General features: G+C 33.2%; 36 protein-coding genes, 1 long non-coding RNA gene and 1 pseudogene across 42 annotated transcripts; 23 read left to right on the top strand and 15 right to left on the bottom strand.

The window, feature by feature from the left end:
• Positions 1-3,336: 3,336 nt before the first annotated feature.
• LOC7476764 (probable rRNA-processing protein EBP2 homolog) lies at positions 3,337-5,210 on the bottom strand. The gene is made up of 2 exons (XM_002321811.4): positions 5,077-5,210; positions 3,337-4,461 (listed from the first exon to the last, which is right to left on the bottom strand). The coding sequence occupies exon 2, from the start codon at positions 4,450-4,452 to the stop codon at positions 3,550-3,552; it is 903 nt and encodes a 300-aa protein (XP_002321847.2). The 5' UTR covers positions 4,453-4,461; positions 5,077-5,210; the 3' UTR covers positions 3,337-3,549.
• Positions 5,211-6,340: 1,130 nt separating this feature from the next.
• On the top strand, positions 6,341-10,196 carry LOC7481831 (enolase). The gene is made up of 17 exons (XM_002322384.4): positions 6,341-6,592; positions 7,063-7,126; positions 7,242-7,306; positions 7,405-7,452; positions 7,542-7,628; positions 7,750-7,830; positions 7,921-8,022; positions 8,105-8,185; positions 8,276-8,350; positions 8,484-8,546; positions 8,622-8,702; positions 8,818-9,012; positions 9,141-9,191; positions 9,287-9,375; positions 9,460-9,511; positions 9,700-9,756; positions 9,880-10,196. The coding sequence occupies exons 1-17, from the start codon at positions 6,527-6,529 to the stop codon at positions 9,958-9,960; spliced, it is 1,338 nt and encodes a 445-aa protein (XP_002322420.1). The 5' UTR covers positions 6,341-6,526; the 3' UTR covers positions 9,961-10,196.
• Positions 10,197-11,304: 1,108 nt separating this feature from the next.
• Positions 11,305-16,169, bottom strand: LOC7476763 (peptidyl-prolyl cis-trans isomerase FKBP53). Its single transcript, XM_024585972.2, has 11 exons — positions 16,022-16,169; positions 15,696-15,769; positions 15,239-15,471; positions 14,937-15,076; positions 13,931-14,297; positions 13,598-13,762; positions 12,939-13,215; positions 12,217-12,304; positions 12,094-12,135; positions 11,961-12,009; positions 11,305-11,694 (listed from the first exon to the last, which is right to left on the bottom strand). The coding sequence occupies exons 1-11, from the start codon at positions 16,032-16,034 to the stop codon at positions 11,613-11,615; spliced, it is 1,530 nt and encodes a 509-aa protein (XP_024441740.2). The 5' UTR covers positions 16,035-16,169; the 3' UTR covers positions 11,305-11,612.
• A 6,001-nt stretch (positions 16,170-22,170) lies between these two features.
• On the top strand, positions 22,171-24,972 carry LOC7476762 (uncharacterized). Its single transcript, XM_002322383.4, has one exon. It carries the CDS (start codon positions 22,514-22,516, stop codon positions 24,767-24,769), a length of 2,256 nt encoding a protein of 751 aa, XP_002322419.1. The 5' UTR covers positions 22,171-22,513; the 3' UTR covers positions 24,770-24,972.
• Positions 24,973-26,689: 1,717 nt separating this feature from the next.
• Positions 26,690-28,717, top strand: LOC112324262 (uncharacterized). Its single transcript, XR_002978007.2, has 3 exons — positions 26,690-26,900; positions 27,042-27,261; positions 27,886-28,717. It is a non-coding gene; the product is annotated as an uncharacterized LOC112324262 (long non-coding RNA).
• Positions 28,718-35,573: 6,856 nt separating this feature from the next.
• Positions 35,574-37,456, top strand: LOC7476761 (uncharacterized). Its single transcript, XM_024586021.2, has 4 exons — positions 35,574-36,119; positions 36,603-36,818; positions 36,900-37,266; positions 37,347-37,456. The coding sequence occupies exons 1-3, from the start codon at positions 35,715-35,717 to the stop codon at positions 37,158-37,160; spliced, it is 882 nt and encodes a 293-aa protein (XP_024441789.2). The 5' UTR covers positions 35,574-35,714; the 3' UTR covers positions 37,161-37,266; positions 37,347-37,456.
• A 3,487-nt stretch (positions 37,457-40,943) lies between these two features.
• On the top strand, positions 40,944-43,680 carry LOC7476760 (hypersensitive-induced response protein 4). Its single transcript, XM_002322381.4, has 5 exons — positions 40,944-41,246; positions 41,925-42,045; positions 42,173-42,264; positions 42,478-42,574; positions 43,126-43,680. The coding sequence occupies exons 1-5, from the start codon at positions 41,052-41,054 to the stop codon at positions 43,494-43,496; spliced, it is 876 nt and encodes a 291-aa protein (XP_002322417.1). The 5' UTR covers positions 40,944-41,051; the 3' UTR covers positions 43,497-43,680.
• A 5,271-nt stretch (positions 43,681-48,951) lies between these two features.
• Positions 48,952-50,760, top strand: LOC7481830 (uncharacterized). The gene is made up of 2 exons (XM_002322380.3): positions 48,952-49,226; positions 49,313-50,760. The coding sequence occupies exons 1-2, from the start codon at positions 49,170-49,172 to the stop codon at positions 49,910-49,912; spliced, it is 657 nt and encodes a 218-aa protein (XP_002322416.1). The 5' UTR covers positions 48,952-49,169; the 3' UTR covers positions 49,913-50,760.
• LOC127904359 (uncharacterized) lies at positions 49,919-50,970 on the bottom strand. The gene is made up of 2 exons (XM_052447461.1): positions 50,745-50,970; positions 49,919-50,637 (listed from the first exon to the last, which is right to left on the bottom strand). Exons 1-2 carry the CDS (start codon positions 50,956-50,958, stop codon positions 49,919-49,921), a joined length of 933 nt encoding a protein of 310 aa, XP_052303421.1. The 5' UTR covers positions 50,959-50,970.
• A 1,857-nt stretch (positions 50,971-52,827) lies between these two features.
• LOC127904367 (aconitate hydratase 1-like) lies at positions 52,828-55,173 on the bottom strand. The gene is made up of 2 exons (XM_052447594.1): positions 54,569-55,173; positions 52,828-54,479 (listed from the first exon to the last, which is right to left on the bottom strand). The coding sequence occupies exons 1-2, from the start codon at positions 54,580-54,582 to the stop codon at positions 53,882-53,884; spliced, it is 612 nt and encodes a 203-aa protein (XP_052303554.1). The 5' UTR covers positions 54,583-55,173; the 3' UTR covers positions 52,828-53,881.
• Positions 55,174-55,440: 267 nt separating this feature from the next.
• On the bottom strand, positions 55,441-59,336 carry LOC18105920 (somatic embryogenesis receptor kinase 1). Its single transcript, XM_006374594.3, has 4 exons — positions 58,630-59,336; positions 57,684-57,944; positions 56,718-57,584; positions 55,441-56,260 (listed from the first exon to the last, which is right to left on the bottom strand). Exons 1-4 carry the CDS (start codon positions 59,051-59,053, stop codon positions 55,779-55,781), a joined length of 2,034 nt encoding a protein of 677 aa, XP_006374656.2. The 5' UTR covers positions 59,054-59,336; the 3' UTR covers positions 55,441-55,778.
• A 7,372-nt stretch (positions 59,337-66,708) lies between these two features.
• LOC7476757 (40S ribosomal protein S13) lies at positions 66,709-68,766 on the top strand. Its single transcript, XM_002322378.3, has 5 exons — positions 66,709-66,873; positions 66,964-67,036; positions 67,437-67,575; positions 67,980-68,166; positions 68,494-68,766. The coding sequence occupies exons 1-5, from the start codon at positions 66,851-66,853 to the stop codon at positions 68,525-68,527; spliced, it is 456 nt and encodes a 151-aa protein (XP_002322414.1). The 5' UTR covers positions 66,709-66,850; the 3' UTR covers positions 68,528-68,766.
• An 875-nt stretch (positions 68,767-69,641) lies between these two features.
• On the top strand, positions 69,642-72,142 carry LOC7481827 (chloride conductance regulatory protein ICln). The gene is made up of 7 exons (XM_002322377.4): positions 69,642-69,873; positions 69,995-70,118; positions 70,776-70,890; positions 71,031-71,090; positions 71,221-71,277; positions 71,373-71,467; positions 71,848-72,142. Exons 1-7 carry the CDS (start codon positions 69,707-69,709, stop codon positions 71,923-71,925), a joined length of 696 nt encoding a protein of 231 aa, XP_002322413.3. The 5' UTR covers positions 69,642-69,706; the 3' UTR covers positions 71,926-72,142.
• A 946-nt stretch (positions 72,143-73,088) lies between these two features.
• Positions 73,089-75,223, bottom strand: LOC7476756 (40S ribosomal protein S20-1). The gene is made up of 4 exons (XM_002321807.4): positions 75,083-75,223; positions 74,486-74,615; positions 74,261-74,374; positions 73,089-73,464 (listed from the first exon to the last, which is right to left on the bottom strand). The coding sequence occupies exons 2-4, from the start codon at positions 74,601-74,603 to the stop codon at positions 73,325-73,327; spliced, it is 372 nt and encodes a 123-aa protein (XP_002321843.1). The 5' UTR covers positions 74,604-74,615; positions 75,083-75,223; the 3' UTR covers positions 73,089-73,324.
• Positions 75,224-91,721: 16,498 nt separating this feature from the next.
• On the top strand, positions 91,722-93,111 carry LOC7481826 (protein EXORDIUM-like 3). The gene has a single exon (XM_002322376.4). It carries the CDS (start codon positions 91,892-91,894, stop codon positions 92,918-92,920), a length of 1,029 nt encoding a protein of 342 aa, XP_002322412.3. The 5' UTR covers positions 91,722-91,891; the 3' UTR covers positions 92,921-93,111.
• A 6,363-nt stretch (positions 93,112-99,474) lies between these two features.
• On the bottom strand, positions 99,475-101,392 carry LOC7476755 (protein LPA2). Its single transcript, XM_002321806.4, has 2 exons — positions 100,859-101,392; positions 99,475-99,812 (listed from the first exon to the last, which is right to left on the bottom strand). Exons 1-2 carry the CDS (start codon positions 101,286-101,288, stop codon positions 99,667-99,669), a joined length of 576 nt encoding a protein of 191 aa, XP_002321842.2. The 5' UTR covers positions 101,289-101,392; the 3' UTR covers positions 99,475-99,666.
• A 1,107-nt stretch (positions 101,393-102,499) lies between these two features.
• LOC7481825 (uncharacterized) lies at positions 102,500-107,493 on the top strand. Its single transcript, XM_002322375.4, has 14 exons — positions 102,500-102,915; positions 103,388-103,521; positions 103,676-103,825; positions 103,923-104,034; positions 104,142-104,445; positions 104,741-104,954; positions 105,126-105,215; positions 105,372-105,627; positions 105,760-105,872; positions 106,456-106,554; positions 106,637-106,684; positions 106,774-106,884; positions 107,014-107,104; positions 107,197-107,493. The coding sequence occupies exons 1-14, from the start codon at positions 102,666-102,668 to the stop codon at positions 107,295-107,297; spliced, it is 2,073 nt and encodes a 690-aa protein (XP_002322411.4). The 5' UTR covers positions 102,500-102,665; the 3' UTR covers positions 107,298-107,493.
• A 1,529-nt stretch (positions 107,494-109,022) lies between these two features.
• On the bottom strand, positions 109,023-110,152 carry LOC7481824 (fasciclin-like arabinogalactan protein 12). Its single transcript, XM_002321805.4, has one exon. The coding sequence runs from the start codon at positions 110,021-110,023 to the stop codon at positions 109,301-109,303; it is 723 nt and encodes a 240-aa protein (XP_002321841.1). The 5' UTR covers positions 110,024-110,152; the 3' UTR covers positions 109,023-109,300.
• Positions 110,153-110,727: 575 nt separating this feature from the next.
• Positions 110,728-119,884, bottom strand: LOC7481823 (mitochondrial intermediate peptidase, mitochondrial). Of its 3 annotated transcripts, none has more exons than XR_008057483.1 (18): positions 119,589-119,884; positions 119,032-119,113; positions 118,889-118,941; positions 118,738-118,792; positions 118,474-118,612; positions 118,230-118,284; positions 117,885-118,107; positions 117,495-117,590; positions 116,961-117,080; positions 116,727-116,852; positions 116,358-116,513; positions 115,221-115,337; positions 114,507-114,632; positions 114,353-114,420; positions 113,556-113,691; positions 113,295-113,460; positions 112,583-113,005; positions 110,728-111,587 (listed from the first exon to the last, which is right to left on the bottom strand). XR_008057483.1 is itself a non-coding variant. In XM_002321804.4 (17 exons), exons 1-17 carry the CDS (start codon positions 119,795-119,797, stop codon positions 112,752-112,754), a joined length of 2,181 nt encoding a protein of 726 aa, XP_002321840.3. In that variant the 5' UTR covers positions 119,798-119,884; the 3' UTR covers positions 112,319-112,751. The 3 variants fall into 3 exon arrangements, 1 of the variants encoding a protein (XP_002321840.3); XR_002978185.2 differs by lacking the exon at positions 110,728-111,587 and adding an exon at positions 111,875-112,121; XM_002321804.4 differs by lacking the exon at positions 110,728-111,587 and having other exon boundaries at positions 112,319-113,005.
• A 3,113-nt stretch (positions 119,885-122,997) lies between these two features.
• On the top strand, positions 122,998-133,965 carry LOC7481822 (probable serine/threonine protein kinase IRE). Its single transcript, XM_024586274.2, has 17 exons — positions 122,998-123,478; positions 123,889-123,956; positions 124,066-124,245; positions 124,363-125,697; positions 126,675-126,847; positions 127,388-127,637; positions 128,761-128,853; positions 128,939-129,079; positions 129,184-129,276; positions 130,239-130,440; positions 130,554-130,639; positions 131,100-131,188; positions 131,453-131,504; positions 131,585-131,641; positions 131,749-131,907; positions 132,763-132,843; positions 133,219-133,965. Exons 1-17 carry the CDS (start codon positions 122,998-123,000, stop codon positions 133,306-133,308), a joined length of 3,630 nt encoding a protein of 1,209 aa, XP_024442042.1. The 3' UTR covers positions 133,309-133,965.
• Positions 133,966-139,700: 5,735 nt separating this feature from the next.
• LOC7476753 (MYB-like transcription factor ODO1) lies at positions 139,701-142,456 on the bottom strand. The gene is made up of 2 exons (XM_002321802.4): positions 142,125-142,456; positions 139,701-140,849 (listed from the first exon to the last, which is right to left on the bottom strand). Exons 1-2 carry the CDS (start codon positions 142,385-142,387, stop codon positions 140,288-140,290), a joined length of 825 nt encoding a protein of 274 aa, XP_002321838.4. The 5' UTR covers positions 142,388-142,456; the 3' UTR covers positions 139,701-140,287.
• Positions 142,457-149,608: 7,152 nt separating this feature from the next.
• LOC7476752 (UMP-CMP kinase) lies at positions 149,609-152,598 on the top strand. Of its 3 annotated transcripts, XR_002978008.2 has the most exons (10): positions 149,613-149,864; positions 149,985-150,041; positions 150,289-150,346; positions 150,530-150,647; positions 150,745-150,901; positions 151,232-151,312; positions 151,388-151,495; positions 151,694-151,757; positions 152,125-152,221; positions 152,292-152,598. XR_002978008.2 is itself a non-coding variant. In XM_006374597.3 (9 exons), the coding sequence occupies exons 1-9, from the start codon at positions 149,799-149,801 to the stop codon at positions 152,133-152,135; spliced, it is 720 nt and encodes a 239-aa protein (XP_006374659.1). In that variant the 5' UTR covers positions 149,611-149,798; the 3' UTR covers positions 152,136-152,598. The 3 variants fall into 3 exon arrangements, 2 of the variants coding, with proteins under 2 accessions (XP_024441783.1, XP_006374659.1); XM_006374597.3 differs by having other exon boundaries at positions 149,611-149,864; positions 152,125-152,598; XM_024586015.2 differs by having other exon boundaries at positions 149,609-149,864; positions 151,694-152,598.
• Positions 152,599-154,129: 1,531 nt separating this feature from the next.
• Positions 154,130-154,929, top strand: LOC112324288 (protein RMD5 homolog; annotated as a pseudogene).
• A 978-nt stretch (positions 154,930-155,907) lies between these two features.
• LOC7476751 (pectinesterase inhibitor 4) lies at positions 155,908-157,643 on the top strand. Its single transcript, XM_024586017.2, has 2 exons — positions 155,908-156,059; positions 156,639-157,643. The coding sequence occupies exon 2, from the start codon at positions 156,674-156,676 to the stop codon at positions 157,274-157,276; it is 603 nt and encodes a 200-aa protein (XP_024441785.2). The 5' UTR covers positions 155,908-156,059; positions 156,639-156,673; the 3' UTR covers positions 157,277-157,643.
• Positions 157,644-161,878: 4,235 nt separating this feature from the next.
• LOC7476750 (pentatricopeptide repeat-containing protein At4g25270, chloroplastic) lies at positions 161,879-164,055 on the top strand. Its single transcript, XM_002322371.4, has one exon. It carries the CDS (start codon positions 162,047-162,049, stop codon positions 163,634-163,636), a length of 1,590 nt encoding a protein of 529 aa, XP_002322407.3. The 5' UTR covers positions 161,879-162,046; the 3' UTR covers positions 163,637-164,055.
• Positions 164,056-167,672: 3,617 nt separating this feature from the next.
• On the top strand, positions 167,673-168,547 carry LOC7481821 (21 kDa protein). The gene has a single exon (XM_002322370.4). The coding sequence runs from the start codon at positions 167,743-167,745 to the stop codon at positions 168,340-168,342; it is 600 nt and encodes a 199-aa protein (XP_002322406.1). The 5' UTR covers positions 167,673-167,742; the 3' UTR covers positions 168,343-168,547.
• A 3,481-nt stretch (positions 168,548-172,028) lies between these two features.
• Positions 172,029-174,604, bottom strand: LOC7481820 (protein RMD5 homolog). The gene is made up of 2 exons (XM_002321801.4): positions 174,439-174,604; positions 172,029-173,466 (listed from the first exon to the last, which is right to left on the bottom strand). Exon 2 carries the CDS (start codon positions 173,414-173,416, stop codon positions 172,259-172,261), a length of 1,158 nt encoding a protein of 385 aa, XP_002321837.1. The 5' UTR covers positions 173,417-173,466; positions 174,439-174,604; the 3' UTR covers positions 172,029-172,258.
• A 1,529-nt stretch (positions 174,605-176,133) lies between these two features.
• LOC7481819 (pectinesterase inhibitor 4) lies at positions 176,134-176,910 on the bottom strand. Its single transcript, XM_002321800.4, has one exon. It carries the CDS (start codon positions 176,858-176,860, stop codon positions 176,234-176,236), a length of 627 nt encoding a protein of 208 aa, XP_002321836.1. The 5' UTR covers positions 176,861-176,910; the 3' UTR covers positions 176,134-176,233.
• A 4,332-nt stretch (positions 176,911-181,242) lies between these two features.
• LOC7476749 (21 kDa protein) lies at positions 181,243-182,051 on the bottom strand. Its single transcript, XM_002321799.4, has one exon. The coding sequence runs from the start codon at positions 181,988-181,990 to the stop codon at positions 181,379-181,381; it is 612 nt and encodes a 203-aa protein (XP_002321835.2). The 5' UTR covers positions 181,991-182,051; the 3' UTR covers positions 181,243-181,378.
• Positions 182,052-189,107: 7,056 nt separating this feature from the next.
• LOC7476748 (21 kDa protein) lies at positions 189,108-190,120 on the top strand. Its single transcript, XM_002322369.4, has one exon. It carries the CDS (start codon positions 189,183-189,185, stop codon positions 189,774-189,776), a length of 594 nt encoding a protein of 197 aa, XP_002322405.2. The 5' UTR covers positions 189,108-189,182; the 3' UTR covers positions 189,777-190,120.
• Positions 190,121-196,372: 6,252 nt separating this feature from the next.
• Positions 196,373-197,224, top strand: LOC7476747 (21 kDa protein). Its single transcript, XM_002322368.4, has one exon. The coding sequence runs from the start codon at positions 196,426-196,428 to the stop codon at positions 197,011-197,013; it is 588 nt and encodes a 195-aa protein (XP_002322404.3). The 5' UTR covers positions 196,373-196,425; the 3' UTR covers positions 197,014-197,224.
• Positions 197,225-202,845: 5,621 nt separating this feature from the next.
• LOC7481818 (21 kDa protein) lies at positions 202,846-203,629 on the top strand. The gene has a single exon (XM_002322367.4). The coding sequence runs from the start codon at positions 202,900-202,902 to the stop codon at positions 203,509-203,511; it is 612 nt and encodes a 203-aa protein (XP_002322403.1). The 5' UTR covers positions 202,846-202,899; the 3' UTR covers positions 203,512-203,629.
• Positions 203,630-204,398: 769 nt separating this feature from the next.
• LOC7481817 (endoglucanase 8) lies at positions 204,399-207,366 on the bottom strand. Its single transcript, XM_002321798.4, has 7 exons — positions 206,993-207,366; positions 206,115-206,522; positions 205,876-205,968; positions 205,580-205,735; positions 205,394-205,514; positions 205,137-205,300; positions 204,399-205,039 (listed from the first exon to the last, which is right to left on the bottom strand). Exons 1-7 carry the CDS (start codon positions 207,248-207,250, stop codon positions 204,716-204,718), a joined length of 1,524 nt encoding a protein of 507 aa, XP_002321834.3. The 5' UTR covers positions 207,251-207,366; the 3' UTR covers positions 204,399-204,715.
• A 4,129-nt stretch (positions 207,367-211,495) lies between these two features.
• LOC7476746 (endoglucanase 4) lies at positions 211,496-215,039 on the bottom strand. Its single transcript, XM_002321797.4, has 7 exons — positions 214,493-215,039; positions 213,066-213,473; positions 212,885-212,977; positions 212,574-212,771; positions 212,378-212,489; positions 212,107-212,270; positions 211,496-212,006 (listed from the first exon to the last, which is right to left on the bottom strand). Exons 1-7 carry the CDS (start codon positions 214,691-214,693, stop codon positions 211,674-211,676), a joined length of 1,509 nt encoding a protein of 502 aa, XP_002321833.2. The 5' UTR covers positions 214,694-215,039; the 3' UTR covers positions 211,496-211,673.
• A 3,260-nt stretch (positions 215,040-218,299) lies between these two features.
• On the top strand, positions 218,300-221,145 carry LOC7476745 (probable pectinesterase/pectinesterase inhibitor 33). Its single transcript, XM_002322366.4, has 2 exons — positions 218,300-219,371; positions 220,341-221,145. The coding sequence occupies exons 1-2, from the start codon at positions 218,492-218,494 to the stop codon at positions 221,033-221,035; spliced, it is 1,575 nt and encodes a 524-aa protein (XP_002322402.3). The 5' UTR covers positions 218,300-218,491; the 3' UTR covers positions 221,036-221,145.
• Positions 221,146-223,387: 2,242 nt separating this feature from the next.
• Positions 223,388-225,741, top strand: LOC7476744 (probable pectinesterase/pectinesterase inhibitor 17). The gene is made up of 2 exons (XM_002322365.3): positions 223,388-224,336; positions 224,894-225,741. The coding sequence occupies exons 1-2, from the start codon at positions 223,475-223,477 to the stop codon at positions 225,583-225,585; spliced, it is 1,554 nt and encodes a 517-aa protein (XP_002322401.1). The 5' UTR covers positions 223,388-223,474; the 3' UTR covers positions 225,586-225,741.
• Positions 225,742-226,468: 727 nt separating this feature from the next.
• LOC7476743 (E3 ubiquitin-protein ligase RZF1) lies at positions 226,469-228,556 on the top strand. Of its 2 annotated transcripts, XR_002978144.2 has the most exons (3): positions 226,469-227,426; positions 227,886-228,058; positions 228,267-228,556. XR_002978144.2 is itself a non-coding variant. In XM_002322364.4 (2 exons), exons 1-2 carry the CDS (start codon positions 226,523-226,525, stop codon positions 227,918-227,920), a joined length of 939 nt encoding a protein of 312 aa, XP_002322400.3. In that variant the 5' UTR covers positions 226,469-226,522; the 3' UTR covers positions 227,921-228,556. The 2 variants fall into 2 exon arrangements, 1 of the variants encoding a protein (XP_002322400.3); XM_002322364.4 differs by having other exon boundaries at positions 227,886-228,556.
• A 796-nt stretch (positions 228,557-229,352) lies between these two features.
• Positions 229,353-231,375, top strand: LOC7476742 (pectinesterase). Its single transcript, XM_002322363.3, has 2 exons — positions 229,353-230,388; positions 230,497-231,375. Exons 1-2 carry the CDS (start codon positions 229,518-229,520, stop codon positions 231,174-231,176), a joined length of 1,551 nt encoding a protein of 516 aa, XP_002322399.2. The 5' UTR covers positions 229,353-229,517; the 3' UTR covers positions 231,177-231,375.
• Positions 231,376-240,392: the final 9,017 nt, after the last annotated feature.

Raw genomic sequence — 240,392 nt, 5'->3', positions numbered from 1 at the left:
TTCTGCTTATCGAAGACTATTCTGCATGGAAACGTGGTAGACAACATAATTATGAATATGAGAGCACAGGTAAAAAGAACAAAAAAGATCAGTTCTAGTTGTTGTTGTTGTAAATTTTGAATCTTTGAAGGTTTAGTTTTAGTTACTGTTAATTGTTATGTTTTTTTTAGAATGTTTTAATGTTATACTGTTACATTTAGGAATCATGATATTTTGTTAAATCATTTGAGTTGGTTATAACTGATGGTGTGCCTTTTGATGTTTATAATGTTTTTATCCATGGTTGGTTGTGTTTGTGTTAATGGTAAAAAATACATATACATTCGAGTTAGGCCGGTATCTATTAATTTTAAATTAAATATATATATTCAGGTTATATTAATATCTATCGATTTTGAATTAAATTATCATCCCTATCCATACCATAGTGTAATTGTCTCGGTCCAAACCACAAGAGGTATCATGTGTTTCAACCTCCTGATCTCATGGACATCTCAGAGGTATAAAGCTTTGATCATGCGTCTATAAACCAGTTTAGATCATGCATTTATCAACCTATGATCATTGTAGTCATAATGTCAAGGGAACCGGACATGTTCCATTGGAGTATTTTCAAGATAAGCACGAAATTTTAGTATTGTAAAGGGAACCGGACACAATCTTGATTGAGACTTCTTCAAAAGAAAATATCGATAAAGACCACAGATCCAAATAAAAACAAGATTTAAAAAAAAAAGGGGGTTAGGTCATAAATCCTTGTCAAAGAAAACTATATTGACTTTGCCTTCTACATTTAGTGGTGTGGTGTGGTGTGGTGTGGTGTAACTTTATTTGGAATTGTATAATCTAAAGTATTATTATCGCTTGAAGCTCTTGGTAGGTTCTCTAGCCATGCACTTGCCTCTTTGTCTATGGATAGTTGAGTAGGCGAATGATCTCTTCCACAGGAAAAAAAAAAAAAACGAACCCAAATGAAAGTAGCATCTCGTGCTACTTTTCTTTGTACCCTTTGTCAACACTTTATTTATCCATGTGAGAGGATAATCCAAGCTAAATCAGGCTTTCAATTATTAAAAATGATTCAAAGTCTTCATGCTTAAACAAAGATACCCGTTCTACTGTGCCCTTTGGGCTCCAATTGTGCCCTTTCCATGGCTTAATCCACCTTTTCAATGCCTGTTTAGCATGCTCAAGAGAATCGCAGTCAAGCTTTCTGCTGTTTATTTGATAATTCTAAAGGGTTGAATTAACCAGCGATCCGTGGGTTGGCGGGACGACTCATTAGCCAAGGCCTTAAACTGCTCGGACCGACTCTGACAACTACGAAAATCACTGGAGTTTGCTGATTGTTTTCATAAGTGGTTCACACGTAAATGCTAAAGAAGAAATCTAAAACTTTATGTACTAAACTACTGTCCAAAACATAGGAAGGTAGTAAAGAAAGTGCAATGGAACAGTAGTTTTTTTCTGAACAGTGAGTTTTTGTAATATTGCTTTCAAACAGTACAATCAAGATCTTCTCAGTGAGTTGTGTCATCGTTATTCGATTATGTACAGCACTGGAAAGATGATGACCATAACAACCTCTAGCAGTGTCACGTTTCTAAGTTATGGGCCAACCATTAAGAAACTCCTATCAAGCTATTTCTAGGCTAAACATGATGCCTTGATGATTCTGTCCTCCATCCATGATTGATTTTGTTGATAAATTCTTCAGATCTTCTCCTCAGCTCATCATCTTCATCTCCATATCCATCTTCTCCATCGTCTTCGTCACCGTCGCCGGTGGGTTCTTCCTGGGTGATTGACACATTCCTGTCATCTATTGATATCTCGTTTCCATCAAGTGAAGAAGGCTTAGCCAGGATATCTTCTTTCACCTTTGTGTGTGTGTTGATGACCATTGACCTCGGAATTTCCCTTTCTTGATCAAAGTTGAAGACAGGTTTTGAGCCCATGAGGATCATGACAATGATCAAATTGCAAAAGCAGAAGATCACAAAAGAATTGGAAGCAGCCTGAGTGATCAATTCTAGTGTAGACTCAAACATGGTTCTGAAAACTAGGGAGAAATCAAAGGATATGGAGTCGACAAAAACCTGGAGGGAGAAAGTGTTGCCGGGAGGAAAAGAGCCACGCCCTTTTAAAGCCCTGTATTGATAGGTTAAAAAGAGTTCAGAGGAAGCTTTTTGTAGCAAAAGTTAGGGCTACAAATATAATGGGAAATGAAATATTATATGCTTTTATTTATTCAGTAATGTATCAGTGTATTCTGGGAAGCTTCTTGCCAACGAGTATGTGGGCCTTCTCTTTACCAAACAAGAACAGCACATGGATGATGGAACCATTGATCAGCTTCTCATCCACTCTAATGTCACCCTATTGACATCACCAGACTCTTAAATTGTGTTTTTCCTTTTATTTTTCATTTTTGAGTCTGTCAGTTTCTCTTTTCAAATTATTTTTCATTAAAAAAACATTAAATTTATGTTTTTTTATGTCTCTCTCATGATGTTCTAATGTTAAAAGTCTAAAAAAAATCAAAAAAATAATTATTTTGATGGATGATGATAATTCACAATGGTGCCCATGCACATTTAGGTGGAGGATTTAATTCTATTAATTAGTGGCCATTGACAATGAGCAGTACTGACATGATATGATGCTACTAATAAATAGAGTGAAAAGAAACTTTACCAGTCACTCTTCAGCTTATTGGATGAGGCAAAATCAAACAGCTGTGAATTTTAGGTGGAAAAATGTTTGCTCATTTGTTTGAAAAATCTGCCTACAAATGGGGCTCAAGGAGGAAAAGTTAATACATGTAGCAACTGCACCCACAGTCTAGACTCATCTAACTGTTAACACTTCTCACCGACAACAACAGTAGCAACACAAGAACTGAGAAAAATGCTAGCAGCTAATAATTATGAAGCTAAAGAGACCTGGGATTTCTTAGGGTTGACTTGTTAAAACACGTTGTGAGTATGTGCATTAATCAAGGATGCTGGTACAGAGAATTATTGAAATCTGATTCATGATTGCTCACCAACTGCAGTTGATTTTCATTGGATACAGATAAAAAAGAAGGAACAAGGTGAGATGTATTGTGATGGATGGGATGAAAACGATAAAAGGTTAACTGCCAAGGAAGCAGGCCTTGATTGTTTTCACATGAAACAAACGCCAAATTTCAGTGAAAATAGCATGCCCAAACTGGATAATGAAAGAGGAATTATATGAAGCTGCAACGCAGGACAGGCAGGAACCGTGCAAGACTAGATGAAATTCAACGGCTTGAATGTAATGTAATGACGAATCGATTGAGATAGATGATAATAGAAAATCATGATTCCATACCGGGATCTGGACAGAATCGCCATAGACAGTGTAAAGGAAATTAGTACTTCAATCAAACAAGCTTAAAGATTACACGAATTAGAGGGAAAAAAGGGATAAGCTCAAAACCCTATTACAAGCCCTTCCAGAAACAATTGCAAAGAGTTTGTAGCTGTAGTCTTTAGCAAAGCAAAATCAAACAACAGTTTATCACCTCTTCCTTTTCTTATTTCCGGCAGCACTGCCTTTCTTGGAGCCTCTAAAATCATCAGTGGTGTCAGCAGTGTTCTGCTTCTTTAAACCTTTCCTCCCTCCAAATCCAAATTTGGAATCCCTTGATTCCCTCTTGAATTTTTTCTTTTCTGGTCCGTTTTTCCCCTTCTTCCAAGGTTGTCTCCCCTTCCCTCCAGACCGATCTCCTGGAGACACCCCTGGCCTCTTCTTGTTCGACCTTTCAAACACTTTTCCATCTTCAAAGGGCATATCCAACTCACCATCCTTGTCGCCTCCAGCAAACCCACTTTGTTTCCTCTGTTTCCTCCAGTTCTTAACAGTCTCTATCGCTGCCTTTTTCTGTGCATTTCTCTCTTTCTGCTTCTGGGCCTGAACCTCTTTAGCTAGTTTCTTAGAGTCTCTAGCTTTCCTTCTCTCCTCAGCCTCCTCAATGCTTCTCTTCTCTGCCAAAAGCCGGCCCTTCACTTTCTCCATATGAGTATCCGACTTTGCCATCTCAGCATAATAATCAGGAGGCCTGAGAAAAGGAATCCCCATCGACTCTAGCTTAGCATATGCCTGCCTTGTTCCCTCTAAGGCTTGTGTGTAAAAAGCAAGCTCTCTGGTCAGGTCATCATTCACGTCCACCTCTTGCTCTTGATTGAAGTCGATCACAAGTTTGTGGATCCATCCAACATTCTCTGGCCAACTAATGTCTTGAAGCTTGTCAGCAAGACCATCTCTATTGAATATAGCATTTTTAGATGGTTCAGGCAACTTCACATCTTCATCCTCCGATTCTGACTCAGATCCAGACAATTTTTCATCAAGATTATCCATTTCATCATCTGTTATCAGCTCCTCATCAGACAGGGTCAATTCTTCCTTGTTTACCACCATTATACAAACCTATCACAATCCAAAACCGAATTACAATTAATAAGCACACCAATATCCACTCAAGCATGAAAATAGCAGATATTACTCATGGATATCAATACATAAACTCAAAATTAAGCTAAAAAAGGTACCAAAGAATAACATAGTGACAAGTTCTCCTCAATCAAATTGGATTCAGATACTTCTACAAAGTAAATTGGCGCTGGTATACAACCCCGGATAAAGCAAACCACCAAAAAACACAAAACTCAGATTGGCTCAACAAATCAAGATTAGATAATCCAATTTAAATACTTAACCACCAAGAAAAACCCTTAATTTATGCAATAAAATTCGCACTAAATTGATAACAAGACCATCAAACAAATACAGACAGAGCCTAAAATCAACAAACTCTAATGACCCAATTCAAAATTCTTCAAACCCAGATGCTATTTTAGCATAAAGTTTATTACTTCCAACAAAAACAAGCTAAAACACTACTTAAAGCGAAAAATCGAAGATGCAGAAAACGGAGCCATTAACTATACAAAAGCAAGCTGTTTCGATATAAGAAAAAAAAAGGTAGCGTGAAAGAAACTAAGCAGGTTAGGTTTAGAGAAAAGGAGAAAAGAAACAATTTACCTTGTTAGAGAGTGAGGGAAGTTGAGATTCGTTGAGAAGAAGATTATATTGTAGAAACTGCAACCTAATAGGGTAGCAAGAAGAAGCCTGAGTAAAACCCTAAACCCTAATTTGACTGGGCACCCCTGGGCCTTAGCCCAAACCATGTACGATTTAATGGGCCCTCGATGAGCCTTACATGTGGTCTTGAAATTTTTTGTCACGAGGTGTTGTGTTGTTTTAGAAAGTAGTTGATATTAGGGTGATTAAATTAATTAAACTATCTATAATATTTATAATAACCGACTCGAAATTAATTAAAACTAAAAGGTTTATTAAATTTTCTATATAACTTTAATTATAAACTAAAAACTCATTAAATCAAAGTTCAATAAAAAAAATAACCCAACAAGATACTTTTTAATTTAAATTAAATTTATTTGATTTTAACAAATTTAAAACCAAACTGAGATTAAAGTTTTTATTTAGTTCAGTTTATTTTAATTTTTTTAAAAAAAATTAAATCTTTTGGTCCATCCCTACTTGATATTTTCATGCCTTTTTCTAATTATAATCTTTCAATCCAAAATATTTTTTATGATAAATTCTATGGTATAAAGCTTTTATTTAGCAATGAAATGCCGAGTTTAAGCACTTTTAACCCCTAAATTATTGATTTAAAGCTTTTGTTTTTCATGGGATGGCTATTGGGGGATGTTAATTGTCGGCAGTAGGTTACATGTTTTTAATTATATTAATTGTATTTAGTTGTGTTTTAAAAATATATTTATTTTAAAAAATATTAAATTGATATTTTTTTTAATATTTTTTTATAATTTTAATATATTAATAATAAAAAATTTTAAAAATTATTTATTTCCAAGTCAAATCACCTTTAAAAATTATTAAGCAACGTAATTCCAAACACGCTTACTGAGATATATTATCCCACCAAATTTATTTAAAAACTACGTCGTTTTACTAAAAAAAATTAAGACTATAAACACCCTTTCTTTTGCAGGACTTTTGTCGGCTGGAATGCCTTCCCTTCCAAGTGGGCAGATAAAAAACAAGGGGCGGGCGCCGCGCCCATGATCGCATGGATATCATCATGCATTACTGGACCGCCCACAGTAATATCTTCAACTTTTTACCCTACGAATTTTCAAACAAAAAATTCCCCGCATATTCCCCATTGGATGCAAGACCCCTGCCGCCGATTGGGCCCACTCAACCATAAAGAGCCACGTCTCACGTGATGATCGAGAAACCAATCAAACCATCCACATCAGATCTTGCCTCAAATGTTCAACGGCTTTGATCTTACCTCCCGTGGTTATTTCCCCACGTTAGGACTCAATAAATAAAACCTACTTACGCCCTAGTTTCAGCATCTCTGTGACTGTCTCAGGAAAAAGAACAGAAAAGAGAAACCTCAGGATCATCGAAGTGTTGGAACATCAGATCAACAATGGTAACGATCAAGGCTGTTAAAGCTCGTCAAATTTTTGACAGTCGTGGAAATCCCACCGTTGAAGTAAGTCTTTCTTGATTCAATTTTAGTCATCCAATGATAACCCGTCATTTTTTCCTCTCATTTTCGATGTGTTTTTTTGTTTTGTACCTCGTTTTTTCATGTTTGATGTTATTTTTGGATGTTAAGAAAAAGTGGGGCAGATAAAATCTTCAGTTTTGATATTTTCTTGGTAATAAAAGAGGAAGCTTTTGCAAATGCGTTATTGAGATGTTTTGGGATTTCTTTTTGTGCTGGCAGTTGCTGTTGTTCTGATCCTTGTTTTTTAAAGTTTGATGTTTGGTTTGGATGTTAAGAAAAACTGGGTCAGAGAGAAAGTTTGGTTTTGATGCTTTTTTGGGATTAAAAGAGGAAGCTTTAGTGGAAAGCATGACTGGGATGTGATTTTTGAAGTCCGTGCTTTCGTTCTGTTGGTGGTTTCTTTTGTATGTTTTTTTAGCTGATGAAATGGTGGGTTTTAAAATAATAAACAGGCTGATATTTTGCTCTCTGATGGAAGCTATGCTAGAGCTGCCGTTCCAAGTGGTGCTTCCACTGGTAAAGATTATTACTTTTTGTGTATTTCACAAGTTCCTGTTCAAGATTTATGTGGTATGTATGTATTACTGTTTACTTGATCCTGATCTGATTTTGTGTAATTGTGTGTAAAAAGGTGTCTATGAAGCTTTAGAGTTGAGAGATGGAGGATCAGATTATCTTGGGAAAGGTGTACTTAAGGTATCTGCAGATCATGTTCTTATGTTCTCGTGTATATTGGCCGTACTGGCTATGGAGATTGTTTCTTAATTTTCTTTTTGTGTCGTGATGATGTTCAGGCTGTAGGGAATGTCAATTCTATCATTGGACCAGCCTTGATTGGCAAGGTAATATATGGAAATTCAATTTTTTATTTTCATTATACATGCCTTCAATCACAAACAGTGATTGATGATTGATGTGGGTTTTCTTACAGGACCCAACAGAGCAGGTTCAAATCGATAATTTCATGGTACAAGAGCTGGATGGAACTGTTAATGAATGGGGTTGGTGCAAGCAGAAGGTTTGTTTAATTTCTCATCTCATCAACATTCTATTTTGCTCGTAGAGAATCATTTGTTTAATCTGTTAATGACTGGTAACTTATATTCTAATTGAGACCCCTTTTTTTTTAATTATTCCAGCTCGGAGCAAATGCTATATTGGCAGTGTCACTTGCTGTTTGCAAAGCAGGTGCAATGGTTAAGAAGATCCCTCTTTACCAGGTATATATGCTGTGCTAGTGTAGTCTGCTGTTCTATTGTTTCATTGTAATCCTTGGGGGGTTCATTATTGTGATATCATTTATCTTGCAGCACATTGCAAATCTTGCTGGAAACAAGACCTTGGTTTTGCCAGTACCTGCATTCAATGTCATCAATGGAGGTTCCCATGCTGGAAATAAACTGGCAATGCAGGTAATTTTGATGACGAACTCACGTGGTTAAATGGCTTTTCCCCTTTTTTAAGGTGCTTGCCTTTAACATTGTCTTTCAACAGGAATTCATGATTCTCCCTGTTGGGGCATCATCTTTCAAGGAAGCCATGAAAATGGGTGTAGAAGTGTATCATCACCTGAAGGTAATTTTATGGTTCTTAAACTTTATTCTCTTTTATGTTCAATTCAAATTACCACTGGCTTATATTGTAACTTCTTGCATGTACATACAGTCTGTGATTAAGAAGAAGTATGGACAAGATGCCACCAATGTTGGTGATGAAGGTGGCTTTGCTCCTAATATTCAGGTTTGTTAATGCTACTACCTACCTGTTCATGTTCTAATTGTTGCATTGGAACTGCTAGGTCTTGCTGGTTATCAATTGGGTTTGAATTAAACTGGGCGAGTAGTGGTAAACTTGAACCGTGTCTTATGTGTAGGAAAACAAAGAGGGTCTTGAACTGCTCAAGACAGCGATAGCCAAAGCTGGATATACTGGAAAGGTTGGTGTCCTTTCTGATGTTAACGTGCTTTATCATTCTCTTGTAATCTAATTAATTTCCTGTGTCTCATGCTAGGTTGTGATTGGGATGGATGTTGCTGCGTCAGAGTTTTATAATGACAAGGACAAGACCTATGATTTGAATTTCAAGGAAGAGGTAATCACATGTTTGACAACCAAATGCTTCTTTGTGCCTGCTTAGAATGATTGCATTCTATTTAGAAGGTTGGATTTAAACTTGTGACTCTAAGCCTATTATCTATCTGTCTCAGAACAATGATGGATCACAGAAGATATCTGGAGACAGTCTAAAGAATGTATACAAGTCATTTGTGGCTGATTATCCAATTGTGTCCATCGAGGATCCATTTGATCAAGATGATTGGGAACACTATGCTAAGATGACTGGTGAAGTTGGTGAACAGGTGCAAATTGTTGGTGATGATCTACTTGTCACAAACCCCAAGGTGATTCTGGGAGCTAGTTTAAAATATTAACCTCGGGGCATTAATGCTCAGCTTTGTATAATGTGTGATGAGATAAGCACATTTTCATATTGATTGGGCTTATAATTAAATGTTTGATTTTGTTGCAGCGTGTGGAGAAAGCAATTAAGGAGAAGTCCTGCAATGCCCTTCTATTGAAGGTATTATCAACAAAAAATATTATTTTAGACGAGGCATCCTATTATATTGGAGCTACCAACTCTGAACAGTTTTACCTTCTTACACAATTTATCAGGTGAATCAAATTGGTTCTGTAACTGAAAGTATTGAAGCTGTGAAAATGTCTAAACATGCTGGCTGGGGTGTCATGGCAAGCCACAGAAGGTACATCCTTGTTTTTTTGTGGCTTTGATTAATTACTTTTCCACCGATGAACATTTCTAAAATGGTTCACCTTGTTCATTGCAGTGGTGAAACTGAGGATACTTTCATTGCAGACCTTTCAGTTGGATTGTCTACTGTAAGTACTAGGGCATTTCCCAAGTTCTTGCTGTTTTTGTTTTTTACCTTGCCAAATTATGTGCTCTTGTTATTTTGCCTCCAATTAAAATTTTTGGAGCGCGTGAGTTGCATATGTTGATGTATTGCTAGACTGTTGCTGGAGGCTTGAGCTGATGTTTACCCTCTTTTCTTCCTTCTTCACAACAGGGACAGATCAAGACTGGAGCTCCTTGCAGATCAGAACGTCTTGCAAAATACAACCAGGTAGATGGACATGTCTTTCAACTCTTGACCATCAAGAAGTGTTTTTATCATCTCTTGACTTCTCTCAACTCTGCGATCTGAACTAATGGTGATTGACCCCCCCTGGTATTTTTCTAACTGCAGCTTCTCAGGATAGAGGAAGAGCTGGGATCTGCAGCAGTATATGCAGGAGCAAAATTCAGGGCACCAGTTGAACCTTACTAAAGCGTTACCAGTCTTACTGAGCAAAATTCAGTACCTCTAAATAAGCTCTTGAGCTTCGTGCTTGTACTTTGCAGCATATTAGTTTTTGCTTGGTAGTGAAGGATGTTTTTGCCATCGCGGCTAGTTACTTGCATTACCTGAGGGCGTGAGTTCTGGACGTTTCCCAGTGCTGGTTTTTGTTTTGATTGTTATTAATAATATGCTTGAACTGTGAGTTATCACAGAAGTTTTGAGTATGTTCAAGTTCTAACAACATATTTTCCATGACATGCCTTGCACTTTACCTCGTAAAAATCAGTTTTTAAGACTATCTTAACAACCATGATCTGTAGAACTTTCTCTATGTAAACGACTGGATGGTTTCAAAGTTGCCCTTGTCAGCTCCTATGAATATGCAGAGCTTTTATAAACAAGAATTTTCTGAAGGGTGGTACTGATTGTTTTTGGTGCATGGTCTGAAAATAAATAAATAAAAATTGTAAGTAAAAAGAAATGAAGATTTAGTGCATCAAGGTTACACAATAAAAATTTTAAAAATGAAGAAATTTTTAATTTTTATTAGATGAGATGTAATAATAATAATACAAAAAAATTGACTTTCTAATGGTACAATGACCTGTATGCTGGTTGAATCGATTTGGCACTCGGTGAAAACATGGTAAAATCTAGTCGTTTTTATATATTTTTTTTTAGTTAGTTATTAATTTTATAAATATTAAAAAAATATTTTATTTTTTTAATATAAGATTTGAAGTATTTTAATATATATATTCTATGTTTATAAGAAAAAATTTATTTTTTTTAATGTGAAATAAAAAAAATTTTTGGTTTAAATACTTGAATTTAAAAGGATAATATAGTATTTTTTTAATGTGAAATAAAAATTTTTTTAAAATAATCTTTTAAATTTCATTATTTAAAATATATATAATTTTTATTCATATAAATTATTTTTTAATTTTTTTATATAAAATATTAAAACTTCAAATATTTTTTTAAAATTTTTCTAGCTAGATCAATACATATAACCCGAAACCTAGCTTCTTAACCAGGCTAATTTTCACGTCAAGTTTAATAACAATAACATCCTTGACTATAATAAATAATAAAGGTGTACGGTGATAGCAGTTAATTTGAATTTTATTCTAGCATTTGAACATAAGAAATTGTAATTGAAACCCTAAACTTTTATCATTTGAAACTCCTCATGTGGTAAATAAAATGATACCCCACTCATAACACCGTTGGTCTGTCGCCCTGAAGTGCCCTTTAAAATTGTTCTTAATTATACATGGCTTTACGTGTATATATCAAAAGGGTTGGGAAACAAGTGTGCAAGGATACTGATTAAGAAACATTACTAACAGCATATGAATCTACATGATTAAGAGAAGAAAAACGGTGGGGTTCTTTCTCAAGGTATTAAACAATTCTTGTTACTACAGTGAAATTACAGGTTCAAAAGATAATTCACTGCAGAAACAGAATCAGCTAGTTTTTACCAAAATTTTTGCTCACAGCACCCTTCTTGACACTAAAGATTATGTGTTGGGGGTGAACTTGCAGTTTTGTAACACAAGCCTGCAATTATAACACTGAGCGATCAAAAACCAATGACTTCAAAAGCCGAAAAAGAGCGCATAAAAGGATGATCACCGAACGTTCACCAACTCAACATCAAAGACAAGCCATGAGTGTGGCGGTATTTTCCCACCAGCACCCTGTTCTCCGTAACTGCATAAAATATTACACAGTAAGTATACTTTGGCAGGGAAGGAAGGCTTAATAAAGAAGATTTCAACAAATTTCAAAAACCCTGCTTCAAGGGTTTAACAGATGGACCCCAAAGGCAAAGAATTCGATAGTGAACTTATGTCATGCCATGCGGGAAGCAACAGATAAGGCATTGGATTAGGTATTGTCCAAAAGTAACCATGCAGATCAAATCTAATGAACTTAGCCAGAGTGAAACAATCACTGATGTGGTAGCTATAGCTTACCCCATCGATGGTGGAATTGTGAGTCTCCTTTTGTCACCAACCCGCATGCCTGAGGGTTAACACATATAAACATGTAAATATACGGATAATAAATTAAACATACAAGTTAATTCTTAATCATTAATATGCCTACCATTAACTCCAACATCCCATCCCTTTATGACTTGTCCGACACCTGCATGATCACATGAAAGTAATTTAATCATCACAAAATCAAGCATTTGTGATCCATTGACTACAGTCCAAATTGTGGTACCTAGGCGGAATTTAAAGGGAGCTCTTCCGACATTAGAGTCAAATATCTTGTCATTCTTCTTCAGCTTACCGATGTAGTGCACACTGACCTGAAACTCAAAAAACAGATAGTTTCAGTCGATTGGACAACCTTTTGCGTCCTGTTAACCAATAACTTCTGGGAAAAAAACACACCAATTAGGTTTACTGTAAATATGGGTGAACTTGCATCTTGCTTGTATGAAATCATCAACAATACAGCAAGCCAGTAACTGACAGAGGCAACTCAGTAACATGCCATATAAGGTGACAAATTTGAACATTTCAGAACTGAGTCTAGATATTCTAATGATTCAGAAAGATTTAACTCTTACAAAATTGATGAAAAAGGGAATATTGATTATCAAATCAACCCGTCTATCGGTAAAAAATGATGGAAAATTTATTATGTATCAAAACATAAATATTTTATTGGTTCATAAGAGAAAACAACAAATTAATCAAAGATACAAGAAAAAAAACTACATTGATAAAAAGAATTTTACCGAATCTATTGTAATAAATCAAAACTAATTCAAGCACCAATTACAAAAACAGTGCTTAATTTTACCACAGTTAACCGATTTCCTCTATTTGGAGTGTAATGAGCATAGAAAAAATAAATTAAGCAAGTGCTTGGAAAAAAATTTGACTTTGCCTTTGCAGGCTGGTTGATCAATAGTCAAATACGAGGCAAAGAGCTACCTGACTCCCGGGAGAAGCACGTTTACCATCTGGTTTTCCCATTGATAATTCTTCAATAACCAATCCATTTGAGAAGGTTCTAGCTTGTGAAGACTTGGTTGTAGATTGCTTATCATCGGAATCCAACAACGATTTGGCTTCACCTCCCACAGCTGAAACAGCTTGTTCCTTAGTTGTTGTTCCACTATCCTGGGCCTTCTTCTTCTTCTTCTTTTTCTTCTTTTTTTTATCAGATGATTCTTCACCAGGCATACTACCTGCATCAGTGTCAAGGCCCCTGCAAATGGGTTCAGTAGCAACATATTTAAGTAAAAGCTAAAAAATAATACTAGCAATCAGGCTACCATAAAAGCCTCCATTCACCAATACCAGCATCCATGCATCCATTCATGCTAGAGAGAGACAGGGAGAGAGATGAAAAAATCCTAAGCCATTTCCCGTTATTGTGAACCTTTCAATGTGTGTGGTGAGATTATTTGGAGAGAAACTCCGAGTTTAAAAACAGAGAGTTCACATGCTTATTAAATTAGACTGGGACCAGGCACATTTCCACATTCAATGACACATGGACACACATCATAAGAATGGACATATTTGCATCTTTGACAGGCAACAGTAACAACATTCCATATTGCAAAATAATAGACTATGGTTCTCACCTCTGATTGCGTTTGTTTCCATCGGTAGAATCCTGCCTTTTCACTTCCTCAGGCTTGATTTCATCTCTAGAGGCATTGTTGTTCTCTTCCTTGTCATCCATTTCATCAATCTTTTCCTCTGCACCTTGTTCTCTCTGCTTCTTCTTCTTCTTCTTCTTTGTTTTGCTGCCATCAAAAGTCAAGAGCCACTTCAGAAGATAGAATTGACAAGTCAAATGTAAAGCAAACTCCCTGCTCTTGGAAAGTGCAGCCTAATAACACAACCAAGCTGTCCCCTAAGAAAAAATGAATATTTTTTTTTTGAAAAAAACACCCAGTTATGGATGGTCTCACCTTTCTGGTTGACAGTCTTCATCAATGCTTTTAACCTTTCTCTTTTTTCCAGTAGTGTCATCATTATCCTCTCTATCTATCTTCTTCTTTGTTTCTTGGGTTGTTTCCTTATCTTTTTGTCCATTTATTTCTGCTTGGGGCTCCTGAACAGTAACTTTTCTTTTTGCCGAGGAAGAAATTGGAAAACCATCTTCATCTTCACTTTCCAGAACTGAAATACCTGCATCCCTCTTAAGAACAATTTGTCGTTGGGAATTGTTTTGGTCTTCCTGGTCACTTGATTGATTATTCTTCTTCTTCTTTATTCGTTTAGACTTGCCATTTTCTTTTTTAGGTTTGTCATCTTCAGTTATCTCCTCAATTACAACTAAAATAAGGAGCAAATTTAAGGGAAGAAAACATCTTTGGTTAGTTGCTGCCAGTAATCATAAAACTCAAATACCAAGCGTCCCAGCAAGCACATTTGACATAAATTTAAACAGCCACCAAACATTGGAAGCTAGACGAGAACAATAGATTATGAACTCTTAGTGAAGTAAATATGATATATTGTGACAGAGCAGAAATGTTATGACATTATGTGGACAAGTTTGAGGTAAATTTTCTTTGGCGTATATAAACATATAAAATTCATTAACTAGAATTACCATGTCTTAAAAAATCTTCGAGTTTCAAAACATTCTGAAGCTTTCCTCCTAATCTTTTTTACTGATATTTTGAACTATTTATATCTTGCAGAAATATTAAACAGCCAACAGTCTCCACGTACTAATACCAGCAGAGATTTATTTGGAACAGAACTCCAAATATATGGATGCATTCTGTGGCACCAGCTCCAGACTTAATGGCCATGTTGGAACTAGATCAAGTATTTCATCATACAAGTATATAGTCACAGCTTTTAAAACTCGTTTAGAAGCTATATAGACCTCAAAGAAACAGAATAAGGGGAAACGATCCTTGTGAATATAAAGATGAAACATATTTAATCAAATTATCAAATTACCTCCACCATTGGGAACAGGCGAGGGGGGGTAAATTTGAAGATCATTGTCATCATCAATGAAGTCATCATCATATTCATCATCATAATCATATTCGCTGGACTCGTCTGATTCCGTGTCAGCAATAGTCTCACCCGAATCACTTAAAATTTGTAGAATTAAGAAGAACAGAGTAATGAAAAAACTTAATTCAGCCGAACAATTTTGCATTGACTTCAAAATAACTATAATTACTTGAGGTGGGTGGGGGAAAACAACAATAACAACTAAAATACATGCCCAGAAAAACTAGTGAAAAGGATACTATTCATATTCATCTCGGAGGTGATCTCCTTTTTCAGAATCAAAATAACCACAAAGATGAATGCTTCGTGGTCCAATCACTGAGAACGCTACTAACTCATCAGAAAATTCAAGATTCAAAGAGCAACTTTCAGCTTTCCCTGGTAGCAATGAACATAAGAAAATTGGACTCTTGTGTCCAACTGAACACTGGAGTATGCACCTTTCTTCTGACGAGCCAAGGCCCAAAGTTGCCTGAATTGTATCACGACGCAAATCAACAACTCAAGAACAGAAATGTAATTAAGAGATGATCCAGCAATATAACAACAGCCATTCCACAACAAACCAATTGTGGAAGGCCAACACTAATGTAAACCTCAAAATATAAAAATGTATGCAATTTCACGATCTCCTTGCCATTTAAATTTTCAAAGCTCGGAAATAATAATAGAATGGATTGGCCTAGTCATACATACCTGTGTTACCCGAAGATTTCCTTGCACATCATCAGAGTGATAAGGGTAAGGCTTGCCTGGTTTCACTTCAATGCCTAAATAGCATATCAACACATAAAACATCAAAAACAACATTCAACGACCAAACCAATTAAAACCTCATCTCAGTATCAACATTCCAAATTTTACAACAAAAAGACAAACAAAGAAGGAGGGAAAAATCCGATTACGGATAAGACAATTGCCCCATGATTTCTACGCAGCCAAACACGTCAAGAAAATGGAGTAAAGCATGAAAGGATGACAACCATTAGTTTCAGTAACTGGAAATTGATTGAAATACATACCCCAAAAGCTCATCGTTTTGTTCTCTGGTTCGAAACAGCTCTCTATCTAAACCCAAAACCCTAAACGTGCCTTTACTCTTCCTTCTAAAAACCTCAGCTCCCGTGTTTTAAGAGTTTAGGCTGGTGTCAAGGGTAACACAGAAAGTTCGTGATACGTAATTGGAATGATAACACGTGTTTCTTTTTGCCCTTTCCCTGTTTTCTTGTTTGTGGTGATTGGCCCATTGGAAAAAAGAATAGCCTCGGGGAAAATGGGCTTTGAACAGTGATTAAATTGGTCCATTGAGTATGTAGATGATGATGGTGCTATTTTAATGAGGCCCGTTTAGACCCAAATACGAAACACATTTTGATTACATTTGTCTGACCCGGAGACTTCCTCATTAAATCAATATTTATAATAAAATAATATTAACTTTTTTTAGATTAACCATGATATTAAAAACTTGATCGGGTAATCAAGTTTTGTGAAACAATATTTTATTTCATTCAATTAAAAATCTCATCCATATCATATTTTTTATTATTATTAATGTGGATATTCAGGCCAGCTTATACGCACCTCAACTAATATCACGATCACTAAAGTTAACGGTTACATAAATTTTCAGTAATTCTAAGATTTATGGGACTATTAAATTGACAATTCAAGCCGTAGAGAATTGAGTTCACATTTTTTTTTGCTCTAAAAATGGAAAATCTATCAAATCATAAAAAATAATTGAATAAAAATAATTGAAGAATTAACTACAAGTAATAAAGGAAAATACTTGAGAAGCCCCACTAGTTTGCATTATTCGATTCAGTTCAATAGTATGTTCACAACTTGTACATATGCTGTCATGCTTAGAGGAATCTCATCTCACTATAATTTAACTCTATCCAAAAACAAAAAAAAATGTACAATGAATTTAAATTTGTCGGAGACTTCACATCATTCTACAATTCTATTCAGACAGAACACTTACTTTTGAATTTTGGGTTAGACAGCAAGTTGTTCTATCCACTGGAAAAGAAAAAAAAAACAAGAAATTAATGCTACGGATGTGAATGTTTATCAAAGACACCATCAAGTGTTTGTTTTATAATTTAAAGTAAGTTTAAGACTATTAAATTAATGTTTATCTGTTTTTTTTTATTGCACTTAAATCCTTATAAAACCTAACTGAAAATATGGATAAAAAGATTTAAACCAAAACAATTTTGTTTCCATAAAAAAAAAAAAAGGGTTGAGGACTGAGTTTTTAAACGAATTAACTAAGTTTTTATATAAAAAAAAATAGATAAGTTCGGATTTCATGTTGACTTGTTAAATCAATCCGGATTTTACAATTGTTCACGGCAATTTATATTTAATTTATAATAAGCTTGTAACTTGATTGATATTTATATTTTTTTTTTTCTAAAAAAAATACCGGGTTCAAACTTTTTCTTTATAAAAAAAGAAAAACCCAAATTTTCACAAGAATTCGTAGCTAAAATAGCTCTGGTACCGTTTATGAGTTATAACACCATAATTACATCATCCAGAGGTGCTAATTAGAATTGTTTTTCAAGCTTAGATGTATTAAATATATATTAAAAAATAGCTTTGCATAATTGGAGTGTAATAACCTTTCCACTTTCTGTAATAATAAATATATTCTGTATGTATTATACAAATAATTTTCGTTCCAATAGACTGTAACCCCTTCCCTTGCAAGGCTGAGTTCTTGATGGTGGCTCCTGGCTAGACAAGAAATAATAGTAATAATAATAATAATAATTGCAAATGGGTTTCTTAAACCGCAAACCAATGTAGGTATAGAGTTGTAGCCTAGAGCACACCAAGAAAAAAAAAAAAAAACCTCGAAAAAGGAGGTTTGAAATTTCAATTTTTGCAGCTTGATGGGTCAGCAACAGAATCACCAGACATAATTCGGAACGTTGGAAGATGTTTTTCTTTTGATTGAAAAGGAAAGGCGAGGAAAGTTCACAAAGTTTATCCTGCTAACGTAGAATTGAAGATAAATCTTGAAAGGTATTATATTTATATCATATAGATTTGATTTTAAAGTTGGATTCCACCATCATACCCCCAGGAAAAAATTATTAATGTAAAGTTCAAATTTATAACACATGCACATATATGTTAATATATATAAAAAAAAATTCATCTCGATCCAAGAAATATTGTGCTCTCCATAATGCGAAATATGATATTTTTTTATATTAGCTTGTTAAAATTATAAATAAATATTTAAAAATTTAATTCAATATATTTAATAAATAAAAAACATAAAAACAAACAGATTTTTATTTTAACCGGATCATTTTAAAGGAAGAGAGAAGGAGAGTTGGTGGTCGACTTTATTGATTTTTTCCCCTCTCGAACTTTACTGCTAACCACTAGCTCAATATCTCAATCCATGTCATCATGATTTGGGAGCTAGAGTTTTTTAATATACCATTAATCTTATTTTTTTATTCACTGATCGAAAATTTCATCAATCATATGATAACATGGTTAAAACAATTCTTTATTTATATGAAAATATAAGTTTATTTGTCATAATAATAAAAAATCAAAGTAACTAAAATTTTACCGCCTTCCATCCCCGTTATAATAAATAAATAAATAAATTTTTTTATTGACCGGAAAACATAAACGGAATTAAAAGGGTGTGTTCATGTTTCAAAAGTAAAAAGAATACAAATAATAAAAAAGCTATGCCAGCCGAATTCTTCCTTGTTTTTTTTTAAAAAAAAACTCCTCAAGTATAGTGATGTATTTTAAAAAGTCTAAACGTTTTTTTATATAATCAATGATCCTTACGATAAAAAAAAAAATCACAAATTATTTATTAAAAATAATATATATATACAACTATCAAATTCAATTTCACTACACTTGAACAATTGGTTGGTCCAAATATAATCATAGGTCCCTCTTTCTCCCCAGGTAAATTTATTTTAAGCATAAAGATTTTAAAAACTTGTCACATAAAATGAAAATAACATTTATTTATATATATATATATATATATATATATATATATATATATATTTGTGTGAGTGAATGCGGATAAATGTTATATTTCAGAGTTTATGGGTATGAAAAAGCGGGCACCAATCAAGTGATGGATCCATACATCCAAAAATCAAAAGCATAAGTGAACTTGAGATTCCAAATTTACCTAATAAATTTAAGTAGGGCCTAATGTATTATTAAACTTTAGGGTTAGACAACACATCTTGCTTTAGGTTAGAATGTCATGTCTTACGGTCTCAACAAAAAAAATATGCTTTTTGACTTTACATTCCTTGCTGTATCGTATCAATCATGGCATGCCATGAGGTTTCATGAATTCTTTGTTTTCATTGTTAGGGTAAATCATAATTAAAATAATTAAAAAGGTGTGGTTAACCACTAAAAGCCATGGTATTTCATGATGTCTTGTTTGAGATTTCCGTGGATTCTGCGTTTCAAAGTTCTTTAAAACAATGTTTATCTTCAAAAATTATTAAATTAATGTTTTTTTAGTATTTTTTAATAATTTTAACGTGTTTATTCAAAAATAAAAGGATATAAAATAAATAAATTATTGTAATATATTTTAAAGTAAAAAAAAATACTTTTTAAAAGGCACCCTACGCTTAAAGTTTAGAATAATTAAAGGCACAAGCCTCAAATTGATGCAATGAAGCTTATCTACACTAAGAGAAAAATCACACACTTGAAGTGAACTTTGTTGAAAAAATAAAACTTGGAGATTCTATTGCTATTAGTGTTTTTGTTTGCTTTATTTACTGGAAATATTAACTGCTATGATAACATAGATCCCATGAGTTATCCATAGACAATCAAGAGGTGTTTTAGAGTAAGGTAAAGGTTGTGTTTTATTGGAAATGTATTAAAATAATATTTTTTTTTATTATTAAAAAAATTATTTTTGACATCAGCACATTAAAACGATTTGAAAACATAAAAAAATTAGTTTTAAGCAAAAAAAAAAAAACTTTTTAAATTTCTGGGAAACATGATTTTAATCGCGTTCCTAAAGACTACCTTCGTCAAGTGAAAGAAATGAGATTCAATTAATTTTCATATCAAAGATTGATTCCTCCATAGTTGTTAGACCCGACTTGAAATCCGACTTGATTGAAAATTTAAATCATCGAGTTAATCCATATAAATCATAAAATAACATTGTTTTAGATAAAAAAAATTAAAATAAAACTAAAACAAGTTGTCTGGAATAATCTTTTTTAAAATCATTATAATTAACTAAATTAAATCTCATTCGGGTTAATTTATAAAGTTACTCAAATTTAGCTGATTAATATCCAAAATAGTTTTAAAACAAAGTCGACCCGAGCCAACTTCGAGGAAGGAGAATCACCTAATCAACCTACTAAGCAGATTTTAATAATTATAATTCCAACATTTTTTTGTTATATATAGTTTGGAGATATTTATTTACTGACAAGATGATAAGTTTGGATTTTAGTTAGGTGAGTCAGTTGACTATTTAATCTTGGATTCATCTCTTGACATGGAAGAAAATAAAATTGAAGCATGATTTTGCCATCATCTTCAGGTGATTAATGGCAAGTAAATTAGCTTAATTGCACCGTTCATGGCCATAATTAATGCAGAATAATCATACAAAATATTGCTTTAGAGATATGAGTTCATCCAGTGCTGTTCTTCGATTCCGACACATGCTTGAAGACAGACAACACCACAAAACTTGACCTCGTCAAGGACTTGGAGAGGGGAAAAAATGAAAAAAAATCCCATCCCTTTTCTTTGCCTCGTGTGTCACTGTCTCTTTTGTGGCAATAATATTCTTTCATGTCGCACAAAATTCTTCCTTAACCATCAATAAAATCTGAACTCTTTTACCTGTTCTTTCCCTCTTGATAGGAACAAAAACCCTACCAATTAGTGTTCCTAGGTTTTGAGATACGAACATTGTTTTTGCACTCGGATTGACCTGAAAAAACCTGAATTATTAGGTTATTAAATCAATTTTAATTAATAATTTTAATTAAAACAAAAAAAATTAAATAAATTGGTCTGAGTCTTTACCTGAAAAAAACTTGAGTAATAATGTTATCAAATTAATAATTTTTATCAAAATAATATCATTTTAATTTTTTAGTGTTAACATGGCTGGGCTTGGAATAAATTTAATTGGATTAATTGAATTACTGAAAATCTAATCATGTCAAATAAGTCTAGCAAAATTATTATTTTATTTGTTTCAATAAAACAAATTAACCCTAGTGTGAAACGAGTTTTTCAATTCTGATTAAGAAACATGGATACAATAAAATAATATAACTAAGGAATCTAGTCGGTAAAAGGTTATCCTATAATTCATGTTATAATATTTCTGTAATTTTGTAAGGTTATATTGGAGGGTGTAATTGTATTTTTTTTAAAATATTTTTTATTTAAAAATATATTAAAATAATATATTTTTTTATTTTTAAAAATTATTTTTAATATGAACACATCAAAATAATATTAAAAAATAAAAAGAATAAAAATTAATTTTTTAAAATATAAAAACAAAAAAAATCTAAAGATGATATCATGCTTAGAGAGATTTCATCTCACTGGAATTTAAATTTCTCAGAAACTTCTCAGTGCAATCATAGAATTTAAATTTGTCAGAAACTTCACATCGTCCTATAGTTGAATTCAGGTAGAAACATACTTTTGGATTTTGGGTTGAACGGCAAGTTGTTCTATCTAAGGAAGGGATGCAAGAAATTAATGTTATGGATGTGAATGACTGTCCAAGACACCATCAAAAAGAGATTCTGTTTTTTTTATATATATATATATATATATATATATAATGCAATTTAAGTTTAAAAAACCACTAAATTAATTTTTCTTATATTAAGAAATAAATAAATTAAAAACAATAACGGATACGATTATGAGTAGTTTTAAGTTATTTTTTATGATTTATTTTAAAAAAATAAAAAAAATTAATTAGAATAAAAAAAATTAGTTGAAAATATTTTTATTATTTTTTATAGATTGTAAATTTTATAAGTTATTTTTTTATATCTATATTTTTTCAATAAATTATAAAAACTAACTAAATTCTTTTAATTCCCTTGCAATTTACAGAGGTAAGCTATTGTTTTTGCTTGTCTCAGGATAAAGTCCTCCCTCCTCGCTCGGCAAACAATCACAAAACAAACCACTAAAGGTCTGATGTAGAAAATATTTTTTTCTACAAAACCTTGCATTTCCTCTCTACCCTCCGTCCCTTCACAGGACACTACCAAACACCATTTCTATCCTCTCTTGAATTCGATCCCTCCATCGAACTTCAACCTCAGCTAGACAGTTCCACAAACACCTCCCACTCACACTAAAACCATCCTCCAACCACCAACCTTACCATTTGCTAACCTCATGAATCATGGAAAGATCACACATAGCATCAAAGTGAAGTAAACTGCAGGGTACAGCGGTTTTAGCTAATGGCTTCAACAAGTTCAACACCAAGTGACCCTTCCATTTCTCTGCATGAAGACACAGCAATCCGAGCTGTGAACAAGAGATATGAAGGGTTGATTACTGTTAAAACAAAGGCAATAAAGGGTAAAGGGGCATGGTATTGGGCTCATTTAGAGCCAATTTTGATTAAAAACCCTGATACAAATCTCCCTAAAGCAGTTAAACTTAAGTGTTGTTTATGTGAAGCTGTTTTTTCTGCTTCAAACCCATCAAGAACTGCCACTGAACATCTCAAAAAAGGAACTTGTTCTAATTTTGTATCAGTTTCAAGGCCCAATTCAGCAATTTCTCCATTGCCTATATCTTCTTTGCCTTCCCCACCTTCAAATAATCATAGAAAGAGAAGCTCTCAAATGGGTACTGCTTTAAAGTCTCTAGCTTTAGTCGAGTCAAATAAATACTGCGACCAAGTTGGTTACTTTAATTCTGGGTTTACTCCAAAAGGTCACGATTTGGTGTTATCTGGTGGAAAAGAGGATTTAGGTGCATTAGCAATGTTGGAAGATAGTGTAAAGAGGCTTAAAAGTCCAAAAGCCTCACCTGGTCCTTTGTTAAACAAGGAACAGGTTGATTCTGCTCTTGAGTTATTGAGTGATTGGTTTTATGAGGTTTGCGGGTCAGTATCATATTCAAGTCTTGAGCATCCGAAGTTTAGGGCTTTTCTTAATCAAGTTGGTTTGCCTTGTTTGTCAAGGAGAGGCTTGTCTGGTGCTAGACTTGACAATAGGTTTCACGAGGCAAAATCTGAGGTGGAAGCTAGAATTAGAGATGCCATGTTCTTTCAAGTTGCGTGTAATGGATGGAAGAGTAATAATTGTTGTAGTGGGGAAGATAATTTGGTTAAGTTCAGTGTAAATCTTCCAAATGGAACTATTTTGTATCACAAGGCAGTGTTAACTGGAGGAGGATCAGTGTCGTCTAAGTATGCAGAGGAGATTATGTGGGAGGCAGTGACGGGGATATGTGGTAGTGGTTTGCAGAGATGTGTGGGGATAGTTTCTGATGAGTACAAGGCTGAGGCATTGAGGAACTTGGAGATCCAGTATCAGTGGATGGTGAATCTCCCTTGTCAGGTTCAGGGGTTTACTAGTTTGATCAAGGATTTTAGCAAGGAGCATCAACTTTTCAAGACTGTTACTGAGAATTGCTTGAAGCTTGCTAATTTTGTAAATAATACATCTCAAGTTAGGAATAGCTTCCAGAAGTACAGGATGCAAGAGCTTGATTACACTGGGTTGCTTCGAGTTCCTTGGTGCAAATGTGATGGTGCAAAGGACTTTGTACCTGTTTATGCAATGTTGGAGGATATATTGAGCTGTGCCCGTGTGCTCCAAATGGTTATCTTAGATGAGTCATATAAGTTGATGAGTGTTGAGGATCCTGTCGCTAGAGAGGTCTCTGGGATGATTCAAAGTGAGGGCTTTTGGAATGAGTTGGAGGCTGTTTATTCACTAATGAAGCTCATCAGAGGGATGGCTCAAGAGATTGAGGCTGAGCGGCCATTGATAGGGCATTGCCTTCCTCTCTGGCAAGAACTGAAAGCAAAAGTGAAGGAATGGTGTGCAAGATTCAATATCGCTGAAGGCCAAGTTGAGAAAATAGTTGAAAAGAGATTCAGAAAGAACTATCACCCAGCTTGGTCTGCTGCGTTTATACTCGACCCTCGTTATTTGATGCGGGACACAAGTGGAAAATACCTTCCACCTTTCAAATGCTTGACGCTTGAGCAGGAAAAGGACGTGGATAAGCTTATAACCCGTTTGGCTTCCAGGGAAGAAGCTCATGTTGCCTTAATGGAGCTTATGAAATGGAGATCAGATGGGTTAGACCCGCTGTATGCACAGGCTGTTCAGGTTAAACAGCGAGACCCTTTGACTGGAAAGATGAAAATTGCAAATCCTCAAGGCAGCAGACTAGTATGGGAAACTTGTCTGAGTGAGTATAAAACATTAGGCAAGGTCGCAGTTAGGCTCATCTTCCTCCATGCGACCTCAAGCGGGTTTAAGTGCAATTGGTCTAGCATGAAATGGTTTTGTGTCCACAGAAACTCAAGGGTGGGCCTTGAAAGGGCTCAGAAGATGATATTCATCGCAGCTCATGCAAAGCTTGAAAGACGTGATTTCTCAAATGAAGAAGAAAAGGATGGAGAGCTGTTCCGCATGGCAGGATGTGAAGATGACATGCTCAACGAAGTCTTTGTCGAGGCACCATCAGTGTAATGTTTTTCTTTTTTTAACCCCTGTAGACTTCTGAAAGTATAGGATTTATTGAATTCTTTTTCTCTTGTATTTGTTTTCATTGTCCCTTCTAGTTGAAGATTTGAGTGCTACGATTAGGGTAGAATATATTGGGAAGGATAAAACAATGTATCACTAAAATTGTTTCGGTGCATGATCTCAATGAATCCTTTATCTTCCCTGGACATGATTTTGGCTTTTTGGTTATAGACATAAAAATGGCCCAGGAATACAAACTAATTATGTTGTTTGTTTTGTGTTAAATTCGAAGGCAATGCCCCTAATTTCAGAACTTAGCTTCGTTAGACATCCTAATAGTTTTAAGAATTGAGCTGAACAAACTGATAACTGGTTTGTTATGAGCCTCTTGCACGATTTATTAGCTTTTTTTTGTTCTTTTCTCCGCGTTTGAATTATCTGTCTTTGCTGTGGTGACTTGAAATATAAAACAATTCTCTTCCAGAATATGTTACCTCATTTTGTTGCAAGTGTCCTGCCAGACAAGAGAAAGCAATTTTTTTAGAAACAATAGTGGATAAGTTAGTTCCTCAGAAAAAATGCTGCTTGTGGGTTTTGACTTTATGAAAACCTTTTGGCCTATGTAGGTGTTTTAGAATTTGAACTGAACAAGTACCTTCTTCATTTTACCAGAACAACCAAAGAAAGTTGGCATTGGTACTGGTGTCGTCCAGGCAAAGTAACTTTGAAACAAGTTTTTCTTGTCCAATATGGTGAACTAGCACAAATACTTTCTCAGGAGTGCTTTTCTCAATAGACGAGTAAATGTTGCAAAAATGGGGTCGACTGGATTTATTCATCATTAGACAATGTTATATGAATCATTTGCAATGAATTCATATACAGTAACAACCAGCTTTATTTATTACATCAGTGATTTTAAGTAGTGAAGAATTGATTACTTAAATGGCCAAAATGGCAAACTGTTAATTTATAAGAAACAATAATTTTGTTACAGAACAATAATAATTAAAAAGGAAAGGTGTAAACACAATGATGAAAGTAATGATATAAAGCAATGATGTAGAATATGTGAGCCCACTAAAAACTACCGTTTAAATCAAGGTGCCTTCTGAAATGTTGTTACCTGTAAAAGGGAAAAAAGAAAATCCAACTGCAGTTCTTCCAATGCTGTTTCCTGTCTTTCTCCATATGGTTTATGCATCATCAGATAGCCATGCATGAAGTTCAATGCAATATTGATCTTCAGGAATTTGTCAAAAACCAGGCTGACACTTCCCCAATTACGATTTGTGGGCCTATTTTTTAACAATTCTCCTCCCAGAACCATGGATTAATATCCAGTGTTCAAATTTACGTTGCTATGTAGTATAAGTCTGATGATTTGACCTTTTGGCTCCTGAGTCTGGTTTATTGGTGGGCATACAGACATTTTGTTTGTGTGGAACCATTACGAAGGCGACACTGCTGAAGATAATGAGTACGTGTGTGGCATTGCCATCTCCGCATTATCCATTCAGTTCCCTAAGAAGGCTTTGCTGCTGAAAAGTTTGAGTTTAATGTGCTGTATTATTAACATTTCAAATATTTTTCTTGTTTCCATAGAAGGATAAGTCCTCCCAAACTATGCCATAATCATAATTCCGGAGCATTTTTTTGTTTGGTTAACGTTGACTGAATTGAGGCAGGATTTTTGAATATCTCGATTGGAATGTAGTGAAATATCTCACTGCGATTTGCACATTGCATGTTCCATGACAGAAACAAGTGAAAAATGTATATATGGACCAGAGAGATAATATACTCGGTGGAATGTAAAATTTCTCAGTTACTTTAAAAAAGCAAAGTTGCAAAAGTAAAAAAAAAAAAAAAGACAATGGTTAAAAGTTTGGAAAGTTTTTTTTTTTTTTGCTGCAGGGTAGGCTTGGCTTGAGCTGATGGGAGTGTGAACCTGCTCGGTGATTACATGAGTCAACCTTGGAAGAATTCGAGAGTTAATCTTTGTTTTCAAAGAAGCTCTCCTCTCTGATATAACTTGTCCGTATCACCTGTGTTGTCTGTTTATGAAAATGCAGAGCCCACCATGAAGAGTGGATGTCCATCTCAATGCTTGGGTTGTCATGGTCGAGGAAAAGTAAGGACTAAGGGGTCTTCTTTCCCATCACCTATCTCTCTCTCCAGTTTTATTTATTTGTTTATCATTTTTGCCAAGTTTATACGTGTTTGGTAACCTGTATTTTAAACATTCCAATTTTGCTATGCTCTTACTCTCCAGCTGGGTCCTTTTATGAAACTTTTGATGTCCCAATTGATATTCGAAGCCTTGCAGACCTAGGCTTTGGTATGACTGCTAAAAAGCCTCGAGGAAAGCTGAAGCAAGGAGGGCTGTCGGCATGGAGAGGCACATAGAATGGTTGAAAGGGATGTTGCAATGAACATGACCTGATCTTATAGGCAATACATTTCGGTGATTATTGGTGACTACAACGTAGCAAGTAGGTGGCATCTGTAGAATCGAATTCTTTTGTTTTTTGCTTAAAAAATGTCAGCTCGTTGAAACTAAATTTTAGCTCTCATCCATGCAGTACTACACATGCGCACACATGAACCCTCTCTGGCCTGCTCCATCTAGGTCCCATGTTCTGCCATAAGATCCAATTATTAGGAATCTATATTCATGCTGCCGAAGTGATTTACTCTGGCATTTGATCTCACTTATAACATGACATGCAGAAGACTATATATCCTATACACAATGGCAGGTTCAACCTTTGCTTGTGGTTTTAGTTGAAATTCCTGAAAATGGAATGATTAAATCCATGAGAAATTAATCTGGAAACAGTACACAGGAAAATAAAACTGAGAGATGAAAATACAAATTATCTTGTAGGGTAAAGAAGTGCTCCATTTTAGTAGCTGGGTAGCTGTTCTGTTACACCTAGAGATTACAATAGACTTCAAATTATTCCATCATTTTCTTTTATCATCTGCAATGCCATAAAGTAGTTTTAACTTTGGACCCCCTCTCTGTCATATGCATAGACTTAGATTTATCCTCCATTGAAAAGAGGGAAATACCTATGATTTTCTAATTTAACCTCCGGTTTTGTCATTGCTAGTCAATTAGGTGGAGACACAGTGTCCTGTCGGTAAGTCTGACTGCTCAACAACTAGGAAGGAGAGCATTTTTCACTCTTAAGGTATGGATTTATTTTTCATTCCATCCATTTTCTTGCTAAAGGAAAGGAGGTATAATGAGTGGTATAGGACAGGACTTTCTTTCTACAAGAATCTTCACTCTCCAATGCTCCTCCATGATTAACTTTCTTTTGTCATACATCTTTTTCTTCCCACTTATACAAGTCTTGATTGTTTTGAATTGGAATCCCATCTAAGATATGTGAGATGATGTTGAAATAGATTGGTTTAATTCATTACCTGTGGCCCTTCTTCACTGTTCATTCTTTATAGTATTTTTCAGTAGCTTCGCTATAATGAGGCAAAAGAATCTTTTCCTTTATGATATGTCACATTCTAGCATAATCTACAATGAGATTACGGTATCTAATATCAATACCAACAAAAATGAGAAATAACATAAAGTCGCTACCATGAACAATCACAACTGTAACTATCTCTGGTCTGGTTAACTCTTATTGGTGTAAGATTTATCAATTCACTGTGAAGGCCTCAAGGGTGGTGTCTTTTTTGCTGTCTGGCATTCAGTTGCTTCATATGGTGCGTTATGCCCTTGTCTGCATCCTGTGGCCACTGGCTATGGCTTTGAATTTTAACTTTATTCTTGCTTTTGATCAGTATTTGGTATAACAATGATGATTCTGCTCAAGTCTGGCTATGAATGATGATACTTTATTGTTTCTCTGAGGTGTGATTTTCTTTAGACATGTGCCTGCCACCATTTAAGAGACTTGCCCTGATATTATAACTGGATTAAGCATAAATGGTAGAGGGAGCATGAATCGGTTCAGAGACTTGACCATGATGTTTGAGGCTTCGCTTGGGAGCTTGCTTTCATCTCGTTTTTTTTAGTTCAAATCTTGAGATTAGCGTTCATTGGAATTTATCATTTGAAGACATTCGTCTGATGAGAAAAGAAGACGTGTTCTTATAATTGTTAAGGAAGGAGATTTGAGTGTTTTTTTGTGGTAGAATTTGTTTTTTAAAATTATTTTTATTTTAAAAAATATTAAATTGATGTTTTTTTAAATGTTTTTGAATAAATTAGATATATTTACGTTAAAAAATAAAAGAATATATATAAAAATATTATTTTAATATATTTTTAATTAAAAAATACTTATAAAAAATATATTATAAAGATTCGTTCTAATTTTGAGTTTTATTTTTATTTTATTAATTCACCGTTAATCTAAAAATATAAAAGAAAATTATGAAAAGAAAGTTAAAACACACCTCTAATCATTAAAAAAAAAAATTGGTGCATCAAATCCTAAATTATCATGATTTATACTCATTACAAAAAAAAAACTAATTATAATCTCCCATCAATCTTCTAAATCCATCATTACCTTTTATATTGGCTCAAAAGAAGGCCACCTAAATTTATAATGCCATTGAACACCAAAGCAGAAGGTTTTTCTCATTGGTCGACGAAAACTGTCCAAATAAAATTATTTATTTAACATCTTGACTTATTGTTGTTTCATGGTTAATTGAAATCTTTAGAATCACTTTTGGTGAATTAGTGGAGATTATTTTCACTCAGTAAGGAGTGGTAATGATTACTTTTCTTTATTTTTTAATTATTATTATTTTTTATTTTTTAATCATTTTTTAATAGCCCTCAAACACATTTTAAAGTGTGTTTTGCTTGAAAATATATTGAAATGATATTTTTTTATTTTTAACATTAACACATCAAAATAATATGAAAATACAAAAAAAAATTAATTTGAAGAAAAAAATCAAATTTTTTCAAAAACACTTTTGAAAAGTAAAAACAAACAGGCATTTGGTGTGGTTTGGAATTGCGATGAATTTTGCTTTTCATCTGAAAAATCATTTTGATGTAAAAAATAAAACACAAATTTTTAAAATGTTATTTAATGTATTTTTAATTGAAAATGATGTTTTTAAAAAGTTTTGTGCATCGGATTACCGAACACATACAAATATAAAATTCATGATAAAAGAATCCTTGATATATCAAGAGTGTAAATGCAATCTAGTTTTATTTAAAAAAAAGAAAAAAAAAGAAGAAGAATAAGCAATATTAGTACTTCAAATTCCCTGAATGCTATTTCTATGTGGAAGGGTCATTAGGGATATCCTTACATGAATTTTCTTGTCATTTGTAATCTGTCAATGACACAAAAAAGAAAAAAGAAAAAAAAAAGTTCAGAGGTGCATGATGAGGTGTTTTCCCTTATCCCTATGTTAGTTTAATATATATTATAACTAATTGGTTGATTACATGTGGTATTATTGTATTAATATAAATATATATTTATTATTAATAAATGCTTAATTTATCTTTAATATTCATATAATATTAGATTAATAAATTTAGAGCAAAGATAAAGTTTTTGAAACAAAAATAATTTGCAAAGAAAATTATAAAATTGTTATAATTATGAGATTCTTACTGCTTTAAAGTATTATTCCTAAAATGTTCTTGGTTGATACTATCTTAAATACTGGATATTCATTAGAGTTATAAAGACTGGTACATATTATATTCTTTTTTTTATGAAACTGAAACAATTGTTCTTATAAGTTGAGGTATAAGTGATACTTAAAACTAATATGTAAGTGTTTGTTATAAGACATGTACACTGAACTGACCCGCATGAAAATTCAATATGAAGAGATTGTGTAAGTGATTTTTAGACTTGAGATTACTAAGTCATATTATATAGAGAATGTTATACTTTAATCTTGTTACATGTTATCTTAATTAAGATAATAAAATGGTAGACATTGGATGTAACATGAATTATATAAAGGTACTTGAGTGATTAATAGAGAATTTATCACCTTAGATGAATTAGAAAAAATGGTATTAACTAAGAAATCATTGACCAAGGTGGAATGAGATTTGAAAAGAGTTTCAAATTTTATTCAAACGATCAATGACTATTATGTAAAGAGCAAACATGATTTAACATGGTAAATATACTTTATTCTTTAATGTTAAATCAAAAAATTATTAATAAAAAATATATTAATTACATTGAAAAATTGGTCATTAAAAGGTTAATTCAAACGACTAATGAATTATATTTCTAGACTTAGAAAAATCAAGTAAGGACTTGATTGAGTTAATTTCTAAATTTGTTCTGAATCAATATATGAATATTATTTAGGGGACAAATTGATATTTTACTAATTTATAGGATTTTTCAGATTTTTCTATAAATAGTAAGTTATGCCTCTTTTTTTTTTTTTTAAGTGAGGAGTGGTTGCGTGTTAGACAAAAAAAATTATGTAAATACAATATTAAAGCTAGCACTCTAGACATAGCAATCAATCTCTTCTAAATAGAAATTTATGAGATTTCTCACGGGTAGTTTGTGTGAATTATCGTTGGAGGCCAGACAATTGGATGATTTTTTATTTGCAACAACCCAACCTTTAAGGAATTATTCAAAATCAAATAAGATCAGATTTTCAAGTAATAAATTTTTTAAATAACTTTAGATCTTTCTAATGAAATTCCAGGGACTCCCGAATAATTTTGTTTTATAATTCTCTATGCGTATATAATATTTGAAAACCCAACACCCTGGATTTCACTCCATCTTTTTTTTTTTAGAATTTAAATCCAAGATTTTGCAATGAGAATTCCAAGTTCTAACAGATAAATTTTAATACTCTTGGCATGACACTTCTAGCTTTTCGAATTTTGCTGCTTGCCTATGCTACAAGATATAGTATTGTCAACCATCTAGGTGGTAGCGCAGTGGTAAGAGTTTGGGACCAAGAGGTTTGCTCTCTCTGTGGTCTCAAGTTCGAGCCTTGTGGTTGCTCATATGATGGCCACTGGAGGCTTATATGGTCGTTAACTTCAGGGCCCGTGGGATTAGTCGAGGTGCGCGCAAGCTGGCCCGAACACCCACATTAAACTAAAAAAAAAGAAAGATATAGTATTGTCAGTCAAAAACTGTTTTCCAAATCTAAGGCAGAAAATGGATAAAATGCTAGACTAAAGTCACCCTTGCAATTTATTATTCCTTTTGCCTTAGGATAAAAGAAATCGAAAGAAGGTTGGTGAAATTACTAACCGAAAGATTTTTTTTTATTTCGATAAAAAACGACCATAAAATGTTTTTGTTTGGTTAGAGAATATAACTTTGAATGTCACCTAAAATCAAATCTTATTTAGTAAAGTTTATATTCTATCCATTATTTATCAGATAAAAAATTTAAATATTCATAAACTAACAATTAAGTTTCGGATATTTAATGGGTATTCATTATTTATTAATCAATAAAAAATAAAATAATTAATATATATATTTGAAGTGGATGTGTGTGTGTATATTATGTATATATTAAGATATGAATATATCATATTACATTAAAAAAATCTAAACATTCAATAAATATATTTATATGATATAAATATATGTTTCAGGTTAAGTTTGAGTGAATTTGACGATATTCATACCCTACTAATTATCTATTTAGTTTAAAAAATGCTTGTCTATTTAAATCAGATCGGGTCTATATCCATGAAATTAAATAAACATCAGTGGTCTAAATATGATTCCTACATTTTCAGCCACTATTTTGTTCATGGTGAAGATCGCCAGATGAATTTAAAAGGTTAAATTCTCCCAGCTATTCTAAAGTTTGAATAAAAAGAAATAATAAAAAGGGGTGATCTTTGGATTGCCCGTCGAGAGTTTTTGGGTCATGTTTCCTCGATCAACGAAGGGAATCCAATGGAGATGGAGACGGCCCACGAATAAATTCTCAAGATTCAAGCTCGGTCCATTCGAAAATTTGACAGAACCAAGGCCCAAACGTAGCCCATCAATAAGCTTTAACCCAACAAAATTGTAAAAATGAAATCATTTCAATACTATTTATCCAATTTTAATATCTCAAAAATATTAAAAAAAAATTATAATACTTTTATAGAAATTCAACCCTTTTTTCTTTTACTCTCTCACACATCTACTTGGAATAGTTTTTTTATCGACGAGAATTGGTTGTGTAGATTTTATATTTTCACTAATTTAAATCAAATTAATTTCATAATTTTAAAACTCGTTTTAATAAAAAAAATTATTAAATCAAATTAATCCAATCAGTTGAAACCATTTCTAAATATAGAATTAATTTACGTTCAATTTCATATGGATGAAGTAGCAAGTTCTCATATTAACATTAATAGTTCAATTTAAAAAAACAATTAATTCTACTAGAAGAAAAGATTGATATAATTATAGCTTAGTCTTTTAATTCAATGAAAATATTTTCTTAAGAATGTTTAATGAAATTAATTAATTAGCCATTGTGGTTCCAAAAACTATAATATAATCTTTACGTTTTAAAGTTTTCTTACAACTTAGTCATTTCATTAATTCCTTGTTACTTTCAAGTAATTTGTTTTTATTTTTATTCTCTGCAAAATGAAAGAAACAAAAGAGAAACAAGTAGGATGAGAAATTTTAATTAAAAAAGAGTGATTTAAGAGCAAAAAACTACTAATTTGAAAACGTTCAAAACTAGTAAAAAACTATAAAATAATTAATGGAAAAAATGACGCGTGGCGTAAGCCCATTTACTTTACATTCCTTGTTTCATCACTCTGTCAATAATCCTCTCTGACAAGGGGAAAATTCACTCTTTGACATTGCCTCCTCGTCGATCAACAAGAAGGAGAGCCAAAGCGACAAGCAAGAAATCCACTCGAATCTCAAAACGGCAAGCAGTTCAATCGACAGAGGAAGAAATAAATGAAGAAATTGATGTGGAAGAAGTGAAGATTAAACAAGAAGAGATAAATGAAAATGACAATGTTGTTGATGATTTGGGGCGGAGCCCAGAGCAATTGAAAGGAGTTAACGATGATACTTTGGACGACAAATCATGGGTTGTTGCGTTTACGAAGCGGGAAATGGATGGTGTTTTAGAAGAGAATTTGAACTTCAATGGTAATGAAGGTAATGAAGGTAATGATGCAGTTATGTTTGTATTATTTTGTTGTGTTAGTGTTTTTGTTTGGTTTTGGAGAATTATATAATTGATTGTATGTTATCTCTTGATGTTTGATTAATGTATTATGTTTTTGTATAAAATTTGAGGTTTTTAGTCTAGTTTTGGTTTTGTGCAAGTAAGAGATAGAAAAGTTTGATAAAGATGCAAAAGTTTTAGTGCCCAGATGAGGGAATTGCGGGAGTCAGAAATTTTATGTGGTAGGACTAGGGGAAAGCTGTGTGGTTGTGTGGTTTTTTGCAAGTTAGAGAGTGAAAAAAGAAATTCAAATGGATACCTTGTGCTGCCGAGATGAAGGGCATTGTGGAAATTGAAAATTTAATGTGATGGGATTAGGGGAAAGTCGTGTAGCTGCGTGTTTTATGGAAGTTAGAAAGTGATAAAAATGCAAACTTTTTGATGCCCAGATGAAGGGCAGTTTGGAAATAAGTGTATATCTTGGTTTGATTGCTGATAGTTTGTTGCATGAAGTGATTATTTGGGTTTCATGTTTGCATTTCCTATTATATTGAAGTTTGGGACTGAATGCTTTTGAAGGTTATTCTTTTAATATTAGCTTTTACTTTTCATCTATCAGAAAGTGTGGTGTTGGTGGATGACACGCTTATTTTCGAACAAATCACAACCCAAAACTAAAGCGAGAGCTATTGCTTGTAGCATCTTACGGAATGTAGAAACCATGCTAAATGAATGTGGAAGCTTCTGTTGATATTTTCTGATGTAGAGACATATTAATAGTGTGGTCCATATAGAATGGCTGTTCCAGTTACTAGTGTTCTTATCTTGCTATATTTGCATCATGCACAAACTCAAATTTGGAAATTGGACTTTCACCTGGTAATGCTCTGCTAAACCTATGCATGTAACTGCTTGTGCTTAAGTTTTCTGTGTGCCATTCTCCTTGTTTCTTGTTTTTATCTGATGGTGATTATGCTTTTTTTCATTTTTTTAAACCAAATTCAACTAATTGGCCCCTGCTGATTGGCGATGGAGGGGTTACCGATTCTAACTACATACTTGTTGTAGGTGCAAACCAGAATTCTGTTGAAAAAGAGACTCCTGCTTCTGATGAAGTTGTAAAATCACTCGAGCATATGGATGGCATTTCAAGAGTGCAAGAAGGTGGTGATGATGAGGGAAACAGTGACAATGTCTTGAAATCACCTGTGCACATGGATAATTGTTCTAGAGTTCAGGAAAGTGGTGATAAGGAAGGGAAGGGTGCAAATGGTGTGAAAAATGACGACTACAATGAAGATAACAATGCCATCCAATCACCTAGACACATGAATGACTTTTACAGAGTCCAAGAAGGTGGTGATGGGGAAGGAAAGAGTGCAGATGAAAGGGAGGGAAAAGATAATGTAAAAAATGCAGAACACAGCAAAGGTAAGAATGTTATGAAATCACCAGGGCATCTGGATGACTTTCTTAGAGTCCGAGAGGGTGGTGATGAGGAAGGGAAAAGAGTGGAAGATGATGAAGATAACAATGTCATTAAATCACCTGCACATATGGATGGCATTTCTGGAGTTCAAGAAGGCGGTGCTGAGGAAGGAAAGACCGCGTGTGAAAGGGAGAGCACAGATGGTGTTAAAGATAACGAAGGCTACAAAGTTAACAATTTCATGAAATCACCAGGGCATGCAGATGAATTTATTGGAGTCCAAGATGATGGTGATGAGGAAATGAAGAGTGCAGATGATATGGAAGATAATGGAGATGGTGAAGATAAAAAGTCATGGAATCACTTGGGTATTTGGATGACTTTTCTGGAGTTCAAGAAGGAAGTAATGAGGATGGAAAGAGCGCATGCGAAAGGGAGAGCATAGCTTGTGCACAAGATAATGAAGTTAACAATGGCATGAAATCACCAGGGCCTGCGGGTGAATCTATTGGAGACCAAGATGATGGCGATGAAGAACTGAGGAGTGCAGATGATAAGGAAGATGATGGAGATGGTGAAGACAACAAACTCATGGAATCACTTGGACATTTGGATGACTGTACTGATGTCCAAGAAGGTTGTGATGAAGAAGGGGACATTGCAGATGATGTGGAAGATAATGAGGACAGTGATGATACCGAAGAGGTTGAAGATCCTTCTCTAACCAGCTCAGGGAAACAAAGGCAACTAGAAATCCATGTTGGTCACCCTTGCTGTCCCTCTTTCGTTTTCTCCCTCCCTATCCCTTGTTTTCTTTTCATTTTTCCTTTTTTTTCTTTGAGTTAAAACACAGATGAATCTGTAGGGAAAAGATTGGTAATAAACACAAACATGCCCGTATAGTTTGCATTCATGGAGACGTGACTAATAGAGTGAACCTTGTCTTATTGGTAAATGTAGCTATCCCAGTTAGGTAATTGGTGAATTAGTTGTTGAAAATGAAAAATCGTGTCATCAGGCATTTGATTAGATTATGCCTAAATAATTGTTAGTCCATTGACTTAATTGGCTTCTGAAGTTGCGAATATGTTCATCAGTTTTTTACAGAGTTAACAGAAATCTAATATACAGCAGGAAATACGTAGGCTTTGGTGGATGCTTTCAGATCACTGTTAAATCACTTTTCCATTTTACTGGTGTCGGTCCTGTAAATGACAGAGACTGTGGCTTTTCTTCTTGTAGGTGACAACTGTTCATGTTAAAGGGCTAGTGAAATCCTGGAATGTAAAGAAGCTGAAAGAGCTCTGCAAACAGTATGGAGAGATCATAAATGTTTTGTTACCTCGAAATTTTGGTGCTAAACACAAGGATTTTGGATTTATTGCTTTTAGTTCTCATAAAAGTGCACTTGCTTGTGTGGAAGGGATCAATAAGACCCAGCTTGGAGGAGAAACTAAGGTGATTACCTGGATGCCGTAACATGTGTATGTGTGTGTGGATCCCTTAAAGCAACATCTTTTATATCACTTTTTGTCTCAGGTTAAGGCTGACCTTGCCAAGACAAGATTTAGAGGAGCAGCGCAGAAGAAAAGGAGATGGGGTAAACATCATGCAAAGTACGAAGAGGTTGGGACTGAAATAAAAGCACAAGCTCATGGTAACAAGTCCAAGGGAACTAGAAAAAGAGGAAGGGGCATTGCTAAAGAAGAGATTCAAGCTCCTTCATTGTTGAATAGTACTAAAGAAGGTAAACCAAACAACCATCGAACCAGTTTCAGTGAAGGTCAGGATGCCAACTGAGTAAAAACAGCTCGAAAGATAAAGAATTTGCCTCAAAAAAGGAATGATCGTGGGAAGAGAAAGATTGACCATGATCTTAATAGTAGACAATCAAAGAAATCTAGAGGTAGTTTTTTGCTGTTTGACTTCTTTGTGTTTTCTTGTAGCTGTTATTGCGAGACAGTCTTATGTGGCGAAACTTTGCAGGTAATGCTCAAGGTAGGCAAATCAATAGAAATTCAGCGAGAAAACCTCACCGCGAGGAGGGGAGCAGCTCAATTTCTGGATCCAAGAGGCACCAATCGGATATGGTAACTTATATTTTCCTGCCCATTGATCTAGGGCTGTGGGTTTGATCATATGAAATGATTCTTCCAGGAACCCCATGCTGGATATATAGAACCTGCTACAAGGAAACCAGCTCAACATTATGCAGGGTATGCTGAGGCTGCTCATTGGCATCAAGGGCAATCTCATTTAAGTTACCTTCAACACAGCTTTCAGAATCAAAGCCAACCTTCTGTTAGATACATCGAACCTGGCCTTGGAAGACAAGCCTTACCTCATGCAGGATATATTGAGCCTGCTGCAGAAAAGCAAGGCTTTGTTGCTAATGATTATAGTTTGAGAAGGTTCTTTCTAATGTTGATAGTCTTTCCTTGTGTTTCAAGCTTCTACTTTGATTCAAATGCTTATAAGGTTGTCATTTGTCCGCAGAGCTGGCGGGTACAGTGGTCAAGGCAACCAGGGATCTGCTTATGTGAGAGGTAGCTTTTTAAGTCCTCTGAATTTTCTTTTTGCATCTTTAGTGCATCCCAAACCTGCTTTATTAAATTTAATTGCTGAAGCTTTGTCAGTCCAATGGGAGAATATGATTTTGTGTTTGAATATTCATTTGGACTTTTGTTTATACATTTATTTCTTGGGAGTGGTGTTGAGCTTGGATTAGTCTTCATATCATTTCTAAAAGACCAAAAAAGTAGGAATTCTATGAACCGAGATTCTTCTATATGTAATATAAATGCATCATTGTAATGTATGTAACCAGCCATTGCAATTCTTGGCTGATTATGTAAGAGTTCGCATATTGCTACTAAATTTCATGGTTTGGCTAGATGGATGAGTGCATGTTCGACATATTCACCTCTGAAGTTGTACAACTTCTGGTGCACCTCTCATTTTCCAGAATTCAGCCCCTGCCCCTCTCTCCTCAAGGCTCACATCCGCTATTTGCTCTTGCAGAAGTATTATTACCTCTGATGTTTTGAATCTGTAATTTGTCCAATTGAATGTGAGTAGCGTTATTGCTGTGAGTAGAGGTTCTAATTGTTTACTTAATTGCTTGGATTCTCTCACATTATTGTTGTACTTGACTGCACAACAATAACACAAATATCACTTCTGAAGTTGTGGAACTTCAGGTGCAATTTTGTCTACATGCTCTTTCACCCATTTTCCCTTCTCCCCAAGCATGCACCCACACTATTTGCTTATAGAGGCAGTGTAGTGTTTTGCATGTGTAGTCTTACAAATCAAATATGAGTAACTGTTTTTCTGTATCTGGAATATTGCCATCTAGTCTCAATACATAGTTTAGTGTTTTACCATATTACCCTCATGGATACTATTCTAGATTCTCCTTAGTGGTTCTAAATTTCTGATATCTCTTGATAGATCTCTTTTAGGCTAGGTGAACTTTATTTACTTTTAATGGTCTCATATTAGGGTCTCCCTAGGATGAATTTACCCTACCGTTCTCCATATAATGATATGATAGTTTTGTTCTTATGGCAGAATCAGGTGTTCCATCTTCCTATGCTCAATATTACACAAGCATTGCTGTATATCAGGTATCCTTTCTTGTCCAAGTTACATCTCCATCCACCAACTTTGGCTGTTTTTTATACAAATTAGCGCACATTATCTGTTTTATCAACTATGGCCACAAATTCTGCATTCCGTAGGATTTTTGTTTTAAAAAAAGAAATTTCTGAGCTAAATTTTCCCAAAGAAGTGTGTTTTCATGACGAGATAACCCAGGGAGTGGTTTCAAAACTCTTTTCCCAGTTAGCTTATCTTTAATTTGACAATGGTTGTATAAAGTTGTGACTCGGGAGTAGGAAGATATTATAGGTTTTATTGAATCCAACTCTCTTTGATCAGCATTCAATTTCCTTGCCAGAATTGAAAGCAAAAACCTCCCGGCATTGCCCATGAATGCATGTCTTTTGAAACCTATGCATGCGTACTCATGCATAGTCTTCAGCTTCTAAAAGTTAATACCTAGTATCTTTGTTGCATGCAGGGTGTTGCTGGCGTTAGTAGGTATCATCACAGCAGGGGAACATACCTGCCTCATCAATAGTACTATTGAATATTTGATAGATAGAGCCTGAAACAATATGGCTCTTCTAGGTATCTCCCATGAAAATCAACTTATTTATCGACTCCTGTTCTCACATGTAGATTTTTTCAGAGGAAATAAATCACTGTACGTTTCACATTCAAAAGCCACACTTAATCCCTATACAAGAGGCAATAATCATGCGTCATCAAGTTCTTGACAAAGCAATCTAGCAGTCTTCTTCCTTCTCTGCAACATGTGCCACTCCAAACGAAATAAGCAGCTAGCCCTTCAAAGTTTGCCGGGGCATTGTCACCAAGTAAAAGCTTCAACAAAGCAAGTCTAGGAGATTGCATGATACAATGCTTAGAGTATTATAAGATTTTCCGACGTAAAAGGGTAAACTAACACTAAGATTCAAAGAATTTACATGAAGCTCTTGACATTTTTTACCATCAACCACGTAATTAACACTTTCTGTTGACTCGGAATCGTAGGGTTACACTGAATAGGTTAAACTAAACAATGGCACGAGACCAAGGGGAGGAAGATAATCTGAAATTTGCAGAGCTCTGTAACTTTTATCGACCAACATAATTTGCAAGTAACTGATCATTTTTTTCCTCTTCAACTAAAATATTTACTGCTAGCTTGACAACGCAGTATACTTCCATTGCACGTGTTTTGCCAGCAAAAACATAAAACATAATGTTTTTGTTACGATGTAATCTATAATCCACTACATTAAAATATATCCTCATAAATATTTTGGAAGTATAGTTGTAATTATTTTTTAAAATATTTTTTATTTTTTAAAAATTATTTTTGATATCAGCACATCAAAATATCTGAAAATATTAAAAAAATATTAATTTAAAATAAAAAAATAAAAAAATTTAATTATTTTTAAAAATACTTTTAAACACTAGAATAAACAATAACTTTATATATTCTATTGAAAACTTAACAAAGAAAAATTCCAAGTCATCCATGAATGCTAGGTCATGCATAGCATTTGCGTTAGACCCTACAAAATTCCATTTAATAAAAGAGTGAATTGACTAATTAGTAATTACTAAGTAGCAAGAAAATTAAATCTTCACATGCTTAAAATTTAAATGATTTTTTCTTACCCCTAAATTTAGATTTTTTTTAGTTGGTTTAACTTTTGGGATGATTATCTATGGCCAAATTAGGTAATTCATAATCTTAAAATTTAAACTCTTAATTTGCATTTGATAAATCCTATTATTATTTTATTCAGATTCAATCATTTAAATTTTATATTAATATTATCCGATTAAATTCTGATTGCATGATAAACACACTTAATTATAAAAACATTTTATTAAGTTGTCAGATAAATTAAACTTCAAAATAACTAAAAAAAATTAGTGAAAAAAATAATCATAATTAGAAATTAAAAAAAAATCCACCGAAACCAAAGAGAAAGTCAAGGCATCCCACCGTTTCCTAAATGACACAGAGCCCGCACATTCATCTCTCTCCCTCTCTCCCTCTCTCTCTCTCTCTAATCTTTCCTATCAGATACGAAGAGGAGCAAAATCATGGGTAATACATGCTGTTTTTTATGTGGATGCGTAGACCAAGCTAGCGTTGGTGTTGTTGAAAGGTGGGGTCGTTTTGAGCGATTGGCTCCGCCAGGTTTCCACTTCTTTAACTGCCTTGCTGGTCAATGTTTGGCCGGTGTTTTGTCTACCAGAATTCACTCTCTTGATGTCCGCATTGAAACCAAAACCAAGGTTTTTTCCTTATTAATTCTCGATTAAGTTTCATTTTGTTTGGTTTCTTGGTGATTAAGGAATGGAAGGTTTGTGGGTTCTGTCATGTTTTGTGTTTCTTGGATTTTTGGGTGTGGGTTGTGTGTTTTGTTGTGTTTTCTGTAGGATTTTTGGGGGTTTTAGGGCTTAGTGTTTATTGGCTTTATTGGTGATTAAGGAGTGTAGAATTTGTGGGTTTTGTTTGGATTTGTGTTTCTTGAATTTCTGGATGTGGGTCTTGTGTTTTGTTGTGTTTGATGGAGAGTTTAGGGGTTCTAAAGGCTTTAGTATTTAGTATTTGTTAATGTGTTTTCAAGATTTGAGACTTTGGAAGTACCTGATCCCTTGTTTATAATGGCTCTGATCGGTTCCCCGATATGTTTAATGTGATCAGATTGCTAATTATGTGACACTATTTCTGTTGTGATCATGTTTGGTTGTTGAGAAAAGCCAGTAGAAGTAAAAGAGATTAGAAATTGAGTTTTCAGGGTTTTACGCTGTTTCTATCAAGAATGTGATTGTTAGGTGATGAAATAAAATTTGCACTGTATTTTCTGTTGTCTGATTTTGTGCTGTCCTCTAATGGTTAGTTTTGGGCTAAGATTTTTGTTTCTCTCTTATAGAAAATTAAGGGCTTTACATAGTTTTATGTCAATGCAGGATAATGTCTTTGTGCAATTGGTTTGCTCGATTCAGTACCGAATAGTCAAGGAAAATGCTGATGATGCATTCTATGAGTTGGCAAATCCCAGGGAGCAGATTCAGGCTTATGTATTTGATGGTACTCCATAGTTGTAGCATGGGATATAGATTTTTATTATCCAATAATGCGTCTATATTACTCTTCCTTTTTTGAGTTTTGAGAGTTTTCACCTCGTTTCATTGTGACGTATTTCATGTTTCTTAAGTGGTTCGAGCTATTGTTCCAAGAATGGCATTGGATGAGCTTTTCGAGCAGAAGGGTGAGGTTGCCATAGCTGTCTTGGAGGAATTGGAGAAGGTAATTGGATACCTGCTTCTTTTGTCGAATCCCATGGTTTTATAAATTTGTAGCAATGGTTCTTTGGATTATTCAATATTTTGATTATTCAAGTGCACTCTTCTTGATATATGATTCCTTTTTTTTGTGCGCGTGTTAGATAAGAATTTTCTTAGTATTGCCGAAGTCATGTCACTGCTGTTGTTCTTATCTCATGTCGACTTAATGAATCAGGTGATGGGAGCCTATGGCTACTGCATAGAGCACATTCTGATGGTTGACATTATACCTGATGATACTGTACGCAGGGCAATGAATGAGATCAATGCAGGTATTAATCACCCTACACATTCTCACTTGTTTTACTACATAAAGACCTTCTCGTTTTATTTTTTTGGATATCATATGAAAGACATTGCTGATTTCTGGAAGGACATGGGAACTAAAATAAGTTGCCTACTCAATTTTAGTTTTAGTTTTAGCTCTGATAGTTTGCAAGATGTAATAGACAACTTTAACTGAATTTTCCACTACCATTATTCACTATGAATTGTTTTTTTTTTTCCTAACTAGATGGTGTGTATTCTTGCTACCTCTCTAACAGCATCCAGATTATTGTTTCATTTTAGGGATCTCATTATCTCTATGCATGAAATTTGTCATTATACCAAGTAATGGTTTTACTAAACATCAACAATTGTAAACTTTCTTTCTTGGTAATTTCCTTAGAGTCTAAATTATCTGTTGTGTTTGATTTTGGACAAGCTTCCGGTTCTATGTATCTGATATAGTGATCAGTTGCTTGCTTGCTATTGATGGCATTTAATTGTGATCCTCAACTTCATTTGCAAATAACTTTTGCATATCAATTCTGTATCTCAGCTCAACGACTTCAGCTTGCTAGTGTATATAAAGGTGAAGCTGAAAAGGTGCTCCTAGTCAAAAGGGCAGAAGCTGACGCTGAAGCCAAGTACCTTGGTGGGGTTGGTGTGGCCAGGCAGAGGCAGGCAATCACCGATGGTTTGAGAGAGAACATACTGGAGTTCTCACACAAGGTGACAGGCACATCAGCTAAGGAGGTGATGGATCTCATCATGATCACACAGTACTTTGACACCATCAAAGACCTCGGCAACTCATCTAAGAACACCACTGTTTTCATCCCTCATGGCCCTGGTCATGTAAGAGACATCGGCGACCAGATTCGCAATGGGTTGATGGAGGCATCCTGTGCTCAAATTGATCAGCAGTGAACCCTTTCACCAGGCATCTTCCGAAGCACACTTTCTTTGAATTTGAATGCAACATGGTAAAAAATACGATTTATGTAAATAGGATGAAATCCTATATTTTAAGTTTGTCATAGAAATGTATTATGAGTTTTTTATGCTCGAATTGCCCTTTTTGCTAATGGAAAAGAAAACTATCCTTTGAAAACCTTTTTTACCATCACAATTTGCCTATAGAAAAGCTTCAGACATTCTATTTCACCATATACACTTTTCACTTGTCTTCACCATCATCGTGTTTATCAAACTAAAAACATGTCCTGTCACTATCTTCACAAACAAGAAATCTTATGACGCTCATGCTATAATTATTAGATATTTACAGCAACACAAAAAGGAGAGAGGAAAATGAAAAGAAGACACAAGGAGGAGAAACACAGCAAGGGGAGAAAAACTAGAGAAAAAGGGATAGAAAGAGAATAAAAAAACGAGAGAGAGAGAGAGAGAGAGAGTTTGTCTAGTAATTACAATTTGAGCATTGTAAAACTTTCCTAAACATATCTATCTCTTAATCAAAGTCTATCTATAATCATAGCCTATCGTTTCCAACTTCCCTTCTAATTTGTAACACACTCTCCATTAGTCACATTCCAATAATAAACACAACCAATGAAATTGACAAATAAAATACGAAAAGTTTGTGAACTAAATATAATTTATTCAGATTCACATAAAGAAATTTAACAAATTCTTTAGCACCACCTCACTTGCAATAGTTTTGTTTTTTTAACAAAAACTAAATATAATTTACAATATATAACATTGTTGCGGTCTTTTCTATTCGATTATCTTAGTTTTATGATATGTTTTATGGGTTTGATGGGTTAATCAATTTGACTTGAGTTTTTTTTTAATTGTTGTTTTTCTTTAATTTAATCTTTCAATATTGAGTTGATTAAGAATTACACTTCATGATTTGTTTCAGTTTACTTTCTATAAGGTTATTTTGATCCCATGATATGAATCACGGGTTAATTCGAATAGACTTAAATTATTTTATTATGTCCTTTTTCTAGATTGAACTTTTTTTTTTCAATTTTATCCTTCAATATTGGGTTAATTAGGAATCGAGTTTTATAATTTGTTTTGATTTGCTTTTTATGGTGTTATCTTAGTCTAATAATTCGGATAGTAGGTTTGATAAGTTAACCTGAGTTGACTAGGGTTATTTTTTTGATTTATTTTCTATGAGGTTATTTCGGTTTCATAACCTAATCATGGTTTTGACAAGTTAACCCGAGTTGACTCGAGTTGTTTTTTTAGTTCTTTTTTAATTGAATTTTTTTCAATCTCATCATTCAATATTCGGATAATTAGAAACTGAGCTTCAAAATATTTTTTTAATTTACTTTTCATGGGGTTATCTTGGTCTCATGACTTGAGTCGTGAGTTTAACAGGTTTACTCGGGTCATTTTTTAGATCTTTTCTAATTAAATTCTTTTCAATTTCATCATCCAATATAATGTTAATTTGGAATTGAGTTTTATAATTTGTTTTAATTTATTTTATATGGAGTTATCATGGTCTTATGACCCGAGTCATTGATTTGGTAAGTTAACCTAGGTTGATTCGGGTCAATCCAATATGTTGTTGTCTTAATATATTTTAAAAAAAACATCGTTTTTAATCTCTTTTAAATCAAATTATATTTTTATCAATTATTTAGGTTATATTTAGAGCCTCCAGATCGATATATCATATCCGGTTAACTCTTAGACGATTTAATATTTTCTATTAAAAAAATATTAATAGCATCTAAATATTTTTTTTCATTGGACTTTTTTTATATATAATTCACAGTGCAGCATGCGCAAACAATCTAGAATGCCACTAAATCCAACTGATTCCCTCTAATCATTACACCATTTATAATCTTTTTCACTCAATGCACAAGTTATACATTAAATCATTTTAAATCTTGAAATTGTTGTGGAATAACAACATTGAAAAGAATTAGAAAAGGATATATTTTAGAAGTGTTTGGGAACGCGGTTCAACCTACGTTTCTAAAAAATTTGAATTTTTTTTTTTTTTACTAAAATTTAATATGGTTTGTACGTTTTGATGTGCTGATGTCAAAAATAATTTTTAAAAAATAAAAAAACATCATTGACATGCATTTTGGCACGAAAAGTTATTTGAAAAGCACCCGCAACTACACTGCCAAACAAGCTCTTGGTTACCATTCAAGGGTTCGCTGAGGCTGAGCACATCAGGGGAATTTGTCTCCATCATAGTAAGCAACACTTCAAACTTTCTTCTTGTAAAATCAAATGAAATATGTTATATTTTGAAACTAAAATTGCAATCTTAAACACCAATTCATTCTTGGAAAATTATTGTAATATGTAATAACCCTCTTGTTAACCTCGTAATTCATTAACCTAAACCTTTTTATGGTTAATTTTTAAATTAAGTTTGATAATTATTAAGGTGTTTGATTGAACATCGTAACTATTATTTTTCTAGATTTTAATTTTTTTTAAATTAAATTTTTTTAATGTTTTCGGATCGTTTTGATGTGTTAATATTAAAAATAATATTTTTTTAAAAAAATATTATTTTAAAATATTTTTAAATAAAAACACTCTAAAAGAACATTATTACTTCATTTATAAACACTTTGTAAGATTTAATGAAAAAATTATTGTGCTTTGCCCCGTACATGCACGTACTGATTAAAGTACATGCAATTTGGTTTAAGAATCGATTGCATCTTTTTGTTCATGAAAGATTCACCTAAACGTGAAAACTCTTAATCAAAACCACAGATAATAATCAAAGTTGGGATCTAATCCTAAAATTGATTTACAAGAAGATACTTGCTCCAACATGCATGTGCTGAATGAAGTACACAATGGGTACAAAAGGACACAAACATGTGCTCAAGCTTCTAGCCAACGTATCTAAATGTATCCATGCTCGAAAAAAGCTTAGAAACCAGCAACTTAAGACTTTTAGAGTGTGTTTGGCAGTCTGGTTATGGATACTTTTCAAATAATCTTAAAAATATATAAATATTAATATATACATGAATATGCTCATACATATAATCTCAAAAACATATAGATATTAATATATTTTTAATTTTTTTAAATTATAAATAGCAATATAATTGGAAAGGAAAGAAGGGGCAATGGAAGTTAATGCAATGAAACAAAATAACATACATATAATAAAAATTAATCAAGGAACGTCGACCCATGCATCCATTGTAGCCCTACAAGGATGCATTATTACCAATTAATCAGAATCTTTTAACCCGCTACTTGTTTATATTATAATTTACGATCCTCCCCATTCCTCAACAAATTCTGACCCCCACGTTCTCGAATTAATTCTTCTTCTTTTTTCCACTTGTTGATTCTATGGAGTCTGATTGCAACCAAGGCAAGAGATCGATTAATAATAGCTTGGAAAATATTCAAAGACTTCGTTCATGTTGACCAAACCATAGCTACACACAATCGCAGCATGTCCCATGGAGAATCAGACAAGAGGGGACATCTTACTGCAATGCAAGAGAGACCAAGAGACAAAAAAATAAAAATAAAAATAGAAATGGGGATTGATTAATTTGTCATCTATGTTTTGGGAAGGAAGCAGCTTGATTTGGATCTACATCTTTGTTTTGCTTTCAGGGGGCAAAAATTGGACCTCCTGCAATGTAGCTGGGCAGCTGGTCATGCTCATAGCCAGCCATTCAAGACCTCTAAATTATGGAAAATTAACATGATTAAGCATCTAAGGGTATCCATGAAGGTGTCTGCAACTATTGTTACGGGACGAAGGTTGTTATAAATAGACATGATTGTTTTTTTAAGTGCTTTTTATTTGAAAAATATATTAAAATAATATTTTTTTAATTTTTTAAAATTTATTTTTGATATCAAAACGTTAAAATAATATAAAAACACAAAAAAATTATTTTGAAGAAAAGAATAGCAAAACCAAACATGCTCCTCAAAATCCAAATTATGTTAATTAGATGCTACCCAATTACCGAAATCCAAATTTCAGATGGAAGGAGTTAATTAGATAATATATGATTGAATGAGGACTCAATTTGAATAAGGAGTTAATTAGTTTGGGGGCTATGTTTGCTCTTTCTCCAATATTGTTTTGTTAATCTTGATGTTAATTTAGTCCCTGTTTTTTCTTTTATATTATTTTGGGTTTTGCAGGCAGCATTCTGATGGAGCAACTACTCTTCTAATCCAATCAAAAGTATGTTAATTCAACCATCTAGGTGGTGGCCTAGTGGTAAGAGCTTGAGACCAAGAGGTTTGCTCCCTCTGTGGTCTCAAGTTCGAGCCCTGCGGTTGCTCATATGATGGCCACTGGAGGCTTACATGGTCGTTAACTTCAGGGCCCATGGGATTAGTCGAGGTGCACGCAAGCTGGCCCGGACACCCATGTTAAACTAAAAAACTAAAAAAAAAAAAGTATGTTAAGTCATACTAGAATTAGGATATTTATTGGGATTTTTCACTTTTAGAGTTAAAGAGTTCTTAGATGCCATTGGTTGACAGATTTTGGAGTTGGAATTTAATAGCTATATCTTAAATTTTTGGTGATAAGTTTCAAATTTCAAGATTCCACAAATTAAGCCATTCATATTAAAAAGTTTTTTTATTATTATTATTTTTATTAATCATAGATGTCCGGGTCAGCTTACGCGCACTTTGACTAATCCCCCGAGACCCTAAAGTTAACAACCATGTAAGCCTTCAATGACCCTGAGGTTTGTGGCACTCGAATTGGTAACCTCTGGAGAACAAATTCAGGACCTGACCAGTTGAACTATACCCCTTAAAATTAGAACGTTTCGTTATTGTTTCATGATAAATAAATAAATAAAAAAGATAAATATTCGTATCTCCATTAACCATTAATATATCTAATTAGAATAATCAAGCTTATTGTTACCTTAATTTATAGTTTTTAGAGTCTATATATAAACAGCACGTACGCAAGACGACTATCAACAAGCTACACATTGTTTTGCTCCATATTCTGACAATTAATCTAAAACAAAATAAATTAATTAGATTTTCATTAATAAGTACAAGTTTGCTGGCTTGCCTACAAGACTAACATGGGTGTCTTGTTGGATTAGTCTCTAAAAAATCTCAAGCAGACCCAATACATTGCCGCAAATGTCTAATTATGTCACTACAATAGTGGACATAACAGCTAATCAATGAATTAATCCTCCCAGTTGAATGATAGAGCCTGCAAAATCAAGCTAAGATCTTATTAAAAATGGAAGAATCATCTACTAATTAGCTTAAATTATTTCAAAGGCGGTGCCCGGGAAGCTCACCTATTTATTTTTTATTTTTTATTTTTTTTTGCCTAAAGAATTATTGAAGCTTGGGATCAGTTAAAAGATGCCCATAATTTTCTGTCTCGAAAATCATTGAAGCTTATCTTTGTTGATGCATCCTTTTGTTCTTATAATATTTTTAACTTAGCCAGTTGGATTGACAGTCTCTTGACCGACCAACGTTTCTTGACAGTCCTATATATATATATATAGTTCCATCTGTATTACCAAGACATCATCAAAATCCAGCTTGAGAAAACCTCTACTCCTATCCGAAATTTGAATCAAAAGAAGAAAAAGCAACAGCATGGGTTACTGGTCTGCTGAGAATGCTACAAAGGCATACCTCAAGACTCTGAGAATGGTAAGTCCACGAACATTTTTTGTAATTTGAGTTCATGATCTCTGGCAGTATTTCCTAACTGGGATTTTGAATTGATCTTGATGCAGGGTCAAAAGGCAAATGAGCCAGATGAAGCTGAATTCATTTCAGCATTAGCAGCTGGTAACAATGCACAACTAATGGTTGTAGCATGTGCCAATGCTGCCACCACAACCACAGTGGCCTTAGTGGCTGCAGCCCATCAAACCGGTGGCCGTGTGGTTTGCATCCTTCCTGGTCATCAAGAATTACAACTATCTAAAAAAATCCTAGGTTGTGATGCCTGTCATGTTGAGTTCGTTATTGGAGAAGCTCGAAGTCTATTATTAAGCCATTATAGTGAAGCGGATTTTGTGCTTATTGATTGTAACCTTGAGAATCATGATGGTATTCTTGGCGCAGTACGAGCAGGCAGGAAAAGAAACGGAGCTGTTATAGTGGGGTATAATGCATTTAGCAAGAGATCATGGCGATCTGGTGGGTCAAAAACACAGTTGTTGCCTATTGGAGGAGGATTACTGGTGACCAGAATTGCTACAGATGCCAAGATTGCTGATGGCTGTGGTTGCGGGAAGAGGAGCCATTGGGTTGTCAAGGTAGATAAATGTACCGGCGAAGAGCATGTTTTCAGGGTCAGATTCCCACAAGGGAAACAAATCGAAGCTTAATTAGTTCTAATTTAGAGAGTCATCAAGATGTAAAATATCAAAATCATATTTCAAATCTGGAAAATAACCAAATCCAGGGAACCTAGCAGGATAGCCTGAAAAACTCTGGTGAGCAGGGAACCTATAAATCATGATGTTCTGATAAATCTTTCCAGGATCAACAATCTGAGAAGGGAAATAGGGGTGATTGACCGCGTCAGGAAATACTTGAGTCTCTAAGCAAATACCAGCATGCTTAGCATAAACGCATCCACCTTTCCCCTTGACATTGTCAAGCATGTTACTTGTATAAAACTGCACTCCAGGCTGATTGGTCCATAGCTCCAACTTCCTCCCAGACACACTTTCTTGCACAACAGCAACCTTCATAAAGTGTCCAGGATTCAAGTCATCTAACACATAGTTGATGTCATATCCATCAGGCAATTGATTGAACATGCTCCCGATCTCCCTGGCTTGGAGGGAATCATAAGGTGTATCCTTGACGTTGACAATTTCTCCGGTCGGAATGAGTTCTTCATCCACAGGAGTAACTTCAGATCCAAAAAGCTGGATGGTATGAGACAAGATGTCACCACTGTTGTGTCTACCAAGATTCCAGTAAGCATGCAGTGCCAAGTTCACTGGGGTAGGCTTGTTTAGAGGCTTAGCCCACATTCTCACAGCTATCTTGTTTGCTTGAACTATCATGTATGTCACAGACACAGAAACATCACCAGGAAAACCTATAGAAAAGAAATTCGCCAATCAATGCAAACACCATACATGTATACAAGGCACATAAGATCAGATACAAATGAGACAGAATTCTAGCCATGGAAAGAAACATTACCTTCCTCTCCATCAAAGCTGTTGTACGTGAATGTTATATGTTTATCGTTATGACGTCTAGCTACATCCCAGACAACCTCACTAAAACCTTCAGGGCCACCTGAAAAGTAGAAAAAATAATTAATGAGTGACTTAATAATCGAGGTTTTTTCCCGATTAATCATGGCCATGTAAAATGTATGAAATATGGAGGAAAAATAGCATAGCAAAGGCATGAAAGTAAAAGAATATCATGGTTCAAGAACATCACTGTTCATACTTTTCAGCATGACATGTCCATCGAAGAACCCTCCTAGAAGAGAATACCAAGAAAGACCAGTACACTATTTGTTTGATTCCAAATTGATTACGAAATAAATTAAAGATTGCTTGACCCATTTTATATTTGATGAAAAAAAATACCCTAGAAAAAGTAGTAGAGCTGTTGTAACTTGTACTCATCAACTGGATCAAATCCAAGAACAATTAATGTCCTCTAATTTTCCTGAAAATAAAAAACGAGAGAGAATATATCATTATCAGTATTTTTTACATTAATAATATTTTAAAAAAAACGAAATAAGGAATTAAGGAAAGGAAAGCAAACCATTTTTATCTGGGAGAACAACGGGAAGCAGGGTTGCTCCAAAATTGGTCACCTTAATTGAGAAATCACCCTTTCTCAGCTCATAAATCCCGTCTTCATTCTTTGCTTGATTAGAGTTAAGATTTGAAGATAATCCTGTTATGATTTACCTAAAATTCTTTAATTATTTCTTTTATTTCAATTCATATTTATTATATTTTACATTTTAACTCGTATTTATTGTATTTTATTGTTTTTCACATTTTATCATCAAACATGTTTAATTATAATAGCTTCATAATCAACTTTTACATCCTCCTATTTCAACAAAATTCATTCTTTTATTCAATAGTAACTCTTTTTTTATTTTTTTTGTTTAGCAAACTTCTTTTTAATTTTATCATTCCACGGTTTTGTTTTTATAGAAATTTGACTTGGTGATTTGCTTACATTTTCTTTGTTTGGTTATTACTATAACAAAAGAAAAAAAAAACATGCTGATATTAGGATTGTCAATTAACTAAAATATCTTGATGTATAATCCTCCAATTTAGGATTCATGAATGAAAAATCTCTTTCATTTACTATTAATAATAATTAGTTGTGCAAATGTAATTAACACGTAATGCAGCTAATAGAGTGGTAGAAGTTGCTATTAATATCTGCTATTTTTAGCAGCAAGTCAAGTCTTACACATTCAATACTTAGCTGTGTCCTTTGAAGGATGAGAAATTCTGATAACATCTGAGATGGAATTTGTTCTTGAGTTTGTTAGGTGCCCACTAACTTCTATATATGGATCCCAGGTGATCAACATTGATATCATTTGTAAATCCCACGTTCAAAATCATTAAAATGATAATGGAAGAAAGAATGCTTACTCCTCGCCTGTTTCTTGTTTACATGATCATCTTCTCTTCGGCTACAGTCTCACCGGCTTCGGCGTTCATGTCATGGTTTCGGAAACGTCCCATGCAGAATGTGACAGTGATCAACGAAATAGAGAGCAGAGCAACCATGATAACTAATTGCAGGACAATATTCTTTGACTATAAGATAAAAGATATCCCTTATGGGGAATCTTTTTCCTTTTCTTTTGTTCCTGATGTGTGGGGGACAACAGCATATTGGTGCAAATTTACTTGGAATGATACAATGTCAAGAAAAGAAGTTTCAGCCGTCCTCTTGGTTTTTGATGCATTGAAAGATGATGAAAAACATTGTGCTCCAGAATGTCGTTGGAGGATCTCATCAACGGGCTATAGATTCTGGGATGGATTCCTAAGTTGGGGAACCTTCTCTGTCAGAAGGTTGAAGTAAACATGATCTAATATCAAGGCATGCATGATGATGATGATGATGTATACATACATACATACATACATACATATATATATAGAGACATTTATTCTTTTTTTTGGCATGAATCATGAATGTAAGGATATATGGATCAATTTCGTGATAGATAGTTAATTTCAGGACAAGGTGTGGTGTGCGATAATTGGAGGATTGGCTGTGCCCACTTCTTTGTAAGTTCTAGCATTTTTTCAAATTCCTCAGATGTCTAGCAAGATTTCACTCATATTGGATCTTCTTAACATTGGCAACTTAATTGTTTCACATGCACATGTATTTGTATTGTTTGAACAATCGTCTGGATGCATGGACGGTCAGGAAATAGAAAGGTAGACAGATCACCATGGCTTTGTCTAAACATCAGATAAGCAGTCATGGCTGCCTAAACTGTAGACGATTAGTAATGGCAGTCCCTTATCCAGTATCAGTAAGCATGGTGTGAAGAAAATGTGGGATCCGAAGGAATGTTTTGAATCCTAACAGGTTATTTCATGAAGCAGTTTATAATACCAGATGTGTAATCATGATTAGCACCAAGAAATTGCAATTAAAAACTGATGCAGTTCTAGTTTAGATTCATCAAGCTGATTTGGACCGTAAAAGATGTCGTCAAGAGACACGAGACCAACGCTCTTGTGAAACCTCGCATGTTGCATTAATTAGAAGCAGATGAATGCGATTACAAGTACGGAAAAGCAATATCCAACACCATAAACATACCAGCACATTGTAAGAACCTCTGGTGGATAATGCTGTTTTTCACATTTACCTTTGCATCATTACAACAGCTGCATGTCCAGATAGCCAAAACATCATCACAGACTCCCATAGTAAAGATAGTTCTCCACACCACCATCCTTTAGTCTCTCACTCCATCTCAAGGAAACAAAAATCCTTTGGTGTTCTCTCTCTCCATCTCAATATGGAAACAAAGATGGTAAAAAATAATTTTGAAAGATGTTTGATTTTATTTTATTTTTTTGTATTTATTTTATGTTCAACATATCATTTATCATTAATTCCTCTTCAAGGTATTCCTCTAAATTAATCATATCATATATAATTCCTCTTCAAGCTTTTCTCGGAATTCTGAAGCATCCCAACTCCCCTGTCCTATGACAACATCTTCACATCTTTTATCAAACTCAAGCAAGTAAAATTGAGTCCATGTAACAACAGAAACAGCAAATCCGAGGCCTTTCAGGTTCCTTTCTCTGCTACTTGCAAGGGTCAATAACATTAGGAGTCTCAACTCCAGTTGGTGTGCTTGAAAGGCTATCAACAGATTGAACATCATCCTCCAACTCCTCTTCATCAAGATGTTCTTCCTCTTCCTCTTCTTCCTCCTCCAAATCACTCCATGTTCCATGACGGAGGTATCTAGTAGCAGGACTATCCTTGTGGATGCTGCCAGCTGGTGAGATGTGATCAGCTTTAATGCTGTCCCCGAAGTTGAGCGAGCAGTAAGCATCATTCACACCATGTGGTCCTGGCGGAGACATCGTCATGCTTTTGAAATATGGTGGCTCATGTATGTATGTTGATTTGGAATCCCAAGCATATAGAGTGCCTGAAGTAACAGATAATTGATTCCACATGGGATTTCCCTTGGTGATTGCCTGATATGTACCCTCGAATATATATATCAGGCACCACACTTGAATGAACAACATGAGCAACTTCATCATTGGACGGCCAAATATTCCTGAAAAATTATCTTCTTTCCATCTTCGGTTTTGGGTCCAGCACTTTGAAATTGTTGTACTTCCAATATAGGAAGCCCAGCTCGAAATAGAGCAGATGCGCTGCCTCCACCTAGCAAGCCAAAAATTTCAAGGAATATGTTTGTTCTGGAGGTTATATTTTAGAATACATAAAATTAAGTGAAGTACAAACAAGCTAACCTGAATACTCCCATTAATAAAAAAAAAAATCCAAGGAATAAAGATGTTCCAAGACCAGCACCGCCATGTCCAAAGGCCCCAACCTTATTGGAACCAACACCCCGTGTAACCCTAAATGTAGTATCTGGGTTTCCAGTGTTGGCAGCAGCGACGGGAGCAGGAGTTGATGAAGCAGGGCAAAACCACGAGCCATATGAATGGTGTGATCAGCTTGCAAACCATGCTATGAAGGGTCCGGTCCATATCTACCATCATTACTACTTCCCTCTATTCCTCTTCTTCCACACCTTTCTTTCCCTAACAATTCATGTTTCCGCCACACCACCAGCTATGCTACCATCTAAGCGCTAAGATTCCAGACAAGATGTCACACCTCGTCCGAAGGTGTGTTATGTTAATATTTTGTGATTGTTTTTTATGTTTCCTTTTAGATTTTTATTCTATTTTCTTCTCATCACCTGCCCATAAGAAGAGAAAAGTCCAATAAATTTGTTAAACCCTTGACATTCTTACTTCAAATAACTCTTATATATAAAATGATTGCATTAGTTCTCATTATTTTAAACATTTGTAGCTAGAAATAATTAATTTAAAAAATGTCGAACTGAGGTAATTTTACCAAGTTTTATAAAAAGAATGTTCTCTGATATGAGGATACCCTTTATTGTCGGGAAAAGAAGACCAAGTTTTATAAATTAAAGGCATGGTTTTATTTGGGGATCATGCAATTTTCGTATAGAAATCATCCCAAATTCACTAATAATATTACTAATCCATTTCATTAACTGAACCCAACAGGCTACCACAGGCAAGTACTAGGTCTCACAAATCACATATATCAATTCGCGAAGCCAATATGAGGGCAGTGGCTCTTATAAAAAAAAACGAACGCTAATTGTATGAACCTTGGGGATGAGAATACATAGGAGTTGCAGCTTTTTTTCCTGGGGCATATCACCTCTTTACAGCAGTATTTCAACAACATGAGGTGAAGACAAATGAAAATTGCCCACCATATTCCATCTCCGGTCTACAAGAAACCGCCATCCATTGACATTTGCGACAAAGTTAGCTAGTCCTCAGCAAGAGGATATCGCAATATAACTAAGAACGAAAGTTCAGTGAGTAGTTAGCTCCACTGCCATTTCTCAGCTTGCAATGTCATATTTGAAAACTTCCTAGGCAACGGTTAAGAAAATACTCGTGGAAACTAGAGACAGCTACTACAGTTACCTAGTTCATGAACAACTGCTTCCGTAGATGGTCTTTCAATGGGAGACTCGTGAGTGCAAAGCCAAGCGATTCTTGCAAGCTTAGCTGCTTCATATTCGAAGAATCTGCCATGGAGATTGGGGTCAATATAATCTTGGAATCTGCATGCATCTGCTCCAAGACGTACCAAGTCAGTCACTTTTCGCTTCCCTGAGAGAACTTGGAAAACTATCACTCCAAATGCGTACACGTCACTTTTGTCTGTGAACCGGCCTGTGGTAGTGTACTCAGGAGCTAGGTACCCCATGGCAGCACTGGTTTTGAGTGCTGAGAACACGATGTCATTCGTAAGAAGGTTTTGCAAGCCAGAATCTGCGAGCAACGGACTGCATCGCTGGTCAATTAGGACCTTTTCAGCAGTGATGTTTTGGTGGATCAGAGATGGTTTGTTCGCTTTGTACCCATGCAAGTATGCTATACCTGCTCAGGAAATGAACAAAGCTTGGTAAAACTTGATCAAAAGAAATTTCTCACTGAAATCCAATACGATAAAAAGAATACAGCTCTATTATCTTTGCTTTCTAGTCAGAATTTTCTGTTGTGTGACAGGATAGCACGTCAAGCAGGACAATGAATCATTAGCTAAGCCTTTGGGTTAAGAAATCAGAGACCATTAATTGCAGATAACCTATTCCAATACTGACTTGCTTATTTTATTAAATGCACCAGCAATGAGCAGGGGGGCAGGAAAGATTAGAAAACGAAGTGGAAATGAAAATCATAGGACATTTTGATTACCATTCCTCCGTAATAATTTCTGGTCTAGTATAGTTTATTTTAATAATCCTTTTCATGGTTTCACACACATTTGAAACTCAAGAACTTCATAGAACGATCAGAAATCAAGAGTCACAAACAACCACAAGGAAAAACTAACCTTTGGCGATACCCCTGACGATTGAAACTCTGGTGGACCATTCAAGCACGTGGCCATCCCCATCCTTCACATCAAGATACCTCAGCAGATTACCATTGGGAACAAAATCATAAATGAGAAAGCACTCCCCTCGGCCCCTTGAACAGCAGAATCCTCTCAACCTCACTAAATTCTCATGCCTCAGTGATGTCAAAGTATTCAGCCCCTTCAAGAACTCAGTCTCCTCTGACTTGCAGCTGTTTTTACTAATGCTCTTGATAGCAACAACAGACCCATCTCTTAAAATTCCTCGGTATGTTGCAGAAAAGTTACTCTTACCCAACAAATTGACCTCCGAGAAGTACTGTGTGGCAGTCTCCACCTCTTCCAAGTTGAACCTGAAACTTTGGAAGACATCCTGGGCATTCCCACTTAAATTCCTGCCATCAGCTAAAGGGTCCCATCCATTAGGATACTCGAGACTGATTAGAGGAGAGCCATTCTTCCTGTAAGCTCCCTTTGCCTGGTCAGTACTTAGGCGGCTATCAGAAACTTCATATGAGCTAGCAAGCTTCTGTTTCCGGCGGCGATACTGGGTAAATGTCAGAATTCCTATGGCTGCCAGTAAAATCGTTATGACAACTGTAGCAACAGCAGCCGATGCGTGATGGGACTTTGACGGGTTTGAACAGTGAGTTTGGTTGCATAGCAACGGCAAACTTGCTGTTTCTGGGATCTCTCTTGGCAGACCATTTACACCAGTTCCAAAGGGTTCGGGTCTGCTTGGATTAAGTTCTGAAGCATTGCAAGCATTCAGAGACACAAACCCAGCTCCACACAATCCCAAGTTGTTTTCATACAGGAATCCATCATTCAATCTCTTAAGAGCTGCATTAAACAGGTAAACACAACATCAAATCAGCAAATCAAAAAAGTCAATAACCAGAAAAGAACAAAAAAAGCACTGTGATTGATAAAGATTAATACCTAGAGGTACATTGCCAGAGAGTGTGTTATTTCGGATATCTAGAAATTCAAGCAGAGGAGCATCGGCTACTTTTGTTGGAATTGAACCAAATAAGTGATTGTAGCTCAAATCTAGCCTCATTAACATCCCCAAACCCCCTAAACTCGCAGGGATTGCTCCAGTGAGATGATTTGACTGCAAAGTAAGAACACTAAGCTTCTCCAAAGACCCCATCTCAGTAGGTATACTTCCTGTGAACTGGTTATAACAAAGCTGCAAAACTACAAAGACAACACAAAGAATTGATAAGCAAAGACACAGTTGATAAGACAAAAGACTATTATCCAATATAAGACAACATAAGAATGATCACCAAGTTTTGATATTTTGCTAGAAGAAAGATGTTAGTATAGTTGCAGAAGCCAACACACAATCAAGTAATATGTTCAAGCTTTTCATGAACTCATATGAGTGAACTTGCAGAAGCATAAATGTAAAAAGAGTTCCAAGCTTTTGGAGTCATAGGAAAAGGGAAATAAAAAAATGGAACTTTTCTAGTAAATAAGCTCTAAATCAGAAATTTGAACAGAAAAAAAATTGAATCTTAAGTTCACATGGTTTTGATTTCCAAGAAATGGGGCATTTCATAATTAGTTCAAGACAAGGATAGCTGTATGAGGAAAAATTGAGAGGCATTATTATCTATCTTTTATGTTTCTTGAAACACCTTCAAAAACTTATAAACTGCATATATTCAGTTAAAGGGAAAGAAAATCTATGTCATGGACAGAGACAGATAGTAATAGAAAAGAATATAACAAAGAGATAATGGCAGTTAGGAGCAGAACATAACAAATAACTTTCAAATTTTTTCAAACAAGAGAGTAACCAAGGAGGCTTTCTCAAAGAAAAACTAGCTAAAAACATAGTAAAGCCCAACTATTTCCACAAAATAAACAAACTAACCTTGCAAATTGGCCATGATTCCAATCTCAGGAGGTATATCCCCAGACAGATTATTCACATTCAAGTACAAATCACTTAGCTCAGTCAAGTTAGCTATTTCTCTTGGTACATCTCCATACAAGGAGTTAAAATGCAAATACAAACCAGTCAAGTGTTTTAACCCAGCAATAGCAGGAGACACCTTCCCGTAAAGCCCTTTTCCTTGCAGTGAAATATTAGCTACTTGACCCTTCTCATTACAAGCAACACCTTCAAATGAACCATCACATGGGCTGCCATTAATGGTCCATGAAGTCAGGTACCTGTTTTCTGGGTCTAAAGCAGCTTTCATATCCATGAGTGCCCCGATCTCAGTATTTGCAAGAACCCAATTTGGCTTTGACAGTAAAAGAAAGAAACCAAAGAGAAAAACAGCAAAACCCATTTCTTGATTTTTCTAGCTCAAAATGTTAGAAGATGACCTTCTTTAACAGGGGTTTTGGACCTGTGGTCTGGTTTTGAGCCCCGTCTTTTTTTTGTTTCTCTACTTTGACAGTTTGTGTTTGTTTTTACATTGCAACAAAGCAAAAGTGACTGACTTCTCTCTCACACACGCTCTTTTGGCATTTGAGCTCTATATATTATCCTGTTTCAGTGTATTGGGCATGGCAAGGAAGAGACAAAGGTGGCAGGGATATCCAAGCTTATTTAATGGAAGAGTGTTGTACTGTATAGGAAAATTCAAAAAGAGATGAAAGTTTGTGATTTTGATTTCTGGCCGTTGGATTGCCTGGCTTTTTTGAATGAGTATGGGATCTTATGGAGGCTCAGTTGCATTCTAGTTGTGATTGGTCACAGTTGTGCTCATCATTCCTTTCAGCTGGTCAAGAAGATGTTGTCATGAGCGAGGGACACACTAAGCTTTTCTATGGTGGGACCAGTAAAGAATTTTAAAATTGTTTTTGAAAAAAATTTATTTATTTATATATTTTTATTTTAAATTAAATTTTTTTAGTATTTTTTATATAATAATTTTAAAAATAAATTTTAAAAAATAAAAAATATATTATTTTAATATATTTTAAAATAAAAAATATTTAAAAAAAAACCCTTATCACAATATAAAACTTCCAAGATTCATCAATAAACTCTTAAACCCCCATTGGAGTTGTTTCATTTTATACCCCAAGACTAAAATTATTTTTTTTGTTTGAAGAATCCTTACAAATTTCACTTCTAATGGTTCAATTTAAGATATAAATTGTAATGATTAATGAGTAAATATATATTTTAATCACCGAGCTAACTTTTAAATTAGAATACTTAGACATTAATTTTATAATCTCTTTGTTTATGTGACTGTGCGGTGCACCATGTTAAGAAACTCCTTTTCTAATATCTATTTTTTTTACTTGAATTTAAAATAAGTAATGATTGAAGGAAGAAATAGTTTTCTAACAGCAATATGTATTCTCATTTATTTATTTTTTGGATTTAATAGTGGTTGCTTTTCAAAATATTTTTTATTTTAAAATATATTAAAATAATATTTTTTATTTTTAAAATTTATTTTTAATTTCAAAACAATAAAAAATATTTAAAAATATTTTTTTACCTTAAAAAAACACTCTGAAAAAAAAAAACATACAAAGAGGCACTTGACAATCAAATTGTAAAGTCCAAACAGTGAGAGCATAATTATTGGAAGTGATTAACACGCATGAGGAGGAAAACAATGGAAACGATTAGCATACATGTGAGAATGTTCCTAATCATTCAATCCTCCCTGTTTAACTTCTTTTCACATTTAATTAATGGCATTCTCAAGCAAGCTTTGACAAATTAATATTAAGTTTAACCTAATCAGAATTAATTCCAAAAACTATAAATTATAAAATTTAATCATGAAAATTTATAGAATTTGATTTTGATCCAAGAAATGAATGGGTCTTAACTAAGATAATTTGTTTTATTTAAAAATAAATTAATATAATATTTTTTTATTTTCAACACATTTAAAAAATAGTTTAAAACAAAAAATAATAATTGTTTTGTCAAACAGTGTTTGGATACCGTTAATAACGCTACCTAAGAGTAATGGTGAGCACCAACCATGCCACGTGGTAATTTATGGCTTGTCAGGTACAGAACTGTTGAGGTTCATGGCACAACCTGCTGTCTAGCAGCAGTCAACGTGGACCAGCCTCCAATGGCAAAGCAAGTTCAAATTCAAAAAAAGCATAATCATGTGTACGCAACCCTAGAGTAGTCCCTAGTAGACCCTCAATCTAATAGGATTGAGATACAAAATCGAGATACAACCAATGGGAGCTCTAGGGTTTACGTTCTTTTCATGGACGGACCCTCATGCGATCACTAGAAATTCAAAAACCATGAATCCATGATTCCTCTTGGGAGTTGGGAGTACTTTATGATCTCTTTCATTGTGCTATGTCAGATGCTGACAACTTTGTCTCAGTGCTAATCTTCTTGTTCTTCAGACTTGGACCCTTCTTCCGACAGATCTTGATTTCTTGGGTTTTTGAGTTGCTTTTGTTCAATGGCTTGTAGTAATTTTGATTTCTTTTTTTAGCAAATCTTATGTTTAGCATTTAGATCTTGTTGAGATAGCAACTAATTGGGAGTGTTTTTTGCTATGTGAAATTGGAGAATAGTTAGTGACTCTGTAGCAAAATCTACATGAATTTCATGGAATTTTACTTATATCTGTCACAAGACTTGTAAAAATGTAACATAGGTTCAACCCTGGTTCTTAAGTTCAGAAGAGCTTGATGGGGTCAACCTAGCGCACCCAGTTGACTCAGACTCGGGATTGATCCCAAATTTTTAAAAAAAAAATTAACTCAGAATGATCAAATTAAAAAAACTGGATTAATCTGCAACTCGATTCATCTGATTAAAATTCAATCAAAAACTCATTAATTATTCTAATATTTTTTAAAAAAAATATCAACTCCAGTTAACATGAAAAGTGATCCGAGTTTAATAACTCTAGAATTTGGCTTCTAGCCCTGTTAAAAAAAAAAAAAAAACAAGATAAAGATTTATCCAAGATAAAAATCATAACAGTGTAGTAGTTGAAGATGTGAAGGTTTTTGGAGAACTTCAACCGGTGCTTCACTTGTATGGACATGGCTAGGAGCTCGAGCCTCTCAAAAGACAAAACCCTGTTATGTTCCACTCCCCGAAGTTCCTATCTTGATCCTTTAAAAGGACCCAAGAAACTAGAAGCCTTCTTCCCCAGAGTTTTTTTACTATTTTTAACACGCTTAAAGCAAAAGAAAACTATGATTCATTTTTTTATAGCCCATAAAAGAAAATTTTCAGGGTTGAAGTGGAAAAACGAGAGAGTAGACGCCAAGATGGGTGGTCCTCATGCATGAGAAAAGTGGTTCCCTTCACTAAGGCAAGATGGTGCTTTCCATGCAAGAACTAGATGCTTCAAGGAATAGATTCTGCCTACCTAGTGAAGGGGTAAAGAAAGTCCACACCATCTATAAAAAAGCCATAAACAAACTCTGTGCTGCAAAAAACAAGTTGGAACAACAATGGAAAAGGAAGCATCCAAAGAAAATCACAAGACAGAGAGCAATAAAGAAAGCTTTTTCTGATGAAAGTTGGAGCATTGCTCGAAAAGAAACTGAAACTAGGAGGACCACAGCACTCACGTTTAAGGCTGTGGGACACCAGCTCAATCAACCATATCATTCTACTTAGTGGAACCTCTGGCACCAGTACTGGAAGGTTACAAATACACAGGGCGCCACTGATCATGCAAAGGTCATGGTTTACATATCTTATTCGAGCTTGTGAATGGCCTAGTCCTGACATAACAGCAAGTCCTCTTCTGCATGACATTCTGTGACCAGGACCGCATGAACCAGAGAGATTATAATGCAAGAAATGGGCCAGCTGAAATGTGAGTTTCAACACTTGTAGAAATGCAGTACCGTGCTTGGTTCGAAGTGTATAAATTGGAGAATATTTTGATGATGCTTGTCCGCTACACCATGTAATTTTACAAGGACATGGAAATGGACGTCTCTCCCTCCTCCGGTCCTCCCTCAGAGAGAGAGATATAGAGAATTGATTGATTCCTCTAACAAAGACAAGCACTTTAGGATCGTTCTGTTCATGATGGAATATCTGGGGTTGCACAATCCATTATCTATCTATAATTAGTTGTAATCCACCGTTTAATTGTTTTTAACTTCGACGTCCCATGTTCTATTAACTAATCAAAATTCTTACATTGATCCATAAAAATATCCAAATCTCGTCTCATCCACCGTTTTATCGGGTCGTGGACCCTTCTTTGGCATACATAATTCTTTCTAGTTATTTTAAAAAATATTATTTGATATATTTTTAAATAAAAAAAATAAAAAAATAATTACTGCCATAACATCAGACAAGGGACATACTATATTAGAATTTGTTGTTGTTTTTTTATGTAAGAGTAGATCTAAGTCCACTAGCTTAGTCTCCGTCCATATTGGACCAGCAATGGCATTGGCTAATGTGCTGGGGGAGGGACAGGGGGGGCTGTGAGGATTCTTTTGCTAGAAAAGTGATGAACAAACTTATTCCTTGGTGTTATTCTTAAAGTGTTTTTGGGAATTTGTTGCCTATCTTATAACTTTTTGTAGAACTTTCCTTGTCTCTTTGCAGAAGCACAAGGCATCTCTTTTTTATATAATAAAAATGGCTTTGTGTTACTTTTCAATCTATTCTTTTATGCATAGGCATGGTTCTTGACTTTTTTTTATTTTTATTATTATGTTTTATGGATTTGTGGTATCTAGCAGTGCTTAGCCCCCCATAACTGTGGGCTTGGAGTTTCTGTGTGGCTGACAGGCTGAGTGTCCAGCAAATTACCAGAGGTAAAGGAGCTGGGGACAGCTTGTGGAGGATAAAGTTGTTCGATTGATGCCGCCAATGGCACGGCCACACAGAAACTCCAGGCCCACACTTATGGGGGGGCTAAGCACTGGTCATGCCCCTCTCCTGATAAAGGTTCACAAGAAATGGAACCATGGCGCCATCTGAGTGGGATTGTTGCTTGCTTGATCTAAGTTTGTGCCAAAACCAGCACATGGAAAGTTCCAATAAGAATGTTTGAAGTGCCTTTAGCTTAACTTTCTGGGTTCTTTCTTCTTCGATACAGCACTGGATTGCCATTGATTCTCTTACGAGGGAGGGATTAAAGCTATTCCTGCCATTTTTTCTGAAGCCTTAAACCACATGAAATTGATTGCCACATTAATGATTGCTTTGTTTTAAAGGGATGCACGTCTTTGTGTGCTGGGAATAAAATTGCGTTGTTTCTACATGTTTTTTAAAAATATATTTTTTAAAAAAAATATTAAATTGATATTTTTTATTGTTTTTTAAGTTGATGTAAAAAAAATTTAAAAAAAAACTGAAAAACAAAATTATTTCAATTTATTCTCAAACAAAAACATTATTAAAATAATATTATATATCATAATAGCAAACATACTATATAAAGATTAACTTTTTTACGGAATTTTTTTCACAACTAATTTTCATCAAATAAAATATATGAGGTCATGAAAAAAATATTTTAATTTATCAAATGAAATTGATCAGAAAAAAGAAAAAACTATAATAATTACTCTGGACATATATGAAAAGATTATAAATGTACATGGAGTTCCATCAAGTTAATTAGAAGGTAACTTTTCCATTTCTGTAACTAAATTAATTGGGTATTTTTATCCATCTCTATTTCTACGAAGACAAAAATCCATTTATATATATTCTCCTGTTTGTTTTTGCGTTTTAAAAACATTTTTGAAAAAATTTAAAATTTTTTATTTTTTTAAAAAAATTAATATTTTTTGTGTTTTTAGATTATTTTGATACGTTGATTTTAAAAAATAAAAAAATATCATTTTAATATATTTTTAAATAAAAATTATTTTAAAAAATAACTACAACCACACTTTTAAACATGGAATGATGCAATTAACATCCCTATGGCTGAGTGATTGGCAAATGGCAACCAAAATGGCGAGTGAACAGTGATCTGATTGCCATCAAAGAAAAGGATGGAGGAAAGCAAAAGTTGTCATTTGGGCTTTTTTTTGGGTCTAAAGTGTTACAAGGCCAAGCCCAGGAAGTTAGGTCCAAATTCCAAAATATTCGATTACATAAAAGAGCTTGAGATTATCAAGACAAATAGACTTTTAGGCCATGTTTGTTTCTCGGAATTCACTTTCCGGGAAACCACTTTCCAAACTTTCCTGTATTTGTTTGCCATTAAAAAAGTTGGTCAACGGAAAACACTTTCCGGTCAACGAAAAACACTTTCTAGTCAACGGAAACACTTTTCAGTCAACGGAAAACACTTTCCCTTTTGGCTGTGTTTGTTTTCCGGAAAGTGATTTCCGGGAAACCACTTTCCAAACTTTCCTGTGTTTGTTTGCCATTAGAAAAGTTGGTCAACGGAAAACACTTTCCAGTCAAAGGAAAATTTGGCTTGGTTTTCAGGAAAGTGTTTTCCTGGAAAATTTGGGCGGAAAACACTTTCCAGAAGTTGTGAAAAATTTAGAAATGTCATTATTTGCTGATTATATCAAATTTGATCCTCAAACTTTTGATTGCTATATATAATTTATTTGAATATTTATTTTTCAATTCCATCTCTTAAAATTTAATTTTTATATTAATTTTGGTCCTTATTTTTATAATTGCTATTTGCTTTTTCCTTATCATTTTTATTGAAATTTTTTATCTATCAAATTTAGTCCTCATTTTTTTGATTGTTACTTATTTTATTTGAAATAATTTATGAAATGTTAATTATTATTATTTTAATTTCTTCACCTTTTATTTTTTTTTAATTTTTTAGATTTGATCTCTATTATTTTGATTATTATTTATTTTATTTGAGATAATTTATGAAATTATATTTTTTTTTCAATTTCATTCTCATTCAACTTTTTAATTTGTAAGATCTGTTCCTCATTATTTTAATAAACTTGAGAAAATAAAACATTAATAAGTTATTTTTCAGCTCATTTTCCATGACATAATCAAACACTGGAAAGTGTTTTTCAACTTATTTTCCATTATACTACCAAACATTGGAAAATACTTTCCCGGAATTCACTTTCCCCGGAATTCACTTTCCAAAAGAAAACTACTTTCCAGCAAACAAACGGGGATGAATGGTTGTATGTATCTTCGGAATCAAATTCACAATGATTTTTAAATAATTATCATTCATACAAGTCTGAAGAGGAAAAAATATATATTAAGCAACCTGATGATCTTCTAAAATGAGATGTTTGGGTAAATATTTGGATAAAGTTTAGTTATTGTCTTGGGATAAAAAAAAACAAAAATGGGAGAAACAAATGAGACATATACTTTCTTATTTAAAAATATAGAAATTTACAGGCAAATTTATTTTATATTTTTATTTTTTTAATTAAATAAGATTTTTTCACACTTCTCTAAAATGGTAATCAAACCCTAATTGGATTTTAAGGTAAATCCCACAAAAATAAAGGTATATATTTGAATAAATTTAAATGATGTTGTTCTAGAGAAGTCTTCTTTTATTCTTGCTTTCACAATGAATTAAGTATTCTCTCAAATTATGTCTTAAATAGGCTATCAAATATAAAAAAATTTATTTATAAAAAAAATTAAAACTTTAATTATTGTTATAAAGATGAGTAAATATATATTTATATCTGTTTGGTATGATGTCTTTATTTGTGTTTAGACGTATTTTAAAAATATATTTGTCTAAAAAATATTAAATTAATATTTTTTTAATATTTTTTTTATGATTTTGATGTGTTAAAATTATAAAATAAAAATAATTATTTTAATATATATATTTTAAAAAACATTATTGAAATAATCCAGATCAACCCAAACAAATACTTATAACTATTATTGACAATGTTCTATTCTATTATGGTCATCATCAGATCCGAAAGCCATGGGACAAGACTTCTTAATTCACCCCAAGCCCAAACAAATAAAGGTCCACATGAAAAAGCTATGGCCCAGACTTTAAATTTCAACCGAGATTTCTGTGAGGCCCATTATTGTCATCACTTATGTATAAAGTGCAAACCCTAGAAATGGCGATAATAAGTAAGCTCTAGGGTTTGCGGCTAGTCGCAGGGGAAGCGAATCACAAACACACACACAGAGCGCCGGCTTCATCACCGTCACCATGGGTCGTATGCACAGTCACGGGTACTATCATTCACTCAAATCTCCCTCTTTCTCTCTTTATGGACATTCTTCTTGGTAAAAAAACTGAACTTTATGCGGTTTGTTTTGCAGTAAGGGTATTTCAGCTTCAGCTTTGCCTTACAAGAGAACCCCACCAAGCTGGCTTAAGATTTCTGCTCAAGATGTGAGTTTTATAAACCCCTTGTCTTTTTTCTCTGTTTTCTTACTGAATCAACCAGTGTTAGAGATTAAAAAGGTGTGAGCTTTATTTTAAAGTCACTGGATTTTTACCTGTTTTTATAGTTTCATAGTTTCTTATGACTCCAGGCCGTTGTAGTTATATTTTTAGCTCATTTTAGACATGGGTTTTCAATCATTAGCTCTTTTTTCAGTTTTACATCGTTGGTTAGTAGGAAAAATTATTAGTTTTTGAAGCTAGAAAACGGTAATGATATTTTTTTAGTTCATTTTAATGGTGGCTTTTTATCAAGTTTTGGCTATGCACTGTAGTTAACTTAAAATCATAGGACATTCAAAGTGGATTGTGATAGAAGGGAGGACTTATTGAGCTGGTATGGTTCCAGGTTGAGGATAACATCTGCAAATTTGCAAAGAAGGGTTTGACTCCATCTCAGATTGGTGTCATTCTTCGTGACTCTCACGGTATTGCTCAGGTCAGGAGTGTTACTGGAAACCAGATCTTGCGTATCCTTAAGGCTCATGGTACGTGTCTCTTTGTTATTGTTGGGATTTTGTTGTTGATATGTTAATGTAGGCAATTTTGCTGCTTTTTGAAGAGGGATAAAATCCATGTTTTGATTCTATTTGGTTGTTGGGAAATGTAAGCAAATGGGATTAGTGGAATTGAGTGCTTTGTTTGTCAAAGGAATGGAACTGAAGTTTTTGTTCTGTGTCTATGCATGAATGTTATTTCAATCATCCTTAAGCAAATGGATATAAATTGACTTTGGTTCAGCTTTTTAACTCCTGTATTTTAAGGAATTGATTATATTTGATCTATTAATTTGTGCTGATGATTGAAATCCTTATCAGCAAGTGAGTGCTGCTCTCATCGAGCCTCTTTTTTGTTGATGTTTTGATTGTTCTGTTGGTATTTGTATGTTTAGGTCTTGCCCCTGAAATTCCTGAGGATCTGTACCACCTCATCAAGAAAGCTGTTGCCATCAGAAAGCATTTGGAAAGGAACAGGAAGGATAAGGATTCCAAGTTCAGGTTGATCCTTGTCGAGAGCAGAATTCACAGGCTTGCTCGCTACTACAAGAAGACAAAGAAGCTTCCTCCTGTCTGGAAATAGTAAGCCCGTTTACTTTTTCACTACTCAGTGTTTGTGCATGGTAGCCTGCAATTTTAGTTGGCAGCACCCCATAAACTCTCTGAGGTGTAGTTCTTCATCTGTGATCTCAGTTAATACCTTGCTCCGTTCCTTGTAGTTCCAGTAAGATTATGACCAAAGCACTCATATTTCAATTGAAATTTTGAATTAGTATCCTGCTCCCAGTCTTTTTACCAACTTTAATCAAGATTTCAAGCTGTCTGCAGGGTTTTTTCATAGTATAACTCACTTTCATCGTATGCCTATCCACTTAATATTCATAGTATAACTCGCTTTCTGTCTTGCAGCGAATCATCCACTGCCAGCACGCTGGTGGCTTAGACATAGTTATGTATGTGGCACGATTTGGTACATCCTGCATGGATGGTCTTCGCGTGTGGGACTCCGTCATAGTTCATAAGCATTATTATGATATCATGTTAGCTGGGACAAAAGATGGAGTGGATCCTAGAACATAAATTTTGCTTTAAATGTTTGTTTTGGCGTTTGAGATTCTGTACTCCGTGTATCCTTTAAGTATATTTTGTGTTTTGAGCTATGAAATTATCTTTTAAACATAATTGATTTGCCTCAAACTGCCTATTTGGGAGACGGTGGTTGTCTCCCAAGTCTCCAATGGAAGATAATCATTTCTACAACTGGGTTTGAACTCGAATTTCGAAACATAACGGGAATTAATGATTACAATTTGAACTACGAGGACACAGATCACCCCAGAGCATTTGTTGGAGCTTGGAAGGTAGCAGAAGCAGGACTGGAACCGGCATAAAGCTCTATTTCTTCCTTTTTGTCAAAATCAAGATAGAGTTATAACATGAATTTGCTCTTTGAATCCTGGCTCAAAATCAAAATCAAAATCAAAATCAAAATCAAATACAATATTAATTAAACCAGATTTGACATTAAACATGTAAAACTTGATTGAATCAAAATAAAGTTATAGCATGAATTTACTCTTGAATCTTGGCTCAAATGAGGATTGAATTCCCTAGGGTTTTAGTAACTTGATTGTTTTGACAGGATGAATATATTTTTCTGGTAACTTGGAAGTTGATCCAATAATTTATTAATCTAAACTTTTTTTTTTTAATCTACTTTTTTATCAATCTAATAACTATAGATCACAATGTCAGTTGTTTGGAATTGCATGAAATTTTGAATTTTTTTATTTAAAATTAATTTTTTATGTTGATGGATGTTTTGATATATCATATCAAAAATAATTTTAAAAATATATATTATTTTAATATATTTATAAACAAAATAATAATTTATCCCAACCGGTCCTAGACTCAGCTGCCTCAGGGCTCAGAGTGCATCTAAGAAAAACCGCAATGGTAAAAGAAAAATAGAGCGTCTTCCTGGGCTTTAACCACTAAAGGTTCCATCAAAAGCCCATTAATAATAAAATATAACCAAAACCTCCATAAAACCCTAGATAAACCAGGTGAAACCTTTACAACAAAATATCAAACCCAGACAAAAAAAGAAAATAGAAAAATGGCACCAGGTCTAAGACAATTCACCGAGAGAAGAGGAGACGGTGCTGGAGAACCAGTTCTTGACAGCGACAATGGCGAGGACCTTATGTATGTGCAACCAGGAGTTTCCATTGTCATCGGCAACCGGTCCCCTGAATCTCAAGGCACTGTTTACATCTCCACAAAGTAAATAAATAATACCAACCCATTATTGTTTTTCCATTTTTTTCTTGGGAATTTTGTTTCTTTTTTGAGCTTATGATGTTTTTGTAGTAAAAATGGAAGTGCTGTGCTCTTTTTATTGCAGGAAAGTTGTGTGGTTAAGTGATGTGGATAGGACGAAAGGGTACGCAGTTGATTTCTTGTCTCTTTCACTTCATGCAGTTTCAAGAGATCCTGAGGCTTACTCTTCTCCTTGTATCTATACTCAAGTAAGGTTTTTGTGCTCTTCTTTTGGATTAGACTATGATGTTTTAAGGAGTGATTTTGGTCATAATTATGGTACTGATGCAATAATTCTATGTTGGATTGAGTTTAAATGCTATTGAAATTAACAGTGAGTTTTGTTTTTTGGGTTACGTGCTGTTGCAAGTTGTGTGTGTGCGTGTGTGTGTGTATTGTATACTGGTGTGTAAATATGGGGTGGTGGATTTGTATTGATCTTTTTGTATCATGTATATTGTATGCTGATATTTTAAATTAATATTTCTTTATCTTTGATATATAGTGTAATGCTATAAGTTTGCTGGTGTTTTAATTCATCACTATTATGATACTTGAAGAGAAGTAATTTAGTTTTGAGGGAATCCAATGGTGGATGGTAGCAAAGGCTATTGTTTGGTTCAGTATGAGAGGGAAATTTATTTCTTTCTTTCTTGGGCTGTTGCTACTTAATTTTGGTTGTAGATATATTGTTAGAATACAATATGAGGCCATAAATTTGCATTTAACTTTGAATTAAGCATGTAACTGCCAGGCATTTTCAGCATTATAATTTTGTTTGCTTCCTTATGGTGGTGTCTCAAGTAGTTAGTTCTGGCGAGCTAATTAGTGCATGGTGGTTCTGATTATTGTTGTTTTGTTTGAAGATTGAGACTGGAGAGGATGGAAATGAGTCAGAAGACTCGGATTCAGAAAGTAGTGATGCTTTAGACTTGTCGAAAGTCACAGAAATGAGGCTTGTTCCTTCAGACCCTGGCCAATGTATTAATGCACTCCTTTTCTAATGGATTTATCATATTTAATATTCCTGTCATGTAACTGCTTTACTTATTCTTGCATCACGTTTGGTATAGATTTGATAATTGAAGATTAAATACTTCCTTTTCTTTTTTGGTTTTTAGTGGATACTTTGTTTCAGATATTATGTGATTGCGCTGAGCTAAATCCTGAACCAATCGAAGGTGGGAGCTGGCACTATTGTTGCAATTGTTTTAAATGGATGGTTTCTATCTTGATTTTTCTTTTCAGTACTTGCTATTATTCTCCACTGCATTGATACCGATTCATATGTGTTTGATGATGTTTATTTAGACAATGAAGAACACAATTGGATCTTTAGTGCCAACCAACTGGTAGACGAAACTGCTGGTAAGGGATTAGAGCAGTTAGCATGGTACCTTCAGAAAAATAGTTTTGTTTCAAGCATACTGGCCCTATATTTTGTAACCTATTTTTTTCTACAGAAGGGGAAGATTCTGAATGGAATTTCTCTCAAAATCCATCAAGTTCAATTGGTCATTCAAATGGGGATCATGACCTCGCTCGTACAGTGCTTGAGGTAGGCTGGTTAATGTTCATTTTAAAATGCACTTTAAGTACCATATTGATGTTTAATATATCCATAATATGGTACTTAAAGTGCATGCTAAAACAACAAGAGTTTGTTTTCTTTTCAACATTTGCTCTTCATATGGTTAAACTTGAGAACTTGTTATATATCCAGGCAAATATTTGATGACACTATTTTTCAGTATGCTGTGTGTTATTGTGTACAGTATGAATGTTTAAAGTTTTGGGATGTTCTCGGTGACTGTGCTTGTGTTGAAAATGGGATATTTGGATTGTCCCTAGTTGTAGTTTGTGCTCCATTTTAACTCTCACTGGCTTCTTGTAAATCTTGATTATCTTATAGTGTTAATGCAAATGATGTATGTGCAGCTCCAGATCAATGATAATCGGTTTGAAGATGCAGAGGAGATGGAACATGAAAATGACAGTGATGGTGGCCATCACTGAGTTTCCCTTTGTCGAACATCCAGTGGTTGCATATTTATGCGCATTTTCCTCTTCCACGCCCTGAAATTTGCTACATTTGTAAATTTGTTCTCTAAATATTCGATGATTGGCTGGAGGGGGGAGGATTGCTGTCCTTTCTTATGCAACTTACCTTCTAACATCGGGTGGTGTATTGTCAAGATTTTTAATGCAGAATTACATGGGATTAATGTGTTAATTAGCATTTATGTATTTTACAATCATTGGTGATTTCCTGTTGCGGCCTTGCTTGCAAAGGGAGATGCTAGTCATACCTAGTCTCCAGGGGCATGTCTTTCTCCTGTTTGTATCTAAGGGCTGAGGTTAAGAGGTTATTGCAGTCAACCACCAGTGGCATGGTGTATCTCTTGTTTGTGTCCAAGGAAGAGAAATTAGAGGTCATTGCTGTCCACCACCAGTGGCGAGGGTACTGATAACGGTTTTGTTTATTCCTCGGGCATTTTACTCTCTAACTAGATGAACTCTTAGCAAGTGAAAGAGATGGAAAATGAGATTTCTAGTCGAGGAAACTAGTTTGGAGAAATTAACATCTCCAAACAGTAGTGATTACGCGTAGGGGGTATATAGTAACAGTTATTTTTTAAAAGTTTTTTATTTGAAAATATATTAAAATAATATTTTTTATTTTTAATATCAATATGATAAAAAATCATTAAAAAAATAAAGATTTTTAGAAAAGCTATGTAGAACTTCCAAACAGCTGTGAATCTGTGTTGCCAAACCATTAGACAACATCAGATGATATGGATTACCATCCACTGGCAATCACAAATATGGCTGTCCCCAGGCAACAAATTAGTCATGAACCCATCTGCAAGATACCATAGTTCATAGCAAAGTTTCATGTACGTAACATTGGGGCACAGCTGATCTTACATCAGCCCGCTGAACAAGGAGAGCATTTTATTTCATCAGACAAATCAAAGAATGGAGTAGACAACACAAGGGCAAAAGTGTTGACTGGATAACGCCTACCAACAATACTTGGAGCATAAAACCATGTGCGTGCTTCTCCTACTAAGTTTAATTTCGTTCTTTTCAACACAAGTTGCCAAATTTATTCCACTTAAAAACGAAACAAATTCAAAATAAAATCACTTTAGAATATTGCAAGAGACAACACCTGAGAACACTTGGAAATCATAACATTTCATAATGAAATAAGGAAACAAAATTCAATCTCCATTACCGAATCTTTAACAACATGGTATGGAAAAAGCACATACTAAATTAACCATACAGGTATTCTTTTCAGTCACAAGGGCTGATAAACTGTCTTTCAATCAAAAAGATCTGAGGGAGCAAAGTGTTCTGGTAAACTAAACAAAACAACAGCCCCGAAGAAGTAAGCAGCATCTCTCTAATCAGCAATGGTAACTTCAACCTCAACACCAGGTTCAATTGTGATAGAGGTGATCTGCTTAACAACATCAGCAGAACTGAAGAGATCAATTACACGCTTGTGGACACGAAGCTCAAATCTGTCCCATGTATTGGTTCCTGAAAGCAGATCAGAAAAATTATATACAAGTAATTTATTTTAGCTGAACAGGTATGGTAGTAAAAGGGAAGATCAACGACTTGAAAGAAATGACAGATGAACCAAATAGAAAAACGTAACACAACAAATTTCAATTTTTAATGGCGTCAAAAAAGACAAATAGCACATATGTTTAAGTGAGGGAGATTCATTTCTATCACATGAACCATGAAAATCATTTTGAAGCAAATATTAATTGGAAACTCCTGTGCAAACATTACAAAACCAACCAGCATGGTATAGCCCATCCCCCTAGTTCCAATGCTCAGACTAGAACACCTAGAAAATTAAATTGGCAACATTTTAATCAATAGGCCCCTTTTCCCATGCATTAACCAGTTAATACTACTGGATATGACTGCGCAGGGAACACAAGCTTGCGATTGATTACTTCATTGGTCCTAGAGGGTAACAAATAACAGAGCTTATCTATAAAGAACAGTGATGTTTCTGCCACTTCTCTATTTCACCCTCAAACCATTCTTATCAAATGAAACAAATAATTGTCAAACATTACAAAAAGAAAATATGTCGATAACAAACACTTGGAACTCATAAAGCGAGTGATGCATGATTGAAGAAAGCATGAACAAAAATCAATACATAAGAATATTATGTCATGGGAAAAAAGTGAATTTCTAAAATCCGAAGGTTGCATAACTGTGTAAATAGCACATAAAAGAAGAGAAAAAAACAAAATGGCACACACTACATATTAATCGAACCATGATTAGTCAAAGCAGTTTGAGATAATACCTTCACCACAAGGGGATTTCCTGGTGGTAATGTTAAGAACCTTGGTAGGGATTCTCACTGGTCCCTTGACCCTCAGTCTCTTATCCTTGGCACCACGAACCAAGTCAGTGCAAACTATCAGTAACACAAGCAAAAAAAAATCAGAACAAAAAGATACAACTAAAAGAAACAAAATGGGTCTCATCAATAACAATCAGGTTGTAAAATAGGATTTCAAGAATAGACCTTTCTCAAGGTTTTTGACATTCTTGGAGGAAAGAGTGATCCTGATCTTGTGAATCTGCTCCTGGGCCTCCTCCAAGCCCGGCTTCTGCGCCTTCATAGCTCCATAAGCTGCTGCCATTTTCTCCGTTCGCTTTTTTATCACAAAAACAAAACAAACGATGAACACAAACCATTCAATATCACACATCTTTACTTTATATTCATTAAAAATATACCAAAAACATTAACACTTTAATTTTTATACCGTTTATCTATCTATTTACACAAAAAATGATTCAATTTTCACATATGAACTATCAAATTTTGAACTTATCATGCTGCATAAAGCAAAAATGGGTTTCTAGTTCTCGAGCTCTTAGTCTTTAAAACAAGAAATTATTCTTTTTTTTCTTATAAACTAGCAGATTTTGCAGTTAATCCACATAAATAAAAAATGGGTTTTAGCTGAAATCAACTAACCATGCATTAAAAATCAAAAACATAAACTAATCAAAGTGATTATTAGTCTCACAGTCATAGATCTGCGTTAGACTTAAAAACTATTTTACTTCGCAGTAAACATCAAGACAGCAGAGCTACAGAGGTGAATAAAGAGACCTGAGGGAGAGTGAGAGGGGTGGAGGTGCTGGGGCAGCGACGGCTTTCTCTGTTTAGAGCGATAGATAAATGGAAATAATGATGGGAAAAATTTAGGGTTGTGATATATATGTAGCTGTGTTCAACTAGGGTTAGGGTTTTTGGTAGTGGGCCGGGTAGGGATAAGAGACTAACCCTCTTTTTGCTAGTATTTTTGTTAGGCCTTTTAGACCCATAAATTTGGCCCATTAATTTATTTAACATAGAAAGAATCGACCATTTTTACCACCATCCTTCTTCTTTTTTCCTTTTCAAATTTCATTAGTATAAGGAAATAATTTTTAGAGAGTAATTACAAGTGATTCAATGGAGATAACAAGGATGCTTTGAATTGTAATTTCATAAGTAAATTATTTTAGCACTTAAATTGGATTAGGATTGTATTTTGAAGCCTATTTTGATTTTTTTCCCCTTTAAATCCAGGTTTTGAGCAAGTAAAAAAAACAAAATTTTGATGATATGAAGGTGTGAGGTAAGAAATACCTCACCTGAAAATAAAATATAATGTAACATATATATATATATATATATATATATATTGGAAATAAAGAGATGAAAAGTTATTTCATTTTTATAAATTAATATAATATTTCAAGTTATATTTTACTTAAAATAATATTATTGAATCAATATAAATTTGGAGCAGCCCGTACGGGGTCGAGCAAGATTTTTAAAGAACCCGCGTGGAATTCTAGAAAAATATCCAATAAAATATTGGCCCAATATAAATTACATGAATCTATTATTATAAAAAATAGATCTCAACGTATTGTCTAGACCAATAAATATCGGACTTGGATGCGTGACCAGCCTATTTTGGGGCAAGCCTGGCACCCCAGCTTCGCATGCACCCACCACATGGAGTAACACGCCCAACAAGGGCGCTGGCGTGTAGCTTAGAGCCGCAGGTGTTGGGCAACAAACATAGCAGGGCTCTCAGCACCCACCCAGCACCCTAAGCCCATTTTGTTATTAGGTGCAGCCAGCAAATTGAACCCATTTGTATTGGGCCAAGGCAGCAAATTAAGCCCATGTTGTTTCAAGGTTTTTTTTCCTCCTTTAAATTTGGATTCATCACTTGCATACGGATCTTTCAAGATTTATACTCGAGAAATAATTAATAAACTAATTGCATCAATCAATTTTCCTAATTTCATTTTGTCAATAGACATTCTCATTCGCTGATGGCCCGAGGACTGACAATACAGGAAAGGGGAAGAAATTAGATTCACACAATTTCAGCAAGTCACGAGCACTCCATGGTTGATAAATAAAATACTCACGTAATTGGTAAAAAAACAGAACAATAGCATGAAGGGGGAAGAAAATAGATTCACACAAATTCTCAACCTTTTGTATATTTATTTTCACGTAGAAATTAATGTTACCATTACTAAGATTATCAAAAAAAAAAATACGAGAAAGGGTATCGTTCAATTTATTCACTGATCTGTAAGATATCGGAGGAAATTAAGAGCAGTGCTAGAAATGCATACTGTTGATGCATTCAAGAGTTATGGTGCTGATATGAAAGAGTGGGTGAGATGAAGAGTTCAATGTCAAATATCTTGTTTTGTCTGATTTTAAATATTCTAATATTAGTTCTCTGATGATATTTAATGTAGTATTATTCGTGATTTGCTGGAAAAGCATATTTGAAATTTATCCGAGAAAATGATAGCTTGGCTTTCAACTGTATCAACGAATATAACAAGATTAATGAACATTTAAATTAGATTTGGAGTATATCACTGTAGTTTATTTTTTTCTGGTTTTAAATAGTAAAAAAGTATGATTTTAAAGATGTGAAATCAGATAAGATACTCTTATAAAATATATAATAATATCTGTGAATTGCTTTTTTTATCAAGATTATAAAATTATACTCGTAAAAATTATTATTCTACCTCTACTTTTAACTACATAGATTATGAAAATAGACGGTTTCTAAGATTGTATAATTCTCGAAATGAGGAAGAGAAAAGAGGCCTATAAGCTAGTATAATTCTCGAAAACAAAAAAAAAACACTAGATTTGTATTGGTTAAATAAAAAAATTAAAAAAATTCAGTTTATTTGATTAAAAACCCGAATTAACTGGAAGACTTAGTTCACCTAGAACTAACCCAATCAAATCAACTCGTTGAGGTTTTTTTCTCAAAACAATATATTTTGATTCTTTCTAGACAATTTGTTTTTCTTGGTTTCGATCCTTCCAATCAATAACTGAATCGGGTTTTGAAACAATGTCTATGGCAAGGTGTCCAAGCCTTCGAGAAGTTTAAGAAAAACTCCATCAGCAACCCACGAACAAAACTGTTTCAAGAGTTTCTATTAACGGGCTGTTGTTAAGGTGTCCAAACTCATATAAAGTATAGATAACTTCAAATCAGTGTAGCCCACATGCTCTTTTCAAGCCCATCCATTCAACTAAAAATGTCCATGTCCATTCTAGGGTTCCTCACGTTAGACCAGGAGATTATATATCTGCAAGAAAAAGGAAAGGAATAAAAAAAAAACACTCAACTCTTGTCAGCAAGATTACTCTTTTTACTTTTTTTTTATTATTATTTTTTATGGAGTTTGCTCCCTCTTATCTCAAGTTCAAGCCCTGTGGTTGCTAATATGATGACCACTGGAGACTTACATGGTCGTTAACTTCAGAACCTATAGAATTAGTCGAGGTGCATATAAGCTGGCATGAACACTCATATTAATCAGAAAAAATAAAGATTACCTTTTTTTACTAATAGCCTCCAGAAATTAACCCTTCATATAATATTAAGTCACATGACCTGCTATTAGATATTTAGATGATTTTGTGTGTAATTATTAAATTTAGTATTATTTTATGGATTAATTCAGAAAATTCATGATTTCAATAAATATTTAATTTTGATTTAAATTGAAAATAATATTAACCCTGCTAAACTTGGTTAACTTAATATCGTTTTCTTTTTTATCCAACTAAATTTAATCAGATTAACACCAAGAAATTTTGATAAAAAATAATATATTTTTTTTATTAACGTGAGTGTCTGATCCAGCTTGCGTGCACCTCGACTAATTCCACGGGTCCTGAAATTAACGATTATGTAAACTTTCAGTAGCCTTGAAGTTTGTGAGACTCAAACAAGTGATCTCTATAAAACAAATTCAAAACCTGATCATTTAAACCACACCTATTAAAAAAAAAACCTATCTTGATCAACTCAATGAATGTCATTTCATGGATAGCATCCCTAATCGGATATCGATAGCTGTAACCAGACTCAACAGCACTGTGTTTAGCATCAAGGTTTCAAAGTTCTTTTCCCTTCTCCCAAGTCCTAACAATAAAGTTATAAAACGTTGAAGGGTATGATCAATCAAGGGCAAGCTCCGATTGTTAAGCTCGAATCAATCAAACTAATCTTTATTAGAATTCGAGTGCCAGATGTCCACTTCAGAATCCCCAACTTTCAGCCATTAAGCAATTATTGAGGGACAAAATGCTATTTCAGTCTTGCAATCCACTTGACCACAGAGAAATATCTTCACAATCTACCTAACAAAAATCTTAAAAAATTTCAGAATTCAACTATTAAATTTTAAAAAAATAATATAAGAAAATGCATGGGATGTCAGGTCATTTTAAGGTCCTTCAATGAATGCTTTGCAGAATCTGAAGTCACAAGCAGCCAGATAACGTTAATCCACCAGAAATTTGTCCCGTTTTTTCCCTTATGCTGGCTATATAAGAACCTGCGATTTTGCAGGTGCTGCGGCTATCTTCTGCCAAGCAATCTTTATCCACCCAGGTGATTTAATTGTCATGGAATTGATGAACAGTTGGGTGCAGAGCAGGGGAGCTTGCCATTCAGAAAGAAAACTGTGCTCACCTCCGATGCCCGTCGAGGCCAGACTTTCTTCACATCCTGACCCACCTTGAATACTCAATCTGTCAGTTGTGTATTTGTGTTGAATTTCAAACCTAATCATTCAATAGCAATGATTTGGCCTTAACCCATTAACTCGCGTATTTTTTTCTATAATTTTATTTATTTATATATAATCTATAACTTTACAAAAACAATATAGTAAATAAATATAATAAACTAAAATAACTGTACAGGAATGCAGTAGTCCTAATCCATATAATACCTATGCAGTAGTCTCACCATTGGCACACCTTCATGCCTACCTTGTATTTCTATTTCTATGATGCCAGATTCTAAGGGGAAAAAAAAGGAGAAAATTATCTAATTATTAAGACTCCAATGCCATTCTAGGTTTGATTTTTAGTGGGGGCCATGTCCTGCTTAAAAAAATTAATTATTTTTTGTATGAATGTATTAATTTGAATATGAATTGATCTATTTAAAATCTAGCCAGAAAATAATTCGAAGTTAAGAATGGCAAAATTCCAAGTAGAGCAGACTGCAGAGGGAGGTTTTCATAGTTCACGCTCATGTATATAATTGCTAGTTGCATGATTATTATTGAATTTTTATTATTAAAACGAAAACTTTCAAACCCCATTCGAGTCGGGTTAGGGTAAAATAAATATCATTCTAAATTGGAATATAATTTAAACCTAAAACAGCCTATTTCGATCCATCTCAACTTGATCAACATGAGCATCACAATCTTTCAAGGTTTTTTTTGACATTTAATAAACATTATTTGACGCACTAGTACCTTCATTTTACAGCAAAACAAAGACAAATCATTTTAACCATATAGTAGATAGCCAGTAATAAGAATTTGTGATTAAGAAGCTTGTTTTCCTTGTGATTGCTAATATGATGGTAACTAAAGACTTACATGATCATTAACTTTAGGGTCCATGGGATTAGTCGAGATACGCGCAAACTGGTTTGAACACCCATATTAATAATATAAAAAAAACAAATCCTTTTCACAAAATCCTTTTCAATTGAGTGGAAATTGAAGAATAAAAAATGAGTTTTTGTAATTAGATTATAGTAGTGTGGTAGAGGTTGTTTTTCAAGGTATTTTTTATATAAAAATGCATTCACGTAATATTTTTTATTTTTCTAATTTTTTTTTATAAATACATTAAAACAATTAAAAAATTATTCGATCACAATGACCATAACATGACCACAATTCAGAAAGAGCAAAGAAATGAACGCAATAGAAGGACCCCTAAGGAGATGATCAAGGCAACATGATTGCTATGGTCTAAAAAGAGGACAGGATATGAATTGCCATCTTCTAATTCCTGTTTTTTTTTTATATATAAAAAAATTGGCATACTGTTTTTTAAAAGTTGCAATTATTAAGTCTGATATTTTAAATAAATAGTTAAAACGGACAATATAAATTCTATAAAAAAAAGTATGATTGAGACTCTTAGTGTCACATTAAAGTTCTAATAATAATACTAATGATTTTTTTTTTAAATAGCATACTCTAAAAGATTTGCATGATTTTTATAAGTTGCAATTATTAAGTCTGATACGAATCAACATAAATTCAAAAAATATATATATGAACAAGACTCTTGTGTCATATTGAAGCTCTAATGATAACACTCGTGGTTTAATTTTTTTAAACAGCAAAGATCCATGTGATTTTTAAAAATTACAATTGGTAAGTCTGATATTTTAAACAAATACTTAAAACGGATCAATATAAATTTCAAAAAAATATATATGAATAAGACTTTTGTGTCACATTAAAGTTCTAATGATAACACTCGTGATCTTATTTTTTTAAATAGCAAAGATCCATGTGATTTTTAAAAATTACGATATTTTAAATAAATAGTTAAAACAGACCGAAATAAATTCTAATAAAAATAGTATGATGGAAACTTTAGTGTCACATTAAAGCTCTAATAATAACACTCATATTGTCATAAAAAAAATCTCGATGAATTGAAACCAACGAAAACGCCACAAAACATGTACTGCTAACCACCCGCCATCCACGGTGGCCCACAATGTTTGAGAGGAAAAACACCCCTAATTCTAAGCATTTCCAAACACATATTGAATCAACTAGGCAACGTGTGCTGGGTTGTTTTTGTTTTGGCCCTTGAATAATTCACGCAGAAACAGGAACACTGACTGGACTCAAAGCCACGATTTGTTTGGTGTTCTTTCGGTTCCTTTTCAGTCACAGAATTCCAGTCCCTTTTGTCAATTCATGTCACACAGCATCATTATTTGCAGTTAAATCACACTGTCACAATTGTCATCTTTTTTTTCCAGTAAAGACGACTACATTGAATGTCGTTTTAGCTGTCAAGAAAAAGAAATCATTGAAGCTTTGCAATAATTCTCATCACAAACAATTCTGTAACCTCAAGTCCAGCAAGAAAGACTCTTATCCTACTATCATTATTACATCTTCGCCAACTTTTTATCATCTTATTAAAATAAAATCAAGTTATTTACTTTTATATATATATATATATATATATATATATATATATATATATATATATGATTGTGATTATTTTTAAAATATTTTTTACTAAAAAATATATCAAAATAATATATTTAATTATATTTTATTTTTAAAATTTTAGCTAACACGGGTTAATTTGGATTTTTCAATCATAATATGTGACTTGTACATCGTTAAACGCGTGCACTGCCTTAACCCCCACGTTTAACATTTAAGTTGTACCTGGTAGGAGAAATACATCACTCAAGGTTTTATTTTTTTATCTTTTACCATTTAATTAAAATAAAATCATATTATTAAATCTGATTCTTTTGACTTTTGAGAACGACGACATTTTATCTTTGTTTTTTATTAAATTATATTTTACATGCCAGATCATTATATAATTTAAATTTCGATGACCAATCCAATTCAGAATTATAATACTGGTGGTGATAAAAATAGCAGATACTTGTTTAATCATTAGGCCAATATTCATAATTATTGAAGGTTAAAATCTATATTTTTTACTGACCTTACAGGAAAAATTATAGACATGTATGTTGATGATTGACTAATTAACTAAGTTAATAATTAGTGATTACACAATCAATGTGCACCTTCATAGCTCATAAATATGGCAAATAATTATCCAACCACCATACTAATGACTGCAACTAAGGATTATTGATTCAGACGTCCTTCTTGGTACAATTTTTAAAAATGAATAGGAGTTATTGCTTTCATCAACCATGCACTAAAATTGTATTTAGTTAATGTTCATCGACAAATTAAAAAAAAAATATATGTAGAAGATAAAAACATGTTTAATTAAATGAAAAAAATATGTTTAATTAAAAAAATAAAAAAACACATAAAAATATATATATCCTCTATCTTCGTCCTTTGCCATTTCTCCAGACTCCATGAGAGTTATAGCTTATGAACTCATTATATTTTTTAATTTTTCATCAAAAAGATTAGCTACGTGTGTACAACTAGCTCACTGGATGGTAGGTTTTTATTTAAATACATCAATTCTGTTGAGTTGAAAGGTGACAAGCTTTAATTTTGCATTCAATAGTATTATTATTTTTTTACTATCATATATTTTTTTGTGCCAAGTTCTTGTAGTGATCATGGCGAGCACTAGTACACAACAAAAGAGAAAAGGACGATACTGTAGCGATCGCATTAGAAAAATATCAAGTGAGTGGGGATAAAACCGACTTTAAACCCACCAGAAAGTTATCGACTCACCAGCAGCATCTATGCATTTGAATGTGGGGCCCAGAACACTGACAAAAGTAACCAAAAATCAGTTGGTCGAGCCGACCTCAGCTTGCCAAGCCTCTGCAAATTAACTGTGACTAGAATGGCTTCAAATCTCCATGGAACTCCTGTACTGCACTAAACTTAGCGTGTGATAGCTTTTACGGTTACATTTTTTAAATATTAAATAAAAAATATATAAAAGGTAGCATTTTTATGAAATTATGAAATTGTGATGTGTTTGGATTAAAGTGTGCTTGAAATTGTAGTAGTAGATCAGTGTTATTTTTAAAATATTTTTTATTTAATAATATATCAGCTTTTTTATATATTTTAAAATTTATTTGTGACACTAACATACTAAAACGATCTAAAAACAATAAAAAAAATCAAATTTCTTGAAAGTGTTATCATGTTGCAATACTAGGTCTGTGTTTGGTATTGTGGTGCGGAGCGTTTTTTTTTTTGTGTTTTTCAAATGTGTGTTTGCATTAAAAAAATATGAACACATCAAAATCATCGAAAAACATTAAAAAAAACGTCAATTTTATATTTTTTTTAAGGAAAATATACTTTTAAAAACATCAAAAAAATAAAAACCACCACACTTCCAAACAATATCCAACCAAATATTTTCAAAACTACAATTAAAATAAAATATAATTCCAATAAAATCTCATCACAAAGCAATGTACCTTAAAACTTGTTTATTTTTTTATTTTAAAAATATTTAGAAAAAATTAAAGATTTTTTATTTTTTTCTTCTTATAATATTAATTTTATTGTTGTTTTTAATGATTTTTTACATACTAATATAAAAAATATATTATTTTAATAATTTTTAAAAAAAACCACCACCCATCCAATTCAAAACGAGTTATGCTAACCAAGGTTGTCAATTCCATTTCGGTAGGTGTTTCGTTTTTTCAATTGGAATGGAATGTTTCAATTTCGAAGTGTTTCGGCGTGCCGTTTCGGGGTTGTATTGTTCATATATATTTATATATTCAACAAACATAATTCAAATTCAAGATAAATTAATTATAAATTATGCAATACAAACACAATGCCAAACAAATATAATTTTAAAATTTAAAATATTTCAAAATAGTCAAGATTAAATAGATCTTTAACTTAAAGTAACTCAACTTAAACAAAATATCAAAATATTATGAAAGTAAAATGTTTTAACACAAATATTTTAAATATAAAGTTAGGTCAATGTTATCAAGGTTAATGGAATCTAAAACATCCCTTATTTTGCTCAAATTCCTACAAAGTATAAACATGAAAAAAACAATATGAATATAAACCATATATAGTGATAAATCTAATTTTAAAAAATTAATATTATTGTTAATGAAAATAGTAATGATAATTTTCAATATTATTTTCAATATCATTGTTATTGAAAATAGTAATGAAAAAGAGCTTTTTATACTTGGATGGTTTAATTAATTAAATTGAACAAGGTTCAATTTGATTCAACGGTTTTTCAAGAGCGGAACGGAACATGTGGAATGGAATCGGAATGTTCCGGCTGAAATTTAGCCGAAAAATTCAGAACGGACCGAGATTTAAAATGAAATGAAAATTATTCTATTTTTTAAATTGATATGGAATGTTTCAATCATTTCGGGTGAAACAAAATGGAATTGAGAACCTATTACTAACCCCTCCTCAAATCCATATTTTGAGGACAAAACTGACAGCCTAAAGCGGGTACACCCTCCAATAGACGTCTCCCGCCGACCATGGAGACCGACCTTTCTTGCCCTTCCGCACAGCCCAGTTGTTCAGGAAGACGACTTTTTCCTGGTGGTTTTAAATGTTCCATGCCTGAAACAACGGGTCCTTGCACTGTGGCCTGCGGTGCTGGTACAGAGTTCTCATTTATGCTACTGTGTAAATTCGGTGGAAAAGAGTGGGATGCCTGTGGCCATCATTGTGGGAATGCATTTCTTTCATGAGCTAGAGCTGCTAACCTCAATGATGGCATTTCATCACTGGTGGGCCATTTCTACATATCTTCTCGCCAAGGAAACTGTTCTTCCTCACCTAAATTAAACAGTTTGGAGACTTTTCTTCAATACTTCACTGATTTGTCAATTAAAATTAAATACTCTCCTAGAATGATTTTAATAATTTTCTTCAATAGAAACTAAACGTTTCTCCCGTCACATCTTATTTTTTTTATTTTAATTTGTTGAGAATTAAGTTTTTTTTATAAAATTCAAATTTAAAATTTCACAAATTATAAATTTTAATGATTAACTTAATATTAAAATATTAAAATGTTTGTCTTGCTTGGCTTTTTTTGTCTATTTTTTAAACTTGTGTTTTTTTAATTTCATTAATAATTTAATTGAAAATTAGGTTATATTTTTTTATTTGCTTTCTATATGTATTTGTTTATTATAAGTATCAGGTGTTTATTTTATGATTTTTTTTAAAAAAATATTTTTATTGGATAGACATCTCCATGTTAACATGAATAATTGTTCAATTGAAAACAAAATTATTAAAAAAAAACAAAATTACTAAACATAATTTGTTACATGTTCGTGTTGGTTTTACTTATTATTAATAATTTTTTTCTTAAATTTACTTACACAAATAATGTCATTTTTTATTTACCTAAAACAATCTTTTTTAACATGTGATCTAAATATTGGATCAGTTCATATACCCGACCAAGTTTAAATATTGGATCAGTTCATATATATAGTGGGCCATTGAATAAATAGAAGTAGGCCCCGTTATCACCAAAATAGAGCTTTAAACTCATACTTCTCCTTGACACGTGTCGACTCACTTCCCCACGGAGACCCCAAAGTTTCCGCTGCAATGTCTCATCCTAATCGGGATACATGTCAGTGACATGCACGCGTAATATAATTCGATTTAAAGACACCGCGTATTATAGGAAGAAACCAGTAAAAAAAATAATCCATAGAGTTGTTTTTCAATTTCTTTTTTTTAAAAAAAAAAAAAAAAAACTAAACGTGGAAGACTAGTTATAAGAAAAGGGTCAGTCTGCGCAAAGTTAGTAGAATTAGATTAACCTAGAGATACTCCTGACATCCTCTGGGTCGAATCATATTGGGTATTGTATTATACAATATACTAAAATAAAAACGATAAAAACATTGTAAAAATTATAGTTTCAAGTTTTTTTTATACTGTAACTGTAACAAATTTATAACTTTTTATTTTTTTTTACTGTAGCATGTACTGATAACATATTATTTATTTTTCATTAGAATTTCATTTTTTTTCTTTTTACACTTGGCATATCTATTCCTCTACACTTGACATTTTTATCTCTTCCTTGTATTTTAAACTTTTTTTAGAATAAACTATTATTTCTTATTCTTGACATATTGAATATTTACCACTCTATATAATATATAGAAGGTTTGAGTACATGAATTTTATTTTTATTTTTTTTATTAATTAGATAAACGAGATGTTGTCCATTTATTTTTAAAATTGTTCAGGTGCGCGCGCCTGACTTGCCATGCCTAGTAGCGCTTAATATTTTTATTTTTGTTTCTGGGTTTTTTCTAATAAATAACTTTATTTTTTAAAATTTATATTTAGATTAATATTCATTCCTTTTGTTTTCTTATATTATTTGTTTGGCCTTTTTAAATATCAATTGTTTTTTTTATTATTTTGTTTGTATTCAATGTCTCAAAGAGATTGATCTAATTTTTCTACAAGTTTTTTTTAATGTTTTATATAAATAAATTATATTCTTGAAAATAAAAAAATATATATTCCTAGTGAGAAATAGTGACCTTTAAAATAATTAAAAAATGTGAACATCAAAAAAATATATGAAATTAAATATCATACATATCTATCTTTTACTTTTACAAGAATAATTATCTTTTTCATTCAAAAATTTAACTGTTATTACCAGCTCTTTCACAGTTTATCAATTCACAAATTTTAAGATTTATCTTATTTTGAGTGAACAACATCTTTCCATTTCCTAGTTAATAGAATTAGGACACAGTGAATCGACTGTGAATACGTGTGAAGGTGACTCCGCGTTTAACAAGAAAGGGAGGTGGGGTCCCAGTTCAAAGCCTCCTGCATGGTTTTCTCTGATTTGTGGATTGAAAATGTGGACCCCACAAAACTCATATCTCTTTCAATCTCAGCTGTGCGATTGACACCCACTTGTCTTGATATCTCATTGATATATATATATATATATATATATATATATATATATATATATATATATATATATATATCATTTAGAGCCGCGCAATTTACTCCGTGATTAGAAGTATCCATCTGCTGTTCTTACATTCCTTCCAAAAGTTTGCCTATTTTTATACGCTACCTGTCCTTGTATGATTACATGGTACAGCAAAAAGTCTTGCGGTTCTTTAATCTTCCTTCACGTGGTGCTCTTTTTATTATAGCCTAGCCTCGTTCGTCTACGTCGAGTTTTTGTGGTTGGTTGTAATATATTTTGTTTTTAAATATATTAATATAATATATATTTTTTTAAAAAAATTATTTTTTACATCAGTACATTAAAACAATATAAAAATATTTATAAAAAATAACGTAAAACAAAAATCAAATTTTGATAAAAAAATATATTCAACCTCAATACCAAACAAGTATAAAAAATATAAAATTTATTTTCTCATGTTTGTCTATAATTTAAAACACGATTGCTCACAAATATTTACTAAAAATGTAATAATTTTTCTTTTTTAAAATTATTCCAGTTTTTATGCTAGTTCTTAAAGAGTAATATAAATTTATTTTTCAAATTTCACTTAACAACTTAAATTATTGAGTTGAAATTATTATTTTATAAGGTATCAAAACCTTAATGACTGTCATGAGTTTAGATCTCATCATTCATATTCTAATTGATTAAAAAATTAAGTACGATATGGTATGAACCTATACAAATTTCAAGTTTAAAAACTTTCATTTGAAATAATGTTTTAAATAGTAATATAAAATATGTATTTAAGTCTCACATAACAATTTAAATTTTTTAGTTGAAATGATTCATTGACATGACATTAGAACCTTGTTAACTAAACGATTACGAGTTCAAATCTTATCACATTTATTTTACTTGATAAAAATCAAGAACATTATTGTGTGAGTTTGTACAGATATTTTTTTAGATTTAAATGATTATTTATCACCAATAAACAAGAGGACATGTAATAAACCTTATCACGTGTCTTCTAGCATTAATTAGATTAAGCTTTTATTTGCTGCTTGAATGGCTAGTGCCATTGAACAGGAGAAGCTAGAAGTTATATGAAAAATTAAAATGATTATTTGACCCCAATAACCAAGAGGACATTTAATAAACCTTATCGTGTGTCTACTAGCATTAATTAGACTAAGCTCTTATTTGCTGCATGAATGGATAGTGCCATTGAACAGGAGAAGCTAGAAGTTATAAGAACATTTAAATTTAAAGTAATACTTGGAAAATTTTAAATTTTAACCCGTAGACCTTGAAGTTAATGACCATTTAATCCTCCAGTAACTATTATATTAGTAACCACAGAACTGGAACCTGAGACTATAGAGAAGCAAACTTTTTAATCTCAAGTTTTTATTACTGAGTCAGTTATTAGATGGTTAAAAATAAAAAATAATAATCTTACTTGAGTTTACTTTACATCGACTACATGATCTTATTTAAATTTATTATTTAACTAGACATAACAATGAATTATATTATTTCAATTTCACAAGGTTATAATACAAATAAATCAGATTTATAATATTAAAAACCAGAAGCCACAATTTTTCTAAACAGGCACGAGTTACAGAGCAATAGTGTTGTACATTTGTGTACAAAAATTGGGAAAGTAGAGCACGAAAGCAAAAAAAAAAATCCAAAATAATAATAAAAATTGAATATGCAAGAATGCCCTCATTTTAAGGAGTGTCCGGAAACAAGAGGACAGCACTAAGGTCCCATCCTTGTCACCATTCTTACAGTACAAAAGGACAAGAAGGTTATTACCGTAAATCAGCTTACGGCGCCATTTGGCCTGGCAACATCGACCAGTTCCAAAGATCCTCTGTTTCACGGAGCCTCCTAGCTTTTTCTTGATTAGCCATTTTATTCAACTATTTTAATTACTTTTTTATAGCTTGGCTAAGAGTTATTTATTTAAATATTAATTAGTGAATTTATTAAAATTATAATTCTTGCATCGTTGATTATTTTTATGAGAAAAAGAAATACACCCCTTGATCTTTTGATCTGTCTCTCTTCTGTTATAATTTAATACATATTCCTTGCTTGGATCAAACTTGGAGGTGAATTTTATTAGAATATATATTATAAAAATTAATTCACGTTATTTTTCCTACTACAAAAAAAGAGAGAAGAGACTGTGGGTTCTTCATCAATGATGTGCAAGTTTTTCCAATTATTTTGACCAACGAGCTTCAAAACCCACATGAAGTAATATAAATGAGATAGGTAGAACATAAATGCCTCCAACAAGTAGATTAATTTTCCAAACATGCCTTCACTCCACACTATTAATTGTCACAGTTAAATATCGGTTCAAAAGAAAAAAAATGTCACATAATTCTTCTAGATGATATAACAACTACTAAGAAACTATACAATCATTATAGTTTATTTATTTATTGCGCTGTTCAAATTTAAAACCATCATCTTATTCATTTATTGTAAACTAATAAAAAACTATTTCATTAAAAAAAAATCATCAGGTACATAAAAAAAAATTATTTTTAGCCAAATGAGGAACAAAAAAATTTATGAAGTAGAAACGTATAACATGAGTGATATCATAAATTTAGTGAGTATAACATGAGAGTAAAGTGTAAATACCTACAAGATGATAAGTATAAATTAGTCGAACATGGAAAATGATATATGAGGTACTAGAAACCTGTGATGATCTATTATCAGAATCCTTAAAAAAAAGGATCTGTACGAATAATATCTGCAGTATTGTGGTGTGGTGGTTTATAACCCTGAGGTGGTTTATGAGCATTAGATTGTGACTGACTATCATGTTTCCAAGCTTGATTATGTTATCTCAACTTAGGACACTGAGCTTTCCAATGACCTTTCTGCTTATAGAAACTACACTCATCAAAACCAACTCTCGTGTAAGGCTTATTCTGATTATTAGAGTATGACTTAGAGGGTACTGCTAGTACAAAAGGATTTGAAGCAGAAAAAATTCTATTTTTAAAATTAGACTGAAGACGTATTTCTTAAGTCAATAACTCACTAACAACAGAAGGCAGTGGAGAATGATGCAGAATTGAACCTCTAAGTCCTTTAAAACCACTGTGAAAGTGTTGTTAAAAACTGTACCAAACATTGCTGCTCTCTACGCTGAATATAGGTACCACATGCCTTTAATTCTGTCGATTCTGTCAAAGCCAATTGATCCCAAAAATATGTCATAGTAGAATAAAACTCTTGAATACTCATATTCTTTTGAGGAAGAGCTCTTATGTCATTCTCTAATTGATACTGTTTTGCAAAATTGGATTGCGTGAATAACCTTTGTAGATGATCCCAAACCTCCTTTGTTGTCTTATACTTCGCCAACTGCGTACCTATGGAATGCTCAACAGAATTGTTGATCCGAGTATTGATCTTTGCATTGTTTGCTTCCCATGTATCTATCAAAACAACATCCCCCCTCAGTATTCTTATGTATCACATAAGTTCCACTAACATACCCCCACATCTTCTTACGCATGAGAAAATTTCTCATTACATAACTCCAGTACGAATAATTCTTTCCATCCAACCTCATACTCACATACTGAAGCGAATCATCTCTTTCGGTAGCCATAATTAACAAACAAACAAAACCAGAATACAAAAGCAACGAAAGACAAAGTACCAGATTGTAGAAACTGAACAGATATCACAGATACTCAACAAATATCCTCTCGAAATTATACGATTACTCCAAAATACAACACAAATTGCAGAAAATAAAACACCAAAACAATTGCAGAGACAGAATAGAAATACCAAATTGCAGAAGTTGAAGGAAAGTCGAAATACTAGATTTTGCAGAAGCTCAGGCCTGAACCCCGGCAGGGGCGCACTGTCCCCTGCAAAAACCCCCAGCCAACTCACCGCAGGGTTGGATCCATGAAAGTTGTGTTTGAGATTAAGCCTCGTTCCATAAAATCAGCTCTGATAGTATGTCAAAACAATTCAATTAACACAAAAATAAATACGAAGATGAAAGGGAAGGAGGCTATAATTCTCCTCGGTTGATTTGTATTGTTGTTCTTACTTTAACACAAATACAAAGAGTTTATATATATGTTAAGCTGAAAATATTATTTTACCCTTAATAAATAAAACAAGATAAATATATTATTTAACAAAAAAAATATTTTTAAAATATTTTTATTTTAAAATATATTAAAATGATTTTTTTATATCAACATATCAAAACTTTAAAATAACACTAAAAATATATCATTTTAATGTTTTTATATATGAAATATATTTTTAAAACAAGAATAAAAATAAGAATTACCAAAATTATTTTATTTTATTTTTAAAAACCGGGAATACAGAAACGCTATCAATCATGCTACAACTCAGAATTTGCGTTGTGGGAAGAAGTATAATTCTTCTTGAAAATACTCTTTCCAGAGATGGAATATAGAATCCTCACCGTCCGCCATGGTCCGTACAAAAATATGTCAAATCCCAAAAATACCCCTTACCACAATTTTCCCGCGCAATCAGAAACAAAAAGTGTGATGAGATAATATAAGATCAGATGACGATCACCATCATGATCACATGATGTCCCCACCCATCTCTGACCTTCAGGCTCCACTCCCTCCCACTTCACTTTTAAGAACCCACCTGTCTTCCATTACCGCAAATCAATGCAACCCTCTATAATTTTTTTATCAATCTTACAGCACAAGCCCTCCCTCCGTTCCCCCCTTCCTCTATATAAGCACAAAAATCACCTCGTGCCCCAATCTGCCTCTCCTCCAACAAACACCATGCCCTTGTAATATAACCCACCCTTCATAGTCCATCCCTTCTTCCTCTACAATGGCACCGAGTACATCTCGTACTTCAGTGTTCATCACCGCCGCAATACTTACCCTACTCTTTGCCATCACCCCCATCACCTGCTGGCGTCCATGGCCGCACCTAAACCCCAACAGCTCAGACCTCCTCTATGATTCCTCCAAAAAATTTGAAGGGTCATCAGAATTTGTCCACCTACGTTACCACATGGGCCCAGTATTAACTGGGAACATAACGGTCCACACAATCTGGTACGGTAGATGGCAAAAATCCCAGAAAAAAATCATTCGAGGGTTCATCAACTCAATCTCAGATGTCCATGCACGGCATCCATCAGTTGCTGGTTGGTGGAGAACTGTGCAACTCTACACAGACCAAACTGGAGCCAACATCTCACATACTGTCCAATTAGGACAGGAAAAAAACGACAGGTTTTATTCTCATGGGAAGTCGTTAACAAGGTTGTCTATACAGTCGGTGATCAGGAGTGCTGTGACAGCCAGAACTAAGCCGCTGCCTATCAATCCAAGAAATGGGTTGTATCTTCTGTTGACTTCTGATGATGTGTACGTCCAGGATTTTTGTGGGCAGGTTTGTGGGTTTCATTATTTTACGTTCCCTTCAATTGTAGGGTACACCTTGCCTTATGCCTGGGTTGGTAACAGTGCAAAGCAGTGCCCTGGTGTGTGTGCTTATCCTTTTGCCGTGCCGGAGTTCAGGCCAGGGTGGAAGGCACTAAAATCACCTAACGGTGACGTGGGCGTTGAAGGAATGATCAGTGTGATTGCTCATGAGATTGCTGAATTGGCAACAAATCCATTGGTGAATGCTTGGTATGCAGGACAGGATCCGAGTGCTCCTGTGGAGATAGCCGATTTGTGTGAGGGTATTTATGGAACTGGGGGTGGTGGGTCCTATACTGGACAAATGCTGACGGACCACGATGGTGCCACGTATAATATGAACGGGATCAGACGGAAGTTTTTGGTTCAGTGGGTTTGGAACCATTTGGTCAGTTATTGTACTGGCCCTAATGCCCTCGATCAGTAGCGGTATTTATTTTCCTATTTTGATTTTGTTTTTTGTAATTTTGGGTTTCAATGCTTTTTTTTTTTTTTTTACCGTTTGTTGGTTTTTGAATTTGGGGTTTGGGAGGTTGGTAATTAATGCATATGTTAATTAAGGTAGTTAAGGTTGTTAAAATTTGTAATAATTCCTATTATACTATTTTTGTATACCAACTTCTTGTCTTCTTCCCACCTTAAAAATAGGTAGCAGCCTGGCTGGAGATATTTTATCATCTTTAATGGTGATTTAACGGTTTAGCGAATGTTTTTAACCGCTTTTTAAATTGTCGCATGAGCCCTTTTTTTTTTTTAATTTTTATGGCCCTATTTAGCACACTTGTCATCCTGTTTGAAAATTTTTAATTTTTCTAGTTTTAAATTGATTTTTTGATTTTTTTTATTTGAATATGCTGATATAAAAAATAAAAATTTAAAAATAAATAAAATATTATTTTAATATTAATTAATAAAACCTAGAATTTAGATTCTGGCAAGTGGTTAAGCTGAATTGATTTGATAGAGAAAATTAATTAGACATAGTTAATTTCTAGTGTCCCAAGTGGTCTAATTAAATGCAATATAAAATCTGGAATTAAACTCGATATAAAATTTGATATAAACATGGTCGGACCAATCATCGAATAAGAAAGAAAAAACGAAACGCTGTCGTTCAAGATCTCGTTGTTTTATACTTTTATCCATCCCCATTCCCCGTCCAGAGTCCTAAATTGTAAAATCAAAATCCTTAAACCTCGCAGCTACTTGCTAGGGAAGGAGGTACGCGAACTGTTGCCTAGAAATTGAAGCATTGTAGGATGGTAAACACTAAACAGTAAGCTTCTGTTCTTTCAATTAAAATTGAAAAAAATAAATAAATTTTGAAGGAAAGGGAGAGCTTCGTGAGGTGGGGACTGACGAACAGAGATTTCAAGACGAAAGGTGACATCATTTTCGCCATTGCTGTTCCATGCACTTCCTTATAGAACTCAAGTCTCCAAATAATTTGACACGGTGTATTTAATTTTTTAATAGTATTTTTTATTTAAAAATATATTAAAAATATTTTTATTTTATTTTTTATATCAGTTTATTAAAATTATTAAAAAAACATTAAAAAATCTAATTTAATGAATTTTTTAAGATAAACATACTTAAAAAAAGCACCCAGAACAGAATCCATAGCAATCTAAAAAACAAGAGTAAGTTTTCCTTGTAATTCCTCACATGTTATTCTAGGTAATTTAATAGCATCAATAATATTTTTAATATGTTAGTATAGACTAGTTAATGGATGATTGGTCTATAAAGAAAGTAATAATTTAATTTTTTTTTCAAGGCAGATATATTTTTATCATACACACATGAAAACACAAAATCAAACTCTATAAATTAAAATCCAAGCTGATGCAAGAGTTAATAATGTGAAGCAGAGACAATAGAGCTGCTGCTGCTGCTGCTGCTGCTGCTGCTTCCATGTTTCCTGTGGGGATTGAATGGAGGAGGGCTGGTTACACGGCCTAGTTACTTGGAAAAACGTGCGCAACCTTTCAAAGAAAAGAAGCTGTCGTTGGAAGTCGGAAAATATGGTACCATGCATCATATCAAAGCCTCGCAGCTCAAGTCCCAACAAAGTTTTCTTGGCTAGGTCTTGAAAAAGATACTCACAGGGGGGTCCTTGAGATATATCTGGCAAATCAACTTGCCATAGGTGCGCAGGTTGGTTGTTTTGGGAGTGACGAAGTGTAAACCTAAAAACTTGGCAAATCAACTTGCTGGGAGTTCAAACCGAATCGGTTTTGGGATTTTTTTTTAAAAAATTATTAATATAAATTTTATAAATTTTTAAATTATTAAAAATTTATATAATTATTAATTTTAAAAACTGATTAATTGAGGTATAGTTGATCTGGACATCCCATTAATAATAATAAAAAAAACCCTACTCCCTATAGATTATTGGGTCATCTTGATGGGTTAGCAGTATATTATATTAAAAATAATTTAACATATTGAATTTGGACATTTCTCAATTTCAACACGGCATTTAACCTCAATTTCAACACGGCATTTAATTAATAATAATAATAAAAAAATACAATTTAAAAACTTAAAAGTTTGAATTAACAAACATAATTCAATATATAAAATATAAACCAAACTTAAACTCTCAAAATTGAAAGAAAATCCAAGTGACAACAATTATAAATATAATTTAAATATCCAAGATAACTTCACCATTGTCAAACTTAGCTTTAATCTTATTGACATTTAGCTTATATATTAAAAAATCAATATTAATCAAGTCCATAGTGAAACTACAACAAATAAATATATATTATTTATTGAAAAATAATTTATTTTAAATATCAAATCTATATATTTTTTATGTTCTAATTTTTTAAAAAATAATAATTATTTTAATGAATTTTAAAGTGAAAATCACTATAGAAAACAATCTCTTGTCATATTTCCATATAGGCCTAAAATAGAGTGCTGCTATCACCATATCCAGAGCCTAAAAATTCAATGAAATGATTTTCAAGGGTACATTTGAAGATATTAGTTGAAATTGTGTTTTGCTCCCTTATAGTTTTGAAAATACTGATTAATCAACACAAATTATAATTTTGTACAAGTTCCACCAGAAACTCTCTCTTAAAACATTAATATATATATATATATATATATATATATAAACAGTAACAACCAAAGCTATTATAGTGCCACAGTATTTAGTTAACAAGTCTATAGTCTTTAGCTGGTGCCTAAGATTCCTATATGTTCCATCCACCTTTTTAATCAGATAGGCCAAGCAGCAATCAGATTAAATTTTGGGAACCAGCTGGCTGTGGGTATCAAGTGGGGCATCAAAGAACAAATCTTTTTCTCTTTCAAATGAAATAAAAACTAATACTTTTGACTTAGGTAGGAAGGTTGGAACTCCTTAGAGTAGGTAAGGTTCGATGAAGTCACGCTAAAGAACAAAAGAAGAATGAAATATTTAGCATTGCATTATCTTAATCATGATTACCAGAAGAAAATTATATACTAATCAGATTCTTGAAACCTGATTAGCAAGTGATGGAGATAGTCATGAGTAGCAGCACTCAGACAGCGGTGGAAAAGTGGTAGCCGCGCCTGAACCCTGATCTTTGACCTACAAGAACACAAGTCATGACCTCTGTCTTCCTTTACCATAATCTATTGCCAAAAAGCCAGCCCTAAGCAAAGAATCCTGAAACCTATTTATACTTTCTTTTTAGCAAAGTTGTTTAATCCCGCGTGCGGATTAACCCTTGTCGATTAGAATGATGAAAAATCAAACCAGGTTTTAACTATTGTAATCGGGTCATGGGTTGAGCCATCGAGTCTCTACCAAATCAACCGTGAATTGAATTTTTTCTGAAACCCGACCTAGGGACTGTCGAGTCCTGGTTTGACTAGCTAGATAGGGCCGTTGTTGTGCTGTGTTTAATGCACCTATCAACCAAGCTGGTTCTTACCAAAACGAAGAGCTAATTACACTGCGTACGAGTTTATCATCCTGCTGTGGTAACGTTGCTATGGACTTAGCTGTATTCTCAACAGCACCAGAAAGAGGGCAATGATGTTTACAGCAGCTAGCTGCCAGTTCTAAATCTTGAGATTGAGGGTAAAGCTTGTAGCAACCACCTCTTGCTTTCTCTACATGCTGTAAAATTAGCTAAAAGCAAGCATTTCATTATCAATATCACCATAAAGGAATAAATGATGATCAAAAAAGAAGAAAAAGAAAAGAGAAAAAGAAACAAATTCCTTGAAGACTGTCCATATCATAGTCCAGCTCTTTTGATTTCAATGCAATAACTTCTAAACAACCTATTAAAAGAAGGGAAAAGAAATGGAGAAAAGCCATAAAGAACTCTGGTGCAGATTGATTAGAGCATTAAAAAGAAAGGAGGTGCGAAGGAAGAGCAAGCAATAATTAGAAGAGCGGGGGACCTCTGAGGATCATGTCATCTAATTTTCACGCAACTTTGTTGAAGAAGTGACACAAAGAGAACTTGCAATGAATGGAATGAAAATCTGAAACCAACTGATATGCGGGGGGGACTAGTGATTCGGTGACGCATTGGCGATGACCCTGAGATCTTCTTGAGGGACACCAAATGCATGATATTCGATTAACAAGTATAGAGCTGTGGGGATACATAATGGTCCAACCATACCAACTACAACAATCCCCGGAGCACGGAGGTAAACAAGATGGGGTCATCATGCAGCATATGCAAATGCACATACTCTTCAATCGAGCACACTGCAAGGATATTATTAGCCCCACATAGTAGACTGTATATGCAAATATAATCATAGCATTGAATTCCCAACTCATAAATCTCACCTTTCTTAAAAGCATCTACAATTGCCTGCAACTTCAATTAATCTTTCCCTTTTATATACTCACTCATTGATCTTTACTGCACATGAACAAACTACTCTATTAGCTAGAATTGAAAACTTACAACCTTGTTTCCTTGATGGCATATCAAGAACAAGAAGGGACATGTACAGATACTCATACACCTAGATAAATATGGAGGACAAAGTATGAAACCCACAATTGACATCTAACAGCGAAAATCACTGTTTTGCAATCAATTACTAATTTTGAGTAGAAAATACTGTACTGCCATTTATGAATTGCATGCATGTACAAGCAAGTGTCTCAATACAAGGTTGAATGACACCAAAAGAGGGGGGGGGGGGGGGGGTTCCTTTGGTAACAAAACCATCCATCATGACAGCTAGTATTGCACAATAAACATTTATGAGACTACGTAACTGTCTGGGAAATTCATTCATTGAACGATTACGGTTCTGGAAATTTTTTTCACTCTGCCTTTATAGTACTTAAATATGGAAGAATGATCTCATTACTCGAATTTCCAGTCTAATCAATCATTAGCTTGTTATTATTTAACATAGAGTATATATCATTCAATACTAACCTCACTGCCAAATTGAAGCTCATACCTGGCAGCAAAAGTACAACCCTCCACGAGATCAACATCAATAAGGCGTCAGTAAGATTTTCTACAACTTCTGCAGTCTGCAAACAGATGACGTTTACTAGAAAGACAGACTTCAAGACAGTCGCTTATACTTGATAGTGGCGGATTCAACCAACAAACAAGGCAAAATGCGAGCTGAGGTACTACTGCAACACGACAGTAGGAGTATCAAGAGCATCATGGTTCTCAGAAACTACAAAACTATCTGCTCTAGTATCTTCTACGCCCTTTCCTTAAGGGAAAAGGAGAATGAAGATCATTTAAGTGTTCATATTCAACGAGAAATATTTGCAAGAAACAGACTTAAAAGTAGGCACAGTAACCAAATCGAAAGAAATAGTTTGATAAACGACACCAGTACACCACTGCATCATCCATAAAATTGTTGAGAAATACCACCTTATCAAGTTTGCTTCAATCCCTGCACTAGTAACTAATAATAACACAAGTCGTTCTAATTCCAGAAACAGATGATGTGAAAATCCAAGGAAGTGTGAAGTAGACAAATTAAGACCACAGTTGACCAATTACTGGGGTTCCTGCCATCTTTAGTGTTTGGTGCAAGATTGCTGTCTTCCTTAATCTAATAGGCAAAAATAAGCTAGCCAGTGCTGCAGTACCTTATAACAAGTGATGGTAACAGAAGACAGTAAATCTATTAAGAAATTCAAGAAATTAACCAAATCCGACATCATAACATAAGAAGCAATACTCACACAATCACACAATCAGTAGTGTTTAATTAAGTTTTCATAGAAGAAATTCGGCACTGCAGTTTTCAACAGCCATATCAGTAACAAGTAGCCTATCTATCTTTCATGAAAAATAAACTTCAATATTTTATTCATTAAGAACAAAATTTTTAATCCTCAAAAGAGCAAAATTTTATTGTTCATGAATCACAAGACCATCTCATTAGGTATGCATTATGAATAGGCCATGTGAGTTTTTCTTGTCACAAACCTCATGTCCAAGATTGCAGCAATTGACAATGCCTATTTCTGAAGTTATACCACATTTGGTTTTTCTAATTTGTACGACCACCATCCAGATATCTTGTAATGCTGAGACCCCTCAGTCAGAATGGGTTATAAAGAATCAATATGCTGATAATATTCTTAATATTTACCCTACTTGTTTGGAGAAAACTATCGATCAGAAGCAGGTCCAAATGAAACCAGCACAACAAAGGATGGATTCCAACTCTCAAGCTTTGAACATAGAACTGCAAGCATTGATTCACAATGCTGGCAGCACTACCACGGGAAAGTGACAATTAAATTTCAAATTAGACTATCATGGCTTTAGAAAGTTGAAGCAAAAAATCTGGTCCATGGAAGAGAAAACTTGTCAATCATTCTCAGTCTCAAATTTCAACTTAACTTACACAGAGAGAGCAATAACTGATTACAACTTACCCTATTATCTAGATCACAGAAGCCAAATGCTAGACAATATGATGAGCAGCAGAATATGACATGCAGCGGAACTCAAATAATCTACTGCAGGTGGCTATCATTCCCTTGCAGAAAGATAAAATTTTATCTTATTCGATGTATCTTCATCAACTCATTAAAATACGTCAAAATACAGCCTAAAGAAACAACATATAACAATCACCCATAATAGGTAGATTGCTCCTCATACAATATGGAGATATTAGTTTGTATTCACAAAATCATTTTAGGTCTTTAAGATTCTCATTCTGCAGGTACTTCGAAACTCCATACGCAACAGTTCCAGCGACAAACAAGCCAACTGTAGGGGTGAAAGATGGGTATAGATACTTCACAAAAAATTTATCCCATTCTTCTGGTAGGAAGCCTGTTGAAGGAAAATGCTGAGTTATTATTTTTTTTTTATAGGAGCTAAGAGGTTAGTATTCATATACAATATGAGTAATAACTATAAAAACAAAGTAGAATCATTGCCTCATTTTCTTTATAATAGGAACAAGCTTTAGATAAGCATGTTAATGCTAGGAGGCATTATGCCTTCTTTTTGGTTGTTTTTCAAAATGGCACCAATTTCCTAAAGCATCCAGTCAGGCTAAGGGGAGTCTTAGGACGCATTGCACCGTTTCCTATACGTTGAATAATTTCCAAGTGAAAAAAGGAGAGAATAAAACAGAGGAAATTGCATCAACCTAGTAGCAAAACAAGCTCCTTTGTGAAAGAAATAAATTCCATTAACTTTACAGTCACCCTCTTATGGAGGACTAGCATAATCGTTCGGTTATGAACTAGCTATGCCAAAGTCATATTCATTGCTAAACAAATCAGGCAGCTAAAATTAGGCTATTGGATACTTTGTTTTATTCTTTCAATGAAATATATTGCTAATCAAGCCATGGTTTGACAAAGTTTAAGAATGTAAGAAAAACATCATCATTTTTCTTGTGGTGAAACTAAATTCGTTCATAGTAATCATAGCCATAAGGAGACACGATACCAAGCATAAACATTGAACACCAAAAAAGTACCAATACTAAATACGGATGATTATACACTATCTATAATTAAATAGAATTGCAAAAAAATTAGCAAAGCAATTTGATTTTGAGAAAATTGGCCATGCCAGTAGATAATCAGTAATTTCAACAAAACATTTTCTAACACTATTGAATCAAAGAAGGTCAGTATCCAAATTGACTTGAATAATCTAAAAAACACTTTTGCTTTCAGAAAATTTTCAAATCAGAGACTTTAATTAATTAAACCCAATTCACAAAACTCAATCTAATCTCGAAATTCTCCAAGATTTTAACCAGATTTTGACATTTGTAGCTTCTTTCAATTCATCCAAATATAACCAAATTCCATAAAAACAAAATAAAAAAATAAAGCAAAATCCCATAAATTCTGACATACCTGAAGCAGCAAGCAGAATGCCCTCAACAAGAATGATCCCACCAAGTCCTAACCAAGCAAGAAGAAAAGCAGTCTCATTTCTACCCTGTTCTTTAACTTTAACCTCATTTTCTTGGCTTATAAAACCTGGTTTCTCAGCTGGAGCCCTTCTAATTATTGATGCTCTCTCTCTTCTATTACCCTTTGGTTTATTTTTACTCTCGCTTCCACTGGCTGTCTTGCTTGTAGTAGCTGCTGCTGCTGATTGTGAGCCAAACCCTTGACCAGGTGAGACTGTGGAGGGTTTTTTCTCCGGTGGGGTTGGGTTATTTGTGGAGGTTTGGGCTATGACTTTGAGTTTGGTGGGTTTTGTCAATGGTGAGAGAAGGAGAAGATGAGAGGGTTTTTTGAAGAGAGAAGAAGATGAGGGTGAGTGGATTTGTAGCGCCATTTTCAGTTTTGTTGGTTACCTATGATATCTATTTCGCTGTTTTAACTGCCTTTTAGCTTTCTGGTCATGTAATTTGCCTCCCCTGTAAACTTGAAAATTGTACTGGCCTCCCCCAATTATACTATGGGTTTTCTTTTCCTCCCCCTCTTTGTTTTTTGTTTTTCAAAATCAAGCAATGAAAAACACAAGATTTAACATGATAGTCAATAAATATGTGGAAATCACAGTCAGCAAGATACGAGTTATAGCATGATACTCAATATATTAGCATGCAATATCTATAATAGAGCCAATCAGGAACTCAATTATACAATCTTGTCCAATTTTTAGAAGCAGTATCATACATACTACACCTAGGTCGAGATTTCACCTGGAAAATAGCTTAGATTATTCTATTATCGGATCAATTCATAGAGTCAATTTGAATTTATCAAGATGACATGTTTTTAATTTTTTATATAAAAAATTCATTAGTTTTAATTTATCAAATTTAAATTAAATTTGATCAAGTTTTTTTTTTTTAGTTTAACGTGGATGTCCGGGCCAGCTTGCGCGCACCTCGACTAATCCCACGGGTCCTGAAGTTAACGACTATGTAAGCTTCCAGTGGCCATCATATGAGCAACCACAGGGCTCGAACTTGAGACCACACAGGAAGCAAACCTCTTGGTCCCAAACTTTTACCACTGGACCACCACCTAGATGGTTAATTTGATCAAGTTTTAATTAAATTGTTAATTAACTTATCAAGTATCTAAAATTTAATTGAGGAATCAAAACTCAACTCAAGTTAGATTTTGATTAATGAATTTAGTATGTATTTAATATTATAATAGTTTTTACTGGTGTGATTAAAACAAATAGATTTAAGAGAAAAAATTTTAGTTATATTTTTAAAAATATAAATTTAAAAAATTATTTTGTTAAAACTATTATGAGATGGATTTTTCATAGGAAATAAATAAAAATTAAATCTTCAAAAATAAAAAATAGATTATTCGAGCAAAAATTATATAAGAGATATAACACAAAAATTAAAAATTATTTAAATAATTAAATATTTTTTTTCTATGATTGAATAAAAAACACAATACCAGCCAAAAACAATTTGAAGGGTTTTTCTTGGATCAATCCGGTTTTAAAAATAAACTGGATATAAATTAATAATAAATTCACCTATCAATTCCCGCCCACAAAACCAGACAAGAAAAAAAGAGTGCAGTATTCCCACTCTCGTGGCTCACTCCTCTCCCCAGCCAAAAAAATAAAGAAATCCCCAATTTCTCTACTCCACAACTCCACGCTCTCTCCTCTCCCATGTCGCCTTAAACTTCCACCCTATCCATTACTTTATGGACCTTTTCCCTCCTCCTCCTCATGTCTCTCCTTTCTCTCCCTCGCTCTTTCTTCTCCCTCTCCCTCTCTTCGCCGTCTCACGCGATCACTTCCCGCAGAAACCGATGCTTCAGCTGCTCTCTCTCTGTTTCTAAAACAAGCAACGCCACCTCGCCTGCGATTCTCTGGTTCAAGCAGGATCTTCGTCTCGATGACCACCCTGGCCTTCTACAAGCTTCCAAGTTTCCTGCTTTACTCCCTCTTTACGTTTTCGATCACCGTATTCTCTCCCGTACGTCGTCGTTTTTTCATCTTTCCTCTCTTTCAAATTGCTGCCTCTTTTCTGACTCCTTTCCTTTTAGTTCTTAGTGAAAACTAGATGATGAAGAAGAATGAAGAACTGTTTTATTAATTTCTCATTTAACACAGAAGTGTTTACATCAAGTATATATATACAAACGTGTGCCTAGAAAATAGGAGCTACAAGTGATTGAGTCCAACTCAATCAGTTCATCTATACCAGCTGGAATTGTAGCAGATTGACTTCAACAGGAGATCAACATCTTCTTATCTATAGCAGATCAACTTCAGCTTATCTTCTCCACACTTAGCAAATGAAAATTGGAGTTCCAGATAAAAAATTTAAAAAATCATGACTCGTCGTCTTAGGACAGTAAAAACGACTTGTCGGTTAGAATTTTGTGTGCATGTGTGTTGATTTAAATTAAGGGTTATATATATATTTTGGTGGTAATGTTGCGCAGGTTACAATGATGAGAAGCTAGAACTGGTTCTTTTTGCGTTGGAAGATTTAAGAAAGTCACTAAAGAAGCAAGGGTCTAATTTGATTATCAGGTTTGGGAATGCAGAAAATGTGATAAAAGAGCTTGTACTAGAGGTAGGTAGTTTGGTTGCTGTTATAGTTGTTACTACATTTTGTGCTTGCTCTGTAGATGTTATGATTTATAGTTGTAGTTTAGGCGCTTTGAGCTGAAACCTCAAGAGCCCATTTGGTTATTTTGTTGATTTATAGAGTAGGATTGTTGGAACAGGTGAAAGCTGCAAATGTGTTTGCGGAAGTGGAGGTGGAGTATCACTTGCGGGAGATAATACATGCTGTGGAAGAGACATTAGTGAGGATGCCTTCGTTTGATAGGAGTCCGGAGATTGTGTTGTGGCAGACTCCGTTTTATGATATTAAGGTAGTCATCTTTGTCATTGATTAAGTGATGTTTTCATTCGAGGTTGTGTTTTATTGTCGGTTTTCTTTGTTGGTTTTGTGGTTTGTTTTGTTTGTAGAATCTGAAGGACTTCCCTGCTTCGTACGATGAGTTTGAGAAGCTTCAATTGGCTGTAACTTCACCTCTTCTGCCATCAAGATTGCCTAGTGCAGAAATGGAACTGGACTGGGGTAAGTTTCTTTGTTCAAAAAATGGAAGAGAATGGTTGTTTTGTAGAAGTATTTGATTTACAATTGTGATTAAAGTAAGGGGAGATGATGACTAGACCGTGGATCAGGTTTGCTACCCACTTTGGATAACTTGAAGAAGTTTGTGAATGAAAGTCCTTCCAAATTGAATGAAAGTTGGGCTTTGCTCAAGGAGATGTCAAGTGAAACCATATTGCAGAAGCAATTATCAAAGTCAGGGAAAGTAAGTTTGAATAATTCAAATTTCAAGCATTCCAAGAGGAAGAGACTGGATAAATCTGTTTTTGTTACACAAAAGCAAAATGTTGTGGGTGGTGGGACAAACAGTGTGCTTAATGCATTGGCTGCATACTTGAGATATTTGGAGGGAACTGCTCGGGATGACTGGCAAGAGTATGTGCTGATATGTGCATCATTAATTTGTGAACAATGATTCAGGAAGTTATGCTCCGTATATGAGTTTATCTATTTGACTTTGTGGTTTCTTTATTGTATTAAGAAATTACAAATGCTAACTGGATGGAAAAGTATTATAGTCAAATTGATGCATAGAATGTGGAAAAAAGAATAGCCTTAACGTAGAGCCCTGTTCACCTTTTACTTGTTATGTTCTGTAAAATGTGTTACATTTGTTGTTTCTGATTTGAAACTTCAAAAAACACAATTGTTTGACTTGATTTGATGCCAGGGTACATGAGAAATTGCGAACTGCTGAAATTCGTGATGGAGCTTCATTTTTTGCGCTCTTTGGCCCTGCCCTTTGTCTTGGTATCATATCTAGAAGGAGAGTTTATTATGAATCAATTAAATACGAGAAAGAACGAAATGCTGGGTTTCTATCACCCTTTGGATATTCAACTGCCACAGTTTCTGCTTCAGCTGACACAGTGTGCTCAATGGAGGTAGGCTGCTTTAGATCTACTATGCCCATGTCATTAAATGTTTTCTAGATGTGCATTCTATATTATCTACTTTGATTTTCTTTCTTTCTTTTTACTTTCTTTTTCCCAGTTTTGGAATAACTTGTTTGATTTAGATAAGCTTTTAATGGATTGTAGTGAAATTTTGTGCAGTGGTATTGGCTTCTGCTTTTAAAAAGTCAATTAAGTGATGAAGGAGCGTATCCTATTTGGATATGGAGATGGAATGGTTATCTAATTCAGGTTTGCAGCTGAAAACCGATCTATAAATTTAATTGCTTTTCTTTGAATCTCTTCCTGCTGATAGCAGTTCATTTTATACTGGAAAATATGTTAGCCAAGATTAGTAAAGGAGTTTTGTAATTTTTGCTTAAGAATTTTTTTTTAATGTAATTTCAGTATACAGTTGTTGGCAATAGAGGCCCTGCTGTTCTTCTCGTTCATGGTTTTGGTGCATTTTTGGAGCACTTTCGTGACAATATAAGTAGTATATCTAATGATGGGAACCGAGTTTGGGCTGTCACGGTTCTAGGATTTGGCAAATCAGAGAAACCAAATGTTGTGTATACTGAACTTATGTGGGCTGAATTGGTGAGAGATTTTATAATTGAAGTTGTCGGTGAACCAGTGCATCTCATGGGAAACTCTATTGGTGGTATGTTACATGTTCTAATCTCTTGCCTTCATGTCTAATTTCACTGTTTACTTATCTAAAAGCTCATATATTTAATTGTCATCAATTGCTGCTCTCCAATACTTGCTAATTGTTATTGCTCTCTATCTCCAGGCTATTTTGTAGCTCTTGTCGCCTACTTTTGGCCTGCTTTAGCCCAGTCTGTTGTCCTTATCAATAGCGCTGGGGATATTATTCCAGCATATACTTCTCCGCAATTCACCAAAGTGAGTTTTAAATAAAGATTTATGCAAATGTCATCCTTGACTCATAACGCATATCACATTTGTCTTTTATTTCTTTGTTTTGCTCTTAAAAAGTGCCATCTTGATCAATTGAGCTGTTTATGAAATAGTGTTCATTGATTAATCTCACCATTTTCAATTTTGTTTGGCCGTTTTTTCACCATCAAGCTGTACAGCCTATTTGTCTATCAAATAGAATGTCATCCTGAGGCTGTCCACACTGTCTATCCACTTGAATAAATTATCCATATTGTGTTATTTGGATAGGAGTTTAGTAGAATAATAACTGGAAGATGCTCACATGATTTGGGGTCCAAAATGATCATTGGATGCTGTGAAGTTTGTGCATTCTCTGTATCAATAGCAATGGACATGTACACGAACACACGTGCACCTTATCAATCTGCTTCAATATTAGGAGTAATGGCACAATGGGAGTTTTTCTGAAAACTATGTTCCTTGCACGCCTTTCACATGTCCTCCGTACTGTTCAGCCTGAAATACTCAGTAAGCAGTAATTTCGTCTGTGATCTCCTTATTTGCTTGTAATCTAATAATGTTCCAGGTGAGAGCGACTTCAGGGGCTACGTGGCTTGGTGCTCGACTCCTTTTGTTTTACTTGAGGCTGGGTTTGGGAAGCATAGTAAAGAATTGCTACCCAACTGTAAGTGATATCTATTTCCGCATTTGGTCTTACTATTCACATCCAAATGTTGCATCTTATTTCGCTGCATCATGCCTTGCAGAAAACTGAGAGAGTTGATGATTGGCTTATTAATGAAATGCTAAGAGCTGTATCCTTGTCATTAGTGAAAGCAAGCCCTTTTGTATTCATTTCTGCAGAATTTAATTTGACTTTGTTAGGCCTTAACACACACAAAAGTCTTATGATCCTGGTGTCCTAGTGGTACTAGAAAGTATTTTCAGTTTCAATCTTTCACTTGCTCTTAATTATCTCTTGGAAGGCTTCGAAGGCAAGGTTCTAATCATACAGGTAAAATCTCAATATAGTGGAAATATTACAATTTTGTGTTTTCGCTTTCTTTTCCTACTTTGCATAGCTTGATAGTCCAACAATTGAAATGCTGTGTATAAGCTATTGGTTGATCTATTTGCTGTGCAGGGAATGAAAGATCCTATAACTGACTCCAAGTCTAAAGTGGCTATGCTCAAAGAACACTGTCCTGGGGTCGTCATCAGGGAATTGGATGCTGGTAATTTTATCACCCTGTCATCAAGTTGATGCTTATTTCATTCTTTTCTGCGAACCACTAACCAGAGGTCCTTAATTTGATTGTCATTTCAGGCCACTGTCCTCACGATGAGAAACCAGAAGAGGTAAATTCTATAATTTCTCAATGGATATTGACAATAGAAAGTAGAGTTCTCTCTCAAGCCTGTTCATAGTTTGTACATAGCTGCGTAGCCCAAAGGAGACATCATTTTCTTTCCCACGTCATTGCTTTCTTTCTCGATTCTTTTGATTCTTTGGCCTCATCCCTGAATGCAGGGCCATTTATTTGCATGATGTAATGAATACTGTAAATCACACATGCTTGAGTTTAGCATTTGATTAACAACTTCTGATTCCAGAATTAGATCACTGAAGTGTTTTTTGTTTCATTTGGAAGTTAATTATTCAAGTTTTTGTAATTTATATCTTCAAAAGACATGGTACTCGCCGATTTTCTCAAAAAATACGTTTCCGATTTTTGGGCACCGTTGACTTGGCCCCGCCATTTACAATAAAAAGAGAAGAGTAGTGCTCCGTGGCACGAAGCCAGCCGTTAACAAGTGTCATGCCATGAAAATGGAACGAAACTATATAGATTGTTGTCTGTTTTCCTGTAGCTACCATAAAATATGCTGTTTTGAGTTTTTTTTTTATATAAAACGATGTCGCGGCTTAAAATTTGAAGTGATTTTTTAAGAAATGATTTCAGTTTAGTCCTTAACATTCTAGGTTTGTACAAAATAATTCCTTTTAACTTCAGTTTGTGTTAGATCTAGGTCCTTGAATATAGAGAGAGGAGATAGAAGGCAAGGTTTATTTTTTCGAGAAAAGGATGCTATGTCACAAACTTTTAAGGGCTTGTTTGTAAATATAATAGAAGTTGTTTTTTAAATTATTTTTTATTTAAAAATGTATTAAAATAATATATTTTTTATTTTTTTAAAATTTATTTTTGATTTCATCGTAACAAAATTTTTCAAAGTATAATTGGATTGCAAAACCAAATGAGGTTTAAGTGATTTTTTGAAAATGATTTCAGTTTAGTCCTTGACATTCTAGGCTTGTTCAAAATAATTCTTTAAATTCACTTGTGTTAGATGTAGGTCCTTGAATGTAGAGAGGGGATAGAAGGAGGGGCTAAGATGAATATCAGAGTTCAAAATGAGTTTTTACATTATTTTAGAGTATTTTTAGATGAAAATAATGTATAAATTGTGTGCGCTCATATGATCTCTCTTCAATGTTGCAATGGTTCAGGAAGCAACTATGGGTTTGCACAGTGCATAAAGAGTGATTAAACCGTTCTTTCTGGTGAGGACATAACTCTGCTGAAAGGAGTTTCATCAAGCAATGATTATTAATCAAGAAAAATTCTACTAACCATCACCAAGGTCCACAAAAATAAAGCTTTTCTTATTAAATCTGACTCGGCTTAGAACTTTAATTAAAACTGATTGATTTTTTAAAAAAACTTTTTTAAAACAAAGTTGTTTCTACTGTTTTAATTTTTCTTTTTTAGAATTAACCCACCGGACTCGTCAATTGTGCCTGGTAGACCCCTATAACTATGCATAGAATTTGGAAAACAGAAATGGCATAGCATGGAGACTTTCCACCTTCTACACCTTATGCATTGTAAAATGTTCTCCTGTTTCTTATTCGAAGCTTCAAAGCGCATTTGTTTGACTTGGTATCATATCTTGAAGGAGAGTGCATTATGAAGCAATCAAATATGAGAAACAACGAAATGATGGATTCATCTCACCATTCTGGTACGTATCGCTGTTGGCCTGCAGCTGATGCTGTCTGCTCAATGGAGGTACTGTGGTGTTTTACAATTAGCTGCTCTGGAATTCATGGCCATAAATTTATTGTGGTACTAGAGAAACAAGGAAAAAGATCAGAGAAAGTACAAGTGATACATAAGCTTGAATTTCAAAAATGTTACAAAATTCCAACATACATGAAAGCTGCAAACCCCCCCCCCCCCAAAAAAAAGAAAAAGAAAAAAGAAAACCCTCAAAATTCAATCTTAAGCATAAACTTGAATGGTACAATGAGACCATAACAACAATTATTCACACAAATCATTGGATTCGATCCGACTCTACAAAATCATAGCCCACTTAAAAAAACGAGAGCAATCCATGCAATAACCTCATCAAAACCTTCTGTGTCACAAAGAATATATTGCTGCAACCATGCAAACTCCAAAGAACACAACATTGTTCAGAACAGTAAAGCTTACTGCCCCAGAAGTATCCGCAGGAGATTCTGGACTCGCTGCAGCTTTGGATCTCTTCTTTGGCTTTTCAGGTGCTGGTGCTGGAGTAGGAGGTTTAGGTGTAAAGATATCAAGAGGAAGAAGCACCTTGTCAACCTGATAAACAGCTAACTGGTTATCAGTGTAGATAGTGCCGGATACGCTTGTATTTGTAAGCCCTGTGGTTATATTCACAGAGTTTCCTGTGGTGGTTACATTAAGCTCTAACCTGCCACCTGATCCTGCTTGTGTGGTCAGAGGGTTGCTCACAGTCTGGAACTGGGAACTTGATAGAAATTGTGGTATAATGTGAAACTGTACTAGCTCAGCCTTTTCTTGATCGCTTAGGGAGTTGAGGGTGCCTGATTTGAGACTTGAAAATGCGTTATCGCTAGGTGCAAAGATGGTTATAGCATTGTTTGTGTTGTTGAGCTGGCCATTCAATGTGACATCCTCTTGAGTGGCTTTCAAAAGCCTGATAAAAACGCTGAACTGACCACCTTTTTCTAGGACTTTGGTGACATTGGTTGGACCAGGTGGTGCTGGGGCTGCAGCTGGTGACTGAGCTAGGGTTGGAGGGCAATGAAGAAGGAAGAATAGAATAAAAGAAGCTGAGAACAGAAATTGTGGCACCATTTTAGTGGTTTTTGGATGAGGTGGGCTATATTGCTGCTACTAGCTACAAGTGTTTGATGCATAGAGAGGGGACGGAGAGGGTTTTTATAATTATAGCGGTGGAAGATTAGAGTTAGGTGTAATGTACAATTTTAGTTCAGAAACTTAGCTGTTAAATGGCTTATCTTACTTCGAAGGTAAAGGGAAATCAGTGGAGAGAGAGGAACAAACACTGTTGCAACAACTAGTTTGCTTGAAAACACAGAAAACAGGAAGGAAAGAAATAGCAAGTGGGTGTCTTGACAATAAGGATGTGCATTATTTCCTTTGCTTTTACCAGTGAACGTATTTTGGGTGAAAATCGATAATATTGCTTGCCACAATCTTAAGAAAGATTGATGGTGGCATGGTGTACCGACCACATCAATGTCATCCTCTGACCATAAATTATATGTTCTCTACAACTCTGATTGCATCTTGTGGGTTCCCTCTCCGTTGACTTACATTTCTTTTGCCTTCTTAGGTAAGCTAAACATGAAATCCCACCAAAGCTAACAGTACGTAGAAACATGATCAGATTTGCAGCTGAAAACTGATTCAATCATATTGATTTTCTCTAACTCCCTTTGCAGCTCGTTTTTATGCATTTTATTCTGGAGAATATGTTAGCCAAGATCAGATAATAGATTTCTGCATTCTTTTTAAGATAATGTTCCTATTTCAGTACAGTTTTTGGCCATCTAGGTCCTGCAAATCTTCTTATTCATGGTCTCGGTTCATTTTTGGAGTACTACCGTGACAATATACACAGTTTGTCGAAAATGAGAACTGAGTTAGGCTATCACAGTTCTAGGATTTGAAAAAATCAGAGAAGCCATATATACTGAACTTTTGCAGGCTGAATTTACGAGAGATTTTTATAATCGAAGTTCTTGGTGAACCGATGCATCTCTATTGGTGGTATGTTCCTGTTCTAATTTCGCCGTTTACTCATCCGAAAACTCATCTACTTGACTATTAGTTGCTGTTTAACGCTCATCTAATGGTTGTTGCTCTCTATCTCCAGGCTATTTTTAGCTCCTGTTGCGTTCTTTTGCCTGCTTTAGCTCAGTCTGCTGTCCTTACCAACGGTGCTGGACTTTTCAGTGTCCTCCAAGTTGCCTCTTTGAGTTCTGTTCAGCCGGAAATATTTGCACTGCACAGTAATTTCTTCAGAGATCTTGATGTTTGTTAGTAATGTAAAGATGTTCCATGAGAGACCGAATTCAGGGGCAACATGGCTGGGTTGAACACTGGAACCGGAAGCATAACAAAGAATTGTTATCCAACTGTAAGTATCCATCTATTTCCACACTGTTCTTCCAGTTCACATCCAAATGTTGCAGGGATTTCCTTTTTTACTGCCTTTCGCCTTGCAGAAAACTCAGTGAAATGCCAAGAGCTATATCCTTGTTTCTAGCGACGCATGCCTAGTAGAGATGTCTCTCAAGACTCTTCATAGTTTGTACATAGCTGCCTAGCACAGAGGAGACATCATTTTCTTTCCCTCGTTATTACATTCTTCCTTGATTCTTTGACCCCATCCCTGAATGCGGGGTATATTTGATATCATAACAAATAGTGTAAATAATACATGCTTGGATTCAGTACCTAGATAACATTTTTTGTTTCTAAAATCAGGTAACATAAGTGATATTTGTTCCATTGCAAGTAGGCTATAGATACAGGCAACAATGACTTGGTTATAGGCAGTGCCTGGTTTAGTGATTAGTGATGACACCGTGTTTTTTTTTTTAAATAAATTTTTTTCTTTAATATTTTTTTAATTTTTTCAAATGTTTTAATCTTAAAAATATTTTTTTAAATAAAAAATATTCTAAAAAATAACTACTATTATAATCTCAAACAATTCCCAAAACAAACAAATGCCTGTGTAAAGAACATCAGTCCTTTTGACAAGTTCTTACCATCCGTCAAAAAAATTAAGTCCAATTCTGACATCAACTCTCTTCATTGTTGCAATGGTTCAAAAAGTAGGGGATGGGAAGAAGCATTTAAGAAAAATCGAGCACTTCAATCCTCTTTTTGGGAGCAGACAGTTCTTCTGAAAGGATGTGTACTATCACCATGCAAAACCATTGAACATGAAAAATATCAGCCAAGTATCAAAAACCAAGATGAAGAATTTAAATGCTATTTCTTTGTTTTTTTTAATGAATTAAGAAAGATAAGTAATTGGAAAGAGATGAAGGCTATATAAAAAACCATGCTCTACAGAAAGAAATCAGCTAGGAGCCAAAGGAGCAGAAGGCTATATCAAGTTAATCCACTCGAATTTTTTTAGTTAATATTATTCAAAAAATCAGTGAAATTCCGCCTCTTTGTTTGCAATTACAACAAAAAATTACATCAAATAGCTAACATCTACAAACACTTTAATCTGTTTGTCAGATGAGATCGAAGCAAGGATTAAAAAAGAGCTGCGCTCATTCACATCTCAGTCCATGCCAGGTATTAGTGAGTGCTTAAATGATTGTGCTATTTTTCTCAAATTCAACAGGACTGCCAGGACAGGCTTACCTTGACAACTTCTGGTGATTGGTTGCTCGCAATTACCCTGCCATTCCTGGCTCTATCATCTTCCACATGACATAACATCTTGTATCTTCCATACACAACTATTCTCTTCCCATGCTTCCCTTGAGATTTATTTTGGTTGGTTACAAGCAGAATGGCTCCTACTCATCTCCTACCAACTACCAACTACCAACCTTGATTCTTCCAAGAAACATGTAATGTCAGGAACGATCCCTCCATCACAATGCTTTAAAATGCCTTCCCCTACCAGATCGTTTAATAATTCAGCTGGTTCTTTGGATCCACCATGCTGCAACACTTTTGTTCGAAGAGCAGTTCCTGCAGTTAATGAAAGTGGATCCTCTTGGCATAACTTTTTCCATATGGTTGCAGCAAAACATTTTGCATACAAGTAGCTATAATAACCTGCACAGATCAAACAAAAATCATCTCAGAACTGCATCAACTGATATTAAACTTTGCTCGAGAAGCATCTTTGAAGTATTATATTGTTTACTCCTTATCATGTGTTTTGGGTTGGGGGATGGCGCTTGAGCCAAGCCTAATGGCTTGTTATTCTCAAGTAATTTATGACTTCGGATCACATTGATGCACAAAAACTTTTCGCACACAGTGTATGTCCATGCACATGGAAGCAAACAAATTCAAACACATAATTATCAACACAGAAAATTCATGTGCTCAAAGATCACACCTGCACCATAATTTACAAGATGGCTGAATCTGATCTGCCAATTTGTACCCTCCACATGTTTCCAGCTGGTGTGCTGCATTTTGAATTCAGCAAGAATAGAGCTCATATCATTGGGTGAAGCTGGTTGTTCTCCAAAGAGTGTTTGGTCAGCCAATGCGTAAAAAACCTATTTAACACCATGAGCAAACAAAATTTGGTAAAACTTTTTTCTTTGCTTGTATATAAAATGTGCTAACAGGAACCATTCTTAGGAAAATAAACCTGGCGTTGCAGTTCAGTTGCAGCAAACATATCTCTGGCACCTTGCATGGACTTCACCAACTTCTCAGGTATTATTTCACCAGTTGAGTAGTGCTTTGCAAATGTCCTTAATACTCTGTAGTCCCAGGCATAGTACCTAGGAATGACACCAAGAGAAATTTCAGGTTGATTACCACAAACACAATAAACTCACTCTCAGTGCTCACACACATAAATATAAGCATGGGACAGGTTATTTCCAGCCATGTTAGAACTTTGAATGGGATAGAGGCGGCGGTGAGTATGAGGTACACCAACTTAGGAAGTTAAGAGTTATATAAGTGAGATATTCTCCAATATATTGGAGTTCAAATGGATTACTTCAAGAAGGAAGTTAGAAGAGATTCATTAAAAATCTTGGAATATTTATTATGATGCATATGAAATGACACAATCACGAAATTCTAAGATATCTGAAAGCAATTATAACTGCGAGAAAGAGGGGGAATGGTGGATGCAAATGATGACGGGAAACATAATTATTCTTATTGTATTTTCATGTCACACGCTGCTGAGCCAAATTGAGACATCAGACAGTTTCTTTTGGGACCAACTCTTGATAGAGCATTCTTATTGGCTAAAAATGATTTCAGGACACCCATATATGATCAAATCACCTAAAAACATGAACTATCCAACCAATTTTTATTTAATGTATCAACAGTATTATAATCTCCGAAAGCAATGGAGATAATCCAAACAACAAAAACAAGAAGAAAAGGTGGATGGCAATTAAGAAATTGCAATATTCTACTCACTCAAAGAGGTTTGAAGGCATTTCAGCAAAGTCAAGAGCCACCCTGGTGCCTGAGAAATGTTGGTAATCCTACAACAATAATCAAGAGATGATTGTAATTGAGCATAAATCGATGGCCATATTACTTCACTTTGCAGTAAGCTACAACAATATACCGTTCTCGAGAACAATGAATGGAGAGCATGTCCAAACTCATGGAATAGAGTTTCTACATCACCATGATTAAGTCTCACGGTTGATGAGCCAGGTGAACCAGAAAAATTGCAAAGAAGGGCCACAACCTGCAGTATAACCAATACTAAGCTAAATGAGAAGGGGAAAAAAAACTGAATCAATCTTCAGTGAATCTATGGAAAAATTCTCTCTAAAATTTACAGTTTAGGTGTAAAACATAATTTCATGCTTAAATCTTTTAGCAAATGAACAAAACCACAGCTCTACATAATTAACTAACCACCCACTTTTAGTTACAAAAATTCACCCAAGAGTTTATACTTTCTAAAAGTTTACATAATTATCATAAACCACCAACCTACGTGCTCCAGGTAAAAAAGTGAATATTGAAGAATGATACCTATTAACTGAACATTCAACAGCCCTAGCATGATGGACCAGATACTAAAAAAAAAGCTTCATCAAGGGAATATTTAGGGAAAGCCAGGGTTAGTTATAAGTTCATCTTTCTCTGGTCTTAATAAAATTCCAACACGAGAACATTCTTATTTATGTACTCAGGTAGAACTTTCCAATTGAAAAAGTCGGAATTCCAAATTAAAATTAATTGCCAAACTATGAAAGTACTACATTCTATGATATTTGGAAAAACAAAAGAATGCTTTGACCAAGAATGACAAAATCTATTAGCATACAGGAAGTTGGTATTCTGTCTCAGAAATGCGGCAGCCTCCTTTAACAGCAAAGTTAGCACAACCTGGATATTTTCCTTTCCTGGAGTACAAATCAAGGTATAGATATCCCAAGTCACCCTGAAACAATAATATAATGCCTCAGCTATATTCGACAATGTCAAATCACATGAGCATAAATAAAAACTGTATTTTATGCCTACAGAAATGGTAAAAAAAAGCTGCCTGTGGATGTTGCCAGAAAGTAAGGATTTATTGAGAAGTTCATGAAATTTGGCAGTAAAAAGTAACTGATCAACTTTTTAATCATTTTACTGAAATGGCAGATCAATGGCAGCATCTAAAATAACATGAAATGATCTGAACGATTGTATGAACATCAGACAGAGTCAAGGCAGCAAGAGTTCAAACTTCAAGACATTTAGCCACGTGAAGAGAGTACAGAAACTGGCCTGGCTGGATAAATGTCTCCGAGTGAGAAGTAGCATTTTATTTACTGATACTAAAGAATGTGTTTGTTTCAACTCCACTGTACTGAAGTAAGATCTCAATACTCTTTGACTCAAACAAGTCCAACATGGGTTAACCATAAAACTGAATGGTTTTTGTATCCCTTTGGGTGCTGTTACCAAAGATTCGAAATGGAGCTTAATTTAAAGAAGGTTTAGTAATCCAATTATGATGGGTTATGCATGAATTTTCTTAATTCTGGAGAGGGGGAACTGATGTTTTGACAATAGTAGGATATATTGTCATCATGGACTCACCAGGAATAAACGTGGAAACATGTTAACCGGTCGAACTCATGTATAATTCAATGTGCTAGACACACACACACACACATGAGAACAGGGCAAGAGAAAATATGAATTATAAATACACCTACAGAATTATCATTACTTTTGTTAGAATGGTTTACAATATTCATAAATATGGACTTAAAATCTTCCATGTGGAAACATGTTAACCGGTCGAACTCATGTATAATTCGATGTACTAGACACACACACACACACACACACATGAGAACAGGGCAAGAGAAAATATGAATTATATATACACCTACAGAATTATCATTACTTTTGTTAGAATGGTTTACAATATTCATAAATCTGGACTTAAAATCTTCCATGTATATACCTCTTCAGGATGATGAAGAGACATTTTAAGCACATCAGGGTGCCACGATTCACCTGGTGCCATGGGGATGTTGCGAAGCATTGCACCAAATAATGAGTTGACCAGCACTTTCAAACCTTCAATACATTGTGGCAGAGGAAAATACGAGGCTACAATCTGCATCAAATAGGAAAAAATATCAAGATACAAAACCTGTCATTTGAAAGAGTGACGGAGAAGGATATCAGAAAACAGGCTCTATACTGAAAATATAAAGGTCAAATACTTCAACTTTGGAAAGTTACCACTCTGCATTCACAATGGCAACCATGAGGATATCTATTCATGAAAAAGAATTACATAAATAAAAATCAGATGGGTATGACTTACAGAAGAATCCAAATTATGAGCAGAGGATTTCATCATTGCTGTATAGTACGTCTCATCCCAGGGCTCCAAATCAATACATCTTTGACCACATTTCTCTCTCTTAAAATTCCTAATTGCCTCAAACTCCTACAGGGAGATCGACTATTCATTTGAGTGCAAAAAATGTGACTCCAACCACAATGACAAAGTATTCTAATCCACTCTTCAACATTATAACTATAGAGAACAGAATACCTCATCAGCCCTTGGCCTAACCATCTTGCTCATTTCATGCAGAAATGAAATCACAACCTCAGGTGATGAAGCCAAGTTTGGTTTCACAACAAATTCAGCATAAGATCTGTATCCCATCATCTGCATTGACCAAGTAAAAATTTAACTAATTTTAAACTGCAGGATTAACGTCAAAATTCAAAACAATAACATAGATTTCTAAAGTTTTAATTGCTAAAGCATCACCATTTCTGTTTGGTAAAACAAAATGCATGCTGATTAGAGACACAAAATTCTGAACTGAGTATATAGCCTCAAGAAGCCTTTATGCCATGCCCTATTTGGGGTTCACACTGAACATAAAAAGACTGAAGAAACAACCCAATCTTGGAGGGATGACTTCTCCAAGACAGTAAATCCAAGGTCTTCACATAGATGCCAGAATAAGAAAATCAAATGCTTAAAATTACTTTTCAAATGCAACCACTTGTGTAGATGATCAGTGCCTGATTACATCATACATGATTTTCAAACACTTCAGATACTGATAACAACCTGGGCCAGTTCATGACGAGCTGCAGCAAGCTTATCAAGTACTTCAAGGTTTGCATGTGGTACAGAGTTTCCTTGGATATATGCCATCTTCCTAACCTGAAAATAAAATTAAAAAAAATAAGGAAAAGAACTATGAAATTTAGCGATAGCAATGGAGAAGCATGTACATCACACACTTATATAGATATGTTAACAAGTCAAGATATGTCAATTTTCTTCTATTTTGTAACCTAACCGGTCTGAGTAATTTCATTTGTACAATAATGACTAGAATATCAAAGCAACAAATAATAAAATCCAGGAGCAAGAAGACACATCACACAAACTCAACTTTCCAAACAGGAAGAAAACAAGACTGCCAAATATTTGTAACCAACAAGATGAAAGTACCTCTTCATCTGAGACCCAATGCATCACAGAAACCAGCGTACGATGATCTGTTGTTATTCGCAGTCCTTTTTCTTTCATGTTATTCCATGACCCTAATGATCCCGAGGAACTTCCAGAAGTAAAACGGTGAACGGGTTTTAGGAGATGGTGTATGTGTTTTGGGATGCGAGATGCTGGAAATATATCCACATAACCTGGATCAATAGTAATATTTTCACCAAACCTGACAGAATATGCACAAAAGGTATAAAACAGGATAAATAACCAAAGTAAATAGATGTAACAAATCAATGAGCTGATTGAGTTATAGAAGAGCCAATTGAGCAAAAGTGATGCTATACTTACTCTCTACTTAGCTGAAGGATGCTTAAATGGAGCTGATTCACTCTAGCTAACTTCTCTGCAAAGCAAAATTAATATGTTCATGATCTGTGCAAGTAAAATTTTATAAGTGGAAAATTTGACCACAACATAACTTAAAGTCAACAGCTAATAACTCTATCTAACTTAAATTTATATGTTTATCTTCTATAGAAGAAAATGTTTTACAGGCAGTGGTACAGAAAGTCAACAAAAAAAGGGTATATACCAGGAGGGAGATGAATCCCGCCCTTCTCAAAATCAATACGTAATTGATTGGCAGCCCTATGAGCCTCTTTTGTGAGCAAATGTCCATCTTTCTCTGCTCTTTTCACCGCAGCATATAAAGTATGATTCGTATTGAGGTACTGTCAGAGGAGAGCATGCCAAAGTCAAGAAATAGCTAATTGACTTTCTAGACAAGAATAGAACCAAATTACAAGGCAAGCTGTTAAAGCAATTCAAATACCAAATACATAATTGGTCACCTCACATGTAGATATTCATTAATCCTCATCGATGCCTTACCAGCTGCCTCAACAAATTCCCTGACACATATCAGTGAATAACAAATATTAAGCACATCTACTACATGAGACACATGTTCTGATAAAAGTTAATACTCAAGTCACAGAAAAAAAAACCTGTCTGGATGAGTATTTCTACAAAGTTCCGCAGAATCCACAACACAACATACCTTTCAAATAAAAACACCACAATCATTCCAATAACTAATAACACGAACAACATAACAAGGATGCAATAATGCACTGAGCGACGAGATTACCGTGTTAGAAATCTCATCCATAGCTCGTAAAACTTCAGCCGAGGAAGGCATACTGGAAATATAATTAACCAGCTCCCCTGACCTAACAAACATGAAATTCAACTTAAAACATTCTCCAAAACTCAATTTAAATTCGAGGTCAAAACTTCAAAATAAAATAAAATTGTATGATATAAAACTAAATGATATCTTAAACCCTTCTTCTCAATTGCCAAGAAATAAAAAAACTTGAAAATTTCATGCTTTACAACCTCATCATTGTATAATATACGTATTAAACCCCCATTATACACAACCAGAATTCAGACTAAAAAAATGTCTTAAAGTTCAATAAAGAAACCAAAAGAAAGGAACTTTACATACAATACCCAATTTCACTACCATTTAAACTTTCACCTAACCCATTTCAGCTTTAGCATCAAATTACACTAATCACATAACAAAAGCTTTCAAATCCCTTCAATTTCTCACATTTTCTCAGTAACCAAACACATGCAAGAAAATATAAAGTTCAAAACTTGTCTTATAATTTTGAACTTTCTAATGTTTTTGGTTACCTTTCAATGGCATCATCAACAAAACGTTGAAACCCTTTAGGGGTTTTTAAATGATCAAAACCGTAGAGTCCCGTGGTGGCGGCAGCTCCGTTTAGTTGAGGGGCGACCCAGGTGCTGACGTGGCAGGTCAAGACAAGAGTCGGATAGTTTGGTTTGAGCATGCGTTTGTGACAGAGCACCGCCGCATACCGGCGGATTAGGGCGGACATTGCTTGGTCGTGGTGGTGGTGGTGGTGAGGAGAGGCTTTCAAGAGTGTGGTTGTTGAGGTCTCGAGTTTTTGAATTGTGAAATTTAGAAGTTACGCCGTCGTGTCAGGGAAGGTGCAGGAATTCATTTTTCGGATAACCTCAAATGAATCACTGTTCTATAACACATTTTCCAATTAGGTCCCCAATCTATATTATTTTCTAATTTTGTCTCAAGATAACCAGGAATTCTCATTTTGATCCTCTCATCAACACACGTGCCTAGGGTTGTCTATATTAAGCCAATTGAGAAACTGCTGTGTCTAACTGCCGACAAAAGAATCCACTTAAGATTCTTCGAGGTACATTAAGGACCTAATTAGTTTAGTTCTAATTTTACGAGATGTATCTGAACAGACCGACATAGATACGAATGGGCAGTGCTCTTTTTTTTTTTTTTAATCCAACCTGTTTTTCAAGTTATTTTTCATATGAAAAAACATCAAATTGTTTGAAAAGTGTTTGTTGATCGTTTAAATATGCTAATATTAAAATTAAAAAATTAAAAAAATATTATTTTATAATTTTAAATAAAAATAAAACACTTTTAAAAAATATTGAGGATACATTTCCAGACAAACACTTGGTTAGTTAAAAGTATAAATTAGGAGAATTCTACAGCACATATGCCAGGAGACTCGGCAAAGAGCATGGCCATCTGATCCTACAGACAGCTCCTACAAAGGGCAGGTGATGACTTGGAGAGAGAACTGAGAGCATTCTTTCTGTTACCTGATCATAGCTTGTAAGAAAATGCATTTAAGAGGGAATAGCAAATCCTAGATCTCTGTAGCCACAGTCAACAGAAGGAAACAATCTTGCAGCCATAAACGAGAAGTGAATGCAACTTGAGATTTATTTTGGTTTCTATAACTCATGAATCGATAAAAATATTCAACCTCCTTGTTTGAATTTACAGCTGTAGGATCAACTAGAATAATGTGACCTGGTTTTCTACTTTCTCAACCCTTTTCTTCCTAGGGCTTCCCACTTTTCCCACAGATTTCTTCGATCGTTTTGCTTCTTTTGGTCATAAGAAGCAGCAGAACTTAATTTTCTTGCTTACAGATGTTGATGTTTTTCTTACTTTTGGATCAGTACGATGTGCAGTATCTCCACTCATTTTCCACTTTGAATCCTCAAAAAGACGTCACGTCAGGAACTATTCCTCCATTGCATATTCCCTCACAATCCCTTCCCCTGCTAGATCCTTCCAACAATTCAGCTGCGTTTTTGGCTCCACCAGGTTGCAACAGTTTAGAGTTCTAAGAGCAGTTCCCGTGGCCAGTACTGAAAGTGGACCCTCCTTGCATATCTTTTCCCATATAGCTGCAGCAAAACATGCACCATACAAGTATATCCACACGACCCAGATCATTCCTAATATTTTCATCGAACCTGATCAGAGAGTGCTTACAAAAGTTATGTAATAGGACCACACAATCACATTGATGTAATAAGATGAAAATCCCATGAAGATATAAAAAAGCTGATTGAGGATCGAAAAAACTTTTGCTATACTTAAATCCCAACACAGTCGATCACATTCTGATTCTAGTTGTTGCAGCTTCTCTAAAAAAAAAGGAGGAAGAAGAAGCAAAATGGCTTGTTTGTTTTTCATCAGAAAGCCAACTATGACAAGGAATATACCAGGATGGAGATCAGGTCCGTCAAGAAAGTCATTTCAGAAGCGTTTGCAGCCCCGAGAGCCTCCCTTGGGAGTAAATGTCCCTCTTGTTCTACCTTTTTAACCGCAGCATATATAGCACGACTGCCATCAAGATGCTGTATGCCGACGAGTGAGCATGCACAGCAAAAGTGGTTACAGGAAATAGCTGATGAAACTGATGTATGTTTTAATTAAAATAATTGCTTCAACTGATCATGTGGAGTAAGCTAGTGTTAAAATGCAACTTCATACAACTAAATAGATCACTCACATCTGCATATTCCTCAACCCTTGCGAATGCCTTGTGAGCTTCCTCAACAAATTTCCGGGAACACATTACAGTATAACAAAAACAGATATTACTACAGAATCACACACATATACAGGAGGAAAAAAGCAAATTCATGGGTTATAAGAAAATGGAAAACTTGGGTGGATGAGTTTCTACACAAAGTGGAGTAGAACGGCGAACAGAAGAAACCTATATATCAAATCAAACACCATAATTGCTCCAAGAATTAATGAGGTTGAAATTAACTGATAAAGTAGTGCAGAACAATAGAACAACCATGAAAAATTACAATATGATCAAGAACCTACCGTGCCTAAAATCTCTTCTACGGCTCGTATAATTTCAACTGATCAAGGCATTGTGGAGATATAATTAATCAATTCCCCGCACCTAACACACAACATAAATTTGCAAAATTAACTTAAACCTTTCATAAATCAAACCTAAACTTAAGCTTTGACATAAGATATAGATGACTTGAACTAAAACCATGTCAATACAAAAGAACCATAAGAACATCACATCACACGTAAAAAATCTTCAAATCCCCTGGTTCTGTCACAGTTTCTCAGCACCCAAACATATGATATAAAATATACAACAATCAAGGTGAAAATGAGTTGGAAAATGAATTCCCAACCCCAAAACCCCTGCTCCTATTTTCCTGGGCATCGCATGCAGTGGTGGCCGGATCTGGATTCTTAGAACCAGATGAAATTAATGTCATGCACTTTCGTTACGTCAAGAATTTTTTCTCCAGCATAGAATGAGAAGTAAAGCTAGTCTCCTACAAAGAATTCTCATATACGTTATAACATTTCATAAAAAAACTTAAAAGCCTAAAAAAGAAAAAATAAAATAAAAGGTAGTACCGTTGAAGTTTTTTTAAGAAACTAGAAGGGCAATATTGAAAATTCCAAACTATAGGGGTAAAACAGAAGTGTAGCCTATTAAAAGAAAAATTCTCTTCGCGGCAAGTACGTACAAAATTAACAGAAAACCTCCCAGCATCGTGTCACCCTCTGTAGCTCCATTTCCCGCAAAAATCTCCTCTCTTTCTCTATCTTTCAAATCCTCTCGCTTTCTCTTTCTACGTTTTCTCTCTCTGTCAAATCCTCTCGCTTTATCTCCTTAACATTCTCACTCTACACTCACAATGCAATGAAGAACCTGATCGATTCAATCAGTACCGATTTACATCCATGTCGACAACCAATCACCATCATGAAGTTCCTTCATCGTCGTCGTCGTTAAAAACGATGCCATTTCCTTCACCATCGACTCTCAATTCCTCCTCCTCCTCATCTCCTTCCTCTTTCAAACTCCGAAAAATCCCTCCCATTCCAATCCGCCGAATCCAGAAACCCGAGGCTCCACTGAACGACACCGAATCAATCAACAATGACGACGGCAACGACACAGATTGCGGTGATAAAAATGACGACAAGGAGAAATTGGAGAAGAGAAATTATAAAGCGGACGAGAATTCGCCAATAATTATGGCGTCGGCGCTCGGGTTGAATCATATAAGGACACGTTCCCTTCCGATTCCTTCTCCGCTTAGGTTTTCGTCGTCAGCTGCTACGCCGTCGTATTTAGGGAATGCTCAGGTTAATAATAATAATGATGATGAGGTTAAAACTGGAGTCGACACGAGGCTTAATGGATCGTCCTTTGAACAAGGTAACTAACTAACTAATTATGTGATTTTGAATTTTTTTTACATGATTAATTCAGATTTCAATTATTGTTTGCTAATTTTTGCATGGTACCCATCCCATGTATTCATGTGTAGTTGCATCCATCACGACTTTTATATACCTTCATGTGGGACCCACGTACCATGAGTTCAGGAGTTAGGCTCGTGTGGGATTCACGAAAAATTATTAGATATATCAGAAATTGTAATTTGTTTTTTACAAAATTCACTATGAAATTTATTTATGAGTGTTAATTTTATGCAAGAACTCAATGCTATATTTAATAATTCTTTTTTTAATAACTGTAGATTAGTAAAGGGAATAAATTGTAATGTGTTTGTTAGTGGAGGATTTATGGTAGTTTAATTAAGTTCTTTTTTGGTTTAAATACAGGGAAAAAGATTTCGTGGGGTGAAGCGAAACCATTTAGAGCTCACTCGCAACTCAATCCAGCAATGGAGGTAATGAATTTGGTCATGTTAGTTGTAGTTTGATATGTGTGATAAGAGTGTGTATATGTTCATGTTAAGTGGCTAAGCTAAATTAAATTTGTGTTTTCTTTTTGGGCAGAGTAATCATGCAGCATTTTTTGCAAAGGAAATCCAGTCTCCGCGTTTTCAAGCTATATTGCGTGTTACAAGCGGTAGGATGAAGAAGAGTCCGGATATTAAGAGCTTCTCTCATGAGCTTAATTCCAAAGGGGTTAGGGCTTTTCCAGTTTGGAAGTCCCGCGCATTTGGTCATATGGAGGTGCATTGGCTTTGTGCTTTCTGTTCCTTTTTTTTTGTGTTTGTATTTGCTGTCCATTTGCCTTCCTTTGAAAATTTGATTGTTTGGTAGAAATAACTTGATTTGTGACAATACTAGGAAGTTATGGTGGCAATCAGGATGAAATTCATCAGGTTAAAAGAGGAAGTTGATTCTGATTTAGGTATATTTGCTGGGGATTTGGTGGGTATACTTGAAAAGACCTCAGACACTCACCCCAAATGGAGAGAGAGTTTGGAGGACTTGTTGGTTGTAGCTCGACAATGTGCAAAGATGTCTTCTAACGAATTCTGGGTGAAAGGTGAGGGTATCGTCCAGAACCTAGACGATAAGCGTCAAGAGCTTCCAATGGGGATTGTCAAACAAGCACACACCCGGCTTTTATTTATCCTCACTCGATGCACTAGGCTTGTGCAGTTCCAAAAAGAGAGTGGTTGTGATGAAGACAAAATTCTGGGCATTCATCAATGTAGTGATCTTGGAGTTTATCGTGAACAGATTATTGAAATTGCACAACAGGACTTTAGCGGTCCATTGGTGGGTTGGAAGACAGCGGGTGAGAAGCAGAGAAAGAAATCCTGTGGTATTGAACAAGACACTCAAGTTACAAAGCAGGATCAAGTAGATCAGTCTTTGGAGGTTGGCACTGCAAAAAGTGTTGATTCAACTGCAAGCAGCTTTAAGATGTCATCTTGGAGGAAACTTCCATCCGCTGCTGAGAAAAATCGGAAGGACACTGATGTTGTTCAAACACCTTTCAAGGATAAATCAGAACCACTACTTGATAGAGATGATTATTCTGAAAATCTTGAAACTCCAGACCATCCTCCATCCCCAGGAACAAAAAGAGTTTCTTGGGGACTCTGGGTGGATCAACACAATGTTGCATATGAAAATTCTATGATATGCCGGATCTGTGAGGTTGAAATACCGATTGTACATGTAGAGGAACACTCTCTAATTTGTACTATTGCCGACAGATGTGACTTGAAAGGCTTTACTGTAAATGAAAGACTTGAAAGAGTTGCAGAAACTCTTGAAAAGATACTGCGCTCATGGTCACAAAAAACCACACCAAAAAGTACACCAAAAAGATGTGATACTCCAAGAGTAAGTCCTGAGGTTGAAAGAGTGCCCACATCAGGTATTCATGAGGTGTCAGATGGGTTATCACCAAAACGAAACAACTTTTCTTCTTGCTGCTCTGAAGAGATGCTTGATGTTGTGCCTGATTCTTTTGTGATGGAAGATATCAATGTTTTTCCAGAAATTTCATGTGAAGCACGTTCCACTCAAACACCTGATGCAGACAAAATAACCTCATCAAGAGAAAGCTTGACACCACGATCACCATTATTAACTCCACGGACTAGCCAAATTGGTTTACTATTGAGTGGACAGAGGACAATAACAGAACTTGAGGGTTGTCATCAGGTATGTAGTTGTGTTAAACTGTTGTTCTGGATGATTCACCCTGGTTAGGGATTGATCTTCTTCTGAATATATATTGGTTATCTTTGTTAGTATGGTATCTGCCATAATCATTTTCATTACTAGCCTTGCTTTTTTTTGTTGTCATATTCTTTTAGTTGTTTCATGGTAGAAAGATTAAAATCTCGTGAACTCGAATTAGATGGCTTCAGCTCTAGAGAACTTTATCACTAGAATTGTGCATTGGTTCTACCTTCAGCCTCTCACTCAAGATTGCTCCATCCTTTTCCAAGTAAATTTTGTTCAGCATCAGGCTAGTAGTAGTTTGTTTGTTTGTTTGTTTTTTCCTTTCCTTTTCTGACAAATACTATAATTCAAATTTGACTATTTAAAGTTTCTACTACATGGTTCTTTTCCTATATTAGACAAATAAACCCATTAATACATTTAGTAATTTATCTTTTTCATCACTGAAAAAACAGATGTTCTTAGTAGTTTCCAATCCATAAAGAATTAGACAATTTGGCAGTTTGGTTTTCTGTGGTTTCCTTGATGCTTGATGAAAAAAGATTTCTTGATGTAAATTGAAGTATATGCATGTGTGCAATGACAAGAAAGCATTTAAATTAAAAAAATTGTTATCACATCCAGGTCGTACAGCCTACAGATCCAGTTGTATTCTACCTTTGATATGTCCTTTCTATAATAACCAATAACAAATGGCAAATGCAGATAATTTTGGTGTCATAAGCAGCAGATCATAATTTCATGTTACCTGCTGTTCAATATACCTTGTATTTAAGTGAAAGTAAATCTGAACACATATGGCTCAGTCAATTAACTTCTCACTGCAAATCTTCATTCTAGGTTGTGAAATTGAGCACACAATGAAATTTCAGTGAATATGGTCATTTGACTGACTGTTGTTATTTCATTGAGCTCTTTGTTTCTATTTCCTAAATTTTACTGTTGCATGACAGATAAGCAAGCTACTGGATATTGCTCGCTCTGTTGCAAGTCTAAATGACAATGACTATAGTGCACTAGAGAGCATGCTGGACTGTCTGGAAGACCTAAAATATTCTGTTCAGGACAGGAAGGTGGATGCCCTCATTGTAGAGACTTTTGGAAGACGCATAGAGAAATTACTTCTGTAAGTCAGTTTTCAAGTTCAAGCCTTGTTATCTATATGAAGCTTCAGGAAGTTTTCTTTTTAGTAATTCAACTTAGCATCTTATCCTATAACTAAAAGAATCCTACTTTTAGCTCTAGTTACCCTATTGCTTCATCTTCTGTTTGTGTGTTCTGGTTGGTTTTTAGTCTGGACTCTATTAATTTTTCTGATTATTAAGATATTAATTACTCAAAAGTCCACTAAAATATAAAACAGATTGATGGATAGCTTTCACATAATAATTTATAATGGTTGTTTTCTTGCTATGTGAAGATTTCTTAAAAATGTCATCTTTTGACACACATTCAACAATTGATTAATTTACTTATCATTAGCATCCTTTTGAATTCATTTGTGTATTTATTTTGATTAACCGAACTTTAAAATTTTAAAACTAATCAAATAATTTTAGTAATAGAATCAGTAAAAATAACCTTAAACAACCATCACTTCGAAGTTGTTTACCGAGTACTTCACCATTGAAAAATTTATTATATTTCTTTTTCTTCAAATCTACAGGGAGAAATATGTGCATCTCTGTACCCAAATAGATGATGAGAAATCGGACCCATCAAATCAGATGGCTGATGAAGACAGTTCTGAGGAAAATGATGCAGTTCGCAGTTTGCGTACAAGTCCTGTTAACATGTCTTCCAAAGACCGAACCTCTATAGATGATTTTGAAATAATAAAACCAATCAGTAGAGGGGCCTTTGGAAGGGTTTTCCTTGCCAGAAAAAGAGCTACTGGAGATTTGTTTGCTATAAAGGTTAGCATCTAACAACACCATGAAAGTGGCTGTCATAAATACATAACTGCATAGAACATGCTTTCTTAATCTTTATGATTGAACATGTGAAATTGACTATTGTCCTCTTGGTAGATATGATATCAGATGGCCAGGGATTTGCATTCCTCCGTTTTCTTAAAGAATATTGCAAATTCTGATTCAATTCTTAAGAGTCTATATTGTTACATGGTTTTTATATATCTATCTTTGAAGAACCAAATTTCTGTATGATGAGATTGGGGATTAGATAGGGTATAGAAAGTTAGAGGGACGGATGGTACTATGCCTGATTCATGCTTGACTGTTCACTACCAAGATGAGGACAAAAGCAAGGAAGCTTGGATGATAGGCTGTTCCAGCAAAGATTTGCAGGAGAAAAGGTTTCAATCAAGAGAAAAGCTGTCTGAATAGCAATAAATTATAAGAATTAAATACTGTTTTCTTTTCTTTCACTGCTATATTGCAAAGTAATATAGGTTTGTCTTTTGTTTCTAAGAAGGAAGAACTGATATCGAAACAAAACTGCATTGCCTTTTGATTTGGCTTTCCAGTTTTGCTAGCCTATCTTTTTTATTTTTCTAATTCCATTATTTTGTATCCCTTATCTTTTTCCTCTTGAGAAAACACATGGATCTCCAATTCTTCCTTTTTCCCTGAATCAATTTGTTTTTTCTTTACCACCTTTGTTTATCAGTAGATCTGCTCTCCTAACCAATTTGGAAAGAGACATACTCAGTCAATTCAAACCAAGAGATCATATTATGTATCTTAAATTTGTTAATAATTTCTATCTTGGATTTTTATTATGTTTCAATTTTGTGTGGTTATGCATGGTCGTTGTTGGAGACTATTAATGGCGATTTACCACCCCTTTTTTCATCAGCCTCTTGTTTCATTGGGAAAACCCAGTTTTGCTGATGAAATTGAATGCTGAAAAGTAAATTTGAGCTACTGCTTTCAGATTACCATTACAATTATACATAACCCAGCCTGCTTGTAAATGTATACGCATCTTTGCAAGCTTGGGAGAATTAAATGCCTGTAAAAGGTTAAATGTGGTCTTTTCTTGATGTAATGATTATTTACTGAATACTTTTTCCAGGTCCTGAGGAAGGCTGATATGATTTGTAAAAATGCAGTTGAAAGTATTTTGGAAGAGCGTAAAATCCTCATATCAGTGTGCAATCCTTTTGTGGTGAGCATGCGTCGTATCATATATACCCATTTTATGGGAGTATTGCATGTGAAAGCGTGTTATTCTAATGTCTGTGATTGTACAGGTTCGATTTTTCTACTCCTTCACATGCAGTGAAAATCTTTATCTGGTCATGGAGTATCTAAATGGTGGAGATCTGTACTCTTTATTGAGAAACTTGGGCTGCTTGGATGAAGACATGGCCCGTATGTATATTGCAGAAGTTGTAAGGGCTTCTTTGCATACCTGTATCTATGGCCTTTTCGTTCAAATATCAATTTATAAAACTTTCTAACAAATGGTACAAATAGTTGGTTTTCTATTTCCCAGGTTCTTGCTTTGGAGTACTTGCATTCTTCAAATGTCATTCATAGAGACTTGAAGCCGGACAACTTGTTGATTAATCAAGATGGTCACATCAAGGTTGATATTTTGAAAATTTGAAGGTTTTTTTTTTATTTCCCATCACCTAGGTGGAAAAGGAAACTTCTTCAAAAGTCATATGTGTCTGTCTTTGTGCACACATCTCTATATTAGAAACACATGGGCATGCATGTAGAGAGAAGTTTTCTTGGCTCAATGTTTCATTTAGAAAATAGAAATGCCGAAGAAAGTTCTGTCTTCATATTCTACCTCCCAGAATCTTACATTCCATTAGGACCATAACTGGGTATTACAGGCTTCATGTGTTTTGGTAACATTATATTGTTATTGCGCATTGAGTTATAGGTTCCATATTTGATGGTAGATTGTTGGATTTTAATATAAGAATATTTTTGTATGGTTTTCAAAATAATAGCTGTATGCCACTGCTTATGAGAGATCCATAGAAAGAGCAAAGGTAACAAGAGTTTCATTCTGTGGCATGATGAAGTGTCGGACAAATATTCAAGTTTATATAGAAGGCTAAAATGGATTTGCCTAATCTGTCATGACCGTGATTAGTGTTCAAGGGATACTGTATTGGAGTCTTCGTTGAGGTTAAAGGTATATAGTATGTTCAAGAGAATAGGCATGCAGTAGACCAGATGAGAATCATCTCTTCATGCTAGGTCCACTACTAAAATATGTTTAATTGGTGTTGTTAGTTTGGATGCAATTATTATTTTGTAAATTGAATTTTATTTGATCATTATTCCGTATAGTTATTCAATTTGCCAACTAGTTTTTCTATGTTTCTTCTTTGTGTTCCTTTAACAAATACTTTCAAGAATGCTGAATTATCATCCTGTATTTTACTGCAAAGAACATTAAAACAATGCTTTCACTATTTGGACTAGAGTGTTTAATAGATTATTACATCTATGAAGAACACTCACTGTGCTTTAAAAGATGTTTTATATAGTATTTTAATTGTTTTCTTCTAAATGTCCATTCTGCTACAGTTGACAGATTTTGGGCTATCAAAAGTTGGTCTTATCAACAGTACAGATGACTTATCTGTTCCGTTAGTCAGTAGTTCTGGTTTTCTTGATGATGATGAACTAAAGGGTCAATCGTCATCCAAGAGAGAAGAGCGTCAAAAGCATTCAGTTGCTGGCACTCCTGATTATTTGGCACCTGAGATACTTCTCGGCATGGGCCATGGTTAGCAATTTTCTTTTCTTAACTTTGATAGTGCATGTATGATGCATGGTTCTGTTTTATTTACTTATTTATTTATTATATGTTTTTCATCATCGGACATTACCTTCTTGCAGGTGCAACTGCTGATTGGTGGTCTGTGGGTATTATTCTTTTCGAGCTGCTTGTTGGTATACCTCCATTCAATGCAGATACTCCACAGGTAGGTCATCCGAACCTTATGAATGGTTTTGGTCAGCAGACTGAATTTGGTTATTCTCCTTTTTAATTCTTCTATTTAGTTCGAGTTGTTGATATTGGTTAAGTTACTAACTTGGTTGTAGTTACTTTCCTAACATTTTGCTGTGCTTCTAACCATTTGTCTATTCCTATTTTGTTAAAATGGAATATGGACTGTACCTTTTATACACCACTGTGGAGCATGTTATGTCATAAGTTACCATTTCTAATATATTTACTCCTAAGTTGTATGCATGCAAAGAGTGTTAGATGGATATGGCATAGAGATCTTTAATATATTGTTTTTTAAACTATCTTTGGCTTTTTTATCCTTCAAATTGGAACATAATATGTTGACCTTCTTGGAGAAACTGTTCCTTTTAGTTTCAGAACATTTTATGCGAGTAGCTTGATGTCATACTAATAGGCCATATTTCTTGCAGAAAATATTTGACAACGTAATGAATAGAGATATACCCTGGCCCAGGGTTCCTGAAGAGATGAGCTTTGATGCCTGTGATTTGATTGACAAGTAAGATTGTGTGAAATCCCTAGATGTAACTTGTGCTACTTCTTTCAAGATATAATGGTCTTTGAAGCATATGATTGCATTCACAAGATTATTTGTGTTTCCTACAAGCATAAGCGAGGACAGTTGGCTTCTCTCTGTATCATAAGCTCTTTCATATATTGGAATCAATTCCATTGGTACCATATGTAAATTATGTTTTTGGTACTATCAAGGTCCTCCTTTAATTTATAAACCATTAAATTTCTACCTTAATGTCACTTTCAGATTGTTGACAGAAAATCCACTTCAAAGGTTAGGAGCAATAGGAGCTAGAGAGGTAAACTCTTTATGGTCACTGATGAGACTTATTTGCAAGCAGAAATGATTTGAAAATTAAACAGGTCAATTTTCCGGCAGGTTAAGAACCATTCTTTCTTTAGAGACATAAATTGGGAAACGCTTGCAAGGCAAAAGGTTGTCTCAGTTTTATTTTTTAAATATCTCGAAGTCATGTTTTTTTTTTTTTTAATAGTAGTTATCATCATATCTGAACACTTAGTAAGTTCTCTTATTCTCTCCAGGCTATGTTCATTCCATCGGGAGAAGCACATGACACGAGTTATTTTTTGAGCCGTTATATATGGAATCCAGAAGGTGAAAATGTTCATGGAGGCAGTGACTTTGAGGACTTGACAGACACATGCAGCAGTGGTTCATTCAGCAATACACATGATGACGATGTAAGTACATATTGCAGTTGAAAATTGCTCCTATCTCTTTGCATATATTGCTTTCAGTTCATTGTCACTTGAACATGGCTCTAATCTCACTAGATTATAGTGGTTCCAGCTGCCAACAACAATTATGATTTTGAAATTATTGCTTTTATTGATTTGGTTTAGAAAACCATTATTTTCTATATGATGATTTATTTTTAGCAACAAGGTGCTGGGAATTGATTTATAGAAAAAGGTTAAATTCTGAATTCAAATTAAAGCTTAATTTATAGAAACATCTTGGCCTAATGGAAAGAGAATGAAATTATTTGGGATGGGAACTCATACTTAAAGCTCATAATTGGTGATTGTAGAATGGTTTAAGAAATCTTCCATTTGAAGTCGATTCAAATTGATGCAGGTGATCTAGTACAAGGGTTAATGACCCAATTTATCCTTATTTAATAAGGTAATTCTCCAATATGTTCTTATATTTCTAACTGAGGTAATTTTATCCTTGAATACACGTGAAGTTTCTAATCTATTATTTTGACAAGATTTTCAGGTCAAACCACTAGAATTAGTCACTTGATTTACACATGATTATTTTTATTTTCAAAATGCTCTTGTAAGCCAGAAAAAATGAAAGGCTTTTATGTGCAAATCACGTGAATAATTCTAGTGGTTTAGTCTGAAAATCTTGCCAAAAGATAGATTAGAAACTTAATGTATATTAAAGGATGCAATTGACTCAACTAGGGATATAAGGACATATTTGAGAATTACCCCATTGCATAAAGACAGATTGAGCCGTTAACCCCTGATACAATCATCAGCGTTATGGGTGCATTGTCTTCTGATTTTACTCTTTTATGCCAGGTGGATGGATGTGGTACCATGGCAGGGTTTGGTGCTCCAACTCTTGATGTGAAGTATTCTTTTAGTAATTTCTCATTTAAGGTGAGTCATGCTAAATTTTATTCAACAAGATTAGATGTTGCATGAAATTGAAATCATCTCTCTGTTTTTTTTTTTAATGAAATATTCTTCAATGTCCCTACATGCTTGCACAATGTATCGATGCACTTTTCTATAAATTTCTGGTAATAAAGTTCTATTATGGTGTTTTAGAAAAATTTCCATTAATCTCCACAATCATTCTTGCCAAATGAGTTTTGACTTTCCCCATTAAAGTTATTGTTATCGAGTACAAACTGTATAGCAGTAGTAATTGAATGATGAGAAATAATTCTTCACGTTATGTCCAAGCTCCTAACGCCTGCTTACTGAGTTAATTTTTTTGCATTTTGAATAAGAATATACTTCTATTTTCAGAATTTGTCTCAGCTGGCATCCATCAATCATGATCTAGTTGTTAAGAGCACCAAGGAAGCAGCAGATGCTTCCAAACCACCAGTTCAATGACATTTTTACGCGGTCGTTTTGGTGAATATATGTGCTTCCACGACCCACACCAATTCTTCATTTGCTACCTGCTGAAGTTCCTTCCTAAAAATTTTACACAGTAGCTTTACATGGTCACTTTCATTTTCAATTCTTTCATCTGAAAATTTCAGAAAGAGGCTTTCCTTGAACAGGAGCAGAGTTCGAAGAAGTAGCCTATTAGAAATGCTACATGCCCCACTTTACAGGTATGTAGCAGCCAAACAAAATGATAGTTCTGCTTTTCCTTATCTCATGGCATATAAGCTTCAGCACAAGAAAGTGGAGTTTTGTTGCTGCACCAAACAACAGGTCATGGACATTTTTTATATCTCCACTTGTCTTTTGTATATACATAGATCTTCCTGCTTAGAGAATGAAATTATTTGGCACATATTTTTTCACAAGCTCTCCACGATACTAGGTAAGCTAGACAAAGAGGGACTGAGAGTTTGGAGTTTCCTGAGAAAGAGGAATTCAGTCGACTGGATAGCGCATTTCTCCTTCTGGACACGATAATTATTTTTTTGAAGTTGTGTGGTACAAAAATTAATTTTTATTTTGTTCAAGGTTGTTTCAGTGGAGAAATTCTTGTCTCACTAAAAGAGATAGAATAAACTTGTTTAATTCTCTGTATAAGGGTTAATCCGGGTTGATATAAGGATAAAATGATTATTATCATAATTTTAAAACCCGATTAAAGGGTTGACTCGGGATAAGACCCGAGTCACAGGTCGGGTTGACCATTGACCCGGTCAACATCAGGATAAAAGTGATTATTATTATAATTTTAAAATTCAACTCAGGGTCGATTCTAGGTAAGGCTTGGGTCATGGGCCTGGTTAACCATTGACCCGAGTCAACGTAAGAATAAAAACGAATATGATCATAGTTTTAAAACTCGACTCGAGGGTCAACCTGGGTTGACCATTGACCCGAGTCAAGTAAGGATAAAAATGATTGTTATCATAGTTTTAAAACCTGACTCGGGGGTCGACCTAGGGCAGGCTCGAGTCATGGGTCAAGATGGTCACCTCGGGTTGGCTCGAGATAATATAAGAATAAAAATGATTATTATTATAGTTTTAAAACTCGTCTTAGTAGTCGAACCAAGAGAAGGCATGGGATGGGTCACGAATCGAGAAGATTAACTTGGATTGATCCAAGTCAATATAAGAATAAAAGTAATTATTATCATAATTTTAAAACTCAATTTAGAGGTTAATCCGGGACAAGATCTAGGTTATTGGTCGAGAATATTAATCCGAGTTGGATGGTTAACCCAAATTAATATTTACATAAAAATAATAATTATTATAATTTTAAAACTTAACTTAAAAATCAATTTACATCAAAATCTAGACCAAAACTCGAGGGTTACACAAGACAAGACAAGAGGGGGTCATTTGTCTAGTGCACTCGTGTTTAGTCTATATTCCATTCAATATTCATCAGCATTCCAAAAACTGCCTTAAGAATTTGAAAAGACGTGTTGGGATCCTACCCATAGCTTTCCCAACAGCTGCACGCTCTTGCTTTCTGCAATTATTATGATCGCACCATACCCAAAGGGATATACTTTTGGAACTTTTTTTCCACCAACTATTGAGAACTACTACAGTACTTTTGCAAGAGTGCAGTTGAAAAGCTCCTGAAGAGATAACCGGGTACCGTTCCTATCTTCCCTCACATGTGACGTGAGGATTGCCTTTTATGAGTCACACTCCAAAAAAACACAGAAATGTTTATACTTGAATTCGATGGTGACACCACTGCACTAAACGGACAGTAGGTGAGACAAATACATGATAGTTTCAGGCTGGATCTCACGTTGATCTCAACGTTTTGAAAGTAGGTAGGTAAGGTCTTTTCTCCCCCCCTGAAATCCATAAAAGCTTGTATTAGATAGTGACAGAAAAGAAAGTGGCATTTGCTCTTTCTTGTCAGCGTGTATAAACAACAAATTTTGCATTTATTTCTTCATTTTCTTCAGATGGTGGTTGGCACAGTATCTCTTTCGGTTTATACAAGCTTTTCAACCATTTTTTTTGTTTTAAAAAAATATTAAATTAATAATTTTTTCCCATGATTTTCATGTCACATATAAAAAAATCTAAAAAGTAATTATTTTTATATTTTTTCAAAAACTATTTTTAAAAGCACTGTCTGCATTCCATGATTATAATCTCGCTAACAATTTGTTTAACTTAAGAGGAAATCATGATTATTTTTTAATTAACTACTTTCATTATCTTTTTTTTTTAATTTTAGTTTTTTTAGTTTAACGTGGGTGTCCGGACCAGCTTGCGCGCACCTCGACTAATCCCACAGGCCCTGAAGTTAACGATTATGTAAGTCTCCAGTGACCATCATATGAGCAACCACAAGACTCGAACATGAGACCATAGAAAAAGCAAACCTCTTGGTCCCAAGTTTTTATCATTGGGCCACCACCTTTCATTATCTTTTTAATCTTACTACTTGAAGTGGATTTGGCAGTATGGATATTCCCTTTTCTAGCTGATTTGGAATGGCTCCAAGTTTCTTGTAACAGACCATTACTCTTTACGCATATGCCAATGATAATTTCACGAAATATCAAGTGTAAAAGTTGATGAATTAGAGAATTAATGTTCATCTTATCGAGAATACTTTCCAAAAATTCTAAAACATTGTTGATTCATGGATTTCATTAGTGGGATTCACTCATTCAATACATGATGTATTTTATGACGTGATTCTGAGAAGAATATATATTAGGAGAAATTAATATTTTATTTTGAGTGGATTTAACTGATGCCTTGCAATTAAAAGCCCAAGCTTAATGTCTTAAATATGCTTCTACTAGGAAGTTTTTCTTTTTTCTTTTTATTTTTTCCACTTGTGTGTACATAGTATAGAATTCGAGAATTAATACGGTCCAAGATAATCCGTGAGTTAATATGTCAATCTAAAATGTAATAAAAAAACTCATGAAATAACATTATTTTAAGTTTTTTTATTTAATATTAAAATAATATTATTTTAATAAAAAAATCAATTCAACATAAAACTTAACTCATGTTAAATTTTAAGTTGATGAATCACCGAGTTTACCTATCAATCTTGGTTTTATAACCATTACATACTATCATAGACAATGAGTACATACATAGTTTTGAAACCTGGCCCAGCTGGTTGACCCGGGGCTGGAACCGGGCCGGGTTGATGAAAAAATAAAAAAAGTCATGACTCGGTTGCAATTCGTTGACTTTTGTTTTGGTTTTTTTTTTAACTACAACGACGCTATTTTGAATTCTTTTAAAAATAGGGATTCATCCAGTCAAAACCTGAAATCAGGATCTTAAACCGGGCCGGATTTAAAAACTATGAAAACTATGAGTACATATATAAAATCAAAAAGTAACGAGTCAAGTTGCACGACAAGGAATTAGATGGTCTCAGAATAATTGATGATCCAATCTACATTTTATATCACCCTGCTAGCTAGCCATAGCCTGCACCACTGGTATCTCTTCCTTGCGATACGATCGATCTCACTCTCATGCCAACGATCATAACACACTCAAATTCCACAGCCAAAAGGAGGCCATCTGATTTAGAGTTCCACTTTGGTTATCCTTTTGACATTAACGTTTGAAGATTAAGGCCACCACTAGCTAGCCCAAGATTATAATTTACGTAACCATCATAAACAATTCTAGCTAGCTTTACTCTTGGATATAACCTTTTAGACTAAGTTATATACCAGCTGATCTTTGAGGTGTTACTCAAATAATTAATATATGCATTTGCTTCCTCAACTTAATTTCAATATAGGCCAAGCATATCGTCTTAGTTCATCATATAATCTGCAGAATGTTGATTCCCTTCACGAGGAGAAATGGACAATGTCGAATACCCTAAGGGTTAGAACAAATAAAATAGATATTCCATGTAGTGTTATAAAAATAATAAGCTCCAATGTTATTTTTATAATTTTAAAGTCAACAGATTGATGACTGAGTTTTGATCGAGTTAACTTAGTTTTTTATTTTTCTTCAACTGAACCGGTTTAGATCCTTGATTGACCTATTAGGGCTCTTCAGGTTTTAAAATAATATTATTGACATATACATGTGTTTATTTTTTAGTTCAAGAAAATTTTTTATTTTTTTGTTTTAAATTAATTTTTTTTATGAATTTAGATAGTTTTAATATGTTGATATTAAAAATAAATTTTAAAAAATAAAAAATATTATTTTTATATATTTTTAAATAAAAAATATTTAAAAAACAACGAGCAATATCAAATACTAAAATTTGTTTTTAATAAAAGTGGCTACTTCTATTGACGCAATGTGGTGATCCCTTAGAATAAACTTTAGCAGTTGTCTCTTCCCAAGCAAGGAAGGTGATTTTTTTTTCAAGTCGTGCTTTCATAAGCAATACTGTTTACAGCATTCCCTAGCTAGCTAGTACACGCATAGCAAATGCTAATGATAACCTCCTTTCTTTTATATATATATATATATATATATATATATATATATATATATATCTCTTTGTATCATCATGCGTTTTAGAATCTTGGAAGTTCTTTTTACACGGTTGAAAAGGAAAGCATTTCTTTATTATAAGGAGATAAATATTTCATCTAATTTCTCTGAAGTGACATGTATTTTTTGTCTTTTAGTTATTGTGCAATTTTGTCTTGCAATAATTATTTTGAAAAAAAGTAATTAAGTTATCCAACCTGATTCCTTATACAACTTTTATTTTATAATGGTTTATAGAATAATTTTGTGAGCCCATGTATTTTTCAGTCCCCAAAGTCCCAAAAAAAAAACTTTTTTCTAAGGAAACAACAATTATTAAACCTAGCCAGTCTACTGAATTAATAGATTGTTTGAAATTATAGTTGTTATTGTAGTTAAAAATATTTTTTATTTAGAAATATATTAAAATAATATTTATTTATTTTAAAAAAATTATTTTTGAAATCAGCACATTAAAAAGAAGATCTGAAAACATAAAAAAATTAATTGTTAATAAACAAATAAATTTATTTAAAAACACGAATTAAACCGTATTTTCGAATTATCCTTAACTTTAAAGTCTAAACCTGATTCCTAGAGTAGAATGAGTTTAGTTCAAAACTTAAAAAAAAAACGTGTACTAGAAGCAATTAAGCTTCATTGATATAATACTATTATTTTTGTAGGTTTGACTCAGATATAATATATACAGTCATGATCTATATTATCATTTTAGGTTCAAAATCAAGAAGAAATAAACAAAAATATTTCTTGTGAGATGCATCAACGTGGCTATACGTACATTATAGCTTATATATATTGATTATGAAAAAAAATGAAGGTATAATAATATTCTGTAATCATGACGAGCGTGCTGATATTGATATGCAATGATACAGTTGTTGACATGTCCAGTTTGAGTAAGCTATGTGATAAATTGTAATGTATATATATATTAATTAGTATATATAATATGATCTGGACGTCGATCGTTTTCAACCTTTCAATGGACTTTGAATTCAGGACCTTTATTTTAATAAAGATGGCGTTAGCAATGATGTTTTCTAGTATTTTTGTTTTTCAATATTCATACGTACATCAACGTATTATCATTCTCGTATGATATTTATCATTTTTTTATATATATATACTGCTTATATATTTCTGGACACCACATGCCTGAGAAGTAGTACGTCATTCTTAAATTCAAATCATAAGAAATAGCTCATCAACACAGGGTTTATCAACGAGCATATATATATATATACAGGTTGAAAATATTACAACAGATATGATTCGAATCAGGAATTAATTTCCTTGCAGCCGGCCCAGAGTGCCTCATTCCTATTGTATAAGTATACTTTTCAAATATAAAATAAACCATTAACTTTCTAATAATGATACTTTTAGAAAAAGTTTTTTGTTTTTTTATTTGATTCTCAATTTTGATCCAAACTATAGTTAATTTTATCAATTTTATTAGTAATTATTGTTAAAGAACCATCTCAACCCAATAACTTAATCTATTAGGTGAGATCCCAAGATATGATTTATATTATTCTCTAACACATCCCTTCAAGTGAAAGCCATTTGGACTTGAAACTTGCACAGGCTCACATTATCTTGAACTTAATTTTTATTAAATAAATAAGAATGGTGAGATTCGAACTTGTAACCGCTTGGTCATATTATTCTCTAACAATCATTATAATATTATGCCTCTCTATAGCTGAAATACATGATAAAAATACTTGAGTTTTCCTTCACAGAGGCGCAAACTTGTCTAATTATATCAAATAGGATTTGGATGAATCATATAAAATGATAAAATCAATTGTTTTTTAAAGAAATCGAGAATTGGTAAGTAAAATGTTAGGGATGAAGACGAGGCTTCCCCATATTTTTATTATCACATATAAAGAGTGTTCCTTCTTCAACCACCCATCTATCTCTTTTATCATATGCAATTACAAGTGGTAGCCATGAAGTTTCTGGCTCCAATTAGTCAGCTATTACATGCTAGATTTAGTACACATAATGTTGTCTTAAAATACAACCATTCATGGTAAAAGTTGTAGCCACAAGTATTCTAGTGTACGTAATATCGGGCTACATGACACAGCACCAATCCATCAACGTCGTCCTTCCTCAGAAGGAACTAGGTAACCGAAATTTTGGGAGTTTTCTCTAATGTTACAAGGGTCTTGAAACTCTTATTGGAATATTTGGATAAAGGAAAGGAAAATCATTATTAAACACTTTCAATATCTTCCTTTCCCTTGTTCTTTTCCAATATTTGAATGGTGGGATGGAAAAAAAAAAAAAAACTAAGTGCAAGACTATATAGAAACTAAAATTCAGGAAGCTTGAGCCTTCAATAATCCTTGTGCTTCCATTCTTGTTACTTAGATATACCTTGTGATCACTCTACGAGGCAGTGCATTTTAATGCTTGCCACCCATGTCTAGGATACTCAAGTCCATGTCACTGAAGCAACTAAGCCCAAAGAATTCATCTCCAAGATCCTTACAGTCTAAAAACCATGTAGAGTAACTATCCTGATCTGATGAAGAATTAGATACCCCAAATTCACTGTAATCTTCTCTCGTGGCTTGGAAGTTCCAAGATGAGTCATCAAGGAATGCCTCTGACCATATGAAACTCATTGTTGGATCATTGTCATTATTAGGTTCTGATGACCCTACGCATTCATCCACTGAGGAATTTTCTGTCGGTGTAGTCGTAGTGCTTGAATTATCAGTACGAGAGGAGGCATGGGCGCAAATTTTGGGAAGAACCTGCTGATTATCAGCATTAATAATGGGTTGATCATAATTAGTGTGACAAGATACTGTACTTTCTTGTGGGCTCACTTGTTTACTGAGAGACCCATGTGTAACAGGATCAATTCCCATCTTAATAAGCTTTTTCTTAATGTGAGTATTCCAATGATTCTTGATCTCATTATCTGTTCTTCCCGGCAATCTTGCAGCGATTTTGGACCACCTAAAGCAAATGAAAAGTGTCAGTAAAAAGACAAGAGGAGCTTTCATTCTATTTAATCTCAACTTTCATAATATTGGTATGAGCTAAATATTAGTTAATAGTATTGAATAGAAATCCTTTATTTATGATTAAAATGTTAGTTAATTCACGCACTTTGTGCACTCATAAAGTTAAAGATTTCAATTGTGCGTCACCACTCAGAAACCCTAATTTTCTACAGGCCAAGACGATTCTAGGCATTAATTAGAAGAAGCAAAAGGAATGTTCATGGGAGACGATGACTACTCCTCAACTTATCACATCCCATGTTGATGTTTCATGTCGAGTGTGAGCAAAGATCAGAATCCTTGGCATGTGATGATGCAAGATGAATGCTCTAAAAAGTAACTCTGCCTAGCACTTTTGAATATTAGGCCTTTCTTCTTAAAATAAATTAATAAATTGTGTTAAATACCTAATCATTATATACTTAGTATACTTGTTTAATAATAGCTTGCATCATAAATAAAAAAGAAAAAGAAAGAGTTAAAAACCTTTATTTATTTATTTATTATTATTATTATTATTATTGTAGTTGTGTGAAGCCTCTCTTGTATATTACTATGTGTGTTTGATATTGTGGTAAAAATTATTTTTATAAAAGTATTTTTCAATTAAAAACACATTAAAATTATATATATTTTTAGATTTTTATTTATTTTTTATATTAGTATCAAAACCATCAAAAATCACTTAAAACCTTAATTTGATGTTATTTTCATATGAAAAACACCAAAAAGATGTAACTACTAATTATAAAATCATTTGATTTAATGTTATTTGTGTTAGGAAAGTTTTTATGTGTAACTCCTTTGCTTAGATAGCTATATTCTTAGATTGTATCTTGCCATGAACATGAAGTTTAAATTTTAATGGTCTTTAAACTTGTGATTTCATCTTGTTGTATATATATAGAAAAAACATCAAAATTAAGTCATTTTTAATCATGTGAATTGTAAAATGAAGGGGAAAAAAACAAGAAGCATGGTGTAAAAAAGAAGTTAAACATGCTTGGTTGGACACAATATTTAAACTAAAATGATGAAAACTATGACAACTATAATAGAGAGAAAGTTTTTGATGTTGAAATTTCTTAGATGCAGAAAATGATCCTCCCCAAGCATATATGCTCCACCAACCATGAAAAGTTAATGGTAATGGAGAGGTAATAAAAAATGAGACATGAAGTATATAACAATGAAATGGCTTGATGATAGCTAGATAATATATAGTTACCTATTGCCAAGGCGGGCATGGAGATCAATGACAAGTTTTTCCTCATCATCATTAAGAAGGCCTCTCTTCAAGTCAGGCCGGAGGTAATTAGTCCAGCGAAGACGGCAGCTCTTGCCACATCGGCGGAGTCCGGCGAGCTTTGGTACAGCACGCCAACAACATTGGCCGTGTGAGAGAATAAAACTGACCAGCTTCTTGTCTTCCTCAGCTGTCCAAGGCCCCTTCTTCACACCAAGTTTGTCGCAACAAGGTTGTCTACCCATCACTATAGTTCAAGTCACTAGTTGCTATATGATCACTTCCACAAAAAAATTACTCCTGGAGAGCCAAGCTCCACGCTCCACCTTTATATACTTGTGATTTCTCTTGCTTCAGGAGAAATCAAAATGTTAATTTGGAGTTGAACATGTCCACACGCTTGTTGTGTATGTGAGTCACACTTACTTTGTATGAAAGTCAACTAACTTCATTTTTTATGAACATTCCATACTTATTAACCATGATATTAACTTGAAATGAGAGTTGACCGGATCCAAGATTAGGATTGTGAGTTGATTAGGTTAATTAATTGATTTTAAAAAATTTAAACAAATATATATATTTTTTTTTAAATCAAGCAGGATTTTATTTAAAATATAAATTAATCTATAAAGTTGATCAAGATAATTTATTTACATTCAATCCGAGTCGAATGATGGGTTAATTAAATTTAAAGTTACGTATTAAACCGAGTTAAACATAAAGATGGCATACCACATTACTAATAGCTATATCATGTCAAAGACATGCATGGAAGACATTTTAAATAATGAGTTTGATTTTTTTAATGACCATTTTTTTCTCGACTTACAGAATCTTTTCTTTTAATAGAAGACTAATATGAGTCACAAATCTAATCTAATTATCACCTAGAAACAATTCACTTGTAAAAATAATAATTTTTAATTATTATATATATAGTAGTTATTTCTTCATTGTCGAAGATGAAGTGTAAACACTTGGACATTCAGAATTGGGTCAAAACAAAAATTTGAAAGATGAATATTTTATATTCTTGGTAAGGAGAACAGAAAAATATTATTGGCTAGAGCTTTTTGCGTGAAGTTACATCCTAACAAGCACATAAAAATCAATATTATATTGTTTATTTATTTTTTCTAATATGACTAACGAGGATTTGACCTTCATAATCAAAACCATGTCATCAATCATGAAGGAAAAAAATATTAAAAAAATGAAATATCACATATTTTTATATGAAGCATTCTAAAGCTCGTTATTCAAGATTTTATGAAGATAAGTTAAAAAAAAATAGACTATTGTATTTAATACATGCATCATTATCTTCATTATTATTTTTATTATTATTAAGATTTTTTTATAAACTCTTGTATATCTAGATTAAAGCCATCTTTTTTAATTCATTTTAAAATATATTATTTATACTAAAATATTAGAATTCATGACAATTCAACTCTTCATTATTGTTATAAAACAAAATGTTTAAAAAAAGTTGCAAAATTTGATATTCAAAGTAAAAACATATAGTGTTTGATATCGTGATGTATAATACTTTTTAAAACTATTTTTTATTTAAAAATTTATTAAAATTTATTTTTTTCAAAATTATTTTTATTTTTTATACCAACACATTAAAATCATCAAAAAACACTAAAAAATCATCAATTTAATATCTTTTTAATATAAATACACTCAAACACAATTTCAAATACAAAACAAAATGGTGCCTTAATACATGGATGATGTTAATTAATTGCACTCTTATAATAAGAAGAAAATGAGATTGTCCTCTCTCACTCTCTCTCGTATTATTACTAAAATTTTAAAATTTGATTAAATTATAAATTAGATGGATTGATTCAAGTTAATCAAACGATATTATTATATTATTATTTTTTTAAAATTAAGTGACATTGTTTCGAAGAAATTATTTTTTAAAATTTAAATTATATTGTGAGCAAGTCGACGGAATCCTAGATTAAACTATTAAGTCATCAAGATCTAACCAGGATAATTCCAAGTCAAGAACTAGATCAACACACGAAACCGGGTTTAATAAATATGTGCAACCTTACCTTAGATATGGGAAAGATCAGCATTTGATTATAGCGTGAGACTCACTTGCCTAATAAATGCATGGAGGATGGAAGATAATGGACCCACCATAAGTTTTATGAAAGGAGCCCGGGACCTAAAACTTGATATGCTCCCATGGTTTAGCTCCAATGGTAGTAGGGTCCATGATTGTGATGGGACACAACTAGATGGGCCAATAAGAAGTCGACACATTGGAATTCAAATTTTTGCCTTTCCCATTTTCTTACACCATCTCTCAACGTCCTTATTTCTGATTTGAGCATTGCATCATCCCTGTCGTCATCGCAATTCAACAGAGCTGTATTCCCCATAGCACAATGTGTACTCAACAAAGTAATAGCACCAACCCATGGCTGTCAAATGACAGCAACAGCGCAGGCACATTTTGCCCATGGCTACCAAATGACAGCAACGCCACATGCACGTTTTGCTCACGGCTGTGAGGTTAGGACTTGGGAGGGCCGGCTTCAAGTTTTCCGGCACCAAACAGGATCGGAATCCTGTTCAAGGGGGGCACAATACTAGACTGCTGCTGGTACAAGACTATGAATAAACCAAGGTATGAATTTACGTATTGTGTAGTGAAAAATTTTAGGTTGTGTTTAGGTATGGGGTACATTTCATCAGATTTTAATTTTTTTTTATGTTTTTAAATTATTTTAATTGGCTGATATTAAAAATAATTTTTAAAAAATAAAAAAAAATTTATTTTAATACATTTCTAAACAAAAAACACTTTGAACCAGCACTGGCATAATTTCAAACCCACCGGATTTTCCAAGCTTAAAAATTACAATCTTAAACCAAAGAAAACTAGAGTTTCTAATGTCTTAAAATTATATTTAGTCCTGAACTATGGAGAAAGTTTTGAATAATTAATTTTAAAATTATGTAAAAAAATAAACTAGATAATTAAAACTTATCTTTATAGAAAAATAATTTAGAAAGGTCAGGTCAAAAGTTGTTTTTTTTTTTTTTTGTTAGAAAGTTCACTTGACACGTCTTGGGTTTTTAATACATGTTTCACATTACACTCCTCATTTGAGAAAAAATTATGCTTGAATTCATGATCAAAAATCGAATTCTTCCATTTCAAAGGAATAGGCATTTGAAATATAACATTAATTGTAGTTAGCTTACTTGAAACCATTGACAAAATGCAATAGTCAAACTTCTATCAAATTCAACATCATAAATTGAATTAAGAAATAACGCTTGAAATTACAGGCATGAACTCCATCTTATAGAATATTGTACACAAATATTCAACATCAAAAGCAAGTTTACGTATTGTTTCTATCATTTGGTAACTACCATATAGTAATTTTTTTTTCATTTTGAGATATCCCCATAAAAAAAAATTTCATTAAAATTAAGAATGCTTTTGTGAAAATGTTGATTTTAATATTCTCCAAGCTAGAATGTGTTTGGAAACGCGGTGCAAACCGCGTTCCATCAAAATTCAATTTTTTTTGCTAAAAATTAATTTTATATATGTTTTGGATCGTTTTGATATACTGATCTTAAAAATAATTTTTAAAAATAAAAAAGCATTATTTTGATGTATTTCGGCACGAAAAACACTTTGAAAAGCAACGCAATTACACTCACAAACTCGCTCAAGTCTCCAAACAATTCCATCTCCTCATCATGATTCTTATTTGCGTCTCCTTTTAATAGTTGATCTAACCAAACTTTTATGATAAAGTTTCACGTGCCATCTATAGAACTCTTATATATACTATCCTAAATGACCTCCACTTATTTACTGCATGATGTTGCCAATATTTATGTTCATTTAATAAGCTAATTTACTCTGCTACATATTGATGTAGAGTATATATATCAAAAGATAGAACTAGAGTTTTAATTTAAAGCTTTAAAAATTACAGTCTTAAACTTTATAAAATACTCCAAATTGAAAAGGTTTTGAATAATTAATTTTAAAATTGTTATAAGAAATAAGAAATAATTCTTTATTGAAAGTTACATGGTTAATAGAATTCAAGTGGCATGCATTAAGATTTTTAAACTAAATAAAAAGGTAAAATAAAGAGAAATGTTGAGCATCATATATATTTTGGTCTAATTTGTACATAGATATACCTGATTTCAGCTGGTGTCGGCTTGCTTAGCTTATAAGAAATAACGCTTTTAAAATGCAACGATTGGATAACAAATTATTCTCTCTCTCTCTCTTTTTTTTTTTTTATCAAATAGCTCCATTGATGTGTTCATACTATATCTTGAACTTGGGTTTTTATTACACATCATGTAATCTATCTAATGAGTCAATGTGATTAATTAGACAGCTAAAATTAAAAAAAAACTATTTATTATATTATTATTTAAAAAAAAAATCTTATAATTATGCGAGCTAGAAGCGAGGGATATATATATATATATATATATATATATATATATATATATATATATATATATAAAGTGTTTTTTAATAGAGTTTAAGAATATGATTAAGGTGTATACATGCATGAACATGCTTTCCATTTATTTCTAAAACGTGCATGCCAACGAGAAGAGAGAAATTATAATTAAGCGTCTGGTCTGGTGGATATACACCTATATATGATCTTCTTAATATATGCTAGAAATAAAGAAATAGCTGAGCAGATGCCATCCACCATATATAATTGATAAATTAACTTCGTATGCTTATTTTATTTATCAAGATGTGCATTGTTCAACACCTAGCTACTCATAAATATTTAAAACATTGTTAGGCAACGTTGCTGCTGCTGCTGCTGCTGCTGCAGATTCCAGGCAAGAGTTCGCTCTGGTTCTTGGTTTTTCCCCCATGGTTTTTAATCAATACGAAGAGAAGCTGAACATGATCATACCAAAACTTAAGATTCCATTGAACAGATGTTTCTTAATTCTCACCTCCTATATCCCCCATGGTTATATTAAATATTTAATCTTAGTGATTAATGATGTAATGTTAGGGTATTGAAATCGTCACAAAAGAAACTAACTATCCATTACAACGAACAAGAACAAAGATAAAAAAAAAAATTAAATAATTAATTATTATCCTTTCAACTTGTGGAAGCTCACACATATGCAATCAAGGTTTTATGGGATGTCTCGGCTGGTTAAACTGTGGAAGAAATAAAAAGTAGAGTTGTCGTATCCTTTGAGTGTTATGTTGGCAACACCTTTAAAATTTTCTCCATGCAATCCATAATTTCTTGTATGGGCAGAGGTTAGTCTCCCTCGTGCTAAAATGCCGTGGACCTACTGCTAGAGATAATAAATTTTAATGCTGAATCAAGGGAAAAAGATGCTGAACCAACCAACCCAAAAAAAAAAAAAAAAAGTAAAGAAAAAGGTCTCAATGATTAACCTTGGAATAATTGGTAAAATGTGTAGTTTTTTTTTTGGCTCAAATGAATTTGAATTGATTGATTGTGTGATCAAAAGTGGTTGATTCTTTTTTGACTTTGAGATTTGGTTAGGATTGGATGGTTAAATCAACTAATGGAATGTCTAATGTAAGTTCAGCAATCTTACTTCATTATGACGATATAATAGTTTGCGTTGTAAAGATAGATAATAATGATATACGAAATTCCACGTTTCATTTGAGCCTGTTTATAAAAAAAAAAAAGTGAAAATGTAATATCGGTTATTTTTTAAAATGTTTTTTATTTAAAATATATTAAAATAATATATATTTTTATTTTTTAAAAATTATTTTTAACATTACCATATCAAAATGATCTGAAAACATTAAAAATATATTAATTTAAAGTAAAATAAAAAATAAAAATAATTAAATTTTTTCAGAAACGCTTTCAAAACACAATGTCAAACACTACTAAAATTTGCTGATCATGTATTTGATAATGCTATTGAATTGAAAAGTATTTGTGTAATTATTAAATTTAATTTGATTTACTAGTTATTAAATCTAATTTGATTTACTAGTTCTATAAATTGCCCTGTTTGAACATATTAATCTGAAAAATTAACACGATGTAATAATTCAGGTTAATATCTTTTTGAATTTTTCTCAAAGCAAAAACAAAGTTGTTATTTTTTTAAAAACTTTTTCTTGACTAATTCAACTTAACCCACTTTATCTTATCTGTAACTTGTAATTGGATGAACCTGTAGATTGGGTTTAATGAATATGGGCTTGCTATCACCGAGATTGGGCCTCCAATGGTAAATTGGCAAGGCAGCCCAGTCTGCCTTAAGGCCTTAACCAGTAAAATGGGCAAAGGAGCAGTAGGGACATGGGAAATTTGCTCAACAAATTCTCATGTCTGACCTCTGAGAATTGAGAGTCCAATCCACATGGAGCCTTATGGACTTCTGGGCCGTTGGGTCTTGGGCCTGTTACAGACAGACAGCCTGAGGGCTCCCTTTCTTGATTTGTTTTTACCATTAATCACTACACGAGTATCATCAAATTCAGATGATTTAATTTAGGAAAAAATGATAATTTAAGATCATATCAAGTAATTTTACAAAATAAACTAAACCAGTATCCTTAAATCCTAAACAATAAACATCAACATTACCAAATCTTATTTTTTTCTTCAAAATTACTAAATTCATTGATTCGAGTTATAAATTAAATAAATTAATTCAAATTAATTTAAAATATCATGGTTTCAAGATTTTTTTCTTAAAAATATCAAAATAATTTTATCAAATCTAAATCTTAATTACAAACCCAATCCTAATAGTCTAATAGGATCTCGAATTGATAAATAACAAAGCCAATCCACTAGTCGTAGGGTTTATTTTAGAGTGTGGTTACGGTTATTTTTTAAAATATTTTTTATTCAGAAATATATTAAAATAATATTTTTTTATTTTTAAAAAATTAATTTTGATATTAGCAAATCAAAATAATTAAAAAATATTAAAAAAATATTAATTTAAAATAAAAAAAAATTAAAATTTTTAAACACGCTTTTATACACACAAAAAGCTTATTTTCGGCTGAATGATTCGAGGAGTTGTACTGTGTGAGACCAATTAATGAAAGTAATAAACCTACGCTACGTGTTCGGCATTCTTACAGATCGGTGGATGATTCTATCCAATCCATGAGCCTCCTCAAAAAATCTTGGCCAGATATTTAATTAAATCAGAGGGTTTCGGTATCAAATTTCAATCCATTTCTTTTTAATTAATGCAGGCCAGTCCATCTTTCAAAATGGCAGGTGGGATTTATTGCTGACCTTTTCTGAAATTAAATAATTAATCATTGTATCACTCTTTCATGTTTTTTTTTTCTTCATAATTTCGTTTAATTCAATATTATTATTATTATTATAATTATTTAAAAATGGGTTACTTGTACACGATTAGCTCATTATTATTATAATTATTTGAATCCTAGTATGCTTATATCGTAACTTGGACCCAACCAACCACAAGTTGCCAGACCGAAAACCCCGCGACCAGTCTGTCTTTGCCTTGAGCAATAACAGTTGCGCGTTACTTATTCGACGATATACCGCAATGAAACCAAACAAAATCGCTTCAACCAGAGCTAGAGATTGAAGGAAACAAAGAGACATGTGGCGGCGCGTGACTTCACTTTCTCCAGTGATGTCCACCTCAAAACCAACCTCGCTTGATCAGGTGCCAAGCCCACTTCTTGAATTGACAAAAAAGATATCATCTTTATAAATCTAGCAATACTCATTTTTGTCTCGTTTTGTTTTGTCTTGCTCTCTGCTTTCTTTGTTGGGTTTCTTACAGGCAGCTTCTGGCTTCAAGATATGGAGATCGTCATTTAGTACAGAGACACCCACTTTGGTATTGCTCTCATATCTTGTTTGGTTTCCTTGTAGTAACTGAGCTAATGATGCATCAGATTTTTAGGCAGTTTGTGTTTACATGAATTGTGAAAGATTTTTGTTGTTTTTAACTTGTGATTATCCTTGTCTAATAATGTATGGGCAATTTTGTCAATTGCTATTGTTTATCTACAGTGTTTGATTTGTTCATGACTTTATGTTGGGAATAATTTGCTTCCTAATTGTTGCTTATTCGCATGCTGAAGGTAAAAGATGGAACTACTTCGTTCAAAGAGAGAAACCCATTTATTACTTTTGTCCTAGGTAGGTAATTAAGAATCTTGCATTTATAATACTAGTTGTTGTGTTTGTGCGCGCGCGCGCACGTGCCTGTTTTTTTACTTTGCCCTTTTTGTTAATTAGTTGTTGGTGAATTGTTCATATCTGATTTCCTCCCTTTCTTCTAATAGTTATGCATGAAAATTAAATTAATTCCTTAACTTTCAGGTGGTCCTGGTAGTGGAAAAGGCACACAATGCCAAAAGATTGTTGAAACATTTGGATTCAAACATCTGAGTGCAGGAGAGTTGTTAAGGAGAGAAATAGAGTCTAACAGTGAACATTGGTAATAATTTTAAGTGAAACAGAGTTGTTGAGAATCTTTTATTAGCACATTCTGAAATTAAATACATTTCCACTGATGAAGGAAATCAAATTTCCAGGTCCCAGATGCTTAACACAATTAAAGAAGGCAGGATTGTTCCTTCAGAAGTGACTGTCAGACTGATCCAGCAAGAGATGGAATCAAGTGACAGCAATAAATTTCTCATTGATGGTTTCCCACGAACTGAGGAGAATCGAATAGCATTTGAACAATTAGTGAGTTTCCTCTCTTTTTTTCACAACTTTCATGAAAGATGTAGTTTCTCATCCTGATGTTTGCACTGATATTCAAAGGATCTGGTTAGTTTTCCTATCAATTTGATTATGATCTCCAGTTATGTTAAAGCTCACCAGGTAGAGTAATGGTTTAGCAGACTATCATATAAATGTTAAAGGAAACTGAGCAGTGTGATAATGAAAGGAAAACAGTGGAGAAATCAAACTGATGGGAATTTGAAGCTTGATTTGGTCAATGGATGATTTTCATTGAGTCAAATGATTTTTGTGCTGGCTGTGGAGCATATAATCATGTTGGTATTGATGCAGATTGGGCTTGAACCGAATGTTGTGCTTTTCTTTGACTGTCCTGAAGAAGAGATGGTAAAACGAGTGCTAAACCGCAATCAGGTGCATATACGTTATATAGTTTTTCCCCATTCAAATATGTAAGAGCAATTGTTGAAGTATATTGTTTCATTGCAGGGCCGAGTTGATGACAACATAGATACAGTCAAGAAACGTCTTAAAGTGTTTGAAATCCTAAATCTTCCTGTTATTGACTACTATTCCAAGAGAGGGAAACTTTGTAAGGTAAGTATCTGGAAACTTAACTACCTTATAACTCGGTGTCTATAACTATCTTGTTTCTATCCTTCAAGCTTGCATTTCTGTTAATTCTTTATGCATATTTGTCATGATATATGTTAAATAACAGTTCACTTCTGTTTCCGGTTACATATGAAGTAAATGAACTCTGAGACTTATAGTGGTAAATATAAATATGTGCAGATCAATGCAGTGGGAACAGAAGATGAGATTTTTGAAAAAGTCCGCCCTATTTTTTCTGCTTGTGGTATGATGTCTCATTATTTCGCATTTTAACATGCCTTGCCATTCCTTGATCACTTTCAAATCCTATCTGCTCTATATTAATGGCCACATTTATATTAGCTTTCTCAATGTTGACTGGAATATAGGATTACTTTGAATCTGAATTTTACTGGAGGAAACACTGCAAGTCTTTTGCTCCACACTTTTAAACACTAATATGAGATATTAGGTTATCAATTCCTCTATGCTTTTGATTCTAACACAGATTCTGTGAAGCTGAAAAGGTATGTAAAAACCTCAAGGCATTTACATCCATGGAAAATTCTGCCTATCCTGTATGTTAGTCAAAGCATTAGTGTATGTCAATGATGGAGTTAATCTTTCTGCAGCTGGAAAATGAACTGAAAATTGTCAGTCAAGGCTGAGCATCAAAAGGTTCCAGTATTTAGTTGGACTTGCAACCTTTTGGACTGCAATGACTCTTAAGTAAGTTGGCAAACCTCAGTTTTCTCAAAGGAGTGAAATTATCAGCCAAAGGATTATTTGAACTCCACAGTGACAAACATTTCTCAGCCTCGAGGATTAAGCTTCTTTTCAGTGTCTAGTGGTTTTATGGGTGCGTGTACATTGTTCAAGGTGCAAGAAACCCTTGAAGCCAACCTGTTTCAATAAGCGGAATAAAGAGGGTGCAGGTAAACTCCAATATTTGAATGATCAACAGAAAACAAAATCAGCTTTATACAAAGTTGTATGCTTCTAGATGCTCTCTTTTCTTATTATAAAGTTTCTGAATGGAATGTTCCAAATTATATGATCTTATTTTTCACAGCTAATGAGTAGAAAGGCATCTAGTATTTACTTCAGACTTCTTGTATGTTGTTTAATTGTGGTTGAATGTAAGATATATCGTTTTATTGCCAAAAAAAAAAAATCATCCTAGGGGAATCCATGGGGGCTGAATCAAGGGAAGCGCATTGCAACTTGTAGTAACAAGTGCCAAAACTTGAGAAGGTGCTGCGTTATTTGCATTGATTACTCGCTGCATGTTTTCTTAAGAGATAAGGAAGGTACTTTTCTCTTTCACTGTGGGATTTAATGGCAAATCTACTGGGGCACTAGTGGGTGAGTATTTTCGGTTCGATTTGGTTTTTATTTAAAAAAATAATCAAATTAATTAATTTTTTTTTAAGAAAATTAAAACTGAAACCAAATTGAAACCAGTTCAAACCAATTAGTTTTAGTTGGGTTTGGTTAATTGAAACTTGTTTAATCTTCATCAGCTACACCACCATTCAAATTAAAAGGGGAAGCCTCTGCTGGAAGGTCTTCGCTATAGTGTGTGCAAAACCTCCTTAGTATTGGGCCTCCTTTTGTTTTTAATTGTACTGAGTTTGCATCTCATGCTGCAATGAAACCATCCAATAAGTGGTCTTCGGTAGTGAACATTTGATTATCTCTAAATCTCAACGTTCCTTTCACTTCAAGCTAGCTCTCCTCCAGGAAGTGCATCAAGACTGCTGGCCTATTTTTTTATTATTATTATCTCGGTTTAATCAATTTTTCAGTTTTTTTTCTCACCTTTAAAATCTACACTGTCCAGCAGTCCTGCAGCTGACCACTGAATCCCATCTCCCGAAACTGTGTTCATTCTACTCCTACCAGGCATGTAACCTAACAGAGCAAAAACTAAACCAGAAACAGAAACGTTTCCTCCCAAAACCAACATAGGACTACCTTTCCTTTTCCAAAATCATCTGCTCCACACTCAAATTCTCATCAACCAAAAACTCTCTCTACAAATCAACTCATCATTATAAGAACCAAAGTCAAAATCAGAATTGTTGAAATCAGAAAGGAAGAAGTGGTCCATCAAATGAAGCAGGGGTCCAATGATTGGAAATTCAATGTTGAGATCAAGGGTAAATTCTCCATTTGAAAGCTAAAGAATTCAATAATTGTTTAATTATCACGCACAAATGCAGAACAATCACTAAGAAAAAAACAGTTAACAGGCTTGTAGCTCATAAATACCTTATCCCTTTACATATAAGCAAAGAGTTTATAACTTCAAGTTGAACTCAAGATAAGGTAACAGTGCTGCATTAACAATCTAAGCAACCAATCCCTTGGAGTTGCCTCAAATTAAGTAGCAAATATTGGATCACTTTAAAATTTGTATTGGATACATGAATGTCATTCAACTCAAATTAAGTAGCAAAATCAGTTTGAAGAAGTCAAAATCATTGGACCACTGCTTCATTCGATTTAAGCAAAGTTTAAGGACCATGTAGGATACTAATTTGCAAGGGATTTTAATTTTATATTGCTTTGTGTTGCCATGGTGATGGAGTTCTTTGCCAGTGCAAGTGAAAATGGATCCGAATCCCATTAAGGATGCCTTTGATTGTGTTACAAAGAAGCAAAAGATGTCTGGTTCTAAAACCCCAGAATATAGCCCTGAGCAAGTAACCAAAGCAGCTTGAGAAATCTTTCAACCCAGATATATCAAAGGCTTTTGATGCTCGCACTGTTAACCAGATAAGTGCAGGCCATTTCTACTGGCAAGGCATGTTTGATGCTGGTGATTGGCGATTGCTTTATAAATGAGGCCAGGGTAACAGAACCTATACTGCTGCTATGAAATCTATTTTTTTATAAATTTGTATCTGATACGTGAAACTATAAAGAACAGAAATCTAAAGCCCGCACTAAACTGGTCGCTTCCCGTTCCAATAAGCTCCAAGAAATCGGGCCAGCCTTCTGCTAAAACTTAATTTTGTGCAGTTTGTGGAAATACTGCAAGGTGGAAGTAGAAGAAAAGCCCTCTCAATATCTGTTAGAACTCATATTTCTCCTTTTGGTGCAAACATTTTTCTGAAATCCAGAAGCTTATGGCATGTTTCCTGTGGTCTGGAAGGCTTCATCACCCTCATATTCTGATTTACCACTACCCACTAATTGGAATGTGGTGAGGATCTGCCACCTCTTTTGAAGTATATGACTGTGATAGGAGGGAAGAAACAGGAGTGGCAGTCAATGAAACAGCTGCCGTCTGCCATTACCAGTGGAGTCAGATAGGGAATTCCAGTTCCATTCCATCTTTGTATGTCCTGTATCGAAGGGCTTGTGTTTGCTTTTTTGCTTTTAGTATCTTTTTGATGTAGATTGTTTTGTGTTTGTATTAATTAAAAAGAATTTGCAATTTAAAATTAGAGTTTCAAGTTAATTACTTTAAATTTACTCATAAAATAATTAAAACAATTTAAATGTAAAGCAAATTTAATAAATTAAAATAAAAAAAAAATATTTAAATTCATTAAGTATTTCATGCTCTGATTACATTCACGAATTGAAATTCCTAAATAATAAAAAAAAATTTCCGGTATTTTTGGTTTATAGAATTGAAACTGCAAACTTACTTGATATTTTTCGTTTACAGAGTTACCGCCTGCAAGATATTACCTATTGATTATCATCCTATAATTACATGCTTACTTAATAAATAAGTTTTGAAAATACCATGAACTTGATTGAACTGCAGTGTAGTTATTGTTGTAGTTATCGTTATTTTGTTGAGTTGTGTTGATTTTGGTTATTTTGTCTCTTTTAAATAAAAAAATTAAAGATAACTTCAAATAACTACCTACTCATCTTAATTATTCAAATCTTAATTATTCAAGATAACTTCTAGTAATTAATTACTTACTCATTATATTCAATCACTTTATTCAAGATAATTAACCACTTATTTTTTATTTTAAAAATTTTGTACCATGTAGATTTTTTATTCATTTCATTCATTATACATGTTCAAGTTTAAATTTTATCAAATCTGGTATGCAACTTGTTCTTTTTACTTCAATCTTCATAATTCTATGATAAATTTTAGTATATAACAGTATCGTTTTGTCAATTTGGAACTGCTTGATCGTTGGTTGGTGTTTATCACCATAATTCTGCCCAAAATAAGGTTATAAAGTTGACTATATATATTGAGCACCGTTTAACTTGGTTGCTGTCAGCAAAAAAGGCTCCGTAACCAAAGTAAGCTTTCCATATCCGAAGTTCAGAAAGAACTGAAAATTGCGCAAAGAAAATTATTGGAACTGATGGCTCTTCCTAATTGTGTGGAAGTTGAAGGCCTTGGACCTGTATTTGATAAAGATTGCGCACCTGATCTTTTGTTTTCTTTGAGTTACTGGTCTGATGTTTGAGAGCCTCTGAGAGAGCACATTCTCATATAAGTAGCTATATCTATCACAATCTGTTGATGGAGCAAGGGGGGTTCATATTTTGTGAACTAAAATAGGGTGAATATTCAGTGGTATTTTATTAATGCAGTAGCTTTTTCTGAAAAAATAAATATCCTTCATGGTTGTGTTAATAAGCTATTATATACTATTATTAAAAATTACGGTGGTGAAAGTACTCATGATAGAACGACTCATGTATAAAAAGACCAACTGAAAAGGTTTTATTTGAAGAACAATATTATGCTGTATATAAATGATTTTTAAAAATATAGTAATTTATAGAATAAAAATTTTAAAATAATCTTTAAAATATAATTATTTTATAGAATGATAAGCTGGAAATACAGTCAGTAAATGAAAAACTCGGAAAATCATCTCATTTTCTAGATCTTCCCGCGGAGGGCATTACATTCATGCATGTGCCATCTCGTATCTCATGGCTTACAGCCACCATATCTTTATGCCATCTCATTCTGATTCGTTGAATTATTTTAAATATATATGCTACAGCTGCATGGACGTCATGCATGTGCCATCTCCTTCTGATTTGTTGAATTATTTTAAATATATGCTAAAGCCTCACTTGCATGCATCCACGACAGATTTTTCCTATAAATTGGGGTATTCTCACACCTTTCAATGCAAAATAGAGTGAGAGATCAAGAGAAATTGATAAAGAGAGATCATGGAAGCTAAAATATTCATTCCAAGTAATGCTTTAGCATTGCTTCTTGCTTTTCTTCTATGCATATCCTTAGCAGATGCCACCACCACCAAGAATTCTAGCGAAACCTACACAAATTACCTGAAAAAAGCTTGCAATTCTACCTTATATCCACAACTTTGCTTCGAGTCCCTCTCTTCTTACACCTCCACCATCAAAACCAATGACCTCAAACTAAGCACCAAAGCGCTCACTGTGACCCTCAAAGCTGCAAGCAACACATCAAAACTAGTAACAAGTTTATCAAAGGGAGGGAACTTAAGCATGACAGAAGCTGGTATTATTAAAGATTGCATTGATGAAATGGGAGACTCCATCGATATGTTGAAGCAGTCTTTGAAGGCTTTAGGCAGCCTAAATGGTTCTGATGATCATATTCAATTTCAGATTTCTAACATAAAAACATGGATGAGTGCTGCGTTAACGGATGAAACTACCTGCACAGATGGAATTGCTGAGAGGAAGATAAGTGATGAAGCGATGAGAAAGATCAGGAAGACTATAGTGCATATTGCCATGCTGACTAGCAATGCTTTGGCTCTTCTTAATAAACTTCCTTACTAGTTTTTTTTTTTTTTGAACAATTTGTCTGCAAGCACTTCATTTCTGATGAACTGTTATATCCAAAAAGTTTCTTATATAATAATCCTGAATATTAAGGCTAATTAATTTGTAATTTAGTCTCGAATAAAGGATTATGAACATGAAAATTATTTATAAAAAAAAATTGTCATCAGGCCCAGAACTACATGTGAGGACAGCAACAGTTGCAAAAGAAGCCAAGGGCAAGCAAGCTCATGTTCAAATTAATCAGAAGCAATCGACAATTCCTACACTGATACGGCAGCTGGATTTATTGAATTGTTGTTTTGTGGTTGATCAAATGTTGTTGTCTTGTCTTTGAGAGGTTGCTGTGTAGTAATAATTAGTAAGTGTTGTTTATTTATTTCGTCTGTGAATCACAAGCTTATAAAATGTTAAAATTAAATGTTAAGTAGTGTTAATGAATGAAGTAATAAGAATATTGAAAGGTAGTTGATGGATGAAGATTTAAAAATATTTGAAAAATGTGAAAATATCATATGATAATGAGATCCATTAAATTTTAAATCAAGATTTAATTTAAATATAATTCAAAAACTAATTAATTTATGTTTAAAGAATCTAATTATGCTTAAAAAAGAGAGAACGAATGATAGTTCAAAGAAGAAAAAATCTCAATCCCCAAAGTTTTTTTACCCCACCCCTATTAATTATTTTAAGTTTACGTTTGTTTTTTTTTAAAATATTTTTTAAAAAAATATAATTATTTTATTTTTTATTTTAAATTAATATTTTAATATTATTTTAATGCACTAATGTTAAAAATATTTTTTTAAAAAAATTATTTTAATATATTATAAAAAAATTAAGTATTTTAATAGTAATCATTATCACAGTATAAAAAGGTTTTGTTATTCTTAAGTTTTCTCTTCCAATCCTAAAGTGTACCAAGAATGGTCAAAGAAGTGTTTAAACTTGCATTTATTTCTAAAGGATGATTTGATAGTTAATTTTAAGCTTGAAATCATAATTCACAAAATAATTTATTTATTTAAATGCAAGAAATCAATATAATAAATACATCCTTAAATCATTTGAAAAAAAAAATTTGATTGACATTCAGGATAAAACTACCTTCTGTTATCATCGGATTTAAAGAAGAAAATAAGAGTTGCGTGATAAAAAAGAAAAAAAGAAAAAAAAAGAAGCTTGATAAGTACAGCTCCTTAATAATAATAGTAGGTGCTTAGCTGTTGTTGACTGGTAATTGAGGGGAATCTAGACCAATTAGTGACCTAATTAAGATCTCACAAAGTCTCAAGAAAGATCCATTAATGTAATTTAATTTCAATGAAATATACTCTTATGTCATGATAATCACAGCACACTGCCGAACCAAATAATAATAATAATAATAATAATAATAATAATAATCGTACAGAAATTTAATTCAACACGTACGTCAGCTATTTTTGGCTGACGTACATGTCAAATCCACAAAAAATCGTGATTCATATTTTCTGGTTAAATTGCAAGCCATTTTGATAAATAATCTACAAAAGGCATCTTAATTGAATTAAATTTGTATTCTTATAGTATAATTTTTGCAACTTCAATATCTTATGCAACTACTAATCAGAACTGCTTACATCAATTTCACATCCTTTTTCAATGTAATTTGAACTTTTACATCTATTTTATACGTACGTTGTTCATATATATAGAGAGTTCTCTTCTAGTATTTTTTTTTATTTTTATTTTATTTTCCCTCAATATTCAATATTTCCTTTCATTTTTTATATAGAATTGAATGGAGGTGTTTATATATGCCAATTGACATTATATAATCCCTTTTAATTTTGTGGTCGTTCATTACAATTTATTTATAACCCAATAATTAATATCAATACAAATGTGGCATAAGAACCAAAACTAGCTAGGAGGGCTGAGTAAAAATAGGATCGACTTCCTTTAAAAATTTAATGAAGCTTTCTTTATACAAATATTCAACCTGGCTAGCTTTAAGCTACCACGTCCAATCATGATTGTAGAATGTATAGTTTTTTTCTTTTTTAAAAAAAAAATCTCCATTACTTAGATTTCGTACAAGCATTGTAATACCTAAAGAGACTAGTATATATATATATATATATATATATATATATATATATATATATATATGGTGGGAGTTGACAAATGGTGAAGAAATGCACATCATGGCCGATGCTATTAATGCACAAAGTTTGCCTCTCACATGCTTGCTAGAGTACGTAGTCAATGAACATCAATTAATTTAAGCTCTTGACCCTATTAACTAATTAATTAGAGCATGGCATTAGAGGGATTAATACGAGAAATCTTATAATATCCAAAAAGTAATCATAATATTTGTTCTACGAGTTCATTTTTAAAAAGAATGGCATTAGAGGTATTTATTAATAGGAGAAATTTTATATCCAAAAAGCACTTATTAATATTTATTTCATGAGTTCATTTTTAAAAGATAAATAATTGTAAAAATTGAATAAAATAGTAAGAGTATTTTCATCTAAGCTTAAAAATATTTTCTTAATAATCTCTTTTGTTTTTCTTTCTATATATCTTTTTCTCCTACAATATTAATAATTGATTATTATTTTTTAAGTATACTGTCGTACTAAGACATCACATTTGAAGACTTCGGCTAATCATAATTCAAAGGCCTTAATGGGCAGCACGTCGGAGGCTGTTGCCCATTTCCCAAGGCCACGAATATCACTGCTTCTCACCCCAATAAATTATTAATGCGTAAGCACAGCATAATTGTTTTCCTTTAAAAATATATGAGCATACTTTAAGTTTTTATGTGTCCAACAATAAAAAAAAAAAAAAAAAAAAAGACGAAGAAGATGAAGTCAAGAGGCTGAACTTGAACCAAGTAATTGTCGGTTTTGTTTTTTTTTAAAAAAACACCCATTTAATCTATTTGTTAATTCACTTTCTTTGTTTTTTCCTCTCGATAGGCTAAGACATATATTTTTTTTCCTTCATGCCCTTTAACAGTTGCTTGTACATGCCAAGACTGTATATCAAAATGGAAAAAATAAAATAGTATGGTTCAACCTTGAAAATTTTAAAATAAAAAAGATATATTGATATTTATTGAATAACAGTACAGGCATTATTATATTTAATTAAAAAGACAAACACTATGTCCATTGAGTATTTTCAAATTATTACTCATAAAATAATACTAAAAAGATTATGTAAAAACATTTTATATATAAAATATTTTTTATTCCTAAAATATTTTATAGAAAACAAATTGTTGATGCACTACTACGTACGTACTACATTGTATCCATAAATTTAATAAAATAATCGATTGACATATATATATAGTCTTTCTTTGAATGAAAATTAAAGACTTTTAGAAGCCAACTTAATTTATTAGTAGTTGCTTAAAATTTCAAGGAGCGAAAACCGATTAAGATCTAAGCTATAAGATTTTGTCTCGTATTAATTTAATTAATGTAATCAGATGCATGTCATTAGGGTATAAACCAAAGAAAACATTGCCATTGGGATGCATAATTTACAACTGATGATGCAATTAGGATGAATTAATTATTGAAAATATTACTTGTCCTCGAATTCCTCAAAAGTACCATATTAATCAAGTGCTTAATATATATATAAAATTGATGAGGGCAACATGTCCATAACTTGCCTACTAACTTGTTCCACTATTTAAGTTATTGGAAGAAACATTAGAAGTAATACTGCGGCTTTATTCCTCAAACATGTTATGAAACTTGTCATGGATTAAGAGGCTGGATTTCTTTTTTTAAAAAAAAAAAAACTCACAAATCTGATTAAAATTTATTGATTTTTTTAAAAATAATTAACATGGCTCAACTCATCTTACTCACTCGTGACTCAAACTTCATGTGTAATTGATTCTAAGATTAGGTTTATTAGCTATGATTTCAATAAATATAAAATTGTAGGCTAATTAATAATTACGTGAGTAATTTCCAACTATTTCTTTAATTTTATCAAAGCAATTCATAATTACAGGGAAAATAAATAGAGTTTCGAAAAGACAAAACAACACTAGATTAGCTAGTTAATTCAATCTAGTTCATATGGTAAATTTGATCCATTTTTTTTTTTAGAAATATTTTAATTTTGACACATGAAAATGAAAAGTTAGTTCCATTTTGTCTATTTTTCCTTGACATAATTAAATTAAACCATTTAAGGATGAAAATTCTTGTATATTATTCACTAAGGATGACCTTATATAAATTTCCAATAAAATGTAAATAAAAAATAAGAAAAATTATGATTGTTTTTTAAAGTATTTTTCATTTAGAAATGCATCAAAATAATATTTTTTTTATTTTTAAAAAATTATTTTTAACATCAGCACATTAAAATGATTTGAAAATATCAAAAAATATTAATGTGAAGTAAAGAAAAAAATAAATAAAAAATTAATTTTTTAAAAATATTTTTAAAACACAAAAATAAACATAATAAAACCAACTTTTAAATAAGTTTAGGAATACAAGGCAAGATTTAGTGTATATATATATTTTTTTTAACAGTAAGAGTATCTTAACCTAAGCATGAAAGTGCCAAAAGTGGACCTCTTGATAATTGATAGGTCCAGCTTAACATGACCTCTCAATCAAAGCTAGCAATGGCCTTCTATGGAGTATAGATTTCCATGCCATGAAATAATCCATCAAAATAAAATTCCCTCCAATTTCCACTCCTCTTCTTCACCTCTTAACATTTCCCAAAATGGTAACCATTCTCCAGCCACCAAGCTTCCACACACCTTCAAGAACTCTCCACCACTACCCTTCCATCACAAGCAAAACAAGCAGGAAAAAAAGAGAGCTAAAAGAGAAACACAAACAAACACAGTTCCAAAAAAACCTTAACAAAAGAACCCTTTCTTTCCCAAAATCTTCCCCAACTCCTCTCCTTATTAACCACAGGCCCCCTCCCCAAACCCAACTAGAAGCCTTAGAAAACGTTATCAAAGACCTCCAGTCCTCCATGGAAAAGGGCATTAGAATTGATACTCAAATTTTCTCTTCGCTTTTAGAAACATGTTACCGTTTAAATGCTATAGAACTTGGTGTTAAGATTCATAGGCTAATACCCATCAATCTTTTACGTAGAAATGCTGGCATTTCGTCGAAATTGGTGAGGTTGTACTCGTCATGTGGGGATGTTGAAGTAGCTCACCAGGTGTTTGATGAAATGTTTAAGAGAGGGGAGTCGGCGTTTCCATGGAACTCGCTTATTGCAGGGTATACTGAATCGGGTCTGTATGAGGACGCTATGGCGCTTTACTTTCAAATGGAAGAAGAGGGTGTTGAACCGGACCAGTTTACGTTCCCTCGGGTTTTGAAAGCTTGCGGGGGAATTGGGTTGATTCGGATAGGCGAGGCGGTGCATAGGGATTTAGTTAGGTTGGGTTTTGCTAATGATGGATTTGTGTTAAATGCGCTTGTTGATATGTATGCGAAATGTGGTGACATTGTTAAGGCTAGAAGGATATTTGATAAGATAGATTGTAAGGACTCTATATCATGGAATTCTATGCTTACGGGTTATATTCGTCATGGGTTAATAGCCGAGGCATTACACACATTTCATAGTATGGTTCATGATGGGATGGAGCTTGATTCGGTGGCTGTTTCAACAATCCTTGCCAATGTATCGTCTTTTGAGGTTGCAGTTCAAATTCATGGATGGATTGTCAGGAGAGGAATGGAGTGGGATTTTTCTATTGCTAATTCTTTGATTGCTGTCTACTCAAATGGCAGGAAGTTGGATCGAGCACGTTGGTTGTTTGATCACATGCCAAAGAAGGATATTGTATCATGGAATTCTATAATTTCTGCTCATTGTAAAGATCTCAAGGCATTGACTTACTTTGAGTTGATGGAGAGGGATGGTGCTTTGCCCGATAAAATCACATTTGTGTCATTACTATCAGCTTGCGCTCATTTGGGTTTAGTGAAGGACGGGGAGAGGTTATTTTCACTGATGAAAGCGAAATACCAGATAAATCCTATCATGGAGCACTATGCTTGTATGGTGAATCTTTATGGAAGGGCAGGATTAATCAACGAGGCATACGCCATCATTAGGGATCAAATGGAGTTCGAGGCTGGTCCAACTGTCTGGGGAGCGTTGTTGTATTCTTGTTATCTCCACCGTAATGTAGATACTGGAGAGATTGCAGCTCAATATCTTTTTGACTTGGAGCCAGATAATGAACACAATTTTGAACTCTTGATGAAGATCTACGACAATGCAGGTAGATTGGAGGATGCAGAAAGAGTAAGAAAAATGATGGTTGACAGGGGATTGTAATTGTATACATCAGTACATAATTTGTTTTGATATGATCGCCATCTCAAGGAGGAAATATTTTTGTGTTAGCCAAGTTGCTGTCAGATGCGGCGTCGGCCGAGCTGCATCTTTCTTTTGATAGTCACGTAAATTGAGGGGACAAAATGAAGATATCCATGGTCAAACCAGCTGTTTTACTTGTGTAGTTTGAGTATATAGGAAGCTTATTGAAGTATCAACATTGTTAGAAGGCTAGCTGTTGCGGAAAGTACATAAATGGATCTGGGGGTGTAAATTTCTCACTTGTAAAAAAAAAAATGGTGCTGAAGCAACTTCTTGTGATTGTAAATGTGTAACATACGATCACCCGTGGTCAATCTCGATCCTATATTTTTTCTTTATTCACTAAATTTATAGATTATGTTTTCCAATTTTTATAATGGATTCCATAGATATAAAAAAACAAGATTACATTGCCTTGAAATCCCTCAAGATAACTAAACTTAATTTTTTTTTCATGCATTTTGTCCGTTTATAAATTCATCGATATATTTATTACTGATGAACTCATCAACAATTCATAAATTATTAACGAGAGTTTTTTTGATGGATTGTTTTTATCTATGAATCCATAGATAACATACATACTAACAGATTATAAATAAAAATACCAACAGAAATTTCTATCAATAAATCTATTAAATTTGGTTTTGTCATGGTTATTTTTTATTTTTTTTGTCGCTGTAGTTTTTTTTTACATCCTTCCTCAAAGATTAATACTCATGATAAAAAAAAATTAACTCATAGTAAAAAAAAATTAACTCATAGTAAAAAAAAATTATTGCCGCTACAAGAAATACGTTGTTAATGGCTACACTTTTTATAATTAATTTTTTTTATCAAACTCGCGGTAGAGCACAATTCAATAGAATAGTTTTACCCTACGACATGGAGGGGCGGAGCAAGACAAAAAAATTAGGGGGGGTCAAATTATAAATTAGAGGGATTAATTTTTTTTAAAATTATTTTTATTAAATATTTACAAGGAAGGGACATTTCTTTGTAGAAGCCCCGCCACTGACGACATGCATGATTAATTTGAGGGGCTTGTCAGCAAAGCAATCTTCCATTATTAATTTAATTGATTGTCTTGTATGATTAGTAAAAGGGATTTTGATGAATTATTTGAAGGATTAGTATCTCTTAAGCCTTTTGGCCGTCGTTTAATTTAGTCGTTATCTCTATAATGCGGCTTTTGACCCACATAATCATTCTTGCGTACAAGATTGATTACCTTTTCTTTCCTTTCTTGAGACTCTTTTACCACTTTTTGCTCTATCTTCTACTTACTTAATGACCATTTCACATTCCTTCTTGTAAAATAATATGAACTTTCACACCTGTTGCTCTCTTTGTTCACACACAGAGTTCTCTTCTTGTACTCTTTAATTTAACTAATTATTTTTTTGTTTAATTTTTAATATACGAGTTGAATGGAATTGTTTATTATGCCAATTGATTGTATATAATCCCTTTTGTTGTTGGATATTATAATTTGATAAAACTAGATTTACCTAGCTAAATCAGATCTAAATTTGACATGGTAAAAAAATATAATATTCTAATAAAAATAATTAATCTAAACTGAATTGATTCAATTACATATATTGATACAATAATTTAAGTTTTTTTTTCTTTTTTTTTTTCAGGTCAATTTTCACAATTCTGGCCTTAACCAAGTAACGGCAGCACGTCGGTGGCTAGTGGCCAAGGCCACCACCATCACTGCTTCTTATCTTTCTCCGAGAGGTTACGAAGCACAACATTTTTTTTTCTTTTAAAATATGAACGTACTTTCAATTCGGTCCGTGTCACGTCGGTACACAAAAGTCAGGAACTTTGAGGTGGAGGAGGGCCACCGGCGACGCGGTTGGATACTCGCAATATGCCGTGTTTCTTAAAGAGTCATAAGCTAACCTGAACCTAGTAATGCCAGTTTTGGGAAAAACACCTATACAATCTTTCCTCTTTCCTGTCTTGCTCTCGAGAGGCGATGACATATTTTTCCTTCTCCTATGAAAGTTGCTTGTCTCTTGGATTGAAGCCAATCGTAGTCAAAATATACATCAAAACCCTCCTTTGTTCAGGTAATAATAGGATTTGGTATAGAAAAGATTTTTTTAAAAAAATAGCATGGATGACAAAAATAATTAGCATATTTAAAAGAATTTAAAAAATAACATAGTTCAATTAGTTGCGTACAATTAAAATTTTGAAAAACAATTCAAGAGTTATGTTACTTCTAGTAATGTAACTCTTGGAAATTAAAAAAAAAAATCTCAAAGATTGTGCTTCTAGGAATAGCACAGCCTTTGAAATTTCATATAAGAGGTTTAGATCAATCATATACAAATTAAAATATAATTTGCAATTTACCATATTTAAAAGAATTTAAAAAATAACATAGTTCAATTAGTTGTTATACAATTAAATTTTTTTAAAAGAATTAAAGAATTGTGTTACTTCCAAGTGCAACTCTTGAAAATTAAAAAAAAAAATCCCAAAAATTACGTTTTTAGAAATAGTGCAACCTTTGAGATTTCGTATAAAAGGTTTTGATCAATCAAATACTAATTTATTGTATTTGGACAAGTTAAAAGCCTAGAAAATATATCTTTGGATCACAACTTGTTTGATGAAAATAAACATAATTTTTAATTTAATTGTTAAATTAAAATCAAAGTTTTTTTAAAAATTTTATTGGGCTGGTTATAGAGTGGCGTACTAAAAGTTTTTCAAAGATTACTCTATTTCTAATAGCACGAGTACTCTTAAGAATTTTTATATTTATTTTTAAAGATAATTTTACTGGAAGTAGCACAACCTTTTATTTTAGTTGGCATATAATTTATTAAAATTCAACATTTTAATAGACTACATGACTCATATTTAGGGCATGCTTGTTTGCTTAAAAGTTGTTTTTTTTTTTTAAAATAATTTTTATAAAAAATAAATTTTTAAAAAATAAATTATTTTTTAATATTCAGTTGTGTGATGAAAAATGAGTTAGAAAATATTTTTTAGTATTGTTAATGCCATAAAAAATGAATTGAAAAATAACAAATTAATATTTTATTTAAAAAAACAAGAACCATATTTGATAAATAAAAAAAATTAAAGAGGATGGAACTGAAAAAAGAACAATCTAATTTTATAAATTGTTTCAAATACAATAAATAAAAATTAAAAGAATAAGGACTGAATCTGACATATAAAAAAGTTGAAAGAATATGAAATTAAATAAAAAATTTTAATTTCATAAATTATTTCAAATAAAATAAATAGCAATCAAAATAATGAGAACCACATCCGATAGAAAAAAAATTAATTAAGAAAAGGATAAGAGAAAAATAAACTATCATTAAAAAAATAAAGACCAAAGTTGATATAAAAATCAAACTAAATCAAATTTTAAAGGATAAAATAAAAAAATAATTCAAAACAAAATATATAACAATTAAAATATTGATGGTCAAATTTGATATAATTATTAAAAAAAACAACAACTTCTAGAAAGTATATTTTACTTAAAAAAATACTTTAATTTTTTTAATTAAAAAATATTTTCCAACATTCAATTTTTTTTAATGATAAACAAAAAAAAATTAATTTTAAAAAAATTAATTTTGACGAAAAAAACGCCCCTTAATGGCTTAATGTGTGCTATTTTATATCTCCTTTTCAAATGTGGTAATTTGCAAATTTTCTTTTCATCACATGTGCTATTTGTTTTTATTTTAAAAAAAAAACCTATGTAGAAAAACTGTTTATAACCGGCACTAACAGTTCCAGGTAAGCTTAAGAGACGTGGCAATGTGGCATATAAAGAAATGCTCGCTTTCTTTTACATTTATTTTCTGAAACCGACAGGCGACAAGTGATCAAATCACCGCCCACAATTCCGTACACCCAACACACTTCAACGCACCTAGCGCAAGTTAGCACACAGCAGTAGGGCATCAAATCCTCAAACTAGCCTCCTCTATAAATTCAAACCCTCTCTCTCCTTCAACCCCAACTCACCAAGCGACTCTGCAATCCAAAGAAGATCCAAGTTTCGGTCTAACATGGCAAAACCTAGCCTTATTTGGCTCCTCATCTCACTATTGTACATTGCAAGCACGGCAAACTGTGCTAGCACCACCACAAAGTCAAGTTCAAGGGCTTCAAATTTCATCAAGGCCTCATGCAGTGCCACAACATACCCTGCCTTGTGCGTCCAATCTCTTTCCCTTTATGCCTCTTCAATTAAGCAAAGTCCACGCCAATTAATTCAGACAGCCTTGTCTGTCAGCCTAGACAAGGCTCAGTCCACTAAGACATTTGTCTACAAGTTAACAAAGTTTAAGGGAATCAAGCCTAGAGAAAAGGCAGCCATTAAGGATTGCTTTGAAGAGATTGATGATACTCTGGACAAGCTTGTTAAGTCAGTTAAAGAGTTGAAGAACATGGGGTCATCCAAGGGCCAGGATTATCAATGGCATATCAGTAACGTTCAGACTTGGATTAGTGCTGCATTGACTGATGAGAATACTTGCGTTGATGGGTTTGCTGGGAAGGCTTTGGATGGAAGGGTAAAGAATTCGATCACGGCTAGGTTTGTTCATGTTGAAAGGGTTACCAGTAATGCCCTTGCCTTGATTAACAAGTTTGGTTCTCAGTACTAAGTGACTCCAGCTAGTGGATTGATCTGGGTTCCATCTTGTGGAGTCTGGGTTTTTCTGTTTATGTATCACAAAGAGTTTTGAGTGATGTAAGGTTTTTTTTTTAATATATAAAAAAATACTTATGTGATAATGTACTATAATTTGTGGAGGCATTTTGAGTGATCTGTTTTTCTTAATCAAGAACAAGAATCCCCTTTATAACCCAGTTTTAGGTGGTTTGATGATCAGAGATATATTTCCCAGAATTCAAATTTTGATTAAATTATAAAAAAGGCAAAATTTTCATGAATTCTTGATGATGTATGATTTTCTTAATTTAAATGAGGAAAAAACTCCTTGATTAAAGGTAACATGACCCCAAGTCACCATCATGCACTAAATAGCTATGCTACTCAAATCAATATTTCCTTGGACAAATCAATTTCATTTCAAACCTGTTTCCCTCTTGTGATATACGATATGTCACTAAAAATAAAAAATATTAAAAAAAATCCCTTGATTAAACGGGACATGGGCCCTAATCCTTGACCCTTGAAAGGAAATAAGGTTGCATGGACCCCAAAAATATCAGGCAATCGTGAAGAAACACATTGACGGGATTGAAGGGTGTGAAAGCTCAGTGCTAAGAGCAGACATGGAGGACTTTAAGAAGCAATAAGAAGAGGAAAAAATATATTTCTTCAAATAAATTACTGAAAATTCAGAGATTTAATTAGGCAGGTGACATGTGAATCTAGTTGAAACAGGGGGATGGCACATGGATATCTTCAAGAAATGAGCTAATGGGACAGGGCCTAATTGACCCCATAGCGTCACCCATGGTTTTCTAACCTGTCTGCTTGGATTCTGCTTTCAGACTTGTTTGTCAGTTTGGCCACAGTCATCCTTTTCGGCTTTTGGAAGAGAAAAGCAGGCACACGGCCACAATCTACACTTTTTCAAAGGATTGTGGAATTTCAGTTATCATTTAGGTCAAAGTGTCCCAATTGATCAAGTGGATTCGTTGGTTTTCGAAGGTTAGAATATGCTTTCTCTACCTTTCAGGCAGGTTTCCAATTTGAAGAACACATTTTTTTCTCTCCCAATTGAGTCTTTAATAGGTATTCATAACATTATTAAAGAAATATTTGGAGTCATAAAAGAGAGAAAAATGAAAGATTACCTGATGTGCTGCTGTATATAAATTCTATGCACGAGTCTGTTTGGTTTTGCGTTTTAAAAGTATTTTTTAAAAAAATAATTTTTATTTATTTTTTTCTTTATTTTAAATTAATATTTTTTTATATTTTCAGATCATTTTGATATGCTGATATCAAAAATAATTTTTATTTTAATGTATTTCTAAGCGAAAAACATTTTGAAAAGCAACCGCTACCGCACTTTCAAACACCTCCGAAATAATATTGCTATAAAATCCAACATAATTTGACAAATTAACTTAGTTACCCATTAACTTAAAATCTGGATTAAACGTATTTTTATTTCAAATTATTTTTTATTAAAATAATATTTTTTTTTGTTTAAAACAACTCTAAGAGCTTGGTTTTTTCACCGTTCATTACTATAATAAAAGTCAAACCCTTTTAGTATATGCATAGTAAATTTTAAGAAATTCCTACAACCTTGAATTGACTCAGTGTAACATGTTATTAATTTGATCAGTTAATTAGCAGGGTCACATGTCACGTGAAAATAGAATCATAAGATAATTCTTGTACAGAATTTTTCAAAATGGTTTGCAAGATCCAGAAAATATATATATATTTTTTTAGATTTATGAATCGGGATTTTCTTGTGTGGATTTTCCCCATGCGCACTTCTTGTGTCGGCCAGAAATATTTGACTTGTTGGATTAATTAAATTATTGTGTTAACTGTGATTATCATGGCTAAGTGTTTACTTGTTGAGACTTTGTGAGAGATGAATTGGGCGGCTAATTGGTGGGGAAGCCCTCAATAACCAGTCAATAACAACTAAGCCCCTAGAATATATTTTTTTTCCTAATCAAGCTTTTTTTTTTTTTATCGCAGTGTAACCCTCTATTAGCTAATTAAAAGGTTAAAAAAAAAATCACAAAAATTAAGAAACTTCCTTTGAACCTCTGAAGTTTCAATTGATCCAACACAAGACAACAATTCAAGCTAGCTGCCATATCTCTAGAGGAATGCGCAATTGCTTCTAATTATTTTGAACATGATCCAGCTTGCTTGCCGTTGGCCTCTGTTCCAATTATTGAGCTCCTCACTTGGGGTGCTGGTGGTTCAAATTATTGGGGTGCTGGCTCCAATTATCATACCTTTAAGCCTAGATTGATATGATTGGCATTTTGTGATTTGAAGCTTGAACCAGGATTAAAAAAAAAATAGTATTGATATGATAAAAATTCAGTTAATTTAATTTTATATTTTAGAATTTAGTTAATTCATCAAAACTAATTCAGATCTAACGACTTAACTTCAAGGGGTTTTTTTTAAAAATAATAAATTATATTATTTTGACTAAAATAATTGGTCGCATCCCAAACTCCATTTCATTAAGAGGGGATGTGTAAAATAATAGTAAATATTATTTTTTAAAATATTTTTTATTTGAAAATATATTAAAATAATATATATTTTTTATTTTTTAAAATTTATTTTTAATATCAACACATCAAAACAATCTAAAACAAATTAATTTTAAACAAAAAAAATTTAAAATTTACAAAATTACGGTTGAACCGCAGCGAAGAACACCCTCAAACCAAGTTGGGTATGCCTTGGATACCCTATTCATGATCCAGTACAATTAAATTTCATTTTTTCTGTGAGCACAGGCCATGCCTTCATTAGATACCAAAATGTGCTGTTGCATAATTGGAATCGAGTCATTACTAATAAAAAAAAAAAAGTGATTATGATACAAGAAACTTTTGGATAAAAAAGCTGAGCAGAATTGAAGAAACTGTAAACAAATTGTCCAACCAAAACAAGAATAAGAACGCAACTTCGTTTATTAATAAGAGCCAAAGCATTTGCTAGTCAGCCTAGCAACATTCACTATATTCATCTTAATTTTTCTCATCAGATAGCTTCCTGTCATCGAATCCTAGAGTGCATGTATTCTCATCTGTAATCGCAGAACTTACCCATGTTTTTATGTTAGAAATCTGAAACTGAATATCAGAAACACAATATTGACTAAGATGAGTATGAAAATAGTGTGGATTGACTTTCATGGCCGTGCCCATGGAGCGGTAAGACAGAGACTTCCATGATAGGAGTGAAGGGTAGGCGCCCTTACAAGAGTTGTGAGCCACAAATCATGACAGGCCCTCAGATTGTGAAGGCACCCTCCATTGGAGAGGAAGTAATTTTCAATGTGAAAGCCAGGCTCGCATGTGAAGAGGAGATTTGTTTGGGAATCACATGTGAGCTGGGAATTCCACTCCATTAGAAATGAAAAGTTTGATTTGTATATATATAAGATGGACCCATCTTATATGTAAACTCTCACATAACGAACTCAGGTAAAGGACCAAGTAACTCACCAACGCAGGTAATAGGAGCAGCTAAAGACAGGGTGAAAGCCAGGTGCCATTTGCCTAAACTTGCGAGCTGAAATACCCATTTCCTGCTTGCGAGACAGCCCCGCAGGCCGCAGGCTTGATAGCAGCTGTGAGGACATTTAAACGAGTAACCAAAGCATTGGGAAACAAAAGCCTGTGGAAATGGCTTCCGACGGCCAACAATAAAATCCAAAGAATGTCTATTTACAACAAATTCATAGAGAAACAGTACATCACACACCAGCTTTGCCACCATCATCACACCCCTGGCTACACTACACAACACACAACCACCAGTTCTACATCATTTCACTTCACTCGGTTCATGAGAGAGTTTTATACAAATTAATGTACAAGTTTGGGTACAAATCAGAAATGTAACTGCCTACACTGTGTTGAATCGATGTCAGACGGACAGTAAGGGCATTTAAAAGTTTTGGACCCGTTCTTTGACATCTTATTGATAGACTGCTTGCATAGCACGTGGCCACACTGCATCAACATAGGGGGGTTCTCGTCAGTTGATTGCTCCTTTAACACAGGACATACAAAGATGGAATGGAACTGAAATTCCCTATCCAACTCCACTGGCACTGGTAACTGTTTCATTGACTGCCACTCATGTTTCTTCCCTGCCATCACATTCATAAACTTCAAAAGAGGTGGCAGACCCTGGAACCCTGCTGCTATTGTCACACTCAATGGGCTATCAAAAGACTGCCCCAAAAGATTACAAAACTGCCTCGTAAGTTCCTCAGCCACCACATTCCAATTAGTGGGTGATAGTAAATCAGAATATGGAGAGTGATGGAGCCTTCCAGACCACAGGAGACAGGCCATAAGCTTCTGGATTTCTGAAAAATGGTTGGCACCAAAAGGAGAAATGTGAGTTCTAACATATGAGAGCGCTTTGCTTCTACTTCCACCTTGCAGTATTTCCACAAACTGCAGGCAATGAAGTTTCAGCAGCAGGTCTGACCCATTTTCTTTGAGCTTATTGGAATTGGCAGTAGCCCAGTTTAGCGCAGGTTCTAGATTTTTGTTCTTCATAGCTTCGAGTATCAGATACATTTCTGAGAAAAGAGATTTCATAGCAGCAGTAGATTCTGGTACATTGGCCTCATTTATAAAGCAGTCACCGACATCAAACAGTCCTTGCCGGTAGAAATGGCCGGCAATTATCTGGTTAACAGTGTGAGCATCAAAATCGATGTTTCTATAAGCTTTGGCTATGTCTGGGTTGAAAGATTTCTCAAGCTGCTTTGGGTACTTGCTCAGTGCTATATTTAGTTCCTTCTGTGTGCCTTCCAGCTGACTGAGTGGAGCAATTTCTAGCAACTTTTTCTTAAGTTCACCAAAGACAGATTTACAGTCCACTTCAGAACCAAAATGTTCTGCCTTAATTATCTCTAATGAATTCTCAATCTCTAGTATCATCTGGGCAACGACTTCTTGTGTTTTAGAACCAGACATCTTTTGCTTTTTGGCAACACGATCAAATGCATCCTTGATGGGATTCAGATCCATTTTCACTTCACTGTCAATAGTTTGAGCTGAGAAATAGCTATACAAAGCACCTGCAATATCAGACAAGGGAAGGTCATCACCAATCTCAATTGCAAAGACCACCAACGCAACACAAAGTAATACTTAATTGGTAATATTTTCAAACAAAAATCTCAATGCTTTTCAAAAAATGTCTCATGCTGAGTTTGAAGTATCAAAGTGCGCATAAGAGTATATTAGCTGTTATCACTGTCACGAGAAATAAAAGAAAAGAGTAAATGATTTTCAACTACAAGAAAACCGATGTTTATCCATTGCAAAGTAGCAGAAACCCATTGCAAGTTAGTAGAACTCCATCGCAAATCTGATTTAGCAGCAGATTGTCAAACGGATCCAGTCCATTGCAAAAAGCCTCAACACTCAAAGCATTTGTAACAGATTTCATAATTCCGTTGCTAGATTAACCGTTGCAATTTTATTTATTTTTTTGCAATGGATTTTCTAAATTCTGACACTAAATTTGAACAAAAATAATAAAATTGCTGTCAATCTGGTGCAAATCATAAAAATTCATTGAAGATCCTGTCACTAATCCATTGCAAATTAGCAACACCTTTACATCCGTTGCTAATCTGTCACCATGATCATCGTTGTACAAACAACATAGTCAACGAATCAATTCATTTATATTAAATCATAAGTTCCAAGGAAACTTTACTAAAAAATAACAAGAACTGGAAAAATGAAACAAATCCAAATCCACTGACACCTTCTACTTCACTTTCTTGAAAAAAAAATTCAATCTTTCAAGGTATTTCAGCAATCTCATGAAAAAAACTAAGAACCAAAAACAGAAACTTTCACTTTTACTCACTATAGCAATGAAACAAGAACAGTATGATATTGGGTTTCGCCTTAATCACGAGACTATCAACCATTTTTACAATAGTAATGATTCAGAGAGCCCAACAAAATCGTTAAAAAAAAAACATTAAGATGAGCAACGTTAGAGACAAAAAAGGAGGAAGAGAGGAGGGACGTACCACAGGATGCTGGAGGCTTGGGCGTTAGATTATGGGGAGATTGGTCGGCGGCAGGGAGGAGGTTGCTGGCGGCTTGGGCGGCGGTTTTAACGGTTGTGGAGTTGAGAGAGAGGTAGAAGATGGTAGAATGAAAAAGCTGATCTCCTTGGCCTTTGAAGATCAGATCGGTTGTTTTACAAAATTAAAAAAAAAAAAAATTAAAAATCAATGCGTAAGTACAAATTAGTCCCTCAACGTATTATAGTTTTCACAAGTCATCCCCAAATTATATATTATGTTTCTGCGAGACTAATAGGTCAATTAGGATACGTGAGATTTAAACTGATCCACGTTAAAAACAAATTAAGATATTAATCCGGTTTAATTCGGTTAAAACCTAAATCAACCCATAATTTAAAGTAAAAATCGATCAAAACAGGAATCTCAACTCTAATAATTTTTTTTGACAAAATAACAAACATTATTTTGATTTAATTTTTTTTTTATCAACCAAGGTTGATCTTTCTTACCAGTGACGTGGATAGTGACGTGGATATTGGTGTGGGTAAAATTCTAGGTAGAGTTTTAAAAGCTCAACAACTCTTCCTATGAGCTATTGGTGAGTTTAACCGTTGGTTCCATCATGATAGCACAGTTGAAAGCAGGTGGATTGTCTTATCGAAAGATTCGAAACGTGAAGGGTAAGAATCTAGATTGATTACTTCTAGGGTAGCCCCTTAAGTTTCAGAGGTTAGTCATATTAGCCCTTTACACCTTAGACATTGTTTTTGCTGTGGGCTAAAAATGTCTCGACCAAAAATCGAAATTACAAGCATAAGAAATCAAAATTACAACCATCTTCATTTATTGGTGAATGAAATTGTTTTTATATACCCAATTGAATTTTAAAAATATACAAATATCAATACTAAAACTAAAATTATTAAACCGCGTTTAGTTATTAACTCAACTCAAAATTTAATTTGCAAGCTGACATGAATCAATCTAAAATAATATTATTTCAAGATTTTTTTTTAAAATGATAAAAAAATTCACTTTTCATTTTCTCTTAAAAAAAATTAGGGAAGTTTTTTATTAAATTAAATAAATTTAAACCCCACTCAGTTATTGACTCAACTCAAAATTTAACTTACAAGCTGACATGAATCAATTTAAAACAATATTATTTCAAGAATGTTTTTTTAAAATGGTAAAACAATTTCACCTTGCATTTTCTCTTGAAAAAAATTAGGCTAGTTTTTTAATTAAATTGAACAAATTTAATTTAAAATCTAGTTGGAGTAAAGTCTTGGAACATCAATGACTTGTAAAACTGGACAGAGTTTAATCCTTTCATTTCACTTCATCAAAAGCCTAATTCTCATACGAAGCAAGCACACTTAATTTATGGAATTATAATAAAATAATTATGAGAAAGAGAATACAGCAATTTTCCCTTTCACACGTAATCTGCAGAATGTGGTTCTTGAATTAAGAAACTCGGGCATGAATCTTTGGACTTAAACTTGAGATAAAAACATGAATTAAGGATTTTTTTTATATACACTAATTCAGATATAAACTAAAGTCAAACTGATAAGGTATCTCAATGTGTAATGCTATTTAATACTAACATTAGTTAAATAATTACCGATATTAAACAAGTAATTAAGATATGTGGAGCTTAATGATTGAGGATAGCCTACCATTAAAGACTTAGAAGAAATTAAAATAGATATGACATTCATGATCAGAATTGAAGAACCTGTATACAAATTTTGAATAAAAATAATTAAAAATAAAGGAAATAAAGTAACTAGTAACTTAGATTATTTATAAATGTCAAAGCATTGCTAGTCAGCCTAGCAACATTCACTATACTTTTCGTGATCGCGCGCTTCACTGCATAATTTACATTGTTGCCATCAAATCCATCTGTACAGGTAGTCTGATCCGTTATCGCGCCACTGACCCATGTTTTCAAGTTATCAATCTGTAATTCTCTGTCAGAACCTGTTAAGCTGCGTAGAACCTTCACTGACTGCTTGATCTCATCAATGGAATTTCCAATTTCTTCAATGCAATCTCTAATGATAGCAGCTTCAGTCTTGCTTAACCCCCTTATCTTTGATAAACTCTTTACCAATTTGGATGTGTTGCTAGAAGCTTTGAGGGCCACAGTTAATGCTGTGCTACATAGTTTGAGTTCATTGGTTTTGATGGTGGAGGTGTAAGAAGAGAGGGACTTGAGGCAAAGTTGTGGATATGTGGTGGAATTGCAAGCTGTTTTGAGGTAGTTTGTGTAGGTTATGCTTGGAGTTGTTGTGGTGGTGATAGCTGCCGAGGATGTTTGCACATTTGATGATGAGATGCATAGAAGAAATGTAAAAAGCAATGATAAAACATTGAAAGATGTTGAGCTTGGAATAATTTTAGCTTCCATGATCGATCTAGCTCCCTTTCTCTCTTTCTTTCTATCTCTCGATCTCTATTTCGCATTGATTATTGGTGTGTGAAGATCCCAATTTATAGGAAAAATCTGTCAACTGTGCATGTGACGTATCAACATAAAATTGTGAGAAATCAGATGGAATTTAATTAAATAAATCACATGGGTGGCTCTCAGCCATGCAATATGAGATGCCACACATGATCAGTGATGATGGTTGTATAAGATCATAGCTAGAAGTTGGAGAGCTAGCAAGCCTAGCATGATTGAAAAACTAGAAGGTATGCTAATCACGTTATAATTTGAGTACTTGAAAAAAGGTTACGAGAAAAATATTTCAAATACGAATAACTTACTCTCAAATTCCTTTTGAATCAAACTCAATTAATATGCAATATATATATATATATATATATAAATTAATAGTTACATCAGTTTCTTCTATGGTTGCTGGTACGTAAAAAATACCTCAAAAAATAAATTGCAAAGGTGGACTTATCTAGATGACTGCCCATATGCCTATCTTTTACTCTTGTCTAATTGTAAGTTGTAATCACCCTATCCTTTACCACATACTTTAATGTCATGTAAGTTCTAGTAACGTTTGAAACTCTTTTTGTTGATGTAGTGGGTTGTGAAAAAGATTGAAGTAGCCGATCAAAAGTCGAAAACCCAATTGCAAAAGATTTAAAAATTAGCAATTTACTAGTTTATATATAGTTACTTCTGAGCTACGTTAATGCGAGTGTCAAAAAATTTCTGAAGATAAAACAAATATTTAGGATACAATGAAATATTTAGCTTTATTATTAAATTTGATATAATAAATTAATCTTAAAATCTCTTGATCTGATTTTTTATCTAATTAATCCGAGTTTAAAATTAAATTATATAAAAATTATCTCGACATGATCTAGTTGACTTGATGAGTGCAAAAATAACCGGTAAAATATAAGTTTTGGTTTTAATTTTTTTTAAGATGATATTTTTTTTTAAATACTGATATCATGACATATTAGATTGACTTACATTTCACAATTTATCCCACCAAATCACAACTCGGGTCATGAACTAAACTAGATTTTGATAGTTACAATAATGATGTCACTAACAATTTGAAGGAATTATATGGATATAAAATATCAATATAATAATAGTGGGGTAGTGCTAAAGTTTTCGAGAACTCTTTTAGCTATTTAGAGTGATATTTATGCAACTAAAAATAATGCGAAGTATTATGCTATTGGTTTACAAAATGTTATATCAATGGTTGTAATGAATGAAAATAACACTTTATTCTCACTTCAAAGTGGTTAGGATATAGTCCCCCCATGCTTAAATTTTCTAATCTTTATTTGTTAGTCTAAATCCAAATGCTAAGATCATATGAGAGACAAAGAATTTGCTTAATTCTTTACTTTTGGGATTGGAAACAGGCTGCGTTTGCTTCGAGGAGTCTCCTTAATTTTATTTTTGCTTAAGTAGAATTTGCTTTAGATTATGAAAAGGTATAGATCTAATCTTTTGATAGCAAACCTTTGAAAGGAATAATTCCCAATCTTAAGTCATTATTTTAAAATTTGCTTTAAAGCTTTGGGAAAATTCTACAACTTCGATCTTGAATCAATTCAAAAGGTATAAAAATTCCTCAAAATGGATTTTTACAATAATTTTCAATAAACATCAAAAACCCAAAACAATAACTTGTGTCCTGAAAAGATAAGAAAGACAGAGACAGAAGAAGAACATTTTTTCGCATCGGTCAGCAAGGCTACTGTAGAACACAGAAGGCTTTCGGAATGGAGGCGCCCTGGTAATTAATTAACCAGCTCTTGAAGAAATACAAAAGGTCAAACCCTATAGCTAGTCATGTGCCTGCCCTATAAGTTCTGTATGGACACATGCCTTGGGCAGATCACATGTGCCTTGAACTCTATCTTGCATGATTCGCTGCTCAGCAGATGGCGATGTCCATGCTTAGGTTTTTTGGGCAAGCTTTATTATCTTCTACAACCATGTATTCACACCATGTCAAGATTTTTTTTTCTTTTCTTGGAATATTAGCAAATATTGTGGAAAATGATTGAAGAATATATATATATTTATCGATAAAAGTCGATGTATTATCGAAGTTTCTGTATCATTAAGAAAATAATCACATGAAAAAAAAAAGAGTTTCAGAAAATATAAACCAAGACAAATCCAAAAAGAAATAACAAGAAAACAAAAAAAAATAGATTAAATTAAATATCAGTTGCTCCAAAGTAGAATGCCTTTTGAATCTCTAAATAGATCTGAACTTGTATAAAAAAATCTACTATTGAAGTTTCTTAACTAAGATGCCTAACTATGAAGAATTAATAAGCTCACGAAATATGGGGAAGATGCATTTTATCAAGACTGGAAAATAATGATGCACTCCATCACATTATGAAGTCACCTAGCTAGCTATTATTGGTTGAAGGGATTAGAAGCTTCCTTAGTAACGTTGAATAGATTTTGATTAGTATCACATGCTAATATAAAATTATTTTTGAAATTATTTAATAATTTAAATTTTTAAGTTAAATAATTTTTTTATATGGTATTACATTTTTTATGATTAGAAGATTATGAATTTAAATCTTATCATTTCTATTCTAATAAATAAAATTAAATATAAGATATTATAGACCTATTTTATTAATATAAAACTATTCTTGAAATATTATTTAATAATTTAAACTTATAATTTTTTTTTTAGAAATTTCTTTAAAGTTAATGCACCATTTTCCACGCAAATCAATGTCTTTGTACCATTGCTAGTGACTTTTCTGGTAACAATAATTTATAATGAATATTCTTTCTTTAATTTACTTTCTAAAAAAATTTATGCATTGAATATGAATCTTATTTACTAATGATGTTAAAAATAATATAAATTATATTTTGATGTTTATTTAATATTTTAAATTTTTTGGTTGAATTGATTTTTTGACATGGTATCAGGGTCTTGATAACCAAACAGTCACGAGTTCGAATCTCACTATCTTTATTTATTTGACAAAAAATAAGTATAAGGTAATGTAAGCATGTGTAAATTTCAAATTCAAATGACTTTCACTTGAGAGGGTGTGTTAAAGAATAATATAAATCATATCTTGATGTCTTACCTAACAGTTTAAATTTTTAGGTTGAATTGGTTTTTTAACTAGTGAAAAATTCAAAGATTGAAATTTTATGACAAAAGAATTGGAAAATAAAATTTCAATAAGGAAGAGAAAAGTTCTTAATTTAAGATTGCAAAACTATCGTGCAAAGGAACAAAGAGAGTGACAATACCTTTAGTGTATTTCTCGAAGAAAACCTTCGACAATCAAGTCCGTGGTAGGGATGCCGTGGTCGGGATGGAGAGGTGGAGGAGGGGTAGGCATAAGTAGGGAATAAGGATGCATACTATGGTGTTAGGTAGGGCAGGATTATAATATTCTTAATTTTGGAGGTCATTTCAGAATACTTATTTGAACTTTTCTCCAAATTAGGGGGAGTTTTGGCACTTTTATAAACTTTGGAAGCATGATTCGAAGCTATGGGCCTTATCAAGATTTTAGCCCAAACAATACCATGTTTTTAATCTCGAGTAAAACTGGGAATTTAGGTTTGAATTTTTGCTATGTTTCCATAAAAATAAAAAACTTTAACATTGATTTTTTTTTTTCTAACCTAGATGATGTTTCCAATCTTTCATAGCTATTAAATTAGGTTTTTTGGCCAAATGAAATTTATTAGAAGATTGAGCATGTGTGTTTTGTATTATGTTCAGGTCTCTTTTTCGTTTGGACAATGATGCAATGGCCGCTAATTGCTTTGGGGAAGAGCATTATTTGAAGACATTAGGCAGGCTTTTGTGCATGAATATTAGGCTAATGATTCAATCAGGTGGAATTAATGGTCTTTTCCTCTCTCTCTTTTTTCAGACGTTAGGAAAAAATTGCATGTATTTGAAAAATAAATTTTAATAATTTAAGAAAAAAAAACTTATGATCACATCTAATTAGGGTCGATGAACTTGTACATGAAAAAAAATCAAAACACTAACAAGTATGATTGAAATGGAAATTAAGTTTCTCATGGCAACTTGAACATTAAAAATTCAAATATTACCTCTACCAAGAACACCTATATTTTGTTTAATTCATGCTACATTTAATTCTGGTTCCACTAATTTCTTAAAAAATATGAATGCATATCTAGCTAGTCCTAAGCTACTTTAGGAGATTTGATTTATTCTGAATTCTTTAATTTGGTGTACCTAATTACCTAATTAATTAGTGAACTCTATGCCTTGGAACATGCCTACTTAAATTAGCAGAGAATAAGGAAGAATGAGTGGTCTCTAGCACAAACAAATTAATACAAACTTTATTACAACCAACCAAATTGCTAGGGCAAACAATCCATGGATTTGCTTTAATTTATATTGAGACACACTAGAGAAGAGGAGTAAGTAACTTATAAGTTCACTAGAGGTGATTAATGAATACTGTTAATGAGAGCTAAGGCAATGCTAGTTAACTGAGCAACTGTCACAATATAGCTCCTTATAGTATCCTTAACCTTCCCATCTATGGAATTTTCTTCAGAGTCATCCATACAGGTATCTTCGTCCGTCAAGGCAGCACTTACCCATGTTTGTATGTTGCTCATTTCCATATCAAAATCTGGGCCTTCAAGATCGCTCATTGCTAGCATTGACTTCTGAAGTTCATCGACCGAGTCCTTCATGGTTTCGACGCATTCCTTTATGGCGTCAGCTTCTCTAGGCCTTAACTTGCGCTTTTTCAATAGCTTCTGCACCATGATTAACGTGGACTCTGCGTTTTTTAGGGTCTCTGATAGTGAGACATTGGCTAATTGTGTAGGATTATCCTGAATGGTATCAGCATAAGCTGAGAGTTTCTCATAACACAAATCTGGATACCTTGTCACCCCACATGAGGTTTTAATAAAATCATCACCAGACTCAACCTGAGGCTTAAAATTTTCAGCCAAGCAAGTTTTCGCTACACAAAAGAATGCTAGAGTGGTACTAAGGATGGCAAGGCTATGGCAATAGGATTGCTTTGAAACTGCTGAAGATGCCATTACTGTGGAATTGTTATTGAGGGATGGTGTGTGGATGGTAAGCAAAAGGTCCTACTGTACACCTTTTAAAGGGTAATGTGATGTGCCCTCCATCAATTGTAATGAAGTGTGAAAATGTGGGGCACAATTTCTTGAATTATTGATTGGTAACAGAAGAAGCGATCGGGAAAGATGAGATAGGTCAGTACTGATTCACATGCACTGAAATAGGATTGTCACTTTTGGAAAACGATTGAAACCTTCAGATCACTTGTAGAAGAGTTGTAGTTTTGTCTGTGGTCCTCTATTCACAATAGACAAAGGAATCTGAATAGTTTTTTTGTTCTTATGAATGTCCTATATGAATTTAATCCAGTAGAAAGGATTCAGGAAAGTTTGTGAAGCTGAATCTAATCCGAAAAAACTTAATTTCACAATTATATATATATATATATATATTAAATAGGACACAAGTTAATTTTGTTTTTGCTTGCAATGGTACATCAATCATTTTATTATTTTAATGTGCTTAAAAAATATATAAAAATGAACAAGCTCCTAGAAATTAATTTAATGATTTTTTAAGGGTTTTTTTTATCATTTTATTGTGAAAATATATGAGAAGATATCTTTAACCTTGATCAATTTGACAAGGACAAATAGATCTCAATGATAGCTTCTGATAACTAGTTTAAAGTTTTTAAAGTGAAAGGGCAAATCTATAATCACATTGTTCCAATAAATAGTAATATGTGCTTGTATACATAGTAACTTGGCTAGGAAATTTAGGTTTTTTTTTTTTTTTTTGTATTGTAATTGCTAAACAGAAGACCTGATTAACATGGTTAGGTAGGAAAACATTTGGTAACCATGATTTTCTAGTGCTGCCTACCATTTGGAAACTGGAATTAATGCAAATGAAAACATCACATGTCGATCACAATGCGATGGGTCTGAAGGCAGAGCTATGTTAACATCAGTAGAGGCAATTGCCTTTTGAATCTCAGAAAAATGTAGTAGAAGTCAATTTTCAGATGTGTAAGAAAGAAAATGGGGCCATCTGCACCATCAAGGAAGAAACATTTCCAGCAAACAAAAAGCTGGCTTTAGTTGCATGACTATTAGAAATGATAGATTACAACGAATTAATCCGTGAAATCAATTCAAAGGTAACAACAACAAGAACAAAAGTCTCAATCTCAAATTAACTACTCGATCGAGGTTGGTTATTTAGATCCTTTTGCCAAAGCCCCAAATCAAAATCAATTCAAAGGTACTGTATATAAACTATTTTCAGCTATAATCTTATAGTTTTTGTCTTGTATATATTCTCTTTGTGTGTGTGTGTGTGTGTGTCCCCTACTGATAGATCAGGAAATCTTCCCCAGAGCCCTAGGAATAGAATTGTAGAGTCTATGAAACATCAGAAATTCCAGAAAGTTTTCAAGAAATGAAGCTACACACACCCACGGATGTAAACAACTAACTAGATAATCTTAATACCGTTTGTATAATGGGACAATAATACAATGATAATTGGACTTGGGCCTAAAGTTATGTTTGATTATATTGCTTCAATAGACATATTATTATATGGGTGGTAGCAGCTATACTGTGGGCCTATTTAATTTTTTTTAACATAAATTAATAAAAAAAAAAGAATGCTAAACCAATAAAAGTGTTCCTAAAAATATCAAAAAAACAATTATTGAGACTCAGGTGATTGTCTGGCTGAATTTTATAAGTTTAGTTAATTTCAATAACATGAATACAAAAATACAACGATAATAAATAAATTAAAAAAAATTAACAATAAAAAAAGAATGTTCAGAGGATGCCGACAATTTAAAAAAAACAAGAAAAATTTGTGATCCAGGTCATTAATTTGACTGAGTTCAATTTAATAATATGATTAAAAAAATCGACATTAAATAAAGCAAAACAAAAATAATAATAATTAACTATAAAAAATAAGCTAATAATATAATACTCAGGGGGGGATAAAAGTCTATTGGAGACTCATTATTCTTTCGTTGTGGACACTACTTTACCACTAGAAAGAAAACCAAGCAAAATAACATGAATTGAGTATCTCATATTTATATTTAATCAATTAATTTTATTTAATATAAAATATTTCACTAAAAAAATCTAAATTTAACAAAAAAAAAATAACAAGTAAAAGACTTGAGAAAATACAATTCATTTTCAAAACCAGTAAAAATTCATACATAAAGCAAAAAAAAAATAACGGAGACCAATATCTAATTAAATAAATGCCAAATGATGAGCTCAAAAAAGAATAAAAAAAAAAACTAAGCAAACCTGGGTGAATCTTTTAAACTGGGTTAATCCTCAAACTTGCAATTCGTGAAATCTTAGATCGTAGCTCAATCAAAAAGTTCAATTCCCAATTATTTTAATGTTTAAAGATGGAATCGAAAAAAAATATCAATCAAAACAATTTGGTAAAGTAAAAAAAATAACAATAAAAAAAATAAGGATCAAATATAATAGAAAAAAATTTGAAGGATAAAACCAAGAAAAAAATCAATTCTAAAAATCATCTAAAATAAAATAAATAACAATCAGAAGAATAAGAACTAAATCTGACAGATAAAAAAATAAAAAAATAATGAAATTACTGATGAATCTAATTTTATAATTATTTCAAATAAAATAAATAATTGTTAAAAATACATGAAAAAAAAATCAAAGGCTGATTATAAACTTTAGAAGGTCAAATACAAAAATAAAAGAGGTGAAAGTGAAAAAGAAAAGAAAAGAAAAGAAAACCCTTAGCTCCAAACCTGAGGTCGGTTGGCGCCTAACCTGATTAACATGGTTAAGTAGGAAAACATTTTTGTAACCAAGATTTTCTAGTGCTGCCTACCATTTGGAAACTGGAAATGCAAATGAAAACATCACATGTCGATCACCATGTGGAAGGTCTGAAGGCAGAGCTATGTTAACATCAGCAGAGGCAATTGACTTTTGAGTCTCAGAAAAATGTAGTAGAAGTCAATTTTCAGATGTGAAAGAAAGAAAATGGGGCCATCTACGCCATCAAGGAAGAAACATTTCCAGCAAACAAAAAGCTGGCTATAGTTGCATGGCTATTAGAAATGATAGATTACAACGAATTAATCCGTGAAATCAATTCAAAGGTAACAACAAGAAGAACAAAAGTCTCAATCTCAAATTAACTACTCGAGGTCGGTTGTTTAGATCCTTTTGCCAAAGCCCCAAATCAAAATCAATTCAAAGCTACTGTAAACAATTTCTTGCGGCTATGTGAACATGTTAGCAAGAGTAGGTGTCTTGAAATGGTTGTCTTTTGACATTACATCAGCTAAAATGGAATTCTAACTTGATCAGTACTTCTTTCTCCTGTTCTTGTTAGGACGTATGGGTGTCTAAGCATCCTGATCTTTAACAGCAGTACTATCAGATGATATCAAGCTCCTTTTCATTCATAATTGAATGACGCTTGTGAATTCTTCCATCCTGTGTAAGGAGAACAGTAGACATGTTTGTAAAAGATATCTTGAGGTAAAGTCGTGTTCAGACAAACTTGAAACGAATCAAAGGACACAGAAGATCACAAAGCATTTCTCTTTATGAAAAGGAGTCTCGTACAACGTTATCTTTACAGATTTCTTTAAATTTTCTTCCAGTTAAGTATCTTGCTTTTTTCGTCATAGCTTTAAGACCACTAGCCCTTGCATTCCTTTTGATGGACACTAGCTTTCAAGTCTAATTTGTGGCTCAAAGGCTGAAAAACAAAGGGCAACATGCACTGCTATCAAAAGGATACAGGGATATAAAATAGCCTTTCATTTTATTTTTATTTTTTTTTGTGGGGAAGATAGTAGGTAATTTCATTTATTATAAAAAAAATAGGTATTTTCAGAATTATTTTAATACATACAAATTATAACAATATATGTTATCATTTAAATATGTGAATCTTTGGCTTCCCTTCGTTTTGTTCATGCGTAGAGGCCAGATCCCACAAGTTTGGAGGCCTTGAATTAGTACTCTACCGGTATATATTGTTGTCACTTGTACGGCTTCAGGCAGCCGTGGAACGTGTATTCTTAGTGAATGTATAGCATCGTGTATTCTACCGGTAATGTTTTCCCTAAAATATTTTAGTTGTGATTTTTTAAAAAACAAAAATTTAAAAAAATGAGTTTAATTAAAATTATTATCATGAGATAGATTTTCACATACTAAATAAATAATAATTTTATTTTCATAAATAAAAAACATGTTGTTTTAGTTTGTACAAAACTAAGATTATCTTAGTTATTTCAATAATAAATCAAGAAAAAATAATGATGATGTTAGCCCATATTTATAATATGATTAACTCTATTTAAGAAATATTATTTTTATTTATAATTAGAGGTAACCGACATGACTCAAGGATTAGATTATAGGTTGGATGAGTTGACTTGTTAGTCTAACAATGCAACTCAAGCTATATTTTAATTTAAATAAAAAAAAATAATGTCATATGAAAAGAAAAAAAAAACCAGTTCAAGTATCCGTTAAATAAAAAACAATCAATTGATTTGAAGGGAAAAAAAATAAATAAAAGCAGCCCACAATAATACTCGTAGCCTTAAGTATATATGCTAGCAGACTCTAAGTATCTAGACATGCATGAATATGAACTTTGAAGCAGCCAAAATATCTCCATAATGCATCAATAATGCCGATATTTTTGGAAGCTTTAGACCATGCATGACGATTTTCGAGAACTAGTTAATAACATCCAATGAAAGAGAAGTTTAAACAAGGTAAGACAAGTGTGACCCTGTAGCCTTAGATAAGGATGCATAACCATGCTAAGGTCTGAATTCCTGGTCCAAATTGCTAAACCAATCTACAAAATTGGTGACACAGGCTAAGGGAGAGTTCCAACTTTTGTTTTATGGCCACGGGATTCTCCTTCAATCCTTCTCGGTACGTAGAAAGGGAAGGCTAGCTAGGGTCAACACATTCAGATACGTCTATGGCATGGCAAGGGAGAAGACAAACCTTAATGGGAAAGGGACTCTATCAGTTTAGCATTCATAGTCTCCAAAGAACACGTAGCGTGGTGACAAAGAGTTTGAGATCTGCACAGCAGGTCTCGAGTTCGAGTCAGGACGTGCATCTCTTGTAAGAGCTTAGGACAGTCGGAGTTTTACTCGCTCACCTGAGCCCACAAAATATGTTTTTCGGAGATGGGGTTTCCTCGAATCCAAAATAAAAAATAAAAAAAAGTTTAGCATCCATCTCTTTTGGAATCTTAAGTAAGACCCTAAACCACATGCACTCTACTACGTGAACAAATTTGATTTTGAATCCCAACACACCGTTTTGACCTATCTTATCAAGTGTTTTATCCCCTTGTTAATTTTAGAGCAATTTCATTTTCCTATTTGAGTTGCCACTTGAATGGAAGAATTACTAATTAATCATGGGCCATCACGAGATAAAATGAATCATAGATAATAAATAATGAAAAAGAAAAAGAAAAAGAAAAATAATGGGGCAGCTTGAATTATTGCGGGAGTACTGGTTGAGGTATTTTTTTAAGAATGTTTTACACTATTTTATTTTGGGATATAACTAAATTAAGTATTTTACAATGTATCTTTTTCTTGTAATTAAAGGAGCACTGCAGAAAAGACAAAAGAAGTAACAAACTGCAGAAAAAATTGACCATACCCTTTTTTAACTTGGTGAGTGTAAGATGTTGAAATTGATGAGAGAAGAGAATTAAAAAAAGGAGAAAAAAAAAAAAAAAAAAAGAGGTAGCTGGAACTACACTTCAGGTTCTCCATTGACATCGACACACAACGCTCGATAAGATAATCACCACCGAGATTATTTCATCGGCATACTACAAGATTTTATAGTTTTTTTTTACAGATCGAATCCGTCGGTGTAAGATTCAGGCTTTATCAATAAATATTTTACTAATTAAATTACTGATAGAAAGTGTCCGTTTAGTGAAGATCTTCTTTAGTGCACGTGTAATATAAGTGTCAACTATTCTTTCTTCTTGGTTTTTGGTATGGTTAAAAAAAAAATTGAAAATTTAATTTGATTTAAATTTAATCTTTAAATTTTAAAAAATTTTAAATTAACAAAATTGAATTTAATTTTACTGAATCATGAATCAAGAAAGCTTCGTATTGCAAGACCCCATAACAAATCAACCGAAATAAATCAACAAGTGTAAACCTAAATCTATGTACGTAGAAGGATCATTCAGAAGAATAAAAGAAAAGGAAAAAAAAGTGAAGTTACCGAAAAAACAAATGAAAAAAAAATCCAAAGTAGGGTCATATTAAAAGACTAAGCCTTTTTAGTCGTGGGTAGGGTCACAGTAAAAAAAAGCCTTTTTAGTCGTGGGTAGGGTCACAGTAAAAAAAGCCTTTTTAGTTTTTTTTATAGTAAAACCAAAACCATCTTTTAATAAGAAAAAGCTTAATCATTTAGTTATATTTTGGTTATTAACCATCAGTTTCAACAAATACATAGTACTAAGAAAGGTGTGTCTATAAAATCGTTTAAGAAAAAACTTAATTTTGATTGACGTGTAATCTACTTAAAATATAAAAAAACTATGGCCATATCATAATTAAGGATATCATAATTAAGGATATATATATATATATAACAAACCACTTATTTAAAAGTCATGATTACAGTTGTTTTTTAAAGTGTTTTTTATTCTGAAATATATTAAAATAATATTTTTTTTATTTTTAAAATTTATTTTTGATATCAGTGCATCAAAATGATCTAAAAACACCAAAAATATATTAATTTGATGCAAAGAAAAAAATAAAATAAAATAAAATTTTTTTTTAAAACACAAAAACAAATTTTACCCTTAATTAAAGTGAAATTATTAGAGAATGGTCTGGAGTCCCACTTGCCTAATGGGGTCGGTCCTCTTTATATATTTATGGACCCAACCTCTTTTTTTATTTTTTATTTGCTTAAAAAAGAAAATCTTTCTTTTCAGCAATTTTCGAAACCATAACATATCCCCCACTAATTAAATGCTAATTTCATTGCAAATTCTATAATCACCCCCGTAAACCTTTTTTTTTTCCTCTATAAATTGGGAACCTCCCCTCTCTATTTTCATCGTCAATATCCAACAAACTTTACTTTTCTTTTTGAGAAAAACATAAAGAGAGATATGGCAGGTTCAGCTTCCAAGTCTTTTACTCTCATTCTTCTTGCAATGAGTTTCTACTTCAATTCTAGCTCGGCTGCTAGAGTCACCCCACAAAGCAGCATAGACTTCATAAGAACATCTTGTAGCACAACAATTTACCCAAAGCTTTGCTACTCTTCCCTCTCAATCCATTCAAGCACAATCCAAACAAGCCCTGAGCTCCTAGCCAATGCAGCCCTTAATGTAACACTATCATCGGCTAAATCAACTTCAGCCAAGATGTCAACTCTCTCTCAAAGCCATGGCTTGAAGCCTAGGGAGGTATCCGCCATGGAAGATTGTGTAGAGGAGTTGACTGATGCAGTGTATGAGCTCAAAAAATCCATTGATGAAATGAGTCATGCTAAAAAGTCCAACTTTAGGATGATGATTAGTGATGTGCAAACTTGGGTTAGTGCTGCTTTGACTGATGAGAGTACTTGCAGTGATGGGTTCGAAGGGAATGCAATGAATGGCAATTTGAAGACTGCTGTTAGGGGAAAGATTGTGCATACAGCCCAGTTGACTAGCAATGCCTTGGCTTTGATCAACAATTATGCCTTCCGTCATGGTTAGCTGCTTTAAGTTTGCAGCTTATGTAGTGTGATGTGCTAGCTAGTTTGCTAGTTTGTTGGATCATAACATTTGCTTCTTCTTTTTTTTATGAAATACAAGAGTTTTGTAAATCAACTGTTATAGCCAATAAAAACATGGCTTAACATAGTGTTGGATCATAGTATATTTTGTTTTTGTTTTGTGTCTGGGCTCGTATAGTTAAGAGGTAAGAGGCCTTCAGGAGGGTGTTCAAGCAATTTGTATTATATTATTGAAGTTGCTTTGTGTAAATTTGTGGTTCAAATTTGTATTCTATTAAGTAAATCGTCATGTATAAGAAAGTTGTTCTTCGGTTTTGTTGTCTACATGAATTACTTTCTGTTTAAATACATTAGAGTATTGCTTGGCTTCACTTTAACATCAATTACTTTTTTCTATGAAAGACGAGAAATTTTATGAAGCTGACTATCTGGGGGATTAAAATTAATTAAATTAGGATTGATGAAGGAAGTTGCAGCCTCGTAATAGGCTTTGTTTTCTGAATTCTTTATCCCAAGATGAGAGATGATCTTGTCTTCATTTCACATGACAGTACAATTTTGCTTCAATTACTAAGGTTGTCTTGATCGTGACAGCATAAGTTGACAGTCGATTGCAGTCACTGTATATTGCAATATCTTCCTTACAGTGACATGCACTGTTTTATTTTATAATTTTTAGGTTCCTTTTATCCTTTTTCTTTTTCTTTTTCTTTTTTATGGTACCTAGATTTTCAATTATGACAAAAAACTTTAACTTTAGCAGAATGTCTTTGTTCTTGTTCAAAATTATAAATGTTGGACCATGATCATGATCAACAAGGGGGACATAAAAGAGAGTATGCAAATGCATGCATGATCTTGTGTTGTTAAATAATAGTTAATCCTCCTAGATGAAAATCATTGATATTGTGTTCCAAGGAGGAAGAAAATAGGATTCGGATGAATACTAAAGAAGGGTTATTTATAGCTTAATTCTTAATTCAACTTCTCGTCTTCCATGTATATAGAGAGAAAAAATAAAAGAAAATAAAGAAAAAAATATATATTAGTCTTTTCCAATTTTTTTACATTGAAAATACTCTTCTATTCCTAAGTTAACAAAATTTAGAACTATCTGTTGAGTTTGTTTGTTTTTAAGGTAACTTTCGTGGTTATGATTTTAAAAAAGTAAGTTTTAAAAAAATATAGTTAGCTGTGGTTAGTTAGATTTAAATATGTGTTTGGTAAAAATTATGGTTGAAGTTTATGTGTAGCAAAAAAACATACTAAATATTTGGTGGGAGTGTGGTTGTGGTTGCGGTTGCTTTTCAAAGTGCTTTTTACTTGAAAATGCATCAAAATAATCTGAAAACACCAAAAAATATTAATTTAAACAAAAAAATAAATAAAAAATTCTCAAATTTTTTCAAAAGCACTTTTGAAATGCAAAAACAAACAGGATTTTACGAAACTCAGTTAAAAAAACATGTAAAAACTACTTTACAAAAACTACGTTTCAAACTCAATTTTTTAATGGATTCCACAGTATAAAACACAATTTGATTTATTACCAAACACCTTGCTGCGTTTGTTGCACCGCAAACTCAAAAACAGGTATAAAACAAACGCAACCTTTCCCTTCTTAAGTTACAGTTAAAATACATCTTTGCCCTTAAAAAATACAAAAAAAAAGTTATGTATTTAGGAGTGTTTTAGTCCCCTTTCACATTGGTTTATTTGTTATTTTCAAGGTAATGAGGGGTGTTTTGGTAATTTTACATTGATTTTTTTAATTCAAAAAAGTTGTCGCGTATTCTTTACACACTAATGTGTGGGTGGCATTCATGCCCTTTAGATTGTGCGTGCGACGCCATCCGATTGTCAGACTTGGCCTTCTGTTGTGTTCTTAAAAGCGCCACTGCATCCTCTTCCTCCTGGTATGATGCATAAAGGTTGAGGATGAGTGGTTTGTTGTCGGTGATCATTTGTTTTTTTTCATCGGTATTTTCTCTCTCTTCCAGAGAAAACACAAGTTTGTCATCTTTTCTTTTTGTTTTTCAATTTCAGTCCTTGCGTTTTTAATTGCTTATTTTCATCCTTGACCCTTTTAGAAAAGTTTTTTATATTTTCAATTTAGTCATTAAATTATAATTTGTCATATATTTTTTTTTTCCAATTCGCTGCTTATTCTTTTGAATTTTTATTTTTACCTTTGGCTCTTTTGTTAAAATTTTATTGGTTTTCAATTTCATTATTCAATCAAAGTTTATGTTATTTTATTTTTTAAATTTAGTCCTCATTCTTTTGATTTCATTTTCCTTTTGTTAAAGTTCTTTTCTTTTCAATTTAAACCTCCAATTTAATTTTTTTGGTGCCCTCAAATTTATTTTTTAATTTGATTTTCAACATCATTCTTTTAATTACAACTTTTTATATGGTTGGATTTTATTTATTTATTTTTATAGATGGTTATTAGATACTTGGATTAATCTTTTGATTTACATTTAGAATCTTTATATATATAAAAAAAAAACATATCAAAATAGTTTATATATTCAAGTTTTTTTTTTCTTAAAAAATTTATAATTTTCTTCAGAACACAGGTTAAATAGCTAGTAGTATCACATATTTTATAGGATGAAATTGAACAACCGAAAGAGATCAAGATTAACCAAAAGAAAAAAGAAAAAAAAAACTATGGGAGAGTGAGATAAGGATGGACAACAGTGTTTGCAATTTGCATGCATAGCCAATTTATCACGACTCAGCTAGCTGCCAAGGGACTCAGGGAGAGGTCCCAACTTTGCTACGTGGACACTTTCAGGTACTGCGTACTCATAAAGGCAGGCAAAGGCAGGCAAGGGTCGCCATTCGATATGTCTACATCTGGACCAAGTTGGTACCTAGCTAGGCACTGGGCTACGAGCTAGCACTCGTCTGTTTTTAATCTTCGTTCATATCGTGCGCACATATTGCATTGTATATTTTAACAAGCTATATAAGATTAATATTTTGATAATTTTCAATACAGAATACTTTGTTTTGGCCTATCTTATCACGTACGTTATGTTACACTTTTATTTGGAGCTATCCTTTCATTTTTCTATTGAGTTGTCGGTTGAACAGAAGTAAGCATGGCCATCAAATAATAATAATAATAATAATAATGATTTAATTGTATTGGGAATCCTAATTGAAATATTAAAAAAAAAATTATATAGATAAATTTTCAATCAATCTAATGTTAAAGGATAAAATTAAAAAAAAAATTAATTTTAAAAAAAACTTTAAAAAAATATCAAAGTCAACCCGAGCTAATATTTAAAATTCTTCATCTTGGTCATGATGCCAAGACTAAGCCAATAAAAAGAAAACCTGAATAAATCATGAAGTCAAATTCTTAATCAACCAAATATTAAGGGATGAAATTAAAAAAAAATCAATAAAAAAAGATAAAAAAACAAAACAAATTGCAATAAATAGAATGAGGATCAAATTTGACATAAAAAATAAAACCAAATATCGATGGATGACATTGAAAAAATAAATTCAATTAAGAAAAGAATAAAAAATACCAATCAAAATAATAAAGATATGATTTGATATAAAAATTAAATGATACCAAATGCTGAGGGATAAAATAGAAAAAAAAATAATTCAAAACAAAATAAATAACAATAAAAATAATGAGGATCAAATTTGATATAAAAACAAATGATAGGACACCTTTTAATTTTGGTAGACTAGTACAAATGTCTAGGAGACCAACTACCACGCCTCTGAAAACACGCATTGGACCATCAGGAAGAATGCAACATGCCATTTCCAACATCACCGTGGAAGCCACCGTTTAGCTATCGAGGGAAGTCGCATAATTGGAACTTGTCTGGATTTTTCCACCTGTTGGCGCGTGTGTTGCACGCACCATCGAATTCATCTTGCTTGTTTACCTTAGCCTCTATATTTGTTTTAGTTTCAATTTTGGTCCCTTAACACTTAATTTTTCTAAATAAGCTGATTTTTTTTATTTTACAAAATCGAGCATTAACCGAGTACCAAAAAATTCCTTTAATATTGCAAGACCCCCATATTAAGGCAACCAAAATAAACTACAAGGTCAATTATCAAATAAAGCTAATGTGAAGGGATCAAATTAAAAAAAGAGAGTAGTGGGATTAGAATTAAAAAAAAAAGACATAAATACCCCTTGACCGTGCAAATCAGGCCCTAGTATTGGCCTGATTTGAAGAAAAATATTAAACTAAATGATAAGGGGAGAAATTAAAGAAAAAATAGTAAAATAATAAATAGCAATCAAAAGAATAAGAACCAAATTAAAAAAAATTAAATGACATACTTATATTTTAGCAAAAGAAAGAGATAAAAAAGAGAGAGGAGAAGAAATAAGTTCAATGGAGCCCAACCATCGTGTCGCCGTGTACATGCGCGACACTAATGGAAAGAGAAGGTTGAGGCACTTCAAACGCTACCCTGAAAGGCGATACTTGGTGGGGAGGCAACACTGAACACGCCGCCCGAAAAGTGCGGGCGTCACCCAACAACTTGTTTATTACAAAATAATCAATAGGAAAAGAAAAACAAAACCATTTATGTAAGCTCAACAATTTTTAGATGAAAGGGTAATATAGTTTTTATATTGTGTTTTTAGAACGTATAAAGACCAAATTGTTCTTGTATAACCTTTTGATTTTTTTTCATTTGTAGAACAATATAATCATTACACTATGCCTCTCCAAGGTGTAAGATGACCAATTAATTTTACAATGTCTAATGGATGTTTTGGAAAGAATTATTCTACCCATAACACCAAATAAATTGTGTTTAAGGATGAAATAGTAATTATATTATTGTGATGAACAATAATATATGTCTAGATGAACAATGATTTCTCTATGGATTTTATGTTTTTTTTAATTGTAATTGTAATTAGTTTTTGGAGAGGATGATGGCCATGATCCATCAAATCACTAACAAAGCCAGATTTAGCCTCCAGCTATGACCATATAAATCTATCTGATCTACTGAATCAAACTTCTACAGGTCACACCTTAAACTTTTGTATATACAAAATTCTTTACCGTTCTATAACAAAATACAAAAATAAAGTACGAGTAAACTTTGAGATCTGAGAGAAAAGTGCTTCGAGGGCTATTTGTAGTTTGCAAATTGATCATTGTGTTCATTTTTTGTTTGTTTGTTTGCTATGGCCCGTCTTTTATATCTTCTTGTTCTTCTTATCTGGAGACCCATTGATACAACCACTCTCTTGTAACTTGAAGAGCCCATTATCCATGAACTTCTCACTCAAATATGCTAATCTCTTGATTATCCAACAGCATCTAATTTTGGGTAATCTCAATCATTGAGCTTGCAATCTTGGGCCAAATTTCAGGCATAACTTGGCCTTAATCAATTTATTTCTGATGCTGAATATAGCCACTTTACAAGATCGATGACTCAGCTGGCTGCCAAGGGAAAGTCCCAACTTGTGCTGTGGTGCCTAAGGGCGGCAATGGTCAGTTGGTCACGATTCGATATGGCTGTATAGTTGGCCGAGGGAGAGGACCAACGTGAGAACTACTGGGTTAGCACTCATCCCTTTAGGCTTATCTTATCATCATCACGCATGTTCTATTACATCTTGTTTTAGGGCTGCCTCTCTTTCTTTCATTTTCCTACTAGAGAGGACAGTACTTGGACAGAACTAATCAATATGGCCCCTAAATAAAATGAAATAAAATCGTGGGGCATATGAATTATTGTACTGGGAGTTCTAGTTGAGATATTTTTGAGAAATATCTTATATTGTTTTCTCTTAATCGAGCGGTTCATAAAAGCTTATATAGAATATCTTAAGAACAGTAATTTAGTTCTTCCCGTTTCTAATACAAGTAAAATTCAATAAAAATTACTAAAATTAAAGGTATTGTCTGTACAGTTTGCTAAGGATTGTCTCAATTTGGATAACTCTTACCTCTTACAAAGAAGTGGAAGTGGATGTTAATTAAGTTAAATAATCACTGCAGAATCTCTAATTTCTCATTTATTAAAAAACCATATTTGATCATATACTTCATGCAAAGATAATAAGTAATAAATAATAAATTGTTGAGTATGTGTTTAAGTGTCAAGTGTGGATTTGAAGCCGACCAAGCTTTTTTTTAATTTATTTATGAATTTTATTTGGTTAAATCCAGGTGATTATGCGCATCAATTCGTAACTCAATTAACTCGATTTAATTAAGTGAGATCTGGATGGATAAATTTCATGAATTTATTTTTTAATTTATTTATTCAATTTTTTCTAGGTTTTTTTTTTGTTTTTTTTCTTAAATGATATCATTTCAATAAAAAATAACATTTTAAAATAAATATAGATCAACTCGCGAAACTTGTAAATTAACCTAATAAATCCATGTCTCTCACCTTGAATCAGGTCATATTCTAGAGAAAATCGGATAACTATGGTATAGAGTCCCATTATGCTTAATTGGGATAAATAAACGTGGTCGGTCCCTTATGTAGAACATGCTAAACCACTTTTTTGGCATTATAAATTGGGAACCTTCCGTCCCTATTTTCATCATCTATAACCACTTCCCTTTTTTGAGAAAAATATAGAGAGAGATATGGCAGATTTAACTTCCAAGTCTCTTATTCTTATTGCCATCAGTTTTTTCATAAATTCTAGCTCAGCTGCTACAGTCACCCCACAAAGCAGCATAGAATTCATAAGAACATCTTGTAGTACTACAACTTATCCAAGACTGTGCTATACTTCCCTCTCAATCCATTCACGCACAATCCAAACAAGCCCTAAGCTCATAGCAAGTGCAGCCCTTAATGTAACACTATCATCAGCTAAATCAACGTCAACCATGATGTCCAAGCTCTCTCAAAGCCATGGCCTGAAGCCGAAGGAGGTATCGGCCATGAAAGATTGTGTAGAGGAGTTGAGTGATGCGGTATATGAGCTTAGAGAATCCATTGATGAAATGGATCATGTAAAACGGTCCGACTTTGAGGTGATGATAAGTGATGTGCGAACTTGGGTCAGTGCTGCTATGACTGATGAGAGCACATGCAGTGATGGCTTCGCAGGGAATGCTATGAATGGTAATTTGAAGAGAGCTGTTAGGGGAAGGATTATGAACATAGCACAGTTGACTAGCAATGCCTTGGCTTTGGTCAACAACTATGCCTTACTTGATGGTTAGTAAGCTGCTTGAAGTGGGGCCTAATTATACTCCTTAGTATTCCCAATTCGATGCAATTTATGTAGTGTGATGTTCTACTGCATTGTATTGTAGTATACTTTAATTTGATTTGTGTGGCCAAATATAGTTAAAGATTAAGTGGCGATTGCGATGGTACTGTTAAAGGAGTGTAAGTAATTTTTATCAGTGAATTTTTTTTTTGTCAGTTTTACATTTAGAGATCAACCCGGTAAATTAATTCAATAATTCACCTATCCAAGATTTGATTTGAATTAAATTTCATGTTAGATTGGGTAAGGACTTAATTAGTTCAAACTCAATTTAATGGGTTAATTAACTCATGATTTTTGTTTTTATAATAATTGAATGGTTAGCTCGTCAAAATCTTAGTATGAAACCTTTTATTTATTTATTTTAATTTCTAAAATAATATTATTGTAATTTAAAAATAAATCTTAAAATAATATTATTTTTTAATTGGCCGGTTTAATTTGAGTAAACTCATTTAATATGTGATTTGAACCTTAAACAGGTTATAATTCGGACCGATTCTTTTAACAATAAAGATATATTGGATCCAATTTTATTATATAAAGAATACATACAGTTTGACTTTTGACGAATAAAAAGAAAAAAAGAAAAAGAAAACGATAGACACACTCATCCCTTAACCAATAAATATTTGATTGATCTTCTAATCAGGCTAGTATTATATATATAGGCTCCGTTTGTTTGCAGAAAATTTGTTTCCTTTTGAAAAGTGAATTCCGGGGAAAATGAATTCCTGAAAAATGAATTCCGGGAAAGTATTTTTCGATGTTTGGTAGTGTTATGGAAAATGAACTGGAAAACATTTTTCAGTGTTTGGTTATGTTATGGAAAATGAACTGGAAAATAATTTATTAATGAATTAATTTTTTTTTCAAGTTTATCTAATATATATAAAATATTTAATCACTTACAATAAAAAAAATAAAATCTAAAAAGTATAATGATGAATTTTTTTTATTATATCCTATATTCATACATAGCGTATTTTATAAAATATAACTATATATGTCATATCATATTATAGAGAAATAAGCTTGTGAAATATTTTTTACGTAAAACCTATTTTTTATAAAATAAATAGAACAGTGAACGGAAAGAAACCAACGTAAATAGAACAGTTATATTACTCCAAGAAACCACAAAAGAAAGGGATCAAAACAAGCCAACGTAAATAGAACAGTGAGATTGTATTACTCCAAGAAAAAAGAAACTACAAAAAATTGATGGATCATGTTGCAGAGTGAGAGACAGAGAAATTGAAAATGTATGGAATTCTGACTTCGCCTGAGGCTGTGTATGAGAAAATGAACGGAAAGAAAGTGTTTTTCTTTCTTTAATATAAGAAAAATACTTTTCTTTATTAACGTTACTTTTTTCAGTTTGACTGGAATTCAGTTTCTTTTGACTATTTTTTTGTATTGTTGCCAAACATGAAAAAACAAGAAAAGTGAATTTCAGGAATTCACTTTCCTGCAATCAAACACGCCCATTGTATAGTTACTTTGTGTGAATTTGTACATAGGCGATGATTTATATGAAAGTTGGTCTTAGATCTTGTACTCCACATGAATTTGAAATACATTAACGTTACTTTACCATGAACTCTGAGCCCACGAGGATTAGAACAGTAGAATATGACCTGGTCTCAACTACAACATTAAGATCTTGGTCTATACAAAGAGCTTGTGATAGTTACATGGTAATTATAATGTATAGAGTTAGTATACAAAGAATCTGGAAAACAAATTTAAAGCAATCGCTTAAAGGTTTCGTTGTGAAATCTAATCTTAGTAATTGTCTTACCCCTAAGCATGTTAGCATACTCTAAAGATCTAGACCTATATATATGAATGAACTTTAAGAGCAGCCACGTATCTCCACTGTACATCAATTATATATTATTTTGATGTTTTTTTTTTTTTTATGATAAAAGGGAGAGTTTGGTAGTGAGGCCAAAATACTGTTTGTCCAAAATTTGAGTCTGTTTTTGTCTTCAAACTCCATGTGCCGGTCGCTGTTCGTGTTTCTAGATGAAAACCCTTGTTATCGATGTGTTAAAGAAACAACACCACAAGAATATTGTATGGTTCAGCAGTCTGATTCAGGAAACAACAACGACGCCATTTTAGTCCCATCAACAGGAATGTTTAACTTCCCGTGAAATATTAATATATGCCCCATTAATCTATCTACTCTTGGAAGTCAAAGAGCTGTTCTTTCTTCCTTGTCTATATATGATGGAGAAGGTTTGAACACACTTCCAACGTTGTAAAACTACTGTCCAGAAATGTGCAAGTGAAAGAAAATATTGGAGGACACCCCCCTTCTCTCCTATTGATTTTATATCTTTCAAGAACACAGTGATGATCACCATTCAAGTTCTATTCCTTTTTGTATTTCTTAAGATTGAAAAAAAGTTCTTTTAAAAGTTCATCTTAGTTATAACTAAGATGCTAGAGGGCTCTTAAATTATAACGTACCTTTTATCATAAATCTTTGTTTTGTGGTCTCACTAACACTAAAGCACGTACGTAGCCTATATCTCTTCGCCTCTATGATAGCCTTCCAATGAGTTTAGGGGAAAGATCTAGCATTAGTGCCCGCGCTTTGCCATAAATCAAATAATTTTTTTTGCGCAAAAGAAATAATAACTGCAACCGAAAGAGAGAGCTTAGCAAGAACAGAGAAATTGGATAAATGTATTTAGTGGCAACCTCTAGCCAACCTTTAATTGCTTAACTATGCTATTTGATCTAAATTCATTCGTACCAAGTTGTGTTGAGTGGCCACCATGGATTCTAGCTGAAGATTTTCTAGGATGATACACCCAAAGAAGGTCAGGATCATAAATCAATAAATATCCAGAGTAGGCCAAGGGAGATATAGAGGACCAAATTAATTAATTGATAGCCCAGTGGACCAATTAGCAACACCCATATATCTATCTATCTTGGAATCTTAATTACGCCTATACAAGCATGCATTAATTATAATGCAAGGCATTTTGATCTTGGTTGGAATACAGTGCGTTTCTTACTTGAGTAGTGATGAGGTTCAATGAAAACCTTACGAAAGCTTGGAATTGGATACATACATAGGAAGAATGAAGACTTCAAAGCTTGTGTTTGTGTGTTTAAAAATCAAAGATGATGTAATGAAAGAGATGATTAGGAGTTGAAGTAAAAGAAGAATATATAAACTTAAAAAAAATTGGAATTGGAATTGTGTCGTTGGTTCATGAATATTTATAAAGTCATGAAATATATCAATTTGCATAGACATTGGTAAAGTGAAAAAATTGTTGTGATATCTTTTTTTTTTAAAAATCATTTAGGATAACATTGTCTAATAAGTAACTATTCACTAATTGATCAAAATGATGATGTTTTGTTGGCTATTTACTGGATCTAGTTATAGTAACAGTTGTGTACAATGGAGGAAGAGATGATCAAAGTCGGGGTATGGTTTTCTGGGGCTTGGGCCTTAACAATGTAAGATAAGACATGACGTCGGTCCTTATATATAACTTGCACTTTTAAGCCTCTTTGTTATTGAAAAGAAATCTTTTTCCTCTTTTGTCACCAAATTAGTTTTTTTTTAACCATCATATTTTCATAAGGATAATTGGTTATTATTAGTTTAATTGTGAACAATTCCATCTTTTTCACATTTCTAAGACATAATTAAATTATCCTTTAAAATAAAAAATTTAAAAACAAGTATCCAAGGGTTTTTTTGTATTTTCATGTTGGTGTTTTAGTTATTATTAGATTGATTGAATGACAATTTGATATTTTAATAAATATAAAATATAATTAAAATAATAATTGGTGTGTGTTGTGTGTGGGAGGAGCTCGAGGTCTTCTAATTGCGTCTCTTGTTAGCCAAAAACTCCTTTTCTTTGTGTTGTTGGATTTTTCACAATGTCTTGAGGTGAAAACATTCGACCTGCAGTAGGGGCCAAGAGGTCCCAGAGGAACGTGCCGTTGGCCAAGCTCTTGGGGGTGAAAGAACGGCGCGGGCCGTTTTGAGGTACAATTCCTACCGAGCAGCGGGTAAAATCATTTGCAGATGATTTAAATATATGACGGGGTATTGTAGGTTGTAAAGTGACCTTATTGTCGTGATTTAATGAGATTCAACTCCATATCATTTCGATTCGATAAATAGTTCAATAGTTATCGAAAAAAAAAATTGAAAAATGTTCTTTTAAGAGTGCAAGAATAAAAGAAGTAGAATGTTTTAGTTAACTTGGTTGTGTTCATATCTCATTCCCCCCACAGATTTGGAGGGGTAGAATTCGCACTTAACTGGTGATTGTCGATGCTTGAGTCTTGTGGGCACCAATTGTCAGCGTCATATATAAACCTGGACTGAATTGGCTTAACAGATCAATTCGATAACTTAGAATTTGATCCAAACAGAGTTTCAAAATAAACTTAGTAGTGACTGACTTAGTTGATCTAGTGGGTTAAATTATTATTATTATATCATAATTCTTTGTTTTGTGGTCTCATTATGAATATGTAAAATATATCCTCCACATAGTTGCCGTCGTTTTAATTAAGCATGCTAGCAGACTCTATATCTAGACCTATAACAATGACCACCTCGATCAACCACAAATTTTTATTATACATCAACTACATTTGGATATTTTTTGGAAACTTTAGACCAAGCATGCAATAATTTTGAGAAATAACAACAGCAACTGAAAGAGAGATATTAACAAGAAGAAATAAATTGGATGAATGTGTGGAATAGTGGTCAGAGAATAATATAAATAATATTCTAAAATCTTATCTAATAGTTTAAGTTTTTGGGTTCAAATGGTTTTTTAACATGATATCAGAGTCTTGATGACCAAGCGATCACGAGTTCGAATCTCACCACCCTATTTATTTGATAAAAATCAAGCACAAGGTAATATGAGTCTTTGCAAGTTTCAAGCCCAAAAAGCTTTTACTTGAGAAAGTGTGTTAGATAATAATATAAATGATATCTTGGGACCTCACCTAACAACTTAAATTTTTGGGTTAAAATAATTCTTTACAGTAGCAATTAAGTTAATTTATTGCTTAATTATGCTATGTGATCTAATTAATTCATTCTCACCCAGTTGTGCAGTAGCAGCCTCATAAAATTATGTATTGTTCTCTGCGTTATGTCTTCTAGGTTGAGAGCAAGTGGACGTTCCACTGACAGTTGCAATTTTTCCTTCTAATTATAATTAGTGATAGATTTTGTATAATTTGACAGTTGATTCTACGATCACTGTTTATAACAAATACCTTGCCTGCAGTTACAAGTTTTAGGTTTTGTTTCATGGAAAAAAACATAGCGAGATTATATTAAAAAGATCATAAAACCAATAGCTTTAACCCCATGCTATTCAGCATAGAAAAGAAAGCTGCAGCATTCGCAGCTACATCCTTAGAGAGCAGGTAGTCTTAAAGGTAAATTCTATACCTATGCGAGAAATGAATGCACTAACTAAATAATGTGGTTCAATAATAGTCAATCACTGTAGAAAAATCTTGAAATTGGTGTCTTAAAGAAGCAGAATCATAAAGCTTTTGTCCTTCATAAAAAAAAAAAAAAATGTATTCTGTGAACTACTTCAAGTTGTTCATATGCAACCAAAATATATTTCTATGAATCAAATAAAAACCATATAAAATATCCTATTAATCAAATGCTAATTTAATTTTAAATTCCATGCTCACCCCCATAAACTACCTTCGTAGTCCTATAAATTGGGAAGCTTCCTTCCCTGTTTTCATCATCAATATCCAATTAACTCCTTATTGAGAAACAGATAAAGAGAAGTTGGCTATGGCAGCTTTATCCTCCAATTCTTTAGCTGAATTCCTTCTACTTCTTATTGCCATTAGTTCATACTTAAACTCTAGCTCAGCTGCTAGAGTCACCACAAAATCCAGCACAGAATTCATAAGAACATCTTGTAGTACAACAACTTATCCAAGACTTTGCTATACCTCCCTCTCTATCCATTCAAGCACGATCCAAACAAGCCCTAAGCTCCTAGCCAATGCAGCCCTTAACGTGACACTGTCATCAGCTAAATCAACTTCAACCATGATATCGACGCTCTCTCAAACCCATCGCATGAAGCCTAGGGAGGTGTCCGCCATGAAAGATTGTGTAGAGGAGTTGGGTGACGCGGTGAACGAGCTTGGAAAATCCATGGATGAGATGAGTCATGCTAGACAGTCCAACTTTCAGTCGATGATTGATGACGTACAAACTTGGGTTAGTGCTGCTTTGACTGATGAGAGCACGTGTAGTGATGGGTTCGCAGGAAATGCCATGAATGGGAATTTGAAGACTGCTGTTAGGGGAAGGATTGTGAATATAGCACAGTTGACTAGCAATGCTTTGGCTTTGATCAACAATTATGCCTCAGACCCAGAAATGTTGGGTTGAGTGTGAAATTAGTTGATGAAACGAGAAATCCTTCGCTCACCTCAGACCCAGAACTGTGTTGGTTGGTTTTAATATGTATCTGGTTAAATCTGATAAAAATACAATCCACCTTAGTCAAGTGATTCTGATGACTCTATACCAAATCCAAAACGTCAGACACTAAATTGAGTTTGTTAAAAATCAAAACATATAATGTGAGAAATTGATGCACAAGGACCACCAATCCATTTGATCGACGGCTGCTACATGTTCACATGCATACAAAAGAAGGAAAAATTCGGTCTTCTAAGATGATAGCTGGTAACATCAAAAGTCATCAAAGCTAGTAAAAACCCAAATATCTTGCCTACTTTTCCAGTTTTCTTCTTCTTATTGTGGTTTTTTTCAACAGTTCGAAGGACAATACTAACAAAAGCATACAAGGAGGGAGAGTACAAAAAACCCAAGCAAAAGCTTAGGCCAAAGCAGGAAAATGATAAAAAGGAACAAAGAAATAATAATAGTCTACATGAACACTAAAAAAAGCCCTCCCTGTTTAGGGCGGACCTACAACATATGAGTTGTAGGTACCACGGCACCTCTAAGTTTAAAATTTTGTTAAGATCCATGGTTTAATCTTAATAACTTGCACCCCTTAGTTAGCCCCTCTAAACTCTGAAAAATCACATAATTTTTTATTCCGCCCCTGTCCTTGCTACTCTGCTGCATCTTTTCTTCTTTCTTTGGTCACTGGCTGGGGATATGGGAGAGTTTGATTGTTCAAAATTAATAATTTTTGGGTTAAGAAATGGAGGAGATTTTTGTTGTTGTTTTTTTTTAATAAATAATCCTATAAATTTGAGATTTCTGATTTTGACCTCATAAACTTTTACTATTTAGCTGAAAAACCCACCACAGGTGGAATAGAGGCAATTATAACTTAGTCCCTGTGTTTATAAACAATACTTAATTAGTTACTATTATATAAGCTGATGAATAATTTAGTATTTGAATAAATATAAAATATAATTAAAAAAAATAATTGGCCTATGAAGACATGTCATACGATATTTTTCCAATAAAATTATTTAATTATTATATTATTAAGTAACATTTAGTTACCATCTTATAATTAAAAAAAAAATGAAGAAAGAAATAAACATGAGATACAGTTATTTGTATCCCCTAACCAAACAAAACCTTACTAATAACAAAATGAAAAGTTCTATTTTCCACCTTTGAAGAAAGCCAAGGCTCCAACCAAAGGTGCATTAAAGTACGTAGCTGGTTCTGATTGACTAACATTGAGACGACTATCAAGAAATTGATCGTTGTTGTCTGGTCCTCCAACAATAGCCCCTACAAGGACGTTCCGGTTAGGCATTTTGGTCGCCAAATAGCTGTTGCCATCATGGCATCCAATATGTTTATGGAAAGTAGACATGGAAGGCAAGCTCGATCCTCGGTGATGAATTCTCTGTGGGAATTTTGGGCCATATCCAACCATGTACGACATCCCTAATGGATTGCTTCCTAGTATGTAATCCACCTGCATCAAGCAATGCGCCATTACTTTTTTTCTTCTTAATTTTAATGACTACGATTTTCTCAATGGCTAGAAGTGGACTCGATAAGATATTTAATACCTGGGTTTTGGCGACCTCGACGAGTCTCGACGGGGTGGCAACCACAGAACCGCAATGAACTGATCGGTTGGCAACTTGTAAATAGCGAGAATAAACAATAAGAAGAAATGATAAAGCCGTTGCATGTTGCAAGTTACATCCTCCTGGTTTGAACATAAGCCCGCCTGATCGACATAAGAAATCCATCATTACCGAAACGTTGGCAACATATGGGGTAAATCAAGCTATCCAGAAAGATCTATGTCAGAAAATGCTACCTGGAGAGTATGTTACTGATTTGGTAGGTGACTCAGGCAACAAGGAACACACGAAACTGTCAGCATTGGTAATGAAGGAACTACCAGAGGAGCTCATCACCTTCTGTGGATCGAAATAAATCTAAGATTAAGCTACAAATATTCACGAATGATAATTGGAAGAGAAAAATGAAGTTGAGTGATTACTGGAGAAACAATTATGTTAATCCCACTATGTTTTGAATCCCATCCGAACTCAAAAATACTGCCTCCTAGAGTTGCCATGTTCTTTACAACATAATCCCAGTACTTGGGGTCCTGAGTTGCCTTGGATAACCATGCTGCTCCCCAGATTAGTTCATCCTGTAAGACAAATGTATTCATCATATATATATATGATAATTTTAGATATTGGATAGATGAATCATTACCAATATTGTACTATAGGTTATAAAATCCTAGCAACTCCATAACTTTCGTTAATATTGTGATCAAATACATACATGGTAGCCATTGAAATCGCAATAAAATGGGCATGCCCCTCGTCCGATACTTTCATTGTAAGATCCTTGATAATTGTTTGCAAAGTCGAAGACCTGAAAGATTATCAAGACATTATTGTATAGTATAATTTGAAGAGAGAAGAAATTAATTAGAGATCAAATGTGCATTGCCTTATAATTTAAGAATTTTGACACCCACAATTGTTATTAACATTATAGAATTAGCTACTCCCAATTACCTGGGATGCCCTCTGGAGAAGTACACTAGAATACCGTTTGTCTTTGTCCTTGAACACGATAGAAGAGGCAGCTAGAGCAGCAGCAATCTCGGCTGAAACTTCTGATCCAGGATGGGTTTGATTAACAACGTAAGTAGTTCTGAGAGTGTCCATGTCTTCAGGTCTCTCCCAACATGTGTGGTCACTGATGGGATCACCGACTTGGGCAACAACCATGCCAGGTTTGCTTGTGGCCTTCAGGAAATAGTCTGTACCCCATCGTAGAGCCTCTAACGCATGTTCCAAATCTGAGCCCATGGATTCACCAAACTCTACTATACTCCACGCCAACAACGTTGTTGTGAATGCCATTGGAAAATGGAATTTTACGTTGTCACCAGCATCATAGTACCCACCAACCATATCCATCTACAAGAATGTTAAGAACATCATAGTTTCTTGTCAACAGGAAGCACATAACTATAGATTTCAATCGGGCCGGCATAAATGTGTTAAATTTTGGGTAGTTGGTTGGACTTTATTATGTATTGTATTTGTGCGTCCATTTTATTAAATAATGTCAATTGATCATTTATTATGAAAATAGAGCGAAGTGTCAAAATATTATTTTTTAAGGATAAAAAAAAATTGCTTAAAATTAATTTTGTGTGTTATTTTTATTGTTTTGATATATTGATGTCAAAATAAATTTTAAAAATAAAAAAATATGGAATGATGTTGAGCAAATTTACATAAAAAATTTGACAGCATAAAAATTTAGCAAATCTAGCATGTACAAAAGCAAATCAGACGTTAATTTGTAAGTCTAGCATACAAAACCATTGAGCAAATTTGTGAACTGCGTGCTTGAATATGCATGGAAAGACATAGCCACTTACACCAATATCAGATCCATCTCTAAGGGCAGAATCCTTCCTCCAATTCATCCTTTGATTAGAAGGCAACTTCCCTGATCTCTGCCCTTCGAAAAACAAAATGCTTTTTGTCAACGCATCTCCATAATCATGTGACATGGCTGCTGTCACCACCGTTACCCCTAACAACAACATCAGTACAGCCATATTCATCATGCTCTTGCCACCCATTCTTTCTCTCAATTCCAATTCTCCTCTACTACCAATCAATTTAACAGGCATAATTGTCAACTCTCGATGCACTAATATATATAAATTAAGGGCTGAATGCTGATGAGGAAGCCGTATGTTCTGTTACCATTGTGATGTTAATCTCGGTATAAGCTTGTTAGGAAAGCATTAACTCAATTTCCCACTATGGTTTTGTTGTTAATTATATTTTTAAAGCCTAATTAATTACTAAGGTTTAGTTAAGTTTAGTGCATCATATGATTCTGTCATTTTATTACCGTCTTTGCTTGATACTTTTTAATTTATTTTATTGATGTTTCTAAAAAGGAAGTTGCAGGATGATTTGTTTCCAGTTCCAGTTCCCTTTATTGTTTCTGCATTTATTGATTTACTATATATAAAAAAATATGTCATATATGTCTACCAATATATGGATCATTCAAAATCTCTTTATGGATATTTTGACACGACGGGTACGTTCCAGAGAAGATTCTAATGACATTGTTTGTCTATCTGTCTTACATTGCTTGTCTATCTGTCTTAGGAGGATTATCTAGCGTAGCGTACGGGTAACAATTTCCTATACAGATTTAAATGGAAAATAATTTTATATATATTAAAAATAATTAGTGAGATTGTATTAATAATTTTTTGAGATTTATTTTTAAAAAATAATTAAATAAAAATAACTGTGAAAGAAAAATTCTAAATTGAGATATTATTATTATTATTATTATTAATGGGTCATAGATTTTATTATTTTTCTTTATTAATCTGTGTATTTTTGTTCAATGTACACTTTATGACTAATTAATAGAATATCATTAATTACTCATAATGCACTGTAAAAGTTTCCATGAAATAGGTTAGTTTTTTTGAATAATTATCTTATCTAATGAATAATGAATAATATATGGATATTATCACACATAATACACATACATTTATATCATATAACTATTGATGCATGAGCTTTTTTAGAAAAATAAATATTTTCTTTATTTAATTTGATATTTTCTTCTTCAATGCTATTATACTCCTTTAGTTTTTTTTTTCTATTTAATTGGAATAGTTTTTGCACTCTATTTTTTCTATATATAAAAGGATTGTAATAGCTTTCGAAAAGTGGAGACTTTGATGAAAACAAATTGTGTTCTTTGTTATTGAGGGTTTTTACTTGTAATAAACATTGTTATACTTCATTCTCATTTGCATTAGTTAGTATCAAGACCCAAAAATTCTTATTGGTTTTAACTAGAGGATGTACATGATGTATATTAAAGCTCACAAATTTCTAGTGTTTTTGGTTGGAGGAGATAGAGAACATGTATTAGAGCTCGAGCTCATTGATTTATAGTAGTTAATTGTTATGTATAGTTTTTCATAATCTAATTTTTAACCCCTCTCAAATATCCAACAAAAAGGTTGAAATTTAAAAAAAAAACAGGAAAAAAATAATTTGTTTCATAAATAAATAAATATTTCAAAAAAATTCAAGAAATTTAATTATATATAAAAAAAGAAGAATAAAATACAATTATATGTGAAATTGTGAAGAAAAATTAAGAAAATAATTGAAATTGGCTAAATAATTAAAAATTAGAAAGTCAGGAACCAAGTTGGAAAAGCCACCAATATTGAGGTATTATTTTAATGTAATGAGAGATGAAATTGACAAGAAATTAAGAGAAAGGGTTGGAATGGGATAAAAGATTGAATTGTAAAACTAATTACTGAATTGGAAAAAGCGTCAATATTAAGGGATCATTTGAAATATAACCATGAACAAAATTGAAAGAAATATTAAGAAAAAGGTTGGAATTGGTAAAAAAAAATAAAAATAAAATCAAGGATCAAGTTCAAAAAGGTGTCAAAATTGAGAAACCAATGTAAAAATATGAAATTCCAATTAAATGAAATGGAGTCTACTAGGCAAAATGAAGTTGTTTCATGCTTTAATTTAAAAAAGAAATTGAAAAAAAAAAACAAATACACCATAATGACATCATTTTGGTGCATTGTTTTAAATTATGTCCTTCTTCAGCTTACCTTCTACAATATTGTTTTCTTTTTTTCATGTTTTGACCTAACTCGGGCCATCATTTTAATTTTTTCCCACACCCCTTTCTTGAAATGGCCAAACAATACACAATTTCGTTCTCATCCATCTGTATCGATCTGTTTAGAATTATGATAACAATTATAGTTTAAAGTATTTTTGATTTAGAAATGTATTAAAATAATATTTTTTTTTATTTTTAAAAAATTATTTTTGAGATCAACACATTAAAACGATTTAAAAACATAAAAAAATAATATTTTTTAGCAAAAAAAATTAAAATTTGAGGGAACACGGTTACAACCGCGTTCTCAAATGAACTTTATATTCTCACCTAAAATGGTATGCTCAGATCATTTAAATCCACTAGAAAATTAGTGCAAAGAAGTTAACTCAAGTATGCTTAGTTAGAAAGTAAAAAAACAAGAGGTGCTAATCTAGAGAGAAAAAGTTATGAGAGAGAGAGAGAGAGAGAGAGAGAGAGAGAGAGATAAATAGTTATGAGTTGAGAGAAGTGCGGGTGTGAGTTAGAAAGTAACCAAAAAAAAGAGAAACTAAGTGGTGTGTGTTTGTAAGTATGATAGTAATTGCTTTTTAAAATATTCTTTTCATTTCAAAACATATTAAAATAATATTTTTTTAATTTTTAAAAATTATTTTTGATATTAGTATATTAAAATAATATGAAAATATCAAAAAAAATATTAATTTGAAGTAAAGAAAAAAACAATAAAAATTTAATTTTTTTAAAAAACATTTCCAAAACATAATCCTAAACACTACTTCGAAGACTCTCTTAATATTTAAGTAAGTATAAAGTATTAATGGAGAAACTCTTACATAAATTAAATAAAATATGTAGAATTAAAGAGAGGGGAGGAGAATAAATTCTAGGATTTTCTCAACATGTGAGATAACTTCCATAGTAGCTAGCGTCCATGAAGTTTACATCGGCCTTTGTTAGCGGATATATTTGGGAAAAAAACTTAAAACCCTGTGCTTAATCTTGTCAGTAATTAATAACTTTCAAATGCTAAGTATGAAATACATATTTTTTTAAGTATGTGTTTTTTAAAAATATATTAAAATAATATTTTATTTTTATTTTTTAATTTATTTTTATAATAGTATTTCAAAACGATTTAAAAATATATAAAAAAATTAATTTAAAATTCAAAAAAAAGTAAAAATATAATTAAACCACAGTAAAGCTAAAAAGTTTGTTTCGGAAGTTCTTTCTTTGCAAAGAGAGATAAAGAAAATGAGAGCTTTGTTCCACAAGAACGTTGCAAAGTCACTCAAGCTATATATACACAGCCCACAAGAGGTATAATTGTAAAAGGGGGTAAATTATAAATTGTTAAAAAAAGAAATTAAAAGTAAGAGAATTGTGAACGATGAAAAAATAAATGCAAATCAAGAAATTGAGGTAGATTTTTAGAAGGGAATGAATTATAATTGCATTGAAAATATAGAAACTAAATACCACTTTTCTAATTTTCAAATGTTCTAATCATATATATACCATCACTATTGATACGAAAGGAAAAACATAGCGAGAAATGTTATATCAAAAATAAAATAAATACCAACTAATATTAGATAAATTTAAAAAATTAACAAGTAACAAGAGATCTATAAACGAGTCATTGCTTGGATTGAAGAGAAAATATAAATACAAACTATTTAAATGATAAGAGTTTGGGATTAAAATGTTATAGTTGTCAATATTGATGACTACTGGAGGCTTATCTAGTTGTTAACTTTAAAATCTGTGAAAATTAGTTGAGATATTTACAAGCTGGTCCGAACACTCCACGTAAATAAAAAAATTATAAATATAAATACAAGATTGCACTACAATATAAACAAAAAAAAAAATTTCATCGACTGTAATTACCATCAATTTAATGTGTACGTTATAAGTGTTTGTGAAAAGAATAACATTTGAAAAGGACGTTTTGTTTTTTTCGTAAATATTTTATAATAAATGTTGTCTTACATTTGTTTCGACGATCTCTCAAACCCACGGCATGAAGCCTAGAGAGGCATCCGCCATGAAAGATTGTGCAGAGGAGTTGAGTGATGCGGTGAAAGAGCTTAGAAAATCCCTCTGTTTTTTTCTTAATTTTAGGATAATGCTAGGAGAACTTGAGTTTTTTACTAATTAACATGGCATTAGTTTTAAGGACAAGTTTTCAAACTATAGAGTATGAATCTTATCGCATTTGGAGATATAATAATAATAATATAGAGTATATTAACCCCCATTTTGTGGTTGCATAGTACTGTACTGCTCTACCAACATTGGCAAAGAATATAATTATAATTGTAATTGTAATTAATTCCCTTTCTTCCCCTTTCAGGAGAAAAGAAAACATTTGGAACAGAATATCAGCAGGATGGGGGGGGATTCTACAAGGGCGGAGGATGTGATCTGAAGTAAGCCAAGAGGCCAACAAGAGGTGCATTAATATATGTGGTTGGCTCTGTGTGTACAAAATCAGCTCTAGAATCAGAGTAGGAATCCCCTTTATCAGGTCCACCAACAACAGCTCCTATTAGCAGGTTAGGATTAGGATCATTGCTTTGGAAGTATGGAGTTCCACCTTGACAATTGATGCTGGCAGGGTGTTGATCAACAGAAGGCAGAGACGAGCCGCGGTGGTGTATCTTTCGAGGGAATTTGCTGCCATATCCAACCATGTATGACATCTTCAATGGATTAGTTCCCAGAATGTAATCCACCTGCGTAGATTACCATTTTGTAACATTTCCTTAGCTAATGTACAAGACCGGTAACAAGATTGATGACTTAACCAAGGATGGAGAAAGGATGTAGGCCTACCTGCCCTCTTGCGAATTGAATAAGCCTAGCAGGAGTGGCAACAACATTACCGCAATGAATTTCTCTATTGGATTGATTCAGATAACGAGCATAAGCAAGAAGAAGAAAGGATAAAGCTGTGGCATGTTGCAAGTTACTTCCGCCTGGTTTGAACAGAAGTCCACCTGAAAAGAATTTCGGAACCAATTTGAATTGTTTGCAGTTCCATCACAGAATGAAATGCCTTTGAAGTATGAATTGCAAAAGAAATTCATGAACAAATTAAGGCTACCTGGAGAGTATGAGACATAGACAGTAGGTGATTCAGGCAACACAGTGCAAACAAACTTGTCTGCATTGGGAATGAATGGACCTACATCAGAAGTCTTGCTTGAGAGCAACAACTGTAAAGAAAGCAACAAGAAGAATTTAGAGAAGAGCATATTATAACAACGAACAGATATGCTGCAATCAAGTTCGATAGTCACCTTTGAAACAAGTATGTTAATACCAGCGTTCTTAGTATCCCATCCGAATTCAGCGAAGCTACCACCGCCATAGCCGACTCGATCAGTATGTTTTGCAACATTTTTTTCCAAATTGCTTATGTTTTGCACAACATAACTCCAGTAATTAGGTGCTTTGGTCGCCCTATATAGCCATGCTGCCCCCCAGATCAATTCATCCTGTAAAGACATTATCATTGATAACCATACTTAATTTGAGAATATGATTTTGCAATGGAAGCATAGATTTATTGTAATTCATATTGACAAGTTCTGAATGTTCTGATGAGTACCTCATAGCCACTGAAATCGCAGTAAAATGGGCACACCCACGGTCCCAGGGTATCGTTGTACGAACCACGGTTAGCATCTGCAAACTCAAACACCTAATCCCTTTTTTTTATTAGTGATTAAGTATGTTTAACCAATAGTTTAAAAACAAAGTGAATATAAATACGAATCGATCTCATTTACCATTGCAGCTCTTTTGAGAAGCCTAGCAGAATATGCAGGATTGCTAGGCCTAAATACCATGGAAGATGCTGCAAGGGCAGCTGCTATCTCAGCTGACACCTCTGAGCCTGGAAACTGTTTACTAGCTGCATAAGGGATTCTAGGTGTGTCCATGTCTTCAGGCCTCTCCCAGCAATTGTGATCACCATAAGGATCACCAACTTGAACAAATACAAAGCCAGGGATGCTTGTGGCTTTAAGGAAGTAATCGGTTGCCCACTTAATAGCTTCTAGTGCATGTGGCAGGTCTGGACCCATGAAATTGCCAAAATCTAATACACTCCATGCCAGCATTGTTGTTGAGAACGCCATTGGAAAGTTGAACTTAACATTGTCGCCAGCATCATAGTATCCACCAACCAAATCAACCTGAGAATGTTCAGAACAAACTTTATGTCCCCACGTGATAGCAGAATAAAACTAATCTAGCAAGAAGTGATTTTCCAAATTTTTTTTCTTTTGTGTTTGGATAAAGGGAAGGAATCACGGTCCACCCTATGCACCAACGTGTAGAAACAGCCCCTCGCCTACGTGCCTGACAAAATCAGGCTGCCTGATTCGGGTTTCAAACCTAGAGGTCCTAGACAATGAGTTTACTTTTTCAGAACATTTAAGTCGATTTCAATTTTCCTCTAGATTTAGTGTGATATTTAAGAGTGGTCTAGATTTACTAGATGTGTCAGACGGCGCATATGGTCCCAATTTATTGCACAATTTCGTCCCTTTTTGCATGAAGAGATGGTTTGGTTTCATTTACGGAAGAGCTAAAGCTGTCAGAAAAAGAATAGCACAATGTGATGAACCTTGCAAGTAAGTCGTTACTAACATGACCAACATGCTATAAAAAGCCAAGAGACATCGGTTATAAGTGAATGAATTAACTCACATCCGTGATTCTTAGGTCACATGTGTGCTCTACTCACAAGGAAAATCACTTTCACCAATCATTTTCAAAGTCACAAGCAATTAGGTGTCCTTCCACCTTTTTACTAAAAAATTTGCACCCCTCCCCTGTAAGCAACTACGGTGTCTCTCCTACAGTTGTTATTTTTAAGAATATTCATGTTATGAGCAGAAATATATTAGCACAGTATGGCACTCAAATGCTGTTGTTAGTCTCGTTTGAGCCCTCGTCGATCCAAGTGAAGTTAGTGGCCGTCCAAAAGGACTGGCACCAACAAGCTGCCCTGATACTACAGGTGGGTAATTAACATATTGCAGGTGGCAATTCTTGAAAACAGATGTTGGCTTTTTTTTCGAACAACTGTGGCCCAAAACAATGCAATGGCAATGGCGATAGCAATGGCAATGGCGATAGCAATGAAATGGTATATCAATGAAGAAGCATTTACACACACACACACACACACACACAAAACCAGACTTACACCAATCTGAAAGCCGTCTTGAAGACCAGAATCCTTCCTCCAAGTCATTCTCTGTGTAGGAGGTAACTTCCCTGACCTCTGCCCTTCAAAGAACAAAATGCTTTTAGTCAATGCATCCCCATAATCATGTGAAGCCACTCTCATCACCATAACCATCGTTATCACCACTCCAAAAACCAGCACTCTCTTTAACACACCCATCTCTCTCTTTCTCTCAAAGTCAAAATCAAACACCTCTAGCTAATTAACTTCCTCCTATACTTTCCTAACCATTCAAGCGAGATTTTTGTAACAGGATGGGTACCAAAAGTAAAGAAGAAACATAAAGGGTACGTACATTCACTTGAAAGAGAAGCTGAAATTAACTAGTCAGGGAGGGAGAGTTTTGGTCGAAAAAAACAAAGATAATAATGGAGGCGAGGCATTTCCGGCGCCTCCGTTTACGGTGGTGATCAATGTTGTTAGTTACAGTGTATTTGGTTCGGATGATTGCCTTCTTGAAGAGGACTCATAGTCATAATATATATGTGATGGTTGATGTGTGCTTGCTTCTTCTTCTACTATACTCCTTTGACAAAGTAGTGGTAGTCAGGAACCAACGTACACTTCCTGTGAACGTGGGGTGTTAACTAATTTTTTTTTTAGGTGATTATCTTGTATTCAAATTCAAAAACAGAGTTATAAAAAAAAATATTTTTTTAAGGGATTTCATTTTTCATTTGTATGAAAACTCATTCAAGATAACCCAAATAATTAAAACCAAAATAAATAAATTCAGAGAGTAATTTAACATGGGCTACTGAGGGATCAACTATTTTTTACGATTAATATTAGTATATCAAAATAATATAAAGATATTAAAAAAAAAATCAAGTTCTAAAAAATTATCATTCCATTCCATACACGTCCCAAATGACTCGTAATGTTGTGCAAGAAAATCTAAAATCAAGAAACAAAGCTAGGTGATTATATCACGTTTCTTGAATATAGGACATCTCCATACGCCTAATCAAAAAGTATATGAAGAAGGCAAGCAACAATGCCTTTTTCGGCATTTCAAGTAACAAAATGCATGTTTCTAATATTTTACACTGATGTTTCATAGTTTTAGGGTTTTTCTGGCATGCTTAAGGCTTACCTTTTGTGTAGGCTTCGGCTCCCATCCCTATGCTTTTTCCCTTTTCATTTTTGTTAAAGTAAAACTCAACCTCTAGTTCCAAGCAATGATATAATGATATAAAACGTAACTTGATCTGGTACGTTAATCTGATGATGATGATCAAAAACATTTTTTAGATCGGGTTTTATTTTGAATATATTTTTTTTTACCAAAAAAAACGTTGTTTTATATGTTTTTTTTTTAATATAACTTTAAAAACAAGCATACCTTGGGTTTTCAGTCTATTTAATCTTGATCTTATATTGGGCCAATTCTAAAAAATATGGTTCTAACTTCTAAGTCTTTGTTTCCTGGGCTCAGACAACGAGTAAGAGCTTGGTCAATGTAGTTTGGATCCAAATGATCAAATAAGGGCTATTTTGGGCCTTTTGCGGAGGTCAATGAAATTGATGCCTTGGAGGGCTTTTTGAGCTCTTGTGGGCTTTTAACCATTAAACCTTGGAGGTTCCATCTTTGGAGTTTGGACTGTTGAGACAGAGGAAGGAATGACTCTGTGATGAACCTTGAAGGATTTAATTAAAACCCAAATGCTCTATTATCAAGACATTGCTTGTCTTTCTCGTAATATATATATATATATATATATATCATTGCTTGTCTAAAGTTTTCATATACTGACAAGGGATCAAAAAAATTATTCAAAACTCAAGTTCTTATTAAAACAAAATAGTATACTTTTTTTTTTTATAATAAAAAATATTTTCTGATCAACTTAAGTGTTCATCAAAATTATTATTATTTTTTGAAATATTTGAAGAGTATATTCAATAACCACCTAATTTAATTATGAGTATTTATTTTTACATTGCAACTTATTTTTTAAAGTGCTTTTTAAATATATTTTTTTACTAAAAAACCCATCAACAAATTGATTTTTTTAAAAAAATTATAATTTTAAAATATATGGAAAAAAATTATTTAAATATATTTTTAATTAAAAAAATATTTTAAAAAAATTTGTTGCGCAAGAGAACCTGAAGTCAACCAAGAATCTAAAGTTAACCCTGATTCTTAAATCTTTGTTGCAACCGGGTCGAGGGTAAGAGCTTGGCCCAGTATAGTTTGGGTTGTGATAGGCCTAATTTGCTCAAAATAAGCAGTACAAACCAAGGATTATTAGGGCTAATTATGGAGGTCACCGAAAATCCATATATTTAACTACCATCTATATGTGGACTTGGCCTGGGACCCTTGGTCTATTTACTTATATTTATTATTATTATTATTATTACAATTATAAATAAAACCCTGTGGACACACATTGTAATCCATAGTAAATCTTCTGATGAGCTTTTCAATAACCAAAAAAATAAACATATATTTAGAGGTAGAATTGTTTTTTCACATATTTATTGTATAGTGTAAGTACTCTCATGCCTTTAAAAAAAAAACAACACATATAATGCTCGAGGGGTATTTTTAGGTATTTATATTTTTGTACTGTGTAATTATCACATAACTTCTAAGGTCAACTTTTTTTTGCCTAACTTCAAGAGGCATTTTAAGCCTTTTAACCTTGGTTTTCTTGGAAATTTTCTCGTGGGGTTAAGTATGTTCTAGACTTTCTATAATTTAAAAAAAAAAAACAAGTGGGAGGCGCCGGTGTCTTTTGAGCGGCGCATGCAGTGTCTTTTGATGGCCATTGGTAGCCTTCTACAACGACGTTCGAAACATCGTGTTATTCTTTACACAGTAAATCAACGCGTGTTGACCTCTATGAAACGAAGGCGTTCCGGTGATATTTTTATTGTTGGTTAATGCTTGCTAGCTTTTTCTTTCCTTTTTATTAATGTTTGCTAGCTATTGAGACAGACTTCAGTTTCATGATTGAAGTATAAAGAGAATATTATAGCTATCTTGATCTACAATCTAGAAATCACATGGTTGATTCAGACTTTTATGGCTCTTTCGTCATCAGGATTGTTTGAGTAATAGTTGAGAATTTTTATTTATTCCTTCAAAGGAACTGTTACTTCATCTGTACTTGAGAAGAAGTACAATAAATTAATAAATACAAATAAAGAACGAAGAATAATGCTTATTTCTTCAGAACAATCATGTGTACGGAGCATGTTTCTTGTTTTTCGGCTAATCCACATAAAATACTGTTGACAGATATGATTCATAGCTTGATGAATGGAGCAACTGCTAAAGCAGTTGACAAAATGACAAATGTGATGAGCTCTGAGTTTTGCTTCAAAACATTATTAATTATGAGAATTTATGTCAAAGCTTACACGGTTAAGCAAGTCGAAGTAAATTTATGATTTGACACATGTATAGTTCAAGGAAACTTCCTGGGATACGTTTTCTCTTGCAAGCATAGCATGTCTTCTCTTCGTAATGATGACCGACCTGATCAAACTTTAATGGGATTAATTAGCCGGCTAATTAGCCTATGCATTTCATCGCTAATATAAACCAGAAAGGCGAGCAATCCTATGCATTTTTGCCCTATGAACATGATAGGAAGCAAGTTTCTCTTACAAACGACATCAATATATAAATGAAAAATAATTTCAGTATTGAAAGGAGAACCACTATATATTAAATAAAAAAGAATTATTAATTCCTATTGGGCATTGCTTGACTTGGCATATATGTCATTTTCAATTGTGCACTACACAAGTAAAGACAGCATGGATTGTAGTGTCATATCCTGCGTTTGCACTTATATATGGCATATTACTCTCCGCCTTCCAAACAATTTATTAGTCCATCAAAGTAACCTTTTTTCTTCAGTACTCTACTATATCAAGAAACACTTTGCTTACATGTTATTATGACCCTTAAGAACTTCAAGGTCCAAATCAGAAACCATGGCAACCAAGGTTAGGCTATTGGCAACATTGATAGTCTTCTCTTCAATCTTCTCACTCGCAGCGTCAAAGAGCACCAAATCCAACATAACGTGGTGGTGCAACCAGACACCACACCCTTCAACATGCAAGTACTTCATGAGCCATAGCCACCACCATTTTGCACTCAAACATAGGTCCAAGTTCCGGTTAATGTCGGTCCAATTAGCCCTTGAGAAAGCCCTTATTGCACAAAGGCAAGTCTCGCAACTCGGGCAGAACTGCGAGCACCAGCACCAAAAAGTTGTATGGGCTGATTGTTTAAAACTTCATTCTAATACCATTCTTCAACTTAACCGTACCCTAATAGGGATAAGGAAGAAGAGGCTTCGATGTACAGATGTTGATGCACAAACATGGCTAAGTACAGCGCTAACCAACATTCAAACATGCAGAACCGGGTCTTTAGACCTTAATGTGTCGGATTTCACTATGCCAGCCATGTCGAGAAACCTATCGGAGCTCATTAGCAATACTCTGGCAATCAATGGGGTTTTGCTTGAAGACAACAATACAGCACAAGAGTTTCCAAGCTGGTTCTCAAGGCGCAACAGGCGGTTATTGCAATCTGCATCAATAACAGCAATGGCAAATCTCGTCGTGGCAAAAGATGGTTCGGGGAAATTCAGGTCTATTCAGGCAGCAATTAATGCAGCCTCAAAAAGGAGGTACAAAACTAGACTGATTATACATGTGAAAAGAGGAGTTTATAAGGAAAATATTGAAGTTGGAGCTAACAATAACAATATTTGGCTGGTTGGTGATGGCATGAGAAATACTATAATCACAAGCAGCCGGAGTGTTGGAGGTGGCTATACGACTTATAGTTCTGCAACTGCTGGTAAGAAAATCAATCTTTCCATCTTCGAAACATCCATTATCATTGCTATATTTGCTAGCCTTCTAATTGGATACATGTTAATTTGTCAATATCGAATTAGTTAATCAAATATATTTACGACGTCGATTAATTTCTTATTGAATTTGAGATGAATAGAAAGGTAGAAGATGAAGTTTCTTTTGGTTAGAAAGAAGAAGAATGAGTTTAATAATTAAATACGTAATTGTTGAATTGCCCATATAAGTTCTTTTAATGTTTTGATCACTTCACTTAAAAGTTACGATTTCATAATAAAAAAGGGCTATGATAATTAGACGTAAAGAGTATTTTAACTAGAGATGTCTTGATTCTCAAATAATATTCCATGATTTTTATTCTTTTTTTTTTATCTATACAATATTTAAATTGTGAAACTTTCCTCAGCTTTAGAGCGATTGTTCAATTGTTATATTTAATTAAAATATTATGTCAACACAAAAATAAAATTAAGAAGATACCTTTTTTTCCTGAAACGTTCCGATCCACGAAAAGGTTATGTTTGTTTAATTTTAATTAATATATTGTTTCATAGAGTAATCAATTATGTTTAATTAAAATATCATGTAAAAATAAAATTTAGAGTAATCAATTAAAATATCATGTCAGAATAAAAATAAAATTAATTAAGAAGATATCTTTTATATTGTTTTTATGAATCATTGTGCTCCTCCGAATAGTTATGTTGTTTCATCTTTGTCACAAGTGTTATTATATTAGATTGAATAATTAAAAAATATTTAATCCTGCGAGCAAAGCGTAGTACATGCAATTTTCTATAGTTTTGAAGATTATTTTTGTTTGAAATGATATTGCGCGTGATAATAATTATCATCTGATCAAGATTTTCCAGTACTTTAATTTGTGTTCCTTTACTTGTCCAGTAAGCTGAAAGAAATTATATGCCTACTTTACCTAAAATTTTATTTGTAGGTATTGATGGCCTTCGCTTTGTGGCTCGTGGCATTACCTTCAGCAACACTGCAGGTCCACTGAAGGGCCAAGCCGTTGCACTCCGATCAGCCTCAGATCTCTCAGTTTACTATCGATGTTCCTTTCAAGGATATCAAGACACCCTTTTTGTCCACTCTCAACGGCAATTCTACAGAGAATGCTACATCTATGGCACCATAGATTTCATTTTTGGTAATGCAGCAGTTGTGTTCCAAAACTCTATAATTCTTGTGAGGAGGCCTTTGAAGGGTCAAGCAAATATGATCACAGCGCAAGGCCGCAATGACCCTTTCCAAAACACCGGAATTTCTATCCATAATTCACAAATTCTACCGGCACCGGACTTGAAGCCGGTGGCTGGTGTATTTGAAACATACCTGGGGAGGCCATGGATGCGGTATTCTAGGACAGTCATTCTTCAAACTTATATTGATGGTTTTATTAATCCAGCAGGCTGGTCACCATGGCTAAACAGTGACTTTGCTCAGGACACCTTGTACTATGGAGAATATAAAAACTTCGGGCCTGGCTCTTCAACAAGAAGGAGGGTTGCTTGGAAAGGATTTCATGTTATAACAAGCCCATCTGTGGCCTCACGTTTCACTGTTAGAAGCCTCATTGCTGGCCAGTCATGGTTGCCGGCCACCAAGGTCCCATTTTCTTCTGACCTTTGATCATGATGCTGTGGTATTTGTCACTATATTTCTTTTCTAATTTAATTGGATTCTTTCTGTACATTTTAACTCACTGAAAGTATAAATAAGTTAATTTACTTATATTATTACTTGATTGGAGCAAGTCAGAAAGATTTTTTTTTTTTTTTTTTTTTGTGAATGTGTTCAGATTCAATTTAAGGTAATAAAAATATTACAAGATCATGGCCTCTCCAACACAAAATACCAGCTTCCTCATAAAAGTGCATATTGTCTAGACTCTCTAGGGTATTGGGCTTATTCTACTTAGAGAAAGCATGGGAACTATACAAGCCCTTTTTTGAGCTCAAGATGTAAGGCCTTAAGAAATGTATGGCCTGTATTCCAAGAAAGAACTTTATAGGCCCAGGTCATTTAAGCCCACATTCATTCTCTCTAATAGAACTAGAGAAGCGTTCAAGAGTTGACCGGCAATTAAGCTGCCGAAAATAAGATGATACCAGCTAGTTGTGCTGTATCTTAAATTTTCTTGCATGGTTTTCAATATTTATTTTTCAAATTCAATGAGATCGATAGCTGCTTGTTTCGTGCTCTATTTCATGTATGATGACTTCTGCGATGGTGATAGATATAATAAGGTCAAACTTCTCTTGTGTCGGCCACAAATATTTTAATTAGTACGTAAGTGAGAATTAAATTTGTTTATCAAAATTAATTAAATTGTATATATAATATTATCTATCCGGTATCCATCATGAAGCTCACGAAGCTGCCGAAAGACCTTATCAAATTAATGCAATAATGCTCTCTTACATGTTCCCTTATTCTTTATATTTTTGGCCTCATGATGACTTCTTATAGCTCCATCCAAAAAAATAAATGACAGCTTCATAGATATAGTTGTAAGTATAAGCTTGAATAATCGAGAGCCTCCCTATAAATTAATTGCAATCATGGCTATGCAGTTGGGATTCCTCATAAGATATAAAACAAATACATAAACAGTGGGCAAACTCGTATATATATTCGGGTTTATTTCACGTAGTTTTTTTTTTATTTTTAAAAAAAGACAATTATGAAGACTTTAATTAGGATATTGAGATTGTCAATGTATGAGATATTTAAAACAAAAGGTCTGGTGGTTTGATTTGAAAAAAATAAATAAAAGAAGGATTTAATTGATATATAATTAGAGACGTGTATATATGAGGTAATTAATTAAATATACTAATGATACACTAACCTATTAGCACAAACCCTAAATTACTTTTTTAAGGCGAAAAGAATAGAGAGAGGAGAAGATGAAAATGGTCATCACCATTGACATAATCAAATCTAGGTGCCTTTTGATCTATCTCAATTACGCGTTAGATGCAGCTGCCTGTGGTTCAAAGTCAACTATATAGAAAAGTCTAACATCTTACACTGTCGAAGAGAAAGCTATTGGCACGTCATGTGTCTATATATATATATTGGACTGCTCTTCAGTAACAGTAAGACGTGAGATTTACAGGCTACCTGGTCAAACAAATCCTTCCAGGTACCATAAGAAGACTTTCAATTTTCATCTTCTTGTTTTTTCAAAAAAGGGAAGCAATAATACTGAGATTGAACAGTTTATAGAAGGCGGCAAGCCACAATAAGAGAATGGTAAGAGATAGATGCCCTGAATGATTTTTAGCAAATTAAATTGTATTGAATTTGATAATATATATACACAAGATTATGTGATTTGATGTTCAAGATCCTCACGAAGAATCGATTCTCATCAGAAACAGTTTCAATCCATTTGAGAAATTAAAAAAGTTGATTTTTAAAATTAAAGCTAATTAAGGGTTAATTTTGAAGTATTCTTAACAGACAAGTTGAATATAAGTCGAGGTATTCTGTCATTGTCTTGAGCCCTTCACTCTCATTACATTAATTGCCTGGCGAAATAGTAGTATAGAGGATAGATATATCTAATTACCAAGCATTATTCTAGAATTAACACAAAGTGAAGATAATTAAATTATTTGCAAGCAAAGGAAACCGTGTTCTCATGTGGACTTAATTGCATAGAAATAATTAACGAAATCCATGCAAGCGGCATGCAAAAGAAAGTCTCTCTTTTACCCAGCAATGTAAGCTTGATTTCACCAAGTATACAATATATTAATCTATGAAAAAGGATAGCATTCTTTATATATATATATATAACAAGACAAGAGTACTAGTAAAAGAGTTGTTAATCTGAGTATTAAGCAGATGATTAATAATTAGTCGTTTTCAACTATATGTGTACAGAGCTGGCCAACACCTAGCTGTCACCAGGCACACCATAACAAGGAACAAAAAAAAAGGTCCACCTTCCTTATTCCCCTATATTAAGAGCCACATCGATCCATAGCCTTGATCACTACGACATTGATACATCTTCAAATATTTCCAACAATTATTAGCTAGCTAGGCCTCCCAAAAATGGCCACAAAGCTTTGTTTATCTCTTTTGTTCATGTGCTTATGCTCATTGCTTTCATCATCTATTGCCTCTAATGACCAGATAGATTACTGGTGCAGCAAAACCCCAAACCCTGAACCATGCAAATACTTTATGAAGCAAAACCCAAAACACTTTGTGCCGAAACAAAAGTCTGACTTCCGCAAAATGGCAATCGAATTAGCCGTGCAACGGGCTCTCAATGCTCAAAATCACAACAAATGGCTAGGACCAAAATGCCGCAATGAGAAAGAAAAGGCTGCGTGGGCTGACTGCTTAAAGCTCTATGAGGACACTATTGCAGAACTCAACCACACCATTGACTCCAACACAAAATGCACCCAGTTTGATGCTCAAACTTGGCTTAGCACTGCTTTAACAAACCTTGAAACCTGCAAAGCCGGGTTCAAGGATCTTGGGGTTTCAGATTTCGTGTTACCTCTCATGTCTAACAATGTTTCAAAGCTAATTCGCAACACCTTGGCTTTGAAGGACAATGCCTCATCAACTTTACCCCAAACTTATAAAGATGGTTTCCCTAGTTGGGTTAAAGCAGGTGATAGAAAGCTCTTGCAAACATCTTCACCATCTCCAAATCTTGTGGTGGCTCAAGATGGTTCAGGGAACCACCGTACCATAAAGGCAGCCCTTGACGCAGCCGCAAAGAGGAGTGGTAGTAGGAGGTTTGTTATTCGTATTAAGAGTGGGGTTTATAGAGAAAATCTTGATATTGGAAAGAAGTTAAAGAACATTATGCTTGTTGGTGATGGCTTGAGAAATACCATCATCACCGGGAGCCGAAGTGTTGGTGGAGGTTTTACTACTTTCAACTCTGCAACTGTTGGTAAGTTTTATACATACATCCTCTCCCTTAATTTCTCTTCATCTACTTTTCTAATAAAACAAGGTATGGAAAATAAAGATAGTATACAAAAAATTATCTTTATTTTTTATTTTAAAAATATAAAATTTATTGATTTATTTTATATTTTCATCATCAATTCTTTAACTAAACATGCATCTTTTTTGTATTTGTATCTTTTATTGTGAAAAACTAAACACTTTGTGAGAAGAAAATGTCCACATATAGACTTGTTCACTTCCTACACTCTTTGATTAATTAGAGACACTAAGAGGAAGTTTCAATTTTCAAGCGAAAGAGACACTAAGAGGAAGTTTCAATTTTCAAGCCAAAGACTTTTGGATAAACATTAATTAATTAAAGAAAATCAGACTTAGTCTACGTACAAATATACATCATCAAACTAGTTAATTTTCATGAATCAATCTTAGTCTACGTACCATTAATTTTCATGACTTTTAAAATTAGAGCCATTAATTTTATTTTTCCTGGCAACATCAATCTTAGTCTACGTACCATTGATTTTCATGAATTTTCAGCCGTGACTGGGGAAGGATTCATTGCTCGAGGCATCACTTTCCGCAACACAGCTGGTCCACAAAACCACCAAGCTGTGGCCCTCCGATCAGGCTCCGACCTCTCAGTCTTCTACCGTTGTGGCTTCGAAGGTTACCAAGACACCTTGTACGTCCACTCCCAAAGGCAATTCTACAAGGAATGCTACATCTATGGCACAGTCGATTTCATTTTTGGGAATGCAGCTGTGATCTTACAAAATTGTATGATATATGCAAGAAGGCCTATGGATAAGCAAAAGAACGTCGTAACAGCTCAAGGCAGGACTGACCCTAATCAAAATACTGGGATTTCAATCCATAACTCGCGAGTCATGGCTTCATCAGACCTTAGACCAGTGCTAAGCTCATTCAAGACTTACTTAGGACGCCCCTGGAAGGAGTACTCTCGTACAGTTTTTCTTCAAACTTATCTTGATTCTTTGGTGGATCCAGCAGGTTGGTTGGAGTGGGATGGTAACTTCGCTCTAAACACTTTGTATTATGGAGAGTACAGAAATTCTGGTCCTGGAGCCTCCACTAGAGGAAGAGTTAAGTGGCGTGGTTACCGGGTTATAACAAGCTCAACCGAAGCATCAAGATTCACAGTCGCAAACTTCATAGCCGGAAGGTCATGGTTGCCGGCTACTGGTGTCCCATTTTACCCTGGACTTTGATGATATTAACAGTCCCCTTCGGTACCATTGATTATTTCATTCTGTTTGTTCTTTCATTGTTTCAACATTTTCTTAATTAATTTGTGGATTCCCTTGTAAAGGCTCACAACTTGTCTTGAAGACATTAATCAAATAATAAAGAAATTATTCTTTTCATTCCATTGCTTGTAACTTCTCATGAACCACTTATTTTCCATGAAAGCAGTACTGTAAAATACAATGTCAGGACTCGGATTATACAGTAGTTGATAATGACGTGGTCGGGATAAATTGACTTGTTGTAGTCTTTAATTAAATTAACACATGGAAAAAAGTACATCTCACTCGTATTTATTGAGAAAAAAAATTAAAAGAAAATAAGTCTTTAACTTATAGCACCTGTTTTTTAATTTGATTTTCCCCATTTTTACACCTATTTTTGTCAATATTTTTTATAATTTTATTTTTCTCCCATTATACTGTGCTGATCAATAATCTTGATTTTTTTTTCTTTTTTAAACTTTGATTCCATGGAATCTGGTTGGCTTCTTTATTGCCATGGAATCTTTGTATGGCCGGGTTCTATGCAAACCAGAAGATATGAAACTAGTGCACATGTGTTTTCTTTAGCTTTTCATTCACTCTCAGGGAATTAGATACATAACTTTATGGATAAGTCGTCTGTCTAGTTAGCTCATTGTTTAACCGAAAGTTATGTATTAGCTTTGCACCGTTTCTCAATCATCCATTGCTTTGTCAAGAAGTGAGAAGAAACTGTTCATGGAAGAAAGTGACAATTAGGCCTAAGTAACTCCTCCAAGCAGAGAAAAAGAATATCTTCCTGTGCCTCCAAAAGCCATTCTCTGTGACATTTTCACATATAAAAGATTGTGAAACATTCTTCCTCGACAAATTAGACCTAACAAAGGCAGATACTTGCTCAGCCCCCCTGAAACACATGTCATTGATCAATCGCCCTCGTGTTACAGTCAACGGAATCAGAAGAATGAGAACTTTTCATTACTTCTGGTGTCAAAATTGCCAGCGTACGTTAAGGTTAACCTCCTTAAACCGACTTGAAATCTTTTGTCCGCATTGCTTTAGGGAAATAAATCATGAGCTAGATGTATCAAGGCCCAGGCTTATTGCTGATCTATCTGGCTTAGAGCCGTCTCCAGGTGCACGGTTGTTGGACTCTTTGGCGCAAATGCTCGATCGTCCTACAAGGCGGCAGGATGCTGATTTTGGTAGAAGAATCAGATGGGTACCTGGAAGTGCCAATGGACCTTGGATTACCCTCCAGTTTGTGGATCCTCCAAGCCTGCAAAGACCTGCTATCGCGGCACCACGGCCTGTTGTTCCTCCAAGTAATAGTAGTGATAACAGAAGCCATATTGACAATTTTGGTAACGATGAAGATGATCTGCTCCTTCAAGATACGACACATACTGAACTGCTAGGGCCACCTCCTGCACCAGTTTCGGCAATTGAAGCGTTGCCGGTGGTGAAAATCACTGAACAACATTTGATGAACGACATGCATTGTCCTGTATGTAAGGAGATATTTGAGGTTGGTGGTGACGTGATGGAGCTACCGTGCAAGCATTTGTACCATTCTGATTGCATTGTTCGTTGGCTGAACTTGCATAATACTTGCCCAGTTTGCCGGTATGAGCTATGTGACGAATCTGACAAAGATCTTCCAGGTGAAAATGCTGAGTTTTTTGTCTTTGAAGAGCTGACAAACAGCATAAATTGGCTGAGGAATCAGCTCCATTCTTTACAGCCGATTCGTGCATTTTCTGATTGGACACAGCGATACCTTGATTTCTTAGACAGTAGACTTGCTACTTCGCGTGGAGGTGAGTTTGGAATTTCCTTATGCTACTTCCTTCTTCTCTTCGTTTTCCTTATTTCTGGTTTCGAAAGGCTACATGTAATATTTCAGGCTCTTTATCTCTTTTAACTTGGGATCTTGATGGTGGAATTAATAGAAAATTAAGCTCAAGCATCTGGAAGATATATTTATTTTATATATTTATTTTTATCTCTTTATCCAAATATATTTTTTTCTTTTCTATATATATATTTTTTTGTGTTTTGGAACACTGACCAAACACAAAATATTCTCTTATATTGATGTGTTAGTTATGTTGATGTATATTTTCACGCATATAATTTCCAAAAAGAAAAGGAAATTCAGAAAGAAAATTCAAATTGATCAATTTCTTCCCTCTAATAGCTTTTAGAAATTACACAAAATTAATTTGGAAGACTTGTATCTAATGTTTAACTAATTATGTGCTGATATTTTCCTGCAGCCAGCTCTTGGTGGCGTTCTTGGTTCATTTTTTAACTCTGAATTCCAAATGCCTCCCAGCTTTAAAGCTGTACATATTAGCCTCATAATTGAATCATTTCTTAGGCAGGTATGTCCATCTACCATTAATTTTTAAAGGTAGCAGGGATGAAAGATATCGAACCAGCTTACCAGGTATGTGATACGTAAATTTCTTTATTTTTCTACTTTGATGTCCTTAAAATGCCTCCATTTTCCTAACCCAAGTTTTTGTTTCTTATTTAGCAGTTGCAAAAATGACTACATCTGCTATAAGAATAGTTCCATTTGTTCTAATGTTTCTCTCTTCTGTCAATTGTTACATTTTCATACATATTAAAAAAATATTTATGCATGGTTCTAGGTGAAGGAGGATCTTCATATTTGATCTTCCTAGCGTGATCAAGGTTGGGAGAATGAAGAGAGTAGTTTGAGAAAGAGAAGCCTTGAGAGTTGGCTGTAAAAACAAACATGTTGTCACTGTAATGCCATTAATTGATAGAATCAATGGCAGAGCTACCTTAGGGCCAGTAGGGGCCTTCACCCCTTTGGATATTAAATTTATTATTTATTATAAATGGTATATGCTTTGTGTAAAATAATTTGAAAGCTCTATATATCCATGCCATAAGATCAGAAATATCCCATTTTCATCAGATCTTGTACTAAATAACTTAAGTATGCAAATTTTCTTTTTGGTGCTAGTTTTTTTTTTAGCAAGAAATATATAAGGAACATAGGGCTTGCATGGACCTTTTAAGTTGAAGATCAATGGTCCTTAAACAAGATAAATTTATTTCTTCTTAAATATAATAATGCACTTTTTTGAGTCGAATGTGCTTCATGGACTTATTCATGAGTGGGATCAACGAAGTCTAAAAACATTAATGCACAAACGACTTTGCATTTTATATTTATCTAAGCAATATGTAATGGTTTTTCCTAATATATAGGTTCGCTTGACCTTGTAGCTCGAAAGGTGGCTCCGCAGTGGAGCTCAACCACCTGATTTGTCGTTAGATTCACAACCCTACACTACTTATAAAGCAAGAAACTCTCTAAACTAGTGCATCATTAACTGAGATTATAGTCTAGCAAGTAAAATGTATACACATGAACCTTATTGACAAGTAGTCTCAAGATAACTTAAAGAATACTACATATCCCAACATATGAGCACATGAAGACGACGTATAGAGGCTATGTGAAATTAATAAAACCCTAGGTCAAAACTTGTAATTGTTGTCCATTATATCAAACAAAACAGTTTTGTTTCTTCTTAAACATGTACAAGAGGAGTAACTGCAGAAGTATGATGTCAAATTAAGCATGGAGGTTATAGCAAAAGATATGTTACAATAAAAGATTTATAACAGCACTTATTAATTTGATAAAAAAAAACTGAGTTCTTGGTTGAAATTTGTTTTTGTTTCCAACATATATAGTCGCTTCTCTTGAAGGGACAAAGTATTAATATCTTTGTTCTTATTTCTTAGCTTGTGTAGCTTTCGGTTGTTTCCTTTCCTACAAACTAGCCAAAAGCTGCAAGCAGAGGACTCACCATTTTCAAAAAAGATTACATTCACGTTTTCAAGAGTTTTTAGGCCTAACTAAAATGGCTACAAAGTTTGGTTTATCTGTTTTGTTCATAAGCTTTTGCTCATTGTTTTCACCAACATTGTCATCTATCACCTCTAATGAGATAGATTCATGGTGCAACAAAATCCCACACCCTGAACCATGCAAATACTCCATGAAGCAAAACCCAAACCCCTTTATACCTAACCAAGAATTTGAGTCTCGTAAAGTGGCAATCGAATTAGCCTTGAAAAGTGCTCTCACTGCTCAAAATCACCACCAGCGGCTATGGCCAACATTACGCAATGAGAAAGAAAAGAATGCATGGAAACATTGCTTAAACTTCTACAACAAGACCATTGATGAACTCATCCTCGCCCTTGACTCTAACATAAAATCCACCAATTTTGACACTCAAACTTGGCTTAGCGCTGCGTCAACCTATCTTGAAAGTTGTAAAGACACAATCAATGATCTAGGGGTTTCAGACTCTATGTTACCTCTCATGATGTCTAACAATGTTTCGAAGCTAATAACCAACTCTTTGGCTCTACATAACAAAGCCTCATCAGTTTTCCCTCAAACTTATCAAGATGATTTGCCTACCTGGGTTAAAGCATCTGATAGAAAGCTCTTGCAGGAACCTTCACCATCTCCAGATCTTGTGGTGGCTCAAGATGGATCAGGTGATTACAGTAACATAAAGGCGGCACTTGAAGCCGCAGAAAAGAGTAGTGGGAATGGGAGGTTTGTTATATATATTAAGAGTGGGGTGTATAAAGAGTATCTTGAAATTGGTAAGAAACTAGAGAATATTATGCTTGTTGGTGATGGAATGACAAAAACCATTATCACTGGGAACAAGAGAAGCGGTGGAGGTGTTGACACATTTCACACTGCAACTGTTGGTAAATCTTTTAACTCTCTCTTTGTCTTAATTTAAGTGTAAATAGCCTTTTTCTTATCTATTATGTGTGAAAATCAAGACCAATGTTAAAAATTTGATGAATCCTCAGGGGTCGATGGTCACGGATTCATTGCTCGGGACATCACATTCCAAAACACAGCTGGTCCACAAAACCATCAAGCTGTAGCCCTTCGATCAAGTTCCGATTACTCTGTCTTCTACCGTTGTGGTTTTGAAGGGTATCAAGACACCTTATATGTCCACAGTAAAAGACAGTTCTATAGGGAATGCTCTATCTATGGTACAATAGACTTCATTTTTGGAGACGCAGCTGTTGTCTTACAAAATTGCATGATATATGTAAGAAGGCCAATTGGTAGCCAAAACAACGTTATAACAGCCCAAGGCAGGTCTTGCCCTTATACTAACACAGGGATTGTAATCCATAATTCACAAGTATTTGCTGCAGAAGACCTTGGCTCATCAAAAACATACTTAGGAAGGCCATGGAGGAAATACTCGCGTACAGTTTTTCTCTCAACTTATCTTGATTCTTCGGTGGATCCGGCAGGATGGCTAGAGTGGAATGGTAGTTTTGCCCTAAACACTTTGTATTATGGAGAGTACAAGAACACCGGACCTGGAGCTTCGACTAGTGGAAGAGTTAAGTGGCCTGGTTACAAGGTTATAACTAGTGCAGAAGAAGCATCAGAATTCACAGTCGCAAACTTCATAGGTGGCCGTTCATGGTTGCCAGCTACTGGTGTGCAATTTGCTGCCGGACTTTGATACTATTGACAGTTCCCTGCACTATTGTTTCAATGCATGTTCTTTCATTTTCAATAAGTGTTGTGGCTGGTTGCATTGGCATCCAGGAGGGCAGCCACATTCATAAGAGTGAATTAATTCAAACCTTGTTGGGTTCTTCTCCTAATTTTCTAGCAAAACTAAATGCATGTAGCTCCATGTATGGAGTTTTTGAGGCATTTTTACCCCCATTGAGCTGTGAAAACTTGATTGTTAGATGAACAAAAATGAGCATGGATTTGTTGAGTTAAAAATCAATTGTCCCGGGATCACATAAACTGTAGGTTGGTGCTGTTCTTACATTCCTTTTGGCCTTTTAAACACAGAGTTAAATATAATTAGCAATTAATTTGTTAGTACTCGAAGTTGAATTCTGTTTAAGTTCATTTTCTTGTTCAAGCTCCTTAAAATAAAAGGAAAATAAAAGAGCATTTTCTTAAATGGTTCTTCAAGCTTGTTTGAAAAAACTACCTTAAAGAAAAACACTCGATTTATAATTCAAGGCTAGCTAGGATGTTTTAATTTAAAACATGTTTCGAATTCTTGTGTTATGTTGTGGCTGAGATGTTTTGTGGGATAAAATTAAAGCAGTACTTAGTAACCAGTGTTGTACTAATAGATGTTTAAAGCAATTAAATAGTATTTGATTAAATTCTATTTCTTGGTTTTTAAGATATAAAATTAATGACCAATAAGTATTATATTTAAAATATTTAAAAAAATACATTTCATTTATATTAAATAATCTATGAAATATTCTTAAATTTACAGAGCATGTTAACATATTTTTATGAAAGTTATTATTAAGTTAAAAAAAAATATTGAATAGGGTAATAATGTATATAGACATGTCATTTCAATAAAATTATGCAAAATACCAGCTACTTTGTATATATAGCTTTTTATTAAAAATAAAATAACGAAGAAAGTTGTCGATTTTAATAAAGAAAAGTATAGTAATACCAGAAATGCATATAATAAATTACAATTTCCATTCAATAGAGTTAATAACGGGCACTTAATAAAATAGCAAAAAACTGATTTCTTAATTATTATTTTTTTTGAAAAGCAGAATAAGCCTATACAAGGCAGACAAGAGGTCGTAAGGCCGGTTGTAATCTACAACAAAGTAAGCAATCAAGGCTAATCAAGGCTCTGAATATATAGCACAAGAGAAATAACAGCTGATTTCTTAATTAATTAACACTTGTATATATATAGTCGTTTCTTGAATAGACTAACATTCTATATATAGATCATGCATAGCATGGGATTTAATCCTGATTTTTTTTTTTAGTATTAATTTTGGTTTCTCTTCCTTTTACTTTACATGAAGTTTTTTCTTTCTATATATATATATATATATATATATCCATCAGCCCTGTTCGCATAATATAATCTTTCCATTTGAATTTATATAAGGCTGGGTTTGGATTTCTCATGATGGGTTGTTTATACAATAAATTCTATATATTTGTTAATTTTTCACAAATAATTTCTCAGTAGTTTCAAGAAATTAGTTGAATTTATTGTAATTAATCCATGCTCTATTGCATCTCTGTAATGGTTGAGGTGTTTTAGGAGTGTGGGCACGGGAACATGGGCCTAATTTGGACAATAAGTTAGATTTAATGGCCTGAACTGACATTAATTCTAACAGGGTTTAATAAGCCCATCTCAATTCTAGGGCCTTTGACTTTGACAGTGATCCACCCCACTAAATATATCCACAAGCCCATCTTGAGGTAATAATTAGACAATTTGGAAAAGAGAGGGAAGGGGGAACAGAACTGGCTCAAGGTAACAGATTAGATTTTTAAAAATATTTAATTACATATATTTATTTTAGGGTTTTCTTTATTTATTTACATTAATTAACTGATATGTTATTATAGAAACTATGGCAATTTTATCTTGGTGTTTAGGTATGTAGAAATTTTGTAATCTACAGGAGCTGTCATTCCATCCCGTGAGAAATGTTGATCAAGTAGTCCAGTTCCAAAAATTAATATTAATAATAATTAAAAGCATTGTTAATCACACAAGTCGATTTGGTGACTCATCAATTCGGCTTCCAACAAGATTAAATTTTAAATTAAACTAAATATAAGTTGATATTTGATTTGATTAACTTGATAAAAATAATATGTATCTTAGTTAATTAAATAAAATTTTATTTAATTTTTTTCAAGATGATATAATTTTAATGTTTTTAGAAAAAATCTTGAAACGATATCGTTTTAAATTTATTTAGGTTAATAACTTGAGTTAACTCACTTAATCTATAACTAAAATTTATATAGAGTCGGGTTAATGACTTTGATATAAAAAAATCCAGATTATATCAATATTAAAAAGTAATTAATTTTTGCTTTGATATGATTTAATTTAAGTTTGTTTCTTGCTTTATTATACCATTTTATACAAATGTAACAACATTGCCATATATCATTTTCCATGTAAATCGATCTTGGGGTGATTATCGAGCTAAATAAATCAATTGATAATTGTGTTATTCTTTTTCATAAACAATATATCATTATTTATCGAGTGAGCATGACGTTTTGCTTCCAATTACTAAATATTATCACCAGTTTTTCAAGTTCATCATTTAACAAGTAACTAGCTCAAAATAATTAGTATCCTGCACGATAACCAACTAGCTACAATTAGCTGTATATCATTGCGACACACTATACATTTCAGACAGTAATTCTCTAGATAAGCTGTAATTATGATCTTAATCATGTCAACTTCCACTCTTTTAACCTTTTATTTGTTCCCATTTCGTATTATATAATTATATTTATAAGTTATAATTACAGATTATTATTTTGACGGTGACTTATAAACCATAATGCAATCATAAAGTCACTATATATATATATATATATATATATATATATATATATATATATATATAAATCCTAAGCTCTTTTTAATTTATAGTAAATAAAAAATTAAGCCGTTTTTTTTCTTAGATGAATTAATGAAAAGCAAAATTAAACGATTAATCTGACTAGTTAAATCAAGGTGTGGCTCTATCTTTGAGAGGTAATTAATGGAGTTTTTTTAAATATCACAGTCAGTAAAAATATTTTAGAAACTAATATAGTTAAGAAAAACTTGAATCTAATACACTTTTATTGGTTGCTCTATCGTCTTTGAGAGGTAAATGGAGTTTTTTACAACTAACAGTGTAATAAAAAATACTTTTTAATTATGTTATTTTGAACTGCAATCCAATAAAAATATGATAGTTCTCAACATTTTTCCATGAATATACTCAAAATCTCGGCGCACTTCACAACTTGCCATCCAAGTTGGAGCTCGAATCAATCATCACCATAACCTGCTAACTATAGGCGAAGGTCCATTGTCATGTAGACTAGGGTATACCACTATAACGCTGCTTATAATGCATGCATGTGATGGCAGGCCAAGAACATACCTTGGTGATAAAGGGTGTCGATGGTGTGTTGGAGATTGTGATGAATGTATTTTTTAAAATATATATTTTTTAGATTTATTTTTGATGTTAATATATTAAAATTATATAAAAAAACATTAAAAAATATTTTTTTGAAGTTAAAAATATTTTTTAAATAGTTAGAGAGTGTAGATTCATATCTTAAGCTGCGCCCATATGTGCAATTTGTTTTTAGAACGAGCAAATTTATTAAGAAAATTAGAAGGCCAAATTACAGAAAAAAGGTTGAAAGCAAGAGAGCTGGAGAACCATGTCAACACTACATTACAAATAATGTAATTTGTCAAGTTACTGTCATAGCTATTACATTCATCATTTAATCAAAATTTTATATTCTATAGAAATATTTACTCATCATTTGATGATTTGACACTATTTTTTATAATTTACTTGAACCTTCGCTCCAATGACGCAAAACTAGCAGTCACCTTTCAAGAAATAAATACCCCCCCCCTTTTTTTTTCTTTTGAGAATATATTTAAAAGAATTATTGTTAGTGGATCATATATATTAAGATCAAATTGGTCCCAGAAAATATCTTCGCATGAAAGAAATATCTGATAAAAAGTATGCATCCTAAAATATTGGTCCCAGCTACTTACAATTGGGACCATGATCAAATTTATAATTAAATAATTCATAATTATCATTGCACATATAGACTTCAGACAAATACGAATGTTCACTAGATTTTATACCGACTGGCGCCCCTTTCTAGCTAGCTTTGAAGAGGTTTAACCCTTTTTGAGGTTTGGTGTAATAAACAAAACATTTTGGTGGACCCAGAAACTTTTTCTACCACTTTCTTGTTTTAATTACTATATTGTTTTTTTCTTCTGTAAAAAAAGCTGGTGAACTGTCCTTCTTTCGATTTCTATACAGTACATGATTATGTAGAATTTCTCTTTCACATATGGCCTACCCCGTGTATTCATACCCTATGCTTTGAGTATATCGTACTTCTGGCAGGTATACGTACATTATACTCCTAGATATTTTTTGAACTTTTGATTCCAAAGCTGCCCTCATATACAGGGGCGGAAGCAAGGGGGGGCAAGCAGGGGCCCGGGCCCTCCTCAATATATATATATATTGGGTATTAAGAAAGTATTATATTTTTTTATTTTAAAGAGGTGGTGTGATTTTATTTTTTATTTTCTTTGAATTTACTCTTGACCTACATGGAAAAGAAAAAAAACATAAATGCATTACTTTGTGAAATAAAAAACAGAGCCATCAATTTATTCTAATATAAATTCTGTTGCCGATCAAAAACATAAATAAAAACATAAATCGTGAGCAAAATTTTTCTACAAAAAAATTGAAGCAGAGTTACTAATTAATTTATCTTTCATAAAAAAAAACAAGGTAACTTAAATTTAAAATATATTTTTGTTTTGTTTTGAGATGTTTGTTAATAATTTGATGAGGTTTTTTTATATAATTCTACCATTTTTGCTTCTTCTTTTTCTCAGGTCTGCTAGTTCTACCAATTTTTTTTTTTGAATTCTTGTTATAGTGATTTTTTTCTAATTAATTAGATATATTTTATTGGTTTGTTTTGATTATACTTGGATTTTTTTTATGTTTTGTTTTTAGCAAGCCACCAAAATTATCAATTTTTTCTTATGATATATATTTTGATTTTAGGTTGAACCATGAACAAAATAAGAAGAATTGATTTTTTTTTGAAAAAAAAAATATATTGATAACTCAGTACAGCCTACTGAACGAGTTTTTTCAGCGATGAAGATTGTTAAAATAAGACTTCGCAATCGGATGAAGGATGATTTTCTTGCAAATTATTTGATTGTCTATATAGAAAAAGAAATTGCTGAAAGATTCACAATTAATATGATAATCGATGATTTCTATTCTATGAAAGAACGACGAGCACAATTAAAATAAATATGTAAGAATCATTCTTTATTATTTTTTGCTTTATTTCAAAGTTTATCAAACATAAATAATGGTTCGTTTTAGCTAATATTTCTTATATACTTTGTATGTTTATATTTGATAGGTATAAAGACCAACAACATTAAAGTGATGGATACATTATGAAGATGAAATTAACTTCATTGTTTTGACTCAATTTAGTATTGTTCCAAACTTTTTACCTTATACAAAGATTATTATATGTTTGTAGTAAGTTATTTGAATAAAACTAAATTATATAGGTTTTGTTTCACAACTCATGTATAATAAATTAAAACAAATATTATATCTTATTATATTAATTTTGACCCCCCAAATAAATAATCCTAGCTCCGCCCCTGCTCATATAGAGTTGAAACAAGATGAAGAGAGAATACACATACTGAAAATGTCTAATTTATGCCTAAAGGTAATCTAATAATTAATTACCTCTACTAACTTATGTAAAACTAGTCTACTAACTTCTTTATAGATTGAAAATATATTAATAAAAGAAAAAAGTTGATGACCCCAAGTAATAAAGTATTGGAACAAAAATCTATTTAATTCAATTTCATATATTCATCAAAAATACCTTAAGAAAAAAAATATTATGGTAGATTGTACTTGGTTAATGTCTTAAAATTAAAAAGATAAATATAGAAAAAATTAGAATATATTTTATTAAAGAAACAAATTAAAATATAAAATAAATTTATATTATTTTAAAATAGTAACTAAATGCTTGAAAACCTTATGGTTTGAAGAGGAGGGTTAATTCTTGTTTCGAGAAATTAAAGACTTCAAATCTCCATCCAATTATTGGCATTAGAACACATTGTCATGTAATAAATCTAACCAGACCCTTTTTAACCTTAATCAATGGCTTGCTCATAATGAAGGGCGAATTTGTCCTATAAAAACTCCCAAGAGACAAAATCCAGTAGAAACTTCCAATGTGGAAACCTCCCATTTAAGTAGAAAAATTATTTTTAATTTAAAAATATATTAAAATATATTTTTTAATTTTTTATATGAGTGCATTAAATCCATGCTGAACACGCTAAAACAGCAAAAGAAATCACAAGTGGGTCCCAACGAGTATTACAGAAGTCGCATCCCTATTGGTTGCTGCTAAGTTCAGCCATCCAAACGGTGCCACGTCATGCCGTGACGGTGCGAACCCCGAAACGTGCGGTCCGAAACAATGACTTCTTGCAGCTGTGATGATAGAGAGCAGGACCCACGTGGATAAATCACAGCCCCACATCATAAATATTTGCACTGTTGTGATTTTTTAGATCTAATTTTAATTTTAATTGTATAAAGACAAGAATGTATCAATGAATGCTTGAGTTTGGTGCTTCAAGGCTAATGGGTTTTTAATCACGTGTTTGATTGTTTTTTTTTTTTTAATCTTACTTGGTTTTGTTTATAAATGTGATAATAATTAGAGAGATGATGTAAATTTGGGTGGAGGGATGTGAGGTTACCATTAATTAATTTTATTTAAATTAATTTGATTATAATTTGAGAGATGATGTCAATTGGGGTGGAAGTGATGTGAGGTTACCGTTAATTAATTTTATTTAAATTTGATTATAATTTGAGAGATGATGTAAATTGGGGTGGAAGTGATGTGAGGTTACTATTTGATCATATGCTTGAAACTTTTGGTTCACTTCATAGAAAAAATTAATGGCTACTTTAATTCTACTCGACTAGTTAATAAAATTAAGTTGTCGAGTAAATCAATTATAGATGAACAAATACAAAAAAAATTATATGTTTGTAGTAAAATAATATTTAATACATTCACTTTTTTTTAATTGAATTAAATAAGTTGGATGAAGGATTTATTCATTTAACATTAATTCCATCCTAATTTTTTATTATTAAAAAACTTAAAAATTCAATCCTTAATAATTAAGATCTAAAATTAATAAATATTCATTTATAATAATAATAATAATATAGGGTCAATCAAGGATGGGATAAAACCCCTCCCCTACTAGTGATAAAATCGGATCGAATGCTATTTTAATTTTGGTTAAAATAAATAAGAAGTTAAATGCATTAGATGATACAAGTAATTAAGGTTAAATTCATTTATAATCATACTTACATCATATTTTTAATTAATTAATTTTTCAAGGTAAAACAAGAAAGGCTTTTCTCAATATACATAATTTAGCAAGAAAATAATGACGGAAAATATTTTTAATAAGAATTATTAAACAAATTTCTTATGGCATCATTAGAGCAACGAATAAAAGAGTTTTCGTTGCTTCATTTGCATAATTTCATAAACAAATTCACATAGATTCCACGTGACATGATCAAGATGCTTTTAGAGTGTTTATTGCATCATCAATCATACAAAATCAGTATATAAAATTATTGATTTGAAATCCAAGTTACCCATGATTTTATAACTCCAATTTAAATTAAGTTAAATTTTAATAAAAATAAAGAAAAATTAACTCAATATTAAAAATTTTAATTGACATATAACCTGGTTAAACTAAAAGAATCCAATTAAAATTTGGTTAAAATTAGTTGATTTTTAAAATTTTTAAAATAATATTATTTTAATTTTTATAAATTAAAAAAATTCAATTAACCTATAATTTAGAATTTTTTTTCTCATACGCCCGAGTTGTGATTAAAAACTATGCTGATAAAAGTTTTCTACTTTGTATTGACTTAATTTATAAAAAATAGAGACTGCAGGTAAAAAGTTGGGAAAAAATAAAGTACACAAAATGCTTGTAAAATTCACGTGTTAAATGTGGAACCCACTTGCGATAAGTAGGTCCCGCAGAAACAAGCCAGCAAAGAATACGATCCTGCAAGTTGCGAGCTTAATGATAGTGGCTAGCCCAGGCCGGACCGCGAGCCGCTACCAAGTACAGAGAAACCTCAGGCTCCATCATTCCCTATCTCAAGTGGGACCCATAAGCCAACATAATCTGCTTGGCTCACCTAGATCTAGCCGGCTTCACATAGAATTTTCTATAATCCTGTAGTTCGGAGGATCGTCCCTTTCTCAAAAGCTATTGGCCGGTTCGTAGGCCCACCCGTAAGAATATAGCAGTAGTAAGTAGTAACTATTAAGGATTGTCACTTTGTCTTGGTTATATAACATGAACAGACAATTCCACTTACTTTTGTTTTTTTGGTACTTTGAATTATTGTATTTATCGAAATCAAGTCTATGATAAGTTATTTAGAATCTCATCACATGTTATAGAAGTAAATTAGGAGTAAATTTAGCCTAATGACCGAGTCATCGATGATAACTACATAAAGCTACATTCAAGTTTTCAAGATAATGATTTCTCTATTATAATTATACTAAATTAAGGATGTTTTCCATTGTATAGTACAAGATTCATTGATCTTTGTATTGTATTGAATAACAATAATAATATTAGTAGTAGTAGTAATAGTAGTAATAATAATAATAATATCGCATGCGATTCTCATACTACTTGTATCTATATATCGTTTATTTTTGGAGTTAAAATTAGCAATTAATGCAATTCATCTAATGATAAATCTAATCTTCTTTTTAGTCTATATCCCGGTATCTAGAAGTTCGCTGAACCCCAACTAATCTGGTCGAGTTAGGACTGCCCAGTAAGAGGTAAAGCTCTCCCAGTAATGATATATTTCATTCACAAAACTCAAACTTGAGACCTTATTTAAAGGGAATAAGTGTCGAACCACTTGAACCAACTACAATGATAAATCTAATCTGAATTTATTATAAAACAATGACACCATAA

This window comes from Populus trichocarpa, chromosome 15, assembly GCF_000002775.5.
Source record: "Populus trichocarpa isolate Nisqually-1 chromosome 15, P.trichocarpa_v4.1, whole genome shotgun sequence".
In the NCBI taxonomy this organism is placed as follows: Eukaryota; Viridiplantae; Streptophyta; class Magnoliopsida; order Malpighiales; family Salicaceae; genus Populus; species Populus trichocarpa.
Note: the sequence above shows the minus strand (reverse complement) of the source record. Positions and strands in the feature narration are given on the sequence as shown.

Excerpts from the sequence above, each read along its gene's own strand:
- LOC7481825 (XM_002322375.4), top strand. The coding sequence starts at position 102,666 with ATGTCTCTCCTTTCTCTCCCTCGCTCTTTCTTCTCCCTCTCCCTCTCT. Across the intron at positions 105,873-106,455 it reads CTTCTCCGCAATTCACCAAA|GTGAGAGCGACTTCAGGGGC; the intron begins GTGAGTTTTAAA and ends ATAATGTTCCAG. Across the intron at positions 107,105-107,196 it reads CATCAGGGAATTGGATGCTG|GCCACTGTCCTCACGATGAG; the intron begins GTAATTTTATCA and ends TTGTCATTTCAG.
- LOC7481819 (XM_002321800.4), bottom strand. The coding sequence starts at position 176,860 with ATGGAAGCTAAAATTATTCCAAGCTCAACATCTTTCAATGTTTTATCA.
- LOC7481830 (XM_002322380.3), top strand. The coding sequence starts at position 49,170 with ATGGGTTACTGGTCTGCTGAGAATGCTACAAAGGCATACCTCAAGACT. Across the intron at positions 49,227-49,312 it reads ACCTCAAGACTCTGAGAATG|GGTCAAAAGGCAAATGAGCC; the intron begins GTAAGTCCACGA and ends ATCTTGATGCAG.
- LOC7476748 (XM_002322369.4), top strand. The coding sequence starts at position 189,183 with ATGGCAGGTTCAGCTTCCAAGTCTTTTACTCTCATTCTTCTTGCAATG.
- LOC7481824 (XM_002321805.4), bottom strand. The coding sequence starts at position 110,023 with ATGGTGCCACAATTTCTGTTCTCAGCTTCTTTTATTCTATTCTTCCTT.
- LOC7476755 (XM_002321806.4), bottom strand. The coding sequence starts at position 101,288 with ATGGCGCTACAAATCCACTCACCCTCATCTTCTTCTCTCTTCAAAAAA. Across the intron at positions 99,813-100,858 it reads CATTCTGCTTGCTGCTTCAG|GCTTCCTACCAGAAGAATGG; the intron begins GTATGTCAGAAT and ends TTCCTTCAACAG.
- LOC7476751 (XM_024586017.2), top strand. The coding sequence starts at position 156,674 with ATGGAAGCTAAAATATTCATTCCAAGTAATGCTTTAGCATTGCTTCTT.
- LOC7476746 (XM_002321797.4), bottom strand. The coding sequence starts at position 214,693 with ATGGGTGTGTTAAAGAGAGTGCTGGTTTTTGGAGTGGTGATAACGATG. Across the intron at positions 212,978-213,065 it reads TTCTCAAAAGAGCTGCAATG|GTGTTTGAGTTTGCAGATGC; the intron begins GTAAATGAGATC and ends AAAAGGGATTAG. Across the intron at positions 212,490-212,573 it reads TTAACATACTTGTTTCAAAG|TTGTTGCTCTCAAGCAAGAC; the intron begins GTGACTATCGAA and ends CTTTCTTTACAG.
- LOC7481822 (XM_024586274.2), top strand. The coding sequence starts at position 122,998 with ATGTCGACAACCAATCACCATCATGAAGTTCCTTCATCGTCGTCGTCG. Across the intron at positions 127,638-128,760 it reads GAGATTTGTTTGCTATAAAG|GTCCTGAGGAAGGCTGATAT; the intron begins GTTAGCATCTAA and ends TACTTTTTCCAG. Across the intron at positions 131,642-131,748 it reads AAACGCTTGCAAGGCAAAAG|GCTATGTTCATTCCATCGGG; the intron begins GTTGTCTCAGTT and ends TATTCTCTCCAG.
- LOC7476757 (XM_002322378.3), top strand. The coding sequence starts at position 66,851 with ATGGGTCGTATGCACAGTCACGG. Across the intron at positions 66,874-66,963 it reads GGTCGTATGCACAGTCACGG|TAAGGGTATTTCAGCTTCAG; the intron begins GTACTATCATTC and ends TTTGTTTTGCAG. Across the intron at positions 67,576-67,979 it reads GCGTATCCTTAAGGCTCATG|GTCTTGCCCCTGAAATTCCT; the intron begins GTACGTGTCTCT and ends TTGTATGTTTAG.
- LOC7481827 (XM_002322377.4), top strand. The coding sequence starts at position 69,707 with ATGGCACCAGGTCTAAGACAATTCACCGAGAGAAGAGGAGACGGTGCT. Across the intron at positions 70,891-71,030 it reads TCCTTCAGACCCTGGCCAAT|TGGATACTTTGTTTCAGATA; the intron begins GTATTAATGCAC and ends TTTGGTTTTTAG. Across the intron at positions 71,278-71,372 it reads ACTGGTAGACGAAACTGCTG|AAGGGGAAGATTCTGAATGG; the intron begins GTAAGGGATTAG and ends TTTTTTCTACAG.
- LOC7481826 (XM_002322376.4), top strand. The coding sequence starts at position 91,892 with ATGGCACCGAGTACATCTCGTACTTCAGTGTTCATCACCGCCGCAATA.
- LOC7476762 (XM_002322383.4), top strand. The coding sequence starts at position 22,514 with ATGGCTTCAACAAGTTCAACACCAAGTGACCCTTCCATTTCTCTGCAT.
- LOC7476745 (XM_002322366.4), top strand. The coding sequence starts at position 218,492 with ATGGCAACCAAGGTTAGGCTATTGGCAACATTGATAGTCTTCTCTTCA. Across the intron at positions 219,372-220,340 it reads TTATAGTTCTGCAACTGCTG|GTATTGATGGCCTTCGCTTT; the intron begins GTAAGAAAATCA and ends TTTTATTTGTAG.
- LOC7476752 (XM_024586015.2), top strand. The coding sequence starts at position 149,799 with ATGTGGCGGCGCGTGACTTCACTTTCTCCAGTGATGTCCACCTCAAAA. Across the intron at positions 150,347-150,529 it reads ATTTATTACTTTTGTCCTAG|GTGGTCCTGGTAGTGGAAAA; the intron begins GTAGGTAATTAA and ends CTTAACTTTCAG. Across the intron at positions 150,902-151,231 it reads GAATAGCATTTGAACAATTA|ATTGGGCTTGAACCGAATGT; the intron begins GTGAGTTTCCTC and ends GTATTGATGCAG.
- LOC7481820 (XM_002321801.4), bottom strand. The coding sequence starts at position 173,416 with ATGGATCTGAATCCCATCAAGGATGCATTTGATCGTGTTGCCAAAAAG.
- LOC7481821 (XM_002322370.4), top strand. The coding sequence starts at position 167,743 with ATGGCAAAACCTAGCCTTATTTGGCTCCTCATCTCACTATTGTACATT.
- LOC7476750 (XM_002322371.4), top strand. The coding sequence starts at position 162,047 with ATGGTAACCATTCTCCAGCCACCAAGCTTCCACACACCTTCAAGAACT.
- LOC7476742 (XM_002322363.3), top strand. The coding sequence starts at position 229,518 with ATGGCTACAAAGTTTGGTTTATCTGTTTTGTTCATAAGCTTTTGCTCA. Across the intron at positions 230,389-230,496 it reads ATTTCACACTGCAACTGTTG|GGGTCGATGGTCACGGATTC; the intron begins GTAAATCTTTTA and ends ATGAATCCTCAG.
- LOC7481823 (XM_002321804.4), bottom strand. The coding sequence starts at position 119,797 with ATGTCCGCCCTAATCCGCCGGTATGCGGCGGTGCTCTGTCACAAACGC. Across the intron at positions 118,613-118,737 it reads GGATTAATGAATATCTACAT|TACCTCAATACGAATCATAC; the intron begins GTGAGGTGACCA and ends CTCCTCTGACAG. Across the intron at positions 118,285-118,473 it reads CGGGATTCATCTCCCTCCTG|AGAAGTTAGCTAGAGTGAAT; the intron begins GTATATACCCTT and ends TTTGCTTTGCAG.
- LOC7481831 (XM_002322384.4), top strand. The coding sequence starts at position 6,527 with ATGGTAACGATCAAGGCTGTTAAAGCTCGTCAAATTTTTGACAGTCGT. Across the intron at positions 9,376-9,459 it reads GTCATGGCAAGCCACAGAAG|TGGTGAAACTGAGGATACTT; the intron begins GTACATCCTTGT and ends TGTTCATTGCAG. Across the intron at positions 9,512-9,699 it reads TTTCAGTTGGATTGTCTACT|GGACAGATCAAGACTGGAGC; the intron begins GTAAGTACTAGG and ends TCTTCACAACAG.
- LOC127904359 (XM_052447461.1), bottom strand. The coding sequence starts at position 50,958 with ATGCCTTTGCTATGCTATTTTTCCTCCATATTTCATACATTTTACATG. Across the intron at positions 50,638-50,744 it reads CAGCTTTGATGGAGAGGAAG|GTTTTCCTGGTGATGTTTCT; the intron begins GTAATGTTTCTT and ends TCTTTTCTATAG.
- LOC7481818 (XM_002322367.4), top strand. The coding sequence starts at position 202,900 with ATGGCAGCTTTATCCTCCAATTCTTTAGCTGAATTCCTTCTACTTCTT.
- LOC7476753 (XM_002321802.4), bottom strand. The coding sequence starts at position 142,387 with ATGGGTAGACAACCTTGTTGCGACAAACTTGGTGTGAAGAAGGGGCCT. Across the intron at positions 140,850-142,124 it reads CATGCCCGCCTTGGCAATAG|GTGGTCCAAAATCGCTGCAA; the intron begins GTAACTATATAT and ends CATTTGCTTTAG.
- LOC7476749 (XM_002321799.4), bottom strand. The coding sequence starts at position 181,990 with ATGGCATCTTCAGCAGTTTCAAAGCAATCCTATTGCCATAGCCTTGCC.
- LOC7476744 (XM_002322365.3), top strand. The coding sequence starts at position 223,475 with ATGGCCACAAAGCTTTGTTTATCTCTTTTGTTCATGTGCTTATGCTCA. Across the intron at positions 224,337-224,893 it reads TTTCAACTCTGCAACTGTTG|CCGTGACTGGGGAAGGATTC; the intron begins GTAAGTTTTATA and ends ATGAATTTTCAG.
- LOC7476761 (XM_024586021.2), top strand. The coding sequence starts at position 35,715 with ATGGAATCACTTGGGTATTTGGATGACTTTTCTGGAGTTCAAGAAGGA. Across the intron at positions 36,120-36,602 it reads AAAGGCAACTAGAAATCCAT|GTGACAACTGTTCATGTTAA; the intron begins GTTGGTCACCCT and ends TTCTTCTTGTAG. Across the intron at positions 36,819-36,899 it reads AGCTTGGAGGAGAAACTAAG|GTTAAGGCTGACCTTGCCAA; the intron begins GTGATTACCTGG and ends TTTTTGTCTCAG.
- LOC7476763 (XM_024585972.2), bottom strand. Across the intron at positions 12,136-12,216 it reads TCCCTTTAAATTCCGCCTAG|GTGTCGGACAAGTCATAAAG; the intron begins GTACCACAATTT and ends GTGATCATGCAG. Across the intron at positions 11,695-11,960 it reads ACAATTCCACCATCGATGGG|TTACGGAGAACAGGGTGCTG; the intron begins GTAAGCTATAGC and ends TATTTTATGCAG.
- LOC7481817 (XM_002321798.4), bottom strand. The coding sequence starts at position 207,250 with ATGCCTGTTAAATTGATTGGTAGTAGAGGAGAATTGGAATTGAGAGAA. Across the intron at positions 206,523-206,992 it reads GAGATGGATCTGATATTGGT|ATGGATATGGTTGGTGGGTA; the intron begins GTAAGTGGCTAT and ends ACATTCTTGTAG. Across the intron at positions 205,301-205,393 it reads ATCAGTAACATACTCTCCAG|GCGGGCTTATGTTCAAACCA; the intron begins GTAGCATTTTCT and ends TATGTCGATCAG.
- LOC7476764 (XM_002321811.4), bottom strand. The coding sequence starts at position 4,452 with ATGGTGGTAAACAAGGAAGAATTGACCCTGTCTGATGAGGAGCTGATA.
- LOC7476756 (XM_002321807.4), bottom strand. The coding sequence starts at position 74,603 with ATGGCAGCAGCTTATGGAGCTATGAAGGCGCAGAAGCCGGGCTTGGAG. Across the intron at positions 74,375-74,485 it reads TGTCAAAAACCTTGAGAAAG|TTTGCACTGACTTGGTTCGT; the intron begins GTCTATTCTTGA and ends TGTTACTGATAG. Across the intron at positions 73,465-74,260 it reads GAAATCCCCTTGTGGTGAAG|GAACCAATACATGGGACAGA; the intron begins GTATTATCTCAA and ends ATCTGCTTTCAG.
- LOC18105920 (XM_006374594.3), bottom strand. The coding sequence starts at position 59,053 with ATGGGTTTTGCTGTTTTTCTCTTTGGTTTCTTTCTTTTACTGTCAAAG. Across the intron at positions 57,945-58,629 it reads AATCATGGCCAATTTGCAAG|TTTTGCAGCTTTGTTATAAC; the intron begins GTTAGTTTGTTT and ends TTGTCTTTGTAG. Across the intron at positions 56,261-56,717 it reads CGTCAGGGGTATCGCCAAAG|GTATAGCATACTTGCATGGG; the intron begins GTTAGTTTTTCC and ends TTTCCTGAGCAG.
- LOC7476760 (XM_002322381.4), top strand. The coding sequence starts at position 41,052 with ATGGGTAATACATGCTGTTTTTTATGTGGATGCGTAGACCAAGCTAGC. Across the intron at positions 41,247-41,924 it reads GCATTGAAACCAAAACCAAG|GATAATGTCTTTGTGCAATT; the intron begins GTTTTTTCCTTA and ends ATGTCAATGCAG. Across the intron at positions 42,575-43,125 it reads AATGAATGAGATCAATGCAG|CTCAACGACTTCAGCTTGCT; the intron begins GTATTAATCACC and ends TCTGTATCTCAG.
- LOC7476747 (XM_002322368.4), top strand. The coding sequence starts at position 196,426 with ATGGCAGATTTAACTTCCAAGTCTCTTATTCTTATTGCCATCAGTTTT.
- LOC7476743 (XM_002322364.4), top strand. The coding sequence starts at position 226,523 with ATGTCATTGATCAATCGCCCTCGTGTTACAGTCAACGGAATCAGAAGA. Across the intron at positions 227,427-227,885 it reads ACTTGCTACTTCGCGTGGAG|CCAGCTCTTGGTGGCGTTCT; the intron begins GTGAGTTTGGAA and ends ATTTTCCTGCAG.